The sequence below is a fragment of the Sphaerodactylus townsendi genome, linkage group LG07, assembly GCF_021028975.2.
Source record: "Sphaerodactylus townsendi isolate TG3544 linkage group LG07, MPM_Stown_v2.3, whole genome shotgun sequence".
In the NCBI taxonomy this organism is placed as follows: Eukaryota; Metazoa; Chordata; class Lepidosauria; order Squamata; family Sphaerodactylidae; genus Sphaerodactylus; species Sphaerodactylus townsendi.
This window is the reverse complement of record NC_059431.1, coordinates 2,398,220-2,670,090: the sequence shown is the minus strand read 5'-3', so window position 1 is coordinate 2,670,090 and position 271,871 is coordinate 2,398,220. Positions and strand designations below refer to the sequence as shown.

At 58.1% G+C, this 271,871-nt stretch overlaps 13 protein-coding genes across 18 annotated transcripts; 9 read left to right on the top strand and 4 right to left on the bottom strand.

Moving 5' to 3' along the window:
* The first annotated feature begins 7,736 nt into the window (after positions 1–7,736).
* On the top strand, positions 7,737–15,665 carry LRPAP1 (LDL receptor related protein associated protein 1). The gene is made up of 8 exons (XM_048503598.1): positions 7,737–8,010; positions 9,958–10,102; positions 10,724–10,848; positions 11,339–11,459; positions 12,887–13,045; positions 14,205–14,287; positions 14,485–14,661; positions 14,760–15,665. Exons 1-8 carry the CDS (start codon positions 7,825–7,827, stop codon positions 14,823–14,825), a joined length of 1,062 nt encoding a protein of 353 aa, XP_048359555.1. The 5' UTR covers positions 7,737–7,824; the 3' UTR covers positions 14,826–15,665.
* A 20,951-nt stretch (positions 15,666–36,616) lies between these two features.
* Positions 36,617–54,611, bottom strand: TMEM8B (transmembrane protein 8B). The gene is made up of 13 exons (XM_048503590.1): positions 54,482–54,611; positions 48,963–49,152; positions 46,880–47,087; positions 45,866–45,999; positions 44,781–45,052; positions 44,128–44,474; positions 43,840–43,936; positions 43,527–43,650; positions 43,090–43,232; positions 40,370–40,548; positions 38,442–38,588; positions 37,762–37,878; positions 36,617–37,562 (listed from the first exon to the last, which is right to left on the bottom strand). The coding sequence occupies exons 1-13, from the start codon at positions 54,555–54,557 to the stop codon at positions 37,215–37,217; spliced, it is 2,382 nt and encodes a 793-aa protein (XP_048359547.1). The 5' UTR covers positions 54,558–54,611; the 3' UTR covers positions 36,617–37,214.
* An 11,255-nt stretch (positions 54,612–65,866) lies between these two features.
* LOC125436530 (basic proline-rich protein-like) lies at positions 65,867–66,976 on the top strand (the record flags this gene model as incomplete). Its single annotated transcript, XM_048503612.1, has 1 exon — positions 65,867–66,976. A coding segment is annotated over one exon (1,110 nt), but the record flags the coding sequence as incomplete, so codon positions are not given.
* A 2,499-nt stretch (positions 66,977–69,475) lies between these two features.
* On the top strand, positions 69,476–73,013 carry TAF1C (TATA-box binding protein associated factor, RNA polymerase I subunit C). Of its 2 annotated transcripts, XM_048503593.1 has the most exons (6): positions 69,476–69,841; positions 70,319–70,454; positions 70,676–70,804; positions 71,346–71,523; positions 71,625–71,762; positions 72,010–73,013. In XM_048503593.1, the coding sequence occupies exons 2-6, from the start codon at positions 70,350–70,352 to the stop codon at positions 72,963–72,965; spliced, it is 1,506 nt and encodes a 501-aa protein (XP_048359550.1). In that variant the 5' UTR covers positions 69,476–69,841; positions 70,319–70,349; the 3' UTR covers positions 72,966–73,013. The 2 variants fall into 2 exon arrangements, with proteins under 2 accessions (XP_048359550.1, XP_048359549.1); XM_048503592.1 differs by lacking the exon at positions 69,476–69,841 and having other exon boundaries at positions 69,852–70,454.
* Positions 73,014–73,902: 889 nt separating this feature from the next.
* Positions 73,903–76,106, top strand: HINT2 (histidine triad nucleotide binding protein 2). Its single transcript, XM_048503610.1, has 5 exons — positions 73,903–74,035; positions 74,212–74,358; positions 74,445–74,549; positions 74,948–75,020; positions 75,753–76,106. The coding sequence occupies exons 1-5, from the start codon at positions 73,964–73,966 to the stop codon at positions 75,842–75,844; spliced, it is 489 nt and encodes a 162-aa protein (XP_048359567.1). The 5' UTR covers positions 73,903–73,963; the 3' UTR covers positions 75,845–76,106.
* A 13,665-nt stretch (positions 76,107–89,771) lies between these two features.
* On the top strand, positions 89,772–93,948 carry SPAG8 (sperm associated antigen 8). Its single transcript, XM_048503319.1, has 6 exons — positions 89,772–89,919; positions 90,005–90,194; positions 90,571–90,751; positions 91,316–91,361; positions 92,792–92,909; positions 93,022–93,948. Exons 1-6 carry the CDS (start codon positions 89,891–89,893, stop codon positions 93,946–93,948), a joined length of 1,491 nt encoding a protein of 496 aa, XP_048359276.1. The 5' UTR covers positions 89,772–89,890.
* NPR2 (natriuretic peptide receptor 2) lies at positions 93,766–127,025 on the bottom strand. The gene is made up of 22 exons (XM_048503588.1): positions 126,133–127,025; positions 109,281–109,483; positions 107,754–107,867; positions 103,086–103,221; positions 102,751–102,845; positions 102,177–102,306; positions 101,558–101,642; positions 100,627–100,747; positions 100,382–100,456; positions 100,228–100,305; positions 99,858–99,962; positions 99,594–99,665; positions 98,910–99,069; positions 98,538–98,693; positions 97,037–97,205; positions 95,993–96,139; positions 95,775–95,898; positions 95,111–95,179; positions 94,836–95,010; positions 94,642–94,740; positions 94,432–94,523; positions 93,766–94,310 (listed from the first exon to the last, which is right to left on the bottom strand). Exons 1-22 carry the CDS (start codon positions 126,896–126,898, stop codon positions 94,248–94,250), a joined length of 3,234 nt encoding a protein of 1,077 aa, XP_048359545.1. The 5' UTR covers positions 126,899–127,025; the 3' UTR covers positions 93,766–94,247.
* A 15,554-nt stretch (positions 127,026–142,579) lies between these two features.
* RGP1 (RGP1 homolog, RAB6A GEF complex partner 1) lies at positions 142,580–154,603 on the bottom strand. 2 transcript variants are annotated; one of them, XM_048503595.1, is made up of 8 exons: positions 154,444–154,603; positions 153,770–153,906; positions 149,950–150,033; positions 148,708–148,857; positions 148,477–148,623; positions 145,762–145,889; positions 145,482–145,659; positions 142,580–143,120 (listed from the first exon to the last, which is right to left on the bottom strand). In XM_048503595.1, the coding sequence occupies exons 1-8, from the start codon at positions 154,560–154,562 to the stop codon at positions 142,894–142,896; spliced, it is 1,170 nt and encodes a 389-aa protein (XP_048359552.1). In that variant the 5' UTR covers positions 154,563–154,603; the 3' UTR covers positions 142,580–142,893. The 2 variants fall into 2 exon arrangements, with proteins under 2 accessions (XP_048359552.1, XP_048359553.1); XM_048503596.1 differs by lacking the exon at positions 154,444–154,603 and adding an exon at positions 154,295–154,414.
* Positions 154,604–154,763: 160 nt separating this feature from the next.
* GBA2 (glucosylceramidase beta 2) lies at positions 154,764–170,503 on the top strand. The gene is made up of 17 exons (XM_048503589.1): positions 154,764–155,083; positions 155,183–155,274; positions 155,434–155,549; positions 155,659–155,877; positions 157,112–157,351; positions 159,608–159,710; positions 159,789–159,942; positions 163,582–163,707; positions 164,172–164,347; positions 164,464–164,568; positions 165,561–165,668; positions 166,041–166,192; positions 166,486–166,592; positions 168,926–169,068; positions 169,163–169,278; positions 169,450–169,641; positions 169,735–170,503. The coding sequence occupies exons 1-17, from the start codon at positions 154,905–154,907 to the stop codon at positions 169,951–169,953; spliced, it is 2,547 nt and encodes an 848-aa protein (XP_048359546.1). The 5' UTR covers positions 154,764–154,904; the 3' UTR covers positions 169,954–170,503.
* Positions 170,504–176,318: 5,815 nt separating this feature from the next.
* On the top strand, positions 176,319–177,814 carry LOC125436531 (avidin-like). Of its 3 annotated transcripts, none has more exons than XM_048503615.1 (4): positions 176,319–176,464; positions 176,714–176,936; positions 177,271–177,391; positions 177,713–177,814. In XM_048503615.1, the coding sequence occupies exons 1-4, from the start codon at positions 176,366–176,368 to the stop codon at positions 177,744–177,746; spliced, it is 477 nt and encodes a 158-aa protein (XP_048359572.1). In that variant the 5' UTR covers positions 176,319–176,365; the 3' UTR covers positions 177,747–177,814. The 3 variants fall into 3 exon arrangements, with proteins under 3 accessions (XP_048359572.1, XP_048359571.1, XP_048359570.1); XM_048503614.1 differs by having other exon boundaries at positions 176,711–176,936; XM_048503613.1 differs by having other exon boundaries at positions 176,708–176,936.
* Positions 177,815–185,771: 7,957 nt separating this feature from the next.
* Positions 185,772–193,183, bottom strand: CREB3 (cAMP responsive element binding protein 3). Its single transcript, XM_048503594.1, has 10 exons — positions 193,029–193,183; positions 192,573–192,743; positions 192,185–192,458; positions 191,835–191,944; positions 191,599–191,691; positions 191,132–191,238; positions 190,758–190,826; positions 190,384–190,468; positions 190,100–190,184; positions 185,772–187,023 (listed from the first exon to the last, which is right to left on the bottom strand). The coding sequence occupies exons 2-10, from the start codon at positions 192,741–192,743 to the stop codon at positions 186,635–186,637; spliced, it is 1,383 nt and encodes a 460-aa protein (XP_048359551.1). The 5' UTR covers positions 193,029–193,183; the 3' UTR covers positions 185,772–186,634.
* A 255-nt stretch (positions 193,184–193,438) lies between these two features.
* TLN1 (talin 1) lies at positions 193,439–249,873 on the top strand. 2 transcript variants are annotated; one of them, XM_048503586.1, is made up of 51 exons: positions 193,439–193,572; positions 209,926–210,092; positions 211,282–211,379; positions 211,574–211,703; positions 211,832–211,984; positions 216,741–216,883; positions 217,919–218,046; positions 218,296–218,356; positions 218,730–218,834; positions 219,208–219,363; positions 219,564–219,665; positions 220,252–220,328; positions 220,495–220,675; positions 220,814–220,927; positions 221,039–221,356; positions 221,524–221,622; positions 223,182–223,349; positions 223,641–223,935; positions 225,094–225,260; positions 225,629–225,757; positions 225,900–226,013; positions 226,482–226,595; positions 226,711–226,845; positions 226,964–227,092; positions 227,293–227,395; positions 227,761–227,969; positions 228,089–228,208; positions 231,251–231,448; positions 232,841–232,980; positions 233,154–233,247; positions 233,345–233,434; positions 233,620–233,742; positions 233,929–234,072; positions 234,551–234,712; positions 235,867–236,007; positions 236,244–236,425; positions 237,692–237,824; positions 238,126–238,227; positions 238,732–238,902; positions 239,081–239,230; positions 239,499–239,600; positions 239,792–239,911; positions 240,523–240,669; positions 240,886–241,052; positions 241,159–241,342; positions 241,429–241,554; positions 241,694–241,810; positions 241,895–242,080; positions 243,198–243,305; positions 249,450–249,569; positions 249,758–249,873. In XM_048503586.1, exons 2-50 carry the CDS (start codon positions 209,963–209,965, stop codon positions 249,477–249,479), a joined length of 6,795 nt encoding a protein of 2,264 aa, XP_048359543.1. In that variant the 5' UTR covers positions 193,439–193,572; positions 209,926–209,962; the 3' UTR covers positions 249,480–249,569; positions 249,758–249,873. The 2 variants fall into 2 exon arrangements, with proteins under 2 accessions (XP_048359543.1, XP_048359544.1); XM_048503587.1 differs by lacking the exon at positions 193,439–193,572 and adding an exon at positions 208,505–208,623.
* A 2,337-nt stretch (positions 249,874–252,210) lies between these two features.
* Positions 252,211–255,757, top strand: LOC125436380 (talin-1-like; the record flags this gene model as incomplete). Its single annotated transcript, XM_048503316.1, has 5 exons — positions 252,211–252,423; positions 252,518–252,583; positions 253,133–253,315; positions 254,622–254,750; positions 254,930–255,757. Coding segments are annotated over 5 exons (723 nt in total), but the record flags the coding sequence as incomplete, so codon positions are not given.
* Positions 255,758–271,871: the final 16,114 nt, after the last annotated feature.

Here is a 271,871-nt window from a genome sequence, read left to right as displayed (position 1 = left end):
GGGTCTCCTGGAATCACTTTGCATCGGCTGGGAATCAGGAGAAGCCTGTCTATGCCATCCTACAGAGCTCTATGGGTGAAAGAGCTTTATTTCTACTCTGCCTGCAGGAGCCTCAGGGGATCAAAACTGGCTTCCAGGATGCTCTGCAGGGTTGTCTGAACCTGCTGGGAGCTTCCTGAATGGGCTGACTGAGGCCTGGAACTTTGGCCTGCAGGAAACCACCTGCCAAATTAAGCTCCCAGGATGTTCTCAAGGTGCCCCTCAGACATCCCCAGTGAACCCAAACCTCTACAGCAATGCTGGCAACCCATTCATGAGGAAGCAGGCAGAACACCTGATGACGCCCACTGGAAGGCCCTAGGGAGCGCAGCGAAGGCAGCCAAGTGACCTCTCTTCTCTGCCTCCACGCCATCCAGCAGTTTGCGACCAATGCCATTGTTTAGACTAATTTGGCAGCTGACCACTCATGTCATGGTTCACTGGATCATAGAGATGGAAGAGACCCCAAGGGCCATCTAGTCCAACCCCCTGCAATGCAGGACCACTCAATCAAAGCACTCCTGACAGATGGCCATCTAGACCTCCAAAGAAGGAGACTCTACCACACTCGGAGGAAGCAACTGTCATGATAGTTAAAGTGTCCATATCCTATCCAGCATGAGTCAGCATGAGACTGGGCTGACAAACCAGTTCTAACCTGTTCCAAGTGACCTTTACCATGATTGGTTGAGTCTCTATGTATAAAAGCACTTTGTATGATACTGTATCAGTGTTCCTTTTGGGAAACGGGTGTTTAGCGAAGCACTTTGATTGTTCTGCTGAATATCTCGTACGTTGTATATAGCTACTTGTACATAGAGAGCAACTGAATGATAAATACCTTCTCTATGAATGACAAAGCTGTGTGGAGTTTACTTCATGAAGGAGTAGCAGTGTGATAGCATAATACAAGACCACTTGGTTCTACTCTGAGTAGCACTGCTCAATTCTGCTATCAGGTTATGGGGCCCAGGCGGTGTGGACTACTCGCGGTGAGTGAAGTGCTTGGATTCCTGTGTGTTCCTGTGGAGCTATGAAATTGTGGCTGTCCGAAAGTACAGAGTCTACGGATGGCAGTCCACAGCAGCCAGTATGCCGCTTGAACGCCTTTCAACGTGAGGACAACTACTTTGTAGCGTAAGGCGTGTAAGATGCAGCCCCCCCTTATCTCATTAAAGGAAGATTTTGTGGGTCTGCATGGTGGAGACAACACACCGGGCTGCTGACGAGCCGAGCTTGGTCGAATTAAAAGGCGTGATCAAAAAAAAAGCCCGTGCCTCCATAATTCTGGCCGTGGAGAACTCCCAGCTTCTCATATGTTCGACACTGTGAACGCCTTGAAAAGAATGTTGAAGGGCTACCAAGGCCATATATATCAAGCAAGACACAGCAGGGTCTAAAATGCTGATAGACGAGGCAGCTATACAACTGCAAGCTGAAAGCTGGTGAGTCGCGTTCTACCTCATTTGCAGCTAATGAGGTCCAACCGGCTACCGGCTCATTAGAAGACCGTGGGATGGCTTTTCCGGAGTCCCATAAATCGTGATATTATTTTATCGCGTCACTCTGACCAAAGTTGGGATCAGCTGGTTTACAGTTTACAAGTGTGAAAGAAGCAAGACCTCACTCTTTCGCTTCATTGACTGCTAAGCTGCTTGAAGGTCAGCAACAGAGGGGAATTTCCAGCAGGAGAGCCGCGTGCTGTTGGAGCTGCTCTCTGTGAGATCCTTAACAACGCTCACAGGAGGTGAAGGTTTCATCAGAGACGGGTGCCTGTGAAAGCCCTCGCTTGTCCGAATATTAATTACTGCTGTGGGTCCGTAAATCCACATCGCCAAGAACTGTCCAGAGACACCGCAATAAAAGCGCAGATATGAAAGGACAGAAGGGGCGTAAACGGAAGATTTACATGTCCCAGAAATTGAAGCCTGACCGGGTATGACGCAGGCTATGTTGGTGTCCAGTGCTGTGGAGAAAAAAGCAAAAGCAGTTGGTTGATGGATAGTGCTCTGCCACGCACATTTATTAATAGCGACAGAAGTTTGCTTCGTCTGCGGATTGAAACTGCTGCACGCCATTTCCACGTGAAGCCTTTGCTGATGGTTGCATCATCAGAGGTGACTCTTTACAAGGAACTGTACTGTGCACGCATTACCTGCTTTTGACTAAATATTCAAAATGTGTTACTTTAGTCCCCCACCTAGACTTTTTACAATTTGTTAAGTGTAGTACGCCTTGTTCAGGAGGGGTATAAAGTCACATTTTAATAAATGACATGTGCTATGTGAGACAAAAATAATGTGTTGTGTGCAAAGGGACAACTAAGGGATAATGCCAAAATTGTACCACATGATTCCCAAAGGTACCCCAGTGCGGAGTGTAAAACAACTATCCAGTCCGAATTGTCACAATAAGCCTTTACTACGAAGCAACTGTGTGCACAATTTGAAGTTACACCGTGTACTGGGTCATGCAGGGTGGTCAACTATAAAGACGGTTAGCTAAAGATTATGTGACATACAAGTAAAACCCTGTAAACATTACCTGGAGTGTTCTGTTGCCTAGAAGTGGCTGCAAGGTTAAAGCTTCTTTCCTGTTGCTAAAGCCAGCAATAGACAAACAAGACAGACCTTTTGCTTTGGTCCATTCTGACCTTTTGCTGGTCCTTTCCCCAGCCAGCCAAGGGGTTACGTTATATCGCATGTTGATTGTATGGATGATTTCATAGTAGAGTACTCTATTATTGTCTACTGTTAATAAAATCCAAAGCAGAAGCTTGTGAAAGGTTCCAGGGATTGGAGTTGCCATGGTTGAAAGAGAAACCAATTCCCTATAAGGAAGTATAACGCAAGTTACAAAACAGGATCAGCTGAGCCAGGCTTAGTACATGAGTAAAAAGCCTTTCAATCCTGGTTGGCAAAGAAGGGAGTTGTGCACAGTAATAGACAACTAATCCTTTTAAGCCTCAGAGGAGAACGGAATTTATCAGAGAGGGCGTCTGGGGTGTTGCTGCAGGTGATCGCGTGACTGCATGCTTGAAAGGGATGCAAAACTGCCTCCTTTCTACCTATTGGGGAGAGGCTGTCTGTGTGCTGCCACTCAATGCGTGGTTAATCGTCTCTGGAGTTCCAGTATATTCAAGAAACACCCCATTACATGTTGTTTGGCAAAGAAACCCTCTTTGAAACACCTGAGAAGGTTTGGGAGCTTTGCCAATGTCTTGATACCAAGGCAATTTTAGAGAACTAAAAGGTAAACCCAGGTATCAGAGATTAAGATTTACAGGCTATCTTCAGAAAACCGCGAAAGGTTATAGATTTAGTCTTGGATTTTGGCAGAATTGTGGTCTCTAGAAATTACCAACTTTGGGGAGGCACACAGGTTGGGAGCATGGTAGATTTCTAATTCAGAGGTTTTTCTGCCTGCCTTAAACTGGGGCAGCCTGCAGGTGCAGCAATCAGTAGCCAAGCTGCCACCATCCTCCCCTCTGCTCAAAGGTCACATTCCTAGAGCCGAAAGAGAGAGAGAGGACGGCGGTAGTTCAGAGACTGAGAAGAAGAGGAAAAGCGCAGTGTGTTGATTTTTCCCGCCCAGGTCCAACAGAGAAAATAAAGGAGTGCCGCCACAAAGATTTGGTGTTACTCAGGTTGTTAGGATCTGTCAAACGTAGGGTAGAGCCTCCAAAGTTTCCAAGAGATGGTAGCTTCCAGACCTCCTGAGAACAAGAATTGTATGGAGATACTGCTTACTTTGGATGATGAATTTGAATCCTTAAGGTAGGAAGCAAAATGTTTTGAAATTGTAGACTTGCCACAAAACCAGAGAAAGTGGTTGGATCAATGTTAGATTGTACAAGAAGAAATCATTGGCTCCAATGGGGATAGCTTTGTACAAAGTTTCTTCGTTTGGTTGCTCCAGGGCCCTGCGGGCAGGCATATCTAGAAAATTATGAGCAAACATGTTCAAGCCTACTGCCAAGGCTGAGTCTATGAGACTGGTGCTAGCTGTAGCAATGCAAAGGGCCGGAAAAGTACATCACTTTGACTTCCAGTGTGCATATTTTAGGCGCCGCGCTCCTCTGACAGAGGATGTGTACATGAAACCCAGCGAACCTGGATATGCGGTTAAGAAAGACAGAAGTGTACAAAATTCATGGCAAATCACTGTACGACCTAAAATCAGGCAGCTAGAAATTGGAATCAGTGTTTCAGCCGATGGTTTGCACGTAAACTAGGTTTCCAACGGCGCTATTCTTGGATCCTTGTGTTTATACTGCACCACTAAAGGTGAAGGCCAAGAGCAGTCATCATAATGGTACCGTTTACGTAGATGACATGTGTGTTACTGCCTTAAGCAGGATGCTCCAAAATCACTGATGTCTATGACAGTTTGAAAAAGACATTTCAGATTTGAAGAAGACCTTAGGCTACCTAAAAACCTATCTAGGTATTAGCATAACTAAGACAGCAGAAGGAACCTTTGCTGCTAAGTCAGAAAGACAAAAAAATTGAAGAGCTCATAGGTGAGTACTGGCTTAGAAAATAGCCAAATTAGCAATGATACACCCATGTCTACTGGAGTTCACTAAAGGAAAGAAAGATTCTGATGTTTCTTTTGCACGTAATCCTGAATTATATCGTTCTGTCATTGGAAGTTTGGCCCATTTGGCAAACTGGGACAAGACAGATATGCTAATGTTTGCTGATTAACTTCACTTAAGCTGTGACTTGTGTCTAAACCCACACACTCACGATGCTTTGGCAAGGTGTAGAAACGCGTGTCATTAAGATTATTTAAAAGGAATTTACACAGCATTTTTTTGCTTCGGTGATAGCTCCCGAAACAAAACCCAGAGTAGCAACCGCTTAACGCTTAAGCAGATAGTTCTTTTTGCAGATGATTCTCGAAAGTGCAAGTCCTGCACAGGTTATCTTATTAAATATGCTTTGATGTTCTTGTAGTATGGAGATCGCTGAGAAAACAGACAACAACTGCCTTGTCAACATCTGAGGCAGAGTATTGTATGCGTTATCTGAGACATGCACAGAGTTGCCAATGGATGGAAGCGAATTGCTATCCTGACTTAAAAGGTGCAATGTGTAGAACCTGTAGTCATTCAAGATGATTATTCACAAACTTGTATAAGGATTTGGCTGAAACAGAGAAAGCATGAGAACAAGAACAAAATACATTTAGTGCTTGATTGCCAAAATGTAAAGCAAATGGTGCAAAATAAAACAATTTCTTTGTCTTTATATTGAAAGTATGAAAACAATCAAGCTGACTTGTTTACTAAAAGCAGTATTACCAAGAACTGGGGTTTGAGCGTATGTTTTCTTTATTGAAATTATTGTCCAATGTTCCTATGTAACTTTTCTTTGTAAATGTTGTATTTTGTATGTATTGTGGCTAGCTTCCTAGGATATGAGAAGGGTGTCATGATGATAGTTAAAGTGTCCATATCCTATCCAGCATGGAGTCAGCATGAGACTGGAGGCTGACAAACCCCGGTTCTGAACCTGTTCCAAGTGACCTTTACCATGATTGGTTGAGTCTTGTATAAAAAAGCAACTTGTATGATACTGTATCAAGTGAACTGCTTTGGGAAACGGGTGTTTGGCGAGAAACACCTCTTTGATTGTCTGCTGAATATTCTACGATTGTATACTTAGCTACTTGTACATACAGAGCAACTGAATGATAAATACCTTCTTAAGTGAATGACAAAGGCTGTGTAGGTTTTACTTCGCATGAAGAGTAGCAGTGTGCTATATTACAGCAGACCACTTGTTCTGCCACTCCTGAGTAGGCCACTGCTCGAATTCCTTGCTTCATCAAAGCAAACTTCCACTGTATAAAGCGAGCCCGGCACTTACTGTCAGGAAGTTCTTCCTGATGTTTAGGTGGAATCTCTTTTCCTGCACCTTGAATCCATGACTCCTGGTCCTGGAGCAGCAGAAAACAGGCTTGCTGTCTCCTCAACATGACATCCCTTCAAATAGCTAAACAAAGTATCACTCATCCTACACCTGTGCGTTTCATTTTTTTCATCTTGTTCACCTCCATCTGCTTTTGCAGTGAGTTCAGATCTCATTGGATTCTATCTCTGTCTTTTGGCTGCTTGCTGCCCCTCCCAGCTTGGTGTCACCAGCAAATGTGGCGTCTCTGTTCATAGCAACCAGTAGCCCAGAAGTCATGTCTTGCCTGCTGCCATCTCTACACCAGCCCATTCTCCTCCGGGAAAAAACCTGAAGCAAAGTAGGCACTGAACCTTCCCGCTTTCTCTCTGTTCTCTGCCAGGGGTGAATTCCGCTGGCATACATATAGCATCTTTAGGACATTATAAAAGACCCATTGGGGGATTTTGTGTTCTCACAGCACTGGAGTACACCTGCGGCACGAAGTTCTTGCCACTTTTTCAGCGGGGGCCGCCAGTTTGGGTGCTGCAGAAGATTCTCATCCATTGGCTTTTTTTTTCTTTCAAAAGTAGATGAATAAAGTTTGTTTAGCCTGGCCGTCCAGCGCATGTGTTGTTTTTCCTTTTCCTTTGTTTTGTTTTCAGGGGGATGTCTGCGAAGCTACGGCAACACGAGCAGAGAAGCTGCACTCTGATTCAGTCCAGCTCAGCACAGAGACTCTGCTTTTCTCTGCTAAGTTTCACGCACAATGGAAGGGTCTGGGGCTCAGTGTCCCTGGTTCAATTCCTGACAGCATCCCCAGTTAAAAGCACCGTGAGCCCTCTCTACCTGAGACCCTGGGTGGGCACGACTGGGTGGGCACGACTGAGCTTGATGGGCTGATTCAGCTTCAGCTGGCTTCGTGGGTGTTTGTGAGTAACCAGAGGTCCTAGGATCTTCTGCAGGATTTCTAAAAGATCCTTGCGAAGAAGAACCCCTTCCCCCCCCCCCCACGTTGTCCCCCCTTGCCTTGATAGGTCCAACAGAGGCCCCGAGGGGAGGCCTCCTCCTGCTCCACACCGAGGCACTGGCTGATAACTGCCTGCTTCTGGGCACCAAGAAAGCAGGCTGGCGGAGCAAGGCTGGGGGTGGCCAGGCTCCGGGTGGCAGAGTCCAGTTCCCGCTTCGGAGGGTGGCGGGCTCTGTGGGGGGTTCCTTCCCTCCCCACCCCCCGCTGTTCCCAGGCGGCACCCCCCCCCCCCCAGATGATGGCCAGGGGTGCCCTAGCCGGGGGTGGGGTGCCTGCCTGCCTCTGGCGGGCGGGAGGGGCGGGGAGGAGGGCGCCCTGCTGGAGCTGCCGCCAGGGGCCCGCAGAGGGAGGGGGGTTCCCTGCGCTGGGCTGGGCCGGGTCCTGGCAAAGGTCCGCCAAGGGGGGAGCCCGAGCGCCGCGCCGCTCCGCCCTGCCCCGCCCTGCCCGAGGGCGCCCCCCCTCCGGCCGCCGGAGCTGCCCGGGCAGCGGCTGGCCTGACCCGCTCCCGCTGGGTGATCCTGGAGACTTGGAGGCCGGTTGCGAGTGGGGGAGGAGGGTGCAGCGTCACTCTAGGATTCGTGCTTGTTCTGGACTCTGTGGTATGCCGTGGGCCCCGCCCCCATGCCTGGAGATCAGCTGCGCCTGAGTGCCACTGGGCGGGGGCAGGACGGGCGCTCCCATTTCGCAGCGGGAGGGGGGAGGGGCGCGTCACTGTCCTGCGCGGCCGCGTTGCCTAGGCGACGGACCGAGAGAGGCGTTGCTGCGTCATCGCCAGGCGCCTGCCCGGCGCGCGGTGCATGGTGGGCGTCGCCGTTGTCCTGCCGCGCGGCTCTTGGGCGATCTCTTGAGAGGCGCGCGATGCCGCTGTGGGCTCCCGGCTCTGCCGCGCCGCTTCTCTTGCTCCTCCTGCTGCTGCCGCTGCTGCTGCCGCCGCCCTCGGCCCAGGCCCAGCCGGGGGGCCGCTACTCGCGCGAGGCCAACGAGGGCGCCCCGGCCGAGTTCCGCCTGCAGAGGCTGGAGCAGCTGTGGCAGAAGGCGCACCGGGTGAGGCGGGGGGGGGGGCGCCCCAGGAGCCCGCGGTCCCCACGCCTGCGCGCAGCCGGCACCACGTGTCGCCTCGGGTGGGCACCACCCCCCCGCCCCGACCTTGGAGAACCCCCACCCCCGGGCTCAGCGGGGCCTCCCCTCCCCTCCAGGGCCTCCCGCCGCGCCCGGAAGCCCCGCGCCCGCAGCTCCACCCCCACCCTAGGGAGACGGACGCCCCGTGGGAAGAATGCCCGGAGTCTCTGCTGGGGGAGCTTTGTGCCTGGACTTTGCCGCCTTGTGGGCAGCTCCTGCGGGGAAGAAGCGGGCGGTCTATTGTCCCGCTCTCGGGACCCACTCTAGCTTCGCTCGTCAGCACCCCCCCCCTCCCCTCGCGCAGCCCAGCTGCCGTGTGTGGGACCCCTGCCGGGCACACCTTTTCGGTGGCCTCTGGCGTTGGCCAGATGGAGCAGGGAAGGGCCGGGTGGACGTGGAGCCCGCTCCCTGCCAGCAGCCAGATTGCCTTAATTGTTAACGCAGAGGTCAGCCTAAGGTTGCAACGTGGCTGTTTTTGGACGGAGGCCTTCAGTACCATGACCGAACATTAAAGTTTAAGTGGCCGGAGATGTTAATATTAACAGTTTTTCACTCGCTGCCGGCCGCGCTCATCTGTCACCTGCTGGACTTTGGAGCAAGCTTGTCTGTCTCTTTCTGCCGGTTGTTGAGATGGCTGGGGGATGTGTTGTTGCAAAGTGTGTGCTCACGCAGCCCTCAGGACCAACCGGCATTGAGATTTGTATAAGAGAGCTGATGGGGAGAAGTCTGAGGCAAAAAAGAGTGTGGGAGCGGGCCATAAAAAGAGTCCCAATCCCCCTTTCCTCTGTTGGAAATGTTGGTAAGCCAGGGGCTGCAGTGTGCCTGTTAGAATCATAGAGTGGGAAGAGACCCCAAGCGCCAACCCCCTGCAATGTAGGAGCACACAATTAAAGCACTCCCGACAGGTGGCCATCCAGCCTCTGTTTCAAAACCTCCAAAGAAGGAGACTCCACCACACTCTGAGGGAGTGAATTCCAATTCGAACAACCCTGACAGTCAGGAAGTTCTTCCTAATGTTTAGGTGGAATCTCTTTTCCTGCACCTTGAACCCATGACTCCTGGCCCATGTCTCTTGAGGCAGCAGAAAACAAGCTTGCTCCCTCCCCAACATGATATCCCTTCCAATATCTAAACATGGCTATCGTGTCCCCTCTTCACCTTCTCTTCACCAAACTAAACATCCCCAGCTCCCTCAGTCTCTCCTCATAGGTCCTGGATTCCAGACCTTTCACCATTTCTGTTGCCCTCCTCTGGACCCGTTCCAGCTTGTCAATATCCTTCTTGAATTACGGTGCCCAGAACTGCACATACTATTCCAGGGGAGATCTGACCAATGCAGAATCAAGAAGTGCTATTTCATCCCCTGATCTGGGCACCATACTCCCCTTGATGCAGCCCAGAATTGCATTGGCTTTCTTGACTGCCACATCACGCTGCTGACTCAATGCTCAGTTTTTGGTCTACTAAGACTTTTTACTTCCTAGCAAGTGTGGGATTTAGCCACAGGGCTATACCAGACATTTATTTATGCAATAAACTATTTCCTATTTTTCCTTGCGGCTCAAGATGGCTTGCAAATCTGAATTACAAAGAAATTTGTACAATTTAAAAGATACAAAACAAAACCCGAAGAAATTCCTTCAGGATTTGTGCAGATGTGTGGGTCTGAGTGGTTGCACTGCAAGGAAAGAGCACATTTTGTGTTGGGAGGCTTCTTGTGGGTGCCACCCCCATCTCCAAGGGCTCTGTCTGCCTCCCAGCTTCTTACTTTGTCGTCCCTGTACTACGCTTGCTTTGAGACACAGGTGCAGATGGCGTGCGTGTCACTGAATTCCCAGAGTGGCTCACAGGGTCTCTCCTCTGCCTCAGCAGCTTCATCTGTCTGCTGTGAAATTGGCCGAGCTGCACAGCGACCTCAGGATTCAAGAGAAGGATGAACTGAGCTGGAAAAAACTGAAGGCTGAAGGGCTGGACGAAGATGGAGAAAAAGAGGCCAAACTCAGGCGGAACCTGCACGGTAAAGAGAATGCCAGTTGAGAGTGTCATGCTTTCGTAAGAGCTTTTGGCCGACAGGCCGGCGTGCATCTTTTACTTATTTAGACACATCGATCCCACCTTTCTTTTTGGTTCAAGGTGGTTTACAATAGTTAAAGTGTCCCTAGTTAAAACCAAAAATAAATTAAGAAGCCCCCCTCCCCCCATCCCTCGCCCTTCTTGCCATAAAAAGAGGCCTGCTGTTTCACGCCCCTCAGATGCCCTGGCGGCCCTTCGAGCCACAACCGTGTCCAAGACCAGCAGAATGGCAGCCGGGGTTTCCAGTGGGAAAGCCAACCCCGTGCCCCCCTGCCCCCGGCTTCCTTGCGTGAACCAGGACTTGCAGCTGCTTTTAGGAAAGGACCGAGAGTGGGCGGTGGGAGGAAAGGGCGGCCTGGCTTGAGGTTTTGTGGTCCTTACTGTTTTTGTGAGAACGTGCAGGGTTCCCCAGCAGGTCCAGAGCAGTCTGCTAAGAACGGCTCAGACGTCCCTGGGTGGGGGCTGCCATAGAGGCCTGGAAGGCCATTGGGGAAAGGTTGCGTGAGTAGAGGGTGGGGGGTCATTTCATAGAGCTTTCTCTATGTTGCTTGTTTCTCCCTTGCAGTCATTATGGCTAAGTATGGCCTGGATGGAAAGAAGGATGCTCAGCTTGGGGGCACAAACTTCATCAAGGATGGCCTAGAAAACGACGTGCTGGATGATCCCAGACTGGAGAAGCTGTGGAACAAGGTGGGGGCGGAGGCGGAGGCCTCCCTCTGGATGGGCCGGCTGCTCTTTTCCCGGTCTTGATTCCTAGCATGAGCCAGGCTCCTGCTTTAAACTTCCTTCTTTTCTGAACGTCCAGCATGCCAGTGGTTGCTCTTTACCCATATGTTGCACAGGCTGGAAAGAAGCTTTTTCCTTCATAATACTCTTTCCCCCCCTGCACAAAAAAAGCCACAGCCTAAACATAAGCAGAGTGTACCTAGTGGTTGTCTCTGAAGTCTGAATGTGGTATGTCGCATTTGACGGTTGCTTGTTCAGATGAAGCTTGTGCATCCCGTGTACTAGTTGGTTTCTCTCCAAACACGACTTCATCCTGCCCAACTGAAGCAAAGTGCGGGGCTCTGTGTAGGGAAAGCAGAGTGGGCTGCCATGTGGGGCTGCCCTGTCAAGCCCTGGGCTCTTGTCGCCTGAGCTGCCGTTCCTCATAACCCAAGGGCGGTGGTCCTCCTTCTAGGCCAAAGCCTCCAACATGTTCTCTGAGGAGGAGCTGGAGAAACTGCGGAGGGAGTTCACGCACCACAAAGAGAAAGTCCGTGACTACCACCTCTTGCTGGAGACCGTGAGTCGCACAGAAGGTACGTGGCGCTCAAGGGCTGGGGCTGCAGCAGAGGCTGGGATGACTGAGGCCTCGGGGCTGTGGCTCTCGCTTGAGTCACGCGGGCAGCATCGTGGCACGAGGGGCTTCCTGGGCAAGCGGCTGCCCCAGAGGACAGTCGGAGGGAGAGGTGGGCTGCTTTGCAGAAAGCTTGGCCCCAGAGCTTCCGCTCCCAGTGGATGCAGGGGGTGTTTTCCTGAGGATTCACCTTTGTTGGAGCATCATTCTCCCCAGTAATTACTCGAGGTGCAGCATGGGTATCTGGGCTGTGAGGTGTATATCCTGTGGCTCATAATTAGCCTCCCCACCACCTTGGACCTATGGAGCCTTGCCTGTTGCAAAGAGAAATCAGCTCTGGGTGGGCCCCGGGGGCTGCGTTTCCCAGCGTTGACTGTGGAGGTGCCTGAGTGGCATAGAGGTTAGAGCGACAGATCCGGGTAGGAGAGAGCCAGGTTCAGGTCCCCGGGATGGAGACTAGCTGACCTTAGGGCGATGGCTGTGCATTCATTAGCTAGAGCTCTTTGCATCAGAGACAGGTCGTGTCCATCCGAAGCAGGTAGCTTCATACTTCAAGCAATGTGGGCAAAGGGTGAATAGGGAGAAGCTAGAAGGAGAAGCCAACGTGAAGCGAAGAGCGGCCAAAGTGAAACTAACCCATTATTGGTGAGAATTGCTTTCAATTGTTGAAAGACCAGCAGGGTTGAGTAAAACGGAAATTCAACAAAGGAAAATACAGTCTGAAAGCTGTTGAGCAGTGTGGCCACGCACAGTTGCCAAGACAAAAGATTTCTGATGTAAATTTTATGACTCTCCTTCAAAAGAAGAATTCAGCGCAAAAGCAGAGTTAGTTTCATGTTGTTTTTGCACGGTTTCTAACCTGCAGATTGGCCTGGAGATTTCTAGAATTTTTAAAAAATATATTTTTATTGTTTTTCAACATTTATTAAACCTACAAGAAAAAGAAAAAAGTAAAAGGAATAATAGACCTGATTGCATCAAAAAGGGAAAAGATCTACCCCTCATTATATTAAGTGCATATTGCATAATGGAAAGAGGAGTGGTTTTGACCGCCTTCCCTATTCTTGCTTTAATCTGTTGACACGGGAAGAACGTGTGTGTGTGTGTGTGTGTGTGTGTGTGTGTGTGCGCGCGCGCAGAACACCACCCCTCTCCGAGAAACCCTAGACCTTTCTCAGAGGGTCACGCATCTCTCCTGGTGAGTGTCGGGCATCACGTCTGATGATGTTTGTCGTTTTCTCTGGGGCGGTTTTTGGAGCTGCCTCTGTAGGGAGTGAAGGAGCCAGGTGAGACGAAGGCTGAGCAGTGGGAGGTGCTGGGTGGGGTGGCTTTGGGGGCCTGCATCCATTTCCAGCATTGCGTTCACTCGCTGATGCTTTTGGGCCGCAGATATCTCTAAAAACGTGATCCAGCCCCTGGAGGAGGACGTGCTGAAGGAAGAGCTCTTGCACCAGAAGCACCGAGAGCTGAAGGAGAAACTCCAGAGCATCAACCAGGGCTTCGAGCGGCTGCGCAAAGTCAGTCACCAGGGCTACGACGCCACCAGCGGTACGTGTGGCTCTCCTCTCGTGGACCCCTAGCAGGCATTGCATGAAGCCGCCTACTGCCCTTCTCCTCCTGTGGGCCGCTGTGGCTCTGAGCACCGTGGAGGGAACCAGGGCATCCGTATCCCAGAGCTCTGGTCCCAGCTGGCTTCTAGGTTATCTTCTGTGGAGGTGTGAGGTGTGTGGAGCATGGCCAGCTGGCGGCATGCCAGGGCTGCAGGCAGGAACCCAGAGATAGGAACTGCCTTTTTCGGCCCTGGTACCTCACCAAAGAGGAGCAGGGGCCTCATGCAAGCCCACTTGTGTGGCTGGGGAGGGGAGGGAGCGCTTCACTCAGAGGGGCTTCTCCTAGGCAGGCTGGGTGGGGCTGATCTTCCTTAACATGCACAGAGCTGTGGGTTTTGATACATGGAGGGAGGGCCACTTGGAAGCTGTTGCTGGCACCACCACCTCTTTCGGAAGGCGGCAACCGGCCTTTGCTCTGATTGCAAAATACAGGCATTACTCCCCAGGTCAGATGTGTGAGCCACCCTCAGCTGGGACCCACTGCAGGCCTTGGCTGGCTGGCTTGCTGGTGCGTGGTAGACACATTCCCTCCCCGCACACATGACAGTGGAATGGCTTTGACTGCCGATGTTTCTCTTGCTCTTGTTTGCTGTCTCGTGTGTCTGTCTGAGGGGTTGCTGAGTATTTTCTCCAGTTCTACTGGCACAGGGGTCTGCAACCTGCGGCTCTCCAGATGTTCATGGACTACAAATCCCATCAGCCCCTGCCAGCATGGCCAAAAATATCTGGAGAGCTGCAGGTTGCAGACCCCTGTACTAGCAGGTGCCCTCGAGGTAGGAGAGGTAGAGCATGAATGTCTGGAACAAAAGAAGGAATCTCATTAGCCCTGTGCCAGATATCATGGTTGGAGTGTCAGACTAGGATCTGGGAGGCTCCAGGTTCGAATTTCCACTCTGCTTTCTGCTCGACTTCAGGACAATCACACCCTTTCAACTTGACCAACCTCATAGGGTGGTTGTGAGGATAAAATGGAGGCCAGGACAATGATGATAAGCTGCTTGGAGGTCCCTGTAGAGGAGAAAGGGGGGCATAAGCGTAACAAATAAGCACCTGCTTGGTTTTTTGGCCACAGAAGTCCACCTTCTTTGTCCCCCCAGAGTTTGAAGAGCCCAGAGTGATCGACTTGTGGGATATGGCGAAACTGGGCAATTTTACGGAGCAAGAGCTTGAATCACTTCGGGTGAGCTGAACAAGCCTGGCAAAGACAGCCGGTGCTTCCGTTCTCTCCCCCCCCTCCAGCCAGCCAGCCAGCCAGCCAGTGAGGAGGGGTCCGGGCGGTGCTGCTCCGCGGGGGGTGGGTCCGGGAGGCTCCCTGGCTGCCTTCTGCTGCCAGGGTGTGAATTTGTCCCTGGGGTGTTCCTTGGCGTCCTCTCCTAGGAAGAACTGAAACACTTTGAAGCAAAAGTTGAGAAGCACCATCATTATCAGAAGCAGCTGGAGATTTCACACGAGAAGCTGAAGCACGTGGAAGGGATGGGGGATAAGGAGCACCTGAGCAGGAGCAAGGAGAAGTACTCCGTGCTGGAAGGGAAGACCAAGGAGCTGGGCTACAAGGTGAGGGAGCCGCTCGGTTCTTCCTGCCAGAGGGGTGGGGCCAGGCACGCTCCCTCGCTGTGTCCACTGAGGGGGCGCCTCGTCTCTCTCTCCTCCAGGTCAAGAAGCACCTGCAGGATTTGTCCGGCAGAATCTCCCGAGGTCTTCAGCACAACGAACTCTGACACTCTTGGCTGGAAGCCGAGCGTCTGCGGACGGGTCCAGAGGCAATTTTGAATTCCTGCTGAGCGGAATTGCTGGAAATTCTGGTGGTTCTTGACTTTGGCGAGGAGGTTTTTTCATTCCAATTGTGTACTTCAATCACACCCTTGAACCTTACTGTTAATGTGGAAATGGTCCACTTCGTATGTTACAATTTCCCCCCACATTATTTTAGTCTAATATCTGCATCAAGCAGGCCTTTGAGGGGGGGCCTCAGTGAGCAAGAAGAGCTCAGTGGTTGGAAAGTGTGCTTCTCAGGGGTGGGGGTGTTGCTGTTTCATGTAATTGGGAAGGGGCTGCGCAATGCCTTGTGAAGCTGTGAGTGCCCAGAGAGCCCCTCCTGTGATAGCTTTCTGCCATGACCTTGAGTTGGAAGTACGAAAGGGATCAAAGACCAAAGCTCTGAATCTTCTCCCCACCCCCCCACCCCCACCCCCAGGGATCAGCAGCCGCTGCCCTTGGAAACTAGGCTTCGCATCGTGGTCTGAATGGGGCTCCCCCCCCTCTTGTCCCTGTCGCTCCAGCTGTAGAGCAGAGGCAGCTTGCGGGGGGGGCGGGGGGTCTTGCTTGAACCTTCAGGAAATCCACAAAGAAGTGCTGCTCACTGAGGGAGGCTGGATCCTGTTTGTGCTCCTGGGATCCAGGAGCCTCTTGCCAGGAAGAGGAAGCCAGAAGAAGGAGGTGTGCAAGGGCCGAAATGGGGGTGGGGGCCCTGAAGGGCGCAACTGAAGGACACTTCCCCCCCCCCGCCTCTCTCTGTCTTTCTGTTACATCTTGTTAAATAAAGGAAAAGTGAAAGATGATTGAAATGTCTCTATCCCGCTTCTCTTAGGAGAGTTAAAGCCAGCATGCGTAAATGTGTCAAACTAAACAAAATGCCCCAATTGAAAGCCAGTGTAGTGGTTAAAAGTATTGCATTAATATCTGGGAGACCCAGGTTCGAATCTCCACCAATGCCATGAAAGCTCACTGGGTGACCTTGGGCCAATCACACACTTTCCACCTAGCCTACCTCACTGGGTTGTTGTGAGGATAAAATGATGGCGAGGAGAATTATTTAAGCTGTTTCGGGTCTCCATTCGGCAGAATGGTGGAGTAGAAGTGAAAGAAATATAAGCCAATATACAGCCTATCAAAAATGCGTGGCCAAATTCTTAATTTCCAGACTATCCCCCCAAAATACTAAACATCCCACTTTAACTGAAGGCCCTGTGAAAGCAGACGCCTTGTGACTTCCCTCCCCCACCCAGTCCCTTCTTCGTCCCGTCAGGGCCTCCATCCCATAAACTGAGTGGAAGCACAGAGGTTCCCAGGGTCCTGTTAGATGCTGAACCTGGAAAGAGCAGAATGTCCAGAGGGCCGTTTCCTTGCTGTGTTCTCTAAAATGTTTCCATGGGGCACGGAGGGAGAAACCCCCCAGGGAGACAGTTCCCTGTTGGACAACATCTGACAACGAAGGGGATGGATCTATGAGAGCGGCTGTTGCTGTATAAATCCCCAAACCAGCCCCAGGCTGTCCGTCAGAACCGCTTAGACTTCTGGGCTGGAGGATCCTGCCACCCGAAGGGGCTGACCAGTGAAGCCCTGGCCTCAGGTGGGCATTCCACCTCAAGGGTTTTCCATTCGTGTGACCTGTTGCTGGACCAGTGGGGAGCGACTTCTGCAGAGCCCCTGTGCAGTCAGTCGGGGCGGCAGCTTCTCCCAGCCCTGGATCTCGGCTGAGAACCTGCCCTCTGCTTGCCATCTAATCGGGCAACCGTTGCTGCACAGCATGTATGGGTGTGTGGGTGTGCCCTTGCCTCTCTCTCTGTGGACATCATTGTATGTTTGTTATCATGGATGCAACCAAATCAATAAATAAAGGGGGCCAAGCTGCAGGCAGTGGGGTGGGGTGACTTCCTGGCTGTCAGAAGCCTTTCCACCTCAGTCAGGGAGACTTCCCAGAAGCCATCCGATGAGAAGGGGTCTCCTGGTCTCCAAGATTGGATGAGACGGGCTTCATCCGCCTGGAGTCTTGCAAGAGCATCGCAGCGTGAGCTCTTCAGGGAGCCTGGCCCTCCGGAGCAGCAGACCGGGCAGCCCTCGAGAAGAGCTGAGCGGGTGAGATTCCTTTGATGCTGGAGTGGTGGAGAAGAACGCTGCCGCTGCTGCTGACCACGGTGCAGCTGTGGGGTGGTGGTGGTGGTTGGTTAATCATGAATCTTCTTCCAGTGATGTTCATGATGTCTCTTGACACTTAAGCCTGCTAAACCATGGAACGGTGGCCCTGCTGGAGGAAAGGGGAGGCGTGGGTTTCAAGCTCTCTCGCGTAGTCACAGTTCTGAGTCTCCAAACCCTCCATAGCTTTGTGGAAGCCTTTTGTGCCCGCTGGGACTAAGAGGAGGCCCACTTAATTGGCCCCCTGGCCTGGCAAAGGAAGGAAAGGACTGCTCCCCAGGAATGCAGTTTTAGCAGGCAGTGAGAGAGATCTAGTCTGCTGAAATGGCTGCCCGCTACTTCCAGCTGCTCAAGTGCGGTGCTGCATTCTGCATTCTTTTTGGACTGTTCTTGTTCACGGTGGGGGCCCCCATCTGCAGATGAAGCTGGTGGGGCATCAGGGAGGTGACTGGGAAATCTGATTAGCACAGATGAATTGCATCTCCGGACAGACAGACAGACAAACCTCAGAGGAACCGCTGTGTTCAGTATTGAGTGAAATTCTGCAGCTTTTGGCCAAAGGCAAACAGAACTGCTTAGAAGGTGGGGACTTAATGCAAAGACGGTCACGGCCTCACTAATGGAATGCAAGCACATGTCTGTCTTCAGCACCAGTTTTTCTGTCATGGGGGCTCAAGAGACGCGCGCAGCAAGTCACAGCCAGGTCCACTCACTGGGTTCCCAGTTCCTTGCTTCTGAAGAGTATCGTCCTTCCATTCATTCGAGTCAGGCTTGTGGTGTAGGGTTGCCCGGTTGCCTGCTATGGCATGGCACATGATGCGACATCACTTCCGGATAGAACATGGAAGTGGTATCATATTGCTCAAGGAATCACCGGAAACTCTGTTGTCTTGCCATAGAGTTTCCAGAGATTTCTAGAGTGACGTGACTCCAGCCCTGGTTCTCCCGGAAGTGCTGTCATGATTCACGTCCCAATAGCACCGCTGTGCCTCCGCCTGCCAAGCTCCTGCTGGTTGTCCGGCACAACCTCGTAGCCACACCTGTGAGCTGTTTTCAGGTGATGCAAAGTCTCCTTCCTTGTCCTCCTTGCAGTTCCTCCCAACAGAAAGGCGGGAAGGGGTTCTCTCAGTGACTCAGAACTCTCCGACCTGTGCTGTTGCTGATGTCGAGGGAGGAAAGAGAACGTGAGCTGCAGTAGAGTCTGCTGACCTTTATTAAACAAGGGGGAAATAAAGGGTAGAAGTGGATGTTCTGCTGCTTTCCAGCAGCCTGTTTCCTTCCTCCTCTCAGATTTCAAGGGCCAGCTTCTCTGAGTGCCCCCTTGTGGCGGCGGGTAGTGGGTTTCTAGCAGAAATGTGCATTTCATGATGCAGCCTTGGGAGGCAGAGGCACGGGGAGCTATCGGTACGTGAACCGTGACATCACTTCCGGGAGGACCAGGACCACTGGCTTGAATGAAATTGGCTGTTTTTATAACCACGCTCATCGCATTATCCATCTTCAGTGTTTTTCTGCACAGCTTCTTGGTGTAAAAATGCAATGAAAATTGAAAAACGGTAGCTGTGCAGCCAAAATCAGTTAGCTGACGTGATGAGTGTGGTTATAAAAGCTGTTAACTGCACTTCTAGGAACTACAAAGTGAAATACAGTAGTCATGGATGAGAAAGGAAAGGCTGTCCCTGAATAATTGAGATTGCAAATGCCTTAACAGTCCAGGTGCTCAGGAGCAGCAGCAGCAGAAGGCCATTGCTTTCACATCCTGCTTGTGAGCTCCCAAAGGCACCTGGTGGGCCCCTGCGAGTAGCAGAGAGCTGGACTAGATGGACTCTGGTCTGATCCAGCTGGCTTGTTCTTATGTTCTTAATAATGAATGGTTTCAAGATCTTGCTTTTATGGTGGATATTACAGAGCACCTGAACTGTCTTAGCACAAAGATGCAGGATTGAAACAAACTTGTGACAGAGTTTTATGTTGACATTTGTGCCTCTGAGTTGAAGCTTGAACTTCAAGAACATCATGTGGCACACTTTCCCTCCACGAAACCTCTGTTAGGGGATTGTATATCCACACAGAAATACTGGGGAAATTCTCAGAACTGAGAAATGAATCCCAATGAATACACAGCGATTTTGGAATTTTCTGTACTCCGTTTTCTCTGCATTCACTGCCTCGGATGCCCACGTGGACTTTGCAGGCGGAGCTGCAGCTCAGTCCAGGGCTCGGCCTGGCCAACGCTGGAAAAGCTCATAGGCTGGATTAGGCCCGTGGGCAGTATGAAGGATGGTAGCAGGTGTGCATGGGCATTTGGCAGCACTAGAGTAGATGTACCCTACCCCTGGGGACCCTTCGGTGCAATTGGCTTTCAGCTGGCCCTTTGCGTATTTGCAGAGATCAGAGTCAAAGCAGTCAAAAGATAAAGTTCAGTAAATCAATAGAAAACTGGAAGGAAGAGGGAGGGAGGGAGGGAGGGAGGGAGGGAGGGAGGAAGGAAGGAAGGAAGGAAGGAAGGGGCCCTGGCTCAGTGGAAGAGCCTCTGCTGCCCGGCATGCAGAAGCTCTCACGCTCAACCAGCAGCAGCAACTCTGCTAAAACGGGCCCAGGAATTGGGTGCCAGGAAAGACCTTCCTCTGCCCAGGACCCCGAGAGCAGCTGCCAGTCAGAGCAGACAAGACTGACCTTGCTGGACGGGGCAGGGGCGGGGGGTCTGGTGCAATATCAGGCAGTTTCCTCCCCTCTGCAGTTCAGAAAGAAGCACAAGACACAGTTGTGTGTGTGTGTGTTGGGAGTGTTCCGGCTGAGAAAGGCAGTGGAGTCCCTTTCCCTGCACTCAAAGCATATCCTAAAACATCCCTAATTAAGATGCCCCAGTCTCTCTTGAAGTTGCGGGGGTTTAAAGAGTCCCCCGTGGGACTCCTCCCCATTATTGCTTGCCATGCGGACCAGATGGAATCCCTAGAGGAAGATGTGGTCCTGCGTGGCTTGGGCGTCCCTGGTCAGAGGCCCCAAGAGAAGAGAGCGCCCACCCTGTCCCTGGGGAGCTGATGAGCTCCTTCTCTGAAGAGCCCCCCCCAATCCATCCCTCCTTGCTGCCAGAGGAAGAGGATTTGCTGGAGCCATTTGGCTGGTTCCTTCGTCGCCCCTTGAGCCAATAGTCCACTTCAGGGGCGCTTGGAGCTTGATGGCTCGGCCTCCAGCCCCCTCCTTTCTGCCAGCTGTGAGTTTGCACTCCTGGAGCTTTATGGGGTTGAATTCAAAGGCATTCCTTCAGTCACAGCAGCACTGCCCCCCCCCAATTGTCCCTGCCTATCTTGCCTAAAGAGCGCATCCCCAGACATGACCCCATCCCATTGGCCTCACTCCACCCTGCTTCTGAGATACCTGCTGTGTCTGAATTGTCCTTGAGGGCCAAGGTGTCAGGCCTTTCCGTCCTAGAAGTTGGCTTCCTTCCAGCCCCCCTTCCGGGCCTGGAGCAAAGGCCATCGCATGTCCTCCAGACACCTTTCCTCATTTCCTTGTACTGTTATTCTGTTCAGCTGTGGGAAGAGGGGAGGGGCTGGAAGAGCGGGAGGTTGATTGGGAATTAGTGTGTCTGCAGGAACCACCATCTCAGGTCTGGCCTCCTGCTCCGTGGGAAACTGACCCAGTTCAATAAAGACGGCTGAATTCCGGCCCGTCTCCACCACTGACTGTTGTGCAAGGGCCTCGCACAAGGGCTCCAGCTGGCCTGTCTTGTCTCAGAGGCTTCTAGCGCTGGCCCAGAGCCCTCATCCCTCCAAGGATCCCTGCCTTCCTTGGCCCTCCTTGTCTGCCCTACAATCATTCTCAAATGTTGGCCCACTCCCACCTATATTTTCCCAAGAGTTAACAACAGCAGCCCTTTGGAACGAGTCATTTTGAACCAGAGACTCCCAGGTATTCCCGCACATTCTCCTTGTCACAATCCCACCCTGGGTTTGTGTGTTCTCACGTGCATGTTGTGTGTTTGCCACCACCCAAATATGATAGAACCCTGCTTCTGAAGTAACCTGTACCTTGGGGAATCCTGGTGAGGCAGCTTCTGAGCAAGGACAGAGGGCAGAGTTTCCAATTACTTGACACCCCGCCCCGCCCCCACCCAATGCATGTGTGTCCTCAGCCTGTATGAGCCACCTCAGCCTGTGGGTGGGTGTAAGGAATTCCATAGAAGCAGAAATAAAAGGCTTTTTGGGTGTAAAAGACCGTTTATTAAGACATCTTAGAAAGCTCGCATTACAATTAGCAGGAATGAGACCTCGCCAAAGAAGCCTGGGTTATAACTCCGCCATCCCATTCCCCTCCCAGTTCCCTTGGGAGCGGAGGCCTCATCTCCCCTCGGAGAGATAAGGTCTCGTCCCGAGAAGAAGCTCTGGCCCGTCGCCAGCTGTGGAATGTAGTCAAAGGTCGAGGCGGCTGGCCCGATACATCAACACCATTGAATCCTTTACACTCTGCCTCCTTAAAAGACTTCTCCCCAAGGTTTTGTCTTGGAAAGGCTGGCCCGATGGAAAGCAGAAATGAGGCTGATCAATATTTTCGGAGTAGACCATTGATTATACAGAGGAATACCCCACCCAAGAGATAACCAAATATTGTAAGCGTTCTGCGATTAAGCGAGAGTCCAGGATGAAGTCAATTTACGTAATGCTTGTAGCCATCAATAATAGTCGATTGGGGAATGCTCTCTGGCGGGTCGTGCCGGAGCATCGGAAATGGGAGCCTCCTTGAGTAAACTGGAATGGAAGACAGGATGGATGTTACTAAGAAAGAATTAGAGCCAAAGTCAATGGGGCAGTGACATCGTGTTGTACTTTGGTAATCTGAAAAGGTCCACCGAATCTTTGCCTAATTTTGAAAGGGTTATGCGTCTCTGAAGGTTTTTTGGTGAACCAAATACACCCAGGTGCCCACCGCATAGAAAGGAAATCCAGCGGTGCTTATCAGCAAGTTTTAAGAGTCTTTAGCCTGTTGTAAGGCAGCCTGGACCATTTTCCCTTACCGGCCAGAAGAAAGAAATCCATTGTTGAAACTCGAGGAGGATCAATGAAATGCTTCCGCAGGTGGTTGTAACAGGCCGGAAGGTGACGGACACAATTTCAAAGGGTGCTGGCCTGCTATGAACATTTGTTATGGCGTACTCTGCAAGCGGAATCAGCTGCACCAATTGTCTTGGTGATAGTTGGTGTAACAGCGTAAATACTGCTCTACAGGGTTCTGTTGGTTCTCTCCGACTCGTCACTTTGAGCGTGGTAGAAGTGACATACGAGGCATTTAACAACCTAGAAAAGCTTTCAGAACTTTGAAATGAATTGGGGCGCTGATGAGGAGACCACCTTGAGGAGCAGAGTGTAGGCGGTAAACATGCTGAATGAACAGGCGATGCTTGCTAACTTAGGGCGGAGGATGGAAGCACAGGGAATAAAATAGGCATTTTAGAAAATAAGTCCACCACCACCCTGAACCGTGTTGCCGCTGACTTTCTGGCAAATCTGTAATAAAATCCATGGAGATGAGCTTCCCAGAGGCGGGAGGCCACGGGAGAGGTTCCAACTTGAACCATGGGGTTTTCGAGGAGCGTTCTTGGCTTCCGCACAAACAAGAGCAACCCAGCACAATATCGTCTCAATGTCTTGTAGCCACCAAGAACTATTGTTGAGGCCAAATGCAGAATTTTTTAGAAGCCAAAGATGTCCAGCCGGTCATGGCGGAGCCTCGAGAACCTGCTTCTGCAGTGCGTGCCAACAATCCCCGCCATGCCAGCGCCATTCTCCAAAGCGCGGGTGGGAGTCACCTTCCTCCGTCGGGCTCGCGCAGCCATATCCTCGAGTTCCGTAGGAAAGGAGAGACCAGGCTGGGAATGGGAAGGCGGATGTCTGAGATCGGGTGACAGCCAGCCCTAGTGGGAGGAGAGAACAGTCTCGCGTCTGGAATGTCCGTAAGGCAGCTCCACCCCTCGGGTAAGCGAAGCATCAGCCAGTTATTAGTTTCGGGGAAAAAAAGTGGACCGTGAAAGAAAGCGAGAAAAGAAATCGGTATGAAGTTGCCAGCGGACATCTTGAGGGGTGGAGAGGCTGACCCAGTTCTTGTGATCCGACCAAACTTGAAAGGGTGTTTAGCCTTCAGCCAGTAAGCCAAAGTGGAAGTGCTACTTTGATGGCATGATCTCTTTATCCCCTACAGTCCAGTTAGACTCCAGCACGGAGGAGAATTTCTTGGATAAATAAGCACCGGAACCAGCCTACCATCTTTATTTTTCTGCAACAGGGCTGCCCCAAGCTTTGTCGAGGCATCCATTGAACCACAAATGGGAGATCGGATCAGGGTGCTTCAGGATAGATTGATGATAAAAGCGATTTTAAAAGCTGAAAGGCTGTCTGACATTCTTTAGACCAGGAAAGGGCCCGGGTTTGGCAGTCAATGGATCTTTACCCTTAGTGCGTAGAGGTCTGTGAGTGGGAGGAATCCAGTTCGAATTAGGGGTATAAAGTCCACGATGAAATTAGCAAAACCCAGAAAGATTGGAGCTCCTTTCGGTTGGTAGGGCAGACCACTGGAGGACTGCATCAATCTTAGCAGGATCCATCTTGAGGCCCTGGTGAGATCCGGTAACAAATAGTCAATAGAGGTTTGAGTGGAAACAGCATTTGAAGTTTGGCAAAGAGGGGAGTTGTTGAATAAGCGTTTCAATACTTCTCGGATAGCGCCTCATGTTCCTCCATGGTTTTCGCGAATAGATTAAAAGCGTCATCTAAATACACAACTTCTCCTTGTACAATAAATCATGGAGAACTTAGTTGATAAAGGGCCATAAAAGCTCCGGGGCCGCCAACGGAGAATGGCATTATTAAGTATTCAAACTGTCAAGCCGTGTTAAATGCAGTCAGGTGTTCATATCCCTCAACAATTCTGACTCTATAGTAAGCTTCTCTCAAGTCCAACTTAGTGAAGATCGTCCGTTTAATCGCGCGTCTAGAAGGTCCTTGATTAGCGGCAAGGGTATTTGTGGACAGAGAGACTGCATTGAGTCCTCGTGTCGGTGCAAGCGTAAAGAAGCCATCTTTCTTTTTACAAACAATACAGAAGGAGTGGCGTGTGTGTGTTTGGTAGCCATACGTATAGACCATGGCGAGGTTCTTATCTAGAAACCGCAGTTCCTTCTCCTCATTTCTGATTTCATCGGTAGATTCTACCTTTGGGCGGCTAATGCACAAAGCTGTATTCGATTTTGCAGTCAGTGTCTCTGTAAGAGATTGGCAGCTGATCGCATTCTTGCTCCTGAAATACTCTGGCCAAATCTTGGTAAGCGGTGGAATGTCCGGTAGAATCAGGAACGGTTAGGCGGAGCATAAGCTGATGAAGCCAGGGGGGGGGTGTCCCAGGAGAAGCGAGTTTTCCCCAATTCATGTGTTCACCGCCGGGGAGTCAGTGAATTCTAAAGATCCTTTCTTTCAAATGAATTTTGGTTCATGCAACAACAACCATGGCATGCCCAGAACTATGGAGTGTTTGGCCACTGGCGCCAAGAATAAAACTTCAATTTTTCTCCCAATGGTCGAGCTTAGCGAGGAGACCCGGGATTTAGCGTTTTTGAGGAACTGGGCCGGTCCTTGGCTCGAGAGGACTACCGTCCATTTGGGTGAATGGTATGGAGGCTTAACCAGGGGGACTTCGTCTAGACCCAGTTCATCCATGCCACCTGGGGCGCATTAAGCAATGGGAGCAGCCAGAAGTCTACAAGGAGCTGAGGCTATATCACGAGTATGTATGGCGGGGTTGGCCAGAAACTCTTGGATTGTGATGGGAAGCTGCCTTCACTCCGCAGCGTCTGGAGTCGAACCCATGTCCATGGGGGCTGAAGAAGAAAGGCACACAGCTGCTTCCCCACCTCTGGAGTGCGCCTTCAATAACTTTGCCTTGAGCAGCGCGCCTGTTGGGGAGAGCGGCCCGGATTTGCGTGGTAGCTTGGCAGATGGGAATGCTTAGCGCAGCGGGCGGTGCTTCTGTTTTCCGGGCAGTTGGCGTAAATGACCTGGTCCTCGCAGTAAAGACACAATCCCAGCCCGGCGGCGGCTCGAATGAAGTCACCGGTAAAGGCGGCTGGAAGCGGCAGCGAGTGAGTGCGCAGTAGTGAATTACGTAGTAAGCCGAGGGTTTTGGTGAAGCGGCCCGGCACTGGCGTATTCAAGCAGGCGCCACTTGGGATCCCAATTCGATCCAATCAGCTAATGGTCGCGGGGGGATCGAGATTAAAACACCGTTTCCACTGCCTTAACTTGCCGGTCGACAGCATCCGAAGAATGATAGCATTTCATGTAAACTCCAGGCCACTCAGGAGGGAGTCGAGCAACGCCGCCCGCGAAATTCCGCAGGGCAAATTCTGCAAACTGGCGGTTGCCTTGCTGGATAGATTTGATGGTCGCGGATAGCTTCATTTTCAGCACCGGATCTTGGAAGCGAGCCCATAAAGACTTGGAGGAATCACGGGCACCGTCACGGAAAGTATCCTCATCTTACAGGTTCAAAAGAGTCACAAACCAGAAGTGGAAGCTGCCGCCCCATCCAGGACTGAGCCCGATGTCCGTATTTTCGGCGCTCAGACCCGGTATAAAATCGCTGTCATAGTCCTCCATGTGGGCATCGAGTTACTGCAAGATGGAAGTAAGGGAAGTTTGGAAGCGGTCCCCATCGAAGCGGGCAGGTATTGGAGGCCTGATATCCCTCCGTAGCCCTTGAAGCCGCAAGAGCAGTGGCCAGTTCGCAGGGGCTGGAATGCGGTGGAAGTGGAGGTACCAGCGGTACGCTGGCGTTCTGAAGGCGGGGAGCGGTCCTTGGAAGGTGGCAGGACCAGCAGCATATTTCTAAGCGCCGACTGTACCGGTGACAGCGAGGAACTCCAACTTGGGTTGTCCTGTTCTGCTGCTGCTTCAGTTCCTCTCCCAAAGGCAGCCAGCTCTCTCCTTAAGTCAATGCATCGGTCTCTTTTGCAGGTTTTCCGCTCTTGCTGCGGCTGTTTCGTTCCTCTTCCCATAGCTGCCGTTCACGGGCCCATGCTTCTTGGGCATCTGCGCGGTCGGCCCACTTCCTCATCCCAGCTCTCTTTTCGATGGGAGAGGAATAGATCGGAAGGAGTGCAGGCTCTCTCGGACTCACACCTCTTCCTCGGCAGGGGCGTAGTGCCCCACCCGGTGGCTCCGCGGGACATCTCAGATCAGCTGCTAATCGGGATCCCCAGGGGCCGCAGTGAATTCTTAGAGGCATCACCAAAATACGAGTCAGGAATGCGTTCAATGGACTCCTGCGTTGCCGCATGAAAGGTGGTCAGACCCGTCTCCTCCGTGACGAAGCTGCACCTGAGGTTTATAATCCACATAGAAGCGGGCGAATATCCGATCCACAGGCCTTTCGATCCATAGACAAGCCCCAAAGCGACTCATATAAGTCCACATGATCGCCTCCTGCGTCCCCTCGTGCCGGCGGAGTAAAGCATGTCGATCGAGGGCGGGGAAAGTTACCAGCGAGACCGTTCTCCGCTGGTTCTCCCGTCAGAAGAGCTTCGGAGCCCTCTTTGGGGGCTACGCGCAGCCCCACAGGAATATTCAACCTCTCCATGCGAGACACCCAGAGGTCCACTGCATAGGGATATAGATGAACTGAAGTTCCTGCCACAATGTAAAGAATTCCATAGAAGCGAAATAAAAGGCTTTTTTTGGTGTAAGACGTTTATTAAGACATCTTAGAAACTCCGCATTGCGCGGTAGCAGGAATGAGACCTCCGCCAAAAAACACAGGGTTATAACTCACTGCATCCCATTCCCCTCGGATTCCATGGGAGCGGAGGCCTCTCATCTCCCTCGGAGAGATAAGGTCTCCGTCGAAGAAGCTGGCCCGTCGCCCGCGCTGTGGAATGTAGTCAAGGTCGGGCGGCTGGCCCGTACATCAACACCATTGAATCCTTTACAGTGGGACTTCAGACCTAGTCCACTTTCTAAAACAGGAAAACAGTTTTATGACTAAACATTAAACTAAAGTGCTTACATGGTAAACAGCTGCCATGGTTAGGAGAGACCGATAGAAAGAAATAAAAGGAAACGTGGGGCTCACTGGGGGTGGGGTGGGGGAATTGTGAATTTCCTGCCTTGTTCAGGGGGTTGGACTAGATGACCCTGGAGGTCCCTTCCACCCTGATTTTCTTGGGAGGCATCACCCCTCCAGAAGAACGGGCTGCAGCAGAAGGGCAGGGGTGGGGGCAGTTGAAATGGGCTGTGTTGCTGACCACTGCACTGCAGGCTGTGATCCACAGAGTACCTTTAATTAATCTGGATGCATTTTAGTGCCTCCACTGGCATCCAGGGAGCCTGTCTGCAGAGTCTGACCTGCAGTTTAATTTTCTCCCTCTGATTGAGTGCAAACGCCTCTCGAGAGCTTGATTCTTTTCCGGCTGGGTCGGGAGTGTGGTGGGGGTGGCAGGAGAACACAGTTGCAAATGCCAGTTTGGGAGGGGGGTGGAGAGCTGTTCGAGCTCTGCAGCAAAACCGACAAAGAGATTTATGACTCTTTAAAGATGTTGTTGCCACTGGCGGTGCCTGGCGACAAACGGCTCTCTAGCTCCAAGAATGGAGTCGCTTGTTTTGAGAAAATTGCCCTGCAGGGAGGGGGTGTCAAGCCGGCGTTTATTTCTTGCCAGCTGTTTGTATTGGGCAGCCAGCTGCAGCCACAGAGAGTTGGATTTAAGCCCAAGAGTCAAGGCCCAGCAGCTGCCTTGTTTCTCCGACCGGCCTTTGTGATCTCTTCGCGGGGTGCAGGCCAACGGTCAGCAAGAGTGCTTGGGAGGGCCCCTCCGGCTTCATGCTGGAATCAAAGACGACCTGCAAGAAGCCCGGAGCGCAGTCCAGGGCGTATGTTTTGCCTGGGGAAATCAAACAATGAACCGGCTTCCATGTTCCTCTGGACTCTTCATCAGGCTGGAGATTCCAAAATAAAAAAGAGGGGAAATGCAGATTTTTCAAGTCATGATTTTAAGACTCTGGGTTGGATCCGGAGTACATTTTCCATGGGCATCCCTCCCCCTCCTCAGCCCACCCTCCCACCCCAGCAGCCCACTGCTCTCTGCACGGTGCTGTTTGTCTGGGCCAGGGGGCCTGGAAGGTTGACTTGAGGGGGTCCCGGACGACTTGCTCTTAGAGCCTCTAAGAAACCTGCTGCTTCTTTGTCTGTTGGAAAACTGACCGTGTGGGTCCTGGCCAGGTCCTGACATCACGACCTGAAACATCTGCTTCCCCTTGGAAACATCTGGCCCAATGAACAGTGCTGGTGGACTGAAAAGCTTGCACGCTGCCAGGTGTCTTTGGGTTGATCCAAATGAAAGAGATGATGACGGCGTGGATTGTTTCAGAGGGCAGCCAGGTTGGCCTGCAGCAGAAGAACTTGATTCCTGTCCAGGAGCACCTGAGAGACCAGCAAGATTTCCCCAGGTGGGAGCTCCTGAGAGTCTGGGCTCCTTTCAGCAGCCACGGGGCGTCTTCTGCGCTTTTTGGCTTTTATGTTTGGACTGAAACAGCTGTAAGCAAACCAGCTGCCTAATCCCAAGGAGCCCGTGGAGGCTTGGTGGCAGGGCAGGGGTGACGGCGTGGCCTCTTTAGCAAGCAGGTCTGCTAGGACCAGAGATGACATCTCATAAAAGTCCAAAGCAAAGTTCCAAAGCAACAACTCTCCATCAGCCCAAGCCCCCACCTTCAGAGAGCTCCGGGTCTGGAATCTGGAAGGACCCCGTTGTGGTTCCACTTGAATGAGGTCTCAAAGATGCTTCGTTTCATGCTGGTGGGGAGGGGCTTCTATTTAGCTGGGTGGGTCCTGTTGTCAGTTGCTGGAAGATATCAAAATGGTTCCACGTCCTCCCCCAGGGGATTGCATGCACCCACAAATTACACCTGTGTCTCTGATGTCCTCAGGTGCTTTGCCCGTGGGAACAACACTGCGAGGGCACCTGCTTGCTGGGAAGTGTGAATATTGCAAAGGTTCCTGGTGGCGAAGGAGACAGGGACGCCACCGTGGTGTGGTGGTTAAGAGCGGTGGACCCTAATCTGGAGAAGCGGGTTTGATTCCCCACTCCTCCACATGACTCCTGTTGGGTGTCCTTGGGCCAATCACAGTTCTCTCAGAACTCTCTCAGCCTCACCTACCTCGCAAGGTGTCTGTAGTGGGGAGGGGAAGGGAAAAGGAGTTTGCAAGCTGCTTGGAGTATAAACCCAAACACTTTTTTTCCCTATGCTTGAGAGCTAGAGAAATAAATGGTAGAATATCTGCTTAATGTCCCCCTCTTTGATTATGGCTTGCTTTTCTCACTAAGATTCACATGCACTAGACAGTGTAAGTCATAAATCAATGCAATCAACACAGCGAGACATCTAATAAGCAATAGAGTGTAATAGGATTCCAGACCAAGAATAAAGAATGAGACCTGATATGTTACACTGCAGAAAATGGTCATATGTAAGACGAAAACAACGCAAGGAGAGCAATATAACACAGAGAGCAAACAGGTAAAATGCCGTTTGCGCAGCGTTATATCCACAGTCCCGCTGTCATTAAAAGTGGGTCTTTCTGCGCCATTCTGTTATAATACAGCCACCTCATTTATTTACTTATTTACAAAATTTGTCTCCTAGGTTTCTGCCCTCACAAAGGCCAGAAAGGGGCTGACAATTTAAAACGTACATCATCAAACCACATTTTAAAAACGTTTAAATTGAGCCCCTCCCCCTCCTCAAGCACGCATCATTAAAACCATTTATTTTTTAAGTTTAAACACATACAAAACATAAGACAGCCATGAAACCATCTAAGTGAACTCTCCGTCTCCTAGGAGAAGACACAGCAGAAGGGGAGAGACGAGTCTCCCTGGGGAAAGAAAGGGCCCCAGAGCTGTGGTGGCGAGAGGCCCTTCTTGGTCACGGCCCCAAAGATCTGGGACTCTGTCTTGTTGAAGGCTTTCACAGCTGGACTCAACTGGCTGTTGTGCGGGGGGAGAAAATGTCCCCCCCATCAGGTCCCAGCTGGCTAATTCTGCCTCTCCTGTGGAGAGGGCTTTTGCTTCCTGCCAGCAAGAGAAGAGGGGGCTGTTCCGTATATCCCAAGCGTTGACTGTACTTGATGCACCAGAAGACCTGAGTCTACAAAATTATGCATGGGGTAGAAAATGTGGACAGAGAGAATTTTTTCTCTCTTTCTCACAATACTAGAACCAGGGGGCATCCATTGAAAATGCTGGGGGGAAGAATTAGGACTAATCAAAGGAAACACTTCTTCACGCAACGTGTGATTGGTGTTTGGAATATGCTGCCACAGGAGGGGGTGATGGCCACTAACCTGGATAGCTTTGAAAAGGGCTTGGGCAGATTGATGTAGGAGAAGTCGATCTCTGGCTCCCAATCTTGATCCTCCTTGATCTGAGATTGCAAATGCCTTAGCAGACCAGGTGCTCAGGAGCAGCAGCAGCAGCAGAAGGCCCTTGCTTTCACCTCCTGCACGTGAGCTCCAAAGGGCACCTGGTGGGCCACTGCGAGTAGCAGAGAGCTGGACTAGATGGACTCTGGTCTGATCCAGCTGACGTGTTCTTATGTTCTTAAGACCCCGTCAAATGCTGTTGCTAATGTTAGGAAAGACCAGATATACGTTTAGAGTCACCGGAGCTTTTCCATTCAAATAGGCCACATTGATCCTAAGTCGCATTCCAGGAAAAGTGTGTGTGTGTGTGTGTGTGTGTGTGTGTGTGTTTGTAACAATGCGAATATGGACAACAGCCCCAAAGCTTCACCCCAATTTCAGCTGGAAACTGGGTCCTCTCCTCCCCCACAGAGGAGCTCTCCTGCGCAAACCTCCTGCCGGCCGGCCGCTAGTTTGAGGGCGGAGGGGAGAGACCTGCAGGGAGAGGAGGGAGGGGCAGCCGGGCCCATTCTCCCTGAGCTGACCCACCTAAATCGCCCCCACACCAGGGGCTGTTTGCTCTGAGGGGAAATCGTCCCCACCCCAGTCCTGGGCCTTCTGCGTTTCCCCTCTCAGGGTCATGGACGTTGTTCTTTGCTCCTGCATTTTAGCCTCACAACAACCCTATGAGGTAGGTTAAGCGGAGAGGGCAGGATTGCCCCCAGTTTCCACAGCAGGGGAGGGATTTTAACCTGGGCCTCCCAGCTCCCTAGTCTGACACTCTAACCACTACACCAGGTGTGCTCTTAGTGGTGGTGGCAATTCAGGGGGGAAAGTTTCAATGCTCCCCAACTGGGCCCTGGTCCAAACTGGAGCCAACGGGGTGGCTTTCTAGGCAGCTGACTTTGGGGCTTCAATCCCTGGCTCCAGCTGAGCAGCCCCTTTTGGAAGGCCCGGCTGCCACTCAAGGGCCGTGATCTTAATTTGCAGCCGTCGCTTTTGGCTGCCCCACAGTGTGCCCCACACTCTCAGCAATTAGACGGCCAGACCTACAACAGGATCATCACCATCTGGAGCATCAAATACACACGGGACCCGCAGGCTGTATCTCTCCTAGCCACAGCTTTGAGCTGCCGGACCCTCTCCCCGAGTCCTGTGTTCAAACCCCCCTTTGCTTAACCATGAACTCACTGGCTAGAGTAGACCCACATAGCCTGGTTGTGAACATGGGAAATGTTGATCAGTTGGACAGCTGGGACCCCTCCCCTGGGAAAAGAGCATCGGACTTGGGTTGCTGCAAATGTCAGGGAGGGAGGTGTGGGTTGCGCAGGCGGTGGGGGAAGAGGGGCAGGGCAGGCCAGGCAAGCCCTTGGGAAGGGGGGGCGGGGATGGGGGGTTCCAGGCAGTTTCTCTCTCTCAGCCTGGGCCAAAACTGCTCCAGGCTTGCTGTCAGCTGGGTACGGATCTGGAATACTGCAGTGGTGGTTTTGCTGGGTGCTCAGAAAGAAACCCCAAGCCCACTAATATCCCACTCCCAGCTGCCTGGAGAGGAGGGGGAGCAGCTCTCTGGAGACCTTCCTGGGAGCAGAGAGCGCTGGGACTGGAGCACCCCCCTGCCTCTGGTGTGGACTCAGAGGGCCGGCCCCACAGGTGCCTCCCTGGCTCACCTCTATTAGACCAGAGGAATGGGCACGTCACAGGTCGGAATTCTTCCTTCAGGTGATGTGTGTGTGGGGGGGAGCTCTTCTCACGGGCGCCTGGTCCCTGGGCCAGGGTACATTTCCTCTCAGCTGAACCTGCTGAATGTCCTTGCCGTTTCTCTTCCTTTTTTGCTGATTTTGTTTCCTGTTTCTGGTGCCTGGTATCCAAAGGATTCCTCGCGTGAGCTTGACTGAGGACCTGGGGAATCCTGAAGTTTGGCCCAGGGACAATATTTGCCTTTTGGCAGCAATACAGCCGGTCATAAGGAAAAAGGAGACCCTCCTCACCTCTGGCGGCTGAAGGGAACACTGAGCGGACCCCCAGGGGGTCTTGCATAGGGACGTGGAGGCCAGGCAAAAGAATAACACCAGGATCGACTGGCAGGACTCCTCAGAGCACTACAGCACGACCCCAAAGGCATCGGGTTAGGCGACACTTGGCCCCGTTGGAGCTCAGGAATCCATTCCAGGCCCTCGGGGTGGCGGCAGATGAACCACCAGCAGCAAGAAAGACAGAGGGGGGAGATGAAGAAATGACCCCGGAAGGGAAAGGACAGTGTGGGTCATTGGGGACTCCCTCCCTGCAGAGGGGTAGGGTGCGTCACGTGACCAGGCCTGAACCCCTGGCCTGAGAGGTGTGCCGCATGCAAGGGACGAAACTTAAAAATGCTGCAGACCAGATCCCAACACTGACCAAACCTGCGGACCCGTGCCCGTTTGTGATGGCCCCTGTGGGAACCAACTGCACCGTTGTGGACTCCACTGACAGCATCCAGGCTGGCTGACGATGAAGCTCTCGGGAGGAAGCTGAAGCGAACGGGGCCACAGGGGGTGTGACCGGAACTGAAGATCACGGAGGTGGTGCTGGCCGGAGCCTCTGGGGTTCTGAGGCCGTGGGCGAGGCTTGCTGGAGCACCACCTAAGAGCCTGCGATGGGCTTCATCAGTCAAGGTTGGGGGTGAATGTGTTGGGCAGAAACCTGGGCAGATTCCTCAGGAAGGCTTTCCACTGGCTCCACAGGGGGAAGGAAGAGGCCAGCACAGGGACTTAGAGGGAGGAGAGCAAAGGGCAGAGGCCCCCCTGGGAGGGCCGGGGCCAAGGGTGGCCAAGGGGGCTGTCGGGGCTTCAGAGGTTTATGTCTTGGGTGCCCAAAGCTCAGGCAATGCGAAAGGAGAGCTTGAAATTCTAATGGAGACGGAGACTTGGCCTGATGAGTCCCATGACTGTGGCTGCGGTCCAGTGATATTTGCTCCTAGTGTTTTGCCCGCATCTACCAGGCCACGGCCACGTAGCCTGGAAAGGCCACAACAGCTCATTGATTCCAGCAGTGAAAGCCTTCAACAATACGAAGGGCAGATGGTTCTGTGGTTGGAGCCTGCTCAGTGGTGTAGCGCCAAAGGGGCCAGGGGTGTGCGCGATGCACCGGGCACACGCCAGTGTGGGGGGCGTTCTGGGGCGGGGTGTGTGGCAGGGGTGCAGGGCGCACAAGTGCCCCAGGCGCACTTCCCCCTTGCTCTGGCCCTGAGCCTGCCACAGACCTCCTGGCACAGGTGAGGAGGGGGGTGCTGCCCTCCTTGGACAGCTTGGCTGGGCAGCCGTGGGCGACTTCAACTTCCCTGATGTGTGCTGGGAGCCAGACTGTGCAAAGTGTAGCGCAGGTTCCTGACCTGCCATCCGCTTCCTTCTTCAAATGGTGCTCCAAGGAAGCTCCGAGGGCCGAGGCCGGACTCGACTGACCCAGGAAACTGCAGGCCGCTCAGCCTGTCCTCCTCCCCATTTGGGAGCAGATTGCAAAGGGATCGGTCTGCATACTGGGTGCCGTTCTGGAGGCTTCACTTCAGAAAAAGGGTCATGGATGGAATGGGGTGGGTGCAGAGGAGAGCGAGGAGGGGGAGGAGGAGGAGGAGGAGGAGGAGGAGGAGGAGGAGGAGGAGGAGGAGGAGGAGGAGGAGGAGGAGGAGGAGGAGGATCGCGGCCTGGGGACCCAGCCCTACAATGAGAGGCTGAGGGTCTGGGGCATGTTCAGCCCAAGAAGAGGAGAGGGGGGGGGATGATCACTCTCTTGAAGTATTTGAAGGGCTGTCACGTAGAGTGGTTCCTCTCGGCTGCAAGGAGAGGACTCGCAAGAATGGGTTTAAATTACAGCCAGAAAGGTGTCAACTCGATAGTTGGAAAAAGTGTTTACAGTAAGAGTTGTGCAACACTGCAGTCAGGTGCCCAGGGAGGCAGTGAGTCCCCCTCCCCCCACTGGCAGCCTTTAAGCAGGGTTGGACTAGATGGCCTCTATGGCTCCTTCCATAACACTGTGGGGGCTTCCTGCCATCTGCAGTGAGCACTTCCCCCCCACCCTTGGATCCCACCCATTTACTTCTTGGGCCCACCTCTGAACTGCTCCTGCCTCTGCCCCTCATTCTCTTCCCTCCTGGCCCAGGCACAAGCCCCTCCCCCACCCCTTCTCAGAACAGAAATAAGCATAGCACAGTAGAGTATGGGGGGGGGGGGTTGATTGGCAGATAACCGTGTCAGGCGGGCCAAGGACACTCTCAAATGCCATCATGGTCCAGGCCTCTGGTCTCCAGGGAGGGGGGTTGGGGGCTCTCCTGGGCTTTGCAGGGGATGGTTCCCAGGTGGGTTTGGGGGCTCTCCTGGGGCTTCTGTGCTCAGGAGGGGATTTGGCAAACCAGGCAGAGGTTCTGAAGGACGTCACTTCTTCTTGGAGTTACCAGAGCTAGGAAATTTAACAGTTACACAAAGCCACTCCGGGGGAATCTCTCTGCTGCAGGGGGAACACCAAAGAGTGGCCGACACACACACACCTCCGCCCCCGTGCAAGGAAGAGTGAGAAATACACCAGCAACTCTCCTCCTCCCCCCCCCCCCAGTCCTGCTGCCTCCACTGACTTGGATATCTGGCTACAAGGATCTCCTTTGCTGGGGGGAGGAGGCTCTTACATGTAGCATGGAAGGTTCCTTGCTGGGGGGGGGGGGGCTGCCTGGGGCGAGCTCCCTTCTCCTTTCCCTTCCGACCAGCCCCTCTCCCAACCCCCAAGCCTGTGGTGATCAAAGACCCCCAGAGACCCCCAGCCCTGCGGCTGCACCTGGGAGGAGGCCAGAGCGTCTCACAACAGTTCTGTGCAGGTGGGGTTGTAGCTCCTGGAGTTGTCTGGTCAGGGGGAGGTTTAACAGACCATAACTGGACTTCCAGTGGCTGTGTTATTCCACTGCCTTCACTTGCGGGTTGGGGGGGCTTCACTTCTAAATTTACCAATAACAGTTCACACCCTCCCTCCTTCTCCGCCAGTCAGGGCTGCAAACTCTGACTTGGGAAATGACTGGAGCTTTGGGGCCAGAGTCCGGGGAGGCGGAAGGCCTCAGTGGGGTCAGAGGTCATGGAGCCCAACCTCCAAAGCAGCCATTGCTTGCAGGGAAGCTGGTCTCTCTTCAGCTGGGGGGGGGGTCAGGCACAGCCCAGCAACCAAGGGGAGTGGGGGGGGGGACAAGGACATGGTGGCGGAGGAGGAGGAGAGCCGCTGCATGGAAGCTCTCTGAGGGAGCAGAACGGGGAGTGGGCCTCGGTGACTCTGGGGTCAGGCATCTGCCAAGCATGCAGAAGGTCCCAGAATGCATTCCCAGCAGCCGTACCACTTCATGGGAAAGACCAGAGACTCCATCAGAGACTCTGGAGAACCCCAGCCAGTCAGAGGAGACAAGATTCCCCTGCAGGAAATGGCAGCTTCGGAGGGATCGGGGCCCAGCTGAGCTCCTTCTGCTCCCTCAATATCCACAAATGTCTCGACTTGAAGACGGTGCAAGGCCCGCTGGGAGTCCCAATGCAGGCACCCCCACCCTTCCCTGCAAAGAGGACCCCGGCTGAGCTTCAAACAGAGGGGTGTTCCGAGCCCCTCTGCTCTGAGGGCCTGGATAGGGACCTTCCCCTCCCCTTCTCCGAAGGCAGAGAGACACCTGTGTGGTGGTGACTCCGGGCCGTGAGCAGGCTGGGGAGCCCCAGGGATCCTCCCTCGCTTCCTTGCCCTCCTTCCTTGCCGGCTGCCCTGGGCTCGTCCTCCTCACCTCCCTCCTCTGGCTAAGACGGTTGGCACGGCAGAGGGAGAGCAAGGCGGGCCGAAGGAAGCCAAGGGCTACGGCTTGGTTGGGGCCAGTGCAAGCACATGCCTCAGGCGGTGGGTGCCTTGCTAGCCACAAGGAGGCACCCAGCAATCCGGGGGTGGGGGCAGGCTCCTCCCACACACCAGCGACTGGAGGGTGGGAAAAGGAAGCCGGTCCTTTGAGACTCGGCAGGGGGCTCTGCTGCGATGCGGACCCAAGGAAAAGCCTGCAGGCCCCGTGGCTCCCAGTGTCCCTTTGCTGTCGAGTGGAGTCCCCCCCACCCCTGAAATCTGAGATGCCGCTCTTTCCACTCCCCCCCCCCTCCACACAGAATCAGCCAACAGGGGGGCAAACTTCTCTGGACTTGGTTATTTGGCAAAGGGGAGAAATGGCCCCCATATCCAGAGCTGCAGCAAGAGTCCCAAGCAAGGAGAGAGGCAGCCCAGCCATGCAACCCAATGAGTGTTCTACACTGCAGGGCCCCAAGCAGCATCAAGAGTGCTCTGCATGCTCCTGCGAGGGAGGCCCCCCAAGGCCCAACTCCTGCCCCACCGGCAAGCCCTGGAGCACCCCAGAGCCCGCCCACGGGGCCCTGCCCTTCAGCACTCTGGAGCGTGTCCCTCTGCTCCTTGCTGCTCAGGCCGGATGGGTCCCAAGGATCTCCCAGTGCGCCTGGCCTGCCGGAGGGTGGGCTGGGGCACGGAGAGGCCCTGCAGCAGGGGGTGCAGTCAGGGCTGCCTCGGGGCCGCCTCGTGAGGGTCTGTGCTCGATGCCTGGGCCGCAGTCCAGAGCCCCATCCTGCACGGAGCTCCCTTTCCGTGGGGGCAGACGAGGGAGTCGGCGGCTGGGCAAAGGCTCCGCTGGCTGGGGGGACGCAACGAGTGGTGGCTGGGGGGAGGGGCTTGTCTCTGGCTGTGGGGCTCCGCTCCCCGGAGTCCGTCCTGAGCCCCTATCAGCTGGTGCAGACGCTGGTGACAGAGGCCCCCCCGGCGCTCGGGTCCACCAGTCCCAACTCCTCCTGCTCGTTGATGCAGAGCTGGTAGCCGCAGCCTTTCCGGCGAGGCAGCGGCCCCGCAAAATCCTCGGGCTCGGCCTTGGCCTGCGGCGGCAGCAGGAAGCCCACGCTGCCGGCAATGAGCATGTGCCAGATGCTGTGGATGTAGAAGTAGTTCTCCTCGGTCTCCACGAAGGCGTAGAGCAGCACGGCCGAGGCCGCGATCAGGGCTCCGGGGAGCAGGTAGAAGGTCCAGCGCTGCCAGGTAGGCGGGTAGCAGTGTCTCCGGCGGATGCTCCGTGCCGTCTGCAGGAGAAAGGAGAGCGAGAGGAGAGGCAATGGCTAGCGAGTCAGACCATGCTCTGCCATTGTGACACAGACGGGGCCTGACCTATCTCACAGGGGACAAAATAGGGAGGGACTCTTGTCTGAGTGGGGGGAGGGGGACCAGGCTTCTGTCTTTCACAGTGGAGGGGGAGGGGTGCCCAGAGCCGCTGGTCCTTACCCAGGCGATGGCCATGATCCCCAAGGCGAAGAGGCTGGGTCCCAGGAGGTTCCAGAGGCCGTGCCGATCCAGCTGCAGCGCCATGGAGAGCAGCATGGCCCCCAACAGGTACAGCACCTGCCCAGAAGGGGAGGGAGTGTGTGAGCCAGAGCGCCCCTCCCAGCTCCTTCATCCAGTCACCACCCATTTTGAAAATAAACACTAAAATGGGGTGGGAGTTAAAGTCACACACACCCCCCCCCCCGAAAAAGGTCTGAGATTCAGTGCCCATCTCCTCTGGGACGACGACTGGCGGCTGCCTGCTTCCCAAATCCATGACATCCTGCACAGGGCTGGGGGCCGGAGGAGGTGCTCAGGCAGCAGGCCTCTCGCTGCCGCAGCCCTGAAGCAGCACCCAGCTTTCTATGGAGCTCCCTCTCAACATGCCCCCCAGGGCCCCTGCCCCACACAGCCCCCGCTCTCCCTTCCCCTCTCCCAGCTGTGGCTCACCCAGACTTGCACCAGTTCTTCTGAGGGAGTCCCACACAGGCAACCCGGTGAGGCCGTCTGGGTATCACAGACCCCTCCAGCAGAGAGCTCCGAGTCCCCTCAGTGGCCCGGCTGGCCCCACAACAGGTGTGCATGACCGTGGCCATTCTCCACCTGACATCCCAGCGCCCTCCCCAGGGGGCCACCTGTACCTGCTTGACCACAGGCTGGAGCCGGGCCATGGCGATCACCGTGACCCAGACAGACATGAGGGAGCCCAGGAAGTCACAGAACTGCAGCACGTCATAGTCCATGATGCAGAAGACCACGATGCCGGGCTGGTCACAGGCGTGGTAGAACTGGTGGGAGTCCGGAGGAGGGGTTAGCGGTGGCAGAGTGGCCCTCCCTGTGCCCCACTGACCCCCGACCCCCTCCCAAACATCTCAGGATTCACAGCTCTGAAGTCACTGTTCTTCTCCCCACCCCACAAAACGATGAGAGTGCTGGATCCAAACTCATTAACAAATTAAAACACCTCCTGCCATCTTGGCTTTGGATTTCCTTTGTCACGACAATATCTGTAAGCCAGAATTACACGAAGTGTTTATATTTCTTGATGAGTTTGGAAAGCCCTGCAGGACCAGCTTCCTAGACATCTTAACTGGCCATTCTTAACAGGTTTTGTCAGACAGTAACCTTGTTCCAAGATCCGTTTTCACTTGGACTTCAGGCAACTTCTCTGCAAGCTGACTTTGCGTGTCTGGTTGTAAAGCTACTCTTGTCCTCATGATGGAATTCACGTCCGATCTCTCTCTCTTGGCTCCAGCCCTTAAATTCGAATTCCCAGTCTGACTTCATAAGAACATAAGAACAAGCCAGCTGGATCAGACCAAAGTCCATCTAGTCCAGCTCTCTGCTACTCGCAGTGGCCCACCAGGTGCCTTTGGGAGCTCACATGTAGGATGTGAACGCAATGGCCTTCTGCGGCTGTTGCTCCCGATCACCTGGTCTGTTAAGGCATTTGCAATCTCAGATCAAAGAGGATCAAGATTGGTAGCCATAAATCGACTTCTCCTCCATAAATCTGTCCAAGCCCCTTTTAAAGCTATCCAGGTTGTTGGCCATGCCACCACCTCCTGTGGCAGCATATTCCAAACACCAATCTGCACGTTGCTGTTGAAGAGGTGTTTCCTTTTATTAGTCCTAATTCTCACAAGCAGCAATTTCAATGAGTGCCCCCTGGTTCGAGTATTGTTAGAAAGAGAGAAAAAATTCTGTCTGTTGACATTGTGGACCCCATGCATAATGTTGTAGACTTCAATCCTTATCCCCCCTCAGCCGCCTCCTCTCCAAACTAGAAGAGTCCCAAACGCTGCAGCCTTACTCCTCCTCGGGAAGGTGCTCCAGTCCCTCAATCATCCTTGTTGCCCTTCTCTGCACTTTTTTCTATCTCCCTCAATATCCTTTTTTTGAGATGCGGTATTAGAGACTGGACACTGAGTACTCCAAGTGCGGTCGCACCACTGCTTTATATAAGGGCGCGGTAATCTTTGCAGTTTGTATCAATTCCTTTTCTAATGATCCCCAGCATAGAGTTTGCCTTTTTCACAGCTGCCATGCATTGAGTTGACATCCCCATGGAACTATCAACTAAGGCGCCTAGAAATCCCTTTCCTGGTCTGTGACTGATAGCACTGACCCCTGTAGCGTGTATGTGAAGTTTGGATTTTTTGCCCCTATGTGCATCACTTTACATTTTGCTACATTGAACTGCATTTGCCATTTCTGAGCCCACTCACCTAATTTATCAAGGTCCGCTTGGAGCTCTTCGCAATCCTTTGTGGTTCTCACCACCCTACATAATTTGGTATCATCTGCAAACTTGGCCAACACGCTACCCACCCCTCCCTCCCCATCTCTGGGGCTGTGGGTCTCCCCTCACGCCAGCCTCCTTACGGCTGAACTCAGAAAGGGGGCCACGGCAGGGCCTTCTTCGCACAGCTTTTCCAGGCCAAGACCCGCCTGGTGCAAAAGTTCCCAGGGAGAGCTGCCCCTCACTCTCTGCCTTTGGGCTTCCAGGGGCTCCTGGGACCGGGCAGGCAGAGGGTCGGTTGCTAGAGGGAGCCCCACCCTCACTCACCGTGGAGAAGAACATGGTGAAGATGTAGACGGTGGCTTCCAGGAGGTAGTTGCTCCGTATAGCTATGACCACCGGGGGAAGGAACATGAGGTTGCTCAGGCAGAGGAGCAGCGTGGAGAGCAGCTGGAACCCGTAGGAGAAGGCTGCGGCGTTGTCCGTGCAGCCCCAGCCACTCCAGCCTGTCGGCAGAGAGCAGCAGGAGTTAGGGCGGGAACCCCTGGGCTTGCCCCCCCCCCACTGGCAGGCCTTCTGCAGCTGCCCCTGGTGGGGCCACAGTGCAAAGCTTCTCCTCCGTGGCCTCAGCCAGGCAAAGGAAGAGGCTGCTCCCTGGAGGCTGTCCACACAGAGTCTGGATGCCCTGGGAAGGAGGGGGGCTGGCACACTCCCACCAGGGCACTGCCCAGAGTCTGGCTGTGATGCTAAGAGCCAGCCCTGAGTCACACGTTGCCAAACCCAAGAGGTGGACACCTGGGCTCCCGGCAGAGAGGGTGGCTGAGCCTGTGCTGGCCACTTGCATTGGGGGGCCCAGGTTGGATTGGAACTCCTGTACGTGTAGAGACGAAGTTCCGTCTCTCCTCCCCCTCCCCCTGACCTGAAAGAGCCCCAGAGGCAACTCAGAGCCCTTCTGAGAAAGGCAGGTGTAGTAAAAGACCGATGGATCTAGAGCAAACAGATCATCTTCAATTAAGTTGGAAATGTATTGTCAAAGGCTTTCATGGCCACGGTCTGATAGATGTTGTTCCTAACATTTCACCTGCATCTGTGGCTGGTGTCTTCAGAGGTCTATCACAGAGAAAAGTTTGTTACACACTTTGTAACAGACTTCTCTCTGTGATACACCTCTGAAGACGCCAGCCACAGATGCAGGTGAAACGTTAGGAACAAGATCTACCAGACCATGGCCACACAGCCCCCCGGAAAACCCACAACAAAGTCAACTTCAAAGGCTTTTTTCTTGGCTAGTAATAATAATAATAATAATCATCATCATCATCATCATCAAATCCATCATGCTAAGTAGCCGATTGGGCAACAAGCGCTCTCCAGCATTTCCAGTCTAGGGCGAGTGTTTCAGCCTCTTCCGGTGCCATATTCAGAGCCTTCAGGTCTTGGTCGAATGTTCTCCAGGTGTTTCAGGGGCCTCCTTGTTGTCGTTTGGCATCAGGAGATATCCACCTCATTGCCGTCTGTGGGGTCCAACCATTCTCCATGCAAAGGATGTGGCCAGCCAGTCAAAGTCTTCTGTGTGCAACGACGGTGTGGAGTTTGCTCATGCTGCCCCTTCGGAGCCCCTCTTTGCTAGTGATGCGGTCATAATATTGGATCTTCAGGATCTTCAGGATTCGGCGTAGGGACTTCTGTTGGAAGACGTCGAGCCTGTTGTTGATACTTGGTGATGCCTTCCGGGTCTCACTAACATGAATGGCTGCCGGGATCACAATGGAGGTGAATAGGCGGAGCTTGGTCTTGAGGGCAACGGTTGGTGAGCACCAGATCTTGTTCCTTCTCCGAAAAACGGCTGAAGCCTTCCCAGTCTTCCCTCCTGACATCTGCCTCTGCACCTCCATTCTGGGAGATCATTCTGTCGGGCCCAAGCAGGTGAGCCTCTCCGCTTTCTCCAGCTGTTGTGTGATCCAGTGATGATTCCCTGTCTTCAGGCGGTGGAGCCAACATACATGATCTTTGAGGCTGGTTGTGTTGCTTTGATCAATTATTTGGCAGATTCTCAGCAAGTCTCAGCCTGCCCACGTAGAAAGGTAAAGCCAGACCCACCCACCCCCCCGCTGCCCATTTCTGGCTGGCCTCAACCAGGGCCAGGGCTGTTTTGGCCCTGCCTGGCCCCAACCTGGTGGAACGCTCCGGCTGAGGAATGACCACGGCCCTGAAAAGGACCTCAAGCAGTTCCGCAGGTCCTGCAAGACGGAGCCTGTTTCCACCCGGAGCCTGTTTCCACCCGTCTGGCTTCCCTGCCCCCCGCATTCTGCTCTCACGGTGCCATAAAATTAGAAGGCTTTTTAAAAATGTAAATGTTTTAAATGATCTAAATATTTTAAATGTATTTATGTTGTTTTAAAATGTCTCATATTGATATTTTAAATGATTTTGGAAATGTTGTGAGCTGCCCTGAGCCCCTGGGGAAGGGCAGCACCCAAGACCAATACATAGAAGAATAAATAACATTCTCCTTTCATTACTTCATTTATCTCCTTTTATTACTTCATCTCACACTCAGCCAGTCTGTTCCCAGATCACCATTTCATATATTGGCTGCCTGATGAAGGTGAGGCTGCCCCTCCCCCTCCCCCTCGCTCATTATGAATGGCTGCCTCGAAGATGCGTCCAAATCCATTGACGCCTAAATGCTCATTTGCATACCGGCACTCATTCTGCACCGGAAGTGGGCCTGCTCAGCGTGGCCAACTGCGCCTGTCGACTCCCCCTCCGCGGGGGCCTTTTCCATTCAGGTCAGGGCACAGCCTCCTTCTCCTTCTGCAGGAGCCCCCTGGCCCTAATCCCAGTTGGGCCCCAGTGCGTCTGGAAATCAGTTCCCTGGATAGGACGCTCACAGTGACCTCTCGGCCTCCAGGTGGACTTTGTTATGTGTGACTCAGCCCAGGATGCCCCAGAGGGCAGCCAGCCCCACAGAAGGCAGGCAGAGGGCCTTTCCCACAGCCCCCAGTGGCCCCCCTGCCACGAGCTCACACACACACCCCGCTCACCCGCTTTGCACTCGCAGGCAGCGTACAGGTAGTTGTTGGTGCGCAGGAGCTTGCACTGCCCGTAGGGGCCACACTCGTCAATGCAGGGTGAGAGGTAAGTCCGCAGGTACACCTCCGCAGTCACGTTCCCGCAGGGCTCCAGCCTAGTTGAGAAGAGGAGGCAGGAAGCTGGGCAGAGCCCGGGGGGGGATGGAGGCCCCTCTCGCTGAACCCTTCTGGGTACTGAGGGGCGCCTGCACAGGGAGAGCGCCTGGGAGGGCCAGGGGGGCACGGGGGAAGGGGAAGGGGCAGCAGAGGCCTCCTCGCGTGGAAGGCGCTGCCCCGGAAGGCGGGCGGTGGGGTCTCCTCATTGGGAGGCTTTTTTTCTTGGACTCCTGAGATTTATTTCTCCGGAGTCGGACCCTGGCAAAAAGCCTTCTGGGGGCGGGGGGGCTTACCCACGGTCAGAGGTGCAGAGTGTGCGCAGGCTCAGGTACCAGCTTCCAGTCTGGGGGAAGGGAATCCGCAAGCGGGTGATGGGGGCCGTGGCATTGATGGACAGAAGGAACCCGGCCAGTAGCTCTGCCAAGGAAATGCAGAAAGAGACCTGGCCACTGCCTGCCACGCACGCACACACACGCACGCACCCTCCAGCACAATCCCCACCCCCACCCCTGCAGAGCCACTAGCCACGGTTAAGAGGCGCAGCCGAGTGTGGCCTCCACATTCCAGTGTGCTGGCAGCACAGAGCTGGGAGGGGCAGCCCCATACCTGTCTCACAGGTGACAGAGGAGTTCTCTTCCAGAGCCAAGGGCACCTCGTGGTTCAAGCAAGCGAAGACGGTGGCATTCTCCCCTCGCAGGGAGGACTGCAGCAAGAGAAGCCCGTCAGGGAGGGGCCGCGTTCTCCCAGAGGCCCCTTCCCCCCAGTGCCTCGCCCACCCCCAAGTAGCCTGGCCTGTCCCTCCCAGACACCCTCGGCTGGCCGGCCTGCAGGCCTTCATGTCCAGACTCTCCCTCTTGCTCTGGCCTCCCCCCCGCCCCCCACCCCAGCACGCACCACATTGAGCCGGAGCTCCAGGTTGAGGCTGCTGCCGCTGTCCAGCACAGGCAGGAGGCTGATGGCGAAGGTTGCCGGCCGATCAGGGGGGACCGAGACGTTGGGGCCGAAGAAGATGTAGAAGTGGACAGAGAAGGTGTCCAGCTCATTGCGGAGGGTGGGCCGGATGGGCCAGCAGTGCTCCCCGGCCGCGGGAAGGGCGGTGGGGGCAGAAGAGCTGTTTAGAGGGGAGGGGGGCCGGCTGTCTGCCCAGGCCACCCCCCCTGCAGAGCCAAAGGAGTGGGGCATGTTCAGGCTGGAGCCGGGCAGCTGGACAAGGGCCCGGCCGAGGCCTGTCTGGGAGCAGTCTGCAGGCAGAGGGAAGGAGTCAGAGATGTGGGCAGAGGGGGCCCCCAGCCCTCCCCCCACCTGTCAGAGGGGACCACTTTCGCATCTGCCCTGCTGGTGGCCATGTTTCACTGCTTGCAGCTTTAGCGGCTGAGTTGTTTTTTTAAGCAATGTTTTGGTGTTTCAAATTTGGGCCGAGGGCATCCTTGGCAAGCCAGGCCCTTAACCCTGGTGGGTCCCCCATTCAGCCTCTTAGCCTGCCGCCGCCTCCTCCTCCTCCTCCTCCTCCTCCTCCTCCCACCTGCAGGTGCCTCTGCCCCACTCACCCTTCAGCTGCACCACCAGCTGGAACCTGAGGCTGGCGGCCACGCCCAGCTCCTTTTCCAGTAGCACGTAGTACCAGGTCTGCCAGAAGGGGAGGTCCAGCACCAGGCGGCAGGGCGCCCTCTCCCGGCAGTCGGCAGCAGTGGAGTTGTGCAGAGGGGGGGCCTTTCCCCGAACTTTCAGCCACAGTGGGCAGCCCTCCCCACTCTGGTTGGCCCCGCGGCAGTTCCACAGCTGCACCAGCACTTGGGATGTGTAGCTGGGGATGAAGACCCTGGAGGTGGAGAGGAAGAGGAAGAGGAAGAGGAAGAGGAAGAAGAAGAAGAAGAGGAGGAGGAGGAGGAGTTTGGATTTATATCCCCCCTTTCTCTCCTGCAGGAGACTCAAAGGGGCTGACAATCTCCTTGCCCTTCCCCCCTCACAACAAACACCCTGTGAGGTGGGTGGGGCTGAGAGAGCTCCGAAGAGCTGTGACTAGCCCAAGGTCACCCAGCTGGTGTGTGTGGGAGTGCACAGGCTAATCTGAATTCCCCAGATAAGCCTCCACAGCTCAGGTGGCAGAGTTGGGAATCAAACCCGGTTCCTCCAGATTAGATACACGAGCTCTTAACCTCCTATGCCGCTGCTGCTGCTCACCATCAGGGGGACACCTGGCCCTTCAGCTGAGCCTGCCCTACCCCCCCAACCCTACCCCCCATGCCGCCCCCCCACACACACACTCCAGCACGGGAAAGGTCAGAGAGGGCCTCTAGGCGGGGCCAAGTGGGCTGACATTCTGCAATACCAGCAGGGGGGAATTGAAAGGCACCCCCACCCTCTTAAAAAAAGAACAGGGGCCTCTCGGGGCCTTAATGTTCCCCCAAAAGGCTGCTGTAGGTGACACCGAAGCCAACGGAAGCTGTGCGGAGGGTGGGTGGGCAAGGGAGGGAGGAACCCCTCTTCAGACCCCAGGGAGGACTTCTTTGGGACCCTCTGTCCCTTGGCTTGCAGGGGAGGGTGGGAGGGGTAGCTTTTGAATCCCCTTGAGAACGTTCTTGTCTCTCTCTCTCTCACACACACACCCCATTTCCATGCTGCTGACGCTTACTTGTAGAGCAGGGACCTGTTGTGGGGGGACAGCAGGTGTTCGGTCACATAGCCTGGGTTCAGCACCCCGAGGCCCATCAGGCGCTGGACAATCAGCTGAGGCTGGAAGAGGTACTGGCAGTCCTCCGCAAGGCCCTGCCACAGGGAGGGAGGAGGGTGCTTAGAAGGCGGCCCAGACTCACAGCCTCCCCCTGCAGAAAGAACCGGCGGCTGCTGCCCCCCTCTGTGCTGGCCTGAGCAGGCAATACCTCCCCCTGACTGCGTGGCGCTTGGTCCCCCGTGCAGCTGCCCCTCTTGCGCCCCCTTCCCCACCTGTACTTGCCACAGCCCCCCTCACCCTGACCTCCGCTCAGTCCCTCTTGGCCCCCCAATCATGTTTCTCCTCCAGACTTGCCGGGCTGGTGGGCATCCTTCCGGTGGTTTGGGGGGCTGTTCTCAGAACTGGGGGGGCAACACAGCATGGAACCTCTTGGCTGTGTGGGGGGGAGGGGTAATACTGGAGCACCAGACTCTGTGACCTTACAGCCAATCAGACTGTTGGCCCTCGTAACCCTGCAGCACAGCTGCCAACCGCCAGGGGCCACCCAGAGATCTCTTGGGATGACAGCTGACCTCCAGGCCACAGAGATCAGCTCCCTCGGCTTTGGATGGTGGACGGTGTGACATCATGTGCCGCCGAAGTCCCTCCCCCCTTGCACAGATCCTCAGGCTCCGCCCCCAATGTCGCCAGGTCTCTCCCAGTCCCGGTGCTGGCAGCCGGACCCCCAAATGCAGCCCCCACCCCGGACTGCTGGCAGATCTTCCCAGGTCTTTTCCCCCTTTACCTTGACAGTTTAAGCAGAAATACAGGGCCTGATCCTGGAAGCGCATGCGCGTGTGCACGCGCACACCCCCCCCCCCTGCTGGGGCCCTCTGACACTGGCCTTACTTCTGCCCTGATCCTCTCCTCCGTCCACTGAGTGGACTGCCCGCCACATTCCTGCAACCAGGGAGGGAGAGTCTTCGTTGCCCTCACCTTGACAGAGATCCTGCCCTGCTCTCTGGGCAGGTGTGCAGCCAGGAACCAGTCGCCAGGTAGGGGGCTGGTGATGTTGAAGACCCCCGTGGTCCTATTTGGCAGGGTCCAGGTGAGCGTCAGGGCAAAAGAGCCAGGCACGGCTGTGTCCCGGGGGAAGCGGGTGAGCAGGGGGTTGATGACCGGAGGGGCCCCTGAGCGGAAATACCTGCCGAGGGAAGAGAGAGAGGTGAGCCTGGGCGCATATCAGGGGCTCCGCCTCTGTCTGTGGGCACAAGTGACAAGAAAACCCCGGATGGAGGCGGGGAGAGATTCCCAGGAGAGGGGCTTCAAAGGAGAGGAGAGGGGCTTCTCTTGCCAAGGAGAGGAGAGGGGCTCTCTCTTGCCAAGGAGATCGGCTTCAAAGAGGCCCGCACGGGGCCACCAGTCTTCTGCTGTGAGGGAGAACCCCCCACTTCCAGTGCACCCCAACAGATCCCAGCCCCCCCCCCCCCATCTAGAGCAGTCCTGTCTTTGGACACCAAACCACCCTGGCACCTGTTTTCCTTCTCTGTGCGGCTTCAGGAGGGAGACAGGCCGAGGCCAGTGACCATGGAGGGCTTCAAGGAGGGACCGCCTCCTCACCCCTTCACCTGGCAGCTGCCCGCTGCCCTCTCAAGCACTGGGCTCGGCTCCCTGTGTTGCCACGCCCATGGGATGGGTTGGCCCGCTGGCTCTTTCTACACCACCCAATCTCCAGGTAAAGGTGGGGCAGAAATTCTTCCAACCAAGTGGGGGAGGGGACTGGCATGAGGCCTGCCTCCCCATCCCCATCCCCATCCCCCATCCCCCACAGCAGAGGCATACGGCCTATAGGGACACCCATGTCCCCAGGCACATGCCTTTTGGTCACGTGGGGGGGGCTCCAGGCATCCCCCCACACACATGATCAAAAGGTGTGCACCCCAGCCGCCCCCGCATGTCTCAGAGGCGGGGCTGCCCACTGCCAAGCCCCGCCCCTGGTCTCTGTGCAGGCCAACTTTTGCCTTCCCCAGGCCCTGCCAGCTTGCATGGAGGCTGGGGTGGGGTTCGGCAGTGCGTAGCCCCAACTCTGAGCCATGCCCCCAGCCTCCATGCAGGCCAGCAGGGGTGGTGCTCAGCACCCCTGAACCATTCCCCCGACTGCAGGGGGGACTAGGGGCCCGCAGAGAAGGGGTTGTCTCCAGGTGCCATTCCCCCTGATATGCCTCTGCCCAGAGTCTCCCGTGGAAGGATCTGGGAGGGAGGCTGAGGGCCAGGTCTTGGCGAGAGGAGAGTTTTGATCCTCCCCATTTTCTCTTGGGGAGGGGAGCTCAGTACTCAGCCGCATTTCAGCATCAAGCCCTCCCCACACAACCTGTTCTTGTGTCCTGTGTGCAGTTCTCCTGCTTAGAGATTTTCATTTTTCAATACTTGGCTGTTCATATTGATTTTCAGCTCTCTCTCTCTCTCTCTCTCTCTCTCTCTCTCTCTCTCTCTCTCTCTCTCTCTCGCTTAGTTGTTGAAGAACAAAAGAATGGCTAATGTGGGGGGGGGGGGGCTGACCTGGAGAGGGCAGCAAACGTTCCAGTCAAGAGACGGCAACTTATACAAAATTTCCAGACTGGGCATGCCCAGAAAGATGGCGACTTGGGGGTGGGCAAAGTGAATCCCCCCCCATAGAAGCTTCTATGTGCTGGAAGGGGCCACGCCTGGGGTCGAACAGCTTTCAAGGGGCTCTGGCTGCTCAAAACCCCTCTGAGAGACACCCCCCCCCACACACACACACAACCGTGTGGCCACCAAATGTGAAATAATGACGCCATCTTGGCCCATTTGGCAGTGGCCCCGAGTTGGCAACCAGCAGAGCTGCCTCAGGAGTTGGTCTTGGGACAGGGCCCTGTCCTGTCCTGCAGCCAGAGTCCCACTTTCTGAGGCGGCTGGCGGGACCCCTGGGCATGCCATGACAGGGGCACCCGTGAGCAGAAGGCAAATATGAGAAGGCTTCGCCTGGCGCCTTGTGAGCAGGGAGTCTGGTCCCACTGGCCACCCCCTGTCGCTCACTCGCTCGCTCCCCCCCACTCACACAGTGATGCTTCGGTCCGGGCACTGGTCTCCAAAGGTGCCGCCCTGCTCTTTGAAGGTGATCAGGTTCCAAACTGCCACCACCGTGTCCTCAGGGATGCGGAAATGGAACAGCTCGATGCTGGTGAAGGATCGGAAGGCGTTCAGCTTCCGGGGTGTCCGGGTGAAATAGTCAGTGGCAAAGAGCCCATCTAGAAGGAGAGAAGGAGGAGAGTGGGGCTGAGTTCGAGTTGCAGGAAGGACTGTGTGCCACACGATGATGCTCCCGTAACCCTGACCCTCCTGGCCTCTGCAAGCAGGGGGCTAATTGTGAGTTTAAATACAAAGGTGGATAGCTGATTTTTCTTTGTCAGGGCTTGTTAGAGGATCCGTACTAGTGTATTCAGTGAAACCTCAGTTTTCGTTGATGTCGGTTATTGTCGGTTTCGGTTTTCGTCGATTTTTTTCGTGAAAATTTTGTCTCGGTTTTTCTTGGTTGCCTCAGATTTTGCCAGATTTCGCCACTTTCGTCACCAGGCCCACATGACCTCGCTGCTAATTTCCTATGGAAATCATTGCCTCGGTTTTCGGTTTCGGATTTCGCCGATTGTTTTTGGACGGATTATTGATGAAAACTGAGTTTTCACTGTATGTATGAATTTTGAGCATTATAAAAAATTTATAGCATCAAACCTTGTTTTTTGTAACAAGAGAGTTAGCTTTAAGAACATAAGAACAAGCCAGCTGGATCAGACCAGAGTCCATCTAGTCCAGCTCTCTGCTACTCGCAGTGGCCCACCAGGTGCCTTTGGGAGCTCACATGCAGGATGTGAAAGCAAGGGCCTTCTGCGGTTGCTGCTGCTCCCGAACACCTGGACTGCTAAGGCATTTGCAATCTGAGATCAAGGAGGATCAAGATTGGTAGCCATAGATCGACTTCTCCTCCATCAATCTGTCCAAGCCCCTTTGAAAGCTATCCAGGTTAGTGGCCATCACCACCTCCTGTGGCAGCATATTCCAAACACCAATCACACGTTGCGTGAAGAAGTGTTTCCTTTTCTTAGTCCTAATTCTTCCCACTCAGCTTTGGGTGCTGAGTGGATTGTTCGGCTATACCTGCCTTTCTGTCCGCCTACCTGCTTGCAGCACAGTCTCCCCTGCCCACCTGGGATCTCCTCAACCATCCTTGCTGCCACCTCCTCCTTTCACCATCACCTGCTCCTCTTCCTGATACACCTGGCAGCAGCATCTTTCAGCTGCTTCCACTGGCTTTGACTATTTATGAAGTTGCTAAGCAACTATCAAAATAGCAGCTGAGAGGCCTCGATGCTGCTCTGCCAGATCAATTTTGCTCTGCAAAGTCACTGTTGAAAAAAAGTTTTAAATATTTGTGTCACATTTTTTTCAAGTTTGGAATTTTTGTGCAAATCTGGGTGCCATCCCAGATTTGTACAGGCATCTCTCCCCCTTTGATCCACTCTTAGTGGGCCGAGTTCAGAATTAGGTGTAGTAATATATAACTTTGTGGGAAACATCTTTCTCTCCATCTCACTGTAGGACAGCATCAAACTATTTATTTATTTACTTGTTTGGTTTCCTGCCTTATGAAACTCAAGGAAGCTTAAACAACAATGATAAAAAATGCATAAAAGGTCACAATTAAAAATTCCAATTAGAACTACCATTAAAAAACCCACACGTAAATGCCAAATGCAGGCCTAAATATAACTGCCTTCAACTGCCTCCTGAAGATTGACAATTATACACAAAGTGTTTGCTGCATGGTGGAGGTGAATGTCTGCCGTGGCAAGATCTCTTCTCGCCCTGCTTTCACTTTCCACTCTCTCCCGGGCAAGCAAATCCACTTGTAGCATGATTATAATTTTGATTTGCTGCCAGAATGGGACAGATATGCCAGTGGGAACAGCTCTGCCCTGGACCTGTTTCCTCCGCCTGCAGCCCGCCCGCCCAGTCTTACCCCCCCCCCACAAACACACACACCTTTTGCACAGCTTTGCATGCTGGTTCTCCCATGGATCAGCTGCTGACTGAGCCAGGCAGTCGGAGCCAATGGAGAGCTCTCGCCAAGAGAGGAAACACACGTCCTGCCACAGGGCCTGCTTCTGGGACCTGGGCTATTTAACTGGTCCCCCCCCCAAAAAAAAGGTGTGGAATGGAGGCCAAGGAGCACCCAAATATGAGATGACAAAAAGTTATTCAGTTTGGTGAGAACCAACACAGATTGTGAGGATCTCCGAAAAGATTTCTTCAAGTGGATGAGTGGAAATAAATGTGAAAAAGCAAGTATTTCTTCACATGACAACACAGAGTTCATTTGTGGAACTCCCTGCCCCAGGATGTGGTGATGGCTGCCAGCTTGGAAGGCTTTAAGAGGGGAGCGGACGTGTCCATGGAGATGGGACTCCCCATGGCTACTAGTCCAAATGCATACAAGTCAGGATGCTCCCCTCTCCTCGCCAGCAGCAGCCGGGGAACAGGCCTGTTGTCTCGGGGGCTGTGGAATGCAGGCAGGGTCAGGGCAACTTGCTGGGGGGGGTGGTCCCTGGAGGCACCTGGTGGTCAGCCACTGCGTGAGCAGACGGCTGGACCCTGCAGGGTCTTGGTCTCATCCAGCCGGGCTTTTCCGATGTTCTTCGTGTGACACATGAGGCTCAGTGCCAAGCGATGTCCTCTGGGGCCAAAAGTTCTAACTAAATATATGCTGACAGGGATTTCGTCAATGGAATCTGAGAGAAAGAAACAGATCTGAGAAGCTGCAGCAAATACACTGACGATGGAGTGCGTGGACTCTGGGTGCAGCAGCAGCAAAGGGGCAAGCTTGGTTACTGAATGCTACTCAGAAAGTGGTGGAAAACAAAAAGGCCAGCATTGCCCGGATAAACTGCATCAACTGATGGTCTGTCTGCCGGCACGTGGAGTGCGATGTGCCGGGTTTGGTTGCCAGATCTCAAGCAAGAAGTCTCAGAGCTGGAAAAGGTGCAGAAAATGAAAGCCCGGGTGATCGAGGGGCTGGAACACTTCCCCTGCTGTGGAGAAAGGCTGACATGTCCGAGCTTTGCGGGTTGGCCTTTTGGTTCCCTGAGATGCAGCTCCAGCCCAAGGTCCAGGCAGACTCATGTCAGCTCCCCTCTCCCCCAGCCTCCATAGACCAAGCCGTGCCTCACAGGAGGCCACTGCTGGGCTTAAGACCACGGGCTCAACCTCTTGCCAGGCAGCCATGTGGAACTCCCCCCCAGACTCATTCCACAGAGAGAAGAGGAGCTCCATGCATCTGGGGCCACTTCCTACCTCCCACAAAGTGCTCAGGAATCTGTGTTGCTTGTGCAAGAATTGTGTCCACAAAAAGACGGAGAAAGTGGGGCGGGGAGGGGGAGAGAGCCTCTTTTGAGGAAGGCAGCGAGGCTGGAGCCCAGGAGCACCGTAGAGACCAAGATCACTTTGTGGGGCAGGAGCTTTTGAGAATCAAAGTTTCCTTTATCTGGTGTCTGACAAAGGGAACTTTGACTCTTGAAAGTTTAGAAACCCCCCCCCCCCTCAAAAAAATCTTGCTGGTCTGTTCCTGGGCTCTAATCCGGCTGATCTACTGCAGACCAACATGACCACTCTCTGAACTTCTGAGCCCGACTCACACATACTTGGATATGGTGGCCACATGGCGGCATTTTGTGCAATTGCCTTTGTAACTTTTCTCAAGCGGCTTGCGAACAAAAGAATGATCACTGTAGTGGCCAGATAAGAAGGCCACGCTCCACACTACCAGGTGGCTGGCAGGGGAGGGGCTTCTGCAGCCTCCATCCTTCCCCACATCCTCCCCTTCTCACTGGACACACTGTGTAACAGACTTCCCTCTGTGATACACCTCTGAAGATGCCAGCCACAGATGCAGGCGAAACGTTAGGAACAAGATCCACCAGACCATGGCCACACAGCCCGGAAAACCCACAAGAACCAACTTCCCCACATGGCCTCCTGTATCCTTTCCTGCCTCGTGAAGAGGCCAAACCCACGAAGGGCTCCTTCCCTTAAAGAGGTGAGGGTAGCAGGGCCTTCTCTGCATTGGTCTCTATTTCTTGGATTCCAACAACCATCAAAGCTTCCAGGCTACCATCTTTCCATAGACATGTTAGACGTGCCTGTTTGCTCTGCGGTTCACTCTGCTTGAAAGTGGGGGACTGACTAGAGGGCCCCATGCAGGAAACTCGCTCCTTTGCTTGTTCCCCTCCGTTATTGGTCTTTCCTGCGCCATTCCAGGTAGAGCTAACAGCCACTGGGTCAGCAGGGAGATCCGTCTGTCCAGGATTTTTCACCGAGGACAGGAGGGGTGTATTTTGACCAGGTGTTCCACACAAGCCTGCCAGTCATATCACTGGGGAGACCCGGCCACCCACCATCCCGCAGCGCGGGAGGCGCAGGAACCCCTGCCCTCCTCCCCCAGGGCTTGCTTGGAAGCCCCGGTGCGCCAGCAGACAGGCGAGCGGGCAGCTGGACGTCCCAGGCAAAGAGCGGCCCGGTCAGCCTCGGCCCTGTCAGGTCAGGAGAACGCAGCTAATGTCCCGTCAGCCATTTCCCTCCCGCAGCGGACCGCCTCTGTGTTCTGGCTCGCCGGAAGCCCCCGTGGCCGGGCAGGACAAGATGCAGAGACGCCGCGGGCGGCAGCGCTCCATCTCCCCCCGGAGCGATGAAGACAGGCCTGGCTGGCGCTCCCACCGCCCGCAGAAGCAGCCCTCCGAGGCGGGGGGCAAGTCGAAAGGCAGCCGGAGGGAGATGCCCAAAAGCGGGCAAGGAGACCCCCTCCCCCACCCAGAGGCAGCCCCGGGGCCTTCCAGAGCGGGAGAGGTGAGACGCCGGCCAAAAAGGCTCCCGAGGGCATTGACCACGCATGCGGAAGGAAGAGGACCCAGAGGGGCGCCCCCTCTTTCGTGGGGCCTTTGCCTTGCCCCGCCCCCTCCCCCCGATTGGCTCAGCCTCTCCTTGCTCTGTAGGCTCCTCGGGACAGCGGCCTAGGACCCCTCCCCCCCACCATATGCGCGAGCAGAGTAAGAGCAGAGAATCGTGGGCAGGAAGAGCTGACTGGGAGGGAGGGGTCCACCCCCCCTTCCCCCAACCATCCCTGGCCATGACCAAGGGAGCCCCTGGGCACGGGGAGCGGGGACGGCGGGCAGAAAACGCGAGGGGCGTCCTTGAAACCGGCGCTGCGGGCCAGGGAGACCGAGCAGGATGGCGCCGCTCCCACCCCCACCCCGCCCCACCCCACCCCATCTCCCGCGCATCAGGAAACGCCGCCCGCCCGCCCGCCCGCCCGCCCCTCCTCCGCGCAGGCCGGGCGCACGTTCAGCACCAGGGAGCAGGACAGCTCCCGCCCAGCGCGCCCCACCAAGGCCCGGCCCGGCCTTGAACCATTCAGCACCCGCACTCGGAGGACAGCTCCCCGGGGGCCGTGCCGTGCCGTGCCGTGCCGTGCCGTGCCGTGCTGGAGGGTGGGGGCGCCCTCCCGCTCGCCCTCCGGGCCCTGCGACTCACCAGCCGAGCGTCCCGGGCCCAGCCAGACGAGCAGCTGGAGCAGCAGCTGGAGCCGCCCCGGGCCCGCCCGGCCCATGCTGCGCCCCGCGCCCGCCGCCGGCCCGCGCCTCCTTTGCCGGAGATGCCGCCGCCGCCGCCACCGCGCTCCGGCTCCGGTAGCGACAGAAGCAGCAGCTGCTGCTGCCCAGCAGCCATGACGTCAGGCCCAGCTGCCGCCCGGAGCCCCCGCGCCTTCCCCATTGGCCCGCCGCACCGGGCCGCCCGGGGAAGCCGCGGCTCATTGGTCAGGCCAGCTGCCGGTCAGTCGCCGCTCCGCAGCTGCCCCCGCCTCCAGAGGAAAGACCGGCCGGCAGGATGCCCAAGCGGCGCCCTTCAGGGGAGGGGAGGGGAGGGGAGGGGGCGGGACGCTGCGCGACCTCCCCCACCCCTCAGGGCCAGGAGGGAGAAGTCAGGTGCTGTCCCCGGCGGGGTCAGGGGTGCTCACCCCTCCTGGAAGTGGGCTCGGCTGACCTCCCACCCGCGAAGCCGCCGGAGGGGTCATGCTGGCGCCTCCCCTCATGTCCTGGAAGGGCTGGCCAGAGCTGCAGGCGAGAGGGGCCATGGACCGGGGGGGGTTCAGGGGGGCCAAGTCGCCCCACCTTTCTGATTCCCGCTGCTCGGCGTGGTGCCCACCCGGCCGCAGCTGATGCTGAGCTATGGCTGGAGGAGATTTGAGCAGCTGAGAGTCAGACCGGAGGCGTCCCGTGGGGGGGGGGGGCTTCTGCCCTGGGCCAGCTGGCTCTGCGGTGACTGAAGAGGGTGGGGAGGGGGGGTGAGCGGTTGCGTCTAGAAGACTCAGAGAAGAGTCAAGGGCAGAGTGGGGGGGGGGGAGAGAATTGCCACAGGTGACTGTTTACTTGGCTGCCTTGCACGTCATTCATTGATCTCGTGTCTGCTTTCCTTTTTAATGTTTTTTCATGCCCAGCAGAGACTGGCCCGCCTCGGCGGCGAGAAAGGCGCGGGCCGCGGGCTTCATTCTTCGCAAAGCAGGCGGCTTGTCCTGTCTGAGAAGGAACGGCCGGCTGGACTAGAAAGGCGACTGAGCAACAGCAACAGCCTATGGAGCTGCTGCAGCCGCAGGCATGCCGCCCCTCCCCCGCCAGGAGGGCTGCTGTGGTCGGTCCCCCCTGCAGTCATGGTCCTCAGTTGGGAAGAGTGGAGAGGAGATTCGTGCTCCTCGCCCCAGGGAGGGACCCTCCTCCTGCCAGGGCTTGCAGCCCCCACCCTCGAAGGCTCCCATTCCTCTTGCAAAGGAAGAAGGCTGTTGCCCTGGGAAAGCAACCCCCGCCCCGGTGGAGAGCGTATACACATATTCACAGAGAAAGGGGTGTGTGTGTGTGTGTGTGTGTGTGTGTGTGTGTTTATGGCATTGAATCAAGTGCTTGTGAACCTCTTATCCCTCAGTGGATTTTCAGCTCAGCAGCGTAATGAGGTGCAGGAAGCTGGTGTTCTTCAAAGCAAAAGGATTTTATTTGGAGGTGATGGTCACAGCTCGAGCAGGAGAATCACGCCTTGCAAACAAGTGCAAGAACTTTTATTCCTAAACATTAAAGGGGCAAGGGGGCAGGTAGAAAGGGGAGGTAAGGGGGCAAGTCCCTTACCAAACACCAATAAGAAAACAACAATACAAAAAGAAGATACAATTACAATTTTTGAATGGGATTACGAAATCCCACTGTCAAACGCCTTCCCACGAGATCTCGCAACGGTGCTGAAAGGATAGCAGATAATGTCCATTCAGAAAGTCCAGGTGGGCTCGTTGCCGCACCCAGCTATCTCCTTTATCAGATGGCTGTTTCCTTCAGTTATGTCCTGAGGCTCCCGCGCCTCGTCCCTGCAACAAAGGGGAGTTCAAATTGTCCAATGGTGGTCCCTGCACGTCTTCCAATGGCTGGGGACCTCTGGGTGCTGCCATCAGATTTGATTTGCCCCCAAAGACCCAAAGGGGGTCTTTGTCTTTGCCAAGGAGTCAGCTGGGTGTTGGTCTAAGCTGCATTCCAGAGCCAACTTCCTTGTCCCTTAATATCAGCCTCTACAGGCTACTGCTTTTACTGACAAACACAAATAACATTCTTAAACTTACACTTTAAGGAACACAATCTAATACAAACACATTAGAATCTCCTAAATTAACAATAACAAAACCTTAAGCTAACGGGGGAACCTAGTCACACTAAAATCCTGAACAGTGGGCAAATAATAAATTCAGCTCTAAAGGGGCTTTCATTACATCTAAAGAGGGCAAAGGCAAGAGGGAAACCATATAACATTGGCACAAGCACATGTTTACGTTCTTTGCGAGCCTCGTGGAGGCTTCTGAACTACACAAGTCTCTGCGGCCTGACATGGAACCAGTGTAGCCCTGTAACTTGACTTCAGGAAAATATTTTGGCTATTTATCCTGGGCGGTAGCAGTATTGCAAAGAACAGGAGAGGCAGACATCTTCTTGGAAACTGCCATAGGATGTGGCCAACACAAGCTAGCTCGCGGTTAGGCTCAAGCACCTATCAGTTAACAAACGGGATACTTGACTCTGTAAGTTAAATTAAGCAGAGAATCTTTTTGCTCTGACCCCCTTTTGGATCTCTGTGTCCAGGTCGCGATAACAGGGAGACGTTGGTTACAGAAGGGAGTATCTGGGTTAAGATAATTAGGGAAGGCAGTGTCGTTGAGGGTCCTTTTGTGGCTGGAAATGAGTATCTATTCAGCGGGGCTACTGTATTCATGTTGAGGGCACACTCTCCTTTGGCTGTGGAGCTGAAAATGTGCTGCTGTGGAAAGCAAGCTGAGAGCATGAAAACAGAAAGAGGAAAAGAGTCCTGGAAGTTCCTCGCAGGGAGACCTGGCTGTTGCCGGAGAACGGCCTCCCCGCCCCTGCAAAGCCAGCATCACACTTCAGGCTGGCACGCGGGTAGGAATACCTGTGAATAAGCACCCCCCCTCCGCTATGCCAGGGCGGCATGGTAACAGTGGCACCTCCTTGCCCTCCTCCTCCCTCAACCTGGATTCCCTACCTCACAAGGGGGCAGCCAGGGCGTCTCCACTCAAGTGCCCCCCTGGGGCATGATCCCCTCCCCACCCCACCCCAGCTATGCTCCTGCAGCCACCTCTCCTCTCTGCTGGGCACTTTTGTCCCTCCCCCCCCTTGCTGAACTTGCTCTCCTTCCGACTCGGCACAAGGGATGAAGAAGGCCGGGGTCAGACGAGGCCCCTCCCAGGACAATTGGAGTCTATGAGCACCTTGTTTTGCACCTCTGGCTCTGACAGCGGCATTCCAGGGGGAAGGGGTTTAGCGGATTGACTGTGGCCATGCCTCCAGAACTGCCCCCAACCGGGAGGGCGCAGGGGCCTGACAGGGGCCTGCGTTGACATTAGCAGCCCTTATGCTGGTGTAACTCCGAGATGCTGGTTCTCCTCACCCCACAAGATTGCAGCAGATCAGGGAATTCTGAGTTCCTCAGATTGTGGCACTTTCTATCCTGGTTTGTGTGGCCGGAAGAATCTGTGAATTCCGCCCAAATGGTAGAGTGGGATATTAAGTTTGCCAGCAAAGCAAAGCGAAGCAGCTGCTGAGATGCTGTCCGGACTGGACTGGACTGGACTGGACTAGACTGGGACCGGGACCCCTGTGGAGCGTTCCACTGCAAAGCCGGTCCAGGAAACAGCGGATTGATATACTGTCACCTTTTTGTGCAAAAGAGAACAGCTGGTACAAGAGCACTTTCCCTTGAACCCCCGCTTGAAACTCGCCACTGGGCAGCTCCAGGAAGCGCTGCTGATCACTGGCCAAGCAAGAAGCATGACCAGCCCCCACCCTGACAAACACCTGCAACTCCGGGGAACACAGCCAGCCTCAGACCAAGAAGCTGTTTGTCATGCTGGGAAGATGTGGTGGGGGCAGGGTTTTGCAGCCCCTGGGGGAAAACTAAGTCCCACCCCTCTGCCTCCACCTCTGAGGGGCACCGTGCCACCATGATGCCACCCCTGCCCAAGGGGAATGTAGAAAAGTCCAGGAGGAAGGCAGGGTTGGCAGTAGCCTCTTGCTTGGAGGGTACCTTGAGGCCTCCCAAAGCCCCTCCTCCTCCTTTCCTCCTCCTGGTCACACCTTCCCACGAGGAAGGCAGGACTGAGCTGACTTTGGTTCCCAGGTAGCTTCTTGATCTGAGGCCGGTCTTCTCTGCCCCCCCCACCCCCCCCCCCCCCCCCCCCCCCCGCACCCCCCCCCCCCCGGCCCCCCCCCACCCCCGGCCCCCCCGCCCCCCACCCCCCCCCCCCCCCCCCCCCCCCCCCCCGCCCCGCCCCCCCCCCCCACCCCCCCCCCGCCCCCCCCCAACTCCCCCCCCCCCCCCCCCCCCCCCCCCCCCCCCCCCCCCCCCCCCCCCCCCCCCCCACCCCCCCCCCCCCCCACCCCCCCCCCCCCCCACCCCCCCCCCCCCCCACCCCCCCCCCCCCCCACCCCCCCCCCCCCCCACCCCCCCCCCCCCCCACCCCCCCCCCCCCCCACCCCCCCCCCCCCCCACCCCCCCCCCCCCCCACCCCCCCCCCCCCCCACCCCCCCCCCCCCCCACCCCCCCCCCCCCCCACCCCCCCCCCCCCCCACCCCCCCCCCCCCCCACCCCCCCCCCCCCCCACCCCCCCCCCCCCCCACCCCCCCCCCCCCCCACCCCCCCCCCCCCCCACCCCCCCCCCCCCCCACCCCCCCCCCCCCCCACCCCCCCCCCCCCCCACCCCCCCCCCCCCCCACCCCCCCCCCCCCCCACCCCCCCCCCCCCCCACCCCCCCCCCCCCCCACCCCCCCCCCCCCCCACCCCCCCCCCCCCCCACCCCCCCCCCCCCCCACCCCCCCCCCCCCCCACCCCCCCCCCCCCCCACCCCCCCCCCCCCCCACCCCCCCCCCCCCCCACCCCCCCCCCCCCCCACCCCCCCCCCCCCCCACCCCCCCCCCCCCCCACCCCCCCCCCCCCCCACCCCCCCCCCCCCCCACCCCCCCCCCCCCCCACCCCCCCCCCCCCCCACCCCCCCCCCCCCCCACCCCCCCCCCCCCCCACCCCCCCCCCCCCCCACCCCCCCCCCCCCCCACCCCCCCCCCCCCCCACCCCCCCCCCCCCCCACCCCCCCCCCCCCCCACCCCCCCCCCCCCCCACCCCCCCCCCCCCCCACCCCCCCCCCCCCCCACCCCCCCCCCCCCCCACCCCCCCCCCCCCCCACCCCCCCCCCCCCCCACCCCCCCCCCCCCCCACCCCCCCCCCCCCCCACCCCCCCCCCCCCCCACCCCCCCCCCCCCCCACCCCCCCCCCCCCCCACCCCCCCCCCCCCCCACCCCCCCCCCCCCCCACCCCCCCCCCCCCCCACCCCCCCCCCCCCCCACCCCCCCCCCCCCCCACCCCCCCCCCCCCCCACCCCCCCCCCCCCCCACCCCCCCCCCCCCCCACCCCCCCCCCCCCCCACCCCCCCCCCCCCCCACCCCCCCCCCCCCCCACCCCCCCCCCCCCCCACCCCCCCCCCCCCCCACCCCCCCCCCCCCCCACCCCCCCCCCCCCCCACCCCCCCCCCCCCCCACCCCCCCCCCCCCCCACCCCCCCCCCCCCCCACCCCCCCCCCCCCCCACCCCCCCCCCCCCCCACCCCCCCCCCCCCCCACCCCCCCCCCCCCCCACCCCCCCCCCCCCCCACCCCCCCCCCCCCCCACCCCCCCCCCCCCCCACCCCCCCCCCCCCCCACCCCCCCCCCCCCCCACCCCCCCCCCCCCCCACCCCCCCCCCCCCCCACCCCCCCCCCCCCCCACCCCCCCCCCCCCCCACCCCCCCCCCCCCCCACCCCCCCCCCCCCCCACCCCCCCCCCCCCCCACCCCCCCCCCCCCCCACCCCCCCCCCCCCCCACCCCCCCCCCCCCCCACCCCCCCCCCCCCCCACCCCCCCCCCCCCCCACCCCCCCCCCCCCCCACCCCCCCCCCCCCCCACCCCCCCCCCCCCCCACCCCCCCCCCCCCCCACCCCCCCCCCCCCCCACCCCCCCCCCCCCCCACCCCCCCCCCCCCCCACCCCCCCCCCCCCCCACCCCCCCCCCCCCCCACCCCCCCCCCCCCCCACCCCCCCCCCCCCCCACCCCCCCCCCCCCCCACCCCCCCCCCCCCCCACCCCCCCCCCCCCCCACCCCCCCCCCCCCCCACCCCCCCCCCCCCCCACCCCCCCCCCCCCCCACCCCCCCCCCCCCCCACCCCCCCCCCCCCCCACCCCCCCCCCCCCCCACCCCCCCCCCCCCCCACCCCCCCCCCCCCCCACCCCCCCCCCCCCCCACCCCCCCCCCCCCCCACCCCCCCCCCCCCCCACCCCCCCCCCCCCCCACCCCCCCCCCCCCCCACCCCCCCCCCCCCCCACCCCCCCCCCCCCCCACCCCCCCCCCCCCCCACCCCCCCCCCCCCCCACCCCCCCCCCCCCCCACCCCCCCCCCCCCCCACCCCCCCCCCCCCCCACCCCCCCCCCCCCCCACCCCCCCCCCCCCCCACCCCCCCCCCCCCCCACCCCCCCCCCCCCCCACCCCCCCCCCCCCCCACCCCCCCCCCCCCCCACCCCCCCCCCCCCCCACCCCCCCCCCCCCCCACCCCCCCCCCCCCCCACCCCCCCCCCCCCCCACCCCCCCCCCCCCCCACCCCCCCCCCCCCCCACCCCCCCCCCCCCCCACCCCCCCCCCCCCCCACCCCCCCCCCCCCCCACCCCCCCCCCCCCCCACCCCCCCCCCCCCCCACCCCCCCCCCCCCCCACCCCCCCCCCCCCCCACCCCCCCCCCCCCCCACCCCCCCCCCCCCCCACCCCCCCCCCCCCCCACCCCCCCCCCCCCCCACCCCCCCCCCCCCCCACCCCCCCCCCCCCCCACCCCCCCCCCCCCCCACCCCCCCCCCCCCCCACCCCCCCCCCCCCCCACCCCCCCCCCCCCCCACCCCCCCCCCCCCCCACCCCCCCCCCCCCCCACCCCCCCCCCCCCCCACCCCCCCCCCCCCCCACCCCCCCCCCCCCCCACCCCCCCCCCCCCCCACCCCCCCCCCCCCCCACCCCCCCCCCCCCCCACCCCCCCCCCCCCCCACCCCCCCCCCCCCCCACCCCCCCCCCCCCCCACCCCCCCCCCCCCCCACCCCCCCCCCCCCCCACCCCCCCCCCCCCCCACCCCCCCCCCCCCCCACCCCCCCCCCCCCCCACCCCCCCCCCCCCCCACCCCCCCCCCCCCCCACCCCCCCCCCCCCCCACCCCCCCCCCCCCCCACCCCCCCCCCCCCCCACCCCCCCCCCCCCCCACCCCCCCCCCCCCCCACCCCCCCCCCCCCCCACCCCCCCCCCCCCCCACCCCCCCCCCCCCCCACCCCCCCCCCCCCCCACCCCCCCCCCCCCCCACCCCCCCCCCCCCCCACCCCCCCCCCCCCCCACCCCCCCCCCCCCCCACCCCCCCCCCCCCCCACCCCCCCCCCCCCCCACCCCCCCCCCCCCCCACCCCCCCCCCCCCCCACCCCCCCCCCCCCCCACCCCCCCCCCCCCCCACCCCCCCCCCCCCCCACCCCCCCCCCCCCCCACCCCCCCCCCCCCCCACCCCCCCCCCCCCCCACCCCCCCCCCCCCCCACCCCCCCCCCCCCCCACCCCCCCCCCCCCCCACCCCCCCCCCCCCCCACCCCCCCCCCCCCCCACCCCCCCCCCCCCCCACCCCCCCCCCCCCCCACCCCCCCCCCCCCCCACCCCCCCCCCCCCCCACCCCCCCCCCCCCCCACCCCCCCCCCCCCCCACCCCCCCCCCCCCCCACCCCCCCCCCCCCCCACCCCCCCCCCCCCCCACCCCCCCCCCCCCCCACCCCCCCCCCCCCCCACCCCCCCCCCCCCCCACCCCCCCCCCCCCCCACCCCCCCCCCCCCCCACCCCCCCCCCCCCCCACCCCCCCCCCCCCCCACCCCCCCCCCCCCCCACCCCCCCCCCCCCCCACCCCCCCCCCCCCCCACCCCCCCCCCCCCCCACCCCCCCCCCCCCCCACCCCCCCCCCCCCCCACCCCCCCCCCCCCCCACCCCCCCCCCCCCCCACCCCCCCCCCCCCCCACCCCCCCCCCCCCCCACCCCCCCCCCCCCCCACCCCCCCCCCCCCCCACCCCCCCCCCCCCCCACCCCCCCCCCCCCCCACCCCCCCCCCCCCCCACCCCCCCCCCCCCCCACCCCCCCCCCCCCCCACCCCCCCCCCCCCCCACCCCCCCCCCCCCCCACCCCCCCCCCCCCCCACCCCCCCCCCCCCCCACCCCCCCCCCCCCCCACCCCCCCCCCCCCCCACCCCCCCCCCCCCCCACCCCCCCCCCCCCCCACCCCCCCCCCCCCCCACCCCCCCCCCCCCCCACCCCCCCCCCCCCCCACCCCCCCCCCCCCCCACCCCCCCCCCCCCCCACCCCCCCCCCCCCCCACCCCCCCCCCCCCCCACCCCCCCCCCCCCCCACCCCCCCCCCCCCCCACCCCCCCCCCCCCCCACCCCCCCCCCCCCCCACCCCCCCCCCCCCCCACCCCCCCCCCCCCCCACCCCCCCCCCCCCCCACCCCCCCCCCCCCCCACCCCCCCCCCCCCCCACCCCCCCCCCCCCCCACCCCCCCCCCCCCCCACCCCCCCCCCCCCCCACCCCCCCCCCCCCCCACCCCCCCCCCCCCCCACCCCCCCCCCCCCCCACCCCCCCCCCCCCCCACCCCCCCCCCCCCCCACCCCCCCCCCCCCCCACCCCCCCCCCCCCCCACCCCCCCCCCCCCCCACCCCCCCCCCCCCCCACCCCCCCCCCCCCCCACCCCCCCCCCCCCCCACCCCCCCCCCCCCCCACCCCCCCCCCCCCCCACCCCCCCCCCCCCCCACCCCCCCCCCCCCCCACCCCCCCCCCCCCCCACCCCCCCCCCCCCCCACCCCCCCCCCCCCCCACCCCCCCCCCCCCCCACCCCCCCCCCCCCCCACCCCCCCCCCCCCCCACCCCCCCCCCCCCCCACCCCCCCCCCCCCCCACCCCCCCCCCCCCCCACCCCCCCCCCCCCCCACCCCCCCCCCCCCCCACCCCCCCCCCCCCCCACCCCCCCCCCCCCCCACCCCCCCCCCCCCCCACCCCCCCCCCCCCCCACCCCCCCCCCCCCCCACCCCCCCCCCCCCCCACCCCCCCCCCCCCCCACCCCCCCCCCCCCCCACCCCCCCCCCCCCCCACCCCCCCCCCCCCCCACCCCCCCCCCCCCCCACCCCCCCCCCCCCCCACCCCCCCCCCCCCCCACCCCCCCCCCCCCCCACCCCCCCCCCCCCCCACCCCCCCCCCCCCCCACCCCCCCCCCCCCCCACCCCCCCCCCCCCCCACCCCCCCCCCCCCCCACCCCCCCCCCCCCCCACCCCCCCCCCCCCCCACCCCCCCCCCCCCCCACCCCCCCCCCCCCCCACCCCCCCCCCCCCCCACCCCCCCCCCCCCCCACCCCCCCCCCCCCCCACCCCCCCCCCCCCCCACCCCCCCCCCCCCCCACCCCCCCCCCCCCCCACCCCCCCCCCCCCCCACCCCCCCCCCCCCCCACCCCCCCCCCCCCCCACCCCCCCCCCCCCCCACCCCCCCCCCCCCCCACCCCCCCCCCCCCCCACCCCCCCCCCCCCCCACCCCCCCCCCCCCCCACCCCCCCCCCCCCCCACCCCCCCCCCCCCCCACCCCCCCCCCCCCCCACCCCCCCCCCCCCCCACCCCCCCCCCCCCCCACCCCCCCCCCCCCCCACCCCCCCCCCCCCCCACCCCCCCCCCCCCCCACCCCCCCCCCCCCCCACCCCCCCCCCCCCCCACCCCCCCCCCCCCCCACCCCCCCCCCCCCCCACCCCCCCCCCCCCCCACCCCCCCCCCCCCCCACCCCCCCCCCCCCCCACCCCCCCCCCCCCCCACCCCCCCCCCCCCCCACCCCCCCCCCCCCCCACCCCCCCCCCCCCCCACCCCCCCCCCCCCCCACCCCCCCCCCCCCCCACCCCCCCCCCCCCCCACCCCCCCCCCCCCCCACCCCCCCCCCCCCCCACCCCCCCCCCCCCCCACCCCCCCCCCCCCCCACCCCCCCCCCCCCCCACCCCCCCCCCCCCCCACCCCCCCCCCCCCCCACCCCCCCCCCCCCCCACCCCCCCCCCCCCCCACCCCCCCCCCCCCCCACCCCCCCCCCCCCCCACCCCCCCCCCCCCCCACCCCCCCCCCCCCCCACCCCCCCCCCCCCCCACCCCCCCCCCCCCCCACCCCCCCCCCCCCCCACCCCCCCCCCCCCCCACCCCCCCCCCCCCCCACCCCCCCCCCCCCCCACCCCCCCCCCCCCCCACCCCCCCCCCCCCCCACCCCCCCCCCCCCCCACCCCCCCCCCCCCCCACCCCCCCCCCCCCCCACCCCCCCCCCCCCCCACCCCCCCCCCCCCCCACCCCCCCCCCCCCCCACCCCCCCCCCCCCCCACCCCCCCCCCCCCCCACCCCCCCCCCCCCCCACCCCCCCCCCCCCCCACCCCCCCCCCCCCCCACCCCCCCCCCCCCCCACCCCCCCCCCCCCCCACCCCCCCCCCCCCCCACCCCCCCCCCCCCCCACCCCCCCCCCCCCCCACCCCCCCCCCCCCCCACCCCCCCCCCCCCCCACCCCCCCCCCCCCCCACCCCCCCCCCCCCCCACCCCCCCCCCCCCCCACCCCCCCCCCCCCCCACCCCCCCCCCCCCCCACCCCCCCCCCCCCCCACCCCCCCCCCCCCCCACCCCCCCCCCCCCCCACCCCCCCCCCCCCCCACCCCCCCCCCCCCCCACCCCCCCCCCCCCCCACCCCCCCCCCCCCCCACCCCCCCCCCCCCCCACCCCCCCCCCCCCCCACCCCCCCCCCCCCCCACCCCCCCCCCCCCCCACCCCCCCCCCCCCCCACCCCCCCCCCCCCCCACCCCCCCCCCCCCCCACCCCCCCCCCCCCCCACCCCCCCCCCCCCCCACCCCCCCCCCCCCCCACCCCCCCCCCCCCCCACCCCCCCCCCCCCCCACCCCCCCCCCCCCCCACCCCCCCCCCCCCCCACCCCCCCCCCCCCCCACCCCCCCCCCCCCCCACCCCCCCCCCCCCCCACCCCCCCCCCCCCCCACCCCCCCCCCCCCCCACCCCCCCCCCCCCCCACCCCCCCCCCCCCCCACCCCCCCCCCCCCCCACCCCCCCCCCCCCCCACCCCCCCCCCCCCCCACCCCCCCCCCCCCCCACCCCCCCCCCCCCCCACCCCCCCCCCCCCCCACCCCCCCCCCCCCCCACCCCCCCCCCCCCCCACCCCCCCCCCCCCCCACCCCCCCCCCCCCCCACCCCCCCCCCCCCCCACCCCCCCCCCCCCCCACCCCCCCCCCCCCCCACCCCCCCCCCCCCCCACCCCCCCCCCCCCCCACCCCCCCCCCCCCCCACCCCCCCCCCCCCCCACCCCCCCCCCCCCCCACCCCCCCCCCCCCCCACCCCCCCCCCCCCCCACCCCCCCCCCCCCCCACCCCCCCCCCCCCCCACCCCCCCCCCCCCCCACCCCCCCCCCCCCCCACCCCCCCCCCCCCCCACCCCCCCCCCCCCCCACCCCCCCCCCCCCCCACCCCCCCCCCCCCCCACCCCCCCCCCCCCCCACCCCCCCCCCCCCCCACCCCCCCCCCCCCCCACCCCCCCCCCCCCCCACCCCCCCCCCCCCCCACCCCCCCCCCCCCCCACCCCCCCCCCCCCCCACCCCCCCCCCCCCCCACCCCCCCCCCCCCCCACCCCCCCCCCCCCCCACCCCCCCCCCCCCCCACCCCCCCCCCCCCCCACCCCCCCCCCCCCCCACCCCCCCCCCCCCCCACCCCCCCCCCCCCCCACCCCCCCCCCCCCCCACCCCCCCCCCCCCCCACCCCCCCCCCCCCCCACCCCCCCCCCCCCCCACCCCCCCCCCCCCCCACCCCCCCCCCCCCCCACCCCCCCCCCCCCCCACCCCCCCCCCCCCCCACCCCCCCCCCCCCCCACCCCCCCCCCCCCCCACCCCCCCCCCCCCCCACCCCCCCCCCCCCCCACCCCCCCCCCCCCCCACCCCCCCCCCCCCCCACCCCCCCCCCCCCCCACCCCCCCCCCCCCCCACCCCCCCCCCCCCCCACCCCCCCCCCCCCCCACCCCCCCCCCCCCCCACCCCCCCCCCCCCCCACCCCCCCCCCCCCCCACCCCCCCCCCCCCCCACCCCCCCCCCCCCCCACCCCCCCCCCCCCCCACCCCCCCCCCCCCCCACCCCCCCCCCCCCCCACCCCCCCCCCCCCCCACCCCCCCCCCCCCCCACCCCCCCCCCCCCCCACCCCCCCCCCCCCCCACCCCCCCCCCCCCCCACCCCCCCCCCCCCCCACCCCCCCCCCCCCCCACCCCCCCCCCCCCCCACCCCCCCCCCCCCCCACCCCCCCCCCCCCCCACCCCCCCCCCCCCCCACCCCCCCCCCCCCCCACCCCCCCCCCCCCCCACCCCCCCCCCCCCCCACCCCCCCCCCCCCCCACCCCCCCCCCCCCCCACCCCCCCCCCCCCCCACCCCCCCCCCCCCCCACCCCCCCCCCCCCCCACCCCCCCCCCCCCCCACCCCCCCCCCCCCCCACCCCCCCCCCCCCCCACCCCCCCCCCCCCCCACCCCCCCCCCCCCCCACCCCCCCCCCCCCCCACCCCCCCCCCCCCCCACCCCCCCCCCCCCCCACCCCCCCCCCCCCCCACCCCCCCCCCCCCCCACCCCCCCCCCCCCCCACCCCCCCCCCCCCCCACCCCCCCCCCCCCCCACCCCCCCCCCCCCCCACCCCCCCCCCCCCCCACCCCCCCCCCCCCCCACCCCCCCCCCCCCCCACCCCCCCCCCCCCCCACCCCCCCCCCCCCCCACCCCCCCCCCCCCCCACCCCCCCCCCCCCCCACCCCCCCCCCCCCCCACCCCCCCCCCCCCCCACCCCCCCCCCCCCCCACCCCCCCCCCCCCCCACCCCCCCCCCCCCCCACCCCCCCCCCCCCCCACCCCCCCCCCCCCCCACCCCCCCCCCCCCCCACCCCCCCCCCCCCCCACCCCCCCCCCCCCCCACCCCCCCCCCCCCCCACCCCCCCCCCCCCCCACCCCCCCCCCCCCCCACCCCCCCCCCCCCCCACCCCCCCCCCCCCCCACCCCCCCCCCCCCCCACCCCCCCCCCCCCCCACCCCCCCCCCCCCCCACCCCCCCCCCCCCCCACCCCCCCCCCCCCCCACCCCCCCCCCCCCCCACCCCCCCCCCCCCCCACCCCCCCCCCCCCCCACCCCCCCCCCCCCCCACCCCCCCCCCCCCCCACCCCCCCCCCCCCCCACCCCCCCCCCCCCCCACCCCCCCCCCCCCCCACCCCCCCCCCCCCCCACCCCCCCCCCCCCCCACCCCCCCCCCCCCCCACCCCCCCCCCCCCCCACCCCCCCCCCCCCCCACCCCCCCCCCCCCCCACCCCCCCCCCCCCCCACCCCCCCCCCCCCCCACCCCCCCCCCCCCCCACCCCCCCCCCCCCCCACCCCCCCCCCCCCCCACCCCCCCCCCCCCCCACCCCCCCCCCCCCCCACCCCCCCCCCCCCCCACCCCCCCCCCCCCCCACCCCCCCCCCCCCCCACCCCCCCCCCCCCCCACCCCCCCCCCCCCCCACCCCCCCCCCCCCCCACCCCCCCCCCCCCCCACCCCCCCCCCCCCCCACCCCCCCCCCCCCCCACCCCCCCCCCCCCCCACCCCCCCCCCCCCCCACCCCCCCCCCCCCCCACCCCCCCCCCCCCCCACCCCCCCCCCCCCCCACCCCCCCCCCCCCCCACCCCCCCCCCCCCCCACCCCCCCCCCCCCCCACCCCCCCCCCCCCCCACCCCCCCCCCCCCCCACCCCCCCCCCCCCCCACCCCCCCCCCCCCCCACCCCCCCCCCCCCCCACCCCCCCCCCCCCCCACCCCCCCCCCCCCCCACCCCCCCCCCCCCCCACCCCCCCCCCCCCCCACCCCCCCCCCCCCCCACCCCCCCCCCCCCCCACCCCCCCCCCCCCCCACCCCCCCCCCCCCCCACCCCCCCCCCCCCCCACCCCCCCCCCCCCCCACCCCCGCCCCTCCCCACCCCCCCCGACCCCCCTCGCCCCCCCCTCCCCACGCCCCCGCCCCCCTCACACGCCCCCCCCCCCCCACAACACCCCCCCCACCCGCCCCCCCCCCCCCCCACCCCCACAGGGGGGCCAAAGTTATGGACCCTCAAAACTGTAGCCCCCATCTCCTATTAGCTCCCATTGGAAACAATGGGGGATAGGGGCACCCCCTTTGGGAGTCCATAACTTTGGACTCCTTGAACCAAACCTCACCAGACTTGGGGAGTAGCATAAGGACAGTCTCCTGATGATGTGCTGAAATTGTGGTGCTGATATGTCTAAAAATGCACCCCCTGCAGGCACCAATGTCCTGGTGCAAAAAAAAATTTGGTCGTGGTGGAGTGGCCACCCATGGGGGGGGCATCCAACTCAGGTTTTGCCCAGGGCTACAGTTTGCCCAGGGCTGCCTCGTTACGCCCCTGGTCCCTCTCGCTCCACAGAGGCCGGCCGCAACTAACCGCCTCTGAAGGTCTCTTGTCTTGAGAACCCTGCGAGGGGTCCCTGTCAGCTGTCTGTGGCGGGAGCGCACTTCCCACCAGCAACTTTCACATGGTTATTTGTTTACATTTGAGTCCACGTTTTCCAATCCTGATTGTCCCAGAAAACCCACAGCTTTGTTTGGAGCTGATTCTGGGTCCATCAGAAACATGCCACTTTCCTGTGGCTCCTTTTAGATAGTGACAGCCGACCCAGGAGTGATTCTCCTGAGTCTGGGGGAAATCCCCGGGGAGTCCTGGGTCCTGCAAGAACCAAAGGAAGGGGGACCAATTCAGTGCCCATCTTCCCCTGCACATCCCAAGAGCAGGGCTTTGGGGTGGGGAAGCACATGAGGCTTTTGTGTAGCACTTTCCTTGGGGGTGGGGCCAGAAGATTGGCCTCGCTGCTGCCTCGCGGGGGCGCAGGGCTGCTGCAGACGCTCTGCAGAAAGACCGTCAGCCATGTTGAGTTGAGATGGTGAAGAGTTTTCTCCGGCTTAGATGGCTCGTTCTGTGGCTTTTCATCTGCCTACTGTGGCGCACGTTTTCATAAGCCGCTCTGGGCCCTAGTGGGGGTGTGTGTCCAGCCTGCAGGGTTGTAGTCAGTGAGAGGAGCTCCCTGCGCAGCAGCCACCTGCCCCCATTGCTAACTGTGGCCCCTCTCTCACCTTGCAGCCCCCACGTGCCGGGCGAGGCGTCCCTCTGCACCCTCAGCGGAAGCTTGTACTTGTGGAATGTGGAGTGGGGGTAAGCAGCCCTGCTGGCTGGGGAGGGGGGCCACTCTGAACCATCCTGTCGCAAGCGGGTTGTGGGTCCCTCGCTGAATCCTCATCTCTGGTGGGCTGGCGTGTTGCAGCCCCGCGTCTTGTGGCGGGAGGGCTGGCAGAGACCCCGGAAAGGTTTCTGCAATACTGTACAGGATGTCTTGATTGTGTGTATATATATATATACTGTAGAGTAATTTGATGTGTTAGGATTGTCACTAATAATATTGCACTTTATTAATATGTTTTGTGAATCACTTTGAAGAACAATATAAGATAGTAAATAGTGGCAGGTACAATGCGTGTTTTTTCCTTTCACGATTGGTCGTTGTACCATTTCTCATGGCGTGTGCTTTCCAGAGTGGGTCAGCGGGGGGGGGGGGGGCTGCTCCAAACCCCCGGGGTGGATGTGCCAGAGAGATTCCTGCAGCCCCCCCCCCCCCCGCATGTCCCTTCTCAGGCTTCAGCGGCTGCACGAAGACAGGCAGACCATGTTCTTCCGCGACCCCTCCCCTTGGCGTGGGAGCGACTTCACTGCCCACCCGCTGGTACTGAGCTACGCCGACCGTACAGGGCTGATGGGCATCGACCGCAGGGTGAGCACAGCACAGTCTTGCCCTCTAGCTGAGCGGATTTCAGCACAGTGGTGATGTTGGGTGGGGGGTGGGTGGGACGGGGGGACCTGCAGTGCTGACATTCCCCTTCGCCTGCAGACCCCCTCCCATGTCTTCCTGCTCCATCCACAAGATCCAGTAAAAGTCACGTGGGGGGGGGGTCCAAAGTTCTCCAAGGACTCACAGGGTCTTCCTGTCTTCAGATGCCTTCTGGTCACCCTGTGGAGTTCTTCAAGGTGGGGAGCGAAGCAGAGTGCCAGCGCGGGGAGCGGCTGGTTCAGGCCAGACACCTGGGCCAAGCGGAGCCCTTCCATCACCTCATCGCCACGCAGGTGAGCGCCACGGGCGGCCCTTCCAGCCTGTCCTTCCACTCCACCCTTCTCAGCAGGGCCTCGCAGCAGCCCCAGCTCCCGAGCGCAGTGTTGCGGGTGAGATGTGCCCGGCACCGTCTGGAGCGCCCTGGGCTCCTTTTCCAGCAAGCACCCTGTTAAAGAGGAAGGCTCCCCGCCCCCCCGGGGCTTCTGGCCCTGGGCTCTCACCTGCTTCTGTGGAACGGCCATCTTCACAGAGCCTCTTGGGGGGCATCCAGCAGCCGTTGTCTGAAATGTTGCTGCCCCCACTCTCCCTTATGGGGTGACTGGTGGGAAGAGCAGCTGGCGTCGGAGCCCTCGGTGCCTGGGGACGTGCCTGGTCTCCAGTGGGTGCTTGAAGCCCCGCTGCCCCTCCTGCACCTGAGAGCCGCAGGGCAGGGCAGGGCGTGGGAGGCCCGGCTGCGCTCTCTCCTGCTCCACTTCTCTCCGAGTGCTGTGGGAGGGGGCCGAGAGACGGTGCCCCTCCTGCCTGCTCTCACCCTCCCCGTCTCCCATTTCTTAGTTCTCCGTTTATGTGCTGGACGAACGAGTCCCGCTGGTGCCCGTTCTCCGCTGGCGGCACATGATGCGCAGGCCTCCGCTGTTCAGCCACCTCACGCCCGGCGGGGGGCCGCAGCGCACCCACAAGCTCCTCCTGGGCACCCACCACAGTCAGGAGCTGCTGCTGGTGCAGTACGCAGGTGCGGGCAGGTAGTGGGGGTGGCGAGCGGGAGGACGGGGGCGCCACGCCTGGGGGCCGCTCTTCTGTGTGCCGGCAGGTGCTGATGGCTTCTTTCCACAGGTGGCAGCAGCGCCCCGTGCCAGCTATGGGGCCCTCCCCAGAAGCTCTCCTCCCTCAGCGACTGCCTCCCCCTCTTCCCCCTTCAGGTGCCCTCTGTCCTCAGTGCCCTCGAGCAGCGCCTGACCCAGCCCACCACTGGTACGTGACAGGGCACGTGGCAGCCATGCCTGCTGATGGGGGGAATAAGTGGGGGGAGGCGGGGAGAGCCTGGTCAAGGCCCCCCCGCCGCTGCCATTTTCCATCACGTTCTGCAGTGCTTTTCATTGGCTGGGGAAGGGAAGGGTCGTCCAGCCATCTTTCCTCTGGGCAGGGGGCAGGTGGGGCTCTCTCCTCCTCCAGGTGAAGCAGTGACGTGCCGTCTCCTCTCCCCTCTGCTCTCCACTAGGCATCACAGCCGCCGTGGGCCGGCAGGGCCAGAGGGAATCCCTGCTCATCTTCCAGCTATCCCAGGCCGGGGACCTCTTCTACCAGCCCCTTGAGCACCAGGAGGCAGCCGAGGATGCCCCGCTGGAGCCAGAGACAACCCTGGGCCCTCTGCAGGATGCTCCAGCCGCCACCCTCGGCCCTGCTGCGGCTGCCAGCTACCGTCGTTGGCTCAAGGGCTCTTGGCACAGTGGGCAGTGGGCACCGGTCATGCCTCAGCCCCTGTGCGCCACTAGCAGGCGCCGTGCCTTCCGCCGTCTCTTCAGCCAGCGGAAGCTGCAGGAGGCGCCTGCGACCGTCGCTGCCTTTCAGGGCGTCCGCCAGCGCCTGCACGAGGCCATGCGGGACCAACGGCTCCTGTGCCCCTGGGCGCCCAGACAAGCCTCGCCTGCTCCCTTGCCCCCGAAGCCGGTGGGCCGCCGGTCCGAACTGCAGGAGCGGCTGCTGGCCTCCTGGGCCGGGGGCTGGGCTGGCTGGTGGGAGGGCAAGCTGGGCCTGACAGAGGCGCAGAAGAAGCGGGCCCTCCGGGAGCAGCGGCGCCGGCTGAAGAGGGCACGAGGCCCCCCGAGCCTGGCCTCCAGCTTCACCTCCTCCCTCAGCGACTTCTCCCAGGGCTCGAGCGCCGGCACCAGCGGCATCTGGGCAGCACCCCCTGCTGCCTCCCAAGAGGACTCTCTGCCAGGCTCCCAGGACTCGGGGTTGCTGCTGTCCAGCCAGACCCTGGCCAAACGGGGCATCCCCCAAGAGCGCCGCCGCACCCTGCGCCATTTCCTGGCTGTCCTGGAGCAGCCGCCAGAGCCCCCCGAGGACCTCTGCCAGGCACGGTCGGCCAGCCAACGCTCACTGCCCCCTTCGCAGGGCTCACAGGCCAGCCTGCGCTCACAGCCCCCTCGCAAGCGGCCCCTCATGGGCTTCTGACGGGGCAAAGGGACAGGGGCCCCATCAATAAAGGACAAGTTGCTATTATACTGTAGTAGTGTTTTCATTACACTTTAGGAGTTTATAGCTGTTTTTATTTATTTATTTATTCCACTTGATAGACCACCCATCCCTGGAGGGCTTTGGGTGGTGTACAGTAATATACTAAAACAATATAAAACCCCATAAAATTCCGTAAAACTATAAATTTTTAAATGGTAAAAAATACAGAAATCTACAGATGGTGAACAGCATTTTGTTTCACGGGGCTGGTCCAGATGGTACATACCGCAGAATAAAATACAGGGTAAGATGGAACAGATTACCGGGGTGGCACACAATCAATGCCCCCCCCCCCCCCAGTGGAATAAGTCTGTTTTACAAGCCCTGCAGAATGTTCCAGGTCCCGCAGGGCTCTAACAGATGAGTTCCACCAGGCAGGGGCTAAGGCAGAGAAGGCCCTGCCCCCGGTGGAGGCCAGCTGTATCATGGAGGGGCCTGGGAGCACCAGAGGCCGTGTGGGGACATATGGGGAGAGGTTTTAGGTGGTTGTCTTGCCGCCCTGAGCCCCTTGGGGATGGGCGTGGTAAAAATTCATAAATAAATGTTGCTGGGGACCCCCCCCCCCGCCTTCTGTCTCGCTTTTGGGGAGGGGGGAGGTCTGATGTGGGCTGGGGGGGGGGTGCTGTCCGGCTCCTTTTTGTGTTGCCATCTCCAGATTGGGGAATTCTGGAGGTGTTGGGGGGGGGGAGCTGAGAAAGGGGGGTTAGAGGGGAGGGGCAGGCAGCCCATTTTCTTGCAGAGACTGGATCCTGGTCATCCCAGGAGATCCCCAGCAACCCCCACCTGGAGGTTGGCATCCTGCTCTCAATGCGTGACTTGGGTGGGCGGGTGCTGAGATTTGTGCAGCACTCTTAGGGTTAATGGGGCGGGCCTTGTGGGAGGAGTGGCAGCCGGGGCGGCCAACCGGTCAAGCCCTCCCCCGGGGAAGAAGGTCGATGGCGGCGGCGCTGGTTCGCGGGGCGGCGCTGCGGGGGCTGCGGCGGGGGGGCCGGGGGCTGCCCTGGCAGGTAGGAGGGCGGGGCGGGGCGGGGGGAGGGGGCCCCCGGGTGTGGGAGCGCGCCTGCCCTGCAAAGGCGGGGGGGGGGGCCCGCGGCGGGCGCTGCTTTGAAGTTGTGGGGGAGGAAGCGGGCCCGGACGTGGCGGAGTCGCGGCTGGATGACCCCCTCCGCCCCTCCCTCTGCAGGGGGCGCGACTGGCCGGCGGGGGCCCCGACGGGGGGGAGGTGGCGGCGGCGGAGCGGGCGGCGGCGGAGCAGCGCGGGGGCGGCACCGTCTTCAGCAGGATCGTGGACGGCTCCCTCCCGGCCGAGATCCTCTACCAGGACGCGCAGGTGAGGCTGCTTGGCCGAGGGGCCGGGGGTGCCCCCGAGCATGGGCAGAGGGCGCTTGCTGCAGCCGTCTTACTTCCTCCCCACAGTGCGTGGCCTTCCGTGACGTGAACCCTCAGGCGCCGGTCCACTTCCTGGTGATCCCCCGGCGGCCCATCCCCCGCCTCAGCAGCGTGGCCCCCAGCGATGCCCAGGTAAGCGGGGGGGGGGGCCTCTCCGTCGCTGGGCAGCTCCTGCGCCTTCCGCACCGGCCCCGCTGCAGAGTTCAGCAACTTCCAGGACAAAACGGGCATTTGCAAGTTCAGCTTGTTCAGAGCAAACAGTCAGGAGCTCGTTTTGACCCCCCCCCGGAAATGATTTCAGACCCCCTCCCCCCCTTTGGGTATAAATCCAAACTCCTCTTCTGCTTCTTCATTTTGAAGGCTGAAAGCTCTGCCTGAGGGGCTTCCTTGCCCCCCCCCCCTTTGTCCCTCTCTGCCGCACTGGTGGTCACTTTGGAAAGTCCCTGGGATGCAGACTGGCCGGTGCGTTGGTGCCTGCAAAGCGGCTGCTTGTGCGTGCCCCAAACGTCCCTCCCTCCCTTCCTTCCCAGCTCCTGGGGCACCTGCTGGTGGTTGCGAGCCAGACTGCAAAGGCGCAGGGCCTTTCCGAGGGCTACCGCGTAGGTGAGTAGCTGCTGACCCCCTGCCAGCGCCTCGGAGTCCTCCTCAAATGGGCAGCAGCCACCCTTGCTGCCCCACAGGGCTGCCCCAGGCCGGTTGCTGGCATTTTGCCGTGCCCCGACGTCTGTGGCCCTGAGCCAAGCTGGAGGCAGCCGGATCCGAGGGCCCACTCCCACAGAGGAGCCAGGGCTGTGAATCTCCTCCTCCTGTTTGCAGGTGGGACCGGGCCAGGGGTCCGCTGCTCCTCCTTGGGGCCAGAGAGCCACCTGCCCCCGTGGGAAGCAGAGCAGAGGCCCCCTTCCCTGCACTGGGCAGACCCCCGGCCGGCCGCTGGGCAAGCTCTCCTGGCCGTGGCCTCTGTGCGAAAGGCTCAGCCCTGGTGCCTGCTTGGGCGGGATGGAGCCTGGGCCGGGGAGCTCAGCCCCTGGCAAAGGGTGCCGGGGGGGGGGGGGGCTGGGGCCCAGAAGAGGCTCTGTTTTGCCAGAGGAGGACTGCACAGGAATGGAACCAGCAATGCAGAGTCTGGGAGTGCTGGGGCCTGGGTATCTGAGGCCAACCCGCCAGGCTGTGGCAGAGGCTCTTCGTCACTTCTCCGCTTGCGTGGCTTCTCTCCCGTGCGGCACGTGTCTTGGGGGCCCTGCCCCTGTGGCAGCTACGGCAATGGCTGCTGCTGCCGGCCATAGTTGACCTGGGGAAGCTCTTGCCCGAGGCCGTCCTGTCCTCCTCCTCTTGCAGTGATCAATGACGGGAAGCACGGGGCCCAATCCGTCTACCACCTGCATCTCCACGTCTTGGGCGGCCGTCAGATGGGCTGGCCACCGGGCTGAGCTTCTGGCCCCCAAAGTAGCTGGAAGAGCCCCGCAAAGCAACTCTCTCCCAATAAACGAGTGCCCTGTGCCCTCTTTGAGGTGACATCTAAGGGCATGGGATGGCGCCATCTACTGTTAACATTTTAAAGCTGTTTTTATTCTGTTTATGTTTTTATGACTGTTCTGTTTGTGTCATGTTTTTATCGTCGTTGTTGTTCACCGCTCTGACCCCTGTGGGGAAGGGCGGGTGATGAACCAAAATATAAATCAATCAATCTTTGCTAGGAGTTGCTCTTCCCGCGCATCTTGGTTTCTCCCTGTGGCCTTCGGGTCCCCTGCCCAGCCAAACAGCCATCATCCAGGCAGCAGGGGAGGGGGTGGGCCCTTGCCCCTGAATTAGGCAGCTCTGATTGCCCCCTCCATACACCGGGGGGGGGGGCTGTGTTCTTCCAGCGATTATCCTGTGCCTCGCACTGAGGGTGCCAGGTGCGCACGAGCACTATGAGGCATGAACTGTCCTCCTGCCTGTGGCAGTAAACCCCCCCCCCAAAATGGGAAAGCCACCATGCTCCGTCCCGAAAAGTTCCAGTGAGGACCCCCGGTCACCTTTCAAAAGATGGGCAGAACAGGAGGAGAAAGGCTCAAACAGTGGCCCTGGCCTTCTCGTTTCCTGTGTGCCTGCAGATGGGCGCACAGAGTGGAGGGTTTAAGCACACGGTCCCTCCCCTGCCGCCTGCGATATGGGCATGCCAGCACCTCCGTGGCTCTTTGCCAGTGTGCCAGTCTTGCTGGGAGATTCTGGAGTTCTGCCTTGATGTCCACTTTGGCTCTGAGAACCAGTGTTTTGAAATAGTTTCTAAATGTGCTAGAAGGATGTTTCAATATCCTGGCTAGTTCCTTCAATTTTTTTTGCAAGGTTTCTTTTTTTGAAGTTGCACCCAATTGTTTGGACTGGGGGGGGGCACACACCTTTCCATTGATGCACGAATGCTGAACATCATCGCATTGTGGTCACTGCTCCTGGTGCCGTGGTCTGCGCAGGGTCCCAGGTCAGCCCCCAGAAGCTCTGGGTCACAGGCGATGGGGAAGAAAGGCCTTCTGCTGCCTCCTGGAAACTCCGCCGTGCCCTTCAGAGGAGACCTCGACACGCAACAACACTGCTGAGGCAGCGCAACCTGTTCCCCAGCACAGTGCCGTGGGAAGGCATCGTTCTCTGGGTGGCCAGCAGAGGGCGCCTCTGCACAGCATCAGGGCAGGCTGCACCCTGGAAAACCAGTGGGGAAAGACTTCCCATTCTAGAGGGAAAGACAACTAAAGGTGGTGGGCACACAATAGAGGGCTGCCCAATTATGCAGGGAGGGTGAGAGGCAAAGAGTGGACAGAGAACCTTTGCCTCCTCTTCTGGAACACCAGGACTCTGGACCCTCAGCAAAGTTGATGGGCAGTCAGTTCAGGATGATCAAAAAGAGATGCCTCATAGAATCATGGAGTTGGAAGAGACCCCAGGGGTCATCCAGTCCAACCCCCTGCCATGTAGGAACACACGATCAAAGCACTCCCGGCAAATGGCCATCCAGCTTCTGTTTAAAACCCTCCAGAGAAGGAGACTCCACCACCCTCCAAGGTAGTGCATTCCACTGTTGGAGAGCCCTGATTGTCAGGAAGTTCTTCCTAATGTTTAGGTAGAATTTCTTTTCTATCACCTTGAACCCATTACTCCGTGTCCTAGTCTCTAGAGCAGCAGAAAACAAGCTTGCTCCCTCTTCGACATGACATCCCTTCAAATATTTAAACATGGCTATCATGTCCCGTCTCCCCCCCCCACCTTCATTTCTCCAGACTAAACATCCCCAGCTTCCTAAGCTGGACCTATTCCAGCTTGTCAATATCCTTCTTAAATTGTGGTGCTCAGTGTTGGGAATCAGAGCTCCTGGTAGTTGGAGATTATCCCTATTCGTAGTTAGCAGAGTGCACTGGTGGCTTAAACAGCACAGCAGGAGCCTTACCTCGTGTGCGTGTGCGTGCGTGTGCGTGATGGATCCCAATGTGCGGCAAGCTTCCACAAAAGAAAGTCAGAGTCAGTTGTAGTTTCTAATTTAATAAAAAGAGTATTGATTAGTGAACTCCATTCTGGATAGAAAGGTAGGTAGATAGAGTCACCATGCTATCCTAATCTAGCTGGATGGGGATGGATGCGCGGAGCACCCATCCTCTCTCTAGGCATGGTAGGAAGAAGAATGGAGAAGGGGTCGAGGAAGAAGCCGGAAGGAAGTCCTTGAGAGTATCAGTCTAACATCAAAGGGATAGTGCCAGCATGATAGAGTAAAGGTGTCAATTCCTATCTAGCCACTGGCTATCCATAGTAAAACCCCTCTGTAGGGTGAGGCAGGAAACAGCGTAACAGCATCAAGTCTTTCTCTTCCAACACCCGGAACTGAACACTACTCTAGGTGATCTTTACAAACAAGTGATTGGAATCTGGAATTTGCTGCTGAGGAGGGGGGTGGGGGGGCCACGGCTGTGGGGGTGGAAACTGCTGTCATGTTGCAGCTCAATGATGGCATCCTGGTAGGGTTTCCAAGGCCAGAGGCGGTTCTCCGTCGCGTGCCTCTGCACGGCGCAAGCACAGGTGGCTGTGCAAGGGATGGAGGAGGGGCCCTACAGGAGCTGCCGGTCGTGGTGAGCGAAGGAAGCCAGTAGAATAGAACGTTCCTGACCTCGCCAGGGCAGTCGCTCCACAAGGTGGGTCCCCCCAACCCACAGAATGTCCACATGTGTGGGCAGCTATTGGTTGTGCCCATTTGCAAGTTGCCACCTGCAGAAGACCCTGATCAGGTAAGCAAAGCATGGCGGGGGGATCCAGGCTGTGGTAAGAGAATGCAGCCCACCTGCAGGAAAAAAGAGTACAGGCAAGGCTTGTGAGAGGCCCTGGGGTAGGAGCTGAGATTGACATTCGTGTGAGAGGTGAGCAAACGGTCTTTCTGGGCTGTTCAGCATATTGTCCTGGCGTTTCTGGGGCTGTGGTTGTTTACCTTGTAAAGGTGGGTCATGATTTTTGGCCCAGAAGGTGTGAGGAACTCTGGAGTTTCCAAAGGAGGGAGTCGGAACCCAGTGATGAGGGTAAACGAACAGAGTCCGGGATTTCAGTCTAGGAAAAATGATGGCAAAAGGGAGGCACGTTGGAGGTTTATCAAATAGGGTTGAACAAGTGGATGCCGGGAAGCTTTTCTCCCAAAATCTCCCAAAATACTAGCTCTCAGGGGCACCCGATGAAGTTGACAACTAAAAGTCTCAGAGCAAAGGAGGACCTTCTTTATTCAATGAGTAATTAAACTGTGGAATTCACTCTCAGTGCAGGTAGGGATGGCTCAAAGCTTGCGCGCGTGTGTGTGTGTCTGTGTGTTTGTGTTAAGCGCCATCAAGATGCTTCTGACTCCCGGTGTCCCTATGAATGAATGACCTTCCAAATGTCCTGTCATTAACAGCCTTGTCCAGGCCTCGCAAGTGGCTTAGAATCATAGAATCAGTTGGAAGAGACCCCAAGGGCCATCAAGTCCAGCCCCCTCCCATGCAGGGACACATGATCAAAGCACTCCCGACATATGCCCATCCAGCCTCTGTCTAAAAACCTCCAAAGAAGCAGGCTCCACCACTCTCCAAGGCAGTGAATTCTACTGTCGAAAAGCCCTGACAGTCAGGAAGTTCTTCCTAATGTTTACGTGGAATCTTTTTTCCTGCACCTTGAATCCATTACTCCGTGTCCTAGTCTCTGAGGCAGCAGAAAACAAGCTTTCTCCCTCTTCAACATGACATCCCTCCAAATATTTAGACATAGCTATCATGTCCCCACTTAACCTTTGCTTCTCCAGACTAAACATCCCCAGCTCCCTAAGTTTCTCTTTGTAGGAAATGGATTCCAGACCTTTGACCATTTTGGTTGCCCTCCTCTGGACCAGTTTCAACTTATCGATATCTTTCTTGAATTGCAGTGCCCAGAACTGTATACAATATTCCAGGTGAGGTCTAACCAATGCAGAATAGAGAGGTACAATTACATCCCTCAATCTAGACACTATATTCCTGTTGATGCAGCTCAAAATCACATTGGCTTTCTATGCCGCTGCATCACACTGCTGACTCATGTTCAGTTAATGGTCTACTAAGACTCACAGATCCCTTTTGCATGTAGTGTTGTCAAGCCAGGTTTCACCCATCCTATATCTGTGCATTTCATTTTTTTCTGCCTAAGTGTAGTTTCTTACATTTATCTCTGTTGAAATTCATTTTGTTAGTTTTGGCCCAGCTCTGTAGTCTGTCCAGGTCATTTTGAATTCTGGCTCTGTCCTCTGGGGTGTTAGCTACCCTTCCTAGTTGGTGTCATCTGCAAATTTGATTGGGGTGCCCCCTATTCCATCATCCAAGTCATTGATAAAAAATATTGAACAGCACTGGGCCCAGGACAGAACCCTGCGGCACCCCACTAGTCACTTCTCTCCAGGGCGAAGATGAGCCATTGGTGAGCACCCTTTGAGTTTGGTAAGTCCGCCAATTACAAATCCACCTAATAGTAGCCTTGTCTAATGCTCCCCTGCGTGACACTGGAAGCTGGATCCGATAGAGCCTCTCTGATCCAGAAGGCTGTTCTCATGTTAAAAGGGGGGATGGTGGTCAGTGCATTTCTGGTGTGTGGGGGAAGTTGGGCTCTTCTGAGGTCAAGAATGCCCCCCATCAAATCTGTCCTGTGATCCGCAGACCTTCCTGTGGTGGGGAAGAGCGGCCTTTTCCCTCCTAACCAGCATCCCGTGGGTTAGTTTATTCCTGCACTCCCTTGGTATTTGCAAGGTCAGGCCATTTTTAAAAGATTCCCCCAGAGGACGCTTCTGGGCCATGTGAGCCAAAGGGTGCATTTGGGGCAAGGCAAAGGGTCCTTTGGGGTGCAGGCAGGAATGGGTAGGTGCCACCCCCTTGCTTTGTGAGTGAGCAGGAGTGGCTGACTCAGGCCCTCCTGTTGCCACCGTTTTCACCCCCCACCCTCACCCCACCCCCGCCATGCACACTTCAGCGGCTTCCCCTCCACAGCTGCCGCCTCCGGCTCTCTCTGCTTCCCTCTCACCTCGCCAAACTCATGGTCTAAATTTATCCCACCGTGCCCATGCCTTTGCTGTCCCCGGGCACAGTGTGTGGCCTCTGGAGGGGGGTCCGGCTTGCTGGGCGGGGTGAGGTCTCTGGGGCCCTGGCAGGGAGAGCCAACCGCAGGCTGCTGCTTGGAGAATGCCCTGCTTGTTCCCTTGGACAGGGCGGCTGGATAGACCTTTTGCAGGGTAAAGATGACACCGGATCTGAGAGTTTCTCCAGCATTTCCTGGACCGCCTTTGTTCTAGGGTGCTCTGCCTGGGTCCTGGGGCCTTGAGGTCAGAACTAGGGAGGCAGTCGGACCCAAACGGAGCAGCCGGCTCCAGCAAAGACGGTCCAGGAAATGGCGGAGGAACTCTCAACTCTGGTGTCATCCTTATCCTGAAAGAGGTATAAGTGGCCACCAAGTGGCTCTCTTGAGCTGTAGAGGCTGGAGCCAGTGGAAAGAGGGCAGAGCCCGAGGACTTTGTGTTTGTGTGTGTATTTGTGTGTCACAGCACACCCCCTGCAGTGCTTCCAGAGTAGGTGCATGCCCACAAGCCCCACTGGAACCGGCAGGGGCCGCAGCACAGAGAGCCCGTCTGCTGTGTGGGGGTCCTTCCATGCTGGGGGGGGGCACGTAGTGGGAAGGGATCAACTCCCGTCTTGCTTCAATAGGGAATTGGCCCTGAGTCCTGCCAAGGTGTGGAGCTTAATTTGACATGCAGAATGAACTCTGAACCCCTCAGCTCCACCTGCACCAGGTGAAAAAATAATACCTCTGAGCATGTGTAGGGAGCAAAGGACACTGTGTTGGAAATGCCAGGCATGCTAGCTTCATGCAGTGGTGGTAAGACTGGTTGGCACTGAGCTCCCCTCACCTCCGAGGCAGTTGGGGCCAAAACGATCCCTCCTGCAGCCAGAGGGGATTTCTGCTTTGCAAATGTCCGTGACACAAACAACGTTTCGCAGCTACTTCAAACCCATCTTAGCGGCTCCAGGTAAATATCAGTTGGGGGGGGGGGGACCACAAAATCAGTAAGATGAGATGTTTTTGTTGAACTATGTAGGAGGATTCCTAGGGGGAAAAATTGAGAATGTTGACATTTCTGTATTGTCTTTTCTCACTGTTAAGGGGGGAAAAGTCTTCTTCAACTAGACAAGTTAGAAAATACTGTTTGCCTGACCAGACTGATGTTCCTTTTGAAAGCTAAAAGTCCCACTGGTATAAATGACAGGAGCCTATACAGAGCCAGTGATTAGCATTTAATGATACGTGTCATACTGGGTTTTTCCTTTGTATTATTTGATTTAAAAATTGGTGAGAGACGAGGTGATTATCTGTGCTTGACGGCTGTGCAGAGGGGCGGCGGCAGCAGCAGCAGCGAGCGCCAGCCGCAGCCCTTCCCCCGAGGCGACAGTGTGGACGTGCCGTTGGCCACAGCCAGGACGCGTGTCTGGGGTCAGTGTCCACCGCAGCATCTTCCAGGCCCCTGCTAAGAATAGCCAGGCCAGGGACTGTGGTGCACCAGGTGGCCCTCTGTGCACGCCCACCTGCAGCCTCCTCGCTGTGCCTGGCCCAGAGCGCCGCTCTCCCCCCACCATGAGCCCCGGCCAGGCACGTTCCCCTGGAGCAGCTGGCTTCCGTGTCACACAAATGCTGGTGGCCCAGGAAGCAGGGCCAGGGGACACGTGCCGGACTCCTTCCCTTTTCTGATGCCACATAAGAACTAGCCTGCTGGATCAGACCAGAGTCCATCTAGTCCAGCTCTCTGCTACTCGCAGTGGCCCAACAGGTGCCTTTGGGAGCTCACCTGCAGGAGGTGAAAGCAATGGCCTTCTGCTGCTGCTGGCTCCTGATAAGCACCTGGTTCTGCTAAGGCATTTGCAGTCTCTAGATCAAGGAGGACTTCAAGATTGGGAGCCATAGGATCGACTTCTCCTCCATAAATCTGTCCAAGCCCCTTTTAAAGCTATCCAGGTTAGTGGCCATCACCACCTCCTGTGGCAGCATATTCCAAAACACCAACTGCCACACGTTGCGTGAAGAAGTGTTTCCTTTGATTGAAGATCCTAATTCTTCCCCCCAGCAGTAGTTTCCAATGAATGCCCCCCTGGTTCTAGATATTGTGAGAAAGAGAGAAAAATTTCTCTCTGTCAACATTTTCTACCCATGCATAATTTTATATAGACTTCTAATTCCAGGATCCCCTCAGACGTCTCACTCTCCAAAACCTAAAGAGTCTCAAACAGCGTGCAGCTCTCTCCTCATAAGGGAAGCGTGCTCCAGTCCTTCAATCATCCTCGTTGCCTTCTCTTTTGCACTTTTTTCTATAGTTCTTCCAATATCCTTTTTTGAAGGATGTGGCGACCAGAACTGAACACAATTGCTCTAAGGGTCGCGGTCGCTGCACGGCTTTATATAAAGGGCATGACAATCCTTTAGCAGTTTCTTATTATCAATTCCTTTCCTGTAAATGATCCCAGCATAGGAATTTTGCCTTTTTCTCATACAGCTGCCATGCATTGAGTTGACATTCCTATGGGAGACTATCCACTAAGACGCCCAAATTCCTTTCCTGGTCTGTGACTGATAGCACTGACCCCTGTAGCGTGTATCAACTAGACATAAGAACAGTTTTTTCCCGAATGCCATCACTCTGTTAAACAAATAATTCCCTCGATAATGTCTACAAACTATTTATTATATATTTATTTATATAATTACTGCAATCTACTTTTTTTCATCATTCCTATTACCCATCTCCTCCCTAATTATGACTGTATGACTACCTAGCCTGTTTTAGCTGACATTTCCCATTTTATTTTATTAGCGATCTTTACATTTTATATTTTATTACTATTGATTGTTTCCTGATTGCTTACTAGACCTATATGACAATCATTAAGTGCTGTACCTTATGATTCTTGACAAATGTATTTTCTTTTATGTACACTGAGAGCATATGCACCGGAGACAAATTCCTTGTGTGTCCAATCACACTTGGCCAATAAAGATTCTATTCTATTCTATGTGAAGTTTGGATTTTTTGCCCCTATGTGCATCAGAGCCCCTCGGGGATGGGGCGGTATAAAAATCGAATAAAATAAATAAATAAAAATAAATCACTTTACATTTTGCTACATTGAACTGCATTTGCCATTTCTTAGCCCACTCACCTAATTTATCAAGGTCCGCTTGGAGCTCTTCGCAATCCTTTGTGTTTCACACCGCCCTACATAATTTGGTATCATCCGCAAACTTGGCCACCACGCTACCCACCCCTACTTCCAGGCCACACGACCACAATTCGGTTTCTGAATCAACTGGGCACATAAGCCCAGGGACTGATTCATTTTGAGAAATGCAGTAAATTCCACCAACTGTCCAAGCCTGCTAGCCTGTCCTCAGCAGACGATGCTTAAGGGGAGGCTTTTCAAACGAAGAAGGGAGTGTGGTGCTGATCGCCCCCCCCCCCCAGCGCAAGGCAGGCACCAACTCTGCCACCTCTGCTGTGGGATAAAAAGGGATTCCCAAGATGGTCCAGCACAGCCATCGAGGAGCCAGAGCTGATCCCCTGTGGGTGCAGGGTCACCAGCAGGTCCAAAAACATGGCTGCTGGGGCAAAAACCAAGTAGATCCCCTGTCTAGTTTACAGTCTGCCCAGTCGTCTTCTGGGCCCAGCTCAAAGAGCTGGTCTTGCCCTTGACAACACTACATGACCTGGCTGAGGACCTGCCACGCACGGCCTTCCCTCCTGCAGATCCTGCCGTTCTTCCGGGGCCTTCCTTGGAGGCTAGCTCTTGTGTGTCTTCTTCCGCCATTGCCCGGTCCTCAGAAGAGACACCAAACGGCTTCCGAGCAGCAGCGGCGTAGGAGGTTAAGAGCTCGTGTATCTAATCTGGAGGAACCGGGTTTGATTCCCAGCTCTGCCGCCTGAGCTGCAGAGGCTTATCTGGGGAATTCAGATTAGCCTGTGCACTCCCACACACGCCAGCTGGGTGACCTTGGGCTAGTCACAGTTCTTCTGAGCTCTCTCAGCCCCACCCACCTCACAGGGTGTTTGTTGTGAGGGAGGGCAAGGAGGTTGTAAGTTCCTTTGGGTCCCCTGCAGGGGAGAAAGGGGGGATATGGCCATCCAGTAAACTTCTTATTCCCTTTCTTCTTCTTCCCTCCTCATTACCAATAATAACACACCGTGCTCCTTGCTTTTTCTTTGTGGGTTTTTGAAAACAACCCACCTTCTTCCCACTTGCTCCTTGTAGGGAAGGGTGTCGTGAGACCAATCCAAGATCTTGGGTTGTCTCCGGGTGCACTCTGGCTTCGGCACGGCCAGGAACGGACTTGGGCCCTCCATGGGCGGATGTTTGCCAGTCAGCCCACAATGCCCTGTTAGCCCCGTGCTGCTTCTCTTGGATCGCTCTGCAGCCTGAGGGTGTGTTTGGCCCACTTGGGCTTCCATCTCTTCCCAGAAGATGCCACTGGGAGACTCCTGCTCTGCCCCTGGTCGGAGGCTTCGGAGGTCCATCCTTTGCTTCCTCCTCTCTCTTGATGAGCCATCGCGGTGCAGCCCAGGAATAGAAACATTGGGGGTGGGGTGGGGGCTGAATTGGATGCACCTCCTGCCCCTTCCCTAATGCTGGAACTCACAGTCATTCCTGACTCAGGACAAACAAGGGGAAGCCAACCAATAAGCAGATGTGCCAACCTCTGGCGGCAGGAGAGATTTCCTTTGGCAGTCGGCGGCCTCCATCCCTGTTGGCCAGGGGGGCCACGTCCCTCTGAGCGCTGCCTGCTGCTGGCCTCTGTGTGCTCAGGGAAGCGGCCCAGAGCCAGAGGCAGGGGAAGGCGGGTGCAGAGTGAGGAGTCCTCCGTGCCTCTGGAGGCATTTCCAGGGCCCCTTGCCCCCCCCCATGCCCACCCTGCAGGGCCAGCTGTTTGCAGCTCGCCACGTGCAGGGAGGGGGCACTGCTCCATGTTGACTTTGGCTGGGGGAGCCAATGACCTTGGAACAGGCCTGGCTGGCTGGGCAGCCTCCGTGTGTGGGTGTGCGTACGGGGGAAGCATTTGCCAGGCATTCGGAAACTCACCAGGGAGGACAGACATTCCCAACAGAGAGGAGGCTGCCAAGGGGGGGGGTGTCTCAGCTGCTCACAGGCATCGGCAGCTGTCAGATACCAGCCAGGACCCTCCCAGGCTAAACTGGGCCTGTGGGTAGTGGGGGGGGGGTGCTTTGTTTGGCTTGCTCCTTTCCTGATACCCCCCCCCAAGGATCAAGTGGTCTGAAAAGGGGAGGGGTATGTCAGTTCCTGCTTCAACCAGCACAGCCCAGCTCAGCTTTACATTCTCCACCCCCACCCGCAAGATTTCCATGACTGCCCAGGGAGTGAAGGGAGGCACAGGCAGTCTTTGCATGCGGGGTTGCCTTTTCCCAAGCTGAAGGAAAGTCGGGGGGGGGGGGAGTTTCCCAGCATACATCTACCTCCCACACAAAAGGGGATGGGGAGGGAGCCAGGCTGCCCCAACACCACCCCAGAAAGTGGATATTTGGGCAGAAGCAGGGACCACAGGCTACAAAGCCAAGGCAACAGTTAAGAAGTGGCTCCACTGGGGGCTGGAGGAATGACCCCCCCCCACTTGCTAAAGCCCTTAAGAGCAAGGTCCCAGCCTTTCCAAGTTGTGCTGGAGGCTGCCCCAGCCTTCCTTCATTCCCAACAGTGTGGTGGAGGGGGGGGGGCTTCTATGTCCACAGAGCAGCGGCCCCATCCCAAAGAGCCAGAGCAGCTCACGATCCCACGGCATGAAAGGCAGACATGCTGAGCCTCCCATCCGGCTCACGGAACCCGGCCTCTAAACTCCCCAGAATACACCCCCCCACACACAATGAAACCTTTCTCAGCCCCCCCTCCATGAACCCTCCTCATAGCTCAGGGACTCTCAAAGGTTGAGCTGAAAACTGCAAAATTCATAACAAAATATGTATTAAATGGTGGACACGATATTTGTTAAAAACACAAGGTCTGAAATCAGTCTGAACTGTTACACAAAATCTCAAACGCTGTCGAGCGAACAATCACGTGAGTGACCAACAAGGGGCCAGGCGTGTTTCGGCCAACCTGGCCTGCCAAAGGGGTCATGTATACAAACGAGATTATTGAAGGTAACACATAACACATCCAGGAGCAGCAGCCCCGACAGACAGGTGTTTTCATCTGAAAAGGAGGAGAGGAAGAGGAGAACACCTAATTCATAGAACACACACTGTCATATAACTGGAAATTTCTGAATAAATTAAACCCAATATCTTACCTACCTTATAACCCACCTGAAACAGCTGACTGGATGGGCCAGACACTCCCCCCCTCCCCTCCATCTCTCCTCCAGTGCAACTGATTGTTTCTCCTGCTGAATTTCACCTTCCACGCTCTTCTGGGAAGGGACTCGTTTCCTCCCCCTCTTCTGTGAGCCCCGAGCAACGTGCATCAACCACCCGCCTGGCTCCCAGGACCAAGGAAGGAAGGAAGGAAGGAAGGAAGGAAGGAAGGAAGGAAGGAAGGAAGGAAGGAAGGAAGGAAGGAAGGAAGGAAGGAAGGAAGGAAGGAAGGAAGGAAGGAAGGAAGGAAGGAAGGAAGGAAGGAAGGAAGGAAGGAAGGAAGGAAGGAAGGAAGGAAGGGAGGGAGGGAGGGAGGGAGGGAGGGAGGGAGGGAGGGAGGGCTGCAGCACCGGCAAAGAAGCAGAACTCTCCAGATGCGCCCCAGAACTTGCCTGAACTTCCCAAAACTTAGGCACTCCCCCCCACCTCCGGCATCACTGACCACATGAAGAAACAGCACACCGTTGAGTCTTCCAGAAAATACAATTTTGCATCGCCCCCCCCCCCCATGAGAAGTCTCTTCAGTCAGACGGAGACATCCCCACAAAGAGGGGCCACAATCCAGTAGGAACCGCCCCCCCCCCCCCCCCCCGACGACCGCGACACGGCAGAATTGCTGCCATTCTCAGCCGCACGCTGCCTCACCTCTGTCAAACTAAGGTCAGGCCCTCATGTGTACCTCCTGGTGGGTGGCACCATAACCAGGCCACCTGCCAGGGCACGGTGTGTGTGTGGAGAGATTCGAACACGTGTCCCTCGCAGCTTAGGTCGCCACTCTTCGGCTCTACCCCGCCCTCCGGCTCTGGCTTGGGGGCTCAGCCCTCCCCCCACCCGATGTCTTTAGAGCAGACACATCTGGGGGGCACTGGCGTAATGCCCATTGGGCAAGGTGGGCAACTGCCCAGGGCATCACCTTGTGGGGGGGCATCAAAATGCTGGGTTCGTTTTTGGGTATTTTAGTGGTTTTCCATTTTTGGCCTGAAGGGGGCGCAGTTTTTAGGCTAGCGGCACCAAGGGTATCATCATCAGGGTATCATCAGGAGACTGTCCTTATGCTACCCCCCAAGTTTGGTGAGGTTTGGTTCAAGGAGTCCAAAGTTATGGACCCCCAAAAGGGGTGCCCCTATCCCCCATTGTTTCCAATGGGAGCTAATAGGAGATGGGGGCTGCAGTTTGAGGGTCCATAACTTTGGCCCTCCTGAACCAAACTGCATCAAACTTGGGGGGTATCATTAGGGAAGTCTCCTGATGAGGGTCTCCTAAAATAATGAACTGTGCCTTCAGAGCCATGTGCCCCAGCCTGCAACCCATTGACAGCAATGCAGAAAACTCAATGCAGAACAAAAGAATCTTGGGCAAATTTCTAGGATTAAAAATTCCTGCAGGGGTGCATTTTTGATGTATCCAGCACCAAAATTTCTAGGGTATCATCTGTAGATGATGGCACCCCCCAAGTCCCCTGTGGTGCAGTTTGGTTCAAGGGGTCCAAAAGTTATGGACCCACCTCGAAAGGGTAGCCCCCATCTCCTTTAGCAAAGAATGATGGGGATGGGGCACCCTCTCTGCAGGGTCCAAGCAACTTTGGACCCCCCTAAAACCAAACTGCACATAAACTTTGGGGTACTCATAAGAACAGTTTCCCAAGCAGATGATACCCTTGGAAATTTTCTTGGTGCCAATACATCCAAAAATGCGCCCCCCCTGCAAGTGGAACATCCTGCGAAATTTGCCCAAGAATCTCTTGTTCTGCATTGAGTTTCTCTGTATTGCTGTCCATGAGGAGTTGCAGGTACTGGGGGAGGCATTTCTGAAGGCACAGTCCTCAACAGATGTTCAGGGTCTCTATCCAGGGAGACTGCCGGTATTGAGCGGTGATACTCCCCCAGGGAAAGTTTTGGTGCAGTTTGGTCTTCAGGGGGGCCAAAGTTATGGACCCTCAAAAAACTGTAGCCCCCTATCTCCCTAATTAGTCTCTACTCAAGTTGGAAACAATGGGGATGGGGTATCCTCTTTGGGAGTCCCACTTAGATAGCAACTTTGGACTTCCCTTTGAACCAAACCTTTACCAAACTTGGGGAGTAGCATATGGACATGTGCATCCCATGGGATGATATGCTGAGGCATTTTGTCCTATTATGTTCTAAAATGCACCCTTTGCAGGCACCAATGTCCTGGTGCAAAAAAAAATTGGTTGTGGTGGATTAGCCGCCCATGGGGGGGGGGGGGGCGGGCAATCCAACTCAGGTTTTGCCCAGGGCTCCAGTTAGGGTTAGGGTTAGGGTTGCGGGGGGGGGGGGCGTTTATTGGGGGGGAATCAGTTCCTGCTGGGGCAGTGGCGGGGAGGGAAGGGGGCGAAAGGGGTTTCCGCGCCCCCCAGACAGGACTCCTCGGCACCCACCCCCCCGAAGGTGCCCTCCTGGCAGAGGGTTGGGGGCGGCCAGGCGATGGGCGAGCGTGCCTCTGTCCACGTGCAGAGCGGGCGGCGGCGGGGCGTGGCCAATGAGGGAGGCCGGCTGTCTTCGCCCCGCCCCGCCCGTCTCCGTGGCTACCAGGACGCGGCTGCCGGAGGAGCGGAGGGATGGCGGAGGAGCCGGCGGGAGCGGCCGGGTGAGGGCCCGCAAGCCCCGCCTCCTCGCCTGGCCCGGGGGAGTTGGGGGCGGGGCCGAGCTGAGCGCCTCTCTCTCGTCCGCAGGTGGGAGCCGCCGCCGTGCGCGGGGGAAGTGGGGGGCGTGGAGGCCCCCATCGCCTTGGAACCCGACCCTCCGGCCTCGGAGGCGCCTCCCGGGCCGCCGGAGCCCCCCCTGGCCTTGCTGCTGCCGCTGGAGCCCCCCGGGCCGCCCCCCGCCCGCGGGCACTGCCTGCTGGGCAACTGGCAGGAGGAGGTAAGGCGGCCCGGCTTCCCTCTCCCGCCCAGCCCCGCGGCTTTTTGGAACGGTCACCCCCACCCCGCCGTCCTGACTCAGGGGATCTAATCGCGCTGGCCCACCTCGCAGGGCCCGTCCTTGTAAGGGGGGCAACAAGGCAACGGGGAGGAAGTCATTTGAATGCACTAAGCCAGGGAAAGACTGCCGTGGGGGGGGACGACGACGACGTGGCCTCTGCCTGCCCACATGGGGGGAGGGGGCCGGGGCTTTCACACCCCCCCACACAGTTCCTCCGGCAGCCCCATTGATCGGCCCCAAAAGCTGCCGCCGCCCCATTCCGGAGCGCATCCCGCACTCACGCCCACCGCCTCCCCGTCTCCGCTTTGCCGCGCAGAGGGCCACCCAGGAACTGGACCGCGTGCCGAGCCCCGAGGACGGCTCGGAGGGCTTCTACTTCCGGCACGGGCACCGGGGCCTGCTCACGCTCCAGCGCCTCGCCGGCCTGGCCTCCAGCACCACCACCAAGGACTCCTACCGCAGCCCCGGCAGGTGGCCCACCGCGCTCCCGCCACGAGGTGGGACGGGCAGCAGGGCCTGCCTAGGGCGGGAGGTGGGGCCCCCTCCAGAAAAACGGGGTGCCTGATGCTGCGGGTGCTGCCTTGTGGCCTGGGAAAGCCCCCCCCAATCGGGCTTTCCTGCCTGAGTCCCCTGGCCCAAGCTGCTGACAGCACCAGGGTCGTCAGCCCAGCCCTTCTCCCAGTGAGGGGAGGGGTCCCCAAGGCTCCCGGTCCACCGCCCCCCGCCGGCCACTTGGGAGGCCTCTTTGCTAGGCCTGCAGAGTGGTAGCCGTGGGGGGGGAGGGGCTGGCTTGGTGAAAGGGGCTGAAGCCAGCGGGACTCCAGGCCTCCTGGGCACCGGATGGGCTTCCAGACCTCTTGCTTTCCATTGGCAGGCAGAGCCAGAAAGCCCCACAACTGGACTGGCCCAGGCGACCTCTGTGGCCCTCTGCTCCAGTGGCTGGTGGGAAGGGGTGCCGAGCCCCTCTGGTGCCAGTCTGTGGGGCGGGAGGTCTGAGGCGGGTCGGGGGAACTGGTGTTCCAAGGCGACCACTCTGACCTTTCTGTGTCCTTCTTTGCCAGGCCAGCGTGAGGCCATGATGGAATGGCTCTTGTACCAGAAATACAGGTGAGCGCTGCGTACCTTCCCTCCTCCTCAGGACCGGGGATGGTGGTTTGGCGGGTGCCATCAACTCTACCTGGCTCCTTGCCCGGCTTGGCTCTTGTCGTCAGCCCCTTCCCAACGCAGCAGGATTCGACTGGCCATCCACAATCCAGACCAGTTTCCCAGCCCTGGCTGCGGGGGGGGGGGGGGAGGGGGTGTCAGAACCTGCCTGGCCTTTAATGCTCCTGTCCCATACCTGGAGCCGGGAATTCAATCCCCTTTCAACCTAACTGGGGCCAAGTCAGGGTTGGACCCTTGCAAATGGCAGAACTACACCGATAAAACTTCATTTTGTTTATTTCATTACAAAAGAAAAGGTTCAGGTACAATCAGTATTCAAGTAAGTGGGTGCAGTAAACATAAATTCTACCGCCTAATGCTCACATACATGAAGACAGGCACGAGTCGAGGCGCAGGAAGTTCCGTGGCTATGTCGTGTGTGTGTGTGCAAGAGCCATCTTGGTTCGCTCTGCTGGCCTTACAGAAATGGGCTCTCCCCGCAACCCTTTGCTGCCACTTGGTCATAAGAACATAAGAACTTGCCTGCTGGATCAGACCAGAGTCCATCTAGTCCAGCTCTCTGCTACTCGCAGTGGCCCACCAGGTGCCTTTGGGAGCTCACATGCAGGAGGTGAAAGCAATGGCCTTCTGCTGCTGCTGCTGCTCCCGAGCACCTGGTCTGCTAAGGCATTTGCAACCTCAGATCAAGGAGGATCAAGATTGGTAGCCATAGATCGACTTCTCCTCCATCAATCTGTCCAAGCCCCTTTTAAAGCTATCCAGGTGAGTGGCCATCACCACCTCCTGTGGCAGAATATTCCAAACACCAATCACACGTGGTCCAAGAAGTTAACCCTCAGGACAGATCTGTTGGTCGTGGGAAAGGATCTCAGGTTTCAAAGTCAGCTGAGGGTCTCTTCACAGAGTCAACAGGCTGTTTACTAGTTGACCAAATGCTCGGTGTAACTTCTGATTTCTGCTCCAGCCCATTCCAGCTTCTGGGGAAGTGAAGCACGGCTGAGGATGAGCCGTGGATGCTGGCTGGGCGGGAGTGGCTGAGCCCCAGCATTCAGGCAGGGAGCAGAGGCCCTTTCTGGCCGGACGATGGCAGTGCCGAATCCCAGTGTCCCAAAGGGCGCGAGGGTGCTCTGGCTCTGGGGAAGAGGCTTTCCTCCTTACTAGTTCCCTGGAGCCAAGTCGCTCGGGTTGGGGGCAGTTCAGAGGAGAAGGGTCCCGGATCTCACTGCCCTTGGGATGCTGGTCGGGAGCCCCGTGACCTTCAAGGGCTTCCTTAGGCCTCCAGCCGCAGGGGATGGAGGGGCCCCGTCTCCCCCCCCACACACACACACACATGGCAGGAACCCCGCTGCTGATGCTGCTGTCCTTGTGTGCAGCAAGCAGGCCTTTGAGGAGGATGTCGACCCTCCCCCCGGCACCATGGAGTCCCTGTCCACCACTCACCGGGACTACCGTCAGGACAGCTTCTTCTCGATGCCCCCTGCCCCCACCAAGGTGAGACCCAACTGACATGGGACTGAGTGGCAGGGTGCCACTAGACAGCCCTTTGTGTCCAAACCACCATTGTGCCCGGGTGTGACTGGCACACAACTGTTGCTGTCTGCAGACCCACGACTACCGGACCGAGCAGCCTCAGACCTTCTGGCTGGAACATGCCCGACGGGTGCCTGTGAGTGAGACCCCCAGCCCTCCCCCCTCGCCCCCCCTCGCCTGGGCCTGCTGCTCAAATCTCCTGCCCCCGAATTGTTCTGTGACCGGGCTGTGGCCAGAAAGGGAGGAACGCTCGGTGGGTGACCCCCGGCCTCCAGCGCTGGGGTGCTGTAGAGCAGGCACGGCCATGCCGCTTCTCAAACAGGGCCGGGGGTGGATCTCAGTCAGACCCCCCTGCCCACGTCCGCAGCGGCAGGAGGCGAACTCCTCTGCCCCCTCCCTGTCTCTCTCCAGGGGGTCTCCCAGATCCGGACGGGTGACACCCCCTTCAGGAAGAATGCCTCCTTCACGACTCCTGCAGCAGAGAGCCTCGACGACCCCGTGCCTTGCAGCCCAGAGAACCACCCGCTGCCCTAGCAAACCGAGGGGGCACTGGAGCAGGGGGGGGGCCCTGCCTTGCCGTGCGTGGAGTGGGGGGGGGTGGAAGAGAGCAGCGTGCAGAGGAAAGCACCCCAGCCTCCCACCATTCAGCAGCAGGCAGCAAAGCGCTGCTTGGGAGCCCCCACGGGTGGGAGAGAGCCCCCCCCCCAGGCATTCCAACTCCTCTTTTGGTGCAGCACTCGTCTCTGCCCCCGCCCTGGCAGATCGGCACAGGCTGTCTGCCCCCTCCCCCTCACACCAACACAAAGGGTGCCCAGTATTTTGGGTTATAAAGTCTGTATTTCCACAAAATATTCAGTCCTGTGTTTGGATTTCTATATTTACACTGGGGGGGAGGGAGGGAGGCAACAGTCACCGGGTGGCTCAGCCAGCTGAGCTGTATGGAACAGGGGAAGCCGCAGGGGCCAGGAACCAGCCAGGCCCCGCCGGGAAGCAGGTTTGAGAGTGAACCGGGCACCCCCCTGCTCTGGACGCTGCAGGGCCCTCGCTGGCATCAGGGATGGGGGTGGTCTGCTGATTTCGCGGGGGCAGCAGCCCTGCCCACTTTGACACAGCCAAGCAGGTGCCTCTCTAGCCAGGGGGGTCTTCCTGCTCTTCCTGTCCGTCTCTCTCTCTCTCTCTCTCATACTCTTTGCTCCAAGACACAAAGCAAGGTGCCATGCAGCTGCTGAGGTTCTTGCTGGGAGCAGCCGCTGCCTTGTACCCTTAGGAGGAGGAGTCCTAGGAGGGGGCGGAGTCACATCAGATGACGCTGCTGCGGTCCTTCTCGCCCAGCAACCAGTAGGTCCGCATCTTCCCCTTGCCCTGCCACGGAAGGAGGAGGAGATCAGTTCCAAGGACTGGCCCCTCCCCCCCAGCAAGACCACCGAAGACTCCCCCCAGGGGAGGGGGCTCCCCACGGCTCACTAGGAGGCAGAGCCCCCACCTTCATCTCCACGTCTCCCCTCAGCTCCAGCTCAAAGCAGCCAAACTCATCCAGGATCTCTTTAGTGGAGGACGACACGTGGATCTTCAGGGCTGGAATAAACCAAGCAGGCAGGGGAGAATCAGTCCGGGGGTGGGGGGGAATCAGGGCCTCGGAGGGGCCTGGCGGTGCTGAGCATGGTAGTGGCTGCAGGACCGATCCAAGTCTCACCCTCGCCATTCGACTCCATGCGGGAGGTCGTGTTGACTGTGTCCCCGAAGAGGCAATATCGAGGCATTTTGAGGCCCACCACGCCCGCGCACACCGGCCCTGCAGGGAGGGAAAGGAAGGCAGCTGCACTCCACGTTCCCACGGCCGCTGGCCCAGGTGGGCTTCCTCCCTGGCCCGCCTGCACCGAGGCTCACCAGAGTGGATGCCGATCCGCAGGCGCAGCTGCTCGCTGGGCCGGTGCCGGATGCGGAACGTCTTCACGGCCTCCAGGAGGGCGAGGGCCATGCGGACTATCTCGTGGGCGTGCAGCTTGCCATTCCGGACGGGCAGCCCCGACACCACCATGTAGGCATCGCCAATGGTCTCCACCTGCCGGGAGGGAGGAGCAGTCTGACTCCGCCCTGCCCCTTGAGCGTCATTTGGGGGTGGAGCCCTGCCCACCCCACCCGCGCCCTGCCTTCACACTCACCTTGTAGACATCAAAGTTGTCAATGATGGCATCAAAGCAAGTGTACAGGTCGTTTAGCAGGGTCACCACCTGGGGGACGATAGCACATGGCGAGTGACTCGCCTAGAAAACAGACCGTGCCCCGCAGCCTCCGTCCCTGCCGCCCCTGGCTCACACCAGCCCCCCTTGCTTTCTTAGCCCAGGTGACTTGCAGTGGACGCAGTGACCTGCCTGTGCCGAAAAGCACTCCTGGGGTTGAGGCGGATGGTTGCCGCTGCTGGATCTATACCAGCCGCTCCCCCCCGATGCCGTCACATGACAGCCCCCCACTCGCAGGTGTGAAGGAGGCCTCCGAGCGCCTCTTCAGATGAAGGACCCAAAGCCCCCAGGTGGCCACGAGAGCCAGCACGGCGGCATTGGGGCTGCTTCAGACAGACCAGCCCCTCTCTGCCCGCTGAGCAGCTGGAAGAAAGCAGCCAGCCACAGACCCAGAGGCCAAGAGACACACCGGAGTCTTCTCAGCACACTAGTTGACAGGGGGCCACTGGCAGATGCTTTGCCCGGCCGACCCCACTGGGTTGTTGAAAGGGAGGAGGGGTGCGTGTGCCACCCTGGGGAGAACCAGGGGGAGGGCCAGGCCAGAGGTGGGGCTGATCCCACCCTCCCTCCACTGCCTTCCAGCTACCTGCATGGGGGTGCTCTCAGCCGACAGGGACGTGAAGCCCACAATGTCACTGAAATAGATGGTGACGCAGTCAAAGGCCTCTGCCTGCACCGTCTCGCCGCGCTTCAGCTGCTCGGCCACCGAGCTGGAGAGAAGGGCAGAGAGTCCCTGAGCCCCCTGCTCAGCCCCTCAGCCAGACACAGGGAGGGGAGTGGGAGGGAGGGGGCGTGGCCACTCACTGAGGGAGGATCTGGTAGAGCAAGTTCTCCGCCTTGCGCTTCTCCTCCAGGTAGGCCTGCGTGCGCTCCTCCACCAGCTTCTCCAGGTTGTTGGCGTACTGCTCCATGCGGGACAGCAGGTTGTCCAAGATGGTGGTGCCGCTCTCCCTGCAGAGGAGGACAGGAGCGGCACTTGGGGGCGGGGCAGGAGAATTGCCTGAGAGCGGGCATGGCCTCGGGGGCCGATCCAGCCGGAGGGCCCCAGCCAGGGCTCAGCCCAGCAGCCCCACTGGGAGTTCAAAGGAGCCCCCACAGCATGACGAACACGCAGGCTGCTGAGCCCCCTCCCGCCTCCAGAACCCCCCCCCCCTGTTCCTTTTCTGGCACAAGAAGAGCAAAGGCCACAATAGCCGAGGTCCCATCGTCACCTGGCCCCACAGAGACAGGCATGGCAGTGGCCGGTGGGGGCGGGGGCCAGTTCCCCCTAGAGCAGATTGACTCTCTTGACAGGGTACCTTACCCCCCCCCCCTCCCCGCAGTTCATTCTTGCTTCACTTGGCCTCTCTCCGGCATTTCTGAAGTGCTCAAAGGACGTGCAAGGGGGGGGGGGCGGGGCGGGGGGGGCACACAGCATCTCTGGATTCTGGGCTTTTCAGTGAGGGGGAGGGGGCAGAGTCCGGGTTACCCATCAATGCCCAGAAGAGCATCTACACATGGGGGGAGGACGATGGAACCCAGTGCTTGTGTGTGTGTGTGTGGGGGGGGGTGTATTTGCATATTAGGGCAAAGTCTGGAAGAGTCTACCTGTCTCCAAATTAACTAAGGCAGCCAGCCCCGTTAGGAGGGGGGAGAGGGGCGCTGAAGGCAGGGAGGTCTACTGGCTAGAGGCAGCAGAAGGGGCGTGCCTTTGGCCCTTCCCACAGGTTGATGCCTGAGAGAGGCAAATGAGGGAACTCACCCCCCGCCCGCCCGCCCGCCCACCCCTTGCCTGGGTGTCCCAGCCCGGTGTTAGCAGCGATGCCCCCCTGGACAGAAACAGCGAGCCCCCCTCCCCCCAGCACCCACTTGTTGAACCGCCGGATGAAGGTCTTGATCTGGGTGAAGTCGGGGCGCTCAGCCGTCTCCTGGGCCCAGCAGCGCTCCATCAGCACGGCCAGCTCCTCGCTGTGCAGCCGCGTGTCCGTGGTGGGGCGGAAGTACGGCCGCTGGCTGTTGCGCACCTTCTGCACAATCTCTGTGGGGGGGGGAGGTGGGCGTGGGGGTGCAGAGGAGTGACGTGAGCGCATGGGCTGGGTGAAATGGAGGCCGGCCTGGCCGATGTAAGACGGGCGGCGGGGGGGGGGGTGCATGCCAGGGCGTGGAGTGCGTGGCTGGCCACTGAGACAATGAGGGGGGCAGGAGCATCCTGGTGCTGGGGGGGCATGGTGCTGGGAAGACAGAGACAGAGTGGGCACCGTCACTTAGTGGCGGCAGCAGCAGCAGCAGCAGCAGCACTGTTGAAGCTCACCCCCATCCAGGGTGCTGGTCGGCCACACTGGGAGGGGGGGCGTTCTGGAGTCCCCCCACCAGGAAGCAGAAGGTGCTACCCCTTCCTCCCGTTCACCGTGGCCTGACCGGCCCCTACTCTGAAGGCCAGGCTGGTGGAACAAGGCCAACGCTTCGAACGGGCAGCTCCCTGGCAGGACCACGTGCCTTTCCCCACACCTGGCGCACAGCAGGAGTGCTTGGGCAGGACACCTGCTCCCGATACAGGCACCCCGCGAGAAGGTGCCCATGGTAGAGCAGGCACCAGTCCCATGAGGGCTGGCAGGGCACACAGGGATCCGTGCCACTCACAGCCGCTTCGTGGGCAAAAACAGCTGTTGGACTATTGGACAAAGAACACCTGGGCAGGGACGACCCCACACCTGCCTGCAGAAGGACTCCAGGACCAGCCAGCTTCCACATTGGGAGGGGGGCTCCCCACACAGCCAGTCAGGGCCCCGTGTGCCCAGAGGGAGGCCCTTGTCCACTGGGACTTCCGTAGTTCTTGCTGGCGGCCCAAGATCCCCTCCCCAGATCCCCACGGACCCTGTCCTGCCCTCGCGGTCCAGAGATGATGGAGAGAAGCCAGGTGGGTCCCCCAAAGCATAGCTGGGCCCATCTCTGTCTCTTTGCACAGGAACATACGCAGCTGCAGGACACTCAGCCGGTGCATCCAGGTCAGCATCACCCGCTCTGACTGGCAGCCGCTCTCTGGCCTCTTGAGCAGAGGTCCTTCCTGTTGCCCGCCTCTGTTCAGCGGGAGGTGCTGCATGCCAGGTGGGGGCTCCTCCATTGAACCACCACCACCCCTCCACTGCTCAGGCGGCTTCAGTGGACATGGAAGCTGCTACTGGAGCACACACAGAAGACACAAACGCGGCCGGGGATTGCCTACTCAGGCAGGCAGGCAGGCAGGCAGGCACTCTCCAGAGCCTCGGGCAGAGAAGGAGAGGCCGGGGATTGAACCGGGGCCCTTCGGCCTGCCAAGCGGACAGTCTGCCCCTGAGCCAGGGCCCCTCCCCTGGTCTAGGGGGCTCCTCACCTTTGGGGCTGAGGTCCATGCCCTCCACGTAGAAGGCCCCGTTGCGCAGGGCAATCTCCTGCAGGATGATCCCGAAGCTGTACACGTCCGCTTTCTGAATGGCAGGAAGGGGCAGGTGCCTCCTCTGGAGGAGCTCAGGGGCCGTCCACAGTTTCTCTGGGAGGCGGAGGGGGGGCCAAAGAGAAAGAGCCAAAGGTCAAAGGCACAGATCCTGCTGGGCCAGATCCCCCACAGGAGTGCGCAGTGAGAACAGCCACTCCGAAAGCGAGGCTGATGGCTGCCACTGCGGCATTCCCTGTTCTGGGGGTGGGGGCGGGGGATGGGCAGGACCAGAGGCCCCGAGGCGGGCAGCAGGGCAGGTGGGGCACTCACTGGCATAAAGGGCATGGCTGCCCTCCCCCTCGCTGCTCTGCCGGAAACTGGCCAGTCCATAATCCGTGATCTTGAGCACAAAGCGGCTGTCCACCACGCAGTTGGAGGACTTGAGGCTGCCGTGGTGGCCGATGATGCTGCCGTGCAGAAAGGCCATGCCCTGCGCCAGACGGACAAGGAGGAGGCTGCTGAGGAAGCCCTGGGCCGGGAGGGAGGGAGGGAGGGAGGGAGGGAGGGAGGGAGGGAGGGAGGGAGGGAGGGAGGAAGGAAGGAAGGAAGGAAGGAAGGAAGGAAGGAAGGAAGGAAGGAAGGAAGGAAGGAAGGAAGGAAGGAAGGAAGGAAGGAAGGAAGGAAGGAAGGAAGGAAGGAAGGAAGGAAGGAAGGAAGGAAGGAAGGAAGGAAGGAAGGAAGGAAGGAAGGAAGGAGGCCAGCCGGCCACCTTCGGCAGCTCCAGCCAACGGGCAGAGCCACTGGGGCTGCCAAGGGGAGAGGGGCTGCTGAAAGGACGGCCTGACAGGCCACAGAGCCACACAGCAAGGGAGTGACCAGATGAGAATGTCCAGGGGAGGCCAACTCGGGAGCCAGGGCAGGCCTGGGAGGGGGGGGTCTCTGTCCTGGGACTCCACATGTAACGGCAGCAGCCTCTCCACAAAGCCCCCCCCCTCCTCGTGCCCCGTCACTCACTTTGACGAGGTCATTGATGAGCGAGTAGCGGAACACCCAGTCCAGGCTGATGCTCTCGTTCTCCAGAATGTCCTGCGGGGGGGGGGGGGGCAGGGAAGAGATGCATGAGAACGCAGGCAGGTGAGGACCCAGGCCCAGCAGAGAATGTCTCGACCCCAGCATCCCCCGCCCCCGGATGGTCACCCAGGCTGTCCCCTTCCAAGTCCCTGCCGGTGCCCTGTTCCATGGGGGTGGCCGAGGCTGGAGAGGGGAACGAGGCCTCACCTGTAAGCTGCCCCGGGGGCAGTACTCGGTCACAATGCAGATATTGGGCGGGTCGATGCAGGCCCCAATGAAGCGTGTCAGGTGGTTGAACTGGACGTCTCGCATCTGCAGCCGGGCAGAAGCAGAGCCCCCTCAGTCCAGCTGAGCCGGGCCAGGTGGCCCTTTCTGGACAGCCCAGGGAATGTCTGCCGCCAAAGGGGGGGGGGCACAGTTGGCACCGAGCTGGGATTTGGAGGAAGCGGCAGGGCATGGTTCGGGATTGCTCCCGTGGGCCCTGGGATGGGGCTCCTGGGTCCGTTCCGCCAACCCCCACGCCCCCTGTGCCAGCAGAGGCACCCGATGCCCTCCGGTGCAGCCCCCAGGGACGTACGTGCTTGAGTTCGAAGAGCACCTGCCGCGTCAGATCGATCCGCTTCTTGTTGACATGTTTGATGGCCACGACGTTTCCCTGCAAGAGAGGGGGGCCGAGTTAGAGAGCAGAGGGGGCGCTGCAAAGGGCGTGACTCCGGGGCAGGGGCACTCACCTTGAAGAGGCCCGTGTTGGCAAAGATCTGGTATTTGCCATGTGCCGTCATCAGGGAGCCATAACTGGACCCACGCTGGGGGAGGGAAGGAGGGAAGAGGAAACCGTCACTCCGTGAACTCATGGCAGCTGGGACGGGGGCGCCAGCAGGCACAAGGGGCAGTCTGGAGGCAGCCAGGGTGGGGGGGGGGGGGCGGCCTGCCCGGAGATTTCATGTGGGGGGGGGTGTTCTCCCCTGGGCCTCACCAGAGAGAGGGTCAGGCGGCTGCCGGCCCCCTTGTAGTAGCGCTCGGAGCTCCCAAACTGCAGCTCCTCCCAGCGAATCCTCCACAGCATGCTGGCCAGCTCCTTCTCCAGCCTCAGCTTCCTGAGGAAAGAGCAGCCCCGCCCTTCAGAACACGCAAGCCCCGCCCACACCCGCTTCTCCCGGGGGTGGGGGCTCCAGCTCCGATCAGCACAGTTCCAGCCCAAGTGACCCCTCATGGAGGTGCACAGTCTCCCCTCCTCCGTTTTATCAGCATGACAAGCTGATGGGGCTGCCAGTGAGGTGTAGTGGTTAGAAGCAGGTGGACTCTAATCTGGTGAACTGGGTTTGTTTCCCCACTCCTGCACATGAAGCCTGTGGGGAGACCTCGGGCCTGTCCCTGTTCTCTCAGAACCCTCTCAGCCCCACCTGCCTCTCGAGGGGTCTGTTGTGGGGGTGGGACAGGAGGCAAGTGTGGGGAGAAGAATGGAAAGTTGATGGTCAGCCACTTTGGGACTTACTACAGTAAAGAAAAATGGGGCGCAGACCCCCAACTCTCCTTCTCCCAGGTGAGGCCACCCAGGCTGCTTAAGGGCGGGGGAGGGATTCGGAGCAGCGTTTCCCAAGTCCTTGTCAGACCCTCCTGAGCCCTCCCCCACAGGGGGGGGGCTCTCTGGCAGGACAGAGCTGGTGGCTCCCTGACTCCGAGCACGGGGGCTGGCACTGGGGGGCAGCCTCAGGGGAGGGTTAAGGGCAGTGCAAGGCTGCCGGATACATCCAGCAACGCCACCCACCCTGTGCCCCGTGGCCTGACTGAGACCAGGTGGGTGCTTAAAAGAGGGGACTGAGCCGCAGCACCCAAGATTGGTCAGCCAGCTGGTGCCGTGTGTGTGTGTTGAGGGGGGGACTCTCTCTCACCTGTGGCTCACTCACCTGAAGATCAGGAAGCTGGACACTCCAAACATGACGAAGGTGAGTCCGGCTCCCAGCGCCACGATGGCCAAGGTGGAGAATGGAGCTGAAAGAGGAGGCAGTTGTGATGGGGGGGGGTGTCCTTGAGAGAGCACAGCCGTCCCAAGCCCCCTCCCATCGTGGCAATCCAGGGGGGAGGGGGAGGATGGAGATCTCTGCCAAGCTGCTGACGGCCTTTGAAGAAACCTTCCCCTCCTTCCACAGGGGAGCCCTGGAGGCAGGCTGCATGCAGTGGGGGCAGCACACTGAACACCCCCCCAACCCAGAAGACCAGACCCTCCACCTGCCGCCCAGGTGTACCCACTGACTGGTCCTGGAGACAAACTCCTCCGACCAGCTGAGTCTGGCACAGAAGCACCAGGGCCCATTCACAAGAAGCCTGCAGGAAACTCAGCTGGGGGGCAGGGGGGGAGCAGAGACTGGGCTGAGGAAAGACCCTCTTTGGAGCTCCAGGGAGCCGTCCCAGGAAGGAGGGGGCGCCTTCAGCCCTGCCGGAAGCAGCTGGACAAATGGTGGGCTGCCTGCCCCTCCCAGGAGCAGGGTTAGGGGAGAGTTACGGGCAGCCAGCCAGGGGACCCACTTTTCTCGCAGGAGGGGTCGTCCACATCAAAGACGCAGGGCGGATTGTCGAGAGGGGGCCCCCCCTTCTTCCAGGGGATGGGCCCCAGCCAGCTCATTTGCTTCTCTGATCCCACGTAATGGCCCACCACCTGCGGGAAGAAACAGCGCCCGGCCAGTGAGGGCCCCCCATCCACTCGCCTGTCTTTTCATGGGGAGGGGGACCGGTTCCTCTGGAAGGCCAAATGAGCCTTTCCCCTGACGTCCGACCCCCTGGCCCTGAAGGGGTTGCTTCCCTGGAGTAGCCGTGGCGAGGGGCCGCAGGTGGGCCTCTCCCTCCTCCATGAATCTCCCCCACCCCTTGTTGAAGCCACTGGTGCTCACGGCCACCACTAGCCCTCCCCCCCCCCCGTGTTTCCACAGTGGGCAGGATCCAGGCCCCCGGGTCAGGCGGCATCTCCCCCACTGCCCCCTTGCGTGCTGCAGCTTCTGCCCAGCCACCAGTGCGGAAGGGGGTGGGGGTCTGGGCCTGTCCCTTTGCATCCTGAGCCCCACCCAGGGTTCTCTGCAGGGCGCTGGGGGGCCTCCTCTCCTACCTGGTACTCTCCACTCTCCACATCCGCCATGGCCCACACGTCAAAGTCTGTCTCGCGGTCGTTGTTGCTGTCCATGCTGACCGTCCCAGTGACACCTGGCGGGGGAGGGGGAGAAGCGCACCCTTTCTAGGAGGCCTGGCGCCGGCTGGCCCGCACTCAAGGGTCGGAGGTGAGAAGCAGCTGGAGCCTGTGCCCTCCAGGCCAGGCCGAGGGCCACCACGGAGCCGCTGCGCTATCGAGCCATCCCACTCCCCCCACTCCCTGGCTCCATCCGGCAGGCTGGTCCCCCAGCCCCACCCCTGCCGCCTTGCCCCTCCCCCCCCAGCATCCAGTACCCTGGAACTTCCGGCCCTTCATCTTCTGGAGGATGCGGCCGGTGTCACGCTTGGTGCCGCCTTCGCGCAGCGTCTCGTTCAGCACAGCGGCGTAGAGGAGCAGCCCATCGTGGAAGCAGCCGGCCACCAGGTTCTTCTGCCAAAGAGGAAGGGGGGGAGAGAAGAGCTCAGGGAGTGCCCCCACCCCACACACCCTGTCCCGCCCCACCCGGCCACCAGCCTTTGCTCTTGGGAGGTCATCCGGGGGGGGGGCTGAGACCCCTCCGGGCTCCGTGGAGCGTCAAGGAGAGACATGTGAGACCCTGCAAAGATCCATCCCAAGCCACCTCGCAGTCAGAAGGGTCACGGGTGAATCCAGACCGACAGCTTCTCTCCTCCTTCCCACCCAGGGGGTGCCATTCCCAGGGGACCAGGCAGCTCCCTGGCACTGGTCAAGCTGGGCTCTGGCAGCCCCTCCCCCCTCCCCAAGACACATGAGTCGGGGCTGGGCCCTCGTAGGCAGTTATCAGGACTCTCCACTCGCCCTGGAAAGGGCGGCTCGATTCAACCCCACCCATGGCTTTGGGCTTGCGTGGCGACGGGCTCATCCTCTGGGTGTCCAGCCCCAGCCCCCTTTGCCCCTGAGGCCCCTGAGAGCCCCAGAGCAGTGGAGCCCCCCCCCCCCCCCCGCGGCTTCTCTTGGTCTCTGACTGAAGCCAGAAACTCATGGTGGAGACAACCCCACTGCACCCTCACTACAACCCTGGGAGGTAGGCTAGGCTGCAAGAGATCGACCTGACCCAGGGAGCCCAGCGAGTCTGACACCCCCACCCCCGTTTTGCTGGCGATTGCAGCTGACCCACAGCTCCCATTCCCCAGGCCAGAGGCAACAGGGGGTCTGCGGTTGCCTGGCCCTGCGTAGAGACCACGGCCTCCCTCCCATCCAGGCCCCCACTCAGGCCGATGGTGCTTAGCAGCCTCCCAATTGCTGAGAAGTCCTAGCCCCCCTCCCACACGTGGGGTGGGGCAGCACTAATGACCCCACTTCACCTCTCTGGAAGGTCCTGAAAGGGGAGGTCTGGCTTCTCTCTGCCACCCCCCCAACCCCCTGCAAGAACCTGCCCCCACCCCCACCCTCCCCTGGGCAGGCAGCCGATCCCTATCACAGGCCCAACTTCCTTTCCCACAGCAGGAGCCGGCAGTCCTGCCCTCTGCCACAGCATCCGCCCCCTCGCACAACCGACCCGTTCGCTGGTCCCAGGCTTGCAGGGCTCCCCAGACAGGGGAACTGTGGGGTGCAGCAGGGGCTGCCCTGGACTGCAGTGTCCAGCTGGGGGCAGGATGAGGCAGGAAGGGCCACAGCGGCCAGGAGAAGGGCCGGGGAGAGCAGACGCCAGACCCAGCAGGCGGCCGGGGGCTCTGATAGGGCTGCCAGCTCCAGACTGGGAGCTGCCTGGAAATCCTGCGGAAGTGGGGCTGCAGTGCAGGGGTACAATCACGCCAGCTGAGTGCCACCTCCTTCCTGAAGGAGCTTCATTTTTCTCCAGGGAAACGATCACTGTTGGGACAGTGGTGGATCTCCAGCCACCCCCTGGAGGCTGGCAACCCTCAGCTCCCTGGACCTGCACGGCAGCCGGCTGCCAGCAGTGCCTACTTGCGGAAGCTTTGCCAGCACCAAAGGGAAGTGCTCTGTGGGGGAGGCGCAAGTTCCCTCCTTCGGAGAGAGGCCAGGCAGGTGATTTTGGGGAGTCCTGAAGCTGCTGGGGTTCTGGGGGTGGGCTTGTGGGTGCTGTCGGGACTCTGCTCCTGGCTGAACTGAGCCCGGGGGGGGGGGCTCAGACCACCCTTGTGGCAAAGACCTCCCCCCCGGAATGCACTTGGGTGATCACAGGTCCTGCTTATTGGGAGCTTCCAGCAGTTGTGACTCCAAGACTGGGTGCAGAGGCGGGCCAGGTGCCAACTGTGGACTAGGGGCACCTGTCTCCCGGTGTCAAGCCTGAAGCCCTGTGCATTTCTTTAGGAGGGATCCTCCAAGAGGAGCCTGGGGGGCAGGGCCCATCCTGGGGCATCCCCCCTCCCCCGGCCTGTCCTCCTTGGGGGGCCTTTCCTCCTGCAGATCTTGCAAGCAGCTGCATGCCCCCCCTCCCTTCCTCCATGCCCCCCTCCCCCACACACAGGGACCACTTGAGCAGCTAGCCTGGGGAATGTTCCAGAGTCTCAGCTGGTGCCTGTCTGTCTGCCTGTGGGGGTCCCTGCAACCTCCCCCTCCCAAAGCCCATCTGGTGTGTGGTGTGGCTGGACTCCAGGGGCCGTGCACACCCACAGCAAGGTTGCCCAGGCTGGCACAGAGAGGGTGGGTCACAGCCCAGCCCAGCAGGCTCAAGCAGAATGGGCATCGATGGGCAGGAGAGATTCTGGACTCTCCTGGGTCTGCCTCTCTCTGAGGACACCAGAGCAGCACGCGCCTTGCCCCAGAAGACACAGGGAACAGAGCGCCCCACGCCCCATGCAGACAGGTGGTTTCTCTGGGCAGTGAGAGGACCAGTCTCTTACGCCCACCCCCCCACAAAAGCGCCCGAGCCAGCCTGACAGGGCAGCCAGACGCCCTTCCTTTCTGGGCCACTCTGACTCTGCAGGGGGGAGGGGGCCAGTGGCCAGCCTTTCCTCCCGCGGCTGCAGTGAGCCTTCCCAATCAACAGCTGGAGAAGTCCTCCTCTCTCCCACCCAGTGGCTGGCCAGGCAGGATCCGGCGGCCTGGGAAAGCAGGCAGGTCGGGGACCCCGGAAGCACGGCCCAGGGCTGGGAATGCGGCACGGTCTCCAGGGCTCCGGCTGTTTGAGCTGAGCCAGGCTCGGAACGGACACAGCTGGGGAGCTGGGCTGACGTGTTCTGTGTGGCTTGCGTCAATCCACAGTCCAGCTGGCGCGGTCGGGACCCCGGTCACGTCAGACACCCGACAGCAGCAGCCCCACCCAGAATGCATTGCAGTGGTCCTGGGGCCACCAGGGCAAAGCTCACTGCATGTCCCAGCAGCAGAGACTGCATGAGTGTCACCCAAAGCGAGGACTGGGCCCTTCCGCCTGCAGCCCCCACCCACCAGTGAAACCAGGATTGTGTGCATGCAGAGATGGGGCAAGGGGGAAACTCTGCTCCCTCCATCCCCACAGACCCCCAAGCACCCTCTGCTGTTTGCAAAGGCAGCCCAGGAACCCGGAGAGAGACAAAGGCCGAAGACACACAAGATGTTTGCTGTGTGATGGAGGCAAAGGTCTGTGAAGCAAGATTTCTTGTGCAGAAGTATTTCCTCTAGCCCTGCTTTCACTTTCTACTCCCTCCGTGGCAAGCAAATCCACTTGTAGCACAATTTTAATTTGGCTTTGCTGCCAGTGTGGGACATATTTGCCAGTGGGCACAGCTTTGCCCCAGACCTCTTCCCTCTGCCCACAGCCTGCCTGCCTAGTCTTGCCCGCACTCCTTTGCGCTGCTTCGCATGCTTCCCCCTTCCCCTCCTCCCTGCTGCCGACCACTTCCCGCGTCTTGTCCTGCTGCATCATTTCTATTGCCCGTGGCCTCCATGCTCCTGCATATCTTTAGATCTAAAAAAAATTTAAATAATCATATTGATTGATAAATCAATACTAAGACTAAAAAAAGTAAAAATAATAAGACTAGCCAATCAGTCCAAAAACCCAATTTACTCCTACATTTGATCAACAAACTCTGGATGTGTCCAGACTTGTAGTTTTATACGCAAGCAATCAGTGACTCCAGACCACACCGGGAACAGCCCATCGGGCTTGACGCTCAGGTTTACGGCACGTAGGGAGACGGACGATCATGAACCTCGGAAGCTTAGCAAATGGCAGCGCATGTGGTCCTCTTGTGGTTTTGCAGCTTGTGTGCCGTCAAGACTCCCTCCTCGCCCCTCAGTGTTTGGGCAAAGTGCACAGATACCGTATTCAAGACTTTTCTTTAATATTTCATCTTTTTACGTTTTAACAGGTCGATATATCAATCTGTTCAGAGATGGATATATCAATTGACTGATAAGGATAAAGATAAAAATTAAAGATTATATTAAAAAGCACACATGTGCAACAGAGAATCCGCAAAACATCAGCCCTGCCGATCCTGGATGCGAGCAAAAAGCCAGCTGCTGGGGAATGCCTGCCCCGCTGCAAACAGGGCAGTGGGAAATAATGCTGAACGTGCCCCAAAACAAAGACACCCCCCCGCACGGCCAATCCTCCCTGAAGTCCTGGGAACCCTGCCACGCGTAGTCGGCCAGTGAGAGGCAGGGCTAGAGAGACAGAGAGAGTATCCAGCCCTTCGGCACCAGAAGTCTCTAGCGGCACACGGGTGCCAGGCAGGGAGCTCAGCTCAGGCCAAAACAAACTCTGGAAAGGACTGGAGGAAGCCAGCTGGGAAGAAGAAAACTACCAGCCAGGAAGCCAGGACATGCCTGGTGCTCACCGAGGCATCAAGCCCTGCTTGCCAGGCACAGACCAGGCAAGCACTGTCTCCCATCCCCACCTTGGCAATCTCTGGCAGAAGGAAGGTGGGGGGCCTCGCCCTGGATTGCTGGCTTCTCTCCCTCATCCATCTCCTCCCCCAGGGGCCCTGGACTCTACCCCACGAGGATGAAAAGTGGTCCACGGGCGGGCGGGCAGCAGACAGGGGGGCCCTTACCAGCGAGTCATTGAGCTCCACGCCAAACTCTGTCCGGGCACGCAGGATCAGCTGGTTTTGGAAATGCTGGTATTCGGGCGTTTGGGGCTCATGATAAGTGATCACCAGCACCGTCTAGAATGAGAGGAAAAGGTTGCAGGGGCACACCAGAGGCCATGTCCCAGGGGGGCTCTGGAGAGAACGGCAGAACAGACCCCTTTTGGATCAGAGCCGGCAGCAGCCTTGTGGCCCAGCAGCCTGTTCACACCACGGCCAGCCAGAGGCCCTTGGAAAGTCAACACAGAGGCCGAGGCCGCTGAGAACCCGACTGCAGAGGTCTGCTGCTTTGGATGGTGGAGGTTCCCTCTGGCTAGTAGAGCTCTCCTCCTCCTCCTCCTCCTCCTCCTCCTCCTCCTCTCTGAATCTGTGGAATCCCCTCTTCAAGGTGCCTGTGCCGGTGGCCGCCACTAGCAGACCCTCTGGCAGTGAATTCCACATTTTCATCCCTCGCTGTGCTCCAACCTCTATAACCATCTTGACTGCCCCCTTCTGCCCTTTCCTGGAGGGGAGACGGGAAGACCAGAAGTGGGGGCCCATCCTGCTTCACCCTCCTCTTGACAGAGGACTTTCCTCTCTTGACTCGGCCTGCCGGGGAGCCACCACCTACTCAGGGCAATTCAGGAGGACTCTGAAGAGACACCATGCCAACCAGTGAACCTCGGAAGAACCAGGTGGGTGGGCTCTGCCAACATCTGAGACACCCCCTCCCCAACTGGCACCCTCTTTCCTGGTGCCACAGTCTTGCCCCCCCCCCCCCACACCTTTTATAATTTGATTTCTAGGCCCCCTTTGCCCAGATGGACTCAGGAAGGTTTATAACAGCGTATATACCATGTCTCACCGTTCCTATCAAGTCCATCCAGTGGCTCATGCTCTCTTTTCCTAGCACAGAGTTTGCCAGGCCTTGTTTGCTCCTTTCTACACCAGTTTCCTCCTGGCCAGAGTCCAGGCAGCAGGCCTGGGGCTGTGCCGGGAAGTGCAAAGCCGGCTGCCACGCCCACCCCGAGGGGGGGCCACAGGCCCCACCACAGCTTCAAAGGGGCAGGCCCGGGGGGGGGGGGGCTCTCCATAGCCTCTGCAAGGCAGAAGCATCCCTTTTCCTGCTTGGTGGAAGGGGGTGGCCTTTCCTAAGGGCTCCTCTAGAGGCAAACCCCACACCTGGGGGAGGGCCACGGCTCAGTCCTGACACACCAAGAACACCTGTGCCTCATGGGCAGGCACCTTGGGTACAGCTGCGCTTGCTCGTTTATCAGGGAAAGGCTCTCTGCATGTACCCAGAGGCACTGCTGCCAGCAGGAATTGCTTCACATTGTCTGGGATGCAGCCATGGTTGCATGAGTTAAATGGCGAACTCCCAGAAGTCTTCCCCCCACCCACACGCCTGCACTGCAATATGTCCGAGAAGGACGGTAAGGTTAGCCTCCCAAGGCATCCCTCCTCCTTCCCTCCCTCTACCACCATGGCGGGGGCGGGGCAGGGGCATCTTACCTGGAAGGCCTCTTGAAGGCCACTGGGTTCCTGGCTCTCCTTGTTCTGCCAGGGCTTGGCAGCCTCTCGATGCCCCTCAGCACGCAGGCTTTCCCCAAAGACGTCCACGTAGAAGAAGACGTAGTCCCCGTCGGTCATGCTCTCACACTGGGCCAGGCGCAGAATCTGGTGTAGCATCTCCAGTGGCCCACAGATGTAGACAACTGCAAACAACCACACAGACCACCGGGGTTCAGGTGCAAAAACAGCCAACGTGAAGGAAAGGGACCCCAAAAGCAAGCCCCAGAGGCCGTCTCAAGACCCGACAGGCACAAAAGCAGGATAACAACCAACTCTAACAGGAATACGCAGCTGAAGGCAGCTCAACACTTTGGGAGGAACAGACCACGCAAAGGGGCAGGTAGTGCAGAGAAACAGTCTTTCCACAATGGAGACACTGCAAGATTCTGGGCACACGCTTGTTGTGTTATTCTCATGATGTCTTCATCAGATTGCATTAAGAATGTACACAATAGACCCTACTGAGAGATTCTGCACCCCTCCTGGTAATCCACAGTGGAAGAGGTCTGTGTGGACCTAACGTGCTGGCCAATCACTTCCAGCCTGTGGCAACCCTGTGAATTAATCTCTTCCAAAATGGCCAATCACTAGCAGTTTTCCTGAACGACATTTTGCCTGCCTCGTAACTAGTGGTGGTGAGCGAACTCTGCATTTGCAAATGCACGCTGGTCCTTTTACTCCTGCGTAATCTGTCTTTCCTGCATTCCCGGCAAAGTTGGCCATTATTCTGCCTTTCAGTCCTATCAAATAACAAATGGGAGCAGGGGTCGGGGGTGGGGGTGGGGAATGGGCCCAAAAGCCACGGAAGGAGAACGGCCGGGGAAGATAAGCTGACCGATGCAGGAGGGCCGGCAGGGATATGGACTTGCCTGGCAGAGAGAGGAGGGAACGGTTTGGCTCTTTAATACCCAGATAAATGAACAGAGTGGATCACCGCCATTGGCAGGATGAGACGTTCACTATACACCAGGATAGGATTTGGGCTGTAAGACCAACCAGAAGCCTGTGGCCAAGCAGAAGTGCTGACGGGCCCCGTTAATCCACACCGAATTCCACGGGAGGAGGATGCCAGTCCCAGCCAGCCGCACACAGCAGCAGAGACTGCAGGCCCCGATACTTTCAAAACCAGCCGCCCAGAGTCTTACTCCAGGGCAAGGATGCCTCTTTCCCTGGCACCCCCCAAACAGCCTCGGGGGAATGGAGGGCAAACAGAGGAGCTGCAGCCTTTAGGGGACAAGGAAGCATACAAGGCAACTGTTTTTTAGGATTTTCTTAAAACTGTTCTACAGGATTCACATAACACATCAGCATTTAAACATTTTTAAAAAGCCATCACTTTTGTTGCTGTTCTTGTTTTTGCTGCCAAGTTGCAGCCGACTCACAGCAATCGTGTTTGGTTTTCAAGGCAACGGATGTTGGGAGGTGGTTTGCCACAGCCGGCCTCTTCGTAGCAACCCTGGACTTCTTGGGTGGTCTCCCAATCAAATACTTGCCGGGGGTTGAGAGTGTGTGAACGGCCCAAGGTCATTCATTCAGTGGGGCTCCATGGCCGGGGGGTGGGGGGATTTGAACCTGGGGTTCCCAGCTCTGAGTTCCACACCTCAACCACGACAGCGAAAGGCAGCACAGTGAAGTCATGAAGGATGGCAGACCCTCCCTGCCTCTGGACACTTCTGGGCCAGTCCCTGTCCTCTCCGAAGCCCCTCAGCCCCACCTGATGGGAGAAGGGGGAGGGGGAGGGAAGGCAACTGAAGGCCACCTTGAGACTCCTCAAAGGTTAAAGGAGGGGGGGTATGAAAGCCAACTCTTCTTCTGAACCGCTCTGGCTTTCACTCCATAGTTGAAGGCAAAGTGTCGTTATTAACTCATGAGGTGACATCACATCACAACATTTATTTGGCAGACCACGTTCACGGGATGGTTTGCCATTGCAAGCTGGGTGCTCATTTTACTGGCCTCAGAAGAATGGGAGGCGGAGTCAACCTTGAGCCGGCTGCCCTGAAACGGACTTCCACTGGGACCGAACTTGGATCGTGAGCAGAGCTTGGACTGCGGTGCTGCAGCCGACCCTCCTGCGCCACGGGGCTCCTCAGGCAATAGTTACATCAGAATAACATTGGTAATAGATTAACTCTGAATTAGCATGAAACATATTGCAAGTTAACATGAAAAAATTCATATAGCACATGACCATCTCTTGGAGATTTTTTCCCCTCACCGTACCCTCATCTGCTCAAGTTCATTCAGAATAAACAGTTTCTGAGATTTGTACAGATTTCTCCCAATTATTTTCTTCAGTTCTACTGAACATCATACAAGAAATAAGCAAAAGATTGATGACTCTAACCACTGACCCTGGTGCCGTCCTTCAAGCAGATGCCCTTACACTGTATTTTCCTCAATGTGACCAACATTCCCCCACCTCAGGCCTCCCACGTGGCCATCAGTGCCCGTCTGCCAGGGAACTACCGAGGCAGTTTGAATCCCTGGAAGGTCATGGTCCATTGGTGGTTCTTTGTTCTCTTGTGAAACCATCCGGGGCCAGAGGAGGTCTCCCTGAGGGCTCTTGGAAGCCATCTTTGGTGCCTTTCCATAGAATCATGCTTCTTTGAAGTATGCAAGAAGCTGCTGTCTCGGAGAGAGATCTGATTTCCCCCAGATGCTTTGCCCATGAAGGTCCTCTGGAGACATGGAGCTGGCTCCACCTCACGCTGATCCTGCCCTTCCAGATGACCTCTCAGGAGCCAGATACTGATGTGGCCGAGCCCAGGTCACCCCTCGTCTCCCTGCTCTGGACCAGCCAGCCAACCAGTCTGCCTGCCTGCCAGGGCTCCTCTTCATTCTCCGAATAGTCCCCTCATTTGCCCCTATTTGCTGTCTTCATTCAGCTTGAAATGCACCTGAAAACCGCTGCACTTTTGCCTGTGGTTTCTGCACCCGGTGGTTAGTGGAGTAAGGAGCAGTCCGGGTTTGGGGCTCATACAACAAAACACCCACGTCAGGCTTCAAACCGGGGGAACTGTTACACTTCAAACCAAGCTGGACTTTGCTGCTGCTGCTGCTGCTGCCGCCCCTCCCATTCGAATAGGCTGCTGTTTGGGCTCTTCTCAGGTCTACAACATCCACGTAAGTATCGGCCAGCAGCACCTCCAGCAGCTCCAAATCACCCATCACTTCAGGGGTCTGATCCTGACCAAGAGCTCCCAAAGGACCCCAGCAGGGGAATGACAGGGATCTGAGCCACTCCTGGGCAGGTGCAACAGAGCCCCCCAGAGCTCCCACCTCTGCACAGGTCTGCTTGAAGGCACACCAGGCTCCGGGGTGGGTGCCAGGAAGCGCTGAGCAGACTGGCCTTTGCTGACGGGCATCTGGTCTGCTGGGTGCCCCCTCCCCCCCTCCAGCTTTCTGTTGCTGGTTCTTGATCCAGACCAGAGAGTGGCGAAGCCAGTCAGGAAGGTGGATGTCTTGGGGTTTGGATCCACGTCTTGTGTAAATGGGGTTGGAGCCGGGGGCCCCTAAGAGACCTGCTGGCATCTGCCTCTGGCTGGCCAGCCCTCTCCTTAGGCTCGGTCAAGCTGCCCACCTCTCTGCTCTCTGTGGACAACGGCCACACCCTCAGGGTTGGGCTTCCCCCGAAGAGGACGCAGAAACCGCAGCCAGTCCAGAATCCAAAGGCCCAAGCACTGTCCGTGGCCGCCCAACAGAAGCCTCCCTTGCCTCTCTGGCCAGTTGATGTCCAGGCTCCACTTGAGGGGCTGCTCTAGCCCTGAAGGGCCCTTGTCTGCCTCCCAGGTGCCCACCGCAGTCTGCACCGACCACAGCTCTTCTCCAGGCGGGCAGGTGGGTGGGTGGGCAGGGGGCCCCTCCCCCCTCCACCAGGGCACTGGGAGGAGGCGAGGAGGCCCTTTTTGTTGGGGGTCTTCAGGAGATGTCACACAGCTGGTTTCTTTGGCGTCTGGACAGCAGGGGCCTCCCAGGGGCAGTGGGGGGAGGGTTTTTTTAATTTTTTCTATCATTTGGTTTCCTTTTGAATGTTTTAATGGCTGCTGGACACAAGAGGAAAAGTGGGGTGCAAATATTTTGATCAATGAACCCCCCAAGGGCCAGGGCAGCAGCCCCTTTCTCCCGCAGGCCAGCAGGCGGGGGTCCTTGTTTGGAAAGAGGAGGGGGGTGTCAAGTGACTGCCATTCCTCCTGACGTCATGGCTGTTCTGGCGGACAGCTGAGCCATCCCAGGCCCTGGGGACAGCCAAGCTGTGTTCCCCACACCTGCTTCCCGGCTGAGGAGCCCTCCATGCTGGGCCTTTGCCGCTGAGCCATTTCTTCCTCCCACGAGCACTGCTCCAGCAGACCCCCTCGGGTGCTGGGGGGTTAGGATTGGGGGGGGGGCTGGCACCCCATATCCTCCAACGCACGGCTCAGCAGCTCCGCCTTCTAGGCCACGTCGCCCAGCTCCTTTTCCACCAGGCTAATCAGAGCTGAACCTCAGAACAAGACACAGAAAACCGGCCGTCTCAGCAGACTCCACAGAAGGATGTGAGCCCCCCTTTTCTCCCCAATGGGGACCCAAAATGGCTTACAAGATTGTCCTATCCTCCTCCGTCCACAAAACAATCCTGTGAGGTAGTGTGTGACTCTCCTGAGGTTGCCCAGACAGCTTCCATGGCAGAGTAAGACTCGAACCTGCGTCTTCCTGGGCCACGTACGAAGCACCCTGACTGCCACCCCCTGCTGCTGACGAAGGAGGGTTCCGACCTTGTGGAGGAAAGAGAGAGACTTGCAGAAGCTCCTTCTGTGGCTGACCTGGCTGGCCTCTGCTGGGCCTGGTTCCAAGAGGGGCTCACACAGCAAGGGCCGCGCAGGATCAGGACGAACTGACTCAGGGGCGCCCAAGAAGGCGGCTGCTGGGTCCTCTCCACAAAATCAAGCGCAGCAGACCCGGCCTGTTGAGGCGACCAGCCTTCCCGAGAAAACTGCCAGGGGCCTGAGCCGAAGGCTTGGGAAGTCCGCGGAGGGCCAGGGGGTTGCCTTCAGCAGCCCAACCCCGGCCTCTGCACCGCCCACGTCCTCTTTGGCAGAGGGACAGCCCCGCCCCCCAGCACAGGCAGATTTTGGAGGGCCTGGCCCCTCTTGGCTCCAGAGGGCAGCCCCCACCCCACCCCACCCCACCCCACCCCGCCTCCCAGCCAGCCAGCCTCCTTTCACACACGTTGACCCACCAGGGGCTCTGCGGAGAAGGAGTGTGCCATGGGGGCGTCCTGCCCGCCCGTGGGGCTGGAGAGAAAGGGGGCCAGGTGAGACGCAGAGCCAGCCAGGAGCTGCCAGGAAAGGCCAGCCACCACAGCAGAAAAACATGTTTGGGTTTGTGGTTGTGCCGAAAGAATGCCCAGGTCCCAGGATTCCAGCAACTTCTGCGGCCGGCCGGCCTGCCTGCCTGCCTGGCTGCATCGCTGGAAACAGAGGGGCCCGGAGGGCAGCTCCTGTTACAGGAAAGAGGGGGCGGCTCCTTCCCTGGCACGGCTCGCCCACAACAGACATCCCAGGGCTACGGCCGGCTCCGACTTGCAGGCCTCCCAGAAACCTCCCCCAGAATCTCAGCCGAGTCACTCCGCCCGGAGCACAGAGCGCAGCGGAGGCTCCACAGGGGCAGCTCCCCCCCCCCCCAAGGCACCACACGCCCCTCCCCCTCCATTCACCAAGACAGGCACAGCCTTGGATGCCCAGCACACTCTGCAGAGCAACATCTGCCCATGGTCTCTGCACACCTGCAAGTGGGCAGTCTGGAGTGAAAGGGTGGGCCTCACCCACAGCACCCCCTGTGCCTCAATCTGTCCGGCAGGAGAAACACAGACTCACTGAGTTGGAAGAAGCCATAGAGGCCATCTAGTCCAACCCCCTGCTCAGTACAGAATCAGCCGAGAGCATCCCTGATGAGTGTTTGTCCAGCCACTGTTGAAGAGTGCCACTGAGGGGGGCTCCCCACCACCCTTCGCAGCCGATTCCACAGTTGCATAACTATAATCCACCCCCCCCCAACAGCCAGTTGGAACTTTTCTGCCCATGGTTTAAGCCACCAGCAGCCCTCTAGAGTGGTGTGCGTGTGTGTGTGCAAATGCACACACAAGAAAGTCTAGGCTCTTCTACAGGGCGGAAAAGGAGGGCTGCTGCCACCAGAGCCACACTGGCCTCACCCCATCCTATGAGGACCACCATAAGGACCACCCTAAGGACCCCCAAGTGAGAGGGGGCACAGAGGTCCATCACACTGTTGCCCCAGGTGGAAGGAGACCGATCCCAGACAGGCAAAAGGGCAAAGCTTGCTTGGAGTTGCGGGGGGGGGGGGGGGGAGACCAGCAGGGCTCTTTCCAAGGGGAGTCCTGTTTCTCCAGCTTTCCACTTTGGGGGTCATGTCTACCTGGCTGGCAGGTATGTGACCAACACACCTGACGGTGGTCCTCCTCCCCCTCCCCCTCCCCCTCCTCCCAGGAACCTGCTCCATAATGACCATCCTCTTTGGAGGCCAATCTTCGGGTGCCCCTGCCTTCTGAGAATGGGAGGACAGCCACCCAGGAGAGGGCCTCCTTCTTTGGGTCACGGAGCCGAAGCGCTGGCACTCTCGCCCCAGAGAAGTTCACCTGTCCCCTTCTGTTGCCATCCTTGCCAGGTGTGAAGGGACTTTTGTTTTGCTTGGCAGGTGCTCAATGCCGCCTCCTTCGGAACAATGTTTTGTATGTATTTTGTAGGGATTTCAAACTCTTTTTAAAAACTTATTTAAATATATATGTTTTTTCTGTGATTTTATTGTGATGGTTCTGCAACATAATTTTATCATGTATATTTTTTTAAATGCTGCCTGCCTGCGAAGGGCAGAAGGCAGGATCTAAAGTCCTCCAACCCCTCTGAGACCACTGACTGGTTTCAACACGCCCCCCTGCCCCCCTCAGGAAGCACAGGGTGGGTGGCAAAGAGGGAAGGGAGAGAACAGGAAACTCACAGCGGCTTCCTTACAATGGGACCCTCTGCCCACCACGGCCAGCCCAGGCCGCTCCCACCCTATGAACGGGATCGCCAGGGGACTGGACCCCTGACCGGCAGCAGGTAATGCAGATGATCTGCCCACGAGCCCCACAGCCCTTCCCCGTTCATTGCTGGAAGAGCCTCTTCTCTGAGTGGCTTCCTAAGATGAAACAGCCCCCCCCCCCCCACTTCTCCGGACGCTTAGGAGGGAGGCCGCGGGCTCTTCCCATCACACGCAGGGCAGGCCTGGTCTGTCAGCTGGACATGCCAAACAGGGAGTCCACAGACCCAGAACAGCCTCCACGGGGGAGCGGATTAGAAACAGTTCCCGTAACATCAGTAGACACGACGGGGACCAAGTTTCGTGAGGAAAGATTGAAGGAGCTGGGAATGGTTAGCCTGGAGAGGAGATGACTGAGAGACGTTCAAGTATTTGAAGGGCTGTAATAAGAGGAAGAATTTGGATTTATACCTCACCTTTCTCTCCCGTAAAGAGACTTTAAAGGAGATTGCAAACTCCTTTCCCCACAACAGTCACCTTGTGAGGTAGGTGGGGGTGAGAAGGGAACAGTGACTAGCCCAAGGTCACCAAGCAGGAATGCAGGAGAGCGGAAGCAAATCTGATTCACCAGATAAGACTCTGTCATTCCCGGGAAGAAGTGGAGAATCAAACCCGGTTCTCCAAATTGGAGTCCACCGCTCTTAACCACCACACCACGCTAGCTCTCCGTGCTGGCGTTTCCCGAGCGTTGGGGCAGCTCCTCAGCGGAAGGAAGTGGGCTTTTTGCTGGCTGTGAAGCAGAGGCGAGGTGGCCATCGGGCAGCAATGTGGATTCTGAGATCTTAAACAGTTTCTCACAGGGAGGGCAGGAGTGAGCCGCTGCTCAACTTTTGTAATGCCTTCTTACATGCCCAAGGCAATGCCGATTGCCACATTGGGGTCTGGAAGGCATTTTTCTCCTAGCCAAGCTGGCCAGGGATCCTGGAAGTTATGTTTGCTATCCTAAGGGCATAGAGCAGAGGTCACTGGGAGGGGGAAGGGAGGAAGGTATGAATTTCCTCTGTTGTGCATGGGGTCAAACTAGATGACTCTTGAGATACCTATGTTTAATATGTCTGGACCTGGGTGTAAAGCTACTGAAAATGGCAAGCATGTCCAATGAAACACAGAAGACCAAGAGCTTAAAACTGCAAAGATTGTCATGCCCTTATATAAAGCAGTGGTGCGACCGCACTTGGAGTACTGTGTCCAGTTCTGGTCGCCGCATCTCAAAAAGGATATTGAGGAGATAGAAAAAGTGCAGAGAAGGGCAACAAGGATGATTGAGGGACTGGAGCACCTTCCCTATGAGGAGAGGCTGCAGCGTTTGGGACTCTTTAGTTTGGAGAGGAGGCGGCTGAGGGGGGATATGATTGAAGTCTACAAAATTATGCATGGGGTAGAAAATGTTGACAGAGAGAAATTTTTCTCTCTTTCTCACAATACTAGAACCAGGGGGCATTCATTGAAAATGCTGGGGGGAAGAATTAGGACTAATAAAAGGAAGCACTTCACGCAACGTGTGATTGGTGTTTGGAATATGCTGCCACAGGAGGTGGTGATGGCCACTCACCTGGATAGCTTTAAAAGGGGCTTGGACAGATTTATGGAGGAGAAGTCGATTTATGGCTACCAATCTTGATCCTCTTTGATCTGAGATTGCAAATGCCTTAACAGACCAGGTGATCGGGAGCAACAGCCGCAGAAGGCCATTGCGTTCACATCCTACATGTGAGCTCCCAAAGGCACCTGGTGGGCTACTGCGAGTAGCAGAGAGCTGGACTAGATGGACTTTGGTCTGATCCAGCTGGCTTGTTCTTATGTTCTTATGTTCTTAGCTAGTTCAAAGATGGTGTCCAACAGAATCCTATATATGAAAAGGTGGACCACTGTTTTAGATATTCTTTGATATGATGAAAAGTCATGAGAATGAACTAAGATACCTTTTAAAGTAAATATTTATGTCAATGTAGCAAAAGCAGAGAGACACGCTGGACAGACCTTGCAAGAGACAGGCGGCCATCCTCTTCCCTTCTGAGACCTTCCTCCCGGACAGGACCGTTCTAGCCCCCTCATGATTAAACTTGATTCCCAAGCATTCCTGTTCCGTACGTTCTGCAGAGGGACAGAAGGCAGGGTGCCCAAATGGGCTGCTGCTGCTGCTCCTGCCCACCTGCCGGGTGGCACCGTCAGAAGGCCTGGCTCAGCTGCTGCAGAGAAGCATCCCAGGAGAGACGGCCCTGCAGACACGAGGAGCCACAGCCTCAAAGGGCTCGGTAGGCAGCAACCAGGAGTTTGAATGGAACTCAGTAACCAGGAGGCAGACTTGTTTTATATTGGTTGTTTTCATGTTAATTTTTAACATCTAATTGGTTTTATACTGTTGTTTCCTCTCTTGGGTCCTGAGTTGCTTGGGAGAAAGATGGGCATATAAATATTTTAAAGTGAACAAGTACATCTGGATACAGATGCCTGTCCAGCCCCTTCCCAGACTGGTCCTTATGAGCCAGACTTTCCACACGGCTCTGCGCGTCAGGGCTAGCCAGAAGGTGCCCTTAGCAGCATTGCCAGCAGCGTGCTAGGAGCTGCACCAAGCCCAGCAACAATGAAAGTTCCTGACTGGGACACAGAGAGGCAGCCGATTATTTAAGGTGGGCTCAAAGTTCACCTCTGCAAGAAGTCTGGAATTTGTAAATCTGATCATTTGAAGAATCTAGTGTGGATTTTTGGTACAAAATCTGAAACTGGGCAGAACACCCACGTAGTAAAATGCAAGATCTGACATTCAGAATCATGAATCTGAGCAGCAGCGGAGCACCGTTTGTTCAGAATATAGGAGCCTTTTCATGTGGCCGATGGCATCACGCAAAGCCAAAGGACGGAACTGACACAAAAGTCTCCTTCTGTCTTCATTCCCACGACCAAAGGCCCAGGGGCTGAAACGGCACATCCACTCCTGCCCTCACGCCTGCCCAAGGTGCATTCCCGGGTCACCGTGTGTGTGTGTGTGTGTGTGTGTGTGTGTGTGTGTGTGTGTGTGTGCGCGCGCGCGCGTGCACACGCTCCACGCTTACCAGGCACAACGGCTCCTCCTTTCAAAATAACAGATGCTGCTGAGGGGGCTGCTTGGGGGACTGGAGCGGAGCAGCTGAGCTGCAGCAACGCAGGTCTCCCCCCACTCCCCAGCCAGCCCCCACCCCACTGATGCCCCAAGGGAAAAAGGAACGGCAAAGAGGAGTGCATTTTTCTCCCAGGGCATAAGCAGCTGAGCAGGGCGGGGCGGGGGGGGCAATTTTGATCAATAAAAACAGCATTCAGGGAAGGCTTAAATGCACACACACAGAGACCCACACCATCCCCAGCCCCACAGTGTCACATCCTCAGAACAAATCCCCCCCCCCATCCCTCCGATGGAAGTCCCAAGAGGAAAATCTGCGGGAGGAGGGAACCATGGCTCAAGGGAAGGGGGGGCTCTCCACTGTGCCCCCCAACTGCCCATTGATCCCATCCCAGTGGGGAGAAAGGCAAGGAGAGGTCTATGTTTTCCCCAGCTGGGGTCCCTGATCTGCCATCCTCCCTCCCTCCTGAGCCCTTCGGGGGAGGGCGGAGGGCGGTCTATAAACTCAATAAATAATAATCGGCACACTGGGTGTACTGCCTAAAGATCTTGAACGGCACTTAAAAACAATTGGCGCTGACAAAATCACCATATGTCAGCTGCAAAAGGCCACCCTACTCAGCTCTGCACGCATTATTCACCGATACATCACACAGTCCTAGATGCTTGGGAAGTGTCCGACGTGTGATGTAATACAAAATCCAGCATATTGATCTTGTTTGCTGTGTATAACTGTTTTGTATAATAATAATAATAATAATAATAATAATAATAATAATAATAATAATAATGTATTTGAAGACAAAGCCAAGAGCAGCCCCAAAGATAGAGCCTCAGCTGCCCCTGCAAAAGACTCCCCACGACAACTCTGAGCCGGCAGTGGGGCAGACGGGCACAGGTGGGTGTCAAGGCCCCTGGGTCAATCAACACCTGCCTCACGACCAGAGGTGGGATCCAGCAGGTTCTCACAGGTTCCCGAGAGTAGGTTACTAATTATTTGTGTGTGCCGAGAGGGGGTTACTAATGGGTGATTTTGCCACGTGGTTTTTGCCTTAGTGACGCCCCTCCTCTCAGCTGTAGCGTGCAGAGCTTGAAGCAGTCTAGCCCAGGGGTCGGGAACCCGCGGCTCGCGAGCCGCATGCGGCTCTTCCGCCGCTGTTCTGCGGCTCCATCAGCCGAGCCGCGGGGCCCCTCTTCTCCCGCCCTGCGAGAAGCAGGGCGGGCGCATCGTTCCCCCAGCGGCCGGCCCGGCCGAGCCGCCGGGCACCTCTTCTCCCGCCCTGCAAGGAGCAGGGCGGGAGCATCGTTACCCCGGCGGCCGGCCCGGCCGGGCACCTCTTCTCCCGCCCTGCAAGGAGCAGGGCGGGAGCATCGTTTCCCCGGCGGCCGGCCCGGCCGGGCACCTCTTCTCCCGCCCTGCAAGGAGCAGGGCGGGAGCATCGTTTCCCCGGCGGCCGGCCCGGCCGAGCCGCCGGGCACCTCTTCTCCCGCCCTGCAAGGAGCAGGGCGGGAATAATAATAATAATAATAATAATAATAATACACAATAATAATAATACAATGTATTTGAAGACAAAGCCAAGAGCAGCCCCAAAGATAGAGAGATTCAGCTGCCCCTGCAAAAGACACCCCACGACAACTCTGGAGCCGGGCAGTGGGGCAGACGGGCACAGGTGGGTGCCAAGGCCCCTGGGTCAATCCTCAACACCTGCCTCACCTACCCAGAGGTGGGGATCCAGCAGGTTCTCACAGGTTCCCGAGAGTAGGTTACCACCATTTGTGTGTGCCGAGGGGGGGCTACTAATGGGTGATTTTGCCAATGCGGTTTTGCCCAGTGACGCCCCTCCTCTCAGCTGTAGCGTGCAGAGCTTGAAGCAGTCTAGCCGGAGGTGCACCGGCGTGTGTGGCAGCCTGTGCCTGTGTGCATTCGTTTCCCGCCCAAGGACTGGCGCAGCGGCTGCGTCCTTGCCACACCCCCGCCCAGGAATGCCCCGCCCCCAGAATGCCCGGCCACACCCCCGCCGTGCCCTGCCCAGCCCCATTGGCGCTATGCCACAGTTTGAATCCCACCACCATGGGAACCTGTTACTAAAATTTTTGGATCCCACCACTGCTCACAACCCTGTCCCAAGTGCCCCGGGGAGGGCTCCTGGCTCAGTGGCAGAGTCTTGTTTTGATCACAGCCAGAAGATCCCACATTTAACCCCCCTGCCAAACCCCAGCTTGCAGAGCTGGGGATGAGGGGATGGAAAGGACTTCCGCCTGAGACCACAGAGTGCTGCTGCCGGGCAGCAGGGCAGACAGCAGTCCTGTGGACCCATGAAAAAGCGAACTCAGCTCTGTGGTTATGCCACGGCACCTTCCCAGCCAGGTAGCAGGCAACGTGGGAGGCTCCTGCTGCCCTCAGCAGATCAAAGGTCAGACTCAGCAGGCAGAAGACTCGGAGAGGTGGCTCATCTGCTGGGCTCAGCCTTGGGCAGCTGGGTTTGCTGGTGCTGCGAAAGACATTCCTCTGGCTGGTCCAAGGAGGCCCAGAGGCACCAAGGGCCAGACTCAGCCACAGACCTCTGGGAAAGGGGCACGCAGCCTTCCTGGGACTTTCCAAGTGTGACAGCTGCTGCGGCTGGATCTCTGGCTGTCAAAGGCTGAAGCCAAAAGAGCAAGTGTCCCGTGAGTGGAGGGAGTGGGAAAAGGGCCACGTGCTTAGGCTCTCTTTCCCGAAAGCTACAGACCAGAAAAGGGGGGGGGCAGTTAGAAGGGCCATGGAGCTCAGTTTGTTTATCCCCAGCAGCTGTTTGGATCTCCAAATTGTTCAGGCCTTCCTTTCCATCCCAGTGAGGCCCCAAATAACAGGAAAAGGTAATAAAGAGATGCCCGAGAAGGTCACCGATGCCCCAGAGCACCCTCCGAAACAGCCACACTTCTGCTGGCAGTGGGGCCAGGAGGGCGCACGGCTGCAGCCCCCCCTCCACGCACCCAGAAGGCCTCTCCTTGCTCACGTCTTGGGCAGAGGCAGGAGAGGCTCCGAGCAGAATGCCAGCCAGACAGCCTGGAAGGGGCCTGGCTCCTCAGAGTCAGAATCCACCAAGGACGGCGCCTGCCCCTCTGCTCCGCCTGCTCCCGGAGCAGCCCTGACAGGTGCGCTTCCAGCCAGCAGAGCTTCCAAGACAGCCTGACAGAGACCCCACATCACAGCAGAGCCCTTCCACCGACCCCAAGAAATCACACAGCAGCCTAAAGGAGTAAAGGGCACACACACACATGCACGCGCACGCGCGCGCGCACGACCACCGCTGAAAGACTGGACTCATGTGCCCCTCCCCCCCAAAAACACAGGCCCATTTTTATTTAGGCTGGTTTCAGGGGGTGGCCAAGTCGGTCTGCAGTAGCAGAACCTGGATCCGAGTCCAGACTAGTGAGATTTTCAGAGCAGGCGCTTTCGAGAGTCAGAGGTCGGAGCTTCTGTTCTGGGGAAGGAATCCGTGACTCTGCAAAGTCCCGGCCCTGAAGCTCCTGCTGGTCTCTGTTTCTCTCAGGGGCCGCCAGGCAGGAATCGAGACACTTTTCTGGCAATCACGTTTCTTTCTGAGTTTCAACTGCACTGTAATAATTTCCTCTTTTCAAAATAGCCCAGTTTGACCTCCAATCTGACCTGCCCGTGTGGTGGGCAGAGAGTCCAACTAGGATCTGAAAGACCCACATTCAAATCCTGGCTCTGCCATGGAATTATGCTGGTGAGAGCTTCGAATCCCAACTCTGCCACAAGACCTTACGCAGGTCAGGCGGACACTCTCAGTCTAACATACCTCACAGGGCTGTTACAAGGATAAAATAAAAGACAGGGGGGAGGGGTCGGCCACTTTGGGTCCCCGCTGGGGAGAAAGGTATAAGCGAAACAAATTAATTAATGTGATTTCTTAAGGCTGACGGCACAAACTCCACAGAGGCTTTTTAAAAATGTGCATGCAACTCTGCAAAGCACATAAATGTACATGCCCAGTGCCCCCACCCCCACCCCCAAGCTGTTCCTCCAACCTCACACTCACTCTGCCACCACCTAAGAACACTGCTAAAGATTTGGGAGTTCACCTCCCAGGCAAAGAACTTGGACACCCCTCCCTCAAACTGCTCTGGGCCCTGTTGTTGGACTTCCAGAGGAACCAGTTGCCCCCCCCCCCCCTGTGAGACAGAACACTGGATAGGCCCTCCTCACTGGTCTGATCCAGCAGGGCTCTGCTTGTGCTCCTGAATGCCAAATTCAGTTTAGCCTCTGACCCCACTGAATATTCATATTTGGATAGGATGCAGTTATTTGCTTAGACAATACCTGTTCTCCTTGTTCATGTTTCTTAAAGTGACTATAAAAAGGGACCTTTAAAAATTGCAATATGTTTAACGTCTCACTGAGAAAATTGTAGTATCCCACTAGCAGCTGGCAGAGGAGTTATTTCTTTTGCCGGTCTAAAAGACAGATGGTGGGATGGTGCTGTAGGGTGGGGGGCACAATACCAGCCCCTAAAAACCCACCAGACTGTTGTGCTCATCTCCGGAGGCTGAGCTTTGGTGCCACCTGAGACTGGGCAGGCAGCAACCCAGGGGAGGTCCTTCTCGGTCATGGCACCAAACCTCCGGAACTTGATGCCCAGAGAGGTCCTCTTCTGTTGCCATCTTCTGCCAGTGGATAAAGAAGTTCTCTTTTGTTTTGTTGGTGTGCCCTTTTTGTGATCCGTCCCTCCGAAGGGATGTTTTACCTTTTGTATGCATTTAAACTCTGTTTTAACTCTCCTTAAAATTACTTTAATGTTATATGTTTGGGGAGGGAGTTGATTTAAATGATTTTATCGCATAATTGTATATCGTATGTGTTGTATGTGTCGGCTGCTCTGGTGGCCTTGTCAGAGAAGAAAAACAGGATATCAGTTTGAGAAATATGTAACATTGGCTGAGCACCCCCGGAGAGGAAAGCACATGGGGCCCTCAGCATCCCTGGCAGAGCCACCCAGTCAGCAGCTGATCTTAGGACAAGCTGATCTTAGGACCCTCTCAGCCCTCTGATTTCACCACCTGCATCATGGAGGAATCTGGTCAACCTTACAGGGCTGTTGTAAAGAATCATGAGCTCCCCATATGCACAGGGGTTTCAGTCCTGCAAAAATGCTCTCTTGGACCTGGGAGCAGCTGGCGGGGCAGCATCGGGGGTGACGCACCATTCCCTCCTGTGGGGGGCCAGGACAGCTGGGGAGGACTGAGGCTCCAATGCGAAGTCTGGGGACCAGCTGCCCCCCATACTGGGTACTGTTCCCAGCTGTGGGGCTGTCAGCATGGGGCCAAAGACCGCACTGCTGGAGCAGAGGAAGCTGAAGAGGGGCCCAGCTGCAGCGCAAGGGGGGGTCAGATGGGTGTCAAGCATGAGGCCTCCTCCTGGCACACCAGCCCAACGCTCCCCAGAGCTCTCAGTGCCAAGGAGGGGGCTCAGAAAACACCCACGCAGCAGCAGCAGCAGCAGCAGCAGCAGCAGCAGCGTTTCCCAGAGTGGATCTGCTGGCTGCCAAGACTGCTCCCCAGCCAGATGGTAAACAGCGGAGACCTCCCTCCTCCTCCAATGCACACAGAAGCTCATCAGGGCTGGAAGGGGGGGGGGGTGGGCGGGCGGGCAGGCCCTCCTCCCTGCAGACCAGCCGGGACGGGAGGCGGGGGGGGGGGGGCGGCGGCGAAGGGCCGAACCGGGCCGCCCTCGGGCTGGTCCCAGAGGAAAGGGCCGCCTGCAGCCTCACCTCGCTTCCCAGAAGCCCCGGCCGGCGGGCTGGCGGCCCTCGGAGGCATCAAAGGCGGCTGCTGCGTCTGCTGCCCCCGCCAGGCATTCCAGGCATTCTAGCATTTCGCCATGACCCAGCAGCCCCTCCTCAAAACAGCGGCCGAGCACTTGGGGAGGGGGCCGGAGCCGGGTAGGCAGCGCCAGACCCGCACAACGAGCGAGCGAGCGAGCGAGCGCCGCCCGTCCTCTGGCCCCCGGACCCTCGCCGGGCCTGTCCCGCAACCAAATGCCTGGCCGGTCTCCGAGGGAGCACAGGAACCCCCACAAAAGACGCCCCCCACCAGGAGCCCAGATGTGGCACCCCCAAGAACGCAGAGATGACGACGGGAGGGGCCACCGGCCCTTCTCTGCCGCTGGGGCTCAGTCGAGCGGGGGGTGAGGGGGGGGCAGACCCTGCTGCAAAACCATGCAAAACAGATGCTGTTTCAGCTGGCTACCAGGACTCCCCCCATCTAAAAATGCCCCCCCCCGTACAAGCAGGGCCTCTCTGCTGCAGCGGCTCCCGACGCCCGGCCTCCCCCGCCCCCCTCCGTGGAGCAGCTGCCGCCGATCAATCGATCGCGGGCTCCCTCCGCCCGGCTGGCTCTACGGGGAGGTGGCCGCGCGGCGCCTGTCCCACTTTACCGCCAGTCCCCCCCCCCCCGGCTACCCACCCACGGGCCTGCGGGACAGCAGATGGCGCGGGAGCCCCCCCCCCCCCCAGACGCACCCCTCGTCCTCCGCCCCGCGCCCGGGCAGCTGCGGGCGGCTCTCGCGGCCTCTTCCGAAGGGGGGGGGGCGGCGGCGCGGGAGGTCGGACCCACCTCGGCCGTTGGCCTTGATGAACTGGACGGCGGCGTCCGGGCCGCCGCCGCCGCCGGGGCCGTCGGGGTGGGGCGCGTAGATGTGGTAGCGGACGGTGAGGTTGGCGGCCTCGTGGAGCTCCTCGTAGACGCCCTCGATGGTGAAGTAGAAGGGCCGGTCGTCCGTCTTGCGGTCCACGTAGAGCAGGGCGGCGCGGGCGCTCCAGTTGAAGTGGCGGTGGAGGTGGGCCACGAAGGCGCCGAGCTGCGGCGCGGAGGGCCCGGTGCGCACCAGGGTGCTGAAGCCGTCCTTCTTGCGGCTGAAGCCCGAGGCCACGGCGCCGGCCGTCAGCAGCGGCAGGCGCCAGTGCGAGGCGAAGCGGCCCACCGAGGCGGCGGCGTAGACGCAGCCCGGGCCCAGCAGCACGTCGGGGTCGTGGTAGAGCTTCAGGTCCACGGCCTTCAGCGGCGCCACGTACTCGGAGCAGGCGCCGTTCAGCTCCGACGTGGCGAACAGCGTGCGCACCGCCAGGCCGGCCGCCCGCAGCGCCGGCTGCAGCGCCTCCAGAGCCAGGCCCACGGCCGGCGCCACGCGCGGCCAGGCCCAGGGGTAGCTCACGTTGTGCTGCGGGAGCACCACGGCCAGCGTCACCACCGTGCCCGCCGCCGCCGCCCCCGCCGCGCTGCCGTTGCTGACGCCCTCGGGGCCCGGCCAGGCGGCCGTCGGCGGCGCGTCCAGCAGCAGGGCCAGCACCACCAGGGCGAGCAGCGGGGCAGGCCGGGCCATGGCGGGGCCAGGGGACGCGCGCTCTCGGCTGGCCTCGGCAGCCCTTCTGCACGGCGGCTGCGTTGCGCTGCGCTGCGCTCCCCGGGAGGGGCCGCCCCCTCCATGGCCCGGCCCGGCCCGGCCCGCCCCTCTCCCCCCCCCCCCCGGACGCTTTGCCAGCAGCGGCGGAGGGGCAGCGCCCCCTGGTGCCTCCCTTTCGCCGGGCCGGGCCAGGAGGCCTGCAGAGGCGGCGCCCGTGGGTGGCTCCCTCCCTCCCTCCCTGCTGTCCTGCCGGCCGGCCGGCTTGGGCAAGAGGGCCGCCTGGTCCTCTTGGGGGCCTGCCCTTCCTCCGACCTCCGACGGCACGGCACGCCCACCACGGCCCTCTGCGAGCTGCGCAGCCGGCCGGGGCCAGAGAGGCGGGCCTGCAGGCGTGGGTCCCCACCTGGATAGTGCTGCGGGCTCCAGCAGCGGCTGCGGGGAAGTGCCGCCGAGGCGCGGCGGCGGCGGCGGCGGGCGCTTCGCGGCGCTGGCTCTGCCTGCCCGACGGATCTGCTTTGCGACGCATGCCGGAAGCACAGGGCACGGCGGGGCCGTCCGAACGGCTGAGACAGGCTGGGTCGGGGTCGGGGCTTTGGGCCGCGGGCCGAGGGCGGCCAGCTCGGGGCTTGGAAGTCCTTGGAGCTTTGGGAATGGAGCCTGGTTGGGAGAGCGGGGGTCGGGGGGGGGGGGTACGAGGCCCGCATTTGGACTTCACCCTCCGAAGAAGCCGTTTGGTCTGGAGTTCCACCCTGCGCCCACCGCTGGATCTCACCCTGCAGGCCAGCACCCCGAAGCAGGGCAGAGTGGCCGCTGGAGGCAAGAGGAGGATCTGCCCCATTGGGGAGGGGGGCCGAGAGGGCAGGCCGCTCAGCCCCCTCGGGGACCAGGCTGCCTGCTGCAAGTTGGGACATTGCAGGAAACCTCGGCAAGGGAGGAGGAGGAGGATGCCACAGAGTGCCCCCCCCACCCAGCAGCAGCCCCCCTCTCCCAGTGAACTGAGCTGTCTTGCCTGGAGATGCCCAGGCCCCACCTGGAGGATGACCCCCCTGTTGGAGGTGGCGGCATCTGCAAGACTTCTTGATGGGCAGGCAGTTCAAGGCAGAGGCCACACACACACGCCCCCCCCCCACACACACACACGCCCCCCCCCCCCACACACACACTCCACACACACACACTTCACAAGGAATGAGTGGACTCGAGGGCCGTGCATCCTCCCAGATTTGATGAGGATCTCATCTTGCTCAAATCAGCAGGGGGTGGAGGGCGGCTGCAAGTTAAAGGGGGCTTTGTTCCAGCATCAGCTTTCTTGAACTAGAACCCCTTTTTTTTGGACAGTTTCAGGCAGCCGTGTCGGTCTCCCTGGATGAGCAAGGCTGGAGCCAAGAAGTCCCTCAGAGGCCAGCAAGATTTGGGGGCTCGGAGTTCTCAGGGGGCCAAGCTTCCTGGGTCCAAGGAAGGGGCCCTTGACGCCGGAGATCTTGCTGGTCTCCAAGGTCTTCCTGAGCTCCAGTCTTTCTTTGGGCGCCCTGAGAGAAGGCAAACTGCCTTGGGTGTATTGTCGAAGACTTTCTGGACAGTGTGTAGCACACTTCTCTCTGTGACGCACTTCTGAAGATGCCAGCCACAGATGCAGGCGAAACGTTAGGAACAAGGTCCACCAGACCACGGCCACATGGCCTGGAAAGCCCACCACAACCTGTCTTGGGTATGTGTGAAGGGCCATCAAGTCGCAGCCAACTTGCAACCCCAGCAAGGGGCTCTCCTGGCAAGTGACTGAGCAGCGGTGGTTTGCCACGGCCTTCCTCTGCAGAGTCTTCCTCTGTGGTCTGCCTTTCTAGTACCGGATCTGCTGAGCTGCCAAGATCTGAGAAGATGGGTCTGTGGTGGACCATCCAACATCCCTGCAAGCCTCCTTCGTGAATCCCAGGTCAGGAGGGTTATCCTGGAGTCTCTCTTGGAAGTTATTTTGTTGAAGGGGGGTGATTTTCAGTTCAGAAATGAAGGAGACAGGGATTTGCAGTTCAATGTAGCAAAATGCAAAGTGATGCACACAGGGGCAAAAAATCCAAACTTCACATACACGCTACAAGCGGGTAAGTGCTAAAGCATTGCTCTAGACCAGTAGAAAGGGACTTTGGGTATCTTAGTGGGGAGAGTCTCCATGGGAATGTCAAACTCCCCAATGCATGGTAGCTGTGAAAAGGCAAACTCTATGCTGGGGATCAATAGGAAAGGAATTGATAAATAAAACTGCAAGGATTGTCATGCCCTTATATAAAGCTACAGGGTGCGACCCCAAGACTTGAGCACGTGGTTCAGTTCTGGTCGCCACATCCTCAAAAAGGGATATTGGAAGACATATGAAAAAAGTGCAGAGAAGCGCTAAATCGAGATGATTTAGAAGGACGTGGTTTGAGCACCTTCCTTATGAGAGGAGAGTAGGCTGCAGCGCTTGGGGACTTTTTTTTTTTAGTTTGGAGAGGAGACGTCTGAGGGGGGGATAAGGATTGAACGGTCTACAAAATTATGCATGGGTAGAAAATGCTGACAGAGAAATTTTTCTTTCTCACAATAACATTAGAACCAGGGGCATCCATTGAAAATGCTGGGGGAAGAATTAGGACTAATAAAAGTTGAAACACTTCTTCACAATAACGCGGTGGATTGGTGTTTTTCTGGAAGGATGCTGCCATTGGTGGAGGTGGTGGGATGGCCTTGGCTAACCTGGAGGCTTTAAAAGGGGCTTTGACAGATTGATGGAGGAGAAGTCGATTTATGGCTACCAATCTTGATCCTCCTTGATCTGAGATTGCAAAGGCCTTAGCAGACGCCCAGGTGCCCGAGCAACAGCCGCAGAAGGCCATTGTGTTCACATCCTGCATGTGAGATCTCAAAGGCACCTGGTGGGCCACTGCGAGTAGCAGAGTGCTGGGCTAGATGGACTCTGCTCTGATCAAGATGGCTCTTTCTTACGTTCATCCAGCCTCTGTTTAAAACCTCCAAAGAAGGGAGAGACTCCACCACTCTGAGGCAGTGAATTCCACTGTCAAACAGCCCTGATGGTCAGGAAGTTCCTCCTAATGTTTAGATGGAATCTCTTTTCCTTCACCTTGAATCCATTACTCCGCATCCTAATCTCTGAGGCAGCAGAAAGTACCAAGCTCGCCTCCCTCTTCGACATGACATCCCTTCAAATATCTAAACATGGCTATCATGTCCTCCCTTGCCCTTCGCTTCTCCAGACTAAACCTCCCCAGCTCCCGAAGCCTCCCTTTGCAGGGCATGGACTTCAGACCCTTTACAATTTTTGTTGCCCTCCTCTGGGAAGGCGGGTGGGGCTTGCATCTTCCTCAAGGGAGCCTCCTTTAATCTACAAAGCCTCTGCTGCTGAATGTTAGCCCCCCCCACACACACACACCTCCAGTGCAAAAGGGCTGAATTTGTGACACAGAACATGGGCTTTTCTCACTCGCTGCTGGTGTGGAAGCGCTCAGTGTGCAGCAGATGGTCTCTGGGCTCCTGTGGAGTCTGGATCTGAAGATTCTGCCCCCACCCCCACTCTGGCCTGCACTGCTGTGTCACTGGCTTCTCCTGCTTCTCCTTTACTGGCTGGCTGGTGCTGAAGTTGGCGTCTGCTTTGCTCCAGCAGCTTGGGCAGACCCATTGGCTCCTTCATCCTTGCCTCTGTGCCCCGGCCCTCTGGCTGAGAAGAACGATCCCCTCTGCACTGTGAGCCCCCCCCCCCCCCCCGGCTGCTGCTGTTCTCTGAGGAAGGGGACTTTGCAAAGCCTAGGAAACATCCCCCCCCCCTTGCCCCATCAAAGTTCTGTTGGTCTCTGAGGTGCTCCTACTCATAAACAGCAACCTAAGTTCAGTGTTCAGGACCACTGAAAGATAGCCCCAAGTCCAAAACAGTCATTGGGATTTCCAGGAAGACCCTGGCCACAAGAAGGGGCGGAGTCAGAAGGATGCTCAAAGGGATCATGAAGAGCGTCAAATCCCTTCAGGGTGCCTGTAAATGACTTAAAACTACATGGGGGTGAAGCCCAGATAATGCGCATTCCTACAGTCCGGAAGGGTCCTGCCAAGCCTGGAAGGATGGGTGCCTGTATGGTTCACGACCCAAGTCAATGAAGCAAAGAGGCCCTCTTGGGAAAGTGGGTGGTCTCACAGCGAGAGGGGAAGAGAAATGGCTTTGGTGAAGGAGAATGCTCAGTTAGCACTTCTCTTGCAGATTCACAGCTGGCTAAACGCGAGGGAGGGAGCCAGCCAGCCGGGAGTGAGTGGGGGGCGCGGGCAGGCTTCTTGCGGCGAGGGCGGTGCCACCGGGTCCATAAATGATTTGATGTGGGGGGAGGGGGGTGAACTGGGGAGTGGCCAGGTTTGCAGGTGAAGCAGAATTGTTCAAGGCCGTTTGTGAAGAGCTGCAGGAGAGCCGGGTGTGGGGGCAACAACGTGGCCCATTAACTTCAGTGTTGCTCAATGTAAAGTGGGGCACATAGGAATAAAAAAATCCCAGCCGACTATGTGGTGGGGGGGAAGGAAACTGGGGCTGTAGTAAAGAGTGCGGTGGAAGTGTTGAGCCGGGGCTGCAGCAGCGAGAAAGGCAAACTCGGTGCTGGGAAGAGAAAGGGACGGAAAATGAAATGGCCACTATTATGGTGCCCCTGGTGGGAGGACCTTGAATGACAGCCAGCCGTGGACTCTAATCTGGAGAGCCGGGGTTGATTCCCCACTCCTTCGCGTGAGCGGTGGACTCTTACCTGTTGAACTGGATTTGTTTCTGGTTGTGGTGGGTTTTCCGGGCTGTGAGGCCGTGGTCTGGTGGATCTTGTTCCTAAGGTTTCGCCTGTGGCCGGCATCTTCAGAGGTGTATCACAGAGAGAAGTCTGTTTCTCACTGTGTCTAAGTGAGAAGGGAAAGTTTAGTGTGGTATATTGTCCATGTCCCAGCGTGGGGAGCCAATCATTAAGTGTTTGGGTGGAACTTGCTATGCAAAGGTGTGGTTGGAGTGCATTGTATTGCAGGGTGGGGGGTTATCAGTCCATTTTTTAAGTACTGTAGGAGCCAGGCTTTGCTAATTTTTTAACGCCTCTTCTTCTTATTGAAGTTGTCCCAGGTGTTTGTGGAATTCCTCTAAATGGCCTCCCCCTGCGTAGTCTGGACATATGAGCGCCTGAATTGTCCAGAATTTCCAGAGTTCCCAAATAAAATGTTAAGGTCCAGCTTTGTTTAAGACACAGTTCTGCAACCGCAGATTTTTTTCAGGATGGCTGCTGACAGTGTCTCTTTCCTGTTCCTTAATACGGGTCTGAATGCTGCGTTTTGTGGTTCCTACGTGCTCCTCCCTCCCAGGGGGTTGCCTAGTGGGAAATGTTACCTGATCTTTCTGTCACCTGCTTTGCAGTGGGGCTGTTTTGGTCCAGGGGCTGGCCAAGCCAATGGGGATTCCCCCCCCCCTCTCTGGGGCAGCCATTTTCTCCCCTCACAGGGAGGGTTTTTTTAAAGTTAGCCTTATGTTTTTTTTCAATGGGCACTAGAGAGGCTCCTGCTGTATTGATATCTTGTGGTAGCAGCAATAAGTGTTGGTGTGTCTCTATCCCCTTCCCTTGTGGAGGAATAGCAGGAAAGGCGGAGCTTTGCAACAGAAGAGGTTAGAAATTCGCCTTTTTAAAAAAATGAACAGGGGGGCGGGATTGGAGGAACAGTCGCCTGTGAGGACTCGATGGCGTTGCCACCTTCCAGGTGGAGCCCGGCAATCTCCTGGGATTACACAAGGTTGCCTGTCAGAATGCGCCGAGTTCTGCTCCCACGTAGGGAAGCGTTGAGGGGGGGGAGGGGGCGGCCATCATTAGACATCCCCGTAGTACCGCTTCTCTGCTTCTCGAGGGCCGGTGGGGGTCGGGAGGGAAGCCCGCCACGTGGAAGCCCCCCCCCACACCGACCATGCGGGGTGCCGGAGAGGCTGCTGGGCCTTCCACAGCCCCGCCCCGCCGGCCCCGCACGCCAGCCCAGCAAGACGCGCCAGCCGCGGGGAGGGGGCGTGGGCCGGCGAGGGGGGGGGGGTTCGGGCCGGGTCCGTCCTGGCCAGCAGGCCCCCCCGCTGTTCCTCCTGGCGCGGGGAGGCGCCGAGGGAGGGGCTGGGCAGCTCGGGCCCGGGGAGGGGCGGGCGTTTGGGCCGGCGGGGCCGGCGGCTCTGGAGGGCCCGCTCAGTTGCCCGGGCTGCGGTGCCCGTCGATGAAGCGGGATGGGCCGGGCTGCAGCCCGTCGAGGAGTCGCCCCGGAAGGGGGGGGGGCTGGCTGTGCCTGGGAACTTGAGCCGGTGCTCGCGGGCGCCCCGCCGCCAGCCGCGCAGAGACAAGCCCCAGCGGGGTGCCCGTCGGTCCGTCCACACCGCCGGCTGCAAGGAAGCCGGGCGTGCCCTGGGTGGATCGTTCCCGAGGGAGCGGGCTTTGGCGGGCGGCTCCGCAGCAACGGGGCTACTGATCCAAGACCCAGGGAAGCTCCCTGAGGGGGGGGGGGCGCCTCGCCTGGGAACCTGCCGGGTGAGGCGGACGAGACGTCTTTGGGTTCTTCCTCCTCCTCCGCAGCGAGGTTTGGGGGCTCCGGGTTGGGAGGGGCGGGGCCGCAGAATGCCGCCTCCCGGGGACTTGGTTCGTGTGGCCTGGAGCGCTTCCGCCGTCGCCGGGGGGCTGGCCACTCTTCCCCTCCACGAGGCAGGCCTGCGGGCGGGGCCTACTCGGGGGTCCCCGTGGAACCGCTGTCCGGGTGAGCAGGACCAGCCTCCCGGCCGGGGCTACTTAAGTGCGACGGAGGGACTTCAGAGTCTGCCCCCCCCGGGGGGGGCATCATCAGCGCTGCCCCGGTCCGAATGCACTCCCGTTGGTGCCGCAGGGGGCTGCGAATGGCTGGGTGCCATTTTGCAGGCGCTCCACTGGCGGCCCTGGGATGGGGCTGGGGCTGGGGCGGGGGGGGGCGAACGCGCCATCTGAGAGCTGGTCCGGGACGCCATTTTCCATGATACGCCTCTGCAGTGTCACACGTGTGGCCGCTTCTTGGCCCTGGGATGGGGCTCCCTCCCTCCCTCCTGCATGGCTCTTCTTCTCCCTGGGCCGGCTCCCCCCCCCTCCTTCCTCCACCCCCGCCCCCCGCCCAGCCACCCTCCCTCCCTCCCCCCAGCTGGTTTGGCAACCCACCCTGTTAAGGCGTGGCCTTCGAGGGACGCTTCTGGGATACTTCTCCGTGCCTCCCCCGGAGATCTGCTGCAGGCAGGACTGGGACTGAGCATCAGCTGCACATCGGTGACCTCACCGGTCACCCCGGATGGACGACACGGGAATGCGCGAGGGACGTGATGGAGCCTTGTAGGGCCCCCCTGGCCAGCGAACCAGGGATGTGGCAGCCCCCCACCCCCCACCCCAGGGCCCTTCTTTCTTTGCAAAGGAGCACTCTCTGCAGACAGCAGGTCTCCATCTTTAGTGGCCTCCCAGCGGATATCCTGATAGCAGAATTTGAGCGGGGCTACTTAGAGTAGAACTAGTGGTCTTGTACAGCAACACTCCCACCTTCACGAAGTAAACTCCACACAGCTTTGTCATTCATAAGCATACTTTTATCATTCAGTTGCTCGTATGTACAAGTAACTATATATACAACGTAAGAATTATTCAGCAGGACAATCAAAGTGTTTCACTCTAACACCTGTTTCCCAAAGGGAACACTACGATCCAGTATAATACAAGTGCTTTCTATACAAGACTCAACCAATCATAAGCATAAAGGTCACTTGGAACAGGTAAGAACCGGTTTGTCAGCTCAGTCTCATGCTGACTCATGCTGGATAGGATATGGACACTTTAACTATCATGACATATCCGGGTTAAGTTGCCATCTTGCTTGTTTTAGCTGTGTGTTTTTGTATTGTTTTTATTGTGTTCTCATGTTGTGTGGCTGCCCTGAGCCCTTTGGGGATGGGCGGGGTAAGAATCCAATAAATAAATAAGAGCAGGGCCTCCCAGGCCTGAGCTCCCCACAGTGGCCGAGAGACCCCGGGGAAGTGAGAGGGTCTCACACCTCTTAACCTCCCCAGCCAGCGCTTCTTTTCCAGGCAATGGGCGCAGGGAGAGGGGCTGGGGGAGGGTAATGACCTCCCCCCCCCAATGGCTTTGCAGGGCGCAGTCTGAGGAAGCAGCTGGCGAAGCCAAGGGCTGGCACGTGTGTGTGGGAGGCCAGAAGGGCCAGCTCCGGGATGGGGGCACAAGGGTGGTGAGGGCAGGGGTTGTGGGAGCCCACCACCACCACCACCACAGGCCTTGCTATGCTCCTGATGGCCTCCCCTCCTTCCAGCAAGTGTCTCTGCCAAGGGATGCATTTTGCCACTGGGGAGATGCCCAGTACTTGAAGTCAGCCTGCCTGCCTGCCTGCCCCCCCTTGGCTCTGGCTGCATGAGGGCAGGGGAAAGACGTGTGAAACCCTCAACAACCCACAACAGGCTTTCTGCCTCTGAGGAGCAGCAGCCTTCTGCATCACCCCTTGCTGCTGGGTCCTTTTTAGCTGGCAGTGCCAGAGCTTGAACCCAGGGCTCGCTGCGAGGAAAGCAGAGGCCCTGCCACTGACCCACAGCTCCTCCCCTGAAAGCAAAGTTTTCAACGGTAACTGCCTCAGTCTTGCTCCAGTTTTAAATTCACCTGCTGCCAGGTAACCACAGAGGTAAGCTCTAAGCCATTCAGGCCCCAGGTTCGGGTTTCAGCTCTGGCACCCAGACTTCAGAAAAGAGCAGTAGATCAAAGTGCTCCAGGGTTCGTGCAGAGGGCCTTCCCTTGTATGCACACGACTCCAGAGCCTGTGCGTGCTAAAAATCTGTCAGAAGGTATCTTGGCAGGGGTTAATGTAATCATTTGTAACCCAGCCTCTAGACATACCTTAGAGCATAGGTCGAAGCTTTTCAGCACATTTTTTTTGTGTTGAAAAAATCCCCTAATTTATACTAATTAAAGTGAGGTGTGTATTTTAAAAAATATTTTAGGGTTTTTTACTTGTCGAATACCAGGGGGGCTTAGTTTTTAGGTTGCAGTGTTAGACCTATGTGTTTTCCAGATAGCCTGGTCCATATTTTACTGCCAGCATGGCCAATTGGCCATGCTGACAGGGGCTGATGGGAATTGTAGTTCCTGAACAACTGGAGAGCCGCAGGTTCCCTACCCCTGTAAAGTGGCACCAAAATTTCAGAGTATCATCAGGTGACACTCCTGATGATACCACCAGCTTTGGTGATGTTTGGTTCAGGGGGTCCAAAGTTATGGTTCCCCAAAATGGGTGCTCCCATCCCCCATTGTTTCCAATGGAAGCTAATATTAGATATGGCTACCCTTTTGAGGGATCACCAACTATCTTTAAGAGTGCAATGTCAACATTAGCCCAAATAAACTCAAAAATACACACGTTGCACTCTGGCTGTGTCTAATCTTATATATTAATCTTATATATAATTGAACAACTCAACACTTCTATTTGTATTTACATTTCCTTATTTCTCTGACAAGGTTCTTAAAAATACAGCATAAGTCTTCCAACCCTTTTGAGGGTCCATAACTTTGGACCCCCTGAACCAAACTTCACCAAACCTGGATGGTATCATCAGGAGGGTCTCCTAAAGATACTCTGAAATGTTGGTACTGCTAACATAAACATTCCTCCCCTGACAGGTTGTGTGAATGGCCCTTCTAAAATGACACTTGCCATGTGCAATTTTAAAAATATGTACACTAAAAATAATGAACTATTCTTTTAGAAAGCAGGGTAGTTTTGAGTCACAGTGAACAGGCATGTTCATTCCAGTTTTTATTGTAAGATCCATTGTTTAAAACCCTTCCTCACAAAAAAGCTAAGCTTTTTATACTGTTAAAGTTATTGTTGAGACCATATTTTTATTGTTGACCCTCTTTTCCACTTACGGAGCCAGTTTACTGTTTTTCTTTGAAATAAATATTCAAAAAATTTAACCTACTGATGCCTCAATTAATGTAATTTTATTGGTATCTATTTTTATTTTTGAAATTTACCAGTAGCTGCTGCATTTCCCACCCTCGACTTATACGCGAGTCAATAAGTTTTCCCAGTTTTTTGTGGTAAAATTAGGTGCCTCGACTTATATGCAGGTCAACTTATACACGAGTGTATATGGGTATTAAGATTTCTTTTGTAATTTCTGCTTTCATTATAAGCAGAGGTGGGATGCAGCCTATTTGCACCTATTCGGTAGAACCAGTTACTAAAATTTTCTCAGTTCGGAGAACCTGTTATTAATGATTAACTCCACTAGGGACAAGGGGGTAATCTCTGTCTCTGGGTACAACAAATCTCGTCAAGTGGGGGATGCAAAATCGCCCCCCAGGGCCCCATGGCACCCCCCATGTGTGTATGAACTGTATGAAATAATACAATATATCGTAATTCTATGTTTTTTGTTCCTTGGTATAAAAGTTGGGAAAGTATTATAAGTAAAGATCTTTCATTTTCTTTTTTTCCCATTGAAATTTATATTGGAAAGGGAGGAGTTTAAACTACTCTTTTAGATTAAGGATTTTGGATCTCTCTGTTAGTTTTCTTTCAAGTGGAATAGATAAAGTAGTTATAGGAAACTGAAGGGGACGTAGAAAGTAGGGAGGGGGGGAAATATGGGAAGGAGGGAGGCCATATAGGATGTTTTAGTGGGGGTGGGGGTTGAGAGAGGTAGACAATTAGATATGTTTGTAATATGTTAACAATTGTAAACAGTTTTTGGTTTATCTCCTTACTTATGTTATTATTTAAAATCAATCAATATAATTAAATAAAAAAGAAATAATACACTACCTTTCGGTATATTGCTTTTTAAATACTTTAAACAGTCATTATTTGACTCTAGAGGCGGGGTGAAGGGGAACTGCACCTGGGGCGCACGCGCCCTGCGTCCTTGCCACAGCCCCGCCCAGGAATGCACCACCCCCGGAGTGCCTGGCCACGCCCCTGTTGTACCGCCCAGCCTCATTGGCGCCACGCCACAGTTTGAATCCCACCACCATCAGAACCTGTTACTAAAATGTTTGAATCCCACCACTGATTATAAGCCTCCTGAAAATGGCTGATGGCCATGAATACAGGATATCAGTGTTTGAAATAAATAAATAAATTTTGGGGGGGGGGGATATGCCAGGAAACAGCAAGAAGCCAGACAGACCTGCTCCTCCTCCCCCCCCCCCCGCAAGCAACTGGGAGGCAAGGTGCATGCAAGACAGGGCAGGAGGGGGGGAAGCTGTGGCCACACCAGCCGGAAAACCCGGAGGGGCCAGGGGAAAAGTATTCCCCCCTCCCCCCCACAAAGCTCTGGGGAGCCTGAGGACCACCTTGCCTGTTGCTCCTGTTTCTACCGTGATGACCCCTGGCTTTTCAGGGGGAGGGGGAGGTCCCAACCAGAGCCCACGCGGGCCCTTTGCACGTCATAGAAGGCAGGTGGATGAGTGGCCGGTGGCCGACCTGAGGGCTGCCTGAAGCAGGCCCAGGAAGTCCAGCCCTTTGTTTCCCTGTCAGGCGGGGGGGGAGGGGGGGGTTGGGTAAGGGACAAGGCAGAGCCCTGGATCCACCTCTCCTCCCTCCCCAACAAACCTCCTCTCCTGTCATGCACAGGAGGCCCCGCCCTGTGGACTTCACTATCACTTCCAGACCTGGGAGGTCTTGCTGGTGCAGAAAGCTCATCCCTGCCTGCCTGGTGCAGACCCCCTGGAGCCAAACACCCAAAGCAGTGCAGACAGACAGACAGACCTTCACTATGCCACCCCTCACTATGCCACTGCCCCATGCAGACAGCCTCATAGGAGCCCCCCCTACCAGTGGCACCGCAGAACCCTCTGCCCGCCCTGCCACCCTCCACTGCCAGCTTCTTGCCACCTCTTCCTCCAGGGGGACTGAGCTCAGGCTCCGGGACAGCTGCTCTCTCCCAATTGGGGGGCGGGGTTGTTGGGGGATCATTAAAGGCTTAAGGGGAAACCTGCCCTCTGCCTTCCCCCCAGCTCCGTTTGGGCTGGCTTGACCACAACTCGGAGAGGGTCCCAGGCCCAAGAATGCTTCCAAATCTACCCTGCCATGGAGGGACCCTCAGCACACTTCCAGTGAGGGGGCAGCAGCCTGCGGTTCCCAGCAAAGCCCTCACCCGCTGCCCACACCTCCACTAAAACAGCAAAGCCAGAGCGGTGTAGTGGTTAAGAGCAGGTGCACTCTAATCTGGAGAACCGGGTTTGATTCCCTGCTTTGCCACTTGAGCTGCGGAGGCTAATCTGTGCACTCCACATATGCCAGCTGGGTGACCTTGGGCTAGTCACAGTTCTTCGGAGCTCTCTCAGCCCCACCCACCTCACAGGGTGTTTGTTGTTGTTTGTTGGGGGGGGAAGCCCCTTTGAGTCTCCTTACAGGAGAGAAAGGGAGGTATACATCCAACTCAGGTGGCACTGCTGAGGCTGCTGATTGGTGGGGCTGCTGAGGCTGCTGATTGGTGGGGGCTGCTGAGGCTGCTGATTGGTGGGGGCTGCTGAGAGGTGGGGCTTTTCAAATGTTTAAATCTTTTCAGTTAGTCTCTGGAACTCTTCAGATGTCATGGAGAATGAGAGTCTGAGGGACGGAGGGTGCCAGTCTGAGGTGGTGGAAGATGCTCCCTTAGATGGGACCCCTTCCTTAGCTGGTGATCAGCTATCCTCTCGCACTGAGGATACCCCTCGGGGAGGTGGGGGGCTCCTTGTAGTGGGTGATTCGATCATTAGGAATGTAGAGAGTTGGGTTTGTGAGAGGCGTGATGACCGCATGGTGACTTGCCTGCCTGGTGCGAAGGTTGCGGATGTCACGCTTCGTCTAGATAGGCTGTTAGACAGTGCTGGGGTGGAGTCAGCAGTTGTGGTCCACATTGGCACCAACGACATTGGGAAATGTAGCCGAGAGGTTCTGGAAGCTAAATTTAGGCTGCTAGGAAACAGGTTGAAGTCCAGGACCCCCAAGGTGGCATTCTCAGAAATGCTCTCTGTTCCACGCTCAGGGCGAGCTAGGCAAGCGGAGATACAGGGTCTCAATGCGTGGATGAGAAGGTGGTGTAAGGCAGAGGGTTTCAGATTTGTCAGGAACTGGGGAACCTTTTGGGACAAGGTAGGCCTGTACAAAAGGGACCGGCTTCATCTTAACCAAAGAGGAACCAGGCTGCTGGCGCTCAACATTAAAAAGGTGGCAGAACAGCTTTTAAACTGATCCCTGGGGGAAAGCCGACAGGAGCTGAGGTGACTTCAGTATCCATGGGGATGCAGACAGAGAGGGAGGTTTTTCTAAATCAACCACAGACAAGTGAGCAGCATGGCAATGTGATAAGTGATAGTGTCTACAAAAGGCTAGAGGGCACAACACATAAATCCCAGGTTAAGGACAGAGACAATTTATACAGGTGTCTCTATGCTAATAGTAGAAGCCTTCGACCTAAAATGGGGGAGCTGGAGTACAGAGGTTTGAAGGAGGACACTGATATAGTGGGCATCACAGAGACATGGTGGAATGAGGAGAACCAGTGGGATGCTGTAATCCCAGGTTACAGGCTCTACAGGAAGGGATAGGACAGGGCATATTAAGGGTGGGGTGGCCCTCTACATAAGAGAGCATAGTGTCACATAAAATAGACAATGCAGGGGGAGCTGATTCCTCTACAGCAGGGGTAGGGAACCTGCGGCTCGAGAGCCGCATGCGGCTCTTCTGCCCTTGCACTGCGGCTCTATGAGCCGAGCCGCTGGCCCCATCCTTGCCTGCCCTGCAGGCAGCAGGGCGGGCGCACCAACTGCCTGCGGCCAGCTGGGCCGTGCCGCGGGCTTCCCCTCTCGCTTGCCCCGTTGGAGCGAGGCGGGTGCTTTCCCGGAGGCCGGCGAGGCCGAGCCGCTGGCCTCATCCTCATCCATGCGCTTCTCAGAATGAGCGGAGTAAAAGGTAAAAAACCCCAATATATACAGTGTTATCTTTATTTTAAATGTCAAAAATTATTTGCGGCTCCAAGTGTTTTCTTTTCCCATGGAAAACGGGTCCAAATGGCTCTTTGAGTGTTAAAGGTTCCCTACCCCATCTCTACAGAAACACTGTGGATATCAATATCGGGGTGAAGGATAGTTTAACATCAGGAATATATTATCATCCCCCTGACCAAAGAGCACAAGAGGATTCTGAGATGGAAAAAGAAATTAGAGAGGCCAACAAAAGCAAAAATGTCGTGGTAATGGGCGATTTTAACTATCCCCATATAAACTGGAAAAATGCATGTTCAGGTCATAGTAAGGAGAGAGCATTCGTGGATATGCTAAATGACTGTGGTTTAGAGCAGATGGTTGTGGAACCAACCAGGGGAGAGGTGAGTCTAGATCTAATTTTATGTGGGACTCAGGACCTGGTGTGGGAAGTCAGTGTTGTTGAGCCGATAGGGAACAGCGACCACAATGCTGTCAGATTCAGTATCTCTGCATGCGAACAAGTGACAACTACTAATGTAGTTACATTTGCCTTCAGAAAGGGAAATTTCTCAAAGATAAGGGGGATAGTGCGCAGGAAGCTGAAAGGGAAAATCAAGACCAGCAACAAACAGTTCTTCAAGTACATCAAAAGTAGGAAGCCAGCTAGGGAAGCGGTAGGCCCGTTAGATGACAAAGGAACAAAAGGTGTGCTAAAAGATGACAGGGAGATTGCAGAGAAGCTGAATGAAATCTTTGCATCTGCCTTCACCCAAGAGGAGGTGAGGAAAATTCCTGCACCTGAACCAAGCTTCTTAGGAGGTGAATCCGAGGAACTAGCAAAGATAGTGGTAGACAAGGAAGAAGTTCTGGCAGCCATTGATAAACTAAATGCTACCAAATCCCCTGGCCCAGATTGCATTCACCCAAGAGTTCATGCTCAAGCATGAAATTGCTGATCTTCTCACTTTAATATGCAACTTATCCCTGAAATCTGCCTCCATCCCAGAAGACTGGAAGATGGCCAATGTCACACCAATCTTTAAGAAAGGGTCTAGGGGGGACCCAGGAAATTACAGGCCAGTCTGTTCCTGGTAAATTAGTAGAATCTATCATTAAAGATAAAATTATAAAACATGTAGAAGAGCAAGACCTGCTGAAGTCGATCTATGGCGACCAATCTTGATCCTCCTTGATCCCAGATTGCAAATGCCTTAGCAGACCAGGTGCTCGGGAGCAACAGCCGCAGAAGGCCATTGCTTTCACATCCTGCATGTGAGCTCCCAAAGGCACCTGGTGGGCCACTGCGAGTAGCAGAGTGCTGGACTAGATGGACTCTGGTCTGATCCAGCTGGCTTGTTCTTATGTTCCTAAGGACAGCTGCACCTGTGTGGCCCCAGTGACTTGCCCCCCCTCCCCCAGCTACCATGGAGAAAGTTGGGGCAGCAGCCCAGGGCAAGGGAGCCACCCCCAGCCCCATACTCTCTGAGATCTGTCCTGGCCCCACAAGAAAGAAATACCAGATCCCTGGCTCCAGGTAGCCTGTGCATGTGCTGGCCAGACCCAAAGCCCCCCTCACTGACCAAAGCCTTCCCCCCACCCCCACCCCTCTGCTGGAGCCCAGCAAGGCCTATGCCAAGGAAGTACAGGAGAGGCGAGCCCAGGCTGAGATTTTATTGACACACGGAGAAACACGGAGACACACGCACACACCCCCTGCCCCAGGCAGGAGCTCTGGAAAGACGGGGCTCTTGGCTGCCCTCCAAGCCAAAGGCAGCCCTTTCCGGAAGGACAGAGAATCGGTCTGGGGCTGGAGGGGAGTGAGGCCAGGCCCCCCACAGGGAAAGGCACCACCGCCGTCTTGCTGGGCCTGCTCCCTCTCCCTCCAGACACCCGGCCACCAGAGCCCAGTTGAGGGGCTTGCACAAGGCTCAGCCATCAGGCCTGAAGGAGGCTCCCAACGGTGGCTGGCTTTCAGATGGTGAGCGTGTAGGAGTTGGGGAACTGGGAGACATAGGAGGCCAGGAGGGGGTTGGTGGGCAGCACCTTGATGGGCAGGTCCCAGCTGAAGGTGTCCACCTCCACCTGCTCCACTCCCGTCCAGCTGTCGGCTTCTGCGGGGCCCTCCCAGCCGCCGCGCAGTCCAACCGCTGCTTCCCCGGCCGTCACAAACTCGAAGTGCAGCCGCCACTTCAGGGACACTGGAGAGGAATGAATGGGTGGGGGGGGGGGAGAGGCGAGGGTCTGCCAAAGGCCAGCTGGACCTCAGACACACCCACCAGACCACAGGAAGCCAATACTGAGCCAGACACAGGAGTTTCAGAGCAGAGAAGGGGCAGCTCCCCCATCGCCTCCTGCCTGGTCCTTTTGGCTGTGGGGGCGGGGGGTGGGGGACCTGGGACCATCTGCCCGTCAGGCAGGGCTCTGCCTCTGAGCCCCGCCTCCCACCGGGGGATGGAGGAGAAGGCCAGTGGGGAAGGCTCCGGAGGAGATGAGGGGGGCTCCGGTAGTGTTGGGGTGGGGAGTGGGGCTGCGGCTGTGTTCACCCCCTGCCCCCCGCACTGCACAGAACAAAACCCTCCTGCCTCCTTGTGCTCAGCAGAGTGGGCAGGTGGAGGGCTGGCCAAGGGAAGAGGGGCATCCTCCCCTTGGGCAGAGGCAGGCGGCAGAACGGGGGGGGGGGCCTTACAAAGGTGCCCACGGGGAGGGCAGAGGAGCCCAGCAGCACCTGCCGGCGACCCGTGGGTCCAGCGGCTCCGAAGCACGAGGGCCCAGACCTCAGGGTGGCCAACTTCCAGGTGGGTTCTGGAGTTCTCCCAGAAACACGGCTGAGCTCCTGGGTCAAGAGATCACCTCCGCTGGCAGCTTCAGAGGGGCAGGCCTCTCTCCCAACTCCACAGCTCCAGAAACCCCCCTGCCAGGCTTCATTTGCGCCCAGCCCCGAGTCCACCCCCCCTGTCCATCTGTCCAAGGGAGCTCCGGCCACAGGGCTGGGAAAGACCCCTGAACTTCTCACCCTCCCTGGGCCAAGCGGGGCTTCTGATGAAGAAAAAGCCGGACTATCACTTTTCAAGGACTCGGCGCAGCAGCTCTTCAGTCTTGCTTGGGCAGCTAATGAGCAGAGCCCACCAAGCACTCCTTCTGGATTTCACAGACTCACACGGAGCCACAACCACACCGCTGTCGAATCCTCACGCTTACACAAGGAGCAGGATTTTTCAAAAAAACAACTGGCCCTCTGCCGAGATACTCGGGGTTTTTGTGGAAGGACTGTCAAGGGACAGCAGTGAGAGACTCCTGCATGTGTTTGCGTGCACTGGGCTTCTAAAAGCTTTCCAAAGCATCCTGAGATACTGGTTGTTGTGGGTTTTCCAGGCTGTGTGGCCGTGGTCTGGTAGATCTTGTAAATGAAAGGTGGATCTTGTTCCTAATGTTTTGCCTGCATCTGTGGGTGGCATCTTCAGAGGTGTATCACAGAGGAAGGTTCTTGCACACTGTGTCCACTGTGTCTCTCAAAATTACTCACTGGACACAGTGTGTAGCAGACTTCCCTCTGTGATACACCTCTGAAGATGCTGGCCACAGATGCAGGCGACACGTTAGGAACAGATCACAGCCACACAGCCCAGAAAACCCACCAGAACCAGTTAGGAACAAGATCTACCAGACCATGGCGACACAGCCCAGAAAACCCACAACAACCCAGTTGAATCCAGCAGTGAAAGCCTTCGACAATACATTCTAAGATAGTTTTTGAAAACTGATTTACTCTAAAACTTGTATAGCCCATTCTAGTTAAGACATACTAGGAGACTAGATTTTCTTGACGTGGCCAGTGGTGGAGCAAGGGGAAAGTGCACCCGAGGCGCAAGTGCGCCCTGCCACAGCACAGCCTGCCCACACTCTGGAACGCCTCCACCATGCCTCCGCCCAGGGCGGCCCACCCCACCGCCCCGCTGGCACTATGCCACTGGGGGTGCTCCCTCAGTACACATAGGGTTAATCTGTACCTGTCTATTTCTTATCCTCTTGCCAAAGAAAGAGTTATGTCTTTTCCCCAACAAAGGCCAGGAATTCAGTTGAGGTTTCTGGCTGGTTTCCTGGCTCCAGGGTCCACACAGAACTCGGTGCCAGGGTCCGCACAGAACTTGCTTGTCACTACTGTGCTGTGGCAGATACGTGGCTCCCTCCCTCCCTGCCTGGGCCTTATCTGCCAAGATCCCTCTGACGCCTCCGAGGCTTCTTGGCCCGTGAGAAGTGCCCCCACTTCAGTGGCTCAGTCTTTTGAACAGGATCCGGGACAACCATCTGGGCACCAGCCGCCCCGGCACCCCGAGTGGGATGGGCAAGAAGGCGGCACTGGCCCAGCCCAGCCCAGCCAGCCTTCCAGTGTGAAGAACGGGCTAATAATTGATCGGAGCGAAGGGATCCACTTTGGGCCTGGAATGGGCATCCCTCCTCCTCGCCTTCCAGACGGTGAGCCTGTCCAAATCCTTGCCTGGGTCAGGGCCGAGGGGCCAGGGTCGCCCTGGGGGAAGCCTGCAGAGGGTCCGGCCACTCACCAATGTTGGTGCTGAATCCTGGGGTGGAGCTGAGCGGGATGGGCAGGCTGAAGCTGGTCCGGGAGGTGTGGAGGCAGGACTCCTGGTGGCGGGCGTGGGTGCTGTAGGAGACCGGCTGCCCCCGCCGGCGCTGGAAGGCCTCCTGGACCCGCTCCTCTGTCTGCAGGCTCACCGAATACTTCGCAGAGAGGCACAGCAAAGCCCACAGGGCCTGGTGAGTCTCACCCCGCCCACCCCGCTGCCCCAGCCCCAGCCCTGAGGGGAAGCAGCAGCGCCTCACCTGCAAGCACGGGATGTCCCCCGCAGAGAAGGTGAAGGTCCCAACGATGTCCTCGCCGATCTTGTAGACCGTCTTGAAGACGCAAAAGGCAGTCACTTTGCCCCGCGAGTTGCTGATGTTATAGAGGTCTGTGAGCGAAGAGAGAGGTCAGGGGGACCAGCTGGTCTTCACTGGGCGAGTTCAACCCCTTTCATCCAATCCAGGCATCCAAGTCAGCTGGGGGAGTGGGGGGGGGAGCAGGGGGAGGGAGGTTACTAGTGGGCGTGGCCTGGCAGCTCCCTCTGCCAGAAATGCTTGTAGAGTGACCACGGGGCCCGTCACTCTCTCGCAGCCTAACCTACCTAACAGGGTTGGTGCAAGGCAAAACAGGAGGGCAGAACTATGTGGAAAGCCACTCTGGATGCCCACTGGGTAGAAAAGTGGGGCATAAACAGAGAGAGAGAGAGAGAGAGAGAGAGAAAGAAAGAAAGAAAGAAAGAAAGAAAGAAAGAAAGAAAGAAAGAAAGAAAGAAAGAAAGAAAGAAAGATTCAAAACGTTTGCCCCCTTGCCTGCCTCTGCGTAGCGACCCTGGACTTTCCCGGGTGGCCGCCCATCCAAGCGCCAACCAGGGCCAGCCTCACTTCGCTGATCTGATGAGATCAGGCCAGCCTGGGTCATCCAGGTCAGGGCAAAACATGTCTTAGCAGGTGCCTACAGGAAAATAAAGTGCCTCGTGAGCACACAAAGGGGGAGGGCGCTCCAACATCTGAAGCCCCTCCCCCCCCACAAGGCCCTGCCCCAGGCCTCTCCTTGCTCTGCCACTGAAGATGAAATAAGGTACTGACGGTCTCACGTGGAAGGAAGAAAGGAAAAGCCCTCTGGACTGTGCTCAGAGAGACACTGGCAGCCAGCTTCAGAACGGGGCATCACAAAACCATCGGGCAGCAGACGGGCCACCTCGTCCAATGGTGGATCAGCACAAGGGACAGGGTCAAAAGCATCTGGACTCCATGGCTCGGAGGCTGTGGGGTAGAAGGGCTGCTTCCCAGCACCACAGTCCAGAACTGAGCGATCAGGTAGGATGTGGGGTGCGCTCAGCCCCCCTGCCAAGGCAGGTCACCCAGAAAAATCTCCCTCGGCACACCCCCCTTCCTGCGCCAGGCATCGCCCATCAGGTTGACCAAGGCAGCTTGAGTCTCACGATCAGTCAGAAGCCAAACGGACAGGGGCGGGAGCACCAGTGCCCGCTGGGAACTCCGGGACGTGAAGAGCCCAGCAGCACCTTGGCCAAAGCAGGCCGGCCGCCCCTCGGCCACGACACTTGGCCCCAGGGCATTCTGCCAAGGGGCTGCCCCCACCAGGAGCCCCCAGCTGCCCTTCACACCAAGCCACCCCCTCAATAATTGCTCTCAGCCCAGCTCTGCTGTCAGGACAGGCCGGCACTCATCAGCCGCTGGCTCCTGGAGGGGCATCCTGTTTTGATTTGTTCTACTTGTTCATTTGTCTGTTGGCTGATTTTGGCGACTTCCTGTTTTGCTTTGTATCCTTTGCCGTGTAATTCCTGAAAACCATCGAGATCTATTTTGGAGGAAGCAGGGCCAGTCTGGAGGGATGGCACACAAGCATCCAGTCAGTCAAGAGAGGCCACAGCCAAGCCCCCAAGACAAGCGGGCATGCCTCCCCCAGCGCCCCCCCCCCCCAGCAGGGCAACTGAAATCCAGGCCAAGGGTAGTGGGAAGGGCCCTCCACAATGCCACGAATGAAGCCGAGCAGAGAAGGCCAGTTTTACCCACAAAACGCTGAGCTCACTCGCGGCTCCGCGGCTCTCTCCTGGCAACAGGCATGTAGGTGGCCCTTCACAGAACAGCCCACTGGGACACCACAGAGAAAGAGTTCCCCGCTGTCTTCCTCAACACCCCACCCAAAGCAGGTTCAAGTCTGGCTGGCCCCAGGCAGCCTGGTCATCCCCCCACATCCTCTGCACCCGCCGAGTAAAGCAGGGAAGCCAGAGATGGAGGGACATCTCGGGACACTAACCTCTACCACCGGGTCATCTCCACACTCTAGAGACCAACCAACCAACCGCCTGGGCCACTTTGGAGAGGTGCTGTCCTCCTTTGGGATTCATCTGCTGCCTCTAAAGGGCCATTCTAACTGCTCCCTTGCTCTACGTATGGCCGGTCCTCATCAGAAGGGGTGATCTGCCTATGACAAGGGATTGTGAACGACACCCACGTTCCCAGACCACGAACATTCAGATCCACAGAGAACACCACACCGAGCACAGGCCCGCCTCCTCCTCTGGGACACACATCCTCTAGCTGTTGTGGCAGCCACAAGGTCCCGCGCTGTCCAAGGCAAGGGGGCTGAGAGCTGACGTTCCCCAGCATTTACTGCCAGAAGGAATCTCAGAACAGCTGGCAAACACCTTTCAGCTCTATGATTCCAGGCCTCCCAGACCAAAGGCCAGATGGCAGGTGGCAGTGGACCAGAGAGGATGCCTAGAAGAAGGGAGCCCCTCTGCGCTAACAGGTCACTCACCATCCTTCCAAAGCTCGGGCCCAGCTGGACCACCCTGGCAGCACCACGGCCTGCCTGTGCGTGGCTCTTAGATGGAAGGCCACCTCTCGCCACGAACTCCAGGCCCAGCTAGAGTGCCAGTCAGCTGATCCCCCCCACCCCACGCTCCCTGGGTTTGGGAAGCAAGGGAGCAGCTGTGCCAGAGGAGAACCTACGCAGACTACGTCGAGACGTGGCCGCCATCAGCAGCTCCGAGGCCAAGTCAGCCAATCGGGAGTCCTTCTTGGCCCCCTCCTCCTCCTCCAGGAAGGGATTAGAGGGGGCCACCACCTCATCCTGCGGAAACTGGTAATCTTGGAGCCCTATGGAGAAAAGACCACCATTAGCAGGGTCCGGTCCAGGCAGCCAGCCCCTCCCGCCCGGTGCCAGAGGCCTGCCCGCATTACCATGAAGAACCAGCACGCGGAAGGGCACACGCAGGAGCTTGATGGGCGAATTGACTCGCTGGCAGCCGATGGTCAGCTTGTAGACGTACTTCACCGCCTGGCCCCGGAAGGAGGGCGGCCCGTCCACGGGCAGCGTCTCACAGTAGGAGTCTAGGAGGGAAAGGTCGGACGGCCCCGGGCGTGAGCTCTCGGGGCTCGGAGTGGGCAGCAGCTGAAGGGGTGCGCCTGGAGCTCAGCAGTGACTCACAGCGCCCCAGAGGAAGCTGCGGGCCACGGTGACTCAACAAAACCTCCAATGCCAGAGGCAGTCTACCTGTGAACCCCAGTGCTGGAAGGCAGCCATGGCCTCTGAGCCAGCCTGACCCTTCTGAGGCCACATCCCCTACAAGTCTGAGAACAGTGTGCGGGAAAGACACCTTGAAAGGAAAGGTGGGGATACAAATGTTCGAATGACAAGGGACACCCCACTTTCTGACCCCTGAGCTCTCAATGCAGCTCCTGATGAAACCATATACAAATATTGAAACCCAAACAACAACAACAACAACACGGGTGCCTCCAAAGGCCTCCTGGGGGGGGGGGAGGAGTTTTATGTGGCAAAAGAAGACCTACAACGGGTCAGATACACCCCCAGGAGAGAGAGTCACAAACCTGGGGAACAGGCCCCACAAAGGCCCGTCTGCCCCCAACCCCCATGGGGACGCCCCCTTGCACTCTGTGATCTGACAGAAAGCCACTTTTGATTGGAGGTGGAGCGGGGGGGGGGGGGCTCCACATTCAGCGACAGCAAACACCCACCCCTCCCACAGGAAGCGGGAAAAGGCCCATGCTGGAGCAGCTGCTTGACACGCGCAGGCGGGTGGGGGAGCTCCCAGGTTTCATCTCCAGCAGTTTCAGGCCGCAGGTGACGTGAGAGACTCTCTTCTGACAAAGGAGACGCGGGACTGAGGTGGGGGGGCAGTGGCTGCGACTTGGGAGGAGGTCACTCCTTGTGCTTATTCTGATGCCAGCAGCCACCACACGGCCTCATGCTGCTGCCACTCCTTGCTTCCCAGGGCCCCACCAGCAAGTGCCAGAACCTCTCGGGCAGAGCTCCCCCCAACCCAGCACAGAGGCTGATGTGGGAACTGCCACGCTCACTCCCTGACACCCAGCCCGGCCCTTACGGCTGCCCAGCCACCTCCCCCAAAGCAGACCCCAGGAAGTGTGTGTGGGGAGGGGGAGGGGGTAGGTGCTGCTCACAGGTTCTGGACTCGCCGGGATCCAGCCGCAAGTCGCAGAAGAGGATCTTGGGAGGCGTAGACAGGATGCACTGGCCCCGTTCACCTGCAAAGAGAGGGACGGCATCGATTCAGTGCCCCAGTGAGGGCCCTTCAGCACCCTAGCTTGTGGGTGCCAGGGAGGTCTATCCCCAAGTCCCCTCTCCGGCACCCCCACCCCACCAACTCCCACGGTGCTGAGCCTCTCTCTCCGGGGGAGGGGGCTGCACAGGCCTTGCATGCTTTTTCTCCTGAGTCGCACACTTGGGGCATCAGGAGGAAAGGAAGCCGTTGAGCCCCCCAGCCAGTCCCCCCCCCCGCATGCTTCGGCCATGCCTGGAGCAGAAGACTGGAAGAGGTGTGTTTTCAGGCAGTTTTGGCTGCAGCAGGGGGGCCGGCGGATTGAGGCCGAGGCTCTGCCAAGAAGCCCCCTTCACCGGCTCCTGGCTTTCTGGTCAAAGCCTCTGATCGTGTCTTAACCCACCCTGAGCCTCTGGGGAGGGGCACTGAAAGCCACCACGGAATGGCTGCCAAGGGAAGCAGGACCAACTACAAAATGACAGCCACATGGGCCACGCCAACCTTCACCCCAGAGACAGGCACGGCCTGTTCCACAAGGCAAGGCTGGGTGGGTGGGTGGAGGTGTGTGGTGACCACAGCGGCCTCACCTGCTTCCCACCCCACCCCACCCACCTGAACTCCTGCCAGATGGCCATTCAGCCTCTGCCTAACAACCTCCAAAGGAGGAGACTCCACCACGCTCTGAGGCAGCGGATTCCACTGTCAAACAGCCCTGACTGTCAGGAAGTTCTTCCTAATGTTTAGATGGAATCTCTTTCCCTTTCCCTTGACCCTATTACTCCTTGTCCCAGTCTCTGGAGCAGCAGAAAACAAGCTTGCTCCCTCTTCAACATGACATCCCTTCAAACACCTAAACATGGCTATCATCTCACCCCTTAACCTTCACTTCTCCACGCTAAACATCCCCAGCTCCCTCGGTCTCTCTTCGAAGGGCATCGTCTCCAGACATCTTATCATTTTGGTCGCCCTCCTCTGGCCCTGTTCCAGCTTGCCAATATCCTTCTTGAATAGCAATGCCCAGAATTGGACACAATATTCCAGGTGAGGTCTGACCAATGCAGAATAAAGAGGTACGATGACATCCTCCAATCTGGGCACGATACTCCTATTGATGCAGCCCAGGGCTGCTTTCGTGGCTGCCGCATCACACTGATGACTCATGGCCAGCTTGTGGTCCACTCAGACTCCCAGATCCCTTTTGCATGTACTGTGGTCAAGCCAGGTGTCACCATCCTATATCTCTGTGCATTTTGTTCTTTCTGCCTAAGCTACCACTTGTAGTTTAGTGTCAGGTGCACATTTAATTAGCCCACCCTCTCCAGAAGGCACCAGAGTCACAGAAACCGACTGAGCCTGTGTTTAAAAGATGTTTGGTGAACAAGAAGGGACACAGAAAGGGGACACCCAGATGTGGGATTCAGCCGGTTTGCGCCAGTTCAATGAAACCGGTAGCAAACTGGCTGAATCCCAGCATGGCACCACCCCAGGGCAGCTGCAGATCGAGCTGCCGGCCCAGAGGCGTGCGGCCTGACCGGCGGCCACCCTGGAGTGGTTCCATGGCGTGTGGCTGTGCCACAGTTGGCCCCCTGAAGCCACCACTGCTTTCCCTCACCTCCCCCCAACATCTTTTCCACTCATCTTAATAATTTTTACTTCATATGTATTTTGCTATTATTTTGTTGGGATAGTCAGGTTCTCTACGTGGTGCTTTGTAGCGTTTTCATAGCCACAGAGTTAGGCGCTGTAGACTGGATATATTATTTTCCAGTGTTATGTTCAACATGATATGACGGTGGTGGCAAACCTATGGCACGGGTGCCAGAGGTGGCACTCAGAGTCCTCTCTGTGGGCACGCGTGCCTTCACCCCAGTACAGACTCATAGCCTCCCCCTTCCCGCCTCTCCCCGCCCCAACAGAGGCTGTTGTCTGCTGGGGCTGAGGCTCAGGGAGGTCCTCTTGAATCAACCTGATTTGCTGTAAGTACCATCTACCGCCCCACAAGTACCCCCTCTCCCCCACCTCATTACCAGACCAAGCAGCAGGCCCAGTAACCCCGAGCTCACTTGGGCACCCTGTCAGCTCCACAGAGAGAGCGCGCCTTCCCCCACCACCTACGCCACAGTCCGAGTGTGTGGCAGAGCACAATGCCTTTTAAGACAAAAGATGGTAATGTTTGAGTTGTTTTTTCTAAACTAAAACCTCAGTATTCTGGTTAAATGGCCGTGTGGGCGCTTTGCGATAAATAAGTGAAGTTTGGGTTGCAGTTTGGGCACTCGGTCTCGAAAAGGTTCGCCATCACTGTGATATGAAGACAGGTTAAGGGCCTGAGAGATTCTAATAAGTGTAAAAAAGCAATTTCCAAATTGAAAGATCTTACAACTGCTGAGATGTTTTTCCAAGAAACTCACATAATAATAGCAAAGGAACAGAATTAATGGTGTCACGGCTGGGCTGGTGAGGTATGTGGCCAAGACACCGTGGCTGCTGCAGAGATACACAAGCGGCGCCCCCCCCCCTCGTGTCCACTGATCATTGGGGGGCTTGCCCTGGAGGGAAACTCAATGTCGTGGTGGTGGGGCTTGTTGGGCCGGTCCCCCAGGGGTGTATTAGACAAATGGTGGGGAGGGAGACACCCCCAGAGACTCCACCCTGAGGCATAAGGCTGCTAGCCACTCCAGACTGGCCCCTCAAAGTCTGTGGTGTCATCGTCCCCATCCCAGCAACCATGTGGTCACTTGAATATGCCGATAAAAGTCTGTGGTTGCAAGGGACAATGCTGGCAGCATCTCTCAAAAGACCCCCATGAGCGGGCGGGCGGGCGGGCAGCCAGCCGAACCTCACAGCAGGGCTTCGTTTCATCAGAGGAGGACCCATCTTCCGGAGTTGGTCGCAAGCCTTCTGATGAGATCAGTCACCTCTGAGACCAGTCCTGACAGCTGGCTTTTTGGAAAGAGTTCTGGTTCACACTAGAAACAAGTCCACATCCATCTGGATTTGTGGTGCCCCCCCCCCCCTCACCCCCGGCTACATGCTTGGATATCTGCTAGACACTCTGCATGGGCTGGATCCTTTGCCCAGGCCATGGGTGTCTTCTCTCCTTGAGTCCAGGACAGCCCCTGGTCCCTTGGGGTGGGTGAATGTGCCCAGTAGGCACGGGGGGGGGGGGGAGAGCCTGGGCATGGGAGGGGGCCACATTGGGCCAGTGTGGCCATGGAGTCTGTCCAGCACATCCACTGTTGTGTCCAAGGTCTCCTGGGCCTGCGCCATCAATAGCTGGGCTGATGGCTCTCCAACCCCCACTGGGAGACAGCTGACCCCGACATCGTCCCTTTAAGGGGCTGGGAGAGCGGCTGGCAGCTCCTCTGCCGTCTCCCCCTCCACGCCCCAAGTCCCCGGGCAGCCTGGGAACCTGGCCTTGAACAAGAACGCCAAAGGCCGGCCTCCTCTGCCCGTCCCGGCCTCTGTTCACCCGCAGCGTTGGCCAGCTCCTTCCTCAGTCAGAGTTTATGATTGGCATTTTTAGGACTGTCATCTCGAAAACTCATTTAAAAGTTGGCTGATGAGCCTCTTGAGATGCCCCGTGCGATGCCCCGTGCAAACACTGCAGCAGGGCCAAAACACCCGCATCAGCCGAATACGCCCAACCCCAGCTGGTGCCCGAGCAGTTTTTCTCCCCAGCCAGCCCTGCCGCCCCGTCCCAGTGGGCGGGCGAGGGCACTCACCCCTGTTGGGGACAAAGACGGTCTCGCTCTCAGCTTGCACATCATGGCGACTGTTGTCCGACGGGGGCAGCGCCACTCGGCTTTCGCTGGCATGGAACTGGCAGTGGATCTGGGCGCTCGCCCAAGCCAGCATCTCACTGGGGGCCGAGAAAGCAGAACAGGCAGTGAGGAGGGGGGCTGGGCCCGCCAAGCCCCTTCTCCTCTGAGGACACCCCCCCCCAGCAATGCAGCTGCCCTCCACAGCCCTGGGCTTCCTTGCCTTCAAAGGCTCCCCCCCCCCCCCGCCTTTGGACAGCAGAGGCTTGCAGGCTCCCGCCAGTGGGCCGCCCGTCCCAACCTTTCTGCCAGGCAGCGCTGGGCTTGGGGCCCCCCTTTCCCAGGAACGCCAGGATGGAGCCCTTTGCCACCAGCCACTGCCCCCCCCCCCCGGCTCCAGCAGATGCGCCAGGCAAGTTAATGGCAAAAGTGGGCCCCACCGCTGTGTGAGCCCCCCCCCCGCCCAGCAAGAGAGGCATGCACGCACACCTGGCACCTGGCTGCCGCGGGGGCGGGGGGCAGACCTTGAGCCGAGGAGCGCCGGGCGCCTGCAGCAGCGGCTCTTTCCTGGGGGGGTGCGGGGCCGGCTCTTCCTGGGACGGGGCACGGGGCGGGGGGGCGGGGGGGGCGGGGCGCACCTGGAGGCGGAGGTGGCGTCGGGGGGCAGCGGGTTGCGGAGCGTGACCAGGCACTCGAGCGCCTCCCCCGCCAGGAAGGCCGGGCCCCCCCGCAGCAGCGCCGCGCAGACCTCGATCATGGCCCCGGCGGCGGGCGGGCGGGCGGGCGGGCGAGGGGCGGGGCGAGGGGCGGGGCCTGGGCGGCGACTTCCGGCCGGCGCTCGGGGCGCTTCGGGCGCGCTGGAGGCCCCGCCCCCGCGGCTTCGGCTGCGCCCGTCAGGCCAGGCCAGGCCCCGCCCCTCCCCGCCCCCCGCCGCTGCTGCCGCTGCTGCTGCTGCCTGGCCGGCCGGGGACGCGGCGGTTGCGTTGGCGGCGCTGGGCTGACGACGCGCAGGGCTGACACGCAGGCTGCGGCGTCTCGTGTGAACAGGGGGCGGGCGCGCCGGGCGGCGGCGGCGGCGGGGGGGGGGCGGGGGCGCGCGATGTGTGCGTCGGGGGGGTCGCTGATGGGGGGCTACGAGGGCCGGGCGGAGGGTCGCGGGCTGCCGGCCTTCGGGTGGCGCCTCTGCCTGGCCCACCAGTTCGCCGAGAAGAGGAAGCCCTTCCGAGCCGGGGACGTCTCCGCCAGCGACGTCTTCAAGCACCTGGGCCTGGCCCTGCGGTGAGCGCGCGCTCTGTGCATGCTCAGAGGCACCCGGGCGCGGGTGGGGCGCGGAGGGGCGGTCGGCGAGAGCCCCACCTTTCTCTCCCTCCGTTGCAGGTACGCCAGGTGGTGGTACCGCAAGACGCGCGTGGAGAAGAGGCGCCCGGTCATCGACCCCTTCAACCCGGAGCCCCTCCGGCAGGTCTACGGTCAGCCTCGATCCGGGTCGCGGGTGGGGGGTGGGGGAGGGGATGCTGCCGCCGCCGCCGCCGCCGGGGAGGGCAGACTGGCGGGGGCGGGGGGGGGGAGGGAGACATGCTAACCGGCCCTCTGGCCTCCCCGCCCCGCCTTTGCTTCCTTGTCCGCAGGCTGCCCGCTGGGGGGGTTCGGGGGCGGCACCATCACGCGCGGCTGGCAGGGCCACTTCTGCCGCTGGCAGCTGAACCCGGGCATCTACCACTACCAGGCGGTGGTCGCCGACCAGGTGGGTGGGGGTGGGGCGGAGGCGGGGGGGGCGGCGAGGGGTCCGGCGGGGGGGGGTGCTCCTCCTCTCTGACCCGGCGCTCCTCTCCCCCCCCCCCCGCCGGGTCCAGTTCACCGTCTGCCTGCGCCGGAAAGGCCGGACCGTGTACCAGCAGGTGCTGTCGGTGGAGCGGCCGGGCAGCCTGCAGGGCTGGAACTGGGGCTTCTGCGGCCACTACGCCTTCTACCACGCCCTCTACCCGCGGGCCTGGACCGTCTACCAGCTGCCCGGCCAGGAGGTGGTGCTGACTTGCCGGCAGGTAGTGCCCATCATCCCCCACGAGTACCAGGTAAGCCGGGGCTGCCAGCCGGCCTGGCTTGCTCTCTCCTCCCCCTCCTCTGGCGGGCGCTCTCCAGGAAAGAGGGCTGGGCTGGGCAGCTGCTCCCTACAGGGCCCTGGGGCTGGCTCTGCCACCTGCCCACTCTGCTTAGTAAGGAGTCCGCAGCAGGAAGGACGGGAATTGTGGCCTGGAGCGGCTCACGGCCTGGCCTGTTATTCTCTGAAGTCCCGTGCGGAAGCCGGCCTCCGGCACCTGGAGGGCAGCCAAGCCGCTCTGGCTCCCTGGAAGGCTGCCCACGTACCTGCCTGAAGGCCACGGATCTGCTTGGCTTGGCATCTTTTTTGCGGGGCTAAGCAACAGAGCTCTGCTGTCAGGCCCCGGACGGCTGCCCTGCAGAGGCTCACTGGGCAGGCCTCGCCCGCCTTCCAAGGGGTGATGGACCCCCCCCCCTCCGAGTCTGAGTCGAGGCCCTGAGCAGAGGTGGAACAAACTGGTCCGTGGTGGCGGAGGCCGGGCGTGGCTGCCCGTGTCCCAGAGTTCTTGCGGCAGCTGCGCTTGCAGTTTTGTTTATGGCCGCTCAGCAGGCGGACGTTCCGCTCTGGGCTTCGGGTGCTGCGGCACGACAACAGCACCTGTTCACACCTTAGCAGCCTGGAGTTGCAGAAGAGTCCAGCGCTGGCCTTTGGGCTGACTGCTCTCATACCGCACACACCTGAGGAGGGCGTGGTGGGAGAGAAAGTCTCACTGTAGGGAGGAAGCATTTTGTGTTCATGGTGGGGGTGGAAAGTCCTCCCGTCACAGCCCTGCAGGGTTTTCAAGGCAAGAGTTGGGGGGGGCACGGGGGGGGGGGTTGCCGTTGCCAGCCTCTGCTCAGCGGCCCTGATGTTCCTGGGAGGTCTCCCGTTCAAATACTGTTCAGGGCCAGTCCTGCTGAGATCTTGAGTGCGGAGGAGGGGCTTGCAGTTGGCTTCGTTTCTTCTCCATACGTTCCTCTAATCAGGAATCAGGGCAGGTGTTGGTTTCTTCTAAACAACAGCAAGAATAACCTGACACCAGAAGTGAATAGAAAAGACTTGGGATGCGTGGCGGAAACACCACCAGCAGGGCATCTGTCTGGAGCCCGGCTGGCTGCTCCCAACCGCCTGTTGTGCTGCCCACGGCCTCTCGTGGCGTGGCCCGTAACCATGAGCCTGCCCTCGTCCCTGACCGCTGGCCCTGCCTTCTCTCGCTGCCCTGTCCCCAGGATACCAGCCTGCCCGTGGGGGCCTTCGTCTGGGAGGTGGAGAACAACGGCAGCGAGGACCTGGAGGTCTCCATCATGTTCACCTTTCAGAATGGCATGGAGGCCAAGGAGGACCGAGCCGGGGGCCACTGGAACGAGCCCTTCAGCCAGGAGAGGGACGGCTGCTGTGTCCGGGGCGTGCTGCTCCACCACTGCCTCCCGGTCAACTCCTACACTCTGGCTATCTCCGCCCGGGAGAAGGTACGGGGGGGGGGGGGGGGGCAGGCTGGGGCAGGTGGGGACCGCAGCCCCTGGGCTGGGCTGAGGAGCCTCTGCGTCCCATCCCCCCCCAAGCATTGTGGGTCAGGCGAAGAGACCTGCGCTCAGGTGTGGGGTCGGCTGAGGGGTGACAGTGAACAGGGTGCCTTTTTGCGGGGAGGACAGTCTCCTCTCTCGCTTCAGGGCCTGGAACGTCATTTCTCCCCTTCCAGCATTTTTATCTTCTGTACTCCAGACTGGGGGGGGGGGGGTCATGCCACAAGCATCCCAGGCAGAAGGGGGGTTTTTTCCTGGGTCTCTAACTGCTTGGCCACCTGGCCTCTCTGGTCCAAAACTCTCTGGAGCAGCCGTTCAGACCTCTCTCCTGGGTCAGCCAGGCTGACAGTCCAGGGCAGGGGTATGCAACCTGCGGCTCTCCAGATGTTCATGGGCTACAATTCCCATCTGCCCCGCTGGCAGGGGTGTAGATCCGCATGGGCATCCTGAAGAAGCTCCAGGTTGAGCTGGCCCAGAGGCATTCTTCTGCTGCTGCTGCTGCTTCTTCCCCACGGTGGGGGAGCCACCCAAAGGAGCTGGTGCAGAAAACTCCTCCGGCTCCACTCCAGCAGCAGGGAAGTCCAGGCGTGAGGGGCGGCCGCTGAGGAGCTCCTGCCTCCTCCTGCTCAGGACCTCAGCAGTTCAAGCTGGAAGTGGAGGCTCCCTTGCTGGATCGGGACCCAGGCGCAGTGGCAGGCTGCTTGCGGCCAGGGGGGAAGAGGCGTCTCCCTTGTTTCTGGTCATGCGGTGCAATACGTGTTCTAGTTGGTTCTCGAATTTTTCCCTTTCGTGACTGAAAGGTGTTGGGGAGGTTTCTTGACACCGTGGCCTTTGAGAGGTCAAGGATCTCGTGTCAGAGGGCTGGGAGCGGATTCACGGGAGGCTTTGGGCACCTCTGGAAAACCAGCCATGCCAGTGGTGTGGCTGCCCTTCCTCTGCATCGATGGCCTCTATGCAAAAGGGTTGCTCTGACAGCCTGTGGTAGCTGTTCTGCACGCGTCAGTGCTGAGTGTGCCCCAACAAGCAGGCCTGAGGGTGCTTCATGTAGCCGTGCCCTGTGGGGCGTCAGTGGGAAATGTCTCCCAGTACTCTCAAGGACGCTCTGGAGAACTGAGCTGGCTAAAGCGGGTGATCTCGGCAGGAGTCTCTTTGGGGAAATGGGAGTCATGAGGAATCATTTGTGGCCACGCTTGGTCTACCCAGTTGCATTTTTTTATTTAGTTGGCTGTTGTTGGGAAACAGTTCCGAGCTAACTGTTTGCGGGAACACACGATGTCCCAGGATATGTGCTTGCCATAAGCCTGCTTTGTTTGCATTTTTGTCCTTGGCTATTAAGACTCCTTGTGATAAAGTCTCAAAGCACGTGACAGTGAGTTGGGCCCATCTGGAGCTGGGAGAAGCTGAAATATTCAGTTGCCAAGCTGGGAAAATCTTAGCCCAGTGAAATCTGTGACCAGACTCTTCTGAACTGAGGACCTGGTCTATGGGGCGGGGTGTGTGGGGGGGCTTATCTGCCCGTTGTGTGTCCTTGCCCCCCACCCCGCACACCAGATCCTCAGTCCAGAAGAGTCTGATCACAGCTTTCAGTGGGCTAAGATTTTCCCAGCTTGGCAGCTTAATATTCATGACAAAACTGGCCATTGTGGAAACGGACTGGGAGGGGGGCAGTCCCCTGCCAGAGGAGGGAAGGAGTTTGTGAGCCGCTTTGAGACTCCGTGCAGTGGAGAAACGAGGGGTATAAATCCGGGCTCCTCTTCTTCATGCCAGGCAGGGTTCCTGGGCAAGAGAGCTTCTCTGGGGGGTCTGCAGCAGGAGGGCCCCCAGCAAGACTCTTGCTCGATCTTGAGGCTCTCCCGAGAAGGGAGGAGGGCACCAGAGCATGAAGCTGTGCTTGGGGGGGTGGGCTGTGGCTCGGTTGCCCTTTCTGGTTCTTGGCCTGGTTTCCGTGTGGACAGCAGCTGAGGAGGAATCAGGCCAAGGCCTCCTTCTGCCCAGAGGAGATGGACGGGCTCCGTCCTCCTGACACGTCTCAGTCTTTCTTTCATGGCCTTTTATTCTCTGCCTGGCGTGGCAGGCTGGAAGAGGGGGCTGCCTGGGGGCGGGTCTGCTCTTGTTTCCTCAGCTGCCCGCCTGCACGCGTGTGGAAGTGCGGTCTCTGTCCACAGGCAGGAGTTCATCTGTTGCTCTCGCTCCCATCTCTAGGTGGGCACCACAGTTACCCACTGGACAACGTTCAACCCTGCTGGCACTGGGCAAGAAGTGTGGCATGACCTCCTGGCAGATGGCAAGCTGGCATCCCCACCAGGTGAGCTGCCGTGTCCCAAAGGCCCGTGCCCAGGGACCCGGCGGCTCAGATCTGTGATTGGCACATTCTGTCTGGCAGGGGAAAGCACGCCTACAGAGAAGGGGGAGGCCTGCGCGGCAGCTGTGTGTGCCAGCTGCACGGTGCCAGCCCATGGGCGAGGGACGCTGGAGTTCGGCTTGGCCTGGGACATGCCTCGTGTTCGCTTTGGATCCAAAGAGCGGGAGCACCACAGGTGAGTCGGAGCCGCCCGTGGCTCTGCCCTTTTCTGCCGCTGCCTCAAGTGCTCCACACCTGTGCATGTCTCCCCCCCACCTCCCGCCCCCCAGCAAGGCCCTTGTTGGAGTCTTGCCCCGTGAGGCCGGGGGTCTGAGTGGGGGCCCTGAGCTGGGGGTTTATGCAGACTTCTGGGGTGGATCCAGCTGGCTTTTTTGCCTCTGAGCACCCACTCCCCCCAAAGTGTGGTGCTGAGGATTGTGGCCTGCACCTCTGTGTCCCGCCTGACCCTTTTCCCCAGACAGGGCGGGGAGTGTCCCCTGCAACCCCGGAGGCTGGCCTGTGTCCGGGCTGGGTCGAGGCCTTGTGGGAGGGAGCCCCACCCACTCACTTTGGTGCTCTGCCAGGGAGAGCCTTCCTGTGCTTTCTCTTCTGGCAGCTGGCCTCCACCCCCACCCACCCCCCGTCTGCTCTGCCTTGGACTGGTCTGAGGGGAGGCTCCCCTCCTGCTCTGGCTGCCATTGGGTGTGCTTCTGCCAGCAGTGCCAAGCCAGTGCATTGCCAAAGGCTTTCACAGCCCAAATCAGACCCCCGCCCCATGGCCCTGCTCAGAGCAAGCTGGGCACAATCCACTGATTCCTCAGCCCCACCCATTCTGCAGGGCTGAGCTCCTGTGTGTTGGCCCCTGCTAGGCATTTGGGGGCCCCAAGCCATTCCAGCCCCCCTGCCTCTGATCCTGGTGGGGCAGCAGTCCGCCCTCTCTGGAAGAACCGAGGCCACTAGAAGGAGCCGGCAGAATGGTCCCCCTCTCCCCAGACCACGTGGCAGAGAGACACAAAGTTCCTTCCACAACCCTGGTGGTCCCATTGGCTGCTGCTGCTGCTGTCAGCTGTGGCTCTCTGCTGGGGAAGATGCCAGCCCCTCTTCCAGGTGCCGGAAAAAGGAACAAGCAAGAAATCTGAGTCACCCACCAAGGAAGGAGAGCGCAGCACAACCAAACACAAGTCTTGGGAGCCTTACAGACTGGGGTGGGGTGGGGAAGGAGGTATTATTGAAACAACAGCCCCCCCCCCCGCCCTTCATGCACACTAGGCGGTTTGCTGTTCTTCAGGGACTCTCCTGGGGGAGGGCTGGCGCAGGGCTGGCTGGCTCCGGGACTCTGCATTCCCATATCAGCTGAGTGCTGCCGCCCTTCTCTGCCAGCAAAGGGAGGGGCCGCTGGGTGCGGCTGGCCAGCCCTCCCCTTTGCTCCAGCTGCGTGGCTTGACCCTTGTGGGGAAGGGCGTTTCTCCCGCCACCCCCACCCCGTGGCAACATGGTTGCCTGGTGCATTCGTCCCTCTCCCTCACTCTCCAGATATAAGTATAGGTGAGGACAGGAAGGGAAGGGAATCCACGCAGAATGTGTCCTTCCAGGCTGGAGTCCCAAGAGGGCAGCAGAGGGTCATTCCCCCCCCCCCGCCCCCTGCTCCCCAAACACACACACACACACACACACAGAGAGAGAGAGAGAGAGAGAGAGAGAGCACAGAGGCTTGGCTTTGCTCGTCCCCTGGCCCTCCCAGTCTGCTGGCTCTCAAGCAGAGCCGGTGACCGTCTGAACTGCATCCAAGCCAGAGGCCCAGAGCAGAGGACCCTTGCCCCACTAACCATGGGGGGAGGGGGGAAATCAGCAATGCCAGCCCCGCCCACTGAGCCACGAGTCTGGCCACTCCTCCGGCAGCTGCCGCCTGCGTGACAAACTTGGAAGAATCCTTCCTCAGAGAATGTCCCCGAGGGGGCTCTTTGTTATCTTTGGGACTTCTTGGCTTCGTGGGGGTGGGCCCGCTTTCTGGGCACAGCAGGAGGGGGGGGGATGCCATCTGCCCCCAGCCATAAAAGCCAAGGTGTGTCTCATGAAACGGTCTCCTCCTGCTAGATGTGTCCCATGAAAAGCTGTAAAAAGCCTGGGTAAAAAGGAACACTTTGGTCTGGCACCTAGAAGGTGGTGAGGGGGGCACCAGGTGAGCTTCAAGGGGGTGCCACCCCAGAGAGATCCCTGTCTGCCGTCCCCTCTGCAGGGCTGAGGAAGGGCTTCTGAGCTGGCAGGTGGGCAGGCGGGCTGCCCGGCCCCTCCCTACTCAGCAGCAGCTCCTCTTCCAGAGGACAGTTTTCTGAGAAGTTCTGGCGGGTTTTATCCTGTTATTCGGTGTTTCGTTGGGAGGCAAAATAAAATTGATTCAGCTCATCCATTTATTGAAGCTTCTGAAAGAAATCTGTGTCCCTTTCCTCTAAAAACTGATTACAATTAAATTCCAAGCTTGTGATGAGGTTTCCTCAGCTGAGGCAGGGCGGACCCAATGGTTGGGTCCCAGCGAGAGCGTCTGTCACGTGCACCCCTCATTGGTATTTGGAAATGTTGCTGCCAATCCTCCAAATGACAGATCAGAGAGAAAAGGCCGGGACTCGCCTTCCCCCCTCCCCACCTTTGTCTGCCTGCTCAGAAGCAAAGAGGGGGAGGCCGAGGAGGCCCCTGCCCTGCCGCAGCACTGGCAGCCAGGCCTTTGGGCAGGCCTTGCCCTTTGCCCCCCCCTCCTCCTCCTCCGCTGCCTCCCAGCAGCTTCTGATTCCTCCCCTTTTGTTCCCACCTGGGGCATCTGCCCCCTGCTTCCCGCCTCGTGCTCCTTCAGGTCCTGGGGAGGCTGAAACATGCTGCAGCCACCCCTCTTTCTCCCCTCGCCTCCTCTCTTTCCTCCCGGGCAGAGGCTAAACCAGGGGTATGGAACCTGCAGCTCTCCAGATGTTCAGGAACTACAATTCCCATCAGCCCCTACCAGCATGGCCAGTTGGCCATGCTGACAGAGGCTGATGGGAATTGTAGTTCCTGAACATCTGGAGAGCCGCAGGTTCCCTACCCCTGGGCTAAACCAAACTGGGTAGTTCCTACCAGCACCCCCACTCAGTGGCGCAGGAGGTTAAGAACTCGTGTATCTAATCTGGAGGAACCGGGTTTGATTCCCAGCTCTGCCGCCTGAGCTGTGGAGGCTTATCTGGGGGATTCAGATTGGCCTGTGCACTCCCACACACGCCAGCTGGGTGACCTTGGGCTAGTCACAGCTTCTCGGAGCTCTCTCAGCCCCACCCACCTCACAGGGTGTTTGTTGTGAGGGGGGAAGGGCAAGGAGATTGTCAGCCCCTTTGAGTCTCCTGCAGGACAGAAAGGGGGGATATCAATTCAAACTCTTCTTCTTCTTCTTCTTCTTCTTCTTCATGTATCTCTCCTGCGGGGCGGGGGGGGTACTCGTGCACCCCACACTCCACACCTGCCTTGTCATCTCCAGTCCCCTGTTCCACTCCCACCACTGGCAGATGGGCACTCAGTCACACGCCCATGGATTTGGCGAGTTGGCCCTCTCCGCAACTGCCCTTCAGACAGCAAGACCAGCTCCATGCTGAGTTCTTCGCTTCCTACGTGCGTGGGCATTCTTGTCCTCCTCTGGACTTCCTCCAAAGGGAGATCTCTTACCTCGCCTTCTTCTCCCCGCCTTCAGCCCTCAGCCCGGTGGAGTGGTGGGGTGATGGGTGAGGCCTCCTTCCCCTGGGTGGGGCTTCCCCCAGCCAGCAGCAGCCGCCCCTCCCAGCACCCAGCTCGGTGGCTCATGTTGTTCTCTGCTCTGCAGGCGATACACTCGGTTCTTTGGCAGCAGCGGGGATGCCGGCCCAGCCCTCTCCCACTACCTGCTTACGCACTACGAGGAGTGGGAGGAGAAGATTGAGGCCTGGCAGAGACCCATCTTGGAGGACAGGTACTACTGCGGCCCCTCTGAGTGGCCCCCTTTTGCCCGCCAGCCTGTGGGAGGGGGTCAAAGCTGGAGGGAGTCAGTAGCTGCTATCTGGACAGCTCCCCGTGCAGCTCTGTGTTGGACCTAGTGTGCTGCTTGACCGGGGGGGCGGGGGGGCGGGTTCTGTGTGTGCAGCAAGGGCCCCCTCCCGTGGCTTGGCCAAGACTCTTGGCCAAGACTCCCTTTGCAGCCCCTCTTTCTTTGGGTTTCAAGGGGCTAAACCCCAGCAGTTTGGACCCCCCCCCCTCCACGCACACATCTGCTTTCTTAACTCTGTCCAAGAGTCTTTGTTTAACTGAGCAGGCAGACACTGCAGAGGTGCCCCCCCCCCCATCCATGGCAGAAGGCACAGTCCCCAGGAGAAGGAGCTGCGGGGCGGGGCACTTCCAGGACAGGATGACTTGCGAGTGCCTCTCTTGCCCCTCCAGCAAGCTGCCCCCGTGGTACAAGTCAGCCCTCTTCAACGAGCTGTACTTCCTGGCCGACGGAGGGACCGTGTGGCTTCACCTGCTGCCGGAGGACATGGCTTCCCTGGGTACCAGCCCAGGCCTCTCCCAGTACCTTCCGCTCCTGCAGGAGTACGGCAGGTTTGCCTACCTGGAAGGTAAATAGTGGAGCGGCAGGCTGGCTGGCCCAGCTCAGACCTGGTGGGGGCAGCCCAGAGAAGGGCCAGTGGAGCTGCTGACCGCACTCCCCCCCCTTTCCTCTGCTGCTCCTCAGGCCAAGAGTACCGGATGTACAACACCTACGACGTCCATTTCTACGCCTCCTTTGCTCTCGCCATGCTGTGGCCCAAGCTGGAGCTCAGCCTGCAGTATGACATGGGTGGGTAAGCGCAGGTCTGCCCGGGGCACGGGCTGGGGCGTGGGAGGAGCCCACAAAACCTGTGCTGCTGGGGCCCCGCCCCAAAAGTGAGTGGCAGGGAGACTCCAGCCACACGAGCCCCAGAGCAATAAGCCGGAGCAACTTCCGACCACCGAGCATCCATTGAGAGAGATGAGGGGCAGAGGGTTAGCAAAGGGTCAGTTTCTGCCTCTGGGCGGCCTTCCTCCTCCTGCCCAGTCTGTCCACTTAGAAGCTGAGCTGTCCCCATTCTCCTGGCGCATCAAGAGCTGTTTCCTGGGCTCCTTGTCGAAGGACGGAGAGGCTCTTGTTTCTGCCTGTCCTGACTGGTGCCCTCGTGGCGGAGGAGCCCCAGGCCCAGGAGGCTGCATTCTGGTTCCTCTTTCCTTTCTCAGAAGCTCCGTTGTCTCCAGGGTTCTCTGAGCACTTTGCTTGTCCCCACAAAGCAAGGCTGCTTCCCTTCCGCACTGCCCCGTTTAGCCTGGTCCCCAGACGCCCCAGGCTCTGCTGCCTGCGCAGCATTTCTCCCTGCCCCATCCTGGCCACCCCAGAGTAAGTGGGGCAGGGCCTGTTCCCTGGGTATCCAGCCTCCCCTTGGCCTCCCTCAGCAGCAGCCCCCCCGTTCTTCACACACTCAGACGCCCCTTCGCTGCCAGCCCTTCGTTGGTGCCTTCATCCCTTGGGCCTCTTTGGGCCTGGCCCTGACATCTCGGGCTCCGGTTGCTTTGGGTGGCAGCAGAGGGTGTGGGCCTGGCCCCTGGGCTGACCTGACATGGGGCTCTGGTGCCGCCGCCGTCGCCACCTCGCTTCTGCCAAGCCGGCCTCCGCGCAGTCCTCCCTCGGGCCCAGCCAGAAGGTGCCAGTGGGTGGGCAGCAGAGTGCCAGCTGGGGTGGGGGCTCCCTGCAGTCTTGGCGGCTTCCCCAGGAGGAAGGTCCCTCCTGGCCGCTGACGCTTTCCTCCTTGTGCTTCACAGCCGCTGCCGTGCTGAACGAGGACCCGCAGCCCCGGTTGTACCTGATGCACGGGCAGATGGCCCAGGTCAAGCCGTGCAACATCGTGCCTCATGACATCGGGGACCCAGGTGAGGCTGTGTGTGCGGAGTCCTTGCGCAGCACCGTGCGCCCCGCGCCCCCAGCGCTCCAGCAGGCGTGGCTTGCGACTCCCAGCATCCCTGCTAAGGAGGCTTTGGAGCCAAAGCACAGAGGAGAGTCGAGGGTTCGGCCCCGCTCGGCTCCTTGTTTCAGGAGGAGCCCTTCCCGGGCACTGGGGTCCTGCCAGGATCCTCCCTCGCTGCTGCGCAGTCAGACTCCCTCTGAAACCTCAGCCTCGCATGAGCCACTGTTTGCCGCCTGAGATGTGGTCCCGGCCGGTGTCAGCTGCGTGGCCTGGCCCCTGGGGGGAGGGCTGCAGCGGGCAAGAGGCCCTCGCTCTGACCCTTTGCTTCCGTTGCCAGAAGATGAGCCGTGGCAGCGAGTCAACGCCTACTGCATCCACAACACGGCAGACTGGAAGGACCTGAACCTGAAGTTTGTGCTGCAGGTCTTTCGGAACTACCACCTCATGCGGGACTCCGCCTACCTGCAGGACATGTGGCCCATCTGCCAGGTAGGGCTGGGCAGAGGCTGGTGCAGAAACACCCGGAGCTGCCTCTGGGAGACCGAAACCCACCGGCTGGCTCAGCCCCCCCCCCCCCCCCGCAAGGTCCCCCTCAGTCCGCCCTTGCCTGCTCCCAGGGGCAGTGGCGGCTTTCCAGGGTCTCGGGCAGAAAGGAGAGTGTTTCCCTCCACCTCCTGCCTGGTCCTCCTGGCTGAAGATGCTGCTGGGGACTGACCCCCAGACCGCCTGCGCACTGAGCCAAGCCTGCCCCCCTGAGCCCAGCCCCGTCTCTCTCCGCACAGGCCGTGATGGAGTCCGAACTCCGGTTTGACACAGATGGGGACGGCCTGATCGAGAACTCTGGCTTTGCGGACCAGACGTACGATGCCTGGGTTGTGACGGGCGCCAGGTGAGGGAAGGGGCTGACTCTGCGCCCTTGAAGCCCCCGGCTGGTTGGCTGTCCTCAGGGCCTGCCCGTCTCGGGCCTGCGGCAGTTCGGCCCCAAGCTCTGGGTTTCCTCAGTTGGAGCAGAGCTCTCGCCCTGCAGCACTCACCTGCCTGCCCACCTGTGTCGCTCCCATCCAGGATCTCCTCTTGGCCTTTGCTGGGTAGACCAGGTGATGGGATTGAGTCCGACGCTGTAATGGCCAGAACTGGGGCCCTTTCCCCCCAAAGAGGCCAAGGCCCTTCAGTGGACTGGCTGCCCGAGCAGTGGGGTTGGGTGATGTGCCTGGTGCCCGCCAACATTCCTCATTATGTTCTAAGTGCCCCCCCCCCAATGGCAAATGGTGGCTGAGGTGGATTCTGGTGGCTCCCCGGAGCAATCAGAGACGCCAGGGGGGTCTGGCCAAGAGTGATGTGCTGATGGGGCCCGGGGGGGGGGGTCCCAAGGGGGGGACAGTGTTCCCTCCTGGCAAAGAGGCTGCTGCTGTGACTTGCCCTGAGACCCCGGGCAGTGAGAGGGCCCTCCTGCAGCCCCACCCCCCACCCCCGAAGGGTCTGGCTTCATCTCAGAACCCCCAGCTGCATGCGACCCATCTCCCTGCTGGCCTGGCCCTGCCTCGGGGCACCACAAGGGGCTGCCAGTGCCCCAGGAACTGGGGCCTCGTGCAGCGGAGGGGCCTGTCCAGGAGTCGCGTGGGGCTCCTCTTCCCCAGAGATGTGGACAGACTGGCCACAGTGGATGGAGCCTGCTCTGTTGTCCAGGGGAAGGGGGGTTTGCCTTCTCCTGGAAGAGGGCAGAGCTTGGGGGGGGGGGGTGTCAGTTGGCTGTGGTGAGCTCTGTGCTGTGCTGTCTCGCCTGCTCCTTGGAGAGTGTGTGTGTGTGTTCATGTGTGTGGAGCAGACAAGCTCGCCACTCTCTCTGGGAAGCGCCTCACCATTCCAGCTGTGGGTGGTGGAAGGGGGCCGGCACCGACTTTCCCTCCAACCTTTCAACTGTTTCTTGTGGGTCTTGTGCCCGTTGGCAAAGATGCACCCTGGCCGGGGCAGACGGGACGGGCACGGCATCATCCGGTCTGGGGAAGAGCTCTAGGGAATCTGCAGTTTTCCCTGCTGTCTTGTGTCTGAGGCTATTGAGGATATTAATTCCTGCAGTCCTCCTATGGATTAAAAACTGGTTGAGAAACAGGAAGCAAAGGGTGGGTGTAAATGGGAAGTTCTCACAATGGAGAGATGTAGGGAGTGGTGTACCCCAAGGATCCGTTTTGGGACCCGTGCTCTTTAACCTATTCATAAATGACCTGGAAGTAGGGGTGGGTAGCGTGGTGGCCAAGTTTGCGGATGATACCAAATTAGGTAGGGTGGTGAGAAACACAAAGGATTGCGAAGAGCTCCAAGCGGACCTTGATAAATTAGGTGAGTGGGCTCAGAAATGGCAAATGCAGTTCAATGTAGCAAAATGTAAAGTGATGCACATAGGGGCAAAAAAATCCAAACTTCACATACTGCGCTACAGGGGTCGGTGCCTATCAGTCACAGGCCAGGAAAGGGATTTGGGCATCTTAGTTGATAGTTCCATGGGAATGTCAACTCAATGCATGGCAGCGGTGAAAAAGGCAAACTCTATGCTGGGGATAATTAGGAAAGGAATTGAGAATAAAACTGCAAAGATTGTCATGCCCTTATATATAAAGCCATTGTAGATGCGACCGCGACTTGGAGTCCTGTAGTGTTCAGGTTCTGAGTGCATACGCACACATCTCAAAAAAAGGATATTGAGGAGATAGAAAAAGTGCAGAGAAGGGCAAGGAGGATGATTGAGGGACTGGAGCACCTTCCCTATGAGGAGAGGCTGCAGCGTTTGGGACTCTTTAGTTTGGAGAGGAGGCGGCTGAGGGGGGATATGATTGAAGTCTACGAAATGGACCGTGCTGCTTACAGCTGCTGCTGACACACAGATTGGAGCTCCAGAGCTTTTAGTGCAACCCACTGTGGTGCCTCAAGCCAAAGGCAGCACACTTCTGTGCTCCTGCAACCAGCTCCTCCTCCTATGGGGTGGCTTCATAAAGTGTGGCCCCATGAAGGCCCTGCTCTGTCCCCCCCCCCCCCCCGCCCTCATTTGCCTTTCCAGAGCATTTCCTGCAAGCCGTTCTCTCTGCATGGCTCAGGAGGGAGGCGCTGAGGCAAGCTTGACCCCTTTGTCGTTCCTGCCTGAGGGTGTCTGGGCGTGCGTGCGTGCGTGCGTGTGGGTGGGCGGTCTTTCTCTCTGCCTGTCTGGAGCCACCTCCTTTACGTTGGCAGTGCCTACTGTGGGGGCCTGTGGCTGGCAGCTGTCTGCATGATGTGTCGGATGGCCGAGGTGCTGGGCGAGGACGAGGTGCAGCAGAAGTATGCGGCCATCCTGGCTAAGGGCACGGAGGCCTTTGAGAGGCTTCTCTGGAACGGTAGGTCTCAGCTGGGGGTGGGGAGGGCAGGTGTGGCAGGTGTGGCTGGAGGCCGCCCTCTCACGGGCTCTCCTTCTCCCTCCCCCCACGCCAGGGAAATATTACAACTACGACAGCAGCAAGATGGCCTCCTCCAGCAGCGTCATGTCAGATCAGCTGGCTGGGCAGTGGTTCCTCCGGGCGTGCGGCCTGGGCGAGGGGACATCGGAGGTGAGGGGTGGGGCGTCTTCACGCTGGAGCGGCTCTGGGTCCCCTGCTGGAGGGAGGGAGGGGGTCTTAATGGGGGGAGGAGCAGGGGCGTTGCGGAGTATCCCCCCATGCAAGCTGGCTCCCGTTTGGGCGGAGCAGGTCAGCATCCCTCCCTCCCTCCCCCCCCGGCAGGTTTTCCCGCGGGACCACGTGCTGAGTGCTCTGAAGACCATCTTTGAAATGAACGTCATGGGCTTCTCGCAGGGGACGATGGGAGCCGTGAACGGCATGCGGCCTTCTGGGGTGCCGGACACCTCCAGCGTTCAATCCGACGAAGTGTGGGTCGGGGTGGTGTATGCGTTAGCTGCCACTATGATCCAGGAGGTGGGTCTGGGGTAGACAGGAGCTGTGGGGCAGGTTGGGGTGCCCCCTGGACAGGGCGGGACGGATGGTGACTGTCTTTCTTGCCCGCCACAGGGCCTGGTGGAAGAGGGCTTCCACACAGCCGAGGGCTGCTACCGTACCGTGTGGGAGCAGCTCGGCATGGCCTTCCAGACCCCCGAGGCCTACTGCCAGAAGAAGCTCTTCCGCTCCCTGGCCTACATGCGTCCGCTCAGCATCTGGAGCATGCAGCTGGCTCTGGAGCGCAGGGCTGCGCGGGCGGCCTCTGCCCCAGTCAACAGTGCCAACTCCTGAGTCGGGGGTGCGGCCCTGTTCGGGGAGTCGTTTCATCCGCTGCCCGCGCACTCTGCTGAGGGCATGCAAAGCGTATCTGGAGCACAGCAGCCGGGACAGCAGCTGTGGGTTCTGGCCCCCTCCCCTTCCGGCCCACCTGGCTGCCAGCTGCCTGACTCAAGGGGGGGCTCTTCCACTCGGCCTGCTGCATGACGGTCTGTTTCCTGCCTGTTGTGCTGTTTGTCTGAGGAGGGAAGAGGGGGGCCACGGGGGGGGGGGGGCTGCTGCCTGGCTGGCCAACCTCAGGAGAAGGAGCTCGTGTGTATGAAGGATCTCTGAATTGCCCACTGCCTTCAGCTTCTCCCTTCGGTTGCTTTTGTTTCTCTCCTCCCCGCAAAACAGCCCTATGTGAGGAGTGGGGGGGGGGGGGGTTCTGCTGCACCCAATGCTCCCCTTCGCCCTTTGGTTTGCACACGGTGTCAATCAAGCCCTGTACAATCTGGTTCGCTCTCTCGTTCTTTTTAGATGTGAGGTTGATTTGAATTAAAATAAAGGAACAAGTGGTGAAGGAGCTGCTTCTCTGTGTGTCTGTCTGTGTGTCTGTGTGTGTGTGTGTGGCTGGCTGGCTGGCTGGCTGGCTGGCTGGCTGGCTGGCTGGCTGGCTGGCTGGCTGGCTGGCGGGTGCTGTGCCCAGGACCGGCTTCGCCCACCCAGGTCTCGGGCCTCAGCGTTGGCTGCCCAGCGGGGAACAGGAAGCGTTGCCTGCAAGTTCTCTTTCTTTGCCCTCCTCCTTTCCCGGCCTAGTAGGTGGCCAAGGGCGGAGTGGGCAGCAGAGGGTCACTGAAAGGCCAGGAGCCAGCTGGGACTCGGGGGCGGGGCGGGGCAGGGGGGGCATCCTCTCCACCAGCCTGTTTCCATGCATGCAGGCCTGGCCTGGCCTGAGCCCCACGTTCCCTTGGGCCAGGGTGGCTGCCAGCCTCTCCTGGATGCAGCGTCCAGCCCAGCGTGGGGCAGCCAAGGCAGAGGGGCATCGGAAGGTCCAGAATACGAATCCCAAAGGCCACCGGGAACCTGAGAGGGGAGGGGCTGGGCTGTGCAGACACAAAGAGGAGAAGAAGAAGAGTTGAGATTGTATCTCTCCCGCAAGGAGACTCAAAGGGGACTACAAACTCCTTTCACTTCCCGTCTCCCTGTGAGGTGGGTGGGGCTGAGAGAGTCCTGAGAGAACTGTGACTAGCCCAAGGTCACCCAGCTGGCATGTGTCAGAGTGCACAAGGTAATCTAGTTCCTCAGGTAAGCCTCACAGCTCAAATGGCAGTGGGAAATCAAACCCGGTTCTCCAGATTAGAGTGCACCTGCTCTTAACCACTACACCACACTGGTGAATTCCGGGAGAGGTACCCCAGAAATCACTGAAACAAAGAAGCCAGACAGGCCGGAACGAGGGAGGGCTCTCGGCTGGACGGGGCTTCTGGTTGTTGGTCTTTTCACACACACAGCATCCCCCCCCCCCCACCTCCTGTCCCCTGACCTGCCCTAATGGCTTTGTTGGCAAGGAGGGAGGGTGCTGGGGGGTGCCTGGGACACAGCGCGTCTCACTTCTGGTCCCCGTATGGCAAGGTGGGTGTGGAGTATGTAGAACAGGCATGGGGGGGGGGGGGAGAGGACGGGGTTCCAGCCAGGACACAGGTGCTGCGGGCCAGCAACGGAATCCCCTGCGCCTCTGCCGGGTGGGCGGCTGGCGGGCAGTTTCGGCTCCTGGGCGGCATTGTGTGTCTATTTACAGCATTTACTAGCTGCCTTTCTCAGTGGAGAAGTGGAGGCAGCTGTTTACAGTATAAACCAAAAGCCCAATAACCCAACCATGATGAAACCCGTCCACATTCTTAAGGTAAACACTCCTGTTGGGGCTGCCAATAATAGAAGCCCTGAATGGAGCCATCTTCAGCTGCATCCTGGAGATAGTCAGCGGGGGGCGGGGGAGAGGAGCCAGGAGCCCCCCCCCCCCAGAGAGGCAGCACCAGCAGAGGGGCCACCTGGACCGTTTCCCACCCTATGTGCACTTTTGCTTGGAGGCCACTGGTGAGGAACTTGGCGCTGTCCCCTCACCCTTGAGACTGCCAAGTGCCCCCCCCCACTGCCCTCGGGCATGGAGCCCCCCAGGGACAACCAGGCTGGAACCTCCAAAGAAAACCAGGAAGTCCAGAGGAGGGAGGGGTGGGGGCGGTGTCTGGCTTTCCTGATTGTTATGGCCCTTTGAGACAACCACCCAGCTCCCACCCACCCACCCACCCACCCACACCACTCCTCCGGAGAAAGAAAGAGGTCCACACAGCCATGCCCAGAGAGGGGATAGCTGACACGAAGGACTGCCTCTCCCTGACCCCACATGGCAGGGCATCCCGTGAAGCGGATGGGCAGCAGGAGGACGAAGGATTCGGGGGGTGGGGGTGGGGCTGCTGCCAGAGGACACTGGGAGGCACTCTGTGTGGTGGCAAAGAAAGCCTCCTTGGCTGCCCCTGTCAAGGGGTGGAGTTGGTGCCTGGCTCAGCCGTTTAAAGTAGCTCTCCACTGGTTGGCCCTGAAGACTGAGCCTTTTGTCAGGGGAATGCTATTTAGATGATTGAGCTGCATCCCCGGAACGGTGCAACTGCTGACAATAACAAATCACTGCTGCTAGAAAGATGTATGTATCCACTGCCATCTTTGCATTCATTCCTTGATCTTTACGGTTTCACATGCTTCATAGACAACTAGGCTTCCCCTGGTACCTCCGTTATATCCGTTATTTCATAGGGCAGGAAGCCAGGTCTGCTGTCTGCTGTCTCTTGCTGTCTGCTGCTGGCCTTGGGGCCCCTTTGCTCCAAAGACTGTTTTTCACAACTTCTTGGGAAACTGGAGGGGGGCTGTCTACAGGGGATAAAGGGGACTGTGGGTGCAAACAGTACCGATCAATATTTCAGAGTCTGTTTATTGGCTTAAAGTTGCAAGACCTTTGGGCTGTCAGGAATGGGTGTCCTTGCAAAGTTCTTTGCTGCAAAAATCCTTCAGTATGCTCTCATTTGGATGCTGTTTTTGACCCTGTTCAGACACCACAAACTTCCACCCTCTCCTGCCCAAGAGAAACTAATGTATCCAGACAATTCACTTGGCTCCAGGGGGCTGCAGCTGCCCTCTCAGGCCTGGACTGTGTCCGTAGGCCTCGGTCTGTCTAGAATGGCTGTCGCTGGACTGAAAAAAGATGGTTGTGAAACAGAGGTTCTTGGCCCCCTGCTTTAAGGTGGCTGGAGACCAAATATCATCCCAGAAAGAGGTGGGGGGGGGGGAGCTCCCCTGGACAAGAGCTGGAAGGAAGAAGAGCTAAGGAAAGGAAGGTGAGCCAAAGAAACCAGGCGGCCCCATTTGTCCAGCCAGGTCAGCCCCATCTCCGGTACTAGCAGCAGCTCTTCAGGACCCCCCCCCCCCCGCCCCCGCGCTGCCTGCTGCTCTGGCCACCGGCTCCTTGCTTTCTTTGGATATGTTGCAGTTGGAACCTGCCCCCCTCCCCTCACCCCCCAGCTTCACTCCAAAAATGTGAAGCCGTCTTTGGGATGTTGTGGGTTTTCCGGGTTGAAAACGCCTTTCTCTGGCCGCCAGTCAAGGGCCGCTCTCCAAAAGTTTCCAAGCTTGCTAGCTGTTGTAAACAAGATGATTCCTGGGTGGGGCAAAAGACGCTTCTGTCCTCAATGCCGCTCCTCCAAGGTCCTATAAGGGGGATCATTCGCCTTCCTGGGCACCAGCATTCTGAGCTCCCTGAGGACTCCTTGTCCCTATCCGAGCGTGTTCCCTCTTTCTCCTCTCGCCCCGCCCCGCCCCCGCCGGGCAACATTTCTCTGTATTGCAAAGGGAGCCTCTCTCCAATCATTATCCGGCACATCCCCAGAACTGCAGGAGAGGCGGCCTCGTGCCTCCAGGCCAGAGGGGCTGCCCGATCGCGCCTCAGCCGGTGGCCCTGCGGGGCCGGGGCACAAACCAGCAGCCAGAGGCCGCCGAGGCCTTCCCGTGGCCGGACGACCCCCAGGCGGCGCTTCCTTTGCCTCCCCCGGCCCCCGTTTCCCGAGAGCGCTTCCTCCGGCCGATCTGGCTCCGCGTCCGCCCGCGCGTTCCGGGACAGCCGGCGTCTCAGGCCGGGGCTTTGTGGCGTCCGCCTCCACCTGCCAACCAGGCACCTGCATCACAGCCACCTGCCTTGCTGCTTCCGGGATCCGCCCCCTTAGGTGGCCCCCATCCAGACGCTTTGGGGCATCACAACCTGCTGCGCAGCCCCCGCCCCACCCCGCCCTCCCGTTTCAAGTCGCCGAGGAAGCCGGGAGGAGAGCGCGTCAGGCCTGCGGGGATGGGGGGGCGCCGACCCCTTCTTTTCCCTTCCAGCAGCGCAGCCAGGCCAGCGGTGCCTCTGGACTGGCGGGCTAGCCGCGGCCGCGGGGCACGGATGGGGAGCTTGACTGCCCCGGAGCGGGGAGGCTCCCTTCAGTGCCCTGGCCAGGAGGACCTCTCTTCCCACCCCCCCGCCCGGGACTCCGTCCGACACGCCCCCCCCTCCACCAGTTGAAGCCGCCGGGGCCTCCACGAGCAGCTCTCCCGAGCCAAAGAGCAGGGCTTCCGGGGCAGCGTCTGGCTGGTTGGGGGGCCCTGGCGGGGGGAAGCACCCAGAGGCATATGGGGGAAAAATAGCGCCCGTAACGCTGCCCCCTGCGAGTCCCTGCTGCGGGCTGCTGCTCTCCCCAGGGCCGGAGGAAGGCAGAAGGCTGCCTGCAGGGACCCCAAGGGTGGAGCAGAGGCATATCGAGGGAACATGGAGCCCGGGACATAATCTGAGTTTTCCACACACACCCCCAGCCTGCGCCATTTCCCCTAGATACAGTAGCGGGGGGGGGGGGGAGAGAGAAATCAAGCTGCCTGCTGATCTCACGGAGGAGCACCCAGGTCTACTGCTGGGCAGGCAGGCAGGGGTTGAGTTGGCATGGGTTCTGGCTCCAGAGGGTCAGCGCCCTCCCTCAACCTGTGGTGTCCACCTTAAAGGGAGAATCTGGGGTCCCCAGTTTAAACATCATTGAAAGTGATGCTGCTTGAGAGTGGATTCTCCCCCCTCCAACCCCCCCCCCCCCGCATCACTTTCAATGTAGTTTAAACTGGGGACCCCAGATTCTCCCTTTAAGGTGGATGTAAAAGGAGAATCTGGGCTCCCTAGTTTAAACAAGTGATGCTGGAATCCGCCCCCAAACAGCATCATTTTCAATGGTGTTTAAACTAGGGAGCCCAGATTCTCCTTTTACATCCACCTTAAAGGGAGAATCTGGGGTCCTCAGTTAAACATCATTGAAAGTGATGCTGATTTGGGGTGGATTCTCCCCCACCCTGAAACAGCATCACTTTCAATGTTTAAACTGGGGACCTCAGATTCTCCCTTTAAATCCATGCCGAAGGGGGTGGATTTAAAAGGAAAACCTGGGGAAATGTGAGGGGTACCTGCTGTCAGGGATGCAATTGTTAAGTTAGCACCAACATTTCAGGATATCTGTTAAGAGACTCTCCTGAGGATACCACCCAGGTTTGGTGAAGTTTGGTTCAGGGGATCCAAAGTTATGGACCCTCGAAGGTCCATATTAGCTCCCATCAAGCGCCTTGTCCCGGACTGTGCCGGCCTCTGGCCTCGAGGTGGCGCCATCGGGTTCCCTTGGGTGCTCCGTGCTCCAGCACCTGCCCTGGACGGCTCCCTCGACGCCCGTCTCCCCGCCGTCAGCTCGGACCTGACTGGCCCGGACCAGCCCTGTCGGCCCAGGCTCCAGAAGCCGGAGGACCCTGCTCAGCGGCGGGCGGGCGGGCGGGCGGGCGGGCGGGCGGCGGGGGTGGACTGTGAGACTCCGGCTGAGTCCCAGGAGTCGGACCGTGGCCCCCCAGAGAGCAGCTTTGCCCCCCTCTGTCTCAGCCGGGTCAGGCTCTTTTCTACACGGTCCAGTCCCGGGGCGCTCCCGCTTGCCCGCGGGGAGAGCCGCTCGGGGGTCCGTCCGCATCCTCCGGCAGGCCCTCCATGGAGGGTGGGGGTCGGGCAGCGGGCAACGCAACGGACCGGGCCGCCGGCTGCTTCCGTGCCGCCGCCGCCGCCCCCCCCCCCCCGCGGTGCCCTTCCCGGCGAGAGTGGCCTCCTCCTCGGTCTCCTCACTCCAGGTGGGCCGCTCACCTGGCCGCTTGCCCGGCGGACTGCCCAGAAGGCGAGCGAGGCTTTTGGGAAGGGCCCGGCTGACCGGGGAGGGGGGGCGGAGGGGGAAGGGGGCGTCAGCCCCTTCCTGGAACGGGCGAGACTGACTTCCTTGGCGGGGCTTGCGCAACCAGCCGTCGGGCCTATAAGAGGGGGGCCAGCGCCCGCCGGCCCTCCAGCCCAGCCCGCGGAACGATGGAGCGCCTGCCTCTCCAGCCGGCCTGGGCTCTGCTGGCCGCCTTTCTGCTCGCCTCCTCGGCCACCGGTGCGGACGAAGCCCCTTCCAAGAACAAGGTAGGGTCCGCAGGGCAGACGGGAAAGGCCCACCTCGCAGGGCGGTTTTGCCCCAGGAGAGCTGTCGGAGGACATTCTTCGGCAGTCCTGCCTTCCTCCCGGGGTGGACTCCAGGGAAGCCGCGGACTGTGGGCGCACCCCCTGCCCCCCCCCCCCCGAGCGCAGTCGAAGCCAGCTCTCGCCCAACCGGGGGGGGGGGGCGCGGGCGAGGGAGGCGGCGGCTGAAGTGCGCCCGTGTTTCGGCAGCAGCCCGCTCCGCCCTGCACGCTGTCTGGCACGTGGGTGAACGACCTGGGCTCCAGGATGGTCATCTCTGCGGCCAACGCGGCCGGCGTCTTCTCGGGCTCCTACCTGACGGCCGTCAGCAGCGCCAACCAGGCCATCGCGGAGTCGGCCCTGCAGGGCGCTCAGCACGACCCCGCCCAGGACGCCCAGCCCACCTTCGCCTTCACGGTCCGCTGGGCCTTCTCCGGTAGGACCGCGGCGCGGGGAGGGGGGGGCGGCGGCGGCCAGGGACTGCCGGGGCCGGCCGGTCCCTCCTGGGCTCCGGAGGGAGGGAGGGGGGGGGCTGCCTGGTGCCTTCCTTATTGCGCCCACTTGGCATCCAGGAGTGCGGGGGGGGGGGGTGCGGCGGCGGCGGCGGCAGGATGAGGGAGCTCAGCGGGTGTGGGGGGGGGGGAAGCCACCCGGCTGGAAGCACCCACAGAGCCCCCTCCACCGACATGCGGGCCCTGATCCCGCCCCTGCTGCCTGGCTGCCCCCTTCCCTCGGCCTGAGGAGGGCTCCGCTGCCTGTCCCCCCCGCAGACTCCGCCACCGCCTTCGTGGGCCAGTGCTTCGTGGACCAGCATGGCGAGGAGACCCTGGAGACCCTCTGGCTGCTGCGCCAGAACGTGCCCTCCCGGAGCGAGGACTGGAAGGCCACCCGGTAAGGAGCCGCAGGGGCCAGCCTTGACCCGCAGCAGGGCCGGGGGGGGGCTGGGCTCTGTGGGGGGGGGGTCTCTTGATTGCCCAGTGAGAGGCGCTGGGACCCCCGGGGGCCTTCTGCTCACAACTCTCAGGAGGAGGGCCCCAGAGGCTGCCACAGAGCGTGACAAGAGCCCCCCTTCTGGTGGAGGGGGGGGAGGGGGGTGGCGACTGGGCCAGTGGCCCCCTTGGGCCAAAAGAAGACATGTGTCCTCCCTGGGACTTTGAGCGTGGGGGGGGGGGGCAGCTGATGAGCCCCTGACCTGTCTGTGCTTCTCTGCAGGGTCGGCAAGAACGTCTTCACGAGAGTCAAGTGAGAGGGGCCGGAATGCGGCCCTCCCCCTGGGCCCGGGCATCTCGGCCAATAAAGCACCCCCAGCAGTGATCTCGTCTCCTGTCTCTTCCTTCAGGGTCCGTGGGGCGGGGGGGGGGCGCTCCATTCCTGGGAAGAAGTTTGTTTAGAAGGCAGGCAGGGCAGCTCCACTGCAACTCAGCCTTCCAAGGGGGGGGGGGGAGAGGCGAGTGTTCATTTGCACCATTCATGCCAACCTGTAGGGCAAATCCACAGGGCTGCATTCAGGGCCTGCCAGCTGCTGGGTGGGGTGGGGTGGGGTGGGGTGGGGTGGGGGTGGGGGGCTTGAAACATGCATATCAGACACTGACAGGGAATGGTACAATTTAATTACTCATTGAGTAAAGAACTATTTTTGTTGTCTGTCAATCTGCGGGTGTTCAGCTTCATTGGCTGCTCCCCTCCAGTCCCAGTGTTATGGGGGGAGAGGATTTCTCTATCTGCTTTCTCTGAACCCAAGAGCCCCCCCCTCCCCAGTCACCTTGTTCTAGGCAGAAAACTCCCCAGATTTTCCCTTTGGAGAAGGAGTTCCAGCCTCTGAAATCTGACTCCCCCACTCCAAGCCCCCCCCCCCCCGCTCCCCTGCCATCTCCACAGGCCTATCCACAGAAAATGGACCTGGGTGAAGCACTGAAATTGCCCCCTCCCCCCCCCCCACACATCTGAATCCCATCTTTTAGATAACTGCACCACAAGCAGGTGCGGGACACATGCCAGCGGGAACAGGAGCCCAGCCTGCTACCCCAGAGGAGAGTTTCCGCAGAAGAGCTCCCCGCCTGCAGGTCTCTTCAGAATTCTGCTCTGGGCTGTTGTTGGTGGTTCATGCCGGGGAAGTGGTTTTAGGCTGGCACCATTTTCAGCGTGACTGCAAAAGGAGTGTTGCCACTCCGAAAACACGGGCGTAAAGCGGCCTTATACTGGATCAGGTCCATCAAGGGCACGACTGTCTTCTACTCAGACGGGCGCCGCTCTCCAGTAAAGGTCTTGGGCACCATCTGCTGCCTGGTCCTCCTTCACTGGAGATGCTGCCTGCCGGGAATTGAACCAGGGACTCTCCGCATGCCAAGTAGAGGCCCCCCCACTGAGCATCTCCCCAACAGGAGCAGATTTATGGGAGCAGAAGCCCGAGTGGGCGGTTCTCACCAGGAGGGACCGAGGAGGGTCCTGTGCAGCAGCAGCAGCAGCAGAAGGCAGCTTGCTTCCTGTGTTCACGCGTCCAATGAAACGAGACCAGCAGCATTGGACTGCACGGATGGAAGCAAGGTCACTGCACAGTGAGAGCAGAGGGCATCCGCATCTGACACCCCAGAGCACAGAGGGCGGCCAAGTGCAAGGGCCATAAGCAGAAAAGGGTGCCAAACATTCGTTAGAGAAGGGAAAGACAAACGGAGCAACAACCACGTGGGCAAATGTCGGCCAGGAGTGTGTGTGTGTGTGTGGGGGGGGGGGGCCCAGTTGCAGAGGCTGCATCCTCCTCTGGGGTCCCTCAATCAGTTCTCCTGGTGCACCAGCCCCAGCTGAGGGAAGAAATGATAGATCAGGTCTGGTTAAGGGGAGGGGAGGGGTGAGGGCATGAAGAAACCAGCGAGGCTTCCAGCCAACTGTCCCGCCCTTTGAGCAGGGATCTCGAGGGCCAGCTGCTGTGATGTACCTCCCTGCCAGGAAAATCCCGGCTGTCCAGTTCCACCCATGAAGCCTGTCTTGAGGGGGCAGCAGCAGCAGCAGCAGCACAGCTTCCTCCAGGAACGAGTCAACCCTCCTAACCAGAGGGGATTGCCAGCAGGCAAATGAAAGGGGGGGGGGGGGTGAGAGAGAGGGGGAGAAACACCGTGTATCCATCACAGAGCTTAAAATACAAACTCGGTTTTATTTTGCAAATAAGGGTTGGCAGATGAGGAGGAAAGCAGCCGTCCTCCATCTTGGGTCTAGCACAGTGAAAGACAGAGCTAGCGATGGGGGAAAGGGAAAATGAACTCCAGCATCGCAAGAGTCCTGCAGTCTTCCTTGGAAGTTGGCTGGCTCTGAGCTGCTACTGCATTTGCAGCTTCTGCTAAGCTGTTTATACACACCACACCTTCCGTTCTGCGCCTCTTTCTCTCAGAACTTGCTCTCCTTCATCTTTCCTGGACAACCTCCTGCCTCTCCCCACCAGGGACAAAACACCCACCCCCGGTCCAAGGCCACTGGGTTACAGAAAGATACCTGCAGCGCATCCCTCTTTGTGGAATAAACCCAGCTCGGGGAGGCTGCAAGACAGGCAGCCACCAGAGCCCTGCTCCCTCCCTCTCTCCCTGCAGAGTCTCTCTGGCACCTCTGCTTACAGGTCTCCAGCCTGCACAAGAGCACCTTGGCTGCCAGGTAGGAGTTGCTGCCCCCACCTGGTGGAACAGTCTGCCTGAGTTGGCCAGGAAGGGGCCCACTTTTCTGGCTCTCTGAAAACTATGCAAACCTAAATGATTCAAGATAGCTTTTGTTTGCAGGCAACAGAGTAGCCCTGTATGAAATGATTCACAAAGTTACACACATTATTAGGGATTGTGGCCTAACCTGCTGTGTATAGTTTGCTATAAGCTGGTTCTTGCTTTGTAGTTTTGCAGTGTTTAACGAGTCATGTTAACACTGATGCTTTCCTTCTGCTCTGTTCTTTAGGCTTCTGGTTGGTTCAACAACCCAAATCTTGGGTGCTGTGTGGTTTCCGGGCAGCATGGCCGTGTTCTAGCAACATTCTCTCCTGACGTTTCGCCTGCATCTGTGGCAGGCATCTTCAGAGGATCTGATGAAATGTCAGGAGAGAATGCTTACTAGCATTCTTGACCATACAACCGGAAACCACCTAGCTACCCCAACTCATTCCAGCCATGAAAGCCTTCGACAATACAAACCCAAATCTTATTTCACAGTTTGTTGCAAGCCCCATCCTGTCAATTGCGTTGACTCAATTGCATACTCCACCAGGAGTCCCAGAGAGCAAGGTGGACTACAAATGCTATAAATAAATAAATAAATATTACATGGCTAGAAATACAATAGCGTGAGAGAAAGATACTCACATACAACAGGCAATACGTACCAGTGTCATAAGAACATAAGAACAAGCCAGCTGGATCAGACCAGAGTCCATCTAGTCCAGCTCTCTGCTACTCGCAGTGGCCCACCAGGTGCCTTTGTGAGCTCACCTGCAGGAGGTGAAAGCAAAGGGCCTTCTGCAGCTGCTGCTCCCCGGTGCTAACCTGGTCTATAAGGCATTTGCAATCTCAGATCAAAGAGAGGGATCAAGACAGTAGCCATAAATCCATTCCTCCATAAATCTGTCCAAGTCTCCTAGCTATCCAGGTTAGTGGGCTACTCACCACCTCCTGTATATTATTCCAAACAATTCAATCACACATTGCATGAAGAAGTGTTTCCTTTTATTAGTTCTAATTCTTCCCCCCAGCATTTTCAGTGAATGCCCCCTGGTTCTAGTATTGTGAGAAAGAGAGAAAAATCCCTTGTGGTTCTCACCAACCTACATAATTTGGTATCATCTGCAAACTTGGCCACCACGCTACCCACCCCTACTTCCAGGTCATTTATGAATAGGTTAAAGAGCACGGGTCCCAATACGGATCCTTGGGGGTCACCACTCCCTACATCTCTCCATTGTGAGAACATCCCATTTATACTCATCCTTTGTTTCCTGTTCCTCAACCATTTTTTAATCCAATGTCACTGGTTCCCCCTTATCCACTTGCCTGTTTACACCCTCAAAGAACTCTAGTAAGTTTGTAAGACAGGATTTGCCTCTGCAAAAGCCATGCTGACTCTTCCTCAGCAGGTCTTGCTTTTCTACATGTTTTATAATTTTATCTTTCATGATAGATTCTACTAATTTATCAGGAACAGATGTCAAACTGACTGGCCTGTAATTTCCCGGGTCCCCCCTAAATCCTTTCTTAAAAATTGGTGTGACATTGGTCATCTTCCAGTCTTCAGGGATAGAGCCTGATTTCAGGGATAAGTTGCATCGTACCAGTGTCTGACAGGCAATACGTACCAGTGTCTGACAGGTTGGTTTCTGACTCCAGGAAATTATTGCCAGACGCATAATTTGAGAAACCACCATCATGTCCTCCCCTTAGTCATCTTCTTTCTAGAAAGAAAAGCTCCGACTCTCCAGCCTCTCCTCAGAGAGAAGGTGCTCCAAACTCTGTGTCCAAAGGGACCTCGCAGAGCTGCAGGAACTGTAGGAGAGGGCTGCTGAGACGGTTCAGGGTTTTGGAGCCCCTTTCCTGGGAAAGTCTGGGACTTCTCACTTCTGACAAGAAAGAACTGAGGGGGGACACAACAGAGGGTGACTAGATTAGGCCTGGCGTAGAGGCAGAGTGCCCTGACCTGCGTGGCCCCAGATCTCGCCAGGTTTCCGGAGGCAAGCAGCCCTCAGGCCCTGGTGTGTCCTTGGGTGGGAGACCAGCAAGGAAGCCCAGGGTGGCTCTGCAGAGGCAGCAGGCAAACCATCCCTCTTTTGTCTCTTCCTTGGAAAATCTCAGGGGGTCGACATAAGTCTGCTTGACGGCATCTTCCACTCCTACCCAAGCAAGGCTGCTCTGGCTGGGGTGACCCAGGCCAGCCCGATCTGGTCCCCTCTTGGAAGCTAGACTGGTCAGCCCTGCTCCGTTCCTGATGGGAGATCACCAAGGAAGTCCAGGGCTGGCTGCAGCTTCACAGCTCTGTCCACCACCAGACAAAGAGTGGACAGAGGAACCTTTTTCTCCCTCTCCCCAAATACTGGAACTGGAGGCCCCCCAGTGGAGTGGATGCCGGGCAATAGATCCAGGACAAACCAAAGGAAAGTCTTCTTTGCCCGACAAGTGACTGAAGAGTGGCCTTTGTGGTCAGATGCAAGGATGGCCACAGGCATAGCCTAGTCTGAAAGGAGGTTAGACAGATGCATGGAAGTGTGGCTGTCTCAGTGGCTGCTAGCCAGTGGCAGCCTCCACACACAGAGGCAGCCAACCTCTGCCTTCCAGGAGGCAATCTCAGGGGCAGGCCTTGGCCCCTCAGCCCTGCGGCTAGACCTTCGGATGGCATGCGAGACTCCATCACCCACAGGCCTGATCCAGCAGGGCTCTTGCCATGTTGTTGTATCTGGCAGTGGCTTAGAAGGGGCTGCAGATCCATCTGCTCGGAATCCTGCTCAAGTCCACTGAATGGGGCTTCCTCGCAGGATGCGTTGTGTAGTTGCTTCCAAGGTTGCAGCAGAGCAGTCTGCTGAGAAGAGGGGGGTTTTTTTGGTTGCTCCAGACTCCACCCCCCTTCTTGAAAGGGAGCATCCCTAGGAGCAGCAGTGGCGTAGGAGGTTAAGAGCTCATGTATCTAATCTGGAGGAACCGGGTTTGATTCCCCGCTCTGCCGCCTGAGCTGTGGAGGCTTATCTGGGGGATTCAGATTAGCCTGTGCACTCCCACACACGCCAGCTGGGTGACCTTGGGCTAGTCACAGCTTCTCAGAGCTCTCTCAGCCCCACCTACCTCACAGGGTGTTTGTTGTGAGGGGGGAAGGGCAAGGAGATTGTCAGCCCCTTTGAGTCTCCTACAGGAGAGAAAGGGGGGATATAAATCCAAAACTCTTCTTCTTCTTTATCCCTATCCCAGGCCTTGTTCACTGGCAGGAGGGCCCCAGTCTTTGACAAACTGCCACTTGGCCACCCTTTCCCCCAGCACTGTTTCCTTCTCTTTCGCAAGGGGGAAATCCAGCTGCTCAGTTGCTGGAAATGATGCCCTGCCTCTAGAAACTGAAAGGAACAGGACGGGAAAGTCCAAGGGTGGTGTGAACCTCGGGCTTCGAAGGGAAGACGGGCTCTCCACAGAACCCTTTGCTGTTCTTGGGGTGACGCCAGCCACAGAGCCTGTGCTCAGAACCGGTCCGTTCAGACCTGTCCCTGCTTGTGGTTCCTCCCAGTGTGGTGTCATCTGTACATGTCACGGATAATCCCTCCATACCCTCCTCTGGATCATTTATATCAACATTGAAAAGTACTGGGCCCAGAACCAAGCCCTGTGGCTTCCCAACGGACGCCTCCCTCCCTCCTTTGACGACTACTCTTTGGGTGTGGTTCTCCATTCACTTCCCTGTCCACACAACTGTCCTCGATTCTCATCGCTCAGTCAAGGAAGCAAATGAGGGGGCTTCCCCAGATCACCAAATTGTCCTTCAGATGTTTGCAGACTGACCCCTTTCAAATCTGCTCCAGTATCTTCACTGGGACAGAAGTCAGACTGACCTGCCTGCAGTTTCCTGGGTCATCCTTTTTTTTTTTAAAATTGGGATGTTTGCCATCTTGTGACAACTCTCTTGCCCCTCAAGGTGTCTGGAAGATGATGGACGAAGACTCCGCACAAGCTCCATAGAAAATGAACCGAGCTCTCTCAGGGGAGCGTGCCTGGGGGACCCGTGTCTGGCTCCAGCACCCCTCACTTCCTCTTTCACTGGATTCCCTGCATGGCCCAGATGGCCAGGGATCCCTTGCCAACGGTTGGAATGCTTCACGCTCTGCAGGTGCCCTCCCGCATCACCCGCCAGGCAGATCCATCCCATAATTATCCCTGGGTTCCCCTGAACAAGTGACCATTGCATCATGCTGACCCTCCAAACCTTTCGTGGTGCAGACTGTGTCGCACCCTGGACGGCTCAACAACAAGACTCTGTTTCCAGTTGATTCCTTTATTATGAAACAGGATTAGGAAATGAGCATTTAGACTTCTGCTGCCAGAACTAAGCAGAGACAGCCTACAAGGTTGCCACATCTTGTCAGGCCTGCAAATCACTGCTTCTGTCAACCTCAGCCTTGCTGAGTGCCCCCAGACCCATTATCCTGCTCTGCTCCAGGCTCCGCCCTTTGAGCCTCCAGCTGAACTGTATACAGGTAGAGGTGAGGGGAAGGTGGGACCGTGGGAAGCTGCTGTGGGACTCTGCCGGATCAGGGCCCCATCGCTAGAAGGCAGCTCCATCTGTTTAGTCACCAGGCAATTTGGTTAACAGAACAGTCTCCTCCGTTCCTTTTAGCACTTTTCCCCAGCTGAGCCCGGTCTTGGGGGAAGACACCATCTGCCATGACACCCCCACCCCCCGCCCCATGCCTCTGCCCTGCTCACCTTTACCTCCTGGGTGAGAAAAGGCAAAGCAGCAGCTTCAGGCCTCGCTGCCCCCCCCCCCCCCGCAGTTCAGTGCCAGGCCCTCTGATTGGCAGCAGCCCAGCAGGGTTGGGGGCAGAGGAAGGACTTCCCAGCACACCCTGCCTGGGAACCGGAGAATACCTTCTGCTTGCCAAACCCCAGCCTGTCCCACGGCCATCACCCTCACCTGCGCCCAGCACCAGTTCCGAAGGACACTTAAGGGCCCTGCGGTGCCATGACTCCCTCCAGCCCTGCAGATGCCAACCACTCTCCTGCCCAGGTGGCACAGGGCGCTTCAGGCCGTGGCCCCTACGAAAGTCACCTCCCCCACCCCCAGGCTAGTAGCAGAGGGCAGAGAAGTCACACGCAGCCACCAGCCAGGACATTTGGCCCATGTACTTCCCCCTCCCTCTAACCCCTGAGACTAGAGGAAGCCAAGCCAAACACAGGAGGGGGGCAGGCCCAGGACAACCCCACCACCACCTGCTATATGTTCCTGCAGCCAGCTCCCCCTAAGAGGCTGCCCCCCCCCCCACTAGGGAGGGCAGAGGCCACGTTCTGAGCAATGGCAATCCTGGAGAACTCCTGGAGAACAGGAGAAGTCCCAGTGGACTGGAGGAAGGCTAATGTTATCCCCATCTTCAAAAACGGGGAAAAGGAGGACCCAAACAACTACCCTCCAGTCAGCCTGACATCAATACCAGGGAAGATTCTGGAGCAGATCGTTAGACAGACGATCTGCCAGCACTTAGAAGGGAATGCTGTGATCACAAAAAGTCAGCATGGGTTTCTGAAAAACACCTCATGCCAGACCAATCTTATCGCTTTTTTGGATAGAGTGACAAGCTTGGTAGACGAAGGGAATGCTGTGGACGTAGCATACCTGGATTTTACTGAAGCTTTTGACAAGGTGCCCCCTAATATTCTCGCAAGCAAGCTAGTGAAATCTGGGCTAGACAATGCTAAACGGACTGGCAATTGGTTGACTGACTGGCAAGAAGTGACTAGTGGGGTTGCCACAGGGCTCGATGGCCCTCTGTCAGGAGTGCTTTGGTTGTGTGTTCCTGCATGGCAGGCGGTTGGAGTGGATGGCCCTTCTTGGGGTCTCTTCCAACTCTATGATACTATGACGAGCAGAAGGACAGCTGTTGGAAGGGTCTTTCCTGAAGAAGGGAGGGCAAGGCTGAAGGGACATCAGCGACAGGCAGCGCCTCCTGCTATTCCCGGCATGGCTCAAGCCGTGCAGGCCAGGGAGAGGGGGCTCACACCCCCTTTCGTCAGAGGGGATGCCAATACTGCTGCAGGAGAAGTGCAAAGCAAGGGAGCAGCTCACAAGAAGAGGGAGAGCATTCAAAGGCGAACCCCGAGGGGGCCACGACTGCAGCCACAGGGGAACAGGAGCAGCTCAGCAGATATCAAGAGCTGGAGGCAGAAAGAGCATTTGCGAGCTTTTCCGCCTCTGGACTCACAGCCAAGCCCCAAGCCAGCGCTGGAGCTCCTCCCAAGAGCCGGGGCTGTTTTTCCTGAGTACCGGGAAGAGCTGCTGGTGGGGTTTTTGGGAGTGGGGAAAGCATTTCAAGTGCTTCATCAAACTCCAACCTCCTTGCTGAGCCCATGCGAAGTCCATGCCCAGGAGGCAGAGCCTTGGACAGTCTTTGCGCCTCATGCTGCTGGCAGACAGCTCTCTGCTCCCGTGGCCTCACATCTCATCGGAGTGGTGTGGCTGGATGATCACACTCGTGGTCTGGTCCACCCAACTCTGCTTCTGCTCGGCAAAGGTGGGCAGGAAAGCCGTGCGCTTCCCCAAGAACGGCTCCTCTGGAGGCGGAAGCCCGGTGGGCTGGGGAGAGGGGTCCCCGGAGGAGCTGCTGTTTGCTGTGGCAGCTGGTTGTGCCTCAGGGGGGCGCCGGCTGTCCTCCAGAGACTGATTGAGGCTCCCTGGGGCCTGTGGGGCATCTCCGGGCAGTGACTCCTCAAGGTGCAGCAGATGGCCAGCAGAGGGGCGGCTGGCTGCTCCTGTAGTCTGAGGCACTTCAGCCTGTGGTTGCCCTCCGTCGCCTGGATACCCACGAAGCCTCCGGGATAACACTGCAACGGCATGGGGAAGTTTGGGAGTCAGAGGAACAAGGGCTGAGGACTGGGGCAATGCCCCCACCCCCACCCCCGCCCTAGTACATGGCTACTGGGCAGGGCTTCTTCCCTCTACTTCTGGGGAGGAAGTAAACAAAAGCAGCCAGGCTGGGGGGGGGGGGGGAATGGTGCCCTCTTGCCCCAAAGGTGGCAGCAGCTGCCTGGGCAAAACAACTTTGTTTGCCAACAGGAAGACCTGGCCGGGAGTTCCCCTGAACAAGAGGCTTACTCTAATTTCCCTCTCTGCTAAAGAGAGAGCAAAGAACGGGGTGTCTGCATAGGGAGAGATCCGCCCACGCAGGAGGAAGGCCACATTTGTCTGCTGTAAAAGCACAGGCTAAAAGGCCCTCCCTGACATCTCCACAACACAAGCAACGGTTTCCACCGGCCAGCGCCCCAACCCTCCATCAAGAGCTGCCCCTCCCCCCAGGCAATCCTGCAGCAAACTGAACAATTAACTCAGCGGCACCTCAGCGGAGGAGGCTCCTCGGGAGGGGAGGGGCTCTTCCCCTCTGGAAGTTTTAAGCCGAGCCCAGATGACAGCAAGACTGGTCCCGAGAACTCAGATCACGGGAGGTGGCTGCATCTCATGCCGATGGCCACTTTGGGACCAGAAGAAGAAGAGTTTGGATTTATACCCCCCTTTCTCTCCTGCAGGAGACTCAAAGGGGCTGACAATCTCCTTGCCCTTCCCCCCTCACAACAAACACCCTGTGAGGTGGGTGGGGCTGAGAGAGCTCCGAGAAGCTGTGACTAGCCCAAGGTCACCTGGCTGGCGTGTGTGGGAGTGCCCAGGCTAATCTGAATTCCCCAGATCAGCCTCCACAGCTCAGGCAGCAGAGCTGGGAATCAAACCTGGTTCCTCCAGATTAGATACACGAGCCCTTAACCTCCTACGCCACTGCTGCTCACTCTCTCACCAGGGAGAAATTTTCTCCGGGTCTGACTGGCCAGGGGTGCTGGAGAGATTTCTGGCCAGGGAGAAGGCTCGCTGCTGGGAGCGCGTGGGTGAGAGAGGTAGTTGCGAATTTCCTGCACTGCGGCTGGAGGACCATGGACCCTCTATGTTTCTATGATTCCAAGGAGCTCCCAAAGGTGTGCTCTCTAGAAACCCAGAGAAAGGGCCCTCTGGTGGCCTTCTCTATGCACCGGGACTACCCAGAATCAGGAGGCAGGTGAACAGGCCGTGCCGCCACGGGAGGGCACCACAAGGCCAGAGCTGTTGGTGGAATGGCACTCTTGCCAAAGACGATGGCTCTTCAGCTGCGCAGGTTCCCCAAGGAAGTGACTTCCTTCCCCTTGGGACCCAGCAGGTAGTGGAGCTGGGGTGGCTGAGCACACCTGGTTCAAATGAGAGGCACCTGTCTACAGCTGCCTAGAAAAAGGCGTAGAAAGACCGGCAGCAGAGACTCAGGGAACTGACTGCTCCTTTGGATTCAGGCCCAGGTTTGGGATGGAAACAGCCTGGGTTGCAGATCCTTCCGGAAGAGTTCTGATTGTAATGATCAACTGATTCCAGAAGGTGGCGCTGGAGGACTGCTGGCCAGCCCTGCACACATCTGCATGGAAACTGCTGGGCGAGGTTAACTTGGGATTGAACAGGCAGGTGACCCACAACTCCGCTCTCCTTCCCACCGGAGTGGAGAGGGCCAGCGGAAGTCCAGCGTGGCACAGTGACGAAGAGCAGGTGGACTCTAACCTGGAGACTGGGTTTAATGCCCCACGCCTCCACATGAGCGGTGGAGTCTTTTCTCGTGAACTGAGTGTTTCCCTTTTCCTCCACATGAAGCCTCCTGGGTGACTTTGGGCTAGCCCCAGTCCTTTGGAAATCTCTCAGCCCAACCTGCCTCACATGGTGACTGTTGAGGGGAGAGGAAGGGAAAGGAATCGGGGGTGGTGGTGGTAATGAATCCAAACTCCTCCTCCTCCTCTTCTTAGCAGGGACCTGGAGAAAGTCACAGGACGGACGAGGACCCAGAAATTGATGTTTAGCCCAGACAAGACAGGTGGGCCTCTGGTCAGCGGAGAAGCTACTCATGGGCCAAGGAACCAGCAGGTCGGGGGGGGGGGGCTGTGCTCCCCCTGCAGGGGCAGGTTAGTGCGTTGGGGCTGCTGGGGGAGCCCGGCCTGTTCTTTCCTGGCACAGAGCAGCTTTCATCCGCTCCAGATGGTGCCGCAGATACACCACCGGTTCCTCCAAATGTGTAGCTGCTGGCTCTGACCCACGCAGGCTGGAGTACTGCAATGTATTCTTCATGGGGCTGCCTTTGAAAAATGTCCACACATTTCAGCTGATCCCAAATGCAGCAGCCTGATGGCTGGCAGGGGTAGGACTGCAGGCCTACCTTGGCTGCCCCCCTCGCCCTGTTCCAGGCACAATGCTAAACACTGGGAGCCTTGAAAGGGCTGCTTCCTTCCACGCCACCTCCGAAGCAGGGGCAGGTGGCTCCCTCTGCGGCCTGCCCGTCCTCTGGAGGCTCCCCTGGTGGCCACCTGGTTGCTTCCCAGGAGCCAGGCCAAAACCTTCCTCCTTCATTAAGGAGGCTAATCTTTCAGCATTGTTTCTGGGCCCTGTTTTATGAAGCCTGTTTCAAGTTGCAAACCCTTCTGACGCCGGGGCTGGAGTTCTTCACGGCTTCCAAGGTCTTATTATGTTTTCCTTCACCAGCCGCTTCCAAGCAACGTCTCTGGAGCAGCAGCACAAACATCTTCTCAAGAGTGAAATCCTTCCCAAACATACATTTCTGCACTTCAGGAATTATTAACTAACCAGGGATGCCCTATTTCTCACTTGCATTCTGGGGTGCTCAGAAGAGCAGACAGATGCCCAAAGACCACCTAAGCCCAGGATCCTGCCGGCAGAACCCAACTCCTGCGGACAGTGCAAAGTGCTCCCCCCCTTCCCACCCCAAGCAACACGCTCTGCACCACTGATTGGTCACATGGGCCATAAAGCAGAGACGTGGGCCTCCCTCCCTCCCCTCCTCCAGCTCGCCCCCCTCCGGCCCGCCTGATGCCCGCAGGGCTCACCCACCTCCTTGCAACTCCAGCTGCCGTTCCTGGCTTCCGAAGGGATGAAGGCTGGGCAGGAGGATGAGGCAGAAGGACAAGAGCAAGACCTGCCAAGAGACACGGCCACCCTCAGCACAGGCAGCCAGTCCCACTGCCCCCAGCCCAGCGGGTGGAGATCCCAACCAGAGGGAACCAGCCCCCCCCCCCCCATCCCAGGGACCCAATGAGGGGAGGGGAAATGGACAGCATCAGGGAAACACCAACCAGCACGGCGGCCCCGAGGAGGGGCGCCTGCAAAGCACTCACCATGACACAGGTGCCGGCCGTGGTCGTCTTGGTGGAGGAATGGCGGAACAGGGCCTGCAGCTTCTGCAGCTGAGCTAACAAGGACCTGCAGCAGAGCGAGAGCTGCGGCTCAGCACCCCTGGGCTGCTCTGGGGAGGAGCCCAAGCGCTCCGCAGCCAGGCAGGGCCAAGGAGGGCAGCCTGACCCCGGCCAGGCCAAGGCACTCTCCTCCCAGCCCAGACTGTGAAATGGGAGCGGGGGGGGGGGGGGTGTGTGTCACTGCTCTCCCATGCCAAAGAGAGCAACGTTTCTGGTCATAGGAAGGGTGGCCACAGCCAAGGGGCAAGAAGGCCAAGGGGCGGAGGGGGGGGGAGGAGCAGCCCTGAGCAACTCACATGTTCTGTTTCTGCAGCAGCTGCACTTGCTTCTGGAGCTCACTGTTCTGGGCTGTGCAGGCGACGACCCTGCAGGGAGGGCCAGGGAAAAGAAGAACTCAGGGCCAGGGCCTGCTGCAGATGGAGTGGCAAGAAAGAGGGTCTCCTTTGCAGCTGGGGTGTTCAAGGGGGCACAACAGCCTGGCACAGGAAGCCCGGGGCAGGCGGGCAGGTGGGGGAGGGGGTGGCACTCCTCAGAACAGCAGGCCACTCTCTGAGGCACAGACTCCGTATCCCACTCCTTGGAATAATGCATCCTCTCCCCGCCCCCCCCCCCCCAGTTGCTAGAGAAGTCCCAGTGGCTCTTAGCATGCTCCCCCCGCCCCCTTCCCCACCTGCTCTCCAGACTGTCCACGTAGACCTTCTTTCTTCGACGGCTGTCTTGAGCTGACTGCTTGTTGCGGATCTTCCGGCGGACTCTCTTCAGGACCCGCTCTTCAGCCTGAAATGCAAATTCCTGGGGGTGAGCCGCCTGCCCCCTTTCTGGCTCCTGGACTCAAGCTAGCTTAGCTAACAGTGCTGCCTGGCTGTGCTGCAGGCCCAAGCCCCCAGCCCCCGCCTGCCCCCCTCTGCACCAATCTAAGAGGATCCGGCTGCAAGTACGTTGCTTGCGGCTGCAGAGAAGACGGAGCCTCTTCCTTCTTAACCGAAGCGGCTGCTTCACCGTCTGGCTGGAAAAAGGCAGCTACACCCTTGACAGGCAAGTGACACTTCTGCAAGGGGGTGGGGTGGGGGGCAGCAGGGTCTGCTTCTGGAACACTCCATTTTGAGGGAGGGTCAGGCTAAAGTACAGCACCCTTGCCTTGGTTAGGGGGAGGTTGGACGGAATTGAAACACCCTCTTTTTCCAGAAGCCTCCGCTCCTCGACGGTCAGGATCAGCTCAGGGAAACGGAACTGAAAACATCCCAAAAAGAAGAGAGGTGAGCTGGGGGGGGGGGGGGGGGAGGGGTGGTGCCGTACTTCTGCTCAAGAGGCTGAGAAGCCCCCCGCAGAGACCCAGGGTGGCCCCCCGGCCAGGAGCGCATCTGTCCTCATACCTGTAGACCTGTTTCAGGGCTGGACTCCTCGATGGGCACAGTAACAGGGAAGTCACAGTCCCCGTGGCTGCTGTAGGAGTCATTGAGGGTCTCTGCGTCCCCCCACATCTCTGGAAGAGGAAGAAGACCCTTAGCCACGGATGGAAGGGGCCACAAGGCCTTCGCTTGTCTCGTGGCTGAGGCAGGTGCTCATGTCTGATGCAGGTGAGCCCAGCCGCAGTGCCAGGCGTGAGGCGGAGGGGCGGCTCAGGCCATTGAGCCACAGCACATGCAGCACACAGGAGGCCTCCACCGTGGCCAGCCCGGACCCGGTGCGACTCGGGCGCCTCCCCGCTCCCGGCCAGACTGACCCAGGTCGATGGCGACGTCGCCGTCCGGCAGGGGCTGCGGGGGGTCCAGGGAGTAGGTGTGGTCGGCGCGGACGCTCTCCAAGGCCGGGGGGCTGCCGGTGCAGGAGGAGCCCTCGGAGGGGCCGCTGCTGGCGTCGCTGCCGGGAGGGGAGGCCCCCAGGAGCCAGCCCCCGCCGCCGCCGCCGCCTTCCTCGTCCCCCGAGGGGCTCAGCAGGCCGCTCAGCCAGTCCTCCAGCGCCGCCGCCGCCGCCGCCGCCTCCGCTTCCCCCGGGACCTGCAAGAGCACCGGAGGGCGCGAGGGGAGGGGGCGTCAAGCAGGGACCTCGGCCGGGGGCGGGGAAGGAGGACCGCCGCCACGCCACGCCACGCCCCTCCCCGCGGCTCTCACCTCCGGCTCCCGCAGCCCCCACTCGGCCAGCAGGTCTCCGCCGCCGCCGCCGCCGCCGCCGCCCTTCTCATGACTCAGGAGCCCCGCCGCAGGGGCCGCCCCGCCCTCCAGGAGCCAGTCCAGGAGCTCCTCCTCGGCCGCCGCCGCCGCCGCCTCCTCCGGGAACCACATCTGGGCGGGGGGGGGGGGAGAAGAAAGGCCCGGAGGACGGGTGAGGGGGGGGCTCCGCCGTGCCCGGGCCCCGCCAACCTGCCCGCTCTCCCCTCCCCTCCCCTCCCCGCCCCGCCTGCCTGCCTGCCTGCCGTGGCCCCGGCCCCTGGGTGGGTGGGTGGGTGGGCGGGCGGGCGGTCAAGGGGGCTCAGGAGGAGGAGGAGGGCCGGACCGCAGCCCCTCCCCCTGGCCCGGCATCGGAGGTGGGGGGCGGGGGGCGGCGGAGCCGGGGCTTCCAGAACCCACCTGGGCTTCGGCCTGCGCTTCCAGCACGGCAAAGGTGACGTCTGGCGGCCGACGCCCACCCTCCGTCCGGAAAGGGGCTGTGCCGCAGCCGATTGGACGGGCAGAGCGTCAGTCCCTCCCTCCGCGGCGTCAGGGGGCGGAGCCTGTTCCCACGGCGCGGCCCTTTCCGCCTGGCTAGTCGGACGCCCTTGCTCTGGCAGCCCTGTCCTTTGCGCAGGCGCAGTGCGGCTTAGGCGGCCTGTGGGGCGCGGCCGAGGGCCAGAGAACGCTTGACAGGACGAACGCAGGCACGCACGCGCGGCCCCACCCTCTTCTCGCCCAAGCGGCGCTGCGGGGGAAAGGGGCGCGTTCTGCCAGAGCCCAAGATGGCCGCCGGGCCCCCCGGACCCCTAGTGCCCGCACTCAGCATGGCCGCCGGCGGCTGCAGCTTCGCAGCGCCTCTGGGCCTGCGTCGGCGGGGGGCGTGGCCGGCGGGAAGGAAGCCCCGCCCCGCCGCGCTTGACTCTCCCGAGCCAGTCGCGCCCGACGCCGCGCCCCGACTCAGGTAGGCGCCGCTCGCTGGCCCGCTCGTCAGGATGGCGGGCGGGCGGGCGGGAGGGCGGGAGGGATGGCGGGCGCGCGCGCGGGCTCCAGGCTTCCCTTCGTGGAGTGGAGTGCTCCGCCCTGCCGGGCCCGCGGGGGCGAAAAAGGGCGCCTCGGGGCGGGGAGCCGCCGGGCAGGAAGTGGGCGGGGGAGGGGAGGCCCCGCGAGGGCCGTCCGAGTGTCGGCCGCTGCGCCCGGGCGCCTTTCGGCAGCGTTCCGGTCCCCCTTCCGTCGCCGCGTATTTGGGGCGGGTGTGTGTGTGTGTGGGGGGGGGTAGTAGCTGCATCCGCCCAGCGCCCCGTCGTCGTCGTCGTCGGTCCCGGCCCGCTTCTGCCAGGAGGGCAGCCAGCTCCGCCCGCCTTTCCGTCCCGGGGGGGGGGGGGCTCCCTGCGAGAGCCGAACCTGCTGCGTGGCCCCGCGGCTCCAGGCGCCAGGACGGCGCTCCGGGACTTTGGCGGCTGCAGGCCAGTGCTGCCCCCGCTGACAGCCGGAGCACCGAGGGCCCTGCGGCGGCGGGGGGGGCAGCCCAGCAAGTTGAGCGGGCGCGGGCCGGGGGGGGGGGCTGCTGCGCGGTGGGTGCCGCCTGACGAGGGCTTTGAAAAGCGTTTTCCGCTCCCACTGCGGGGAGGGCTGGTGGTGCCGGCTTGGAGGAGAAGAGATTTGCATTCATTCCCCCCTTTCTGTCTTGTGGGGGGACCCAAAGGGGCGAACGCGCGTGTTTCCCTTCCCACTCCCCGCAATAGACACCCGTTGTGAGGCAGGTGGGGCTGAGAGAGCTCTGAGAGGACTGTGACTGGCCCAAGGTCACACGGCAGGCTTCACGTGGAGGAGTGGGGAAACACATCCTGTTCTCTAAATGAGAGAACTCCACCGCTCATGTGGAGGAGTGGGGAATTGAACCCGGTTCTCCAGATCGGAGCCCACCAAGCCCAACTCGACTGAATAGCTAGTAAAATGGGTGGTTAATGCGCGTTTCCTACAAAAGGCTTGCTGCACATTCAGCGCTGTCATGAGTTCCCTCTTTACTTGATGGGGAGTTGCTGCGGACACCGATGCCCGGCTCCAACTGACCCCGGTCTGGGCATGATTTTGGCCACCCTCGGAAGCAGCAGCCCTTTAAATCCGGCAAGCCACCCTCGATTGCAGCAGCCAGTGGGGACCAGGCGGAAACTTTGCCTCCCCTCTTCCTGCCCCTTCCCCCCCCCCAGCTGTGGCGTAAACAATGACTGTTACCAAATAAGGAATTTGCAGCCGGCCAGCCGGGCCTCCAGCCCTCTCCCAGCCAGACTGATGGAAGAACGAACGAAGGAGGAGGCCGCTCTGAAAGGACGTTTGACACTCTTGGAAGCAGGACACCCCCCCCCCCCCACACGCATAGTGTGTAATGGGCCCAGCCTAGGAAGAGTTAGCGGTGGAGCTGAGTAGAGGGGAGGCAATTCGATGCTGCCTGGGGCTGAGGGCCTGCTCTGAGTCACAAGTGCTGTTGCCTTTGGTTACAACAGGACCAGTTTTCCTGCCACTGAGCTCCTCTCCAGCAGCCTCATTGAGACCTCAGGAACCACACGGAGATCTGCACGATTCCTGCACATATTCAGCCTACAGTAAAGTCACATCTCCCCATAAACCACTGAAGCAGCCCCCACTTTTTACTCACCACTCCCCCCTTCACACTCATACCAGTTCGGCTCAGTCTCCCCATTTCTCTCCTAAAACCATTGCAAAGATCTCCCCTCCCTGCCCAGCAGCAAGAAGAGGCTTAGGGAGCCGGGTACAGGAGACACGATAGGCATGTTTAAATATTTGACAGGATGTCAAGTGGAAGAGGGAGCAAGCCTCTTTTCTGCTGCTCCAGAGGCTGGGGCCAGGAGTCGTAAGTTCAAGGGGAAGGAAAAGAGATTCCACCTAAACATCAGGAAGAACTTCCTGACCATCAGGGTAGTTGGGACAGTGGCATGCACTGCCTGGGAGAGTGGTGGAGTCTCCTTCTTCGGAGGTTTTTAAGCAGAGCCACATGTCGAGAGGTCTGATTGTGAATATTGTAAGTTTGATTGTTTTGTTCGTAGCTTTACTGTCATCATTTCCCTCATATGTAGGTTAGTAAATCATAACTGTACTTTTACGCAATTCCAAGGGATAATACTTAAAAATTACAGAGAGGAAATGGGGGGGGGGGTGTAGGATAAGCCCCGAGCTTAGACAGTTTCTTTTGACTATTTAGGTGTCAGTCTTGTTTTTGCATTTCACTTATTAATTACCATATTTTTAAATTATATCTATCATCAAATCTAATAGATAGCCCTGGTAGTCACTACACGAGAAAGCTGACCTCTGGCCCTAGTCTTCCCTGCTTCTGACAATGCCATTATTGCTTTTAAAAGCTCCACTTGCATCATTCTCGGAGTCCGTATAGCCAGCAGCTGGCAAAGAAATGAATTCACCTGCCTCCAATGAATGGTGTAGTGTTAACATGTAAGCGAGCAGTGACCAGACCTTCAAGCACATGTGTTTTCATGCCGTTAAGAAAGCAAGTTCTGATGCGAAGGGAGGAGTCAGCGCAGACCCTGCTGCTGGTCGGTTATTGCTTGAGGGCACCGGGTGCGGCAGAGAAGCACCTGGGTTGGGAAGGGGAGCTGGCCGTGATGCCCGGAGGTGCCTTGGTCTGGCCAGGGCTGCCTTTCCGTTCCTCCTGGGAGCCCCTCCTGGCCCCCAGACAGGAGGCGATGCCTGGGTTGTGGTGCGGTGAGGGAGAGGGATGAAATTGCTGCCCTCCCCAGCTGCTACTTTAGGGTCTCAAAGAATCCTAGGACCACTGAGCTGGGAGGGGCCACACAGACTGTCTGGTCCCACCTCCTGCTCAGTGCAGGGCCAGCCTAGAGCAGGTATGTCAAGTGTGAGTCTGGTCCTTGAGGAGGCTCTTCTGACCTGCCAGCCAGCTGAAGCAATCCCTCCCCCCTCCTGATCTGGCTTGGCAAGCCCACAGTGGCCGGCCCAGGCCCCTACCCCCCCCCCCATCCTGGCCTGGCCAGTCACCACTGCTTCGCCCTCCTCCTGTGGCAACCTTGAGTTGGGCCCGCCAGCTGAGGCAGCCGCACTCCCCTCGTGGGCCTGGTCTGGTGAACGTGCTGGGGGATGCCAGCCGAGGCAGCCACCTCTGCCTGCCCCAGGACATGTTTGTGTCGTGCCTGGCCCTCGTCATGCATCAGTTGGACACCCCTGGCCTAGAGAACCCCGGCCAAGTGCTTGTCCAGCCGCTGCTTAGAGACTGCCCGTGAGGGGGAGCTCCAGCCCGTCCCACTGCCGAACTCCTCGTGCTGTAAAAAATGCTTTCCTGATAGCCGGGATATCTCGTGTGAAGAGGTTGTGTCGGGAGGCCTCTGCCTCGTTGTCCGGAGAGCTCCTGCCAGTCGGAGCGGCTGGGCTGAGCCAGCGGGGCCAGCCGGAAGGCCTAGAGCAAGGCAAGCGGGGCCTGGGGCGTGTCTGGTTCCCTCTCGGGGAAGACTTCAGCCAGATTGCTAAGCTACAGGAGGGGGTGGGGAAGGTGGAGGGGGCGTGGCTTGGCTCCAGCAGGGCCCCCCCCTTTCTCTGAGGCAAACCCCTCTGCCTCAGTGCAGGGGCAACCGGCCCTCCTCACCAGGAGCACTCCCTGCTGGAGGGGGTGGGGGCTCTGCCGGCTCAACCTTTGCACAGGTGAAGCCAGGAGCAGCCAGCCCTGGCTTTGGACGGGGCTCGCGGCCATGCAGAGAACGGCCGGTGCCTGCCGAGCTCAAAGGTGCCCCAGCCCCTGTGCCCGGAGTGGAGTCTCCATGGGTCTGGCACCCATCCCCTGCCCCTTCAGCATGAGGCCTTGTGAGCCAGAGGAGAAGCCGCTGCCCCTTGGCTGAGGCCTGCACCCGCAGCCCCCCCCCCCCCCGAGTAGGTTTGTGGGCCGTCGCCTTGCATCAGAATCCAGAAGGCGCAGGTGTGAAACAGAAGTTTTGTTCCGTTGAACTCTCGCGTTGCTCCCTCCTGGGGTCTGGCCGTTGGGGCTGTGCTGCCTGCAGCCAGCGAGCGTTGGAGAGTTGTGGGGCAGGTGGGGCAGACGAGCACGGGCAAGAGGTACCCCAGCGAGGGCTGCTTTTGCGCGGGGGGGGGGGCGCAGTGAGTGGGCTTGAGGTGCCCTCGCTCTCTGTGCCACCTGCTTCCGCCCCCTTCTCTCTAGCCTCTGCTGATAACCTCCCAAGGAGGAGACCCCCCACCTCCCCCAGGAAGCGGCTCTAACTGTCAGGAAGTTCTTCCTAATGTTTCGCCAAAAAACCCCACCACCTTCCTTCACTGGTTGGAATGCAGGCAGCGAGTCCCGGCAGAGCGGCTGGGAAGGCCAGCTCAGGTCCTGCAGCGTCTCCAACCCCCAGTGCTCCCCCCCCCTCATTGGGACTCAGTTTGCTTCTTCACAGCTGACTGTCGCCGTTCTGGAAGCTGCCCTTGGCGCAGGGTGCTCGTCCAGAGCATTGACTGGAGTGGGCTGTGGGGGCGCATCCCTGCCGCGGAGCTCCCATCTGCTACCGGCTCAGTTAAGCGTGCTGCTCCTGAATGGCTTGAGGCTAGCATACCTGCAGGGGTACCTGCTCTCATAGGGACTTCCCTTCCTCTCACCTGACGCTAGGCCCGTCCTGCTCCTTCCTCTCCAGTGTCTCCCTCTGTTGCCATCTTCTGCCAACAAGTGAAGGCTTCCCCTTTATTTTGCATACCCCGCCCCCCACTGATTGGTCTGACGTGTGTTTACGTGGTTTCACTGAATTCTTTTATACACACTGTATTTTAAATGTTGCTTCAGTGCTTGCCACCCTGGGGCACTGTTGGGGTGGAAATGCGGCACAGGAACGGCTTAGATTTGTAAGTGGGAGGGGAGGTGAGGCGAGGGCTGCCCCCAGGGACCCCGTGATGGATGGATGGATGGATGGATGGTTGGTTGGTTGGTTGGTTGGTTTGTGTATTAATTTATTTATTATACTTGTATACCGCCCTCCCCTGGAGGGCTCAGGGCAGTTAGGAGCTGTGCGCCTGGGGCTGAGCAGTGGCAGCAGAATTGAGCCCGTCCTGCTGCCTCAGTCTGACCCCGACCCTAGTGCTGCCCGCGGGGGGGGGGGGTGTTGCCCTTTTGCTGAGCAAAACTGGCCGGGTGTGCCTGGGGTTCCCTCCCCCTTTTTGGAAGGTGGGAGGGCCCTTGTGGGACAGCAGAGCTGGAGGGAAAGGGCCAGAGCCCCACCCACACCAGAAGGATATCCTGGCGACTGGGGGTGTGGTTGAGCTGCTGGTGGGGAGGGAAGGTAGATATCATATCTATTGCGGGGGGGGGGAGGGGGGAATGGAAACGGGGCCGCCTGTAACATAGTGCCCTTTAGATACAGTTTGGAGTCCAATGTGGTGCATATAATGTCACTGTGTAGCAGGGCAGCTCCTCTGCCCCCCCCCCCCCCCCCCGCTGGCACTATTTGACCCTCTGAGAGTCTATATTGGGTGTCATTGTTTTGTATTGTGTCAGAGGCACCCCCCTCCACACGTGAGAGACAGTGGCTGTGCTGGAAATGCCCACCGACCACTCGTCTTCCTTTGGCCACTGGGCCACCTTTGACTGTAGTTTTTTACACCTGCTGGGGCAGCGGCCGGAGCAGAGGAAGAGCGGAACAGCCCCCTCCCTGCACGCGCGTCCTTGGAGGCCGACGGCTGCTGCTCCTCCAGGGCCTGGGGAGGGAGGGCGCCACAGTGGGTGGGGAGGCACACGTTGTTTCATCACATGGGGTGGGGGGCTGTTCACAACAGGCGTGGGCCTGAGGACAGGGGTATTCTCATGTCCCCAGGTCGGTATGGTCGGCTACACGTTTGGAGACTTAAGGGTACTTGTTGGGTATATTTCTGTAGTGTCCAGGTCTAACAGCTTTTTGTTTAACCCAAGGCTACAAATACACCCAGGAAAAGCCTATCAAGGCACATATTAAGTACATCTGTAAAATTTCCAAAACATTTGCAACTGTGTGTGTCTGAGCAGCCGGGGGGGGGGGGGGGGGGGGGGGGGGGGTTGAAATCTATGCAATACTTACTTTCCTATCAATTCAATTCAATAAGCCTTTATTGGCATATACACGATAGTTCCAGTTAAAATATAGTTCCAGTTAAAATATAGTTCCAGTTAAAAAATACAGTTCCAGTTAAAAGTGAATAGTAAAAAATTCGCATTTGTCATACATTCAGTTTACAAACTTCTGACAAAAACTTTGCCACTATAAGGCAACAATGAAAATCCTGACAATTTAAAAGCGTAACTACTTTATCTGATTCAGTATAATCAATCATAGGGTCTATAGCTTGGGATAGCAGGCTGGATCGGAGTTCTTGGTATAATACGCAGTTCAGGAGAATGTGTGGGATGGAATCCAGCTGTCCTATGCTACAGGTACAGAAGTTACAAAAATAGAAATCTAAGACATCCGTACATTTAAATTCCATTTAAATTCCATAAATAAGGAGGAAAATGCAAGAACGTTTAAAAATTAAGAGCTGAGGACTGTTGTATCTTAACTGTTGCCATCTAAGAGGTCGGGACAAATAAAATATGAAGTTGGAAAAGAAATTCCATAGTGAAAGCGAAAGAATCATTGGGACATGAACCTTCTGATACAGTTTAAACAGATAGGCCTATCGTATCTTGATATTAAGCTAAATTTTATAACATTGAAAACTCTGCATTTTTAATGTACGGTATATCATTAAAATCGTAACATATTGATTCTAAAATTATTTACATTTTAAAAAAATCTTGGAAATATTGCGTATGTCTATAGTATTCATAGAAATCATTATCTGATGCTGTAGATTATCTTCCATAATTTTTTCACACTAACATTTTGAGTGAAACCCTTTTCCATTTCACACATTCCAGAAGAGGGAAAGTGTATCTTCTGGACAGAAAAACACTTTTGTACAGTCACAATATTTGAGTATTAAGTTATACTTTTCAATATTGAAAATCTTCAATTATGTATTGTCATTGAATGCACACATTTTATTGTATTTTTGCCACCCTTATTTACATTTAAACCCAAATATGATAAATGTATACGTGGGGGACATTGTCTTGCAATTTTATTTTCACACTGTATATTCTGAGCAAAACTTTGTATTTCATTTGTCCCCAAAAGGAAAAAAGTCTGTGTTTTCAATATTCTCCATAATTTCCAGTTTTGCTGGCTGAAAAATGGAAAGGCGGCGGGGGGTGGGTGGGGTGGGGGGGTTGTTGAGGGGGTGATTTCAAGTTTTTCATGCTATCTTGATTGGGGGGAAAGTTGTGTCTTTAAAAGGGAGCCAGTGTGGTGTTGTGGTTAAGAGTGGTGGACTCTAATCTGGAGAACCTGGATCGATTCCACAGTCACAGTTCTCTCTGAACTCTCTCAGCCTACAGAGAGGCAGCCATTAGAAATATCAAGGAAGTCCTCAGTTTCTTTTTATGCAATGCACGTGGAATAAGTGACGGCGGGTGAAGGGTATTATTCAAAAAGTAAACATTTCACAGAAGTATTTTCTTTCTCAGTATTCCCCAGAATTCCTCAGTTTTTATTTTGGGCAAATTGGAAAAAAAGTCAGTGGGGACAAATATTTGTCCCTAAAATTTTCTCCCCACCCCCCTCAGGGTCTGTGTTCTCAACTGGTGATGCGTGTGGCAGCAGGGTTTTCAGAACAATGACAAAACTGTTGCTCTCCCTTAAACCCCGTGTCCACCTGAAATGTGGCCTTCCACCTCCTGCCCGTCCATCTGTGTTTGCTGACATGTTAGTCGTAATAACATCTTATTCTTGGGGGAAAGTGAGCCTTGGTGGGAGCTGAGTCCTTTGATAGAGAGTGACGGGTGGGACGTGAAAAGCCGAGAACCTCTGCACTGGGATGTTTATTTATTTTTATTTATTTATTTTATTTATTTATTATATTTGTATACCGCCCTCCCCGAAGGCTCAGGGCGGTTTCCAACAACATAAAAATTTAAAACATCATAAATATAAATATAAATTAGTTAAAATACATAAAATTTTAAACTAGAGATGGCTTCAGCTATTCTATTCCCCCTTTTATGAACCCACGGGAGGCCAGATGTTTACTTATTATTGCGGTTGATATCATCCCGGCTGAAGCCCAAACGCCTGGCCGGAACAAGGTCCGGTTTTACAGGCCCTGCGGAAACTTTATGTAAATCCCGGGCAGGGCCCTGATCTCACCTGGAAGCCTGTTCCATTCCAGGTGATGAGGAGCCAGAGTCAGTAAAAGCCCTGGCCCACTTGTAGAGGCCAGCCTTGGATCGCCTTCTTTGGGGCCAGGGATCACCAGCAGGTCCGCCTCCGGGATGAACGGGAGGGAGCCTTAGAAGGGCTGATATAGGGAGAGAGACGGTCCCTTAGATATGCAGGGCCAAGGGGTCACGAATGGCTTTAAAGCGTCAAAACCAAAACTTTAAAACATGACCCGGCACTTTCCGATCGGCAGCCAGTGCAGTTGGTATAGGACCGGAGTAATCCCGATCCCCTTTGCTGTTGCTCCGAAAAGGAGTCTGGCTGCCGCATTCTGTACGAAGCTCTTCAGTTTCGGATCATGGCCAAAGGTAAGCCCCGCCAGTGGAGCGAAGTTACAGTAGTCTAATCTAGAGGGTGACCGTGGCATGGATCACAGTGGCCAGATTCAGGAACGGGAGAGATTAATCGGGCCAGTTGCCGTCGCTCTGCGCGCCGAGAGATGGTAAAAGCTGCCTGGGCTGTCTGGGTGACCTGGACCACCAATGATAGAGATGGGATCCAGAAGTCAGTTCCCCAGGCTCTTGGGCGGATCGAGATTAATTTTAACGCTCCTCGCCAAGAAGGGGTAGAGCAGGCCAAAGGCCACCGGACACTTCCCCCGGCCCAGCCACAGTGGACCTCCGTCTTGAGTGGGATTCAACTTCCAGCCAGAAATTTTGCACTCAACCAAGCCAGCCCACAGCATCAAGACAACGCTGAGTAGCATCGAGGGGGGCGAGGTCGGGCTGCCCTCCATTGTGTGAACAAGAGCTGGGTGTCATCAGCATATTGGTGACACCGCAGCTCAACACTCCGAACTAGACTTGCCAGGAGGTGCATGTAGATGTTAAAAAGCATGTCCCGGGAGAGAGTATCGCCTCCTTGCTGACACCCCACACATAATGGGCGGCGATCGCTTTGGAGATCTCAGCACCCTCGATGCCACCTGCTGTCCCCGATCTCGGAGGAACGAGATCAGCCAATTTAAGGCTGAATCTCGAACCCCGATACCAGCGAGGCGGTGGACCAAAAGGTCGTGATCTACCATATCGAACGCTGCGGTGAGATCTAACAACACCAACAGCGCCGAACCGCCTCTGTCCAAGTGTAGTCGGAGGTCGTCCACAACAGTGACCAGCACCGTCTCGGTCCCATGACCAGCGCGGAAGCCAGACTGGAAGGGATCCAGTACGTTTGTGTCATCCAGGAATCGCTGGAGCTGAGCCGCCACCGCCTCCAGCACGAGATCACAATGTTAATTTATATCAGGAAGTGGGTTCCATCAGAGGGGGTCAGCCACCCCCCCACCCCCGCCTCCAGCACGGTGGTCCCAGTCCTTGTCTTTGGTGATGAATCACCAACCTCTGCCTCTCTTCACCAGTTGGAAAGACGGGAGGATACCCAAGAGCTCATGCTAGAAACCGTCATTAACGCTGCAATAAATATGAGGAGCTGTTTGCTCTCTTGCATTCAGCACCGGCCCTTCTGCTGCCATTCTGCCTGTGTTCGAGAGACAACGGTGGCGGTGGCCCGGCCTATAGCCTAGTAAAGCTAGGTTGGGATGGGAAGCGGAGCTGGCTGCATTCTTCTATGGCCAATGCTGGCAGGGGCTGATGGGATTTGTAGTCCACGAACATCTGGAGAGCCACAGGTTGCAGACCCCTGTTCTAAGTTCCTCAAGGGTTTCTGCTTTCCTAATACCTCAAGAAGCTCTTTTGTTGCCTGAGATGACTTATTGGGGGGTGGGGGCGGTATAGGTCCTACTAGACTCCGATCTAGTGGGTACAACTGATCTATTTGACATTTAAAAGTATATCGATCTCAGAATTGGTCAAAGTAATAACTACATTTTTGTTTGCTTTGTATTTTGCTCTGTTCCTCGGGATCAGGATGGCTTTGGCAGTTTTTCCACATGCATTTCTGTTTCCAAAGGGCAGACAGTCTGGATTAGCAATACGTGAATGTCGTATAAATCTAGGGGTAGAGCAGGAATTTATAGCACAGGACAGCAGCTCTATTTCAGACGGCTGGGAAATTAGAAGAATAAATAATGGTTGACAATCAAAATAATCTGCCTCCTAATCTTGTGGAGCTGCTCGGACAGGTCAGTGGCTCCTGCCCCTTGGATGATGGGCCGGCAGGTGGCAGAAGTTGCTGCTGTCTTCTTTTCATGTTCCTGGCCTGAAGGGCCCTGGATTTGGGGTGGACAGAGGCCTGAGCTGAGCTCCCAGCGCCTCGAGATCACAGAATCATAGAGTTGGAAGAGACCCCAAGGCCATCACGACCAGCCCCCTGCAGTGCAGGAACACACAATCAGTTGGCTGGGGCCTGGCCTCGATGTAGAATGAAGCTGCCCTGCACAGCTGCCCCTGCACCCAACATTGTCCCCTCGCGGGTAGGGGTGGGGCAAACGGGTGCCTGGTGTCCCTGGCAGAGAGATCTCTTCCCCAACCCTGATGCTGGTCTTTGAACCGGAGAAGCTGGAGGTTGGCACCCTTTCCCCACCCAGCAAGGGCCCTTCACGGATCTCTGCTTCCACCCAGGGTGCTCAGGCAGGCGAGTGGGAAATCCCTGGTGCCGGTTTTGGGAACCCAGGTGGCACCCATGTCTTTTATTTACTGCCTATTTTTATAGCCTTTCTTTCTCACTGAGATTTAAAGAAGATTGCACAATGCAAAACAATGTAGTCAGATTGCAGGGGAGATGCACAGCACTGCTAATTTACAAAAATCAGTAGCAATGTAAAAAAGCATCAAACACGCTGTACCGCAAACAATGAATAAAAACCCAACGGAATTACAAAAATAAATAAGGCCTCCAACCCAAGTTTATAAACAGTGAGAAATATTGCCGTCCTCTTCCTTTAAGGATGTTAGCCCCATTGGGTCTGCAGCAGCCGAGTGTGATCTGAGTCAAAGAAGGTTTTCAGAGCATAAACCTTTGTGATTCAAAACTGCTTTCACCAGATATCTGATCAAGGGAAGTTTGATGGTCTCTAAAGTGCTACTGGATTCAAACCTAGCTTCCCTTTATGGAAACCCCCCTCCCAACCATTCCATTATGCTACTTGGATGTGGGGGGATGCTGTCAGGGTTGCGACAGGGCCGCCTCTCTGAATGGCTGTGGCCATGAGGTTCAAGCGCCTATTCTTGGGCTGCCCCCCACTCTGGAAATCTTTTGCCTGGAGCCAGAGCTTGCTTGCTTGCTTGCTTGCTTGCTTGCTTGATTGACTGATTGACTGATTGATTGATTCACCACCCTCCCCCGAAGGGCTCAGCTCCAGTTATCTGCAGGCTACGTAAAGCCTTTTTTACAGCCCTGATCCAATTAGAACTTGTGACCTGCTCATGCCCTGTACGGCTCCATTGTGGAGCAGCCATTCACTTGAATGGGAAGGGCTTTACAGCACCTGTGTAGCTTTCTGGGGTGGATAAGAAACCCCCTCCTGCCTGCCTGTTGCAGCTGATGATGACGCCTTGGGTTGGGTGTGGAGGGGCAGAGATCTGTGCCGCGCCTCTTCCCTCCCACGTGGCTCAATGGATGTGATGGGCGAAGATTCAGGACAGATCCGAGAGAAGTCCTGCTTCATGTTTACAGCTCAACCAGTGACATCCGTTGGCCCAGAAGAGAGTGCCAGTAGCCCTTAATCTTGTGGACTTGGAAATGAGGTTAGGCAGATGCCCGGAGGCCGTGGCCTTCGCCCAGTGCAGTCTCTGCGTTCAGGGGAGCAACCCTCTGCGTAGCACTTCTGCTGCAAGGAGGTTTGGTTGGGCGCCCCTCCGAAGGCTTTCCGGGAGTTTCTGGTTGGCCTCTGTCTGAAGCAGTCTCCTGAACTCGATGTGCCCAGGCCCCGACCTAGCACGGTCCTTCGTCTGGTCTCTGGGAGAAGTTGGTTGGGGAGACTGAGCATCTCGGCCACACTAGCCAGGCGTCTCCCTGTCTTGGCCTCTCAGCCAGCCCACGAGGCCTCACTGCCTCTCACTCCGTGGGCTCATGTTGCAGTGGGGGGTCTCGATCCCTGACGGCGCCTTGTGGTCCTGCCAGGAGTCTCTTCCCTTCACCCTGCCCCCAGCCGCGGCCCCTGACATTTGCCTCCCCAGAGTTTGGCAGGGGTGGGGTGGAGCTGCCTCCTTGCTTGCCCGTTGGCCCTGTGGCTTGGTCCCTGGGCTAGTTTCTGCTGGCAGCCTGTGGAGCCCACCCAGCTGGCGCCCTGGCAACGGGCTGAAGAGGCGTCTGAGAGGCCTTCCTGGTCCTGGCGGCCGAGGGGTGCCCTTGCTGCAGCTGTTTGGCACCGGGGCGGTTCATGCGAAGGGCTCTGGTGGATCTGGGCAAACAGGCGCCCGCCTCTCGCAAAGGGAGAGCAATGCAACAACAGAGTCATGAGAACGGCCGGAGAAGGAATGATGAGGAGTAAAACATCCCATAGAAGCAGCATGAACACCTTCTACTCCCTAAAATGCTACTCACAAAGTGGTCCTCAGGCTAGACGCAGTTGAGAGGGCAGTAAGGGGGTGGAGCCCCCCCCCCGGCTGCCCAGAGAGCAGCCCTGCCCACCCCTCTGCCCACCCTGCTTGGGGGGCTTGTCTCTTTGCCCCTGCAAGGCGCCCCCTCCTCCTCCCCCCCCCAAGCTTCCCTCCAGCTGCCTGGTGGGTGGGCCCCGTCCTGCTGCGAGCTTCCCTTTTTCATTTCCCCTGAGAGGCCTGCTGACTCACTTGTCCCCCCCCACACCCCGCAGAGTTGATGGGGGGGGGGGGAATCACCAGAAGGGAGTTCCCTTTCTTGAGTCGCATCTGAAGTGAAGATGGAGATCCTCTCAAGGCCTGTCCCTGGGGAGGGGTTTGTCTCTCCTCCCCACCTCACCCCCCCCACCACCATAGGCCCTGGGACCGCCTCCTGTTCAAAGGGGATGGGGTGGGGGCTGCAGCTGAGGGGGGTGGAATTGCCCCCTCTGAAGCACCCGTGACGGAGGAGGGTCTCTCATCCCAAGATAGTCCCTATTTTAAGCACAGTTTGTGCAAATGGAGGCAGTTTGTGCAAGTGGAGTGATCTTTAGAATAAGAGTGGAATATGGAGGGGGGGGGTCGGTGCTTGTGCTGGTCCCGTCTCCTGTGGGGTGTCCGTGCGCGCGTGTGCGCTAGTTCAGGGGCTGAAGGGGAAACAGGCGTGTGATGCACACACGCACACACACGGCCAGCTTCTGGAATTCCTCTGGCTCCGCACACGCCCCTTCCAGAGGGAGGGGTGCTTCTGTGCCTCTGCGTGAGCTGCCAGCCAATGGGGAATGGGGCCTCCAAATGCACCGCAAGCCTTGTGGAACTCTTCAAGAATGCAGGCCTGGAAAGTTTCCAAGCGAGAGGCGGCGGCGCAGGGAGGAAAACCCTGCCCTGCAGCCACTGCCTCCTCCAGAGCAGTGGCTGCCATGCGCCTCGGCGGGCGGGCGGGCGGGCGGGCGGGCGGGCAGGCAGGCAGGCAGGCACACTTTCTGTGCGGTGCTGCGGCCTCAGCCAGAGCAGAGGGCAGCTGGGGCTCCCTGGCCCTGGGGAAGCCCTGTGTAGAGAGTGGGGTTTGCTCGTGCTGTCCTGGCTGCCTCTTCTTGCACCTGGTCCTGAGGATGTGCGTGTTTGCAGGCTGGGGGGGGGGGGGGCTGGGGCAGGAGGCTGGAGGTCGCCGCCCTTCTCTCCAGCCGCTGCCTGGGCCGCTGCCTGGGGCCTGGCCTGGGAGGGCCTGCGACTGACTGCCCTCTCCTGAGGCAGCTTGCAGGCCAGGCGAGGGCGTGCTGCCTCCAGGCCTCTCTCTGCCCTTCGCCTTCCCGCCTGGCACAGGGGGTGCTTCCTGCCCTCCAAGCTGGACTGGGGAGCTGGCCCTTCCCAGCTCTCAGCCTGCCCTCGGCTTTGGGCAGGGGTTGCCTGGTGGCCTTTCTTCCTCCTCTGACGCTTGTTGGCCCTCCCTCCTGCAGCCCGCCCTGCTCGGGGGGTGGAGGGAACGTCTGGAAGGGGAGACAGGGCTTGTTTCCTGCCGTATCCGAGGTCGCCCGCTCAGCCTCGGGGGCAAAGGCCTGGCGAACCAGCGTGGGGGTCATGTTCTCATTCTCCCTTTCCTAGGAGCCACTCAGGGGACTTGCAGTGCAGCACAAAGGAGGCCACGGTGGTGTTGCTCTTTCAAAGAAACAAAAGCCACTCTGTTTCCCAGCTGGGTGTTTAACGTGTTCCTCCGTGAAAGCTGTTTGCGTCCCGCAGACGGCCCCGGCTCCCTGCTCCCTTTCCCGTGGCACGGGGCCCTGTGCTCTTCTGCAGACCCGCTGTGGCGGACTTTCTGGGCTGCGTGGCTGGGGCCTGGTGGTTGGGGTGGAGGGCACGGTCTCAGGCAGCCGCTTCTGACAGCCCATCCCGGGCTCTTGTGCAATCCCAGGAGGCAGGGGGGTTGGGGCAGAGAGGGAGGCCTGCGGGGGTGGGGGGGAGGCTTTGGGGAAGGAGGGGGGCGTGCTGGCCTTGGGGAGGAAGTGACTCCCGGAGGGCTGGTCAGGGGAAGAGGAAATGGGCTGGGGCTGTAGGAAGCAGATATTGGGACGCGCAGACCAGCGCTGGGGGGTCAGGCGGGCCAGCGCGGTTCCGAGGGGGTGGCTGGTACTTGGTGGCTCTGGGCTGGGTCTGGGTCTGCAGGAGTTTCCAGCATGAGAGCAGAGGCCGGCGGGAGGAGTTGACAGTCCTGGCAGCAGTTGGGTAGGAGACTTGGGGGTCACGGCTGATGAAATAGGTGGTGGGCGGGGCCAAGCCATCGTCTTCAGGGTGCTGAGTGCTGGGGGGGGGGCTTCTGCAAGCCAATCAAAGCCATGCTTCCAAATGCTTCTAGGCACGATAGCGCGCATGAAACGTTTTAGAAGGCCCCCCCCCACCCCCCCACCCCCACACACTGGGTGGCCCAAAACAGTGTCATTAAAACTCTCATGTGGCTTCTGAGCTCGCAAGTGTATGTGTGTGTTTGTATGGCTGGCTGTTTGTATTGTGTGTGAAAATGTGTGTGTGTGTGGTCTCCATGCCTGGGAAGGAGAGGGCAGTGAGGGGCGGAAGGGACCTCCTGGGCCATCTGGTTGAGCCCCTTTGTCCTGCAGATGAGTCCTGCAGAAAGTGAAGTCCAGCCTCAGTTGGGTCCCACCCTAGGAGATGCGGAGACCTGTTCCCTGGAGTGGAGGAGGAGGGGGCCACTGGCAGGCCGGCTGGGTGTGGCTTCCCTCGGGTGACATCTGTGTCCTCTTCCTCCCCAGCTGCGTATCTCATGGGTTCCTTTGTGGCTGAGTGGGCCACTTATCAGCCCAGGAGCCCTGCCAGCCACCTTCCTCTTGCAGACGGGCCTGTCATCTCTTCCCCTCCCCCCCGCCCACGACTGCACTGATCCCCTGACGGTGGTGGCTGCTGCAGCCCACATCCGCCCCGCCTCGCTGATGAGGCGACTTCTCTCGTGTCCTCTGGAAGGGCTGGCTGTGGAGGCGATGCTGGTCTGGCAGGGCAATGCTGGGCGGAGCAGGGCTCAGAGGGCAAGCAGGCCCCGTGGAGGCCAAGGCTTTGCTTCGGTCTTCCCATGTCCTTCTCTGCCCTGTGACCCATCTGACGGTGCTGTTCCGTGGCCAGACTAGCCCTTGTGGCTCTGCTCTGGGGCAGACGGCCACTCAGTGGTGCTCAGGAGCTGCAAAAAGAGCAGGGTTGGTGGGAAGGGGGTCACCCAGAGGCTGGCCTGTGGTTGGCCATGCGAGGCAAGTCCACATCAGATGGAGGATGTCTACAGATGCACTTGCAATGCAGCAAGGGGGAGGATGTGGGGTTGCTTGTTAAAAGAAACAAGAGGGGGACACAGGGAGCCTTTCTGGAGGGGGCCAAAGAGCCCGGCTGGCTTTGCAGTCCTGCAGCGAATTGACCCATTTCTCTGTTTCCGGTGTTTTCTGCAGCAGGCGCCGCTGGAGCCATCCTAGCCGTCCCCTCTCTTTCTTGTTCACTCCCACAATAATGGCAAGGTGTCGTTTCTCACAGGTGAACCAGAGGAAGGGACTGCCCGTCTTCGGCCACCATGGTCGCCCTGTCCCTCAAGATCAGCATTGGCAATGTGGTCAAGACGATGCAGTTTGAGCCCTCCACCATGGTGTACGACGCCTGTCGAATCATCCGGGAGCGCGTGCCCGAGGCACAAATGGGGCAGCGTGAGTGATGGGCCAGCTGGACACCTTCCTCTCGGGGGTCTTGTTCCCTTTGGGTCACCTGCACAAATCTCTGGAAGGAAGCAGAATCGCTTGCTGGGGTGGGGGTTGCTTCTGGTTGACCTGGTGACTTTCTTTTGGGGGCGGATGTGCTGGCCTCTGATCTTGACCTCTGTGGCCTTGGGCAGAATAGCCACCAGCTGCCTTCTTACAGCCGTGCCAAGCAAAGCTCTGCTGGGAGGGAGGGCGGGGTCTCTGTGCTGGTGGAAGAGGAGCACCCCGGGACCATTTCTCAGGGAGGCCAGCCGGGTGGTCTTTGACCTCCTTTGTTGTTTGTGATGCCCGCAGCCTAAAACCTGTGTGTGCCTGAGGTCCAGGAATTTGGGCCAGAAGGTCTTGGCTTTTGACCTGCAGTCCCCAGTTCCAGCATCGATCTGGCCAGATGATGAGACTGCCCAAGTGAAAAACCGATCCTCTGATTCTTGTGGAGATTAAATGTAGCCTGTGGGGCTCCTGGGCCCAGCTCCTGGCCGCTCTGAGGCCTTCCCCCTCAAATGGGATCCGTGTCAGTGGGGTCTCTGCGTCTCGTCGTTATGTCATTTCCTGCATGCTAACAATCACGTGTGCCCCCCTCCTGCACCCACCAGGGACTCAGGGGCTCTGGCTCACTCCTGGGGCAATGGCTTTTCACCCCCAGCCCCAGCCCCTTCCAGTGCAAGTCTGTCTTGGGGATTTTCTGCAGCTGTTGGCTTGGCCCAGGAAGACACGTTCCTGGGATTGAGCTGCTAAAAAGTCTGCAAGGAACCCCTGCACCAGGGAAGGGAGCGATCCCCTTTCCCGTTCGCCAGTGCTGCTGTGCTGTCCTCTTTTTGCTCTTCGACAGAGAAACCCGGGCAGCCCTTGAGCTTTCAGCAGACTGGCCACTCTCTGATATCCACCCCGGCACAGATGCACAGTTCAGATTCCCTTGTGCACGGAGGAAACGGTGCCCATAGAAAACACTGTGTCGCCATCAGCCTGTCTTGATCAGGGAAGGGGACGCAGCAGTTTGCTTTGGATTGGCTGCGTCCTCCTGAGAGATTCCTTTCTGCCCGTGTGTTCATAAGTACTGAAACCACCCGCAAAGGTGTAGCTGCCGGTGTGCACTCTGGGGCCCAGGGCGTGTGCTAGGAGGATCTCCTCTCTTTTGCAGCCAGTGACTTCGGCCTGTTTCTGTCGGATGAGGACCCTAAGAAAGGGATCTGGCTGGAGGCTGGGAAGGCTTTGGACTACTACATGCTCCGCAATGGGGTGCGTCTTTTCTTCAAGCTTCGCAGTCGGACTGGCTCAGTCCATTTGGGTGGGAAAGGTCTGTCTTCGCCTTGCTGTTCCCGGAGACTCTCTCTTGCGTGGGGGTCTCTTGCTCGGGCGTCCTGGGTGACTCTGCCCCTCCACACAGCGGTTTTGCTTCGGCTGACCTGTCGCTGTTGCCCTGTCCCTCTCAGGACACCATGGAGTACAAGAAGAAGCAGCGGCCCCTGAAGGTGCGCATGCTGGATGGGACCGTCAAGACGGTCATGGTGGACGATTCCAAGACAGTTACAGACATGCTCATGACCATCTGTGCCAGGATTGGTGAGAGCAGAAGGGCTGGGTTATTCAGCCTCCTGCCTGAAGCTGGAGGGGGCGGGGAACGGCTGGGGCGGCCCTCTGGCCCCGCCCTCTGCTGCGATGTGTCAGCAAGAGTCCTTCTCGCCCTGCAGGTATCACTAACTATGATGAGTACTCGCTTGTGCGGGAGATCTTGGAGGAGAAGAAGGAGGAGCAGACCGGGACCCTCAAGAAAGACAAGACCCTCCTGAGGGACGAGAAGAAGATGGAGAAGCTAAAACAGAAGCTGCACACAGATGACGAGCGTGAGTGCGGGATGCGTGGGACCCCAAGAGGGGGAGGGTGGGAAGGGCTGCCCCTGGGGCTACCTGGACAGGCTGCCCCAGCCCAGGTGTGTGGCAGCAGGATGGAGGAAGGGGGATGTCTTCCCCTCCCCAGCCCTTGCTGCCCTGCTGGGAGCCCTGCAGCTGATCACCAGATCACCAGCTGTTCCGTCGGTCACTAGAATAGGCCACAGGTTAGGGGGGGATTTATTTATTTATATTTTAGTTTATAATCCGCCCTTCCCCACAGGGGTCAGGGCAGTGAACAACAATGATAGAAACAATACAGAAACAGAACAGTCATAAAAACAGAAACAACATAAAAACAGCTTAAAATATTAATGATGACGCCGTCCCATGCCTTTATACGTCCCTGGGAGGTCACACACTCAGATTAATTCAATTCAGGCCCAGCTGGCCAGACGTAAAAACCTGGCGGAACAGCTCCGTTTCACAGCCCTGATCTCACTGGGGAGCTGGTTCCGCCAGGTAGGGGCCAAGGCTGTAAAGGTCCGGATATCTTTTGGGCCAGAGACCAGCAGCAGATTGTCCTACGATGAATGGAGGGATCTTAAGGGGCAATACTTAAGGGGAGAGGTGGTTCCACAGGTATGCAGGTCCAAGACTGCTCACAACCTTAAAGGTCATAACCAGGACTTTGAACATGATCCAGTACTCGATTGGCAGCCAGTGAAGATGATTCACTGGGGGATTATTCCGGTCCCTATAAGATCCCCCATTAAGGAGCCTGGCTGCCACATGCTGTACGAGCTTCAACTTCCGGGTCACGGACAAAGGTAGGCCAGCGTAGAGCAAGTTACAATAGTCCAACTTGGAGGGGACCGTTGCACGGATTACTGCGACAGATCGGAACGAGAGAGATATGGAACCAACTGCTGTGCCTGGCGCAGATGGTAAAAAGCTGCCTGGGCATTTGGAAGGAATCCAGCAAACCCACACGTCTGGCCCAGGCAAACTCCTGTTAAAAAGAGAGTTGTTTTCAAAATTGGGGAACGTGGCCTGCCGAGAGGAGATCAGCCTGGCCTCTGCTGGGATAGGAGGGTGAGCCCTTTTATGCCTTAAAAATTGCTTGAATGAGGGGAAGCAGAGAACATGAATGAACTGATGGGGGAACCTACTATAGCCAGGATATCACTCTTTCCTTCCTGAGTTTGCAGGCTGATTGAGAGTTGACAGCACTTTTCACCTGTCAGTCAACTCTTTGGTTTAAAGCATGGGTGTAAAACATATGGCTTGTGGGCCTGATCCAGCCCCTTGAGGGCTCTTATCCACCCCGCGAGCTTTTCTAGTTCCGGTCAGGCCAAGCCAGCGTTCAGCTGTGGTGGACTTTGGAGGCGGCGTGGCCAGGGGCTCTGCTGAGCTCCGTGGTTCAGGAGTGGCCTCTGCTGGGCCCAGCTTCAGACTGTGGGCGTCGGGGGTTGAAACTGGACCCAGCCAGGCTGGGAAGGGCTTGAGCCCAGCTTTATATTGCCGCCGCCGCCTCCTTCAAAGCACCGAGTCAATGTGGACGTTGGAGGTGGAGCCGGCAGTGTGAAGCTTGACCTGGGCCCTGCCGACCCTGTGCTTGAATGCTGGGCTTGGTCCAGCTTTAAACTGTGGGCTCTGCCCCCAAAGCCTGCTGCTGAAAGCTGGGCCCTGCCAAGTCCAGCGCTGAGCTGCAAACTCGGTCTGGCTGGGTCCAGCTTTTACTGCTGACACCATCTCCGAAATCCAGGCAGTGAATTCTGGGCTTGGCTAAAATGACAGTTTCCTTGACAGTCTTTCACAATTGGTTCATCGTGCTCTGAACTGCATCACAATCTGGAGTCACTCTGCTGTAGGCATTTTGAGCCTGGTGCTCAGGTGTGAGAACGTAATTTTGATTTATTGACATCCATGACAGAAGAGCTGTTCTCACACGTATGTTGTTCAAACATAGACAAAAGTTTAGCAGCAAAAGTCCTAAGCAGATGGTAATTTGGACTCCCACAATTGGTAGAATTTGCTAACACCAACTTCTGAAAATGTATCCTTGAGCTTGACATCACTTCGCAGGTCCGTTATTTATGTCCGGAGCTCCTCTTCAACCTCACAGACATCCAGAGAAAATGGAGAACAGAAAATTCCAAAATCTCCGTGTCGGTTTCTGAAGGGATTCATTTCTCCATTCTGATATTTGCCCCCACTACTTTTTCTGTGGATGTATGATCACTAAACAAAGATTTCATGGTGGGAAAGTGTGCCAAATTAATTTCTTTAAGTTCAAGCTTCACCTCAGAATTCCAAAATCTCTGTGTATTCATTAGGATTCATTTCTCAGTTCTGAGAATTTCCCCAGTATTTCTGTGTGGATATACAATCCCCTAATAGAGGTTTCGTGGAGGGAAAGTGTGCCACATGATGTTCTTGAAGTTCAAGCTTCCACTCAGAGGCACAAATGTCATCATAAAACTCTGCCACAAGTTTGTTTCAGTCCTGCATCTTTGTGCTGAGTCAGGTCAGGTGTTCTGTAATATCCACTATAAAAGCAAGATCTTAAAACCATTCATTATTCAGGGACAGCCTTTCCTTTGTCATCCATGACTACTGTATTTCACTTTGTAGTTCATTGAAGCATTTTAGTGCAGTTAACAGTTTTTATAACCACACTCATCACATCAGGTAACTGATTTTGGCTGCATAGCTACCGTTTTTCAATTTTCACTGAATTTTACACCAAGAAATATTGCAGGAAAACACTGATGATGGATAATGCGATGAGCGTGGATATAAAAATGGCCAATTTTATTCAAGCCAGCGGTCTTAACCACAGGCAATTCAAGAGTCTTCTGGACAAAAGGATGATTGGATGTGGTGTATCATCCCATTCCCAAGTACGATGGGTAGGTCATGGAACTGAACTAAAATGTCAGAAACGAGATTCCTTCACCTGATAGATGCAGGGAGGCTTCCAACATATAATAAACAATTAAAACATCAATTCAATTACAATTAAAATCTCAGGTAGTAGCTAGTTCATATCTGGATCTTGTAACAAATTAGTTTGGCACCCCTGATTTAGAGCTACTTTCATCTTGAACAGTTAGTTGAAAAAGTAACAGAAAAAAGTTTAATTACTTGGGTGCTGTGTGGTTTCCGGGCTGTGTGGCCATGTTCTAGCAGCATTTTCTCCTGACGTTTCTCCTGCATCTGTGGCTGGCATCTTCAGAGGGTCTGATAGTAGGAAAGCAAGTGGAGTATATGTACCTGTGGAATGTCCAGGGTGGGAGAAAGAACCATTGTCTGTTAATAAGTAAAGGGTGCAAGTAGCAAGCTAGATTTACATTTGTTGAGTGGGATCCACCTATTAACATGTGAGTAACAATGAAGATAGCAAGGTCAATAGATGAGGTCATCTGAATAGAAGTAACCTGGCCTTTGTTCCCTTTGATTGTTTACTGTCTATAGTCATCCTGTGTTTGTGTGGAGCTGATTAGTCACTGTCTTGACTCTAGTGTTTTTCAGCACTGGTAGCCAAGTTTTGTTCATTTTCATGGAAATGAACAAAACTTGGCTACCTCACCTATTGACCTTGCTATCTTCAATGTTACTCACATGCTAATGGGTGGATTCCACTCAACACATGTAAATCTAGCTTGAAAAATTGTGCCCTTTACTTGTTAACAGACAATGGTTCTTTCCCCCACCCTGGATACTCCCAACAGGTTATATACTCCACTTGCTTTCCTACTATCAGATCCTCTGAAGATGCCAGCCACAGATGCAGGCGAAACGTCAGGAGAGAATGCTGCTAGAACACAGCCATACAGCCCAGAAACCACACAGCACCCCAGTGATTCCAGCTGTGAAAGCCTTCGACAATACATTTCATTACTTGCTTTTGAATGGAGCTTAGGGTTATTAGATGTGGCTCATATGCACCTGCTGACTTGACTTATGCCAAGATTCATTTCTGTCTTTAGAAACCTACAGGGATTTTCGAATTTTCTGTGTCCATTTTCTCTGGAGAACTGTGAGGTTCCAGAGGAGCTCCAGATGGAAATAATTGATCTGCAGTGTGATGCGGTGCTTAAGGATAAATTGTCTCAGTTGGCATTAGTTAAATTTTACCAATTTTGGAGTCCAAATTTCCCCTCAAGGCTGTTGCTGCTAAAACATTGTCTATGTTTAGGCAACATAAGCATGAGAAGAGCTGTTCTCTGTCATGAATATCAGTAAATCAAAAGTAGGTTCACACTGGAACAGCTGGCTTGAAATTGCAACAGTACAGACTTTGACTTCAGATCTAGACACCGTGGCTCGGAGCAAGACGAACCAGTTACCAAAGATTGTTAAAAATCATTGAATACTGTAAGAATGTTTATGTTTTAAGCATGTTTGTGTTTTAAAGAAAAATAATGTTATTAATTGACTTTGCCTGTGCCTTCTGTGAAGTTTGTATCTCTGATATCTGGCATTACATTTTGTGATGCACCCCAGCAAAGTGACATTTATTTAATTTAATTTGTATGCAGCCCTTCACCTGACAGACTCGGGGCAGTCTCCTATAATAAACTATGAAAACATTAATAGGATAAATCGTGGGGAACCTGGCAGCCAGTCAGTTTTGCGCAGGCAAACCCTTGACAGTTGTTTAGTGCAGATCAAAGGCGGTGCTGCCCCAAGAGGCTTCTGGGGCCGACCGTGAGCTGCCCGTGGTCCTCACAGAGTCCTCCCTTCATTCCTTCCGTCGGTGCAGTGAACTGGCTGGATCACGGGCGCACTCTTCGTGAGCAAGGCATTGATGACAGCGAAACGCTGCTCCTTCGGCGAAAGTTCTTCTACTCAGATCAGAATGTGGATTCCCGGGATCCGGTGCAGCTAAATCTCCTCTACGTGCAGGTGGGCCCCTTCCCCTCCGCTGGCGTGGCCCTGGCAAGGGAAGAAGGGACAGCCAAGGCCCTCCCTGCCTCCCTGCCTCCCTACCTGCCTGCCTGCCTGCCCGCCTTCCTGCCTTCCCGCCTTCCTTCCTTCCTTCCTTCCTTCCTTCCTTCCTTCCTTCCTTCCTTCCTTCCTTCCTTCCTTCCTTCCTTCCTTCCTTCCTTCCTTCCTTCCTTCCTTCCTTCCTTCCTTCCTTCCTTCCTTCCTTCCTTCCTTCCTTCCTTCCTTCCTTCCTTCCTTCCTTCCTTCCTTCCTTCCTTCCTTCCTTCCTTCCTTCCTTCCTTCCTTCCTTCCTCCTTCCTTCCTTCCTTCCTCCTTCCTTCCCTCCTTCCTCCTCCCCCTCCTTCCTCCTTCCCTCCCTCCTCCTTCCTTCCTTCCTTCCTTCCTTCCTTCCTTCCTTCCTTCCCTTCCTTCCTTCCTTCCTTTTCCCCTCCCTCCCTCCTTCCCCTCCCTCCTCCCTTCCTTCCTTCCCTCCTTCCATGTCCTTCCCTTCCTTCCTTCCTTCCCTCCCCCTCCCTTCCCTTCCTTCCTCCTTCCTCCCTCCTTCCCTCCCTCCCTCCCTCTCTCCCTCCCTCCCTCCCTCCCTCCCTCCCTCCCTCCCTCCCTCCCTCCCTCCTTCCTTCCCCCCCCCCCCCCCCCCCCCCCCCCCCCCCCCCCCCGGGCTTCCTACCTCTCTTCCTTCCTTCTCTCCTTCCTCTGCCTTCCCCTGCCTTCCTTCCTCCCTCCCTCCTCCTCCCTCCCTCCCTCTCCCTCCCCCCTCCCTCCCTCTCTCCTTCCCTTCCTTTGTGGCCCTTCCTTCCTTCCTTCCTTCCTTCCTTTCCTTCCTCTTTTCCTTCCTTCTTCCTCCTCTTCCCCTCCCCCTTCCTTCCTTCCTTCCTTCCTTCCTTCCTTCCTTCCTTCCTTCCTTCCTTCCTTCCTTCCTTCCTTCCTTCCCAGCCTTGACCCATTACCCTGGGTCCTGGGAGGGAGAGGTCACGGAAGTGCTCTCTTCTGCAGGCCCGAGATGACATCTTGAATGGCTCTCACCCCGTCTCCTTCGACAAGGCCTGTGAGTTTGCTGGCTACCAGTGTCAGATCCAGTTTGGTCCCCACAATGAGCTGAAGCACAAGCCTGGATTCTTGGAGTGAGTGTGGCTGGCCTGGCTGATGGGACGTGTCCCGTGCCGCACAGGATCAGGGGGAGTCTGTGCTGAGGTGGCGGGGGGGGGGGGGGGAACTGCCCCTGAGGGATGTCTGTGAACATCATCAATCCCCCCCCCACCCGCTCCGTCTGCGTTGCCAGGGTGTCCTGCCTGGCCCCCTCAAAAGCTCTTGCGGTGGGGAGGTTTTGCTCCACCCCCCAGTTCCTCAGGGCTCTTTCTCCCTTCTCACAGTCTGAAGGATTTTCTGCCTAAGGAATATATCAAGCAGAAGGGGGAGCGCAAGATTTTTATGGTGAGTGGGATGCCTCTGGAAATGGGGACCTCTGAGGGAGCGCTGGTGTCTCTCAAAGCCTTTCTGCCCCTTCGTCTGACCTGACTCCTGCCTGTGGGACGTTTGTTTGTGAAATGTGCTGCTGGCACCTCCGTTGTGTGCACACAGATCCCTGCATCAAATGCGGAGTGGACATCCGAGGCAGGCGTGGGTGGGGTCAGCTTCTCAAGGCCGTGTGAGCCACTGAGCCAGGCTGGGCAGTTGCCCCAGCTGGACCCGTTCAGAGCCACACCGGGGCTTCGGGCCCTGGGGCCTCTGGCTGGGGAGGGGGGGCACTGTGGGTGGTTCCAGAGAAGCCGGGTGACCGGGGCTTCTTCACCTGCTCCTCTCCCAGGCCCACAAGAATTGCGGCAACATGAGCGAGATCGAGGCAAAGGTCCGCTACGTGAAACTTGCCCGCTCCCTGAAGACGTACGGCGTCTCCTTTTTCTTAGTGAAGGTGAGGAGTGGGCCGCTCGAGGATTGGTGGGCTCTGAGGGGATGTGCTGGCGCATCTGGAGCGTCCCAGGCTCAGTGCCTGGTGGCACCTCCAGCTCGAAAGGTCCGGTGGAGGGACATGTGAAGGAAGACCCTTTTCTGTCCAAGCGGCTGTTCTGGAGAGCCACGGCCAGTGGGAGCCGTCCTTGGTGGGCAGAGGGGGCCTGAGTCAGTGGCAGGAGCTTTGCCTGCATTCACACGTGCTGCCCCGCTCTGCTGTGGGGAGGTTGGTGGGGGAAGAGCCTCCTGCATCACTCGGGGTCGGGCTGCTTCCCTGCTGTGCTGGTGGGGGAGGGGGGCGGGGCACGTGGACCCAGCTCTTCTGTGGCCTGCAGGAGAAGATGAAGGGGAAGAACAAGCTGGTCCCGCGCCTTCTGGGCATCACCAAGGAGTGCGTCATGCGGGTGGATGAGAAGACCAAGGAGGTCATCCAAGAGTGGAACCTCACCAACATCAAGCGCTGGGCTGCCTCGCCCAAAAGCTTCACTCTGGTAATCCCAACCCCACCCCCGCCAGCGGCCTTCTGGGGCCTGCCACGCGTCCTGACCGGGCCCACTGGTAGCCCAGTCTCCCACCTGGCCTTGGTGCGCTGCAGGAGGAGAGGGGGGTGCCCACTGTGAATGTGACCGATCAGCCCCTGCCCACGGAGAGAACGGCCCCGGCAGCTGCCGCGTTTGCTTTGCTGCTGCAGGATTTTGGAGATTACCAGGATGGCTACTACTCCGTGCAGACGACGGAAGGGGAACAGATTGCCCAGCTCATTGCTGGCTACATCGACATCATCTTGAAGAAGGTGAGGGGGCCTCGGCAGAGGCCAGGCTCAGGCTGGGGGTGCTGGAGGGCTCCCGCTGTTGCCGGCTGTGGGGCATGTGGGGCAACAGGCGTTTGGGGAAGGAAGGGTGGCTGCAGGGACAGCTGTGCTGGAAAGGGACCAGCTGACCACCAGCAGCACAGAGAGGGCTGGACTGTGGGTCTGACACACGCAGCCACGTTCTGAAAACTGTGGCGCTCTGCCATTGCAACCAGAATCCTGGCCCCCCTGTGGCAGCGCAGAAACCGGCGAGCCAGGAAGGGGCCACGTGGCCCTTGCAGTGCTTGGGGGCTGCCCTTGTCTTGGTGGTCAGCCAGGATGGGCCACTGGGAGGGCAGCAGGGGGCCTTGGCCAATGGGGATGTTGACTTGGAGGCAGAGCCTCCTCCACTGTGGCGCGCAGAAGAGCCCAGGCGCAAGCCGAGCTCAAGCACCCCCAGTCCGCCACTGAGTGACGTCAAAGGCCCCCAGTTCCTGAGACCCTGGACAGATGGACTGTGGTGGGCTGGGACAGGGCACTTGTCCTGTAGAAGACCGCTTCTGTGACCAAGTGACTCTTTGACCCACAGAAAAAGAGCAAGGACCACTTTGGGCTGGAGGGGGACGAGGAATCCACCATGCTCGAGGACTCTGTGTCTCCCAAGAAGTGAGGCTGGGCGAAGGCTGGCACCTGGGCGAGCAGATACCTTGCGTCCTGAAGTCGAAAGCCCTGGCATTCTGCAGGCGCTCTGGGGCAGGAGGGGAATGGGGCTGACCCCCGGTCGAGGGGTGGGCTTGTCGTCCGGCCAATCTTCTCTCCATTCTCCTGGCAGGTCAACGGTCCTGCAGCAGCAGTTCAACCAAGTGAACAAGGTGGAGCTGGGCTCCGTGGCTCTTCCAGCCATCATGCGGCCAGGTGCGGGGGGACCGGAGAACTTCCAGATGGGCACCATGCCCCAGGCCCAGCAGCAAGTCACCAGTGGCCAGATGCACCGGGGGCACATGCCCCCTCTGGTAAGGGATCTGTGCTGGGCTGTCTCTTGAGTGCCCACCCCCCCGCGCCTCTCCTGCCCTCCGTTCACCCTCTCCCCCAGACACGGCTCTCGCCTCCTTCGGTGTTAGTAGGATCCTGACCGCCTCCTTCTGTTGCAGACCTCCGCTCAGCAGGCCTTGACAGGCACCATCAACTCGAGCATGCAGGCCGTGCACGCCGCCCAGTCCAACCTGGATGACTTTGAGACCCTGCCTCCGCTGGGACAGGATGCGGTGAGTGGGGAAGTGGGGAGAACCACCTCGGGAGGAGGAGCTTCTCTCTCTCATCCAACCAGCAGAACCTGGCATAATAGCCTATCCCCCTTCCCCCCGGCTCCGTTTTAGGCCTCCAAAGCCTGGCGCAAGAACAAGATGGATGAATCCAAGCATGAGATCCACTCGCAGGTGGACGCCATCACCGCGGGGACAGCCTCTGTGGTGAACCTGACAGCGGGCGACCCTGCCGAGACAGACTACACCGCGGTGGGCTGTGCCGTCACCACCATCTCCTCCAACCTGACGGAGATGTCCAAAGGCGTCAAACTGCTGGCGGCGCTCATGGAAGACGAGGGCGGCAACGGGCGGCAGCTCCTGCAGGCCGCCAAGAACCTGGCCGGGGCCGTCTCGGAGCTGCTGAAGACCGCTCAGCCGGCCAGTGCCGAGGTGAGTGCGCGGCGGCAGGGGAGGGCCAGGGCTGCTCCATGGGTGGGCATGGGGACCTTCGCACCCAGCCCAGGGGTGAAGGTAGAAACTAGGCATTCTCCCGAGGTAGATGGCTAACAGGTGTGACAGGCAGGAATTTGGCCCTAACCCTGCCCCCTTCCCTCCAGCCACGGCAGAACCTATTGCAAGCAGCAGGAGCAGTGGGACAGACAAGCGGAGAGTTGCTGCAGCAGATCGGGGAGAGCGATACCGACCCCCATTTCCAGGTGAGAGGCATCTACCTCCCGGGAGGGGGACGGTCATGCGGGTAGCAGAAATCCTCCACAAGAGCCACCCCGGAAGAGTCTGGTGCTGGCCAGGACTGGCCAGGACCGCTCCTTCGATCCAGTAACGTCTTGTGTGTTATGGATTCATGTGCAGATTGTGGAGAGCCGGCGCACCCGGACCCTGTCTGCCCCCGACCCACAGACGGTAAAAGAGCCCAGAAGGGGGCAGAGGCTCTTGTGGGGCCTCTGCGTAGCCTCCGGATCAGGGGCTGCTGGCAAAGGGGACTTGCAGCTGGTCTTGGGCTTGGCTCTCTCTGCCACGTGGCCTTGTGTGGTTGAGTCCAAGGAGGACGCGCTGCTGCCGCTGCCGCCATCAGACACGTGGGCTGGGCTCGCTTCGGAAAGCCCTGCCCAGGTCTTGACTCTTGGCTGTTTCGATCAGGTCCGGCGGACCAGGAAGGCCAGCGGGATGTCGCCCTGCCTTAGCCCAGTCCCAGTAGAAGGGATGGGAGCCTTTTCGGGGGGGGGGGGGGGAGGGGGCAGTCTCTTCTGTCTCCCTTCCTCTTTTGGCTGATGGTCACAGTCTGTGGCTTTCAGTTGGTGCACCAAATTATTCTGTGACAGGCCACTGAGATGGGGAAGCCCTATGGCAGAAGACGCCTGGCTTGTCAGCCGGTGGGGGGATTTCTCACCCTGGCAGAAGCTGCTTCCCTGGTGTGTGTGGGGGTGGGGGTGGGGTTCGTTCTGCCAAATTCTGAGCAGGGTCGGCAACCTGCCTTCAGTGGCCCAGGTGCTGGTGAGCCCTGCCTGTCTCTTGGGGTGTCTGTCTGTGTGGGCAGACGGTCACTCAGCCATGGGGCCTCTGCTTGGCACCCAGAAGGCCCCATGTTCAATCCCCCCTCCCATCTCCAGTTAAAAGGTCCAGGCAGGGGGTGATGGGAAAGACCCTCCTCTGCCAGAGACCCTGGGGAGCCACCGTCCGAGTGGGTGGGCAGGGCAGGGTCTGATTTGGGTTAGAGCAGCTTTGTGTGTTTCGCGCCAGCTGCTCTTTGAAAAGATCAGCCCCCCCTCCACCCCCCACAAGTGCGCCTAGAGCGGCAAATGCGTCTCAGCCGGAGGGCATCCTCCGTCATGGCAGCAGCGGCAGCAGCAGGGTTTGAACACAGCCCCCGGTTCCACTTCAAGGCCACGCTGGCTGCTGTCGCTTCCTCTTGGTGATGGGCTTGGTGCGCAGCCGTCTCCAGGCGCGTGATTGAGGCTGGAGCAGATAGTGGCTCTGGGGGAATCTCGGGAGGAGCGGGAGCCCAGCTGGTGGCCTTGGGCGTCTCGTGCCGCTGGCTGGAGCTCAGCCAAGCCAGTGATTGTGTGTATGAGAAGAGCAAAACGGGAGCTTTTCCCTGGGAGCACTGGCGGAGCGTGCGGGGGGTCCGGGGTGGGTGCTCTTATGGGGTGCCGAGTCCCGAAGGGCTCCTGCCTCCCGGCGGAATGGCCTCTGAGTTCTGCATGGGGTTGCTGGATGCGCAGGCCCAACTCTCTGCTGCCCTCCCTTTGCCTCCCAGGACATGCTGATGCAGCTGGCCAAAGCCGTGGCGAGTGCTGCTGCAGCTCTGGTCTTGAAGGCCAAGAACGTGGCGCAGAAGACCGAGGACTCCGCGCTGCAGACCCAAGTGATCGCTGCAGCCACGCAGTGCGCCCTCTCCACCTCCCAGCTGGTTGCTTGTACCAAGGTGAGTGGCTGAGGCTCCCTGGCGGAGGCTCCCTAGCCGGAGGCTTCAGGGCCGCGTCTGTCTGGAGCCGCACACATCGCTCGACTAGGGTGGCTGGAGGGCCTAGTGGGGGAGACTCCTGCTGGCCCCTCCCCCTGAAGAAGGGGCAGGGGTGTATGTCTGGGGGCAGCAGGTTTCCTCCTTTGTGTGTCCCCCTGCTTTTGCTGAGGGCTGGCTGGGAGAGGGTGGCTCAGTCCGCCCCCCCCCCCCACACACACACACCTTTCACCTGTCCACTCTCTTTCCTGGCAGGTGGTGGCCCCCACCATCAGCTCACCCGTGTGCCAGGAACAGCTCATTGAGGCTGGGAAGCTAGTGGCCAAGTCCGTGGAGAGCTGCGTGGACGCCTCTCAGGCTGCCACTGAAGATCAGCTGCTGCTGAAGCACGTGGGAGTGGCAGCCACGGCCGTGACGCAAGCTCTCAACGATCTCCTGGAACACATCAAGCAGCATGCCACGGGCGGGCAGCCAATCGGGCGCTACGACCAGGCCACCGACACCATCCTCAACGTCACGGAGAACATCTTCAGCTCCATGGGGGATGCGGGTGAGTCCCCGGGATTCGGGCTGAGCTGTCGCCACGGTGGCAGCTGTGGATTCCCTGGCTCCGCCAGGCACACTCCCCAGAGAATGGTGAATGGGAGGCTGGGGGCTGCGGCATTTGTGTGGGAGCTGCCCTGCCCTGTGAGTGAGGAAAGGCAGGAGAATTTGTGACTCCTCCCTCAAGTGGGAGTGGGTGGGGCTGTGGAGATGCACTGGCGCTTGGGGGGGGCACCCGGTGAAGGTGCTGTGGGCCGCGGCTTCACGAGGGACAAAAGGAAATACTTCGCTGTTCAACCTGTCCTGGATCCGGCAGAGGTGCGGCACAAGAGGTCACGGGGGTTCTCCAAAAGGGAGGCATCAACCCAGAGGGGCAGATGCCGAGAGCACAAGCCAGGTCACACTCCAAAATCAGAGCCGAATCCAGTCAGCAGAGTCCAGGTCCAGTCCAACACTGACCGAGCACACTGTGGGCGCAGGCACGCGAGGGCTATGGACAGGGGCTTCTGGGCCGGTTCCCTCGCTTATGGCTCCAAACCCTGGAGCAGGTGCCTTTGCCCAGCAGCAGACGGGTGCCGCTCCTCGATGGCCGGGTCGCCTCTGCATCTGCCCTCCCGGAACCTGCTGTGGGGCCCGGGCTCACAGGCAGAGGTGCTGGGCACTGCGGGCCCCTCTTCTGCGCTGCTCTCCAGGCCTGCCTTCTCCGGTGTTGCAGGGTTCTGGTGGCCCCTGGGGGAGGCTGGCGGCTGCAGCGCTTCTGCTGCAGTTTTGGGTCCCTTGCTGCGAGGGGGAGGGCGTGGCAGCATCCAAGCACTGGGGCGGGCTTCCTCCCATTCTTCCTCATGCGAGGGGGCACTGACAGGCAGACTCACAACAAAATGAGTGAACAAAAACTAGGATTCTCTGCCAGCAGATGTGGTGATGGCCACAGGCTGAGACAGCTACAAAAGGCGGTGAGAGAGATTCAGGGAGGAGAGCGCTCCCAGCAGCTACTAGCCCTGGTGACAAAAGGGACACCCCCTCCATGCAGCCTCTGAAGCCCCCAGTCTCTGTGCCCGAGAGGAAGTGGCTGGCCGCTGTGCGAGGCAGGATGCCAGGCTAGGTGGGCCAGCAGGGCTCTCGTGACGTCCCTGAGGCCTTTCTGCCTTTTGCTCTTCGTCTCCAGGAGAGATGGTGCGCCAGGCGCGCATTCTGGCCCAGGCAACCTCCGACCTGGTGAATGCCATCAAGGCTGATGCGGAGGGAGAAACGGACCTCGAGAACTCACGGAAACTGCTGAGTGCTGCCAAGATTCTGGCCGACGCCACCGCCAAGATGGTGGAGGCAGCAAAGGTCAGGCATGGGGGGGAGGGAGGGAGCCCCTGCCTTTGGGCTCCCTTGGCGAGCCACACCTTGGAGGGGACGGGCTTGCAGGGCTCTTGTGCGTTTTGTGTTCCTTCATTGCCTACCGGTGGGGGGCGGCTGGCCGACGTGTGGCTTTCGAGGCCACTGAACAGCGCCCGGTTGAAGCCGCCAGCGGAAGGCCCAGCGAACGAGGACCATTTGCTGCTGCTCGTCCCGCAGTCTGGTCTGGCTCCAGCCTCGCCTGTCTTGATGGCCTGGCTGGCCACCCCTCTGCCCAGCTGCGGTGCTGTGGCATTGAGGCGGGGGTGTGGAGGGCGCGGGTCTGACCGGTGCCTCCCTTGCTACTTGCTCCCCAGGGGGCTGCAGCCCACCCGGACAGCGAGGAGCAGCAGCAGCGGCTGCGAGAGGCAGCGGAGGGGCTGCGGATGGCCACCAACGCCGCCGCCCAGAACGCCATCAAGAAGAAGCTGGTGCACAGGCTGGAGGTGAGGGCCGCGGAGTGATGCGGAGCAGGCCCCGAGCGCAGGGCCCGCCCTCCGGCAGGGCTCCCCATCCCGGTGGGCCTGGTCTGGGCCTCGAGCGGGAGCCCCACCGGCCTCACCCTTCCTCTCCGCTTTCTTGTCCCAGCACACGGCAAAGCAAGCGGCCGCCGCCGCCACCCAGACCATTGCAGCTGCGCAGCACGCAGCCACGGCCAACAAGAACCCTTCTGCCCAACAGCAGCTGGTGCAGAGCTGCAAGGTAAGCGGCACCGCAGGGCTCAGGAGACGCCGGCCTCTTCCCTGCCTCCCTCGCCGGCTGACATTAGACCCCCAGACCAGCCCCACTGGATCCACCTGGTGGCAGATCGTGTCTCTCATGGTGACCGCGAGGCGCCTGGGAAGGCCAAGAAACGACACTGGGCCCAGGCCTCCTCGGGTCCCCCCTTTTGCACCCTCCCCCTCAGAGCCAGAAGGGAGCGTGTCATTGCAGCAGCTGTGTGGCGTTGGTCTGTCTGCGGGCCGGTGGCAAAGCCCGGCTCCTGGGGCAAGCTTCCTGGCTGAGCTGGGATGTGAAACTGTGTCTCCTCAACCACATTTATGGAGGAAGGCAATGAAACAGCCTCTGGGAAGGTGCAGGGCCGGTGCCACCAGGCTGGGAGTTGGGACAGCTCTGGTTTGCCTGCTTGAGTGGGTCTCTAGCCTCGCTCTCTGTCCTGTCTGCTCGCAGGTGGTGGCCGAGCAGATCCCGATGCTCGTACAGGGGGTGCGCGGCAGCCAGGCTCAGCCCGACAGCCCCAGTGCCCAGCTGTCGCTCATCGCTGCCAGCCAGAACTTCTTGCAGGTCAGGAGGTTTCCCTGTTGGGTTGGGCAGCATGTGGTGGCTTCGTTGTGCTGCCCCAGAGGAGCTGGCCAGATGCCTGGCCGTCCCGTCCCAGCTTTCTCTGTGTACTTTGTAGCCCGGCGGGAAGATGGTTGCTGCTGCCAAGGCCACGGTGCCCACCATCTCGGACCAAGCATCCGCCATGCAGCTTAGCCAGTGCGCCAAGAACCTGGCAGCGGCTCTAGCCGAGCTCCGCACCGCAGCACAGAAGGTACAGTGTCCTCTGCCAGGCCGGGCCCTGTGGTCGTGCCTGATGGCTTTGGGTGTGGGAAGGGGCTGGGGGCTGGAGTGCCGCCCGGCTGCAGCAACAGAGTCTCCTTTCTCGGCAGGCCCAGGAGGCCTGTGGACCCCTGGAGATCGATTCTGCTCTCAGCCTGGTGCAGAGCCTGGAGCGAGACTTGCAGGAAGCCAAGGCAGCTGCGCAGGAGGGCAAGCTGAAGCCCCTGCCAGGGGAGACGGTGAGCAGGGCCTGGAGGCGGGGCCCTGGGACCCACATTTGGGGGCACCAGGCGGGGGCTATTGTGTGCCCAGAGGATGGAGCAGTTTCTGTGGAACCAGAGAACAGGGCGGGAGGAGGGGGGGGTGAGAGCACCGGGGGGGGGGGGAGGGAGAGACTCTGCACGAACTTTTCATTCCACGAACTCGGCTTCCGCTGCAGATGGAGAAAAGTGCCCAGGATCTGGGGAACAGCACCAAAGCGGTGAGCTCTGCCATTGCCCAGCTGTTGGGAGAGGTTGCCCAGGGCAACGAGAACTACACAGGTACCCGTCCTCTCAGAGCTCCCAGAGGTCCGCCAGCGCTGTCAGTATCCCCCCGTCCTCTCCACGGCTGGCTGGCTGGCTGGCTGGCTGGCTGGCGAGGGCCCTGCTGGCAGGAGTGGGTGGTGGGCTTCTCTGCTCCCTCGTTGCGGTCTGGGCTGGGACTTTTGAGGGCCTGTCCGAGCCCAGCGGTGGGCTTTGCTTCTCAGCAAGTGAACTTTGCTTCAGCCCGCCTCCCCTTTCTTTTCCTCCTCCTCCTCCTCCTCCCTTGTGGCAGAGCCCCTTTGCACCTTCCCTTGAAAGGGGAACACCTGAAAGCGTGGCTGGGCCAAACTGGCGCTCTCGTTCTGTGCTCTGTGTCCCTGCAGGGCTCGCTGCCCGAGACGTGGCTCACGCCCTGCGCTCCCTGAGCCAGGCGGCACGCGGCGTCGCAGCCAACACGGAGGATCCCCAGGCGCAGGCGGCCATGCTGGACTGTGCTGGAGACGTGATGGATAAGGCCAGCAACCTCATTGAGGAGGCCCGCAAGGCTGTGGCGAAGCCGGGGGATCCCGACGGCCAGCAGTGCTTGGCACAGGTGAGCCTCCCGGCCTGCCCCGCAGGGACTGTCCTTCCCCCCCTGTTTCCTGCAGCTTGGATTGAGCGGGGGATGGGGCGGGAGTGGCCAAACTGACCCATTTGGGGTTCTCTTGGCAGGTGGCCAAGGCTGTGTCACAAGCCCTGAACCGCTGTGTGAACTGCCTGCCTGGGCAGCGGGACGTCGATGCAGCCATCCGCACCGTTGGCGAGGCCAGCAAGAAGCTCCTGGCTGACTCGGTGAGTGTCTCTTGCAGGAAGGAGCCCTGGGGGATGTGGGGGGATGCCACATGGCAAAAACTGCAGCGAGCGTGTGGAGAGAGGCCCGGCTCGACGTGGTGGTCTTGCTTGCAGCCAAAGGCAGGACAGCTATGCTGCATCCGAGCCCAGGTGATCTCACCCCAGCTTCCTGTTTCCTGCAGTTTCCCCCCGACTGAGAGCCACGGACCGCGTGAACTCTGTGTCGCGTGTGTGAGAGGGAGTGCGGGGGCTTGCAGGCCAGTGTCGCAGGGCAGTGGTGGTTAGAGCCTGTTTGCCCACCTGCTACAATCTGGACATGGAGTGACCTCGCTGTGTCCCCAAATGATGCCAGTTTGCAAAACACCAAACTTTCATCGTCCAGTTCTGTTGCAGCCCCAGAACCCCACTTGTTAGAACTGCAGGATGTGTCCTCCTTCTTCCAGAGGGTTCTGATCCTGTATGAGGTTAGGATGGGTGGAGCACAACTGTCCCCTCCTTGGGCCTGTTTTTTCCTAGTTCTGCAGCATCCTTTTTGCCATGCAGTTGTATGCATTCCTTCCTGTTCCAGTCTGCCCTTTTCCCTCCACTTGTGGGAGCGCCCCGAAGGCCCAGTTTCTTGCTCTCCCTGCTGCCTGATGTACGACGGGGTGATTGTATGGAACCGGGGCTTTTCAGTGGTGGCACCAGGGGCTCAGCCAAGATAATTACCGGGTGGAGCAGCTCTCCTGTTTTAAAAATTTATTTCAATAATATTTTTTTATTTTCTCACATAGAAAAGCAGCACACAAAACACATAAGCAAAGAAACAGAATACAACCCATTGCACATCATATAGTGACTTCCAGCTATCTCATTTTTGATTACAGGTTAACTCTTACTTGAATGCATATAAGTAACATGTGGATTCCATAATTCTTTCTTAAATGTTTTTTGGTAATTACAATCTACTGTTTTCTTTAGGTTTCAAACCCTGCCACCACTTCTCTGTTTGAATAGTTTTTCGAAAGGTATTCTGTACAAGGTTTCCAGTCTTGTGAAAAATTGTCCAAACTGTCATCTCTTCACCATTTCTGCATACTCTATCACTTTTAAAGCCAGTCCTCTTTTGTTGGTGTCTTATTGTCTCTCCATTTTTGTGCATATAGAGTCCCTGCTGCAGTTGACCCAGATGTAAACAGAATCGTGTCATTGCTTAGGGCCATTGCTTAGGGCCATTGCTTCACCCATTATTCCCAACAGAAGGGCCTCATTTTTCCCCCAAAATTGTTATTTTCAGGTATTTTTTTGTAATTCCTTAAGTATTCTATTCCAAAAGATCATAGTCTCTTTATACGTCCACCACATATGCAAAAGACCCCTCTGGCTGTTGACACGTGCAGCATCTATTTGATACACCTATTTATACATCTCTGCCAATCTTTTGGGCATTAAATGCCATCTGTGCATCAATTTGTAACAATTTTCCTTCAAATTATAACATGCTGTAAAATTTACATTCTTCCATATTCTCTCCCACTGTTCCATCAAGCAGTTGTGACCAACATTTCTAGACCATTTAATCATTACAGATTTAACCAGCTCATCCTCTGTATCCCATTGTAGTACCATTTTACATATTTGGATAATCAGTTTATCATCATTTACACATAGATTGCATTCAAAATCTGTCATTTGGATATCAAAACCTGTATTCCTTTTGTCAGTTTTAAACATCTCCAGTAATTGGTAATAATGGAACCAGTTTTTAACAGTAACATTTATCTCATCCATAGGTTTAAGATCCCATTTACCAGTTCAAAAATCCAGCAGGTCTCTATACGTGGCCCATTTCCCCTGCATATTAGCCTCTTTCCTAGAGAAATCTTGTTCTCTGAGATGCTCTGGATCTTGAATCTAACTTTAAATATACACTGATTGGATTTGAGCTGAAAGTGACTGACCAAAAAAGAGATCTGAAGAGCTTTGGTGGGTAGTCCTTTGCGTATGGAGATAGTGGCTGAGGAGAATTCTTTGCTGGGGTTGAAAACCAACGAGCCAGTATTGCTGTTCTCTTCTATGGAATGGCAGTGCTGCTATATTGGGACCATGATGTACGCTACAGAATTCCCCATCTCCGAAAGGGTATCATGCAGTTGAAAAAGGTACTAATTGGAGAAATTAAGAGTTGCCTACAAGAAAAAGCTGAAAAGTTTACAAGACTGGGCAAGAACATGCTAGAGGTGTGTGAAATTACACATGGCTGGAGAAAAGGGAAGGCCACAGGTCTGGCAGGTCGACTGTTTTGTAAGCTGCAGGTCTTACATTTGTTCCCCAGCAGCATCTTCCGTTCGAATGATCCGCTTACAGGAAAGACCCTTTTCTGTTTCTGCCAGAGATCCCGGAGAGCTGCGGCCCATCAGAGGAGGCCAGGCTGAGCTTTGTAGCCCCATTGCCTGACTCAGCAGGAGGTTGCTTTCTGTGATGGAGAACATTGTCCTCCTGGTGTTTGGCCTGTGTGCTCCTGCTGTGGGCCGTTGGGGACCTCTGGTTGGCCGCTGTAGGAAACAGGGTGCTGGACTCAGGGGCCCTCTGGTCTGATCCAGCGTGAATCCTCTCAGGCTCATTTGTATCCTGCTCTCTTAAAACCAACATGGCAAATGCCTCAGATATTCACATTAATTGTAGGCATGTGTGAGCTTGGACAGTTTGGAACAAGAGACCAGAGGATGCTGCAGGTGGGGCTCCCTTTGACACGCCCCCTTTCTTACCTGGGTGCTGCGAAACTGGACCGTCCTAGTGAAGGCAAAAGGGTGGGCCGGGCAAAGCCAATCCTGACAGATTTTGAAAGCTAAGCGGGATTGGCCTTGGTTAGTCCTTGGATGGGAGACCACCGAGGAAGCTCGGACTGGGGATAAGAAGATAGCCATCATAACATGGGCAGCCCAGTGTTCTTCCTCCAAAGGGCTGCTCCCCCGCCTCTTGCTGCAGGAGCAGGGAGGTCCTGTGGAGTGGGGTGGATGGCACGCCTGCTGGCTAAGTCTGACTCCTGCTTTTGTCTCCTAGTTCCCACCCATCAGCAAGAACTTCCAGGAGGCCCAGGGCCACCTAAACCGGGCAGCAGCTGGCTTGAACCAGTCAGCCAACGAACTGGTGCAGGCATCACGCGGAACCCCCCAGGACCTGGCCAAGGCCTCCGGCAAGTTTGGCCAAGACTTCAGTGAGTTCCTGCAGGCTGGTGTGGAGATGGCTGGGCAGTCCCCGGTAAGAGCTGGTGGGGAGCACCGGTGGGGAGGGAGCTTTTGGTGCCAGGGTTGCCCTTTGCGTGTACACCTGTGCCCAGGAAAGAGGAGGGAAGGGGTCTGGATCCCAAACCAGGCAAGTGGATTCCCAGGAGCAGGGAGGAGGGACAGGTTGCATTTGGTGGGCTGACCAGGGCAGGACCCATCTGTATCCACTGGTAAGGCCCCCTGTTATTCATTATGGGGTGGGCACATCAGAGAGGGCCAAGTACCTACTTCTTGACCTGAGGCCAGCCCCAGTGACCTGCCTCTTGAAGGGCAGGACGGGATGGGCAGTGTGCAGCAGTCCATGTGCCCAGCCTGTGGCATGCATGGTGCCTCTCCACTGCCCAGGCGGAGTGGGGTCTGGCTCACGGTGACCTCCTGGCTCCTGGAAGGGCTCTCGGGAAGTTTGGGCTGTGAATGTCCTCTCAGGTGTGGCTTCCGGGAAATGCATTCCCTGGCCCTGACTTTCAGCGGTTAGGTGAGGATCTCACATAAAAAGGCTAATCTTGGGCTAATCTAAAAGTTTTGTCTCTTTTCCTTTTGTGCTCTGATTGCTTAAAAATCACTGGAATTCAGATCTTGGTCTTTCGTAAACTCCTTGTGCCGGGGGAGAGCTCCAGTTGCTGGGTCGTAGGTCTCTGGAGAGACATCATCAATATTTCTTAAGGAAAACAAGCTAAACCAGTGACAAGTCCCTGTTAAACGAGCGCACTGATTTTCACATGAATTTTCTAGTTGAATAGAAACAGCAAATGCAGGCAGACAGTGGAAGCATCCTGAAAAGAGTAGGGAGCGTAAAACTGGACAGGGAAACACAAGAGGTTTTTCTTTCTAGCATGTTCATTTTGTTTCGTCTGCTCCGCCCAGTTTGAGTGTGTTACAAACCTACTGAAAATGGCACATTTAAAAGAGGGAAAGCCCAAGACATGATTGTCTCCTTTTTCATGGGACCTTTGAGCCGCTCTTCCTCTCCCAGCTGATGCGGGATCTGCGTCCTCCGGTTCTAGGCCCAGCGTGGCTTTTAGTTGGTCTCAGTCATCGCTGTTTTTGAAGAAATCAAACACTAGCAGGAATTACCTTCAAGAGATCAGACCAAGTTTTTCTTAATTCATGATGATTGAAACATTAATTAGGTTTTTAAATTTCCAAGTTGGAAAATATGAAGTTATTTCCTCCATTGCTTACAAAAAGAGCTTCAGCATTCCTCTTGCACGGATGGGTTTGTGAACAGACCAAAGATAACTGACCCACTCGAGTGGTCACCAGCAGGCTGAAGGGGTCTCTTGGAAGCTGGTGACCAAGCAGCAGGAGGGGACGAGCTTTCCAACCCCCCCCCCCTTTGCCACCCCCTCTTCTGCCCTCCCCACAGTCCAAGGAGGCCCAGGCCCAGGTGGTCTCTAACCTGAGGAGCATTTCCATGTCATCCAGCAAGCTGCTCTTGGCGGCCAAAGCCCTTTCTGCGGATCCTGCGGCCCCCACCCTCAAGAACCAGCTGGCCGCCGCTGCACGGTAGGGCTCTGTCCCAGCACCAAGAGGTGGGGGAAGGGAAGGGAGCAAGGCGGCCACTGGTGGCTCCTCTCCCAGTGCCCATCGGGGTGCCAGGAGTGGGAGCCTCACTCTTTACTGCCAGGAGACCCGGCCGCAGGGAGGATGGGCTCTGGGGACTGTCTCTGTCTTGGCAGGGCGGTGACCGACAGCATCAACCAGCTGATCACCATGTGTACCCAGCAAGCCCCTGGCCAGAAGGAGTGTGCCAATGCCCTGCGGGAGCTGGAGGTGAGTGGCCTGGCCGTGCCCCAGGGCTGGCTGGGGAGGGGCAGGGGTGCCGTGGCGGAGCAGAAGGGGCCCTGACCTGGCTTCTCCCCTTTGCCAGACAGTGCGAGAGCTCCTGGAGAACCCAACCCAGGCCGTCAATGACATGTCCTACTTCAACTGCCTGGACAGCGTCATGGAGAACTCCAAGGTAAAGAGCAGGCCGAGCTCAAGGGGCTTATGGGAAGATGTGACTGCTGGGGAGGGTAGGTTGGTCCTTCTGCTTGTTAGCACAACTTGGGGTGGCCAGGGCATTTGACCCCCGCCCCGCCCGGTGGACCATTCTGCCTTGGCCCTGCTTCCTCCTCCTAGCAGCTGCCTTTCTGTCTCCGGTAGATCCTGGGGGAAGCAATGGCCGGCATTTCCCAGAATGCCAAGAACAGCAAGTTACCTGAGTTTGGAGAATCTATTAGCACTGCCTCGAAGGCCCTCTGTGGTTTCACTGAAGCTGCTGCCCAGGTGAGAAGGCCGGAGGGGCCCCCAGCCCTTGGCATACTCCTGTTGAAGGAGCACCTGTGAGAGCACTGAAGGGCAGCAGAGTTCAGCCTTCCGTCTGGGAGGAGGCTTGTCCCGGAGTCCTCCCCTGCAGCCCGGCTTCTCCTCTGGGCCAGCTCCTACCTGCTCTGTTCTCCACCTTTCCCCCAGGCAGCCTACTTGGTGGGGGTCTCTGATCCCAACAGCCAGGCCGGCCAGCAAGGCCTGGTGGACCCCACCCAGTTTGCAAGAGCGAACCAAGCCATCCAGATGGCCTGCCAGAACCTCATCGATCCAGCCTGCACTCAGTCCCAGGTAGGCAGCAGCCCTCCAGGCATGAGCCTGAGTGGGGGTGGACGGGGTGACGTTTCTTCCAGGGCCACTTGGCTGAAGCCTTCTGTCCGAGGGCAGCTGGGAGGGCCCTCTGCTAGCGCCAGAGCTCTGCAGGCAGGCCGTGGGTCTTGCCAGGCTGATGGCGGGAGGTGCAGCCCAGGAGTTCCAGCTCCGAAAGATGCATTAAGGCAAGCTGAGGAGCTCTGAGGGAGGGATCCTGCCAGGAGACCCGGCCTTTGCAGCCTGGTGGGACAGAGGCCCCCTGTGGCCAGTGGGAAGGCGTGGCCGAGTGGGCGAGGGCATGTGGACCAGCTGGGCTCATGTGTGGAAGGGGTGGGGGTGGAAGAGGTGTGGGCCTCCGTGGCTGTCCATGGCAGCGACCTCCAGGCAGGCTCCCTGGCGAACAGCTGCCCGCCTCGGGGCTTCGGTGGCTGACCCTGCCCCACCCCCCTCTCTGCAGGTCTTGTCAGCTGCCACCATTGTGGCCAAGCACACGTCTGCCCTCTGCAACACCTGCCGCCTGGCCTCGTCCCACACTGCCAACCCTGTGGCCAAGCGCCAGTTTGTTCAGTCAGCCAAGGAGGTGGCCAACAGCACCGCCAACCTAGTCAAGACCATCAAGGTAACAGGAGCTGGTTGAGGGTGGTGGCATCAGTGGGATGGATCGAGCCATCCTCCGAGGCGCCTTCCCCCAGTGTAAGCAGCCCTTCCTCCAAGGGAAGCTTGACACTTTGCTCCATAACGTGGCAGGTCTTGAGGTAGGATCCGCCCCACTATGGCGGGGCAAGGGGTTAATTGTGAAGATCCCGGAAGAGCCGGGTCAGTCCTGCCTTCCGGATGATTTCCTTTCCACCATCCCTGTTGTTTTCAAGCTGCACAGAGAAAAATCTGTTCTTGAATTTATGGACCTGCCTTCCGTGGCCCCTCCAACGTGGTCCTGTCTCCTCTAACAGAGACCCAAGCGGAAGTGCTTTTCCAGCCGTGACTCCCTCAGAGTGCTCCTTTGCCAGACTGGCAGATTTTTAATAGGGTCAGTTAATTAAAAATCATGGAATCAGATTTAAATCTTGGAGTCTGTCAGCCACCCTGAGCCAAGAGAAAAATCAGGATGTAAACATTTCAATAAATAATTAGTTGGTTTGATTGTTTGCTCCTCCTGTGTTGCTGCAAGGAGATTTGAAAAAGAAAGTGTAAAAGGAGGGATTTTTTTTCCTATTGTGAAGGAACAAACTCACAAGCCTGACTTCTGACTCTGAGGACAACCAGGGACTTCTAGGGCCAGGGACCCCTAGCGGAGCGTAACGCTCTTTGGGGGTGTCGCGGGAGAGGCAGTCTGGCAGGTCCAGAGTTCCCAGACCATTTAGGGCTTTCAGCGTTAATACCAAGACCTTAAATCTGATTTGGCACTCCCCCTAGAGCCAGTGCAGGCCCCAGAGCAGGCCCAAGGGTAGCCCATTGCAGAGCCAAGTTACAGTAGTCTAACCTGGGTCACTGGGGCTAAGCTGGAGCCCGGAGAGCCACCCTCGGCAGCCAGCAGTTTTATGAACCTTACAAGATGGGTGCAAATAGCTGGTTAAGCTGACAGATTGTTCTCGCCAGGAGCAGAAGCGCTCTGTGAAAGCAGCGTGATTTTTTTTTCTTTGCATTGGGCTGACCGTGAGGGGGGAGGCAGAAGTGGAGCTGGGGCTCATCCTAGGCCAGAGCTGAGAGGCCCTCTCTGAAGGGAGGGCGTGCCACGTGGTGGGCCTGAGCTGGTCTGTGTCTGTCTCCCCTGAGGCTCTGGACGGGGCTTTCACTCCAGAGAACCGGGATCGCTGCCGGGAAGCCACGACCCCCCTCATCGAGGCTGTGGACAACCTGACCGCCTTTGCGTCCAACCCAGAATTTGCAACCGTGCCTGCCCAGATCAGCCCAGAGGTGAGGGGGTGGGGGTGGGGGGCGGGGCCCTGCTGAGCCCGGTCCTGACCTTGGGGCTGGGCTGAGGGGGGGGGGTTGTGTAGGCAACTGGCAGGTGGCAGAATTCTCCTAGCGGGAGGGAGGGAGGGAGGGAGGGAGGGAGGGAGGGGCATTGCTCAAGGGGGATGCTTGCCGCTTTGGCAGTGTGGAGGCGGAGGAGGCTGCTGCCCCTGCTCACCAGCGAGTTCCCTTCCCAGGGGCGCAGAGTCATGGAGCCCATCGTCTCCTCGGCCAAGACCATGCTGGAGAGCTCTGCTGGCCTCATCCAGACGGCTCGCTCCCTGGCCGTCAACCCCAAGGACCCCCCCAAGTGGTCAGTGCTGGCTGGGCACTCGCGGACTGTCTCCGACTCCATCAAGAAGCTCATCACCAATATGAGGCAAGTATGGACCGTGTGTGTACGTGTGCGTGCGTGCGTGTGCGTGCGTGCAGGGGTGGTCCTGAACAGTTGTACCGGCCTGGAGCCCCCGTCCTCGTTCTAGCCGGGATTCTCTGCCCGGCAGCAGGCAGCTCTTCAGGGTCCTCTTCAGAGAGAGGCCATTCCTGGCCCTGCGGCTTTTTGTTGGCAGCTGTGCCTGGGCGTGGCACTTCCTGCCCACTCGTGCTTGCCTGAGTGGCCACCTCCACGTGTGCTGCTCAGCCTCCAGGCACAGATGTGTCCTTGGCGTTGCTCGAGGCTCAGCTGCCGAGGCAAACGATCGGGATTGCACCTTTGGACGAGGCCTTTGGCCCCAGATGCCCTGAGGCCCCGTGCTGTGGCCCCTTGTGGCTCTGGATCGAGCCCTTCCAGTGGAGCTCCGACTCTTGAACCCGGCCCCCTGCAGGCCCAGAAGAGGAGTGAAGGCCGCTCAGCTTGGGCAGTCCCGGAGGCCTCCCTTGGGCTGCTGTCCCGGAGAATGTGTCTCTTCTGTCCTTGACAGGATTAGTTCTCTGCCGAGCCACCTGTTTCTCTGGCCCCGTGTCAGCTTCACGTTCCACACAGACACCTCAGTTGCCTTTCCCCTCGACTGACAGGGCATGGTGGGAATGCGTGGAAGCAAAAACTTCTTCCCGGGATAGTTCCAGAGGGCTGCCAGAGGGCTGTTCTGTGGCAGGACAGCTAGGCAGGAGCCCAGCAGCACCTTTAGAGAGGCCAACAAGATTGCCTGGACAGGAGCGTCTGAGAGGCTAACCTTCGACTACCGGAAGCTTATGCTGTGGAGGACGTCTGCTTGGCCGCTGCTCCTGGACTCCCGTGCTGCTTCCTGGGAGTTTCAGCTCTTGTTTGCAAACGGAGCAACCTTCTCGTCCTTCTGGCTCAGTGATGCCTGCTGGAAGCCTGGCAGGGGGCGGGGGGCGGGGTGGAGAGAATGACCAGGGGATGAGTTGCAGCGCTGGATGGCTTTTGCTGAGTGGCTTGTGCACAGTGTGTGGCTTTCTGGGGAATTTTAGCTGGTGATTTGTTGCAGCATTGAGATTATGTAAGATTCTGAAAACTTGGTCTTTGAGGCGCTGGATGTGGCTTTTACAGGCACCACCGAACGGTGGGTGGTTGTTTTTGTAGCACTGCCCTTCTCGGGGCTTCTGCCCCCTCTGGGAGCTGTGTGATCTGGGGGGCGGGGAAGGGGGTGCCATTCCCTGAGGCTGAGAAGGGTTGTCTCTGCAGGGACAAGGCGCCCGGGCAGCGGGAATGTGACGAGGCCATTGAGGCGCTGGCCAAATGCATCCGGGACGTGGAGCAGGCGTCCTTGGCAGCCATCAGCCAACAGCTGGCCCCCCGTGAGGGCATCTCCCAAGAGGTCAGAGGGCAGGGTGGGACAGGGCTGTCCATCCATCCCTCCCAGTCTGACAAAGGGGTCCCAGGATCTCGTCACGTCATTTGTCTGCAACATCTTCCCAGCCAGAGGGATCCTCACTGAGATTCCTACATCTCTTGGGATCCAGACAGATCTGATTGCTGACAGTCATGCTGGGTGGGGAGGGGGTAGCGAAATGGGGGCTCTGTGTGAAGCTGGCTACACCTGAGGGTGTGGAGGAGGGGCTCCCCTTCCTGACCACCTGCCCCCGTCCAGAGCTCACTGCTCCCCTCCTCTCTTCCAGGCCTTACATGACCAGATGCTGATGGCTGTGCAGGAGATCAGCAACCTCATTGAGCCAGTGGCCAACGCGGCACGAGCCGAGGCCTCCCAGCTGGGGCACAAGGTGACTGGGCTCTCGCGGGCAGGGAGGAGGGCGTTGCACAGAACAGAGCACAGGGCCCTCCGGGGGGCTGGAGAACACCTGGTGGCCTCGGCTACATGGAGGAAGTGTGAAGGGTGGCTGGGAAGGTTGCAGGAAGTTTTCACTGCGGAAGGAGGGAGGAGACCTGCGAAGAGGGAGAGGCCTGTCCTTCAAACGTGCCACAGAAGGTGCCCTAGCAGAGTTGGTGCGAGATCTGTGTGCGAACCTCCATCATACTCCGGAACATGCGAATAATAAATTAGACGTTGGAGCTACAGGGAAAGGCAAAGCCCCGTCAAGCAGGGCTCCCTCTGGGTGCCTGGAGAGGGCCAGGACCGGGCGGGGACGTTCTGGATTTGGGGTGCTTGGTTGCTCTGGGTGTCGGCCGCTGGTGTAGCGGTGGTGCAGCCAAAAGAGGCTGGAAGGTAGGAGGGCTCCCCCCCCCCCGCTTGTGGCTCAGCTCCTTCCGTCGGCCTGGCCTTGCAGGTGTCCCAGCTGGCCCAGTATTTCGAGCCCCTGGTTCTGGCCGCCGTGGGGGCCGCCTCCAAGACCCTCAATCACCAGCAGCAGATGAACCTGCTGGATCAGACCAAGACACTGGCGGAGTCTGCCCTGCAGATGCTCTACACCTCCAAGGAGGCTGGGGGCAACCCAAAGGTGAGTGTTGGGGGGGGGGCGGGGGCGGGAGGCTGCCTGGGGCTGCTGTGGGCTGGACCTGGCTGGGCGGGCAGCACGTTCCCCTTTTCCTAATGTGCTGGGGTGGGGTGGGGGTGGGTGGGGTGGGGGTGGCCCCACCTTTGATGGCCCTCGGGCTGACTCCTGCCCCCCTCTGCAGCAAGCGGCACACACGCAGGAGGCCCTGGAGGAGGCTGTGCAGATGATGAAGGAGGCTGTGGAGGACCTCACTGCCACCCTGAACGAGGCCGCCAGTGCGGCAGGGGTGGTGGGGGGCATGGTTGACTCCATCACACAAGCCATCAACCAGGTGAGCCGGGCGGAGGGCCGGGGGAGGCATGCTAGGGGGCAGCCCTGCTGGTGGTGGTGGAGAAGGTCTGAAGGCCCAGGGGGACCATTGAGGTTGAGGGCGGTATTTGAACGGGTGACCTTTCATGGGAGGCTTTCTCGATCTCAAGCAGCACCTTGAACAGGGCGTGGAAGCAGCTAGGAGCCGTGAACCGGCCTCCCTGGGGGTACGAGCTCTGCTCTGGCGCAGGGGCTGCCCCCTAAATGGTTCTCTGCCTGTGTCTCTGCAGCTGGATGAGGGCCCCGTGGGAGAGCCCGAAGGCACTTTTGTAGATTACCAGACGACCATGGTGAAGACAGCGAAGGCCATTGCGGTGACTGTCCAGGAGATGGTGAGCCAGGGCAGGAGTGGCGGGTGGGGGGGGGTGGGCTCCCTCCAGAAGCAAACTGAAGGTTCCCTGCAAGCATCTAGGCCAGACTCCATGGCAGGGGGCTGCAGTCGAGGCTGCCTCGCAATCCCTTCACGCCGCGTCCCGCCCTTCCTTCCTTTTCTCTGGCTGCCACCTCCACTCTTTCTTTGCAGGTCACCAAGTCCACCACCAACCCAGATGAGCTGGGCATGTTGGCCAACCAACTTACCAATGACTACGGCCAGCTGGCGCACCAGGCTAAGCCAGCCGCCCTCACTGCGGAGAACGAGGAGGTGATTGTGGCATGTTGGGACAGGGAATTGGGATCTCTCACTCGGGGTGTCGCGGGGGCACCGATCAGGGTGCCAAATGGCTTTCTGCAAGAATGTTGTAGAAGACGGGGGGATTTTTCACGTGGGCAAGGGCTCCAAGAACTCTGCCAGTGTTCTTATTCGTAATCCTTCAAGACTGAAGTGCCCCTCCAGTGGATTTCTTAAATAGAAGAAGAGTTGGATCTATATCCCCCCTTTCTATAAGGAGACTCGAACGGGCTTACAAACTCCTTGACCTTCCCCCCTCACAGCAAACACCCTGTGCGGTAGGTGAGGCTGAGAGAGCTCAGAAGAACTGTCACTAGCCCAAGGTCACCCAGCTGGCGTATGTGGGAGTGCTAATCTGAATTCGCCAGATAAGCTTCCACAGCTCAAGCGGCAGAGCGGGGAATCAAACCTGGTTCCTCCAGATTAGAGTAGGAACTGGTGAGATCATGAGTCCATGTCTGCTGTGAGTCACAACCTCCATTGGCTGGCACGGAGAAGGGGTCAGGGAATAGAAGCCTGGGAGAAACACTCTAGGGGAGTGAGGGTCGCTTTCCAACTCGTTCCCCTCCTTCCCTGGTCCCCAGATTGGCTCCCACATCAAGAATCGTGTGCAGGAGCTGGGCCATGGCTGTGCTGCGCTGGTGACCAAGGCGGGGGCTCTGCAGTGCAGCCCCAGTGACGCTTACACCAAGAAGGAGCTGATTGAGTGTGCCCGCAGAGTCTCAGAGAAGGTACCCTTTTGGGGAGGGGGCAGGTGCAAACAGGGCAAGGGACACGGGCTCTGGCCCTCCTGTCCTGGTCGGATCCTGCTCGAGGCTGGTGCAGGCAGAGGCCCAGGGCAGGAGAGGGCCCCCCCCCACAGCACCCCCTGCTGAGCTGGCCAATAAGGCAGGCTCATAAAACAATGCTGAGATCAGGAGGATTTTCTGCTCTTCTGCCCCCTGTAGGTGTCGCATGTTCTGGCTGCGCTGCAGGCAGGCAACCGTGGCACCCAAGCGTGCATCACCGCAGCCAGTGCCGTGCTGGGCATCATCGCCGATCTGGACACCACCATTATGTTTGCTACGGCCGGGACCCTGAATCGCGAGAATGCAGAGACCTTTGCCGACCACCGGTATGGGAGCCTGGGGGAGGGGTCACAACCTTCTGGGGCTGCTCAGCGGACGAGAGTGCCCGCCTGGGTGACTCACGCCTGCCTGCTGGCTTCCCTTCTCTTGCAGGGAGGGCATCCTGAAGACAGCCAAGGCCCTGGTGGAGGACACCAAGGTCCTGGTGCAGAACGCCACGGCCAGCCAGGAGAAGTTGGCCCAAGCCGCCCAGTCCTCTGTGGCAACCATCACACAGCTGGCAGAGGTGGTGAAGCTGGGCGCCTCCAGTTTGGGCTCCGAAGACCCGGAGACTCAGGTACCAGCGGCAAAGGGAGGAGGCTGGTTCGGTTGGGTGCCCCCTCCCCCAGTCCCCGTCTTGACCCAGAAGCCTTCTGCCTGCAGGTGGTGCTGATCAATGCTGTGAAAGACGTAGCCAAGGCTCTCGGTGACCTGATAAGCGCCACTAAGGCCGCAGCTGGCAAGTCTGGAGATGACCCGGCGGTGTACCAGCTGAAGAACTCTGCCAAGGTGGGAACACATAATGGGGGTGGGGGGAGAACAGAGAGGGGTCGGAGTCGCCCTGGGCACCAGAGATAGCAGGCAGCCCCAGCCTGCCTTTCTGTCCCTTTCCCAGGGATGAGCTCTTCTTTGGCTGATTGCTTGGCAGGTTATGGTTACCAACGTCACCTCACTGCTTAAGACAGTGAAGGCTGTGGAGGACGAGGCCACGAAGGGGACGCGTGCGCTGGAGGCGACAATCGAGCACATCCGCCAAGAGCTTGCGGTGAGTGGCCCTCAGCGGCTGGGGTACCTCCCCCTTCTCACGCCACGCTCTCTCTCGGCCTGACGGGGTCCCCATCTCCCACAGGTGTTCTGCTCCCAGGTGCCCCCTGCCAAGACCTCCACGCCAGAGGATTTTATCCGCATGACAAAAGGCATCACCATGGCGACTGCCAAGGCTGTAGCAGCGGGCAACTCATGCCGCCAGGAGGACGTGATCGCCACGGCCAACCTGAGCCGCCGGGCCATCGCAGACATGCTGCGCTCTTGCAAGGTACGGGGCCCACTCTAAGCATGGGGGGGGGGCCTGCCAGCATGGCTGTTGGAGACCTCCATGTAATGAGCAGCATTCAGAATCCTAGAGCACTGATTGGTGGGTGGGGAGGGAGGGAGGGGGCATCATCAAGCTCAGATTCCAAGGCTGGCGAAGGAGAATGGTAGTGGGAAAGGGGCTACCTGCTGTACCTTAACCTAATGCAGATGGCCAAGGCCAATCGCTGGAAGGACCCCAAAGAATTAATTAAGCCCAGACCTAACTGGTGAGTCAGAACCACCCAGTCAGGAAGGCGTGAGCTCTTCGGGGCCAGATAAGGCTTGGCACCGGCCCATGTGGGCCAGCAAACTGGATTATTTGCCACCCTGCTTCAATACCACAGCTATTAGTTACCACTGTTCCGAAGGTGACTGTCTGAATTCTACATCAGCCATTTCTCTGCACTGAAGGTGTAAAAGCTGCCCAAAAGGCTGGGTGGAGCAGTGCTTTGGGGGGCCGTCGCTGTCAGAACTCCCCTGCATAGACAATGAAGCACTTGAAAGTTCAAAGGTTTTATTGCTGATGACAGGTAGAAGGCAAAAGCCTGTTCTGAGCTAATCCCTCGGAACAGTTTGATAATATGCAACAGTGTTCCCACACACACCCCTACAGCGTGTGAAATAAAACAGACCAGCATTCACTGGAACAGATCTTCCAACCCCCCAGGTTACAGATAAGACACCTGCGGGAGAGAAACATAGCAAAACAGCAGGCAGAGCTTGGCCTAGCATAGCTTCCCAGTGACACCCCCTCCCCCATGGCAGACATCCTCTCTGCTGGAGGGTACAAAGCTGCCAGTCCTGACCAGAGGCATATCTAGGGAAAATGTAGCCTGGTACAAAATCTGAGTTCCCCCCCTCCCCCGTATGGGCAGCCGCCCTCCCCCACCACAAACAAACGACGGGGAAGGAGGAGAGTGTGTGTGTTTGGGGGGAGGTTTTCCGCCCCACGTGACTAAATGGTCACAGCCCAGGGACATTTGACCCCATATGTCCCGCTGGGCGGTACGCCCCTGGTCCTGACACGGGTCTGTCTGCATTCCCTCTGGGGAGCTGCTTCTGATGAGGGTTCTTTGCAGGAAGCTGCGTGCCACCCTGAGGTGAGCCCGGACATCCGGCACCGGGCCCTGCGCTTTGGCAAGGAGTGTGCCACTGGCTACCTGGAGCTGCTGGAGCATGTGCTGGTGGTAAGTGCTTGCCCCGTGCGTGCGTGTGTGCGTGGGTGGGGGCTCTGGACCCCAGAGCTCAGCATGAGCCCTCTGTGGCCCCTTCTCACTTCTCGCTTTTCTCCCCTCCTCTGAGCAGCCGGTGAGTACGGTGTGTCCGCATGGGAGTGCACCACATGCTGTGTTTACCTGGTACAGGAAGGAGGAGCAGCAGCAGCCTCAGGGGCCTTGTGTGGAGAGGTCGGGGGTGGGGGGAGGTAGGCATTGGGTGCCAGGCCGCAGGGGAGAGCCTCAGGGGTGTTGCTGGGCCAGACGGTCCCAGCAGCTGCATGGACGTGCTGAGTACCTTAACCCTGGTGCTGTGCCGTGCTGTGCCATGCCGTGCCAGCTAGTGAGAAGCTGCTGCCCGTGTCAGTGGGAGCAGGACCCCAGATGCCACGAGGGCAGCCTTCGCACCTGCAGGAAGGCTGGCCTTAACTTTCTGCTTGGCATTGGCTTTCCCTGCCTCAGAGGAGGGGCATGACGAGAGCGTGTGTGTGACTGCAGGGGGGAGTGGGGTCGAGTGTGTGGTTGGCATGGAAGATCCTCTTTGGGTTCATTTGCCGGCTCGTAGGGCCTTGCCTCAGGGGGCAGGATGCTGCTTCGCTGAGAATGCTGCGCACGGGGCGCACCCCACATCACCCTATCAAGGAACCTGCATCAATTGGCGCTTGCCAGAATTGCTCTCTTGAGCTTAATGGCCTCAAATACCTGGTGAGATGAAAACTCAGTGGCAGAGAATTTGTCTCTGCTATGCCATACATTGAGAGTTCTGGTGGAAAAAGAACAAACATTTTTAATAGGTGAGAGATGAATAGGAACAGGCTAATGTCAATTAAACCTGTAAGTACTGAAAAATTACAGGTGAGAAAAATCCAGCTCTCCTAACCCTTCTCAAACATAATTCAATACATGTGATTCAGATTTCAATTTCAGCAGGTTTCAATTAACTGTCTCAGAATGCTGCAGTTTGGAAGCCCAGTTCCCACACACAGCTCACCCAGATTATTTTAACAATCATCTCCACAAAAGAATGGTTTGCCTTGTGTATGTGTGACATTTTTGTAGGAAAAAACAGTTATGATAATTTTTTCTAACTTTAACATGTGCTTGTCCTCCAGGTAATATGATTGGCCCCTTATAATGGCGGGGAGATGATTTTGCAGGCGCATCTTGATATATCTTGATACCAGCTCATTAACTACACTGGCAAGATTAAAAGGCTAAATGTAACGTTTCCTTGCAATTCAAGTAGCAATGAGTCAGCGGGAGATCCGGGTCTTGCCTCAGGGAGGGGGAAGAACGGTGCTTGGTGGGACTGGGAGGGCCAGATGTGCAGATCTGAGTGGCGGGAGGCATCTCAGGCTCCGCTGCTGGTACTCTGGGCAGTGGGTGTCTCGTGGTACCTGCCCCCCTCAGCATCCCTCCTCCACCAGCTAAGACTGAAAGCGAAGACTAGCCCAGTAAAGTTTCCAGTTTTAGCCCTAAAGTATCCTGGAATTTCCTCCTTTCTCTTTGTCCTTCCGCTAACAGACCACATTTGACCACAGTTAAAGGAGTGAAGGTGACTTTCTCCTCGTCTACGCCAGCCCTAACTACAAACTAGGGAATCACCCCCAGTCACAAATGGAAACGTTTTCTGCAGGGACTTCCATAGCCCTGCCTGCAAAATGCAGCACCCTTACGAGGATGCCCTTCAGCCCATTAGATTTTTTTGTGTGATACTAGTGTATAAACAAGTGATCATGTACTAGGCAAAGTGTGCTGGCAATCATGAGTGACTGGAATACAACAGTGGGAAACAAAGCAGAATCAGCAACGATCAGAACTTTTGAGCTAGGAGCACAAAACGAAGGAGGAGAGCAGCTCATAGACTTCTGTGAAGGCGGCAGGTGGTTCACTGTAAATATGTCACAGGCAGTTGAACAGAACATTGTATGCACTGGATGGACAATGTGGCATCCACATACATTACATCATTGGAATCAGAAGCTGGAGATGGAGCAGCAGTGGCGGAGTGGTTAAGAGAACATCTGAGCTTGCAAAGGCCTGAGCAGACCAGGTGCTCTGGGGGAGCAGCAGCAGCAGCAGCAGGCCCTTGCTTTCACTTCCTGCACGTGAGCTCCCAAAGGCACCTGGTGGGCCACTGCAAGTAGCAGAGTGCTGGACTAGATGGACTCTGGTCTGATCCCGCTGGCTCTTTCTCATGTTCTTAGGTTGAGGAGGCCGGAAGGGAAGGGAGATTGTCAGCCCCTTTGAGTCTCCTTGCAGGAGAGAAAGCGGGGGGGGGGGGGGGGTATAAATCCAACTCTTCTTCTCTCTGCTGACAGAAGACCAGGTGCCAACTGTGGCACAGACCACGAACTGCTAATACCAGAAATTGGAATGAAGCTGAAAAACCTTCATAGAGCCATAATTCAATCTAAACAACAGCCCTGAACAGTTTCAGGTCAATGTGAAGAACAGGTTTTTCATTACTAAGTTCAAGTAATGGGAATCAGAAAAACTATGGGTTGAGATATCATCAAGGAAGAATGCACAAAGACAAATCCTATAGCTAAAAGAAATGAAAAGCCTTGATGAATGACTGAAGAAACTCTTAAACTTGCTAAATATAGACAGGAATCAAGAATAAAAGGTAACAGAAATAGAATCAGAAATCCAAATGTAACATTCTAGCTACTGCCGCATGGAGACAAAGAGAATGATTCTAGCACAACTGGACTTGCTGAAAGATCAGCATGGAAATGCGTTAACTGAACAGGACAGAAAAGAAAAGGTGGGAACAGGACTTTGAAGAACTATACAGAAGAGATAAAAGGGTGACAGATTCCTTCCAAGGAGAATCTTCTGAAGGAGTATCTGCAATGTTTGAAAAGTGACATGAAAGCGGCATCGAGAGCCATTGGGGGAAATAAATAACCACGAGCAGATGGATTTCAGCAGAGCAGTTCCGAGCCACAAACTTAAGTTTGTTTGTTTGTCTGTTTGTTTATATTTTGGATTTTTAGACCGCCCTCCCCCGAAGGGCTCAGGGCAGTGTACAGCATAAAATTTTAACAATATCCTATAAAATCCATACAACTTTAAAACCATTTAAAAACTAACAACAAGAAATACTAAAAGGAACTTTTATCAAAATCATCAAAATCTTACAAAGAACATGCCAAAAAACAACAGCCCACAGACTGTTTATTATCTACAGGCCAATTCTCCCCAAAAGGAGACGACAAAGATTGCAGCAGCCTTCAGAGCATCACGTTAATTTCTAACACAAGTAAAGTCAGGCTCCAACTCTTACTGTCACCTTCTATTGAATGAGAAATGCCACATGTTCAAGATGGACTATGACAATTTTTTTCAAGAGTTTCTATTCCTTGGCTCACTCATCAACCAAAGGAAGACCAAGATATCAGAAGAATGTCAGAGCAATCTGGGATGGAGGTGGGACGCTGCATTGCAGCTGCAGTCAGCGCAGAAGCAGTGCAGCTGAGCTGCATCCTAAGCTAGTAGCTGCATTGCAGCCAACCATGGAATAGAGCGAAAAAGGCAGTGGAAGGGAAAAGGGAACACGGTACAGGAGTGCCAGTGTAGAGGGGCAGAGACAGCAGCCTTGATTGGCCAGCAGCCAGCAGGGGGTGGAGGATGGGGATGGGTGCAAAATGTAGAAGGCAGCCCAGGGGTGGGGAAGGAGTAGGACCAGGCAAAGGAAGGGGAGGGAGGGGGCAGTCCCAACATGCCCCCAAAGGACACGTTTGGGGAACTCTCCCTGGAGGCAGGCAGCTCCCAGCAAAGACATCCAAGTTCTCCAAGCCCCCCCCCCCCCTCCAAGCCACACCTCATGGCAGCCTGAGGCTCTGGAGACTGTGGCAAGCAGACCCTGAGTCATCCCGTGAGTCGCCCAGGAGGTGCCCTCCAGCCAGTCACTGCAACCCCCTTGGTGCCGCCACTTGGTGGTTGCCCACATGGATGACAGTGTTGGGATGGGATGGGATGGGGCCCTGTGGCCAAGGGCCAGGAATGGGGCACGTGTCACTGTCTGTGGCAGGAGGGAGGGGCCGGCTGGAGGTGACAGAAAACTGTGAGGACTTGTGACAAGCACCAGGTTGGCATCAGATGAAGTGGAATCAGCCTGCAGGGATGGCGTGACTGATACCGAGCAATCCCAGAACCACAGAGACACCTACAGGGCTCTGTTCAGGAGAGGGGAGGGCCTACAGGCATTTGATGACAGGGGTTGAACAACAGGGAGACATACCTGCAACAGAGGGAGGGCCAGTGCGGAGATGTTCCTAGCAAACAATGCATCCCCAAGAGACCACATTCTTGCAAGGGATCTAGGTGCTGGCAAGCTGGAACAACCAGAGCCCTCGGTGGCCAACACCTCCATTGGCTCAACTCTGGGGGGAGACAGGAGGGACAGCATGGGGCGTGGCCTGGAGTCCTTCCGGGAACATCTGGGCTGCAGGTGGGGAAGAGGGCTTGGTGTGGCAGCCAGACCCTGATTACCCGCCAAGGGCAGCTGGCTGGGGAGGCTTGCGGAAATCTCAGCACCACAGCACTCTTCTGAGAGGAGGGGGCGCAGAGGATCATGCCCTACCGACGGCACCTGTGTTGGGGAAGGGGGCTGGCAGTTAGAGCAGAGACCAGCAAGGGATGCCAGAGCCAGGCAAGCAGGCAGGCAGGCACGCCTCCTCTGAAGCTCTCTCCCCCCGAACCTGAGTCAGCTTCAACTGGAGAGAAAAGGAAGAGAGACAGAATCAAGCCTGAACTGTCCCTAGAAGCTAAAAGGACTAAACTGAGACTGTTGTATATATTGTCGAAGGCTTTCACGGCCGGATTCAACTGGTTCTGGTGGGTTTTCCGGGCTGTGTGGCCGTGGTCTGGTGGTGGTTTCTAACGTTTCGCCTGCATCTGTGGCTGGCATCTTCAGAGGTGTATAACAGACTTCTCTCTGGGATACACCTCTCACTGAAGATGCTCAACTCCTACAGATGCAGGCCAGCGTCAAACGTTAGGAACAAACCCACCAGAACCATGGCCACATGCAAGCCTGAAAACCCACCAGAAGACCAGAGAGACTGTTGTACTTTGATCACATCATGAGAAGACCAGAATCACTGGAAAAGGTAATAACGCTAGCAAAAATCAAAGGCAGCAGGAAAACAGGAAGACCCAAGATGAGGTTGACTGACTGTGTCAAGGAAGCCACGGTGGCCTTCCGTTTGCGAGACCTGAGCAAGGGTGTTAACAACAGGTTATTAATTGATACGATGATCACCACGAGTCAGGAGCAGCTGGACAGCATTTAACACACACAGTAAACAGGCACAAAGTGAGCGTGACAAAGGCAGAGCCGGAAATAGGGCAACAAGGAAGGCAGTTTGGGAATGAGAGAGAGAGAGAGAGAGAGAGAGAGAGAGAGAGAGAAGGATCTGTAAGAAATGAAGCCAGAGGCTGGGAAAGAGTTTTGTCCGGTGTGTTCAGAGTTTCTTAGTAGTTAACCTGTCTGTTTCGTGCTGTGTGGTTTCCGGGCTGCATGGTCGTGTTCTAGCAGCATTCTCTCCTGATGTTTCGCATGCATCTGTGGCTGAATGCCATCTTCAGATCTCTGCCTAGAGAAACCAGTTCCCGGAACCACTCCCACACAGCACCCAGTGGCGATTCCGGCCCGTAGAAAGCCTCCGGACAATACACAGTTAACCACCATGTCTGTTTATGTTTAACTTCTAAAGTATTTTCTTGAAAACCACAGGAATACCTGAAATTGCCTTCTCCAGCATGCTGCTTTTTCTTCTGCGGAGCCACTAGTGTGTAAAGGGGTGGAGTGCTGCGGTAGAAATTGGGTGGTGTATGTGCTGCAAGAGCTGCAGATTGCCTTATGCATTTTAATTTTATTTTAGTTTATTTATTGTTTAGATTTGTAGACCTTGCCCTCCATCCCAAAGGGGGCTCTGGGGCGCGGAGTGCTTTCAGAGTAGTCTCTTGAAGACAGTGTGAGTTGGCTGGGTGTCTCCCCACATCCCCCTGCCCATGTGCTGTGTGTGGAGGCGCCTGTGTGGAGTCTATCCAGTAGCTTGGCAGAGAGCCTTGCTGAACTCCGGCGCGCTTTTTCTTCTGCCCTAGATCTCTCCAAGAAGCCGAGCCCTGACCTGAAGCCATCCAGCTGGCTGGATACCTCCAAAGCGAAAGTGGCCGGTTCTGTGACAGAGACTCCATTCCAGGTCACGCAGGAAGCCATGAAAGGTCAGCTGGGGTGTTGCAGAGCATCCCAATCAGAAATATCTGTCAATCTGGACCAGGCCAGCAGCCTCGCAGAACTGCCCTTTGGGGCCAGAAGAGAGGCTGGGGCGTGTCTGCTGGGCCTCCCTGGGTGCAGAGGGGCTGTCCTGGTGCAGCCTGGTATCCTCACAGCTCTGTCTTCCTTAGCCAAGGGACTGAGTGGAGTGCGATCCAGAGGATCCGGCGGTGTAGCATCAGAGAAACGAAGCTGCTTTCAGGCAGCCAGCCGCTGCCCATTGGAGGCTGCAGCCCAAGAAGCTGGAGCAGCACAGGAAGCCTTGGGCCAGAAGCTTCCAAAAGGTGGGGGGCCCAAGCTGCAGGATGAATCAACCCAGGGTGTCCCTTCTCTGCTTTTGGCCCTCTCGCCTTCCCTCGAAGGCACTTGCCAGGGCTGGCCTCACCTGGTGTGTGGGGGTTTGGGGATCACTCCCCAGTGTGTGAGGCAGGGGCACCTACAAAGGAGTGGCCCAGAGGCCTGTGAAAATGAGATCGCCTTTGCATGGATCCCGTGTGGAGTCTGGTACCCCAGTCGGTGGGGCCAGGAAGGCCTCTGCCCCCCAGCACCCCCCTACACTAGGCATCAGCCAGACCCCAGCGGGGTCCTGCAGATCCTGTCCAGTCAATCTGCGAGAGCCCCCTCTGCCTCCCTTTGGTGGTCTCCCACTGGGGTCAGCAGAGCAGCCGGGCCAGGAAGCAGCCCAAGAAGGGATTTGACCAGCTGCCGGGAAGGAGGACGTGTGGAACCCAAACTCCATACTGTCTCTCCTCCCTCCTCCCCCTTCTGGCACCTCCAGCTGGTCTTTGGGCTGCTGGCAGGCGGCAGGCTAAGCCCGAGGTTACCTGCAGCTGAGCTCCCGCCTTTTTAGGCCAGCTGGGCTGAAGCCCTCTGCACGTGGCAGCATCCGCGGGATCTTTGCCTGTTTTTGATGTGGAAAATGATCCTGTGTGACGGGCAGTTTAATCGGCAATGCTGCTCCCCTTCGTTGGAAGAAATCTGCCAGCTAATTCATCTGCTCTGAGAAACGAATCACGTCAGGAGGGTTCTTAGCTCCCCAGTGGATTGCAGCAGCTGGTAGGAAGACAGAAGAGTTTAACATACAGCATAGGAATTAAATGTTTTTTTTAAATAACACTACAGAAGCATCATAAACTAAAAACAAGACATGTGGATGACGGGCAACAGGCAATTTACATGTGAATTCCAAAAAGGTAGACATAGTTGCAGCAAATAGTTGCGTAGAATAACAGGAAACAGATGAATCAACTATGCCCAGGTCTATTCCAACATTTTAAGAGGGCTCAGAACAGGTAGCGGAGAGATAAACAGCGGGCCTTGATCCGCTGCAGAAAGACTCACACCTAAAGGTTGCCAATGCCATCAGCTGTGCCTTGGAAAAGAAGAGCAGGAATGCTGGGCAGCTGCTCTGGGGGGCAAGTTGCTTCCCCACCCAGGCCAGACTTTGCGTGCCTTTTGCCCTGATCGGAGAGGGCACCCCGTCTCACGGAGACACAGGCACGGTGGGCCTGTGTTCGCACCCAGCTTCTCTCTGAGGGTGACCGTCCAGTGACGCGTCTCCTCCTTATGGACCCCCTGGTTTCCCAGTCAGGGGCGACCTCCTGGCCTTGGTGTCTCTCTGCTGCCTCAGCCTGACGCAGCAGCAGCAGCAGCAGCACAGCTTGGGATCCTGCCATCGCCCTCCTCCAGCCAGAAGGAAGGAATAAGAGGGGTTGCAAACAGTCCCTTGTGGGTCTGGGGCAGAACTCTTTAAGAGGCCAAGTGGGTGACGTCTGATCCCAGGCCTCCCTGTGGGGACGTGCTGCCTGTGCGGAGCACCAGCATCCCAGGGTAGCTGCCGGCAGGTGTCTGCCTGCTTGCTGCTCCATCCCACGCAAATGGCAATCTTAGGGGCTCCAAGGCCTGTAAACTGGGGGGGGGGGGATCTGTTAGCATCAGCTGGTGCCCAGCTCGTTCAGAATGTGTTCCGGATACTGATCTTCTTGATCTTCCGCTCTGTCTCCTGGTGGTTTCTTCAGAGGCGTTGCATTCACATCTGGGACTTCACCTTGCATAAAACTAAAATGGCTGGCTCCTTGTGCTTCATTTTCTGGAGCTGCTGCTTCTTATTTCTCATCCCAGCATCGGGGTCCTGTCTCAGCACAAGCCCAGGTCCCCCTCCACTCATGTTTTGTCTCTAAAACTTTTAGCATTTTCTCCTGTCAAGGAAACCTGTTGGAGCCTTTTACCACTCATCATGTATGCCAACTGTGAAATATTCTTGTCATTCATTTCACATCCAGGAGGTGTTCACCACACAGCTGTGGGTCTGGGGGCCAAAGGGGGGTGGGGTAGATTCAGCAATTTTATGCCATCTTCCAAAACTTCATTTTCGAAGATGGCCTGAAACTGAGACATTCAGAGGAACCACCTTTGTGCTGAAACGTCCATCTTCCTTCCCGGGGGGAACAACCAGGCTTCATCGACGTGATCCTTACTGTTTTTCATTCCTGCAGAATAACACTCCCAGACAGAGCAGCCCCTCAATGTCGGCCTGTGCACTCTCTTAAGCCACTCACCGCTGCCTCCAGTGAGCCAGTGAGCGTCTAACTAGCCCACGCGAGCATTTGGGCTGCTCTGGAGCCCCCTCTCCGCCTCTTGGTCCCAACCTGCCCTTCTCTCTCCCTCGCCACACAGCAGGCAGACGAGAGCCTCAACTTCGAGGAGCAGATTCTGGAGGCTGCCAAGTCCATCGCTGCAGCAACCAGTGCGCTGGTGAAGGCCGCCTCAGCCGCCCAGAGGGAGCTGGTGGCCCAGGGGAAGGTGAGCCCCGTGGCTGCTGGTGGGGCTAGGCTATAACTGCCTCGGGCTCTCCCTCTGGCACCCTAGTCTCTGCTCACCCTCTCTCTCTTGCCAGGTGGGGACCATCCTGCAGCCAACGCCGGTGGATGACGGGCAGTGGTCCCAGGGGCTCATTTCGGCTGTAAGTAGCAGGAGGGCTCAGGAGGAGGCCTGACTGGGAGGAGCCCCCTTTCCCCTAAAAGCCAGTGTGGTGGGAGGCCGGATTCCTTCAGCTGACTGGATGAGTTAGAATATTCTCTGTTGGGCCTACCTCACAGGGTGGTTGGGAATAACTGTCATGATGCCCTTGGCAGAAGGGTGAGATGAGAATGTGGCTGAAAACTGGCATTCTGGACACATGGCCTACACTGCAAGGGGGAGTGCTGAAGACCACTTTTTTTTACAAAAGGGGAAGTGATTCTGGAATCCTTTGACAAATAACTCCTGGGAAAAAAATGAGCAGAGGGAGGCTGTTTGGGAAGCGAGGGGTAAGAGAGGCAGCTTTGGAGCAGAAGGTGCAGGAGAATCGAGTCTTTTGAGACATGGCAGGCGGGGCCCTCTCTGCATCCAGGCCTGGTGCCCCAGAAGCTCCGAGCGGACTGCCCAAGCCCCAAAGGGAGGGGGTCCCTTGCCTCCGGCCCTGCCCAGCCCAGCCCAACCCACCACTTCCCTTTTTCTCCCCTCTCCCCAGGCCCGGATGGTGGCCGCTGCCACCAACAACCTGTGTGAGGCAGCAAATGCCGCTGTCCAGGGCCACGCCAGCGAAGAGAAGCTCATCTCTTCGGCCAAGCAAGTGGCCGCCTCCACAGCACAGCTACTGGTGGCCTGCAAGGTGAAGGCCGACCAAGACTCAGAGGCCATGAAGCGCCTGCAGGTGGGTCCCACCCCCAGCTCCCCACAGGATGTTGGCAGAAGGCAGGGGGGTGGGTGGGAGGCAGCAGCGCCTCGCAGGCTGCGCACAAGTTAGAGAGGAGCTGGGGAGCTGAGCTCCGGCTTGTGCTGGCGGGGTGTTCCAGTTGCAGGGATCGCTCCTCCCCCTGCCTCCTGGGGTCCTGATCCCTGCTGCTAAACAGGCATCAAGAGTGGGGGGCACCCTCCCCTGGGGGCTCCCACAGAATGGAGCAACTGTTCCCCTGAAGTTCATCTCTACCCCTTCTGACCCCTTCTGAGACGCAGCAGGTGAGGGTCTCCTCGGCTGCCCCAACCTAAGCCAGGTGCCCCTCCCCTTCTGATCATGAGCCTTTCTGGGCTTGGGAGAACCCAGGCGCAGGATGGGCATCCTCGAATGACGTGGGGGACCCTGCCACCCAGCAGGTACGTGCGGGCACTAGCTTGACACATGAAGCCGATGCCCGCTGTGTTTGGCTCCACAACCCCGTGTTGACATCAAAGAAAGATTTGCCCCATTTTGCCCCCCAGTACATGCAGCAGAGTTCTGGGACAGGGAAGCCTCAGCTGGTGGCCAGTCCGCTCATCTCCATCAACAGGGACGGGTGCTGATGGTGATGCCCACACAGCGGGAGGCTGGTGCTTCTGCTGCGGGGTGTGTGTGTGTGTGACCTGTGCCCTGTTCTGGAGCAAGCACGAACCAGGCCATGGGTCTCTGAAGGTCCGCCTTCCTCCTCTGCCTGGCCACAGACCCGCCGGAGTCTCAAATGAAGGTTTTTCCCATTGGCTGCAAGCAGATCCTTTCTCTTTAAAAGTGGCGATGCTGGAGGTTGAACCTCGTGCAGCCTGGCTGCAGGCTGCCTCTGTGTGTGTGTGTGTGTGTGTGTGTGTGTGTGTGTGTGTGTGTGTGTTGTGTGTGTGTGTGTGTGTTGTGTGTGTGTGTGTGTGTGTTGTGTGTGTGTGTTGTGTGTGTGTGTGTGTGTGTGTGTGTGTGTGTTGTGTGTGTGTGTGTTGTGTGTGTGTGTGTGTGTTGTGTGTGTGTGTGTGTGTTGTGTGTGTGTGTGTTGTGTGTGTGTGTGTGTGTGTGTTGTGTGTGTGTGTGTGTGTTGTGTGTGTGTGTGTGTGTTGTGTGTGTGTGTTGTGTGTGTGTGTGTTGTGTGTGTGTGTGTGTGTTGTGTGTGTGTTGTGTGTGTGTGTGTGTGTGTGTGTGTGTGTGTGTGTGTGTGTGTGTGTGTGTGTGGGGCGCGGGGGGGGGCCTCAGGCGCTGCAGTCACCCCCTCTCCCCGGTGCAGGCTGCTGGCAATGCCGTGAAGAGAGCGTCGGACAATCTGGTGAAGGCAGCCCAGAAAGCAGCTGCCTTCCAGGATCACGAGAATGAGACCGTGGTGGTGAAGGAGAAGATGGTGGGCGGGATCGCACAGGTGAGTTGGCGGCCCCTCCCCAGCCACCTCTGCAGCAGAGAGGGAGGGGGGCGGAGGGGGCGGAGGGAGCTCTGGTCCCTGGTGATGGCTCGCGCTTCAGCCCGTGCGCCCAGCCGAAACAGTGTGGAAGATGTTCCTCCCCGCACCGCCTCAGCCTTCTTTGTGTCCCTACCTAACAGATCATTGCTGCCCAGGAAGAGATGCTGCGCAAAGAGCGGGAACTGGAGGAGGCACGCAAGAAGCTGGCCATGATCCGGCAGCAGCAGTACAAGTTCCTGCCTTCGGAGTTGCGGGACGAAGGGCCGAATTGAACCACCGGGCCCCCCGGCCTCTGCCTAGCCCTCTTCCCAATTTAATCGCAAGCCTTCTGAGCATCCGTTGTGGGCAGGTTTTCTCCCCACGCTGGAGGGGGCCGAGACCTGCCTGCTGCTGCACCAGCAACTCTGCTCACCGCACAAGCCTCTGGGCCACGTCCCGGGCGGGGGTGGGGGGTGGGTGGGTGGAGTACCATCTGGCCTCCTTCCTTTTCTCCCGGGATCTTCCTTGTGCCTTGGCCATTTGGCCTGCCCTCGTGGAGGAGGAGGGATCCGCCACTCCTCTGTGCCTTCCTGTCGCGGCCTGACTGTGCAATGCAGAAGGGGGCTGTCGCCTCGGCCGGCCCCCTCCCACCCTCTGGACCCACTGGAAGGATGCCTCCTTTGCAGGCCTGCATGTCTGCTGCTGCCAGCCTGGCATGCCCTTCCACCCGGTTCTGCCTCACTCTCCCAGCTGGTGCCTCCCCCGCTGCTGCTGCTGCTGCTCATTGGTTTCCCAAGTGCCTGCCTGGCCGGCCCCACTGTGGTTGGCTGAGGTGCCCAATTCTCCCCCCCCCCCCGGCTTCACCCGGCAGTAACTCTGCGGCTCTGAGCTGAAGCTCCTCTCTCCCCACGGCTTCTTTTCAGGATCCGCCACCTGCTGCAGCATCTCCCCTTTTGTAATTTTGATATGTCAATAAAGCTGCCTCTGTATGTGGCGTCTGAGGGTCCGGGGAGAGGGGAGGGGGGTGGGGGAGCGGGTCTGGGTCTGGGCACCTACAAGCGGGGGTCCCCTGCGGCAGTCCTCTCTCTGCCACCACCATTTTCATGCCCCTGCCCAGCTTTCTGCCCATGACGGCCATGGCCTGTTGTCATCCGAACATGAATCTCTGGGCCTGTCCAGGCAATTGGCCAGCATGAGAGCGAGTCCAGCCTCCTGGCTGACAGGCAGTCTGGCAAAGGATGCGTGGAGAGTTCTGCCTGCCTGTGCAAAGAAATGTTTCCAGAACCTCCTGGCATGAATTGTGCTGCTGCTGCTGAGATGCCGGTTCATGCTCTGCAGCTACAAAGCCACGTAGCTCTTCTTCACTGGTGGATCGGAAGGTTTTGGGTCACGCTTGGTCTGCCAGGGAGGGCTGGGCAAATGTTCTACGAAGCTTCCACATTTGGAAACGGCACTGCCAGTCCGTGCCCTGCCTCACTCCACACTAGACGAGTTCTCCATGTCTCTCTGCCAGAGATAACAAAGGAACACTCCTCCTCAACAACATGACCACAGAAGTGTGTGTCAGTCATCAGAAATGAACCGCCTTCCATTTTCTTTCCCAAAGTTTCATTCTCGCTGGGACTCCTAAATTGATGGTCTCAGGGGACCTGCAGCCTGCCAGCCAATTGGCTCAGACCCCAAGATGGAGGGCCAGGGGACTGGCATTCAACCCAGGCTCTTCACAGCCGCCGCCAACCCAGTGCCCCCGTAGCCCAGGTGTCCAGATTTCCATCAGAGTTCTGGAGCTTCTTCTCTGGGTCCAGAGAACGTGTAATTGCTCCAAGGGACTTCACCAAAGACTCCCAAGTGAGCTAAACAGTCATGGGATAAAAGGCCTTTTGTGGATTAAAATTAGTTCAATTATGGGAAGTAGGAATCAATGGACAGGCCTGGCTGGGGGGTGGGAGGGTGAGCAGTGGCGTCCCACAGGGATCAGCATCGGAACTGGTGCAGTGTTGTGGCCAAGTTTGGAGATGACACCAAACTGTTCAAAATGATGAAAACCATTAAGGATTGTGAAGAAATATAGGAGAATAGCTCCTCTATCAGAATTGGGTGTGCGGGCAACAATGCGGCAAGTGAAGTTCGTTGTTGAGTTGTGTCAGCAGATACGTAGAGGAACAAACAAAATTTTCTTTAATTTTATGCTGATGGGTTTGAACTGCCTGAGATCAAAACTGGAAGAGATCTTTGGATTATGGTTGATACTCAGTGAAAATGCTGAAGATGATTGAGAAAGGGACTGACCCCCCTGTCGTGCTTCTGTCTGGAGCCCCGGTGTCGCCTCTGTGGGAATACAGTTCTGGTTGCCGTTATCTTAAAGTTGTTTCAGAGTTGGAAAAAGCAGGCGGGCAATCAGTTAAGGTTTTCTCTTTCATTCATTACAAGGTCTGAATCATCAAAAAAGGGCAGAAGGACATGGGAATTGTTCATTTAGCAAAAAGATGGCTAAAGGGGGAATTTGACAGAGGTAAGAAAATGGAGAGAACTTTTCCTTCCATAATATTAGAACTTGGGGCACCTGTATAGAACAGGCAAAGGGAAACTCTTATTTACTCAGTGAGTCTAATAATATCCAGGGCCAACCCTGCTTCGTGTCTGAGACCTTGTGAGTTTGGGACAGCCTGGGCTATCCAGACTCTGCACAGACACAGGTAACTTCAAAAGAAGGACGGACAGATTCGTAAAGGAGGTGCCATCAATGACTGCTAGACCTGGTGAATAAAGGAAAGGCAACGAACATCAAAAACTTAGTGCTAGAATGCAAAACCAGGGAAATCGCTGTCTTCTCTGCCCTATTGGTTTGACCCTTTAATGCCTGGCAAGCCCTTCAATATACCAGAATGCTGAACCAAATGGGCCACTGGTTTGATCCAGAAGAAATGTTTTTATGCAATGGATACCAAATTGGGAGGACCAGTGGACACTCCAGAAGGCAGAGATAAAATTCAAAGAGATCTGAGCACATTCAAAAAGTGGGCAGGTGTGAATAAGATGCAATTCAACAAGGATAAGTGCCAAGTTCTACATTCTACATAACAAAAATGAGAAACAAGCATACTGGATGGGCGATAACACTACTAAGTAGCAAGATCTTGGGCACAGGTAGACAGTAATTTAGATATGAGCAGTCAGTGTGATGCAGCGAATGTGATCTTTGGGTACATCAACAGCGGCATAACATCCAAATCAAAAGATGCCGTCGTCCTGCTGCATATTGTATTGGTCAGGCCTCAGCTGGAGTATTGTGCACCGTTCGGGAGGCCTCACTTCAAAAAGGATGTGGACAGAATGGAGTGAGGGCAGAGGAGAGGGAGTGTGATAAAGGGCCTGGATTCCAAGCCCTACGAGGAAAGGCTGACGGACGCGGGAATGTTCAGTCTGGAGAAGAGGAGATTGAAGACCTGATTGCTCTCTTGAAGTATTTGAAGGGCTGTCACTTAGAGGAGGGCAGCAGGGGATGGGACAGGCAAGAATGGGTATAAATTGCGGGCAGATATTAAGATATTGGATATTAGGGAAACAATCATTTGCAGTAAGAGTTGTGGAATTGGCTGCCTAGGGAGGTGGTGCGTTTCCCCTCACTGGCTGTAGGGGAAAGTAGGGGTGGGACAAAAAAATGTTGGGGTGCTCTTGGGTGATCCTGCATTGATCAGAGGGTTAGACCAGATGGCCTGTATGGCACCTTCTGACTCCATGGCTGATATGCACAAGGTGTTTGCCAGGTGGTGGAGGCGAATGTCCTTTGCGGCAAGATTTCTTGTATGGACCTATTTCCTCTAGCCCCGCTTTCATTTTCTACTCTCTCTGTGGCAAGCGAAACCACCAGAGCGGGGCAGATTGGCCAGTGGGCACGGTTTTGCCCTGGACCTCTTCCCTCTGCCCACGGCCAGCTCACATGGTCTCACACCCCCCTCCCCCCCTCCCTGCTGCTGACACCTTCCAGCTTCTTGTCCTACCCGATCATTTCTATGGCCCGTGGCCTCCCCACTTCTGTACATCTTTAGAAAAAATAACCATGTTGAGAGATCAATAATAACACTAAAATGTGTAAAAATAACAAGTCAATCAGTCCTAACACCTGATTTGCCCCCACGTTTGATCCACCAGCTGGGACGACTGCAGCCTTGTAGTTTTATACTCAAGCAGCCAGTGATTCCAGACCACACTGGGAAAAGCCAGTCGGTCTTGACACTTGGGTTTACAGCACATCAGGAGAGGATGATTGTGAGCCTGGGGAGCTTAACAAATGGCAGCTCACATGGTCCTTTTGCACACCACCATTACCGTCCCCCCCCCCACACACACACACTCCCCGCCATAAAAGACGTTCAGCATGAATTTAATTTGCTTCCCTGCCAGAGCAGGGCAGATTGTACAAATGGCATATTGAAGACTTCTCTTTAATAGTTCACCTATTTTACATTGATATATCGATAAGAGAATTTAAATATTAAAAATTAAGGCACATCTGTGCAATAGAGAACCCACAAAACATCTCTCCCCCACCCCAGTTGCAAGCAAAAAGCCAGTCTATGGGTAATGCCTGCTTTACCCTCTGCAGGGTGATGGGAAATAATGCTGAGCATGGCCTGACACATAGACTTCATGACCAATTGTCTTTGAAGTTATGGGAACCTTGCCGTGCATCATCGGCCTGTGATTCTGTTGTATGAAATAGTGTAACATCCTCTCATTTTGTAGTGCTCCAAAACGGATCCAAAAGGAAGCTGAAATACCATGAGTTGCTCCAGACTGGAGCTTTGTGGCTAAGGAGAGGCCTAAACTGGCCAACCCCCCCCCCCCAACTGATCCCTGCCAAGCTAGAGAGAAGAGTGTTATGGCTACTTGCCTGGTTCTCCCGCTGCCCACAAGGTGCCCTGTTTTTCTGTCCAAGGCCTGCCTGCGTCTCCTGCTGCCAGAGGCAGGCCCTTCCCCTGCTGCCTCCCTCCACCACTCCTGATTTATGCCTGCTAAAGAGACTCTCCTTGGCACCGAGTGTGCTTGTTTCTAATGGGAAGAGGTCAGGCAGGTCTGGCCCAGCAAACCCAAGAGCAGCAACAGCAGCAGTCACGGAAAGCTGCAAGGAGACCTTGGCTCAGTTGCTTCAGGGCTCAGGTGCGGGTCAACTGGGCCCCTGCGTGCAGCCCTCCCAAGCCAGAAGCATCGTGACCAGCCAATGCCTGCTCCTTGCACCAGGCAGAGACTAGTTGGGGATAATGACTTACAGGGCCCGGCTTTCTCCATCGCTTCTCAGATGTGCATCCTTGTTGCTGTGGGAATGACTGAGGCGATGGGACCTGGTCCGTAGCAGAGAATTTCTTGACTGCTTTTCCTGGCACAAGACTGTCCCTTTGCTTTAGAGTGACCTCTGCTCTATTTGTGGAAGAGCCGGGAAAGATGCAACAGCAGCACTCTCTCACACACACACGCACTGCCCAAATGTGCCTCCCTTCTCTCCCCCCAAACAGGACGTTCAGCTGTCCAGGGGATTGTGGGTTGTCACCAGTGCCCCAGGCCCTCCATTCCAGTCACCTGCTCTACAGCATCAGCACAGAATAGCCTCTCGGTGCTTCGAAATACTGAAAGCAAAAGCAGTAGATCTTCAGGGTTAGTTGCCTGGCACCTGACAAACTGAAGGCATGGTCATGAAGCAGGGGGCCTGGTGAGACCCCCCCCCCCTTCCCGCGATGAGGGGTGAGCACAGCGTAGCAACCACAGCCACGACAGGATCCACCGGCAGGCCTTCCGTGGTGGCCTCTGAGCGGAACCACGACCTTCCCCCCATTGCCTTGGGGGCTACTGGCCTTTTGCTCCTGTGGTCAGCTGGCCGCTCCCCCGAAGGTTGCTCTCCTAGGTGGAGGGATGAAGAGCGGCGACCGCCGCCTGCCCTTTCCACTCCCCGGGGAGGTGGGTTTGCAAGAGCCGACATTCTTGGCATGCAAAGGTGCCCCAATCCCCAGCTGCCTGCCCTTAGCTCAGAGCCAGAAATAGCCCCCAGGGGCCGAGCTGACAGGCAAGCGGATGCCGCTGCAGGGGAGAGGCCTGGCCCACACCTGTTCCTGGCCCATCATGCAGAGGGGAATTAGCAGGGAAAGAGCAACCCCAGCCAGCCCCCTGTGGCCCCAGCCTCTGCTGGCCTCAGAACATGAAGGCGATGCAGGCGACAGCAGCTTCGTGGGCAGAAGGAGTGAGGGGCAGGTATGGAGGGATGCTCCACAGGAGTCACTGTTGGATCTGGCACGGACCACTAGAGGCCTGAGAAGGGAGGACTGTCCAACTGACATGTTTACAGATGACACACGTGTGGAAGGGGCTCTGCATAAAGTGGATTCACACTTTAGCTTGTCCTCTTGTGCTGGGCAGATACGACACAATGACATTCAATCAAACAAATATGAAATGTCCATGAGGAAGGTGTCAGGCTGGCTGGTCGGCTGATCTGCAGCAGCTCTTTGGAAGGCCAAGCTGGGGGGGGGGGTTTCCCCTGTACAGCCAGCCTCTGCTGCCCGCTGCTGCTCGGACTTCCAGCATCTTTGTGTTGAATAGATGTTGCTTCCACAGGGCAGTTTGGAAAGGGGAGCCCCTTGAAGCCAGCTGGGTGTATGGGATGTCCATCTAAAAAGAAACAGCAGCATGGAAAGAGTCATGAATGCTGCAACTTTGTTCGCAGCTGCACAGCCCCTCCCCCAGCTGGTAATCAACCTCCGAACCACAAAGAAAGCAACGCCCCCCCCCCCCGAGCCAGGGGAGGCCCTGCGCTTTCCTTAATTTTCACACTGAAGTGCAGGGGATGAGCTAAGATGAGTTCAAATAGTGTCATGTTTCCCTGTGACAGAGTTAGCAGATACTAGTTAACGAGGGTTATTTTGGCTCTCACTGGCTGGTTGATGTTGGCTGCTTTAGGAGGAGAGTAGCTCTTTCATTTTCATGCAGGGCTGATTTACAGATTCACAATGTCCACAATGCCCAACAGCAGCCCTTGATTCCCAGTGAAGGACAAGGCCAATCTGAACTGGGACGACTGCAGGCGGGAAGACGGTTTTAAGCTTCCCCACCCCACATCATTTTCCAACCTGAAATTGCTCTTTCCCCACTGGGGAAACTTTATGTGCAGTCCTGAGTGCCTGCAGATCCCCCCAGCAGAGCAAATGGTTGCTCCCTCAGGTGTTCCAGGTCTGGAAAAGACCACAAGGGGCAGCGGAAGGCCTTGCATGGAACTCCCTGCATGGAACTCCAACTGCCAGTCATTTCTGAAGATACAGCACGTAAAAATCCATTATTACCTTTGCTCTCAGATAGCTTCAGAAGGTAGCCATGTTGGTTTGCAGTAGAACAGATGGAGCGATTCTTAAAGCTGGTGGTTCTTCCCCACTGTCCCAAAACACGTGGTCGAGACAGAGTTCCCTTGCGAAGTGTGGAGTCCTTCATAGCTTGTGCCCACGCAAGAAAGATGAGAGGCCCTTTTCTTCATGCTCTGAGAATGGATAACCTCCCCTCCGAGGGTCCTTCCTCTTGCTCAGTTCAGTCCTGAGCTCCTTCCCTCAAAAGGAAGAAGAAATATTCCAGCCTTCAGCTACCCCTAACCCTTAGGTGGAACATTCAAGTAAGGTGTGAGGTCGTGGGCCGCTTGTTCTTGCTCCTGCCAGCAGAGCTACCTGCATAACTCATCACTGAAGTTATCTGTTCTTGGGGCTTGATGTCTCAGCCGGGACACCGTTCTTTATTGGTCTGGATGAGCTGGGTTCCCATTCACAAGCACAGTGCAGTCCCCGTAGTGGATTTCTAGGATGGGAGATGTCTCTCCATAGACACAGTCACAGGGTCGGCAATGCTGTCTGTCCTCCGACAGAGTTCGCAGCATTTCATTTCTTTGTTGTCTTTCTCCTGCTTTTCATTCATGGTTGGTTCTAGTGTAGGAAACAGGCCTCAACAAAGTCATAAAAATGAAGAAAAGACACCATATGTCTGCTATAGCAAGGTTTTAATTGTATCTCAGTCACACAATAGCTAAGAATGTGATACATACTGGGACAACATATCAGTGTCAATGTGCTGCGTATGTGTAATTTTGTAATTAGTGGCTCTTGATTTAATCTGGGTGAAACTGATTTGTCTTTTTGGCAGTCCATGGTATCCATAAAACTCTCCTCCAACACCACATTTCAAACAAACCAACTTTCTTCCAGTCACCTTTCTTCGTTGTCCAACTTTCCCACCCATACATACTAATAGGGAGTACTATGCAGCAGCGTATTTGCCTAGGGACAAGGGGTACCCCTTATCCCTTGGGCACCACTTGTCTGGTCATGTGGGGGTGCAAAATCAACCCCCCACGTGACCAGAAAGCCAGCAGTGGGAGGGCGGAGCCGGGCACCCTCCACCCTGCCCATGTCAATCACACATGGGCAGGGTCAAGGGCACTCGAAGACGATGAGGCAGCAGGACTTCCTGCTGCCTCATCGGCTCCTAGTGCCCTCGCCCATGTTGCCATGGGTGCCCAGCTCCCCCACCCTCAGCTTCCCCCCTGCCGGCTGGGCTCCCAGCGGCAGCCAGCAGTCCTTTCTGACCTCCCCTCCGGGCAGGCCAGAACAGACTGCAGTCCCTGGCCTCGGAGACCTGCTTTTATAAGCACTGAGGCTGGAGGTGGGGCTTGGGGAGCATGACTTCCTTCCACCAATTTTCACTCCACCTTCTTCTAAGGCGAATCTGGCTTCCTTATGAAGCATTCTTCATATAGACTGAAGAGATAGAGATAAAACATACCCTTGTCTGACACCTCGCTGCCCTTCTCTGCACTTTTTCTATCTCTTCGATATCCTTTTTGAGATGTGGCGACCAGAACTGAACACAGTACTCCAAGTGCGGTCGCACCACTGCTTTATATAAGGGCATGACAATCTTTGCAGTTTTATTATCAACTCCTTTCCTAACTATCCCCAGCATAGAGTTTGCCTTTTTCACAGCTGCCATGCATTGAGTTGACATTCCCATGGAACTATCCACTAAGACGCCCAAATCCCTTTCCTGGTCTGTGACTGATAGCACTGACCCCTGTAGCGTGTATGTGAAGTTTGGATTTTTTGCCCCTATGTGCATCACTTTACATTTTGCTACATTGAACTGCATTTGCCATTTCTTAGCCCACTCACCTAATTTATCAAGGTCCGCTTGGAGCTCTTCGCAATCCCTTGTGGTTCTCACCAACCTACATAATTTGGTATCATCTGCAAACTTGGCCACCACGCTACCCACCCCTACTTCCAGGTCATTTATGAATAGGTTAAAGAGCACGGGTCCCAATACGGATCCTTGGGGGTCACCACTCCCTACATCTCTCCATTGTGAGAACATCCCATTTATACTCATCCTTTGTTTCCTGTTCCTCAACCATTTTTTAATCCAATGTCACTGGTTCCCCCTTATCCACTTGCCTTTTTACACCCTCAAAGAATTCTAGTAAGTTTGTAAGACAGGATTTGCCTCTGCAAAAAAGCCATGCTGAATCTCTTCCTCAGCAGGTCTTGCTTTTCTACATGTTTTATAACTCTATCTTTCATGATAGATTCTACTAATTTATTGTGAACTGATGTCAAACTGAAGCTGGCTCTGTAGATTTCACTTGGGTCCCCTGCAGACCCTTTCTTAAAGCTTGGCGCGACATTGGCCATCTTCCAGTCTTCAGGGATAGAGGCAGATTTCGGGGATAAGTTGCATATTAAAGTGAGAAGATCAGCAATTTCATGCTTGAGCTCTTTAAGAACTCTTGGATGAATGCAATCTGGGCCAGGGGATTTGGTAGCATTAATTTATCAATGGCTGCCAGAACTTCTTCCTTGTCCACCACTATCTTCACTAGTTCCTCGGATTCGCCTCCTAAGAAGCTTGGTTCAGGTGCAGGAATGTTCCTCACCTCCTCTTGGGTGAAGACAGATGCAAAGAATTCATTCAGCTTCTCTGCAATCTCCCTGTCATCTTTTAGCACACCTTTTGTTCCTTTGTCATCTAATGGGCCCACCGCTTCCCTAGCTGGCTTCCTACTTTTGATGTAATTGAAGAACTATTTGTTGCTGGTCTTGACGTTCGCAGCCATGCGTCCCTCATAATCCTTTTTTGTCTGCCTTGCAGCTAACTTGCTTCTCTTTTGCCACCATTTGTGTTCTCTCTGGTATTCTTCATCAGTTAAGTTGGACTTCCATTTTCTAAAATACATCTTTTTTTCCTAATAATTTCCTCAACCTCTCTTGTTAACCATGGTGGCTTTCTTTTGGACTGGGTGCTGCCTTTCCTAATCTGCGGAACACATTCCAGCTGAGCTTTTATTACTGTGTTTTTAATTAACTCTAAGCATCTTGGACAGTTTTGACTCTCTTGATTTTCCCTTTCTGCTTCCCTAAGCACTATTTCCCTTTCTGAAGGCGGTAATGTAACTACATTAGTAGTTGTCACTGGTTCGCATGCAGAGATACTGAACCTGACAGCATTGTGGTCACTGTTCCCTATCGGCTCAACAACACTGACTTCCCACACCAGGTCCTGAGTCCCACATAGAATTAGATCTCGGATCACCTCTCCCCTGGTTGGTTCCACAACCATCTGCTCGTCAGCCTACAGTCATTTAGCATATTCAGGAACGCTCTCTCATGACTCTGACTACCAGACTCAACGCGACCTAGCCACTGTGATCCATGCTTCCCAGAGGTGCCCGCTTCATTGTGGTGTGCCTCAGGGGGCATTGTTGTCCCCACTGTTATTTCTAACATCTATATGCTGTTCCTGCTCAGTTGGTACGGGAGCTAGCTGGTCTGCCATCAGTATGCTGACACACTCAGCTCATTCTGTCACATGGAGGCGGAGCTGTCACCGCCTCTGCAGCTCTACAGCATTGTTTGGAGGCGGCTGGTTGGTTACAACAGAGCAGGTTAAACTATCCATCGAAGACGAGATCCTCTGGCTTGGCCGGGGAGAGATTGGGAATTCCAGCCGCCGTGTGGGAGTGCGGGGTCACATTGGCGCCGACCTCCTCCGTCAGAGCTCGGGGTCCACCGGATTCGCCTTCTTCAATGGAGACCCAGGTGGCCCATACAACCCGGGTTAAGTGCTTCCATCTTCGACAGGCCCGGCTGGCTCCCTTCCTCTCCTCCAACGCTGACCTAGCCATCAGATCCATGCAACGGTCACCTCCAGGCTAGACTAATATTGTAACTCGCTTCTACGCTGGCCTTCTTGCGCCTGATTCGAAGCTAAACTGGTCCAAAATGCAGCTGCACGTCTGCTCATTGTAGTAGTGCTATCTGGGATCATATCCAGCCTGTGCTGCACCAGCTGCATTGGTTCCCAGTGAGTTCCTAATCATCTTCAAGGTGTTGGTGTTGACTTTAAGGCCTTACGCTGCCTTGGGACTCTGCATCTTCGGGACCGTGATACTTCCATATGTCCAGTCGACTGCGCTCAGCAGAGGCCAATTTACTGGAGATCCCTGCCTCAATGATGCCTCCACTGGGCTAGGGCCTTTACGTTTGGCTCCTGCTCAGGAACACTCTACCACTACAGTCCTGGCCCCATGACCTGGAGAGTTCAGAGGGCTCCAAGACCTAATTGTTCCACCGGCCTCTCTCTTGAGAGACCAGCTGAGGGTGTTCCTGCTTTCTATCCTCCTCCTCTCTACGGGGAGTAGGGTCCCTTAACATCATCGACCCATCACTCTTTCTTGAGGGTTGTACTATGGGTTCTATGGGATACCGTTTTAGAATGAAAATTCCTAAACTTTTTATATATTTATGTTTATATATGCTTTTTATTGTTCACCTGAGCCCTTTGGGATAGGGCGGCATACCTAAATCAAATAATAAATAAATAAAAATAAATAAAGCTATACCAGCAGTCCATGCTTCCCAGGGTGCCAGCTTCATTTGTGGTGTGCCTCAGGGGGCATTATTGTCCCCACTGTTATTTAGCATCTATATGCGGCCGCTTGCTCAGTTGGTGCCGGGCTTTGGGCTGGTCTGCCATCAGTGGCACTGATGACACTCAGCTCATTCTGTGCGATGGAAGCGGGAGCTGTCACCGCCCCTGCACAGCTCTACAGCATTGTTTGGGCTGGTGTGCACGAGTTCTGGTTACAACCAGAGCGGGTTAAAACTTAATCCGCCGAAGGCGAGGAGATCCCCTCTGGCAGGGGAGAGGTGAGGAATTCCAGCGCCCGGTGTGGGAGGGTCCACATTAGGCGCCCGACCTCCTCCGTTCGCAGCCTGGGGGGTCCACCTGGATTCGTCTCTTTCAATGGAGACCCAGGTGGCCCATACAACTTTCCCGAAGTTGCGTTTTTCCATCTTTCGACAGGCCGGACTGGCTGGCTCCCTTCCTCTCAACGCTGACCTAGCCACTTGCCCAGTCCATACAGCGGTCACCAGGCTAGACTTAACTAGCAACTTCGCTCTCGCGGGCCTTCCCCTTCGCGTCTGATTCGGGCTAAAGAGCTGGGTCCAAGAATGCGGCTGCGCGTCTGCTCACAGGCAGTGCCATCTGGGATCATATCCAGCCTGTGCTGCACCAGCTGCGTGGCTCCCAGTGGAGGATTCGAATCATCGCTTCGAGGTGTTGAGTGTTGACCTTTAAAGACCTTACGCAGCTGACCTGGGACATTTCATTACCGCCGGGACCGCATTACCCCATATGTCCCGGAGTGGAGCCTCTGGCTCAGCGGGGAGGCCAATTACAGGAGAGTCTGGCCCTCAATCAGATGCGGCTGGCCTCCACTTTCCAGACCCAGGAGACGCTTTCGCGGCTCTGGCCCTACCCTCAGTGGAACACTCTACCACCAGCTGTATCAGGACCGGGACCTCTGGGGACAGAGTTCGATAGGGCCTGCAAGACCAGCGAATTGTTCCACCGAGGCCTTGGAGGAGACCAGCCAGCTAGGGGTGCCCTGCTTTCATCCTCCCCTGCTGTATAGGGTCCTAACATCGCTGGGACCCATCACTCTTCTTGGGAGGGTTGCATATGGGTTAGGTTGAGGATACTGTTTTAGAATGAAAATTTTAAACTTTTATATATTTGCTCGATACATATATGCTTTTATATTGTTCGCATACTGAGCCAGCAGGAGATAAGAAGCGATTTACTCTAATCAAATAATAAATAAATAAAAATAAATAAACATGCATTTTTCCAGTTTATATGGGGATAGTTAAAATCGCCCATTACCACTACATTTTTGCTTTTGTTGGCCTCTCTAATTTCTTTTTCCATCTCAGAATCCTCTTGTGCATTTTGGTCAGGGGGACAATAATATATTCCTAATGTTAAACTATGCTTCACCCCTGGTATTGATATCCACAGTGCTTCTGTAGAGGAATCAGCTCCCCCTGCATTGTCTATTTTATGTGACACTATGCTCTCTTTGTTCCAATTAGGAGGAAACATGGGAGGTGTCTAAGGAAACCAAGATGGATGGCTAAAGAGCTTTCAACTGAGCTGAGATTTAAAGTCAGAAAAGCTAAAACTCAGAATGAGTTCAGGCTTGCGAGAGAGGTTAAAAACAATAAAAAAGGCTTTTTTGTTTATGTCTGAAGGAAAAGGATATGATAGGGTCACTGCATGGACCTTATCACCATGGATGGTGAAATGCTAACAGGGGACAGAGAAAAGGCAGAACTACTCAACACCTTCTTTGCCTTTGACCAACCAGGGGGAAATAGAGCAGAAGACACATTAGGGGAAATTTAGCACAGAATAAATACAGAGGTAGTACACAAATACCTGGCTCCTTTAAATGAATTCAAATCTTCCAGGTCTGATGAACTACATCCCAGGATATTAAAAGAACTGGCAGCAGTAATCTCAGAACCAATTACTATAACCTTTGAGAACTCCCAGAGAAGAGGTTCCAGCAGACTGGAGGAGGGTTAATGCTGTCCCCATCTTCAAAAGAGCAGGGTGAGGGACACAATTACCGCCCAATCAGCCTGACATCAATACCAGGAAAGATTCTAGAGCAGATCATTAAACAGTCTGTAAGCATTTAGAAGGGAATACTGTCAACATGGGTCTCTCAAACACAGGTCATGCCAGACTAATCTTATCTCTCTTTTTTTATAGTGTGACAAGCTTGGTAGACAAAGGGAATGCTGTGGATGTAGCACATCTTGATTTTAGTAAGGCCTTTAACAAGGTGCCCCATGATATTCTTGCAAGTAAGCTAATAAAATGTGGGCTAGACAATGATACAGTTAGACGGATTTGGAATTGGTTGACTGACCAAACCCCAAGGGTGCTCACTCACCAATGGCTCATCTTCATCCTGGAGACAAGGGGCTAGCTGGAAGGCGGCCAAAATGGCCAAAGGTTTCCTGCCCTATGAGGAGCAGCTTAGGGAGCTGGGGATGTTTAGTCTGGAGAAGAGAAGATTAAGGGATGACATGAGAGCCATGTTTAGATATTTGAAGGGATGTCATGTTGGTGAGGGAGCAAGCTAGTGTTCTGCTGCTCCAGAGACTAGGACAAGGAGCCATGGGTTCAAGGTACAGGAACAGAGGTTCCACCATCCTAAACATTAGGAAGAACTTCCTGACAGTAGTGGAATATGCTGCCTTGGAGGGTGGTGGGATCTCCTTTTTTTGACAAAGTTCCTCACCAGAGACTATTGAGAAAACTCAGCAATGAAGGAATAAGAGGGGAAGTCCTCCTATGGATTAAAAACTGGTTGAGAAACAGGAAGCAAAGAGTGGGTGTAAATGGGAAATTCTCACAATGGAGAGATGTAGGGAGTGGTGTCCCCCAAGGATCCGTATTGGGACCAGTGCTCTTTAACCTATTCATAAATGACCTGGAAGTAGGGGTGGGTAGCGTGGTGGCCAAGTTTGCAGATGATACCAAATTATGTAGGGTGGTGAGAACCACAAAGGATTGCGAGGAGCTCCAAGCGGACCTTGATAAATTAGGTGAGTGGGCTAAGAAATGGCAAATGCAGTTCAATGTAGCAAAATGCAAAGTGATGCACATAGGGGCAAAAAATCCAAACTTCACATACATGCTACAGGGGTCAGTGCTATCAGTCACAGACCAGGAAAGGGATTTGGGCGTCTTAGTTGAGTAGTTCCCGTAGGAATGTCAACTCAATGTATGGCAGCCTGTGAAAAAGGCAAACTTCTATGCTGGGGATAATTAGGAAAGGAATTGAGAATAAAACTGCAAGATTGTCATGCCCTTATATAAAGCTGTGAAGATGCTGACCGCTTGCAGGTACTAATGTTCAGTTCTGATTCGCCACATCTCAAAAGGATATTGAAGAGATAGAAAAAAGTGCAGAGAAAGGCTGACGAGGATGATTGAGGGACTGCAGCACCTTCCTTATGAGGAAAGGCTACAGCGTTTGGGACTCTTTAGTTTGGAGAGGAGACGTCTGAGGGGGGATATGATTGAAGTCTATAAAATTATGCATGGGGTAGAAATGTTGACAGAGAAATTTTTTCTCTCTTTCTCCCACAATACTAGAACCAGGGGGGCATTCATTGAAAATGCTGGGAAGAATTAGAGACTAATAGGAAACACTTCTTCATAGCGATGTGATTGGTGTTTTGGAAGATATGCTGCCACGAAGGAGGTGGTGATGGCCACTAACCTGGATAGCAGCTTTAAAGGGGGCTTGGACAGATTTATGGAGGAGAAGTCGATTTATGGCTACCAATGTGATCCTCTTTGATCTGAGAGTTGCAAATGCCTTAAACAGTCCAGGTGCTTTCGGGGAGCAACCTTAGCCACAGAAGGCCATTGCTTTCACATCCTACATGTGAACTCCCAAAGGCACCTGGTGGGCCACTGCGAGTAGCAGAGAGCTGGACTAGATGGACTCTGGTCTGATCCAGCTGGCTTGTTCTTATGTTCTTATGGAGGTTTCTAAGCAGAGGCCATTTGCCAGGAGTGCTTTGATGGTGAGTTCCTGCAGGGAAGGGGGTTGGACTGCATGGCCCTTGTGGTCTCTTCCAACTCAGATTCTCTGATTTTATTTCACTTTCTGAAATTGCGGATCCTCCTTTGATGCTTTTGGGGGCGGGGGGAAGTTGTCAGTTTTTCATCTCTTCCGTATGGTTTTTCAGCGCGTTGTTACCCTCTTCCTTTTCTTTTGCCATATCCAGTTGTTGTATTTCCGTGTTGATTTTTCAGCATGCCTCGTGATGCTTTAAATATCCTTTGGAATCCTTGGATCTTGTGGGAAAGATTTCTTGTGTCGCCGCCCGTGAGTGAGGCCCCTCCCCTGGCCCCTTCTGCTGCGGCTGTTGGGCCTTTAACAAAGGCTGGGTTCTGAAATGGACCCTCAGCTCCGGGTTCGTGGCCGCCAGACGTTTCCTTGCATCCAGCCCTTCTCCTCCCTGGCCATCCAGGTTCACCACCTTTTATCCCCTTTCCCATCCCAAGCCCACCTTTCTGCCAATTCCTCATAAACCCCACCCTCACCTGCAGGCCCTCCCTTCCTTCAGAAGCATCCCAGTCCATGCTGCCATCACCCTGGCTTCTGCTACTGTCCTCCTGGTCCTCATGGGGTCAGCATTCCTCCTGGCTGGGAGGCCATTTTGGGGGGAGCTGGAGTTTGGGGCAGTGTCCTTAGACATCTTGTCCCTTCTGCTGCTGTTCTCTTCTAGTTCTTTACATTGGTTGTTATAATTATTCATCTTTGTGGAGCTTCTGTGCTGCCCCACATTAGGACTACACATGCTAGGCCTGCCTTCAGAGAATGAAAAGCTTATTTCTGTTCTGTCACTTTAAGTGCGGCCACTCCCACTCCCTTAGTTCAGGCAGGATTTCTAACTGCCCGGCCCGACTACAGTCAGGAATAGGTGGGGTATAAATACAGTACAATAAGTAAACTTTCCTACCTAAATGTAGCATGTTAAAAGGGAGGGGGCAGAGTGTGGCCCTCCGTTCTTTTTTCACTGCCATGGAGTTTAAATCGCTTGATTGTAGCTCTGTCATTCTCGGATTCTTGGCTGAACCAAAGAAGGACGCTGCACTCTTCAAAAAGTGTGCTACATATAGCACAAAAAGGGGGAAGCCGGGCTTGCA

Coding starts and splice junctions, on each gene's coding strand:
- LRPAP1 (XM_048503598.1), top strand. CDS start 7,825: ATGCCGCTGTGGGCTCCCGGCTCTGCCGCGCCGCTTCTCTTGCTCCTC. Junction 10,849..11,338: donor TGGAGAAGCTGTGGAACAAG/GTGGGGGCGGAG, acceptor TCCTCCTTCTAG/GCCAAAGCCTCCAACATGTT. Junction 11,460..12,886: donor GACCGTGAGTCGCACAGAAG/GTACGTGGCGCT, acceptor TTTGGGCCGCAG/ATATCTCTAAAAACGTGATC.
- TMEM8B (XM_048503590.1), bottom strand. CDS start 54,557: ATGGGCCGGGCGGGCCCGGGGCGGCTCCAGCTGCTGCTCCAGCTGCTC. Junction 44,475..44,780: donor GCTGGTGGTGCAGCTGAAGG/GTGAGTGGGGCA, acceptor CTCTGCCTGCAG/ACTGCTCCCAGACAGGCCTC. Junction 43,937..44,127: donor TGGAGCTCCGGCTCAATGTG/GTGCGTGCTGGG, acceptor CTCTTGCTGCAG/TCCTCCCTGCGAGGGGAGAA.
- TAF1C (XM_048503592.1), top strand. CDS start 70,266: ATGTGCCAGAGAGATTCCTGCAGCCCCCCCCCCCCCCGCATGTCCCTT. Junction 70,455..70,675: donor TGATGGGCATCGACCGCAGG/GTGAGCACAGCA, acceptor TCCTGTCTTCAG/ATGCCTTCTGGTCACCCTGT. Junction 70,805..71,345: donor ATCACCTCATCGCCACGCAG/GTGAGCGCCACG, acceptor CCCATTTCTTAG/TTCTCCGTTTATGTGCTGGA.
- HINT2 (XM_048503610.1), top strand. CDS start 73,964: ATGGCGGCGGCGCTGGTTCGCGGGGCGGCGCTGCGGGGGCTGCGGCGG. Junction 74,036..74,211: donor GCCGGGGGCTGCCCTGGCAG/GTAGGAGGGCGG, acceptor CTCCCTCTGCAG/GGGGCGCGACTGGCCGGCGG. Junction 75,021..75,752: donor TTCCGAGGGCTACCGCGTAG/GTGAGTAGCTGC, acceptor CTCCTCTTGCAG/TGATCAATGACGGGAAGCAC.
- SPAG8 (XM_048503319.1), top strand. CDS start 89,891: ATGGCGGAGGAGCCGGCGGGAGCGGCCGG. Junction 90,752..91,315: donor CACCGCGCTCCCGCCACGAG/GTGGGACGGGCA, acceptor CTTCTTTGCCAG/GCCAGCGTGAGGCCATGATG. Junction 92,910..93,021: donor TGCCCCCTGCCCCCACCAAG/GTGAGACCCAAC, acceptor TGCTGTCTGCAG/ACCCACGACTACCGGACCGA.
- NPR2 (XM_048503588.1), bottom strand. CDS start 126,898: ATGGCCCGGCCTGCCCCGCTGCTCGCCCTGGTGGTGCTGGCCCTGCTG. Junction 107,868..109,280: donor GCCTTCAAGAGGCCTTCCAG/GTAAGATGCCCC, acceptor CTCTCATTCTAG/ACGGTGCTGGTGATCACTTA. Junction 95,180..95,774: donor CTGAGAGCACCCCCATGCAG/GTAGCTGGAAGG, acceptor ATCGTCCCCCAG/GTGGTGACCCTGCTAAACGA.
- RGP1 (XM_048503595.1), bottom strand. CDS start 154,562: ATGATCGAGGTCTGCGCGGCGCTGCTGCGGGGGGGCCCGGCCTTCCTG. Junction 148,624..148,707: donor CCGCGTGCTGGTTCTTCATG/GTAATGCGGGCA, acceptor TTTTCTCCATAG/GGCTCCAAGATTACCAGTTT. Junction 145,890..148,476: donor CACGTCTCGACGTAGTCTGC/GTAGGTTCTCCT, acceptor CTTCGCTCACAG/ACCTCTATAACATCAGCAAC.
- GBA2 (XM_048503589.1), top strand. CDS start 154,905: ATGTGTGCGTCGGGGGGGTCGCTGATGGGGGGCTACGAGGGCCGGGCG. Junction 164,569..165,560: donor CAGCCTGCAGTATGACATGG/GTGGGTAAGCGC, acceptor TGTGCTTCACAG/CCGCTGCCGTGCTGAACGAG. Junction 169,642..169,734: donor CTGCCACTATGATCCAGGAG/GTGGGTCTGGGG, acceptor TGCCCGCCACAG/GGCCTGGTGGAAGAGGGCTT.
- LOC125436531 (XM_048503613.1), top strand. CDS start 176,366: ATGGAGCGCCTGCCTCTCCAGCCGGCCTGGGCTCTGCTGGCCGCCTTT. Junction 176,465..176,707: donor AAGCCCCTTCCAAGAACAAG/GTAGGGTCCGCA, acceptor CCCGTGTTTCGG/CAGCAGCCCGCTCCGCCCTG. Junction 177,392..177,712: donor GAGGACTGGAAGGCCACCCG/GTAAGGAGCCGC, acceptor GCTTCTCTGCAG/GGTCGGCAAGAACGTCTTCA.
- CREB3 (XM_048503594.1), bottom strand. CDS start 192,743: ATGTGGTTCCCGGAGGAGGCGGCGGCGGCGGCGGCCGAGGAGGAGCTC. Junction 192,459..192,572: donor GGGGGCTGCGGGAGCCGGAG/GTGAGAGCCGCG, acceptor GTGCTCTTGCAG/GTCCCGGGGGAAGCGGAGGC. Junction 190,827..191,131: donor GTGGACAGTCTGGAGAGCAG/GTGGGGAAGGGG, acceptor CCCTCCCTGCAG/GGTCGTCGCCTGCACAGCCC.
- TLN1 (XM_048503586.1), top strand. CDS start 209,963: ATGGTCGCCCTGTCCCTCAAGATCAGCATTGGCAATGTGGTCAAGACG. Junction 220,676..220,813: donor GGGGGCACATGCCCCCTCTG/GTAAGGGATCTG, acceptor CTTCTGTTGCAG/ACCTCCGCTCAGCAGGCCTT. Junction 239,601..239,791: donor CGGTGACTGTCCAGGAGATG/GTGAGCCAGGGC, acceptor CTTTCTTTGCAG/GTCACCAAGTCCACCACCAA.